Source organism: Ranitomeya variabilis, chromosome 5, assembly GCF_051348905.1.
Source record: "Ranitomeya variabilis isolate aRanVar5 chromosome 5, aRanVar5.hap1, whole genome shotgun sequence".
Lineage (NCBI taxonomy): Eukaryota > Metazoa > Chordata > Amphibia > Anura > Dendrobatidae > Ranitomeya > Ranitomeya variabilis.
The window spans coordinates 220,424,437-220,689,793 of NC_135236.1; the positions used below are offsets into that span (position 1 = coordinate 220,424,437).

Sequence of the window (265,357 nt, forward strand, 5' to 3'; positions counted from 1 at the left end):
AAATGACATGAGAAGCATCGCCACAATAAAATCACAACCTATTCTGACGTCTGAATCCCTGTTGTTCCGTTCTAGACAGAATCCTATCACACTGCATTGACTCAGGCATCTGCTCTGAGGACAACGCCACAGCGCGCACAGTTCTGCGCTCCCGCAAACACCGATCAATCTGAATGGCCAGAGACATAGAATCACTCAGACCGAAAGGCGTGGGAAACCCCACCATAACATCTTTAACGGATTCAGAAAGACCCTTTCTGAAAATTGCCGCCAAACCATCATCATTCCATTTAGTCAACACAGACCATTTTCTAAATTTCTGACAATACAATTCTGCCGCTTCTTGACCCTGAGACAGGACCAACAAGGTCTTCTCCGCTTGATCCACAGAATTTGGTTCATCATATAATAATCCTAAAGCCTGAAAAATGGCGTCTACATTAAGCAAGGCCGGATTCCCAGATTCCAGGGAAAATGCCCAATCCTGAGGATCACCACGCATCAGGGAGATGACAATTTTAACCTGCTGAATGGAATCACCAGAGGATCGAGGTCTCAGAGCAAAAAACAGTTTACAGTTGTATTTAAAACTCAAAAATGTGGACCTGTCCCCAAAAAACAAATCAGGAGTAGGAATCTTAGGCTCTAAAACTGGAGTCTGAACAATATAATCAGAAATACCCTGTACCCTAGCAGCAAGCTGGTCTACACGAGAAGCTAATCCCTGAACATCCATGCTAGCACAAGACTCCTCAGCCACCCAGAGAAAAAGAGGGAAGAAAAGACAAAGCAGGCTACAGAAAAAAAAGGCTCTTTCTTCCCTTCTTCTGAGATGCATTTAACTCATTGTTGGCCAGTTGTACTGTTATGATCCGGTGACCTTGGAGCCGCATGAGACTTTCTCAGGAGAAGGTGGAACCTATAGTGACCGCAAACCCTAAACTGTCACCGCAACTAGAAGTAGCCGTGGGGTGTACCTAACACATCCTAGACACCTCGACACAGCCGGAGGACTAAATACCCCTATAGATGGAAATGGGAATTCTATCTTGCCTCAGAGCAGAACCCCAAAGTATAGGTAGCCCCCACAAATATTGACTGTGAGTATTAGAGGAAAGACACACGCAGGCAGAAATCAGGATTTAGCAAAAGAGGCCACGCTAGCTAAATAGGAAAGGATAGGACAGAATACTAAGTGGCCAGTATTAAAACCCTAAAAATATCCACAGCAGATAACACAAAAATTCCACCATCTAACTAAAGACATGGAATGTATATCTGCATCTCCTGAGAATCCAACTTGACTGAAATATCCAAACACAGTCTAAGCTGGACAAGAAAAAACATTGAATAGTACTGAATTGTAAAGCACACAGCATGTGTGCTGTAGAAACAAAACCAGACACTTATCTTTGCTGATTTGGCAGCAGGCAGAAGGAACCAGACAGAGATGCAAAAACCTCCAAGAACAATGGACAACTGGCAAGAGCTAATGAATCCTGCACACCTAAATATCCCAGTCAGAGCTGCAATCAGCAGGGACACCTGCCCAGGATTGCAACCCATGGACAACTGCATTACTATCAACAACCACCGGAGGGAACCCAAGAGCAGAATTCACAACAGGTAGCGTCTCCAGGCTCTGGTCACTACGCTGACAGACACAGCAAAACTTCTTGCCACAGCTCGCATTCATGTGTCATCCTGGATGAGCTGCACTACCTGAGCCACTTGTGTGGGTTGTAGAGCCCATCTCATGTTACCACGAGTGTGGAAGCATAACCAACATTCAAAAGTGACCAAAACGTCAGCCAGAAAGCATTGGTACTGAGATGTGGTCTGTGGTCCCCGCCTGCAGAACCACTCATTTATTGAGTGTGTCTTGATAATTGCCAATAATTTCCATCTGTTTTCTATTCCATTTGCACAACAGCATGTGAAATTGATTGTCAAACAGTGTTGCTTCCTGATTGGACAGTTTGATTTCACAGAAGTTTTATTTACTTGGAGTTATATTCTGTTTAAGTGTTCCCTTAATTTTTTTTTAGCAGTGTATATGCCTCAGCATCTCCTGTGATGTATATATGCCCCCAGTGTCTCCTGTGATGCTTATGCCCCCAGCATCTCCTATGATGTATATGTCTCCAGCGTCTCCTGTGATGTATGTGCCCCCTGTGATGCTAGTCATTACTCATGGACAAGCCATGAGGCTGGTTAATCAAGAGGTCTGAAGCTGAGCGCAAAATCACCATACTGACAGCTTAGCACATCCCTGTCCTAGATTGGATGGCAGAAATGTCATTCACTGCTTGCAGACACACTGATAGGGAGAACTGTGACACTGCCAGAATCTACTGTGAAGTATGTGTCCCAGCCCCTCCTGTGATGTATGTGCCCCTGACCCCTCCTGCGATGCATGTGCCCTCGGGCCATCCTGTAATTTTTGTGCCCCAGCATCTCCTGTGATGTACAGTGCCTTGCGAAAGTATTCGGCCCCCTGGAACTTTCAACCTTTTCCCACATATCATGCTTCAAACATAAAGATACCAAATGTAAATTTTTGGTGAAGAATCAACAAGTGGAACACAATTGTAAAGTTGAACGAAATTTATTGGTTATTTTAATTTTTTGTGGAAATTCAAAAACTGAAAAGTGGGGCGTGCAATATTATTCGGCCCATATACTTTCAGTGCAGCAAACTCACTCCAGAAGTTCATTGGGGATCTCTGAATGATCCAATGTCCTAGATTGCATGGCAGAACTGTCATTCACTGCTTGCAAGTCACACTGATAGGGGGAATCATGACACCCCAGAATCTACTGTGATATATGTGCCCCCAACCCCTCCTGTGATATATATGCGTCCTCTTCTAATGTTTTGTGCCCCCAGTCCCTTCTGTTATTTATGTGCCCCGGGCCCCTCCTGTGACGTATGTGCCCCATACCCTCCTATGACGTATGTTCCCCCTTGTCCCTCCTATGATGTATGTGCCCCGGTGTCTCCTGTGATTTGTATGCCCCCAGGATCTCCTATGAAATACAGTGGGTACGGAAAGACATAAGTATTCAGACTCTTTGCTTAGACACTCAGACACATGTTGTCCATTTCCTTGTGATCCTCCTTGAGATGGTTCTACGCCTTCATTGGAGTCCAGCTGTGTTTAATTAAACTGATAGGACTTGATTTGGAAAGGCACACACCTGTCTATATAAGACCTCATAGCTCAGAGTGCATGTCAGACCAAATTACTACTGTAAGGATTCGGAGAAGAACTCTAGAGCCCCCGAGGACGAGCGGACCAGATGGAACCACCCCCTATACAGGGAGCATTAGGAGAAGGCCCAAGAGGGATGGAGACACAACAGCTGGAGCCAAAGGGACGGCTACTAAACAAAATAAGAGGAAAGTAGATAGACTGGAGGGAACTGGAACAGGAACGGAAGAATATATGTGTAATAATTATAGGGGATAACTCAGGAGACTCTTTGCGTGGAACAAGACAACTACACTGTGTTCCAAATTATTATGCAAATTGGATTTAAGTGTCTTAAAGATTTAATTGTTTTGTTTTTCAAATAAACTCGTGGATGGTATTGTGTCTCAGGGCTCAATGAATCACTGAAATCAATCTTAAACACGTGATAATTAGTTTTCCAGGTGATTCTAATTAAAGGAAAACTACTCAAAAATGATGTTCCACATTATTATGCAGGTCACAGGTTTCAAGCAATATGGGAAATAAAAAGGATCTATCTGCTGCTGAAAAGCGATAAATAGTGCAATGCCTTGGACAAGGTATGAAAAAATTTGATATTTCACGAAAACGTAAGAGTGATCATCATACTCTGATGAGATTTGTGACTGAAACAGAGCACAGGCAGAGTTCATGCAAATAAAGGCATAATGAGGACGTTTTCTGGCAGACAAATTCATTGGATTAAGAGAGCAGCTGCCAAAATACCATTTCAAAGCAGCAAACAGTTATTTGAAGCTGCTGGTGCGTCTGGAGTCCCTCAAACCTCAAGGTGTAGGATCCTTCAAAGGCTTGCTGTGGTGCATAAACACCTACTATTCGGACACTCCTAAACAGTGTTCACAAGCAGAAACGGTTGCAGTGGGCCCAGACATACATGAAGACTAATTTTCAAACAGTCTTGTTTACTGATGAGTGTTGAGCAACTCTGGATGGTCCAAATGGATGGAGTAGTGGATGGTTGGTGGATGGCCACCATGTCCCAACAAGGCTGCAACGTCAGCGAGGAGGTGGAGGAGTCATGTTTTGGGCTGGAATCATGGGGAACCAGCTGGTAGGGCCCTTTAAGGTTCCTGAAGGTGTGAAAATGACCTCAGCAAAGTAAATAGAGTTTCTGACTGACAACTTTCTTCCATGGTCTAAAAAGCAGAAACGTGCCTTCAGGAACAAAATGATCTTCATGCATGACAATGAATACCTCTGAGTAATTGGCTGCTATGGGCATAAAAGGAGATAAACTCATGGTGTGGCCACCATCTTACCCTGACCTCAACCCTATAGAGAACCTTTGGAGTATCATCAAACAAAAGATCTATGAGGGTGGGAGGCAGTTCACATCAAAACAGCAGCTCTGGGAGGCGATTCTGACTTCATGCAAAGAAATACAAGCAGAAACTCTCCATAAACTCACAAGTTCAATGGATGCAAGAATTTTGAAGGTGATATCAACGAAGGCTCCTATGTTAACATGTAACTTGGCCTGTTAGGATGTTTTGGAGTTAAATAGCTTTTTTGTTCAGTGAATGTGACCTCCTAATGCTGCAAATTCCACAAATGAGCATTTTCAGTTCTTTAAAACATATCAAATGTTTAGAAATACTACTGTGCCTAATAATTTGGAACAGTGCATTTTGAGTTTTTATTCATTTTGGAGATTATACTGTTATCATTGGGAGGTTTCTTCAATAAAATTCGATGTATACTCTAATGGGTGATGACTTTTATTAGACTGACTGTCATTTGCACTGACCATTTAGGAAAATCCGAGAAAAATGTCATTTGCATAATAATTTGGAACATAGTGTACAGGACACAGTTTTATAAGTGGTAAAGTCTATATTATCACACGGTGACTCAAACAGGTGCAGAGAGAAACTCAAGTCCACAACACTTGGTGCAAATATCAAATGCAGCTCAGCAGTCTATAGGAAACTTCAGAGGAAAATGCAATCATGCAGAAAGTCTATGAAGCACAATTATTCTTGAGGATACTTGACACGAATAAATCCTTGCTTAGTCCACAACACAAATAGATATGCTTATAAGGCAGTTCAAATAATATCTTAGCTCAACCAGGGAGGTCTGGGTAATAGTCTCAGGTTCTTGCAGAGCAGAAACAGCTTACATGTCCAGCAAATGCAGATGGAAGCAAACACGAGCAGCAGATGAAGGAGGATTACTGGAACTGGTATATGCAGCAGGAACTCAGAGCAGAGTAGCAGGATCACCACACAGGTTCACAGCAGCAGGTATACAGCCAGGGAGTAACCAGAGGTCAGGAGCTGGATGCAAGGCAGAATACTCTAGCACAGACTGAAAGCTGGGGTGGAGTTTTATAGCAGGAAGACACAGTGCACATGAGACCAAAGACGCCATCTTGGAAAAGGGTAGTAATGCACAAAAAGGTAATAAAAAATGTTCAGAGCCCTGACATTACTCCCTCCTTAGAAGCGGCCTCAGGATGATCCTGGACCTGGTTTCTCAGGGAATCTCTGATGAAAACAAGAAATCTTCTGTTGGGCATTGATGTTTTCCACAGGTTCCCAAGAGTCTTCCTCAGGGGGATATCCCTGCCATCTTATCAGATATTGGAGCCGATTCCTGCGAATCCTGGAATCAACAATTTCCTCCACCACAAATTGTTCTTGCCCATCAGTCACCACAGGCTGCGGAGGTGGCACAACACCTCCCTGGAAGGTATTAGGAGATACAGGCTTTAGTAAAGATACATGAAAAACTGGGTGTACCTTCATAATCCTAGGCAGCTTCAGCCGGCAGGCCACAGAGCTCACAATACCGTTGATCTTGAAAGGGCCAATGAATTTCTGTCCAAGTTTTTGTGAAGGAATGTTTAACTTCAGATTCTTAGTTGCTAACCACACGGAATCTCCTACCTTGAACATGGGTGCAGGTTTACGGAATCTATCAGCCGATCTCTTATAACGTTCTTGAGCTGTGGTCAGGGATTCCTTCAGAACCTCCAGATTTTGCCTCATCGCAGTCAGCCTTTCCTCTACTGCCGGAACCGGAGAATTAATTGGAGACCTAGGTAAGATACACAGATGATAACCCAGATTGGCAAAGAAAGGTGTAAATTTAGTGGAGGCGCTCTGAGAATTGTTATATGAAAATTCGGCTAACGGCAGCAACTCCAACCAATCATCCTGGAGATGGCTGACATAGCATCTTAGATATTGTTCCAGCGTCTGGTTGGTACGCTCAGTCTGACCATTTGTCTGGGGATGGTAAGCGGAAGAGAGACAGACATTAATATTGAGTGCAGAGCAAAACCCCTTCCAGAATCTTGAAGTGAACTGCACTCCACGGTCAGAGATGATCTCATCCGGAACCCCATGCAACCGAAAGACATTCTGTATAACCAAGTTCACTGTATCTTTAGCTGAGGGGAGGCCGGTGCACGGAACAAAATGAGCAGCTTTGGTCAGGCGATTAGGGTTGAGCGACTTTTATTTTTATAGGATCGGGTCGGGTTTCACGAAACCCGACTTTCTCAAAAGTCGGGTCGAGTGAAATCGGCCGATCCTATAAAAAAGTCGGGGTCGGGGTCGGCCGAAACACGAAACCCAATGCAGTGCAATGGGATACTATGGTTCCCAGGGTCTGAAGGAGAGGAAACTCTCCTTCAGGCCCTGGGATCCATATTAATGTGTAAAATAAAGAATCAAAATAAAAAATATTGATATACTCACCCTCGGACGTGCCCTGGTACTAACCGGCAGGCTTCCTTCCTAAGAATGAGCACATGAATGACCTGCGGAGACGTCGCGGCTTGTGATTGGTCGCGAGCGGTCACATGGACAAGCCGCGATGTCATCTAAGGTCCTTTACGCGCTCATTCTTAGGAAGGAAGGCTGCCGGAAAGAAGCAGGGCGCGTCCGAGGGTGAGTATATTCCTATTAGGTATATACTCACGCTCGGACGCTCCCTGCTTCTTTCCGGCAGCCTTCCTTCCTAAGAATGAGCGCGTGAAGGACCTTAGATGGCGTCGCGGCTTGTCCATGTGACCGCTCGCGACCAATCACAAGCCGCGACGTCACCGCAGGTCATTCACGCGCTCATTCTTAGGAAGGAAGCCTGCCGGTTAGTACCAGGGCGCGTCCGAGGGTGAGTATATCAATATTTTTTATTTTGATTCTTTATTTAACACTTAAATATGGATTCCGATACCGATTCCCGATATCGCAAACATATCGGAACTCTGTATCGGAATTCCGATCCCAGATTTAGAAGATCGCCGACCTCATGGCCGACCCCACACAGGGGTCGGGTTTCATGAAACCCGACTTTGCCAAAAGTCGGCGACTTCTGAAAATGGCCGACCCGTTTCGCTCAACCCTACAGGCGATCAACTACCACCATGATTGTATTCATGCCCCCCGATGTAGGCAGCTCCACAATAAAGTCCATTGATATAGACCTCAAGGGCTGGACGGAACAGGTAATGGTTGTAGAAGACCCATAGGTGCCACATGAGGAGTCTTGTAACGAACACATACCTCGCAAGAGAGAACATAGTCCTTGGTATCCTTCAGGCAAGTTGGCCACCAGAAGAATCGGCTCAGGAACTCTTGTGTCTTCTGTACCCCCCTGTAGCCAGCCAACTTGGAGTCATGTACCAACTTGAGGATCTGCAGACGGACGACCTCAGGGACGTAGATACGTCGATCTCTGAACCACATGCCACCCTTAAAGACAAGATTAATATTCACAGGTGGGTTGGCCAGAAATACATCACCGTCATAGGCCTCCCTGCACTCCTTCCACAAGTCCTGATCGTGGATAACTCCGATGAAATTGGCATCAGATAGAATGGTCTTGGACGGGGCTCCAGGTACGGAATCCGCAGCATGGATTCGGGATAAAGCATCAGCCTTCCCATTACGAGAACCTGGACTGTACGAGATAACAAAGTTAAATTGATTTAAAAATATGTTCCAATGAGCCTGACGAGGAGAAAGACATCTAGCAGATCTAAGGAACTCTAAATTGCGATGGTCAGTTAGCACTATGATCTGTTGTGCAGCTCCTTGCAGATGATGCCTCCATTCTTTGAAAGCCGCAATAATAGCCAGCAATTCCTTGTCTCCCACATCGTAATTCTTCTCTGCTGAGGTTAGTCTATGGGAAAAGAAAGCACAAGGATGTAGCAGACCCTTCTCTCCAGTTCTTTGGGAGAGAATAGCCCCCAAAGCATTATCAGAAGCGTCCACCTCCACAATGAAAGAAAGTGTTGGATCTGGGTGTATCAACAACGGTGCTGATGTGAAACAGATCTTAAGCCGATCAAAAGCTTCTTGAGTCTGTGATGACCATTTAAACGGCTTTTCCTTCTTTGTCAAGGAAGTAATGGGACGGACAATATCAGAAAAATTTTGAATGAAGCGTCTGTAGAAATTTGCAAAACCAATAAAACGTTGGATCTCCTTAACGTTCTTGGGTACCGGCCAGTCAAGGATAGCCTGAATCTTACCAGATTCCATGTTCAGCCCCTAGGGAGAGATGATATAACCTAAGAACTGTATCTCAGAACGATGGAACTCGCATTTCTCCGGCTTAATATACAGATAGTTCTCTTTCAGACGTCTTAAAACAGTTTTGACATGTTCTTCATGTTCCTGTAGAGAGTCAGAAAAGATTAGTATATCGTCCAAATAGATCACTACAAACTGGTCCAACAAATCTCTGAAAATGTCATTAGCAAGGTGTTGAAATGTTGCAGGGGCGTTACAAAGCCCAAAGGGCATCACAAGAGATTCAAAGTGTCCATACCGGCATCTGAACGCTGTCTTCCACTCATCTCCTGGTGCAGAGAGAAACTCAAGTCCACAACACTTGGTGCAAATATCAAATGCAGCTCAGCAGTCTGTTGTGAATTCTGCTTTTGGGTTCCCTCCGGTGGTAGTAGGTGGTAATGCAGTTGTCCCTGGGTTGCAGTCCTGGTCAAGTGTGTCTGCTGATTGCAGTTCTGACTGGGGTATTTAGGTGTGCAGGATTCATTAGTCCTTGCCAGTTGTCAATTGTTGTTGGGAGGTGTAGGACCTCTGCCTGGTTCCTCCTGCCTTTCTGCCAAATCAGCAAAGATAAGTGTCTGGGTTTTTTTTCCTGTGGCACGCATGCTGTGTGCTTCACAATTCAGTGCTATTCTTTGTGTTTTCTTGTCCAGCTTAGATTGTGTCAGTATTTTCTCAGTCTTGTTGGATTCTCTGGAGTGGCAGATATACATTCCATGTCTTTACTTAGATTGTGGAACTTTTTGTATTATCTGTTGTGGATATTTTTGGAAGGGTTTTAATACTGACTGCCTAGTAATCTGTCCTATCCTTTCCTATTTAGCTAGAGTGGCCTCTTTTGCTAAATCCTGTTTTCTACCTGCGTGTGTCTATTCTTCTCCTACTCACAGTCATTATTCGTGGGGGGCTGCCTATCCTTTGGGGGTCTGCTCTGAGGCAAGATAGCATTCCTATTTCCATCTATAGGGGTATTTAGTCCTCCGGCTGTGTCGAGGTGTCTAGGGTTTGTTAGGCGCACCCCACGGCTACTTCTAGTTGCGGTGTTAGTTCAGGATTTGCGGTCAGTACAGGTTCCACCGACTCCAGAGAAAGTTTTCATGCGGCTCCAAGGTCACCAGATCATAACAGTACAACTGGCCCATAATGAGTTAAATGCATCTCAGAAGAAGGGAAGAAAGGTGTTGAGCCATTTTTTTTTCTGCAGTCTGTTCTGTCTTTTCTTCCCTCTTTATTTATGGGTGGCTGAGGAGTCTTGTGCCAGCATGGATGTTCAGGAATTAGCTTCTCGTGTAGACCAGCTTGCTGCTAGGGTACAGGGTATTTCTGATTATATTGTTCAGACTCCTGCTTTAGAGCCGAAGATTCCTACCCCTGATTTGTTTTTTGGTGATAGATCCAAATTTTTGGGTTTTAAAAACAATTGTAAACAGTTTTTTGCTCTGAGACCACGATCCTCCGGTGATTCCATTCAGCAGGTTAAAATTGTCATCTCCCTGCTGCGTGGCGATCCACAGGATTGGGCATTTTCCCTGGAATCTGGGAATCCGGCCTTGCTTAATGTAGATTCCTTTTTTCAGGCTTTAGGATTATTATATGATGAACCTAATTCTGTGGATCAAGCGGAGAAAACCTTGTTGGCCCTGTCTCAGGGTCAAGAGGCGGCAGAATTGTATTGTCAGAAATTTAGAAAATGGTCTGTATTGACTAAATGGAATGATGATGCTTTGGCGGCAATTTTCAGAAAGGGTCTTTCTGAATCCGTTAAAGATGTTATGGTGGGGTTTCCCACGCCTTCCGGTCTGAGTGATTCTATGTCTCTGGCCATTCAGATTGATCGGCGCTTGCGGGAGCGACAAACTGTGCGCGCTGTGGCGTCGCCCTTGGAGCAAATTCCTGAGCCAATGCAGTGTGATAGGATTTTGTCTAGAACGGAACGACAAGGATTCAGACGTCAGAATAGGTTGTGTTTTTATTGTGGCGATGCTTCTCATGTCATTTGTCTGCCCTAAGCGGACAAAAAAGATCGCTAGTTCATTTACTATCAGTACTGTACAACCTAAATTTCTGTTATCGGTGTCCTTGATCTGCTCATTGTCATCATTTTCTGTCATGGCGTTTGTGGATTCAGGCGCCGCCTTGAACTTAATGGATTTTGAGTTTGCCAGGCGTTGTGGTTTTCCCTTGCAGCCTTTGCAGAACCCTATTCCTTTAAGGGGGATTGATGCTACACCTTTAGCTAAAAATAAGCCCCAGTTTTGGACACAGGTGACCATGCACATGGCGCCAGCCCATCAGGAAGATTGTCGATTTCTGGTTTTGCATAATTTGCATGATGTTATCGTGCTGGGTTTCCCGTGGTTGCAGGTACATAATCCTGTGTTGGATTGGAAATCTATGTCTGTGACTAGTTGGGGTTGTCAGGGGGTTCATAATGATGTTCCTTTGATGTCAATCTCCTCTTCTTCCTCTTCTGAAATTCCAGAGTTTTTGTCTGATTTTTAGGATGTATTCGATGAGCCCAAGTCCAGTTCCCTTCCACCGCGCAGGAGCTGTGATTGTGCGATTGACTTGATTCCAGGCAGTAAGTTTCCTAAAGGCCGACTTTTCAACCTGTCTGTGCCTGAACATACCGCCATGCGGAGTTATGTTAAGGAGTCTTTGGAGAAAGGGCATATTCGGCCATCTTCTTCACCGTTGGGAGCAGGTTTTTTTTTTGTTGCTAAGAAGGATGGCTCCTTGAGACCTTGTATTGATTATCGCCTCCTGAATAAGATCACGGTCAAATTTCAATACCCTTTACCTTTGCTTTCCGATTTGTTTGCTAGGATTAAGGGGGCTAGTTGGTTTACGAAGATTGACCTTCGGGGGGCATATAATCTTGTTCGTATTAAGCAGGGTGATGAATGGAAAACTGCGTTTAATACGCCCGAAGGCCATTTTGAATACCTTGTGATGCCATTCGGGCTCACTAACGCTCCATCTGTTTTTCAATCCTTCATGCATGATATCTTCCGGACTTATATTGATAAATTTTTGATTGCATATTTGGACGATATTTTGATTTTTTCCGATGATTGGAAGTCTCATGTGGAACAGGTCAGGATGGTATTTGAGATCCTTCGTGACAATGCTTTGTTTGTGAAGGGGTCTAAGTGTCACTTTGGGGTGCAGAAGGTTTCTTTTTTGGGCTTTATTTTTTCTCCCTCATCTATGGAGATGGATCCGGTTAAGGTTCAGGCCATTCATGATTGGATTCAACCCACATCCGTGAAGAGCCTTCAGAAATTTTGGGGTTTTGCAAATTTTTATCGCCGGTTCATTGCTAACTTCTCCAGCGTGGTTAAACCCTTCACTGATTTGACGAAAAAAGGCGCTGATGTGGCGAATTGGTCCTCTGCGGCTGTCTCTGCCTTTCAGGAGCTTAAACGCCGATTTACTTCTGCTCCGGTGTTGCGCCAACCAGATGTTTCTCTTCCGTTTCAGGTTGAGATTGATGCTTCTGAGATTGGGGCAGAGGCCGTTTTGTCTCAGAGGGATTCTGTTGGTTCTTTGATGAAACCGTGTGCCTTCTTCTCCCGCAAGTTTTCGCCTGCTGAACGCAATTATGATGTCGGCAATCGGGAGTTGTTGGCTATGAAGTGGACGTTTGAGGAGTGGCGACATTGGCTTGAGGGAGCTAAGCACTGTATTGTGGTCCTGACCGATCATAAGAATTTGATTTACCTCGAGTCTGCCAAACGGCTGAGTCCTAGACATGTTCGATGTTCCTTGTTTTTTTCCCGTTTTGATTTCGTGGTTTCGTATCTTCCGGGTTCTAAGAATATTAAGGCTGATGCCCTTTCTAGGAGTTTTTTGCCTGATTCTCCTGAGGTCCTTGAACCGGTCGGCATTCTGAAAGAAGGGGTGGTCCTTTCTGCCATTTCCCCTGATTTACGGCGGGTTCTTCAGGAATTTCAGGCTGATAGACCTGATCGCTGTCCTGTGGGGAAATTGTTTGTTCCTGACAGATGGACTAGTAGAGTGATTTCTGAGATTCACTTTTCAGTGTTGTCTGGTCATCCTGGTATTTTTGGTACCAGAGATTTGGTTGGTAGGTCCTTTTGGTGGCCTTCATTGTCACGTGATGTGCGTTCTTTTGTGCAGTCCTGTGGGACTTGTGCGCGGGCCAAGCCTTGTTGTTCCCGTGCTAGTGGGTTACTTTTGCCATTGCCGGTCCCTGAGAGGCCCTGGATGCATATTTCTATGGATTTTATTTCTGATCTTCTGGTTTCCCAGAGGATGTCGGTTATCTGGGTTGTTTGTGACCAGTTTTCTAAGATAATTCATTTGGTGCCTTTGCCTAAATTGCCTTCCTCTTCAGAGTTGGTCCCGTTGTTTTTTCAGCATGTGGTTCGTTTGCATGGTATTCCGGAGAATATTGTGTCCGACAGAGGTTCCCAGTTTGTTTCTAGGTTTTGGTGGGCCTTTTGTGCTAGGCTGGGCATTGATTTGTCTTTTTCTTCTGCATTTCATCCTCAGACAAATGGCCAGACCTAGCGAACTAATCAGACTTTGGAGACTTATTTGAGATGCTTTGTGTCTGCCGATCAGGATGATTGGGTGGCCTTTTTGCCATTGGCCGAGTTTGCCCTTAATAATCGGGCTAGTTCGGCTACTTTGGTTTCGCCTTTTTTTTGTAATTTTGGTTTTCATCCTCGTTTTTCTTCTGGGCAGGTTGAGCCTTCTGACTGTCCTGGTGTGGATTCTGTGGTTGACAGGTTGCAGCAGATTTGGGCTCATGTGGTGGACAATTTGGTGTTGTCTCAGGAGGAGGCTCAACGTTTTGCTAACCGTCGTCGGTATGTTGGTTCCCGGCTTTGGGTTTGGGATTTGGTTTGGTTGTCTTCCCGTCATGTTCCTATGAAGGTCTCTTCCCCTAAGTTTAAGGCTCGGTTTATTGGTCCTTATAGGATTTCTGAGATTATTAATCTGGTGTCTTTTCGATTGGCGCTTCCGGCCTCTTTTGCTATCCATAATGTCTTCCATAGATCTTTATTGCGGAAATATGTGGTGCCCGTTGTTCCCTCTGTTGATCCTCCGGCCCCTGTTTTGGTTGATGGGGAGTTGGAGTATGTGGTTGAGAAGATTTAGGATTCTCGTTTTTCGAGGCAGAGGCTTCAGTACCTTGTCAAATGGAAGGGTTATGGCCAGGAGGATAATTCTTGGGTTTTTGCTTCTGATGTCCATGCTGCTGATCTGGTCCGTGCCTTTCATCTGGCTCGTCCTGATCGGCCTGGGGGCGCTGGTGAGGGTTTGGTGACCCCTCCTCAAGGGGAGGGTACTGTTGTGAATTCTGCTTTTGGGTTCCCTCCGGTGGTAGTAGGTGGTAATGCAGTTGTCCCTGGGTTGCAGTCCTGGTCAGGTGTGTCTGCTGATTGCAGTTCTGACTGGGGTATTTAGGTGTGCAGGATTCATTAGTCCTTGCCAGTTGTCAATTGTTGTAGGGAGCTGTAGGACCTCTGCCTGGTTCCTCCTGCCTTTCTGCCAAATCAGCAAAGATAAGTGTCTGTTTTTTTTTTCCTGTGGCACACATGCTGTGTGCTTCACAATTCAGTGCTATTCTTTGTGTTTTCTTGTCCAGCTTAGATTGTGTCAGTATTTTCTCAGTCTTGTTGGATTCTCTGGAGTGGCAGATATACATTCCATGTCTTTACTTAGATTGTGGAACTTTTTGTATTATCTGTTGTGGATATTTTTGGAAGGGTTTTAATACTGACCACCTAGTAATCTGTCCTATCCTTTCCTATTTAGCTAGAGTGGCCTCTTTTGCTAAATCCTGTTTTCTACCTGCGTGTGTCTATTCTTCTCCTACTCACAGTCATTATTCGTGGGGGGCTGCCTATCCTTTGGGGGTCTGCTCTGAGGCAAGATAGCATTCCTATTTCCATCTATAGGGGTATTTAGTCCTCCGGCTGTGTCGAGGTGTCTAGGGTTTGTTAGGCAACCCCACGGCTACTTCTAGTTGCGGTGTTAGTTCAGGATTTGCATTCAGTACAGGTTCCACCGACTCCAGAGAAAGTTTTCATGCGGCTCCAACGTCACCAGATCATAACAGCAGTCTATAGGAAACTTCAGAGGAAAATGCAATCATGCAGAAAGTCTATGAAGCACAATTATTCTTGAGGATACTTGACACGAATAAATCCTTGCTTAGTCCACAACACAGATAGATATGCTTATAAGGCAGTTCAAATAATATCTTAGCTCAACCAGGGAGGTCTGGGTAATAGTCTCAGGTTCTTGCAGAGCAGAAACAGCTTACATGTCCAGCAAATGCAGATGGAAGCAAACACGAGCAGCAGATGAAGGAGGATTACTGGAACTGGTGTATGCAGCAGGAACTCAGAGCAGAGTAGCAGGATCACCACACAGGTTCACAGGAGCAGGTATATAGCCAGGGAGTAACCAGAGGTCAGGAGCTGGATAAAAGGCAGAATACTCTAGCACAGACTGAAGGCTGGGGTGGAGTTTTATGGCAGGAAGACACAGTGCACATGAGACCAAAGACGCCATCTTGGAAAAGGGCAGTAATGCACAAAAAGGTAATAAAAAATGTTCAGAGCCCTGACAATATGTATCTGGAGACTCAGGAGAGGGACACGTAAAACCACGAAGCTGCAAAAGAAACAAAGAGAAAGGATTAAAGAACTGGGCTTCAAACAGGATGGGCTGAGAAACGGAAAACTAGTGTAGAACTGGGAAAGGACAGGTATGATAGGGTCATGGGTAAGACAAGGCTGGAAAAGAGGGCAGACACAGTGGAGATACAGAGTGGACAAGACTGGAACACGGAGAATACACGGCGGAGATACAGGGCTGACAAGACAAGAACGCGGTACAGGCACGGCGGAGATACAGGGCAGACAAGGCTAAAACGCAGGGCTGGCACGGCGGAGACACAGGGCAGACAGGAACAGAGAAAGGTACTGAGACCGGGGAGCCTAGGACATAGGTACGCTGACAAGAAGTACAGAGAAACCTACAAAGCAAAGGCGTCTTACCTGGGAAGACGCCGGGAAGAAATACCCGATGAGCGCCGCCATGTTGGGGCAGAGCCATCGGGTCACGACCTTCCAGGAGGCTGTACGGTGCAGGAAACGCGACTGCACATGCGCGGAAGAACTAAATGCCTTGACCAAGAGAAGGGAGAAGCAGAGCGGCATGGGACAGAGTCTGGTGCGCGCCGAGGGATAGAAGAATGCAGGTAAGTATGTGCGGTCGTAACAGGTATCATGAGGTCAGAGTAACTGGCCAAGGACCTCAGAGACAGAATTGTGGCAAGACACAGATCTGGACAAGGTTAGAAAATAATTTTTGTAGTACTCAAGGTTCCTAAGAGCACAGTAGCCTACTGTAAGAGTCATGTCGGTCTGGTAGTCGGGGGCAGATATATCTCGCCCAGGTACTTGTCCTATGTGAGTTAGGCCGCTCAGTATCTTCAGGATACCGAGGGGTTAATAAGTGCAGGAATAAAGGATGACCAGCTGGAGGTTTCCATCGTCAGCCTGGGGCACACAGATTGGCTGTCTGTGTGAGACAAACGTGAGTGAGAGCTGTGCTCAAGGACTATGTGTTGTTAGCTGGGTGGGAGAAGCCCCCCCAGTTGTTAAGATAGCAACGTATTGGTTTAGTTAGTGCCGGACAGGCTAGGATTTATTTTTATGTTTTGTTTTTTCTTTGTTGCTTTCACTTTAATAAACCTGACCTAAGGTCAGCCAACTTGGAAACCTGCTGTTGCCTCAGAATTCAATGCACAAACCACGTGACCTTTGACCCCAGCAAAGGCGATCCCGGAGTGTTTTGTTACATTGTGGTGGAGAACGCGGGCATTTACGTGGCACAGGCGACAGTATGGAAGACGTGGTGAAAGCTCTAGTACAGTCCACTGCCGTACAGCAGCAGGCCACTGCCGCACAGCATGAAGCTAATCGCTTGATGGCCGCACAGCTGAAGGAGTTAGTGGACATGACGGGTGCAGACCGCCAGCTTCTCCAACAGGTGGCGCAGCGCCTGGTGAGCATGCCTGAGGCGGACCCGGAAGCAGAGTCCAGAAGGATCCATGTGAGTCGATACTGGCAAAAGCTGACTGTAGAAGATGACGTCGAGGCATACCTGACAACGTTTGAGCGGACGGCCTTGAGGGAGAAGTGGCCGAAGGCACGTTGGGCCGATTTGATTGCCCCGTTTCTCTTCGGCGAGGCCCAAAAAGCTTACCATGACTTGGACCCGGAAGATGCTCAGGACTTTGAGAAGCTGAAAGCTGAGGTCCTGGCCTGGCTGGGGGTGACGACGGCTGTCTGTGCACAGAGGGTACACCAGTGGACATACCAGCCAGATAAACCGCCGCGGTCTCAGATGTTCGACCTGATCTACTTAACAAAGAAATGGTTGCAACCCGAGGTACTGACAACACCAGAAATAATCCAGCGGATTGTCCTGGACAAGTACCTGAGGGTACTACCACCAGCGTTGAGAAGGTGGGTAAGCCAAGGAAATCCCACGACCGCGGATCAACTTGTGGAGTTGGTCAAGCGTTATTCCGTGGCAGAAGGACTTCCCGATGAAACCGCTAGCACCCGGTCCGTGCCTCCTCCTCGTGGAACCTGTAAGACTGTTCCAGGGACTGCGGGTGAAGGAAAATCGCCCAAAACTGGGGGAGGAACACGGGACTGCTCGCACTCCGAGACCGAGAGTGTTGGACGGTGGTCTCAGTAGGGGGCCTGTTAGGTGTTTCTGCTGCCATGAGAAGGGCCATGTTTCTGCGAACTGTCCTGTTACCACTGAACCCATGCAGTGCGACGTTACAGACTCTAAAAAACGCATGTCTTTGGTTACAGGGCTAGTGAGTGTGAATGCGGGTCAAAATGATACAGCGAAGCACCTGTGTGAATTATCTGTTGATGGGAAGAATGTTGTGGCATTACTAGACTCTGGAAGTGTGGTGACTCTGGTGAAAGCCAGTCTGGTGGCACTTCCATCTGGTCCATCTGACAAGTTTTCTGTAACGTGTGTGCATGGGGACACTTGCTCGTACCTAACAGCAGTCATATGGATTTCCACTCCCTATGGGTCTGTGCAACACAAAGTGGGACTCGTTCCCGCATTGTTACAGGATATAATCCTGGGCAGGGATTTTCCCCATTTCTGGCAGTTGTGGGAGAATCAGTTGCTCCTTCACGGTAGCTGTGCCCGTGAATCTTCTCCCATGCCATCGGGAGGTCCCGAGCCCCTAGAGGAGGCCCCACAGGAAAACGTTGCTGGGGAGGTTATTAAATCTAACTTTCAGTTCCCCTTCTCAGTTATGGCGGGGGAAACTGAGGAAACTCAGCGAGAGGCGGAGGCAGACAGCCATACAGCACCCTGCCTGCCAGACTTGGAAGTCCAGTCGGATGACTTCCACAGCGAGCAAATGAAAGATCCTACCCTGTCTCCGGCTAGGAAAAATGTAAAACTGATAGATGGGGTACCCGTAGAACCTGACACTAGGCTGGCATACCCGTACATGGTACTTGAGAATGATTTGCTCTACCAGGTAGAGAAAAAAGGGGAAGACACTGTACAACGGTTAGTGGTACCAAAACTGTTATGATCCTTAGTGGTTGAGGATCACAAAATACTCCAGCTAAGTAACAAAACATAGGACAAGCTCTAGAGAGGTGGCAAACTGGACTGACCGCAAATCTGAACCTATCCAACACACTAAAGGTAGCCGGTGAACGTGTCTAAAATCCTAGACGTCTCGAGCCAGCCTGAGGAACTAACTACCCCTAGAGAGAAAGAAAGACCTCACTTGCCTCCAGAGAAATAATCCCCAAAGATATAGAAGCCCCCAACAAATAATAACGGTGAGGTAAGAGGAAGGCACATACACAGGGGTGAAAGCAGATTCAGCAAATGAGGCCCACTAATACTAGATAGCAGAAAATAGAAAAGGGGTCTGTGCGGTCAGTAAAAAACCCTTACAAAATATCCACACTGAGATTTCAAGAACCCCCGCACCAACTAACGGTGTGGGGGGAGAAACTCAGTCCCCTAGAGCAACCAGCAAGCGAGGAAATCACATTTTAGCAAGCTGGACAAGAAACATGATGAATGCTGATAATCAAAAAATAAACAAACAAAAACTTAGCTTGTCTTGGAGAGACTGGGAGCAAGGTAGTCACAAGGAATCTGAAGAGCACTGAATACATTGAGAGCAGGCAAGGAACTGAGTATCCAGGTGAGCTAAATAGGAAACCAACCAAGGATAACGAACCAGCTGATGCTGCCAACCTGCAGAAAGACAACACTACACAGTACCGCTTGTGACCACTAGAGGGAGCCCAAAAATAGAGTTCACAACAGTACCCCCCCCCCTTGAGGAGGGGTTACCGAACCCTCATCAAGACCCCCAGGGCGATCAGGATGAGCCGCGTGGAAGGCATGAACCAAATCGGCCGCATGAACATCAGAGGCGACAACCCAGGAATTATCCTCCTGACCATAGCCCTTCCACTTAACCAAATACTGAAGCCTCCGTCTAGAGATACGAGAATCCAAAATCTTCTCCACCACGTACTCCAATTCGCCCTCGACCAGCACCGGAGCAGGAGGCTCAACAGAAGGAACCACAGGTACCACATACCTCCGCAACAAAGACCTATGGAACACATTATGAATGGCAAATGATGCTGGGAGATCCAAACGAAAAAACACCGGGTTAAGGATTTCCAAGATCTTATAAGGACCGATGAAGCGAGGCTTGAATTTAGGAGAGGAGACCTTCATAGGAACATACCGAGAAGACAGCCACACCAAATCTCCAACACGAAGTCGGGGACCCACACCGCGGCGGCGGTTGGCAAAGCGCTGAGCCTTCTCCTGTGACAACCTCAAATTGTCCACCACATGGTTCCAAATCTGCTGCAACCTATCCACCACAGAATCCACCCCAGGACAGTCAGAAGGCTCAACCTTACCCGAGGAAAAACGAGGATGGAAACCAGAATTGCAGAAAAAAGGCGAAACCAAAGTAGCAGAACTAGCCCGATTATTAAGGGCAAACTCGGCCAATGGCAAAAAAGTCACCCAATCATCCTGATCAGCAGAAACAAAACATCTCAAATAAGTTTCCAACGTCTGATTAGTTCGCTCGGTTTGGCCATTAGTCTGAGGATGGAAGGCCAACGAAAAAGACAAATCAATGCCCATCTTAGCACAAAAAGTCCGCCAAAACCTGGACACAAACTGGGATCCTCTATCAGACACAATATTTTCAGGAATGCCGTGCAAGCGAACCACATTCTGAAAAAATGATAATTACTTACGGGTAATTTGATTTTCCAGATCCATGACAGCACCGGTACATGAGAGATGGTCCCGCCCCCAAGAACAGGAAACCTGCATAGGAGATAAAAGATGGGGGCGGCACCTCTCTCCTCAGTTTGTTTACAGAGAATGTAAGGTAACCGCTATGTTAGTTTTAGGCATATACTTAACTCTAAGACTATTTATCTATTGTTATGTTAAGTGGTTATTACCCCATCTTTCGCTTGTGGTTTTTTTTTTAAGATTTTTTTTTTTTTTTTGTGAATCACACACCATCACCAAGATAGGGCGGGAACTAGAGCGGTGCTGTCATGGATCTGGAAAATCAAATTACCCGTAAGTAATTATCATTTTTTCCCTTCCCCATGACAGCACCGGTACATGAGAGGAAGAAATAGAAGGAACCTCTAGGGTGGGACAACGGCAGATAGTACTTTCCTACCAAAGGCAAGATCTGATAGCCCCAGATTTAATCTATAATGGCGGAAGAACGTAGAGGGTGAAGACCATACTGCTGCATTACAAATTTGCTCTATCGATGCATTTGCCCTCTCTGCCCAAGATGTGGAAATAGCCCTTGTAGAGTGGGCCGTAACACCAGGTGGAGGGACCTGTCCCGAAGAGGAATAGGAAAGTGATATAGCCATACGGAGCCAACGTGCAATAGTTGATTTTGTGGCCTTTTTTCCCCTGTTTGCCCCCTGAAAGGAGACAAAAAGGGCTGAAGACTGTCGCCATGGTTTTGTCACTTCTATATATTGAAGAAGGCAACGTCTAACGTCCAAGCAATGGAAGGTTTCTTCTCCTTGGGATTTTGGATTGGCACAAAATGAAGGCAAGACTATCTCCTTGTCCCTGTGAAATTTCGAGTTGACCTTTGGTAAGAAGGCCGGATCAGATTTTATAATTACCCTATCCTCCAGAATTGTAGTATAAGGAGGGTCAATAGATAAAGCCTGAAGCTCACTAATGCGTCTGGCAGAGGTAAGGGCAATCAGGAGAACTGTTTTTAAAGTTAGCGCTTTTTCCGATATGGAGGAAAGAGGCTCGAAGGGAGAGGAGGTCAAGGCGTTTAAAACTAAATTTAAATCCCAGGGAGCGACCTTTGGACGAGGTTTGAATGGTCTGGCTGTAAAAGAGGCCCGAATAAACCTACACACCCAAGGGTGATCAGCCAATTTTTGGTCAAACAAGGCGCTAAGCGCCGAGACTTGCACTTTTAGAGTGCTGGTAGATAATCCCCTCTCCAGACCCTTTTGGAGAAACTCTAGGATTTCAGATATAGGGACTTTCTGAACGGTATCAGTTAACCCTCGGCCCGAGAATTCTAAAAATTTTCCCCATACCTTTTGGTATTTATCAGTTGTGACTTTTTTTCTACTGGACAGTAGGGTAGTAATTAACGGATCCGAGAACCCCTTTGCTAGCAGCAGTCCCCTCTCAAGTTCCAAGCAGTGAGGTGTAGGCTGTGAACCTGAGGATGTGTCACCGGACCCTGGTGCAGAAGGTTTGGAACCTCTGGAAGTATCCACGGGTCCGAGATGGACATACGTCTGAGCCAAGTGAACCAAGCTCTCTTTGGCCAGAAGGGTGCGATTAAGATTATGCGTGATTTCTCTTCTCGGATCTTCTTCAGGACTGTAGGGATCAATGGGATTGGGGGAAACGCATAGGCTAGATGGAATCTCCATTGGTGTAGTAACGCATCTACTCCTTCCAGGTTCTCTTTCGGGTTTAGAGAGTAGAACCTTTCTACTTTTCGATTCTGCCTTGTGGAGAAAAGATCCACTTGAGGAAGTCCCCAGATTGCACAGATTTCTCCAAATATTCTTTGATTTAGTGACCACTCGCCCTGGTGCAGGACGTGACGACTCAGAAAATCTGCGACAAAGTTGTCCGACCCCTTTAAGTGTGTACTCGTGAGGGATAAAAGGTGGTTTTCGGCCCAAAGAAATAGTCTTCCTGCTTCTTCCATTAGGGAACTTGATCTGGTTCCTCCCTGTCGATTTATATACGACACCGTTGTGCTGTTGTCGGACAACACTACTAAATGTTTTCCTTTGAGATTTTCTTCTGTTTGAAGAATTGCTTGCCTTACTGCTGTCAATTCCTTCAGGTTTGAGGAGGCTAATTGCATCTGTGGATCCCATAGACCCTGTAGGATCCGATCTGATAGGTGTGCTCCCCAACCTAACGGGCTTGCATCTGTGGTCAGTATCACCGGATTCTGGATTGACCATGGGACCCCTTTTTTTAGATTCCTGGAATCTAGCCACCAGCTTAGAGAGTCCCGAACATGTTGTGACAATACGATTTTCCGGTTTAGATTGTAGGGTATTCTTGTTTGTTCTGACAGGATCTCCCACTGTAGGTCCCTTGAATGAAGTTGTGCCCATTGGACTGCCGGAATTGTTGCAGTAAGCATGCCTAGGAGGGACATGGCTTCCCTTACCGAGACGTATTGGGCCACCTGTATTTGTGTTATACGTTGTTTTATGGCCTCGACTTTTCTGTCTGGAAGGATACAGACCTGTTTGATTGAATTTAATTGGATCCCCAGGAACTTCTGTATCTGGGCTGGAATCAATCTTGATTTTTTTAAGTTTATTATCCACCCTAGTTTGGTTAGTAGCTCTCGTACTGTTGTAACTGCTTTTATGCAATCTTCTTGATTGTCTGCTATCAGGAGGAAATCGTCTAAATAGGGCACTAGCAGAATGTTCTCTCTCCTTATGAAGGATGCTACTTCCGAAATTATTTTGGTAAAAATACGAGGAGCTACCGATACCCCAAAGGGGAGACATTGGTATTGTAGATGGGTGTAGACCTTCCCCAGCTGCACAACCAACCTCAGGAATTGTTGATGTTCTCTGCTGATCGGCACATGATAATAGGCATCGGTAAGGTCTATCACTGCCATATAACATCCTAGATACAACAGTTTTACCGCCGTTCTCAGAGTCTCCATTTTGAATTTTTCTACCCGGATGAATTTGTTTAATTCTTTTAGGTTGAAAATAGTTCTTAAAGATCCATCCGGTTTTGGAGTGAGGAAAAGGGTGCTGTAAAATCCCCTCCCTATTTCCTGTGGAGGTACCCTTACCAGGACTTTTTTGTCTAAAAGAAGACGAACTTCTTTTTCGAGAACTAACTGGTTCTTTTTGGCCACACGAGTAACTTTTATTTGGTGGGGAGGCAGGGAGATGAAATTTAGTCGTAGGCCGTCTGATAACAAGTTGATTATCCATTGGGACGGCTGTAAGGTTACCCACTGATGGACAAAGAACCGTAACCTTCCTCACACCTGAAATATGGCGTCATTGTTTGGGATCTGGTTTTGGAGGTTTATTGAAAAGAAACCCTCTTTCTCTTTTCTCCCCCCAGGGTTTTCCCCGTGTGGTTCTATCCGTTGGGCGGCCTCGGCCCCTACCTGATCCTCGAAAGGACCGACGATTGTCATACCAACGTCGTTTAAAGAAGGGAGGTGGAGGGAAGTGCTTTTTCTTGTCCGCCGCTTTTTCTAAGATCTCATCTAAAGCGCTGCCGAATAAATATTGGCCCTCACAGGGGACCACACAGAGCTTCACTTTAGATTGGAAATCAGCATTCCAATTTTTTAACCACAATGCCCTTCTACCTGAATTAGAAAGGGAACCCGCCCGGGCAGAAAACCGAACAGAATCAATGGCAGCGTCCGCCAGGAATCCTGCTGCATTTTGAAGTGGAGGGATGACTTCTAGAAGTCTGTCTCTTGGACATTTGTTTTTTATTTTTTATTTGGTCGCTTAGTTCCTCCAGCCATTTAACCATGGCACGGGCAGTACAAGTAGCCGCTACTCCAGGTTTAAACGCCCAAGTTGAGGCTTCCCAGGCTGATTTTAGAAAGGCATCCGCCTTTTTATCTAGGGGGTCTTTTAGGGCCCCCATGTCCTCAAAGGGAAGTGCTATGCCCCTGGAAGTACTTGCGATAGCCGCGTCCAACTTAGTCGCCTTTTCCCATTTCTCGCAAATTTCCTCACTAAAGGGATATTTACGTTTCAAGGCGAACTGAAGGGGAACTGAAATCCTTTTATTCGTTTTTTTCCATTCTTTTTTAATGAGATTTAGTATGTTATCATGAAATGGGAAAACTTTCCGTTTCCTATCCTCCAAATTACTGAACATAGAGTCCTGAACTGTTTGCTTCTCTTTTGGCGTCTCAACCCCCAGGGTGGACCTGACCAGTTTTAGCAACTTCCCCACATCTTCTGATAAGACATAAGGCCGGCCACACTCTTCATCTGAAGAGTCCAGGTCCGAAACCTCCTCGGGCGGAAGCTCACCCAGTTCACCCTCGGATTCTACATCAGATGCCTGGGCAGACATAGAGGGCGGGTTTACGGAGCTCTGCAACCCATGTTGTTTTAACTGCTCCTTTACCGTACATTGTACTTCGCTTCTAACAATATCTTTTATATTCTGAAGCAATGATGATGACTCTTCAGACACAGTTTTCTCTATGCATGAGCGGCACATACGCTTTTCATACGTTTTGGGAAGGCTTTTATCACAGAGTGCACATACTTTATGCTTTTGTTTAGAGGCAACTTTCTTTCCCTGCATATATACAAAAAAACACAATGTCACTGACATGTCTTTGCCTTACAAAGGCACTCACCCACCGGACCCTCAGTACCACGACAGGCTGTGGGATGTCTGCTGGGATCGCTGATTCCTTCAGATCTGCCATCTTGCAGGAGACTGTTCCCAGCGCCAGCATGCCGCCTTGTAGATTTAAATATAGGCGGGCAGGAAGCGGTGTGTGCGCCCCTGAACTCCCTCCCCCCCGGGGAGTGTCAGCACACCGCTTCTTCAACGTGTAGCGTCACTTCCGGTTACACCCGGAAGTTCCCCATTCAGTCGGCGCCAGCGTCGTGATGGGCACGCTCATTTTTCTCCCCCGGCCCAGCCTCCGGCCAGGAGCGGACGCCGGGGAGTCCGCAGTGGGAAGGACGCACCTGCAGCTCCAGGTATGGAGGCGACGCGCGTACGCCGCCGCCGCTGCTCCCACCGCGGACCTCGGTTCAGAGACCGGCTTAGCGAGGGAGACCTCTCCCCATGCAGCACCGCAGGTTCCCCGCAAGAACAGGAAACCAAACTGAGGAGAGAGGTGCCGCCCCCATCTTTTATCTCCTATGCAGGTTTCCTGTTCTTGGGGGCGGGACCATCTCTCATGTACCGGTGCTGTCATGGGGAAGGGAAAAAATAGAGGCACCAAATCGGAGGAAGAAGGCAACTTAGGCAAGGGCACCAAATGGACCATCTTGGAAAAATGATCACACACCACCCAGATGACAGAAATTTTCTGAGATACTGGAAGATCCGAAATAAAATCCATGGAAATGTGCGTCCAAGGCCTTTTCGGAATAGGCAAAGGCAAAAGCAAACCGCTGGCACGAGAACAGCAAGGCTTAGCCCGAGCACACATCCCACAAGACTGCACAAAGGAACGCACATCCCGTGACAAGGAAGGTCACCAGAAGGACCTAGCCACCAAATCTCTGGTACCAAAAATCCCAGGATGACCCGCCAACACCGAAGAATGAACCTCGGAAATAACTCTGCTGGTCCATCTCTCCGGGACAAACAGTCTCTCTGGTGGACAACGGTCGGGTCTATCCGCCTGAAATTTCTGCAGCACTCGTCGCAAATCTGGGGAAATGGCAGACAAAATCACTCCCTCTCTGAGAATACCAGCCGGCTCAGAAACTCCCGGAGTCAGGCACAAAACTCCTAGAAAGTGCTTCAGCTTTCACGTTCTTCGAACCAGGCAGGTATGAGACCACGAAGTTGAAACGGGAGAAAAACAACGACCAACGAGCCTTCTAGGATTCAGGCACTTGGCAGATTCAAGGTAAATCAGATTTTTGTGATCAGTCAAGACCACCACGCGATGTTTAGCTCCTTCGAGCCAATGTCGCCACTCCTCAAATGCCCACTTCATAGCCAACAACTCCCGATTACCAACATCATAATTCCGCTCAGCAGGCGAAAACTTTCTTGAAAAGAAAGCACATGGCTTCATCACAGAGCCATCAGAGCTTCTCTGCGACAAAACAGCCCCTGCTCCAATCTCAGAAGCATCAACCTCGACCTGGAAGGGGAGAGAGACATCTGGCTGACATAAGACTGGAGCTGAAGAAAACCGGTGCTTCAGCTCCCGAAAAGCCTCCACGGCCGCAGGAGACCAATTAGTAACATCAGAACCCTTCTTGGTCAAATCCGTCAAAGGTTTAACCACGCTAGAAAAATTAGCGATGAAACAACGGTAAAAATTAGCAAAACCCAAGAACTTCTGAAGACTCTTAACAGACGTGGGCTGAGTCCAGTCATAAATAGCCTGGACCTTGACCGGGTCCATCTCCACAGTAGAAGGAGAAAAAATAAAACCCAAAAAGGAGACCTTCTGTACTCCGAAGAGACATTTTGAGCCCTTCACAAATAAAGCATTAGCACGCAGGACCTGAAACACCATCCTGACCTGCTTCACATGGGACTCCCAATCATCAGAAAAGACCAAAATGTCATCCAGATAAACAATCATAAATTTATCCAGATATTCTCGGAAGATGTCATGCATGAAGGACTGAAACACAGAAGGAGCATTAGAGAGTCCAAAAGGCATCACCAAGTACTCAAAATGGCCTTCAGGCGTATTAAATGCTGTTTTCCATTCATCTCCCTGCTTAATGCGCACAAGGTTATACGCACCACGGAGATCTATCTTGGTGAACCAACTGGCACCCTTAATCCGAGCAAACAAATCAGACAATAGTGGTAAAGGATACTGAAATTTGACTGTGATTTTATTCAGAAGACGATAATCTATACAAGGTCTCAAAGAACCGTCCTTCTTGGCCACAAAAAAAAATCCTGCACCAAGAGGGGAAGAGGATGGGCGAATATGTCCCTTCTCCAAAGACTCCTTTATATAACTCCGCATCGCGGCATGCTCTGGTATAGACAGATTAAAAAGTCGTCCCTTAGGGAATTTACTACCAGGAATTAAATTTATAGCACAGTCACAATCCCTATGAGGGGGCAGGGCACTGGACCTGGGCTCATCAAATACATCCTGGTAGTCAGACAAAAACTCAGGGACCTCAGAAGGAGTGGAAGAAGCAATAGACACCAACGGAGCATCGCCATGAATTCCCTGACAACCCCAACTTGACACAGACATAGCTTTCCAATCTAAAACTGGATTATGAGCCTGCAGCCATGGCAGACCCAAAACGACAACATCATGCAAATTATGCAGAACAAGAAAGCGAATCACCTCCTGATGTACGGGAGTCATGCACATGGTCATTTGCGTCCAATACTGAGGCTTATTCTCAGCCAATGGCGTAGCATCAATTCCCCTCAGAGGAATGGGAAATTCCAAAGGCTCCAGGACAAAACCACAGCGCCTGGCAAACGACAAATCCATCAGAATCAGGGCAGCACCCGAATCCACAAAAGCCATAATCGGGTAGGATGACAAAGAACAAATCAAAGTAACAGACAAAATAAATTTAGGCTGCATAGTACCAATGGTGACAGGTTTAGCGATTTTTTTTTAAGCGTTTAGAGCATGCTGAGATAACATGAGTAGAATCACCACAGTAAAAGCACAACCCATTTTGACGTCTATGACTTTGTCGCTCAATTCTGGTCAGAGTTCGGTCACATTGCATAGACTCAGGTCTCTGTTCAGAAAATACCGCCAAAGGATGAGCAGATTTGCGCTCCCGCAAACGCCGATCAACCTGAATGGCTAAAGCCATAGAATCACTCAGACTTGTAGGGGTGGGAAACCCCACCATAACATTCTTAACGGCCTCAGAAAGACCTTCTCTGAAATTTGCAGCCAGGGCACACTCATTCCATTGAGTAAGCACCGACCATTTCCGAAATTTTTGACAATACACCTCTGCTTCATCCTGACCTTGAGAGATAGCCAGCAATGCTTTTTCTGCCTGATTCTCAAGAATAGGCTCCTCATAAAGCAGTCCAAGAGCCAGAAAAAATGCATCTACATTAAGCAATGCAGGATCTCCTGGCGCCAGAGAGAAAGCCCAATCTTGAGGGTCGCCACGTAACAAGGAGATAACAATTTTAACTTGCTGAGCGGAATCACCAGAGGAACGAGGTCTCAGAGATAGAAATAACTTACAATTATTCTTAAAATTTAGAAACCTAGATCTATCTCCAGAAAACAACTCAGGGATGGGTATTTTTGGTTCAGACATAGGGCTATGAATAACAAAATCCTGAATACTTTGCACCCGTGCAGCAAGATGATCCACACTAGAAGCCAGAGTCTGAACATTCATGTCTGCAGCTGAGCTCAAAACCACCCAGAGTTCAAGGGGATGAAAGAAGCTAAACAGACTGCAGCAAAGGAAAAGCGGGAGGAAAAAAAAAAAATGTACTCAGGTCTTCTTTTTATCCCACTTCTGCGATGCATTAAACACTTTTGGGCCTGCTCTACTGTTATGATCCTTAGTGGTTGAGGATCACAAAATACTCCAGTGTTGTGGATTCTGTTTGCGGGCTCCCTCTGGTGGTTACTGCTGGTACTGGGTGACTTTGGTGGGTTGCGGCCTTTGGTTTCCATCTGTCCATCAGAGGCTGGGTGTTTCCTATTTTACCTGGCCTCTCTGTCATTTCCCTTGCCGGCTATCAATGTGTTCAGATGTGCTCTGTTTGGTTCCTGCCTACCTGCTCCCAGATCTTTCAGGATAAGCTAAGTGCTGATTTTCAGTTGTTTGGTTTTTTGTCCAGCTTGCTTATTATGTCTCTTTGTTAGCTGGTTGCTCTAGTGGACTGAGGTTCTCCCCATGTGCCATGAGTTGGCACATGGGTTCTTGTAATCTCAGGATGGTTTTTTTGATTAGGGTTTTTTGCTGACCGCTCAGTCCCCTTTTGTGTCATTCTGCTTTCTAGTTTTCAGCGGGCCTCTATTTGCTAAAGCTATATACATCATCTCTATGTATGTGCCTTCCTCTCATTTCACCGTCAATACATGTGGGGGGCAACTATATCTTTGGGGTTAATTCCTCTGGAGGCAAGTGAGGTCTTTGTTTTCTCTGCAGTACTAGTTAGCTCTTAGGCTGGTGCGTGGCGTCTAGAACCAACGTAGGCACGCTCCCTGGCTATCTCTAGTTGCGTTTGTCAGGCGTAGGGCAGCGGTCAGCCCAGGTTCCATCACCCTAGAGCTCGTCCGATATTTATTATACTTTGCTGATCCTGTGCTATCCCTAGCCATTGGGGATTCATGACAGTATAGCCGGCCCACAAAGTGTTAATTGTTTGGGCTAAAGCAGGAGAAAAAGAAGTGTTCAAGGAAAATTATTATTATTTTTTTCCTTCAGAGTTTTGCTGCCTAGCCCTTAATTGCTGTCTAGCTGCTTCTTACCTCCTCTTAACCCTTGAATGGCTCTGATCTTAGCTGTTTATCATGGATGTCCAGAGTTTGGCTTCCAGCCTGAGTAATCTCGCGGCAAAGGTTCAAAACATACAGGATTTCGTTGTTCACACTCCCATGTCTGAACCTAGAATTCCTATTCCAGAGTTTTTTTCTGGAGATAGATCTACCTTCCTGAATTTCAGGAACAATTGTAAATTGTTTCTCTCTTTGAAATCTCGCTCCTCTGGACACCCTGCTCAACAGGTCAAGATTGTTATATCGTTCCTACGGGGCGACCCTCAGAATTGGGCATTTGCATTGGCACCAGGGGATCCTGCATTGCTCAGTGTGGATGCGTTTTTTCTGGCATTGGGATTGCTCTATGAGGAACCTAACCTAGAGATTCAGGCTGAAAAGGCTTTATTGGCCCTCTCTCAGGGGCATGATGAAGCGGAAATATATTGTCAGAAATTTCGGAAATGGTCGGTGCTTACTCAGTGGAATGAGTGCGCCCTGGCTGCAAACTTCAGAAATGGTCTTTCTGAGGCCATTAAGGATATTATGGTGGGGTTCCCTGCGCCTACAGGTCTGAATGAGTCTATGGCTATGGCCATTCAGATTGATCGGCGTTTACGGGAGCGCAAACCCGTGCACCAGTTGGCGGTGTCTTCTGAACAGGCACCTGAGACTATGCAATGTGATAGAATTCAGTCCAGAAGTGAACGGCAAAATTATAGGCGGAAAAATGGTTTGTGTTTTTATTGTGGTGATTCAGCTCATGTTATATCAGCATGCTCTAAACGCACAAAAAGGGTTGATAAATCTTTTGCCATTGATACTCTGCAGTCTAAGTTCATTTTGTCTGTGACTCTGATTTTTTCACTGTCTTCCATTTCCGTCGATGCCTATGTGGATTCAGGCGCTGCCCTGAGTCTTATGGATTGGTCATTTGCTAAACGCTGCAGTTTTAGTCTAGAGCCTCTGGAAGTTCCTATTCCTCTGAAAGGAATTGATTCTACACCATTGGCTATGAATAAACCGCAGTATTGGACACAAGTGACCATGCGCATGACTCCCGTTCATCAGGAGGTGATTCGCTTCCTTGTACTGTATAATTTACATGATGTACTAGTGCTGGGTCTGCCATGGTTACAAACTCATAATCCTGTCCTGGACTGGAAAACAATGTCTGTGCTAAGCTGGGGATGTCACGGGGTTCATGATGATGCACCTCCGATTTCTATAGCTTCATCTACTCCTTCGGAGATCCCTGCGTTTTTGTCGGATTATAGGGATGTTTTTGAGGAGCCTAAGCTCAATTCGCTCCCTCCCCATAGAGAGTGTGACTGTGCTATAGAGTTGATTCCTGGCAGTAAGTTCCCTAAGGGTCGTTTATTTAATCTGTCACTGCCAGAGCATACTGCTATGCGGAATTATATTAAGGAGTCCTTGGAAAAGGGACATATTCGTCCATCTTCGTCCCCTCTGGGAGCAGGTTTTTTTTTCGTGGCAAAAATAGATGGTTCCCTGAGGCCTTGTATAGATTATCGCCTTCTGAATAAGATTACAGTCAAATACCAGTATCCATTGCCATTATTTACTGATTTGTTTGCTCGCATTAAGGGGGCTAGGTGGTTCACTGAAATAGATCTTCGTGGTGCGTATAATCTGGTGCGGATAAAACAGGGTGATGAGTGGAAAACCGCATTTAATACGCCTGAGGGCCATTTTGAGTATTTGGTAATGCCTTTTGGACTCTCCAATGCTCCGTCAGTCTTTCAGTCCTTTATGCACAATATTTTCCGTGAATATCTGGATAAGTTTATGATTGTGTATTTGGATGATATTTTGGTGTTTTCTGATGACTGGGAGTCTCATGTTCTACAGGTCAGGAAGGTGTTTCAGGTTTTGCGGGCCAATTCTCTGTTTGTGAAGGGCTCAAAGTGTCTCTTCGGAGTCCAGAAGATTTCTTTTTTGGGGTACATTTTTTCTCCTTCTACTATTGAGATGGATCCCGTTAAGGTTCAGGCTATTTGTGACTGGACACAACCTACATCTGTTAAGAGCCTTCAGAAGTTCTTGGGGTTTGCTAATTTTTATCGTCGGTTCATTGCTAATTTTTCCAGTATTGTTAAACCTTTGACTGATTTGACTAAAAAGGGTGCTGATGTTGCTGATTGGTCTCCTGCGGCCGTGGAGGCCTTTCGGGAACTTAAGCACCGGTTTTCTTCTGCTCCTGTGTTGTGTCAACCAGATGTTTCACTTCCTTTCCAGGTGGAGGTTGATGCTTCCGAGATTGGAGCGGGGGCGGTTTTGTCACAGAGAAGTTCTAATGGCTCGGTGATGAAGCCATGTGCTTTCTTCTCTAGAAAATTCTCGCCCGCCGAGCGCAATTATGATGTGGGTAATCGGGAGCTTTTGGCCATGAAGTGGGCATTTGAGGAGTGGCGTCATTGGCTTGAGGGTGCTAAACATCGCGTGGTGGTCTTGACTGATCACAAGAATCTCATTTACCTTGAGTCTGCCAGGCGTTTGAATCCTAGACAGGCTCGTTGGTCGTTATTTTTTTCTCGTTTCAATTTCGTGGTTTCATACCTGCCAGGTTCAAAGAATGTGAAGGCAGATGCTCTTTCCAGGAGTTTTGTGCCTGACTCTCCTGGAGACACTGGGCCTGCTGGTATCCTTAGGGATGGGGTAATATTGTCCGCCGTATCCCCAGACTTGCGACGCGCATTGCAGGAGTTTCAGGTGGATAAACCGGATCGATGTCCACCAGAAAGACTGTTTGTTCCGGATGATTGGACCAGTAGAGTCATCTCCGAGGTCCATTCTTCTGTGTTGGCTGGTCATCCTGGAATATTTGGTACAAGAGACTTGGTGGCCAGGTCTTTTTGGTGGCCTTCCTTGTCTAGGGATGTGCGTACCTTTGTGCAGTCTTGTGAAGTGTGTGCTCGAGCTAAGCCTTGCTGTTCACGGGCTAGTGGGTTGTTGTTATCCTTGCCCATCCCGAAGAGGCCTTGGACGCACATTTCCATGGATTTTATTTCTGATCTCCCGGTTTCACAGAAAATGTCCGTTATCTGGATTGTGTGTGACCGCTTTTCTAAGATGGTTCATTTGGTGCCCTTGCCTAAGTTGCCCTCCTCCTCTGAGTTGGTTCCTTTGTTTTTTCAGAACGTGGTTCGTTTGCATGGGATTCCGGAGAATATCGTTTCTGACAGGGGATCCCAGTTTGTGTCTAGATTTTGGCGGACGTTTTGTGCCAAGATGGGCATTGATTTGTCTTTCTCGTCTGCATTCCATCCTCAGACGAATGGCCAGACGGAGCGAACTAATCAGACCTTGGAAACTTATTTGAGGTGTTTTGTTTCTGCTGATCAGGATGACTGGGTTGCTTTTTTGCCACTGGCCGAATTTGCTCTTAATAATCGGGCTAGTTCGGCCACGTTGGTCTCTCCTTTTTTTTGTAATTCGGGGTTTCATCCTCGTTTTTCCTCTGGTCAGGTGGAGTCTTCGGATTGTCCTGGAGTGGACGTGGTGGTGGACAGGCTACATCACATTTGGAATCAGGTGGTGGACAATTTGAAGTTATCTCAGGAGAAGACTCAGCAGTTTGCTAATCGCCGTCGCCGCGTGGGTCCCCGACTTCTTGTTGGGGACTTGGTGTGGTTGTCTTCTCGTTTTGTCCCTATGAAGGTCTCTTCTCCTAAGTTCAAGCCTCGGTTCATCGGTCCTTATAGGATCTCGGAGATTCTTAACCCTGTATCTTTCCGTTTGGATCTCCCAGCATCGTTCGCTATTCATAATGTGTTCCATCGGTCGTTGTTGCGGAGGTATGAGGTGCCTGTTGTTCCTTCGGTCGAGCCTCCTGCTCCGGTGCTGGTGGAGGGAGAATTGGAGTATGTTGTTGAAAAGATCTTGGATTCTCGTGTTTCCAGACGCAAACTCCAGTATTTGGTTAAGTGGAAGGGTTATGGTCAGGAGGACAATTCCTGGGTGGTCGCCTCCGATGTTCATGCGACTGATTTGGTCCGCGCCTTCCATAGAGCTCACCCTGATCGCCCTGGGGGTTCTCGTGAGGGTTCGGTGACCCCTCCTCAAGGGGGGGGTACTGTTGTGGATTCTGTTTGCGGGCTCCCTCTGGTGGTTACTGCTGGTACTGGGTGACTTTGGTGGGTTGCGGCCTTTGGTTTCCATCTGTCCATCAGAGGCTGGGTGTTTCCTATTTTACCTGGCCTCTCTGTCATTTCCCTTGCCGGCTATCAATGTGTTCAGATGTGCTCTGTTTGGTTCCTGCCTACCTGCTCCCAGATCTTTCAGGATAAGCTAAGTGCTGATTTTCAGTTGTTTGGTTTTTTGTCCAGCTTGCTTATTATGTCTCTTTGTTAGCTGGTTGCTCTAGTGGACTGAGGTTCTCCCCATGTGCCATGAGTTGGCACATGGGTTCTTGTAATCTCAGGATGGTTTTTTTGATTAGGGTTTTTTGCTGACCACTCAGTCCCCTTTTGTGTCATTCTGCTTTCTAGTTTTCAGCGGGCCTCTATTTGCTAAAGCTATATTCATCATCTCTATGTATGTGCCTTCCTCTCATTTCACCGTCAATACATGTGGGGGGCAACTATATCTTTGGGGTTAATTCCTCTGGAGGCAAGTGAGGTCTTTGTTTTCTCTGCAGTACTAGTTAGCTCTTAGGCTGGTGCGTGGCGTCTAGAACCAACGTAGGCACGCTCCCTGGCTATCTCTAGTTGCGTTTGTCAGGCGTAGGGCAGCGGTCAGCCCAGGTTCCATCACCCTAGAGCTCGTCCGATATTTATTATACTTTGCTGATCCTGTGCTATCCCTAGCCATTGGGGATTCACGACACTCCAGCTAAGTAACAAAACATAGGACAAGCTCTAGAGAGGTGGCAAACTGGACTGACCACAAATCTGAACCTATCCAACACACTAAAGGTAGCTGGTGAACGTGTCTAAAATCCTAGACGTCTCGAGCCAGCCTGAGGAACTAACTACCCCTAGAGAGAAAGAAAGACCTCTCTTGCCTCCAGAGAAATAATCCCCAAAGATATAGAAGCCCCCAACAAATAATAACGGTGAGGTAAGAGGAAGGCACATACACAGGGGTGAAAGCAGATTCAGCAAATGAGGCCCACTAATACTAGATAGCAGAAAATAGAAAAGGGGTCTGTGCGGTCAGTAAAAAACCCTTACAAAATATCCACACTGAGATTTCAAGAACCCCCGCACCAACTAACGGTGTGGGGGGAGAAACTCAGTCCCCTAGAGCAACCAGCAAGCGAGGAAATCACATTTTAGCAAGCTGGACAAGAAACATGATGAATGCTGATAATCAAAAAATAAACAAACAAAAACTTAGCTTGTCTTGGAGAGACTGGGAGCAAGGTAGTCACAAGGAATCTGAAGAGCACTGAATACATTGAGAGCAGGCAAGGAGCTGAGTATCCAGGTGAGCTAAATAGGAAACCAACCAAGGATAATGAACCAGCTGATGTTGCCAACCTGCAGAAAGACAACACTACACAGTACCGCTTGTGACCACTAGAGGGAGCCCAAAAATAGAGTTCACAACACAAAACCTTATCGGCGGAAGGTACTCGACCTGGCCCACGGGCATATAATGGGGGGACATCTTGGGGTACAGAAAACCACAGAAAGGATATCACATTGTTTTGTGTGGCCCAGTATACATAATGATGTGCGTAACTATTGTGAGTCCTGTCCAGAGTGCCAAATCTCTGCACCTAAACCTCGGTTCTGTAGCCCTTTGGTACCCCTCCCTATCATAGAAGTCCCATTTGAGAGGATTGGGATGGATTTGGTTGGGCCCCTTCCCCGGTCCGCACGTGGGCACCAACATATTCTCGTCATCGTGGACTATGCCACTCGTTACCCGGAAGCCATCCCTTTGCGTAACACAGCTACCAAGACGATTGCCAAGGAATTGGTACAAGTGTTTAGTCGGGTGGGAATTCCAAAACAGATACTCACCGACCAGGGGACTCCCTTTATGTCAAGGGTAATGAAGGAGCTCTGCCGACTCTTACAAATAGATCCGTTGCGTACATCTGTCTATCACCCCCAAACAGATGGCCTGGTTGAGCGGTTTAACAAAACCTTAAAACAGATGCTCCGGAAGGCGATAGACAAAGATGGGAAGAACTGGGATTACTTGTTACCCTACTTGCTGTTTGCCATTAGGGAAGTTCCCCAGTCTTCCATAGGCTTTTCGCCTTTCGAGCTGTTGTACGCCCGTCGTCCCCGTGGACTGTTGGACGTCGCAAAAGAGACCTGGGAAGGACAAGTCACTCCCTTTAAAACGGTGATCGACCATGTAACACAAATGCAGGACCGTATTGCCGCTGTGATGCCCATTGTTAAGGACCATATGCTACAGGCCCAGGGTGCCCAGAGGCAAAGTTATGATAGAGGCGCTAAGGTCCGTAGATTTGCATCTGGGGATAGGGTGTTGATCCTGATCCATACGGTAGATAGTAAATTTCTGGCGAAATGGCAGGGTCCCTTTGAGATCGTAGGTAGAGTTGGTGAAGTGAACTATAAAGTGTACCAGCCTGGTAAGAGAAAACCAGAACAGATTTATCATGTGAATCTGATAAAGCCCTGGAAAGACCGCTCTGCCCTAATGGCGAATCTGCCCCATCCGGTTTGCTCACCTACCGTACCGGAGGTGCAGATTGCCGAGACTCTCTTGGAACAACAAAAATCTGAGGTTAAGCAGTTTTTGTTACAGAACCGACAGTTTTTCTCGGAAAAACCTGGCCGGACTAAGCTGGTGAAACATGAGATTGTCACAGAACCTGGGGTCACAGTTCATGCGAAGCCCTACCGGATCCCGGAAGCGCGCCGTGAAGCCGTCTCCCGGGAAGTAATGGCAATGGTGGACTTGGGAGTCATTGAGGAGTCGCACAGCGCCTGGTCCAGTCCAATCGTGTTGGTACCTAAGCCGGATGTGTTGTGAAATTGGATTCTGGGCTCCCCCGGTGGCCACTTGTGGAATTGAACTTGTGTGCATCATCCCCTCTGTTCACCTGCTCCTATCAGGATGTGGGAGTCGCTATATAACCTTGCTCCTCTGTCAGTTTCTTGCCGGTCAACAATGTAATCAGAAGCCTTCTGTGCTTGTTCCTGCTACTAGACAACTCCCAGCTAAGTTGGACTTTTGTCCTTGTGTGTTTTTGCATTTTGTTCCTGTTCACAGCTGCTGTTTCGTTACTGTGTCTGGAAAGCTCTTGTGATCGGAAATTGCCACTCTGGTGTTATGAGTTAATGCTAGAGTCTTAAAGGAATTTCTGGATGGTGTTTTGATAGGGTTTTCTGCTGACCATGAAAGTGTCCTTTCTGTCTTCCTGCTATCTAGAAAGCGGACCTCGATTTTGCTAAACCTATTTTCATACTACGTTTGTCATTTCATCTAAAATCACCGCCAATATATGTGGGGGCCTCTGTCTGCCTTTTGGGAAAATTTCTCTAGAGGTGAGCCAGGACTGTCTTTTCCTCTGCTAGGATTAGGTAGTTCTCCGGCTGGCGCTGGGCATCTAGGGTTAAAAAACGTAGGCATGCTACCCGGCCACTTCTAGTTGTGCGGCAGGTTTAGTTCATGGTCAGTATAGTTTCCATCTTCCAAGAGCTAGTTCTCATATATGCTGGGCTATGTTCTCTCGCCATTGAGAATCATGACAGTTTGACCGGCCCAAAAAAGGGTTAAATTACTGGCTGAGAAAGGAGAGAAAAAAGAAGTCTGCTACAATTTTTTTTTTTTTTTTTTTTTTTTTCCTCTAGTTCTGAGTGTGCTCTTAATTGAATCACTTGCTAGTCTGCCTATACTGCAGCCTTCCTCTCTTTCTCTCCTTCTAATCCTTGAATGGCTCTGTGTTCACCTGTTTCTAATGGATCTTCAGAGTGTAGCTACAGGTTTGAATAATCTCGCCACAAAGGTACAAAATTTGCAAGATTTTGTTGTTCATGCACCTATGTCTGAGCCTAGAATTCCTTTGCCTGAATTCTTCTCGGGGAATAGATCTCACTTTCAAAATTTTAAAAATAATTGCAAATTGTTTTTGTCCCTGAAGTCTCGCTCTGCCGGAGACCCTGCACAGCAGGTCAGGATTGTAATTTCCTTGCTCCGGGGCGACCCTCAAGACTGGGCTTTTGCATTGGCACCAGGGGATCCTGCGTTGCTCAATGTGGATGCGTTTTTTCTGGCCTTGGGGTTGCTTTATGAGGAACCTCATTTAGAGCTTCAGGCGGAAAAGGCCTTGATGTCCTTGTCTCAGGGGCAAGATGAAGCTGAAATATACTGCCAAAAATTCCGCAAATGGTCTGTGCTTACTCAGTGGAATGAGTGCGCCCTGGCGGCGATTTTCAGAGAAGGTCTCTCTGATGCCATTAAGGATGTTATGGTGGGGTTCCCTGTGCCTGCGAGTCTGAATGAGTCCATGACGATGGCTATTCAGATCGATAGGCGTCTGCGGGAGCGCAAACCTGTGCACCATTTGGCGGTGTCTACTGAGAAAACGCCAGAAAATATGCAATGTGATAGAATTCTGTCCAGAAGCGAGCGGCAGAATTTTAGACGAAAAAATGGGTTGTGCTTCTATTGTGGTGATTCAACTCATGTTATATCAGCATGCTTTAAGCGTACTAAGAAGCCTGACAAGTCTGTTTCAATTAGCACTTTACAGTCTAAGTTTATTCTATCTGTGACCCTGATTTGTTCTTTGTCATCTATTACCGCGGACGCCTATGTCGACTCTGGCGCTGCTTTGAGTCTTATGGATTGGTCCTTTGCCAAACGCTGTGGGTATGATTTGGAGCCACTGGAGGCTCCGATACCTCTGAAAGGGATTGACTCCACCCCATTGGCTAGTAATAAACCACAATACTGGACACAAGTGACTATGCGTGTTAATCCGGATCACCAGGAGGTTATTCGCTTTCTGGTGCTGTATAATCTACATGATGTTTTGGTGCTGGGATTGCCATGGCTGCAATCTCATAACCCAGTCCTCGACTGGAGAGCTATGTCTGTGTTAAGCTGGGGATGTAAAGGAACTCATGGGGACGTACCTTTGGTTTCCATTTCATCATCTATTCCCTCTGAGATTCCTGAATTCTTGTCTGACTTTCGTGACGTTTTTGAAGAACCCAAGGTTGGTTCACTACCTCCGCACCGGGAGTGCGATTGTGCCATAGACTTGATTCCGGGTAGTAAATACCCTAAGGGTCGTTTATTTAATCTGTCTGTGCCTGAACACGCTGCTATGCGAGAATATATAAAGGAGTCCTTGGAAAAGGGACATATTCGTCCTTCGTCATCTCCCTTAGGAGCCGGTTTTTTCTTTGTGTCTAAGAAAGACGGCTCTTTGAGGCCGTGTATTGATTATCGACTTTTGAATAAAATCACGGTTAAATATCAATATCCATTACCACTGCTTACTGATTTGTTTGCTCGTATAAAGGGGGCCAAGTGGTTCTCTAAGATTGATCTCCGTGGGGCGTATAATTTGGTGCGAATCAAGCAGGGGGATGAGTGGAAAACCGCATTTAATACGCCCGAGGGCCATTTTGAGTATTTGGTGATGCCTTTTAGTCTTTCAAATGCCCCTTCAGTCTTCCAGTCCTTTATGCATGACATTTTCCGCGATTATTTGGATAAATTTATGATTGTGTATCTGGATGATATTCTGATTTTTTCGGATGACTGGGACTCTCATGTCCAGCAGGTCAGGAGGGTTTTTCAGGTTTTGCGGTCTAATTCCTTGTGTGTGAAGGGTTCTAAGTGTGTTTTTGGGGTTCAAAAGATTTCTTTCTTGGGATACATTTTTTCCCCCTCTTCCATCGAGATGGATCCTGTCAAGGTTCAGGCTATTGGTGATTGGACGCAACCCTCTTCTCTTAAGAGTCTTCAGAAATTTTTGGGCTTTGCTAACTTTTATCGTCGATTTATTGCTGGTTTTTCTGATGTTGTAAAGCCATTGACTGATTTGACTAAGAAGGGTGCTGATGTTGCTGATTGGTCCCCTGATGCTGTGGAGGCCTTTCGGGAGCTCAAGCGCCGCTTTTCTTCCGCCCCAGTGTTGCGTCAGCCTGATGTTGCTCTTCCTTTTCAGGTTGAGGTCGACGCTTCTGAAATCGGAGCTGGGGCGGTGTTGTCGCAGAGAAGTTCCGACTGCTCCGTGATGAGACCTTGTGCTTTTTTTTCCCGTAAATTTTCGCCCGCCGAGCGGAATTATGATATTGGGAATCGGGAGCTTTTGGCCATGAAGTGGGCTTTTGAGGAGTGGCGTCACTGGCTTGAGGGGGCCAGACATCAGGTGGTGGTATTGACTGACCACAAAAATTTAATTTACCTTGAGTCTGCCAGGCGCCTGAATCCTAGACAGGCGCGCTGGTCGTTGTTTTTCTCTCGGTTTAATTTTGTGGTGTCGTACCTACCGGGTTCTAAGAATGTTAAGGCGGATGCCCTTTCTAGGAGTTTTGAGCCTGACTCCCCTGGTAATTCTGAGCCCACAGGTATCCTTAAAGATGGAGTGATATTGTCTGCCGTTTCTCCAGACCTGCGGCGGGCCTTGCGGGAGTTTCAGGCGGATAGACCTGATCGTTGCCCACCTGGTAGACTGTTTGTTCCTGATGATTGGACCAGTAGAGTCATCTCTGAGGTTCATTCTTCTGCGTTGGCAGGTCATCCTGGAATCTTTGGTACCAGGGATTTGGTGGCAAGGTCCTTCTGGTGGCCTTCCCTGTCACGAGATGTGCGAGGCTTTGTGCAGTCTTGTGACGTTTGTGCTCGGGCCAAGCCTTGTTGTTCTCGGGCTAGTGGATTGTTGTTGCCCTTGCCTATCCCGAAGAGGCCTTGGACGCACATCTCGATGGATTTTATTTCGGATCTGCCTGTTTCTCAGAAGATGTCTGTCATCTGGGTGGTGTGTGACCGTTTCTCTAAGATGGTCCATCTGGTTCCCTTGCCTAAGTTGCCTTCTTCTTCCGAGTTGGTTCCTCTGTTTTTTCAAAATGTTGTTCGTTTGCATGGTATTCCTGAGAATATCGTTTCTGACAGAGGGACCCAATTCGTGTCTAGATTTTGGCGGGCATTCTGTGCTAGGATGGGCATAGATTTGTCTTTTTCATCTGCTTTCCATCCTCAGACTAATGGCCAGACCGAGCGGACTAATCAGACCTTGGAGACATATTTGAGGTGTTTTGTGTCTGCGGATCAGGATGATTGGGTTGCTTTTTTGCCTTTGGCGGAGTTCGCCCTCAATAATCGGGCCAGCTCTGCCACCTTGGTGTCCCCGTTTTTCTGTAATTTGGGGTTTCATCCTCGATTTTCCTCCGGTCAAGTGGAATCTTCGGATTGTCCTGGAGTGGATGCTGTGGTGGAGAGGTTGCATCAGATTTGGGGGCAGGTGGTGGACAATTTGAAGTTGTCCCAGGAGAAGACTCAGCTTTTTGCCAACCACCGTCGTCGTGTTGGTCCTCGGCTTTGTGTTGGGGACTTGGTGTGGTTGTCTTCTCGTTTTGTCCCTATGAGGGTTTCTTCTCCTAAGTTTAAGCCTCGGTTCATCGGCCCGTACAAGATATTGGAGATTCTTAACCCTGTGTCCTTCCGTTTGGACCTCCCTGCATCCTTTTCGATTCATAATGTTTTTCATCGGTCATTGTTGCGCAGGTATGAGGTACCGGTTGTGCCTTCCGTTGAGCCTCCTGCTCCGGTGTTGGTTGAGGGTGAGTTGGAGTACGTTGTGGAAAAGATCTTAGACTCTCGTGTTTCCAGACGGAGACTCCAGTATCTGGTCAAATGGAAGGGATACGGTCAGGAGGATAATTCTTGGGTCACTGCCTTTGATGTTCATGCCTCCGATCTTGTCCGTGCCTTTCATAGGGCTCATCCTGATCGCCCTGGTGGTTCTGGTGAGGGTTCGGTGCCCCCTCCTTGAGGGGGGGGTACTGTTGTGAAATTGGATTCTGGGCTCCCCCGGTGGCCACTTGTGGAATTGAACTTGTGTGCATCATCCCCTCTGTTCACCTGCTCCTATCAGGATGTGGGAGTCGCTATATAACCTTGCTCCTCTGTCAGTTTCTTGCCGGTCAACAATGTAATCAGAAGCCTTCTGTGCTTGTTCCTGCTACTAGACAACTCCCAGCTAAGTTGGACTTTTGTCCTTGTGTGTTTTTGCATTTTGTTCCTGTTCACAGCTGCTGTTTCGTTACTGTGTCTGGAAAGCTCTTGTGATCGGAAATTGCCACTCTGGTGTTATGAGTTAATGCTAGAGTCTTAAAGGAATTTCTGGATGGTGTTTTGATAGGGTTTTCTGCTGACCATGAAAGTGTCCTTTCTGTCTTCCTGCTATCTAGAAAGCGGACCTCGATTTTGCTAAACCTATTTTCATACTACGTTTGTCATTTCATCTAAAATCACCGCCAATATATGTGGGGGCCTCTGTCTGCCTTTTGGGAAAATTTCTCTAGAGGTGAGCCAGGACTGTCTTTTCCTCTGCTAGGATTAGGTAGTTCTCCGGCTGGCGCTGGGCATCTAGGGTTAAAAAACGTAGGCATGCTACCCGGCCACTTCTAGTTGTGCGGCAGGTTTAGTTCATGGTCAGTATAGTTTCCATCTTCCAAGAGCTAGTTCTCATATATGCTGGGCTATGTTCTCTCGCCATTGAGAATCATGACACGGATGGCTTCATCCGGTTTTGTAATGACTTTAGGAAACTGAATGCGGTTTCTAAATTTGATGCGTACCCTATGCCCCGGGTCGATGAGTTAATCGACCGGCTTGGTAAAGCCCGATACATTACGACCCTGGATCTAACAAAGGGGTACTGGCAGATCCCTCTGGCAGAGGCGGCCAGAGAGAAGACGGCATTTGCTACACCAGAAGGTCTGTTCCAGTATGTCTACATGCCGTTTGGACTTTACGGAGCTCCAGCAACGTTCCAGAGATTGATGGATCGAGTCTTGAGGCCCCACAGGCAGTACGCTTCGGCCTACATGGATGACATCGTAATTTACAGCATGGACTGGGAAACTCACCTCCGGAAGGTACAGGCAGTGATTGATGACCTACGAGACGCGGGCTTAACGGCGAACCCCAAGAAATGCCACATCGGACTTGAAGAAGCCCGCTACTTGGGCTACGTGATTGGCAGAGGAGTGGTTAAACTACAGATCGACAAAATACAGGCAATTCAGGGCTGGCCGCAACCAGTGAACAAGAAACAAGTACAAGCTTTCCTGGGGATTGCCGGCTATTATCGCCGGTTCATACCCGATTTTGCAGCCATGGCTACCCCTTTGACAGACCTTACCAAAGGGAAGGGTTCTGTCATGGTAAAATGGACCTCGGCTGCTGAAGAGGCCTTCCACAGCCTGAAACGGGCTTTGTGCTCTCAGCCAGTACTAGTGGCTCCTGATTTCAGCGGCGAGTTTGTGGTGCAAACTGATGCCTCTGATACTGGTGTCGGAGCTGTACTTTCACAGGTGAGGGACGGAGTGGAACACCCGGTCCTCTACCTCAGCCGGAAACTGAATGTACATGAGCAGAGGTATGCCGTAGTTGAAAAAGAGTGCCTAGCCATTAAATGGGCTCTCGACTCCCTCAAGTATTACCTGGCGGGTAGGAAGTTTAGGCTGGTCACGGACCATGCCCCTCTCAAGTGGATGCACCTACACAAGGACCGTAATAGTCGGGTAACCCAGTGGTTCCTTGCTCTGCAGGCGTACTCTTTTACGGTGGAGCACCGCCCCGGGATGCAGATGGGGAACGCTGATGCCCTGTCTCGAGTGCACTGTTTCAGGAGTGCTCTTGCTCGACCGGAGCGGTCTGAGCAAGGGGGGGGATATGTAAGAGTCATGTCGGTCTGGTAGTCGGGGGCAGATATATCTCACCCAGGTACTTGTCCTATGTGAGTTAGGCCGCTCAGTATCTTCAGGATACCGAGGGGTTAATAAGTGCAGGAATAAAGGATGACCAGCTGGAGGTTTCCATCGTCAGCCTGGGGCACACAGATTGGCTGTCTGTGTGAGACAAACGTGAGTGAGAGCTGTGCTCAAGGACTATGTGTTGTTAGCTGGGTGGGAGAAGCCCCCCCAGTTGTTAAGATAGCAACGTATTGGTTTAGTTAGTGCCCGACAGGCTAAGATTTATTTTTATGTTTTGTTTTTTCTTTGTTGCTTTCACTTTAATAAACCTGACCTAAGGTCAGCCAACTTGGAAACCTGCTGTCGCCTCAGAATTCAATGCACAAACCACGTGACCTTTGACCCCAGCAAAGGCGATCCCGGAGTGTTTTGTTACACTACATAATCCTTAAATGGAAGAAGTTTGGGACAACCAGAAGTCATCCTAGACCTGGCCATCCAGCCAAACTGAGCAATTGTGGGAGAAGAGTCTTGGTGAGAGAGGTAAAGAAGAACCCCGAGATCACTGTAGCTGAGTTCCAGAGATGCAGTAGGGAGATGGGAGAAAGTTCCACAAAGTTAACTATCACTGCAGCTCTCCACGAGTCAGGCTTTTATGGCACAGTGGCCTGACAGAAGCCTCTCCTCAGTGCAAGACATATGAAACCCTGCGTAGAGTTTGCTAAAAAAAAAAAAAAAAAAAAACATATAAAGGACTCCCAGACTGTGAGAAATAAGATTCTCTGGTTTGATGAGATGAAGATAGACCTTTTTGGTGGTAATTCTAAGTGGTATGTGTGGAGGAAACCAGGCACTGCTCATCACCTGCCCAATACAATCCCAACAGTGAAACATGGTGGTGGCAGAATCATGCAATGGGGGTGTTTTTCAGCTGCAGGGACAGGACGACTGTTGCAATTGAAGGAAACATGAATGCAGCCATATACAGAGAGAACCTGGATGAAAACCTCTTCCAGAGTGCTCTGGACCTCAGACTTGGATAAAGGTTCACTTTCCAACAAGACAATGACCCTAAGCACACAGCTAAAATAACAAAGGAGTGGCTTCAGAACAACTCTGTGAGCCCTGACCTAAATCCAATTGAGCATCTCCGGAGAGACCTGAAAATGGCTGTCCACCAACGTTCACCATCCAACCTGCCGGAACTGGAGAGGATCTGCAAGGAAGAATGGCAGAGGATCCTCAAATCCAGGTGTGAAAAACTTGTTGCATCATTTCCATGAAGACTCATAGCTGTATTAGCTCAAAAGGGTGCTTCTACTCAATACTGACCAAAGGGTCTGAATACTTATGATCATGTGATATTTCAGTTTTTCATTTTTAATAAATTTACAAAAATTTCTACATTTGTTTTTTTTTCAGGCAAGATGAGGTGCAGAGTGTACAATAATGAGAAAAAAATGAACTTTTTTTGTATTTACCAAATGGCTCCAATGAAACAAAGAGTGAAAAATGTAAATGCATATGAATACTTTCGTACCCACTGTACATGTCCAGCATCTCCAGGGATGTATTTGCCTCAGCATCTGCTGTTATGTATATGTCCCAGCTCCAGTGTCTCATGTGATGTATATGCCCCAGCGTCTTCTGTGATAGCTCATCCTTGGGTACCATCTCAAGATACCTGAAGGTCCATCATTATCTGTATCTGCACTTGTGGATTAGACATTAAGGTGACTGCTAATTCTCACAGCAGGGCACCGGCAGTCATCATCCCGGGTGATTGCATCAATCAGAGAGCACAGATACTCAGTATGACTGCCCTGCACTTCCTCATTCCAGCTTAGGACATTTGCAGAGTGGTCATACTGCTGTTCTGTCGTGCTGTACTGGGCCTTGTGATGCCACAGACTTTTTGAAGCCTGTGCCATCACTGCTTCTGGTGTTCCTGAGTTTAGAAATGAAGAAAGAATTCCAGCTCAACGAGGCGGTGAAAAGTAAACACTTGGTATTTTATTCACTTCATGTCAGAAGCAGAGGATAAGACATCAGCACAATACAATTAAAAACACTATCTACGCGTTTCAGGTGACAGAGCACCCTTAATCATGATATCTAGTGTGCAGCCTGTTCAATGCTTTTTATACTAGCACCCGGTAGGCACACCGGTGCAATGGCTGATTAGGGAAATAATTTAAAAAAAATGGAAACACCTGATAGTGTGCATAAACCACAGTTAGCCACTAAAAACAGACAAATAAGTGAAAAAAACCCCAGAAAAACAGGCAAAGAAATACACATGTACTTTGGCTATATACAGATGAAAAATGTGAAACACACCAATGTGATTGCTCAATAATATATAAATAACATAAAATACAAGAATGATACAGAAATTTGTATTGTGTCAGGCTCTTCATAAGATGGTTGAGAAGACAGAATTGAAGCAATATCCAAATAGGAAGCCTGATAGAATAATTTATGTATATTTTCCATGATAGTTGTTCAAAATGTGCCATGACATATAAGGATAAAGAAATGAACAAATTCCTGAAGGATATGGAGATTCGGACACCTATAGGGATATATTTGGAAATAAGAATAAAGATGTAATGTAATTAATGATCAAATTGCTAAGAGAAGTACATTTGAGAAAATACAATAAAGACAAAACAATGAATATTGTGAGAAATGATGAAACAGTTAAATAGGTAAAGAGCTTGTGAGCTGCAATAGATGCATTAGACTGCAAAAGTCCCTCATGGAGACAATGGACTAGTGGTCACATGCACAGAGAGGAAAAAGAACAAGAAAATCATGATCATGTAAACCAAACAGAAAGGCACCAGGCAGCATCGGGCCGGTTCGAGCACTCGGAGGGTGACGATGCACACCACTAAAGAATATTGGTTTTATGGGTCACGACAAGGGCAAAATATCAGAGAGGTAAGAAATATATGCATTTTAGGGGCAATATAATTAGTAAAAAAGCATCATATCCTTTCTCCTATTAAGGCCATGCGGTGTTCTAGTTCCCAATTTGAAGATCCACCATGTCTCCCTATTTCTTAGAGTTACCTCAGTATCCCCTCCTCTAAAAGGTCTGTGTGTCTTTTCAATTGCGTAAACCTTTAATGAGTCAAGATTGGATTGGTGTGAATTAATGAAGTGCTGCGACACTTGCGATATATTTCTATGGATGTTAACGTTTTCCACGTCATAAATGTGCTCCCGAATTCTTGTTTTAAGTGGGCGTATGGTGCTCCCAACGTATTTGAGATGGCAAGTTGTGCATTCCATAATGTAAACTACATTATTGGTGTTGCAATTCAGGAATGTTTTAATTTGATATGTTTTCCGATTATTTGCATCCGCAAAATCGGAACATTTCTGTGCAAATTTACAAATTTTACAAACTGAGGCACCACATTTGTAGAAGCCCTTAGTGCTGAGCCAGTTAGAAGGCTGGGCATGGGACGTATTTAGGGAGCTAGGTGAAAGACTATGACCTAAGGATGGTGCTTTTCTTGACACAATTCTGCATCCATGTTTAAGTATGACCGCAATGTCAGGATCTTCCCTTAAAATAGATAGGTTGTTTCTGATAAGTTTGCTGATGGAAGCAAATTGGTTGTTATATTGAAAAACCAAAGTAATGGGATTGGTGGAAATTGTTTTTTTATTCTGTTTGAATTTAAAACGGGGTCTTTTATCAACAATTTGCTCTGCCCTCTGTAAACACCACTTACTATAGCCTCTCTGTGTAAGTCTGCCTTTAATATCCTCAACCTCCCTGGCATAGTCCTCCTGAGAGCTGCAGTTTCGTTTTGCTCTGACCATTTCTCCTACGGGTATGCTTTTGATTGTATGTTTAGGATGATGACTATTTGCGCGCAATATTATGTTGCCTGCTGTGGTTTTTCTGAAAGTTGATGTTACTACAGGAATATCACTTACGCCTTGGAGTTTTAAATCCAAAAACTCTATGCATGTGTGTTCCTGACGAGCGGTGAAACTAAGGTTGAAAGGGTTACTATTGAAGTAATCAATTAATTTATGTACGGTAGATACATCGAAATTCCATATCATAATGATATCATCGATGTATCTACCGTACCAGAATATGTAATCCCTGAATGGGTTCTCAGTATTGTAAATATATGACTCCTCCCACCAACTCATCACCAAATTGGCGAGAGAGGGTGAATACTTGGCCCCCATTGAGACACCCATTGTGAGAAATGATGAAACAGTTAAATAGGTAAAGAGCTTGTGAGCTGCAATAGATGCATACAGTGATTTTTCCTTAGATCTTCAATCTTATGTAATAGAAGTTACTCATTTTTTGATTACTACAAATTTTTTCTGTTTTAATCAAACGTATTATATGCAAATCAGCGGTGTCTCAATGGGGGCCAAGTATTCGCCCTCTCTCGCCAATTTGGTGATGAGTTGGTGGGAGGAGTCATATATTTACAATACTGAGAACCCATTCAGGGATTACATATTCTGGTACGGTAGATACATCGATGATATCATTATGATATGGAATTTCGATGTATCTACCGTACATAAATTAATTGATTACTTCAATAGTAACCTTTCAACCTTAGTTTCACCGCTCGTCAGGAACACACATGCATAGAGTTTTTGGATTTAAAACTCCAAGGCGTAAGTGATATTCCTGTAGTAACATCAACTTTCAGAAAAACCACAGCAAGCAACACAATATTGCGCGCAAATAGTCATCATCCTAAACATACAATCAAAAGCATACCCGTAGGAGAAATGGTCAGAGCAAAACGAAACTGCAGCTCTCAGGAGGACTATGCCAGGGAGGTTGAGGATATTAAAGGCAGACTTACACAGAGAGGCTATAGTAAGTGGTGTTTATAGAGGGCAGAGCAAATTGTTGATAAAAGTCCCCGTTTTAAATTCAAACAGAATAAAAAAACTATTTCCACCAATCCCATTACTTTGGTTTTTCAATATAGCAACCAATTTGCTTCCATCAGCAAACTTATCAGAAACAATCTATCTATTTTAAGGGAAGATCCTGACATTGCGGTCATACTTAAACATGGATGCAGAATTGTGTCAAGACAAGCACCATCCTTAGGTCATAGTCTTTCACCTAGCTCCCTAAATACGTCCCATGCCCAGCCTTCTAACTGGCTCAGCACTAAGGGCTTCTACAAATGTGGTGCCTCAGTTTGTAAAATTTGTAAATTTGCACAGAAACGTTCCGATTTTGCGGATGCAAATAATCGGAAAACATATCAAATTAAAACATTCCTGAATTGCAACACCAATAATGTAGTTTACATTATGGAATGCACAACTTGCCATCTCAAATACGTTGGGAGCACCATACGCCCACTTAAAACAAGAATTCGGGAGCACATTTATGACGTGGAAAACGTTAACATCCATAGAAATATATCGCAAGTGTCGCAGCACTTCATTAATTCACACCAATCCAATCTTGACTCATTAAAGGTTTACGCAATTGAAAAGACACACAGACCTTTTAGAGGAGGGGATACTGAGGTAACTCTAAGAAATAGGGAGACATGGTGGATCTTCAAATTGGGAACTAGAACACCGCATGGCCTTAATAGGAGAAAGGATATGATGCTTTTTTACTAATTATATTGCCCCTAAAATGCATATATTTCTTACCTCTCTGATATTTTGCCCTTGTCGTGACCCATAAAACCAATATTCTTTAGTGGTGTGCATCGTCACCCTCCGAGTGCTCGAACCGGCCCGATGCTGCCTGGTGCCTTTCTGTTTGGTTTACATGATCATGATTTTCTTGTTCTTTTTCCTCTCTGCGCATGTGACCACTAGTCCATTGTCTCCATGAGGGACTTTTGCAGTCTAATGCATCTATTGCAGCTCACAAGCTCTTTACCTATTTAACTGTTTCATCATTTCTCACAATATTCATTGTTTTGTCTTTATTGTATTTTCTCAAATGTACTTCTCTTAGCAATTTGATCATTAATTACATTACATCTTTATTCTTATTTCCAAATATATCCCTATAGGTGTCCGAATCTCCATATCCTTCAGGAATCTGTTCATTTCTTTATCCTTATATGTCATGGCACATTTTGAACAACTATCATGGAAAATATACATAAATTATTCTATCAGGCTTCCTATTTGGATATTGCTTCAATTCTGTCTTCTCAACGATCTTATGAAGAGCCTGACACAATACAAATTTCTGTATCATTCTTGTATTTTATGTTATTTATATATTATTGAGCAATCACATTGGTGTGTTTCACATTTTTCATCTGTATATAGCCAAAGTACATGTGTATTTCTTTGCCTGTTTTTCTGGGGTTTTTTCACTTATTTTTCTGTTTTTTGTGGCTAACTGTGGTTTATGCACACTATCAGGTGTTTCCATTTTTTTTAAATTATTTCCCTAATCAGCCATTGCACCGGTGTGCCTACCGGGTGCTAGTATAAAAAGCATTGAACAGGCTGCACACTAGATATCATGATTAAGGGTGCTCTGTCACTGAAATGCGTAGATAGTGTTTTTAATTGTATTGTGCTGATGTCTTATCCTCTGCTTCTGACATGAAGTGAATAAAGTACCAAGTGTTTACTTTTCACCGCCTCGTTGAGCTGGAATTCTTTCTTCATTTCTGGCCTCCTCACGCCCTGACACAGCGTTTCCGTGCTCCGAGCTTCCTGGGATAACGACTATGGTGAGCTGGACTTTTCTTTTGCTATGTTCCTGAGTTTACAGGAAGAAGAAAGGAGAAGTTCCCGATCCTTTCCTGATCCCTGAGTTTTCATAATCCACCCCTATCTCCTTCTCCCCCCTTTTCCTCTCCTTTTTCCCTTCTTCCTATCCCCCTCTCCAACCTCCCTTCTGCTGACAAACGCTGATCAGTACTTGATCGCTCATTTTTGGCAGTTTTTTTTGTCCATGTGTCCAGCAACCGCCGAGCGCTGATCAGTGACACAAATCATTGATCGGCACTTCTGTTCTCTGTTTTCCAGGACTTTTTTTTGTCCCTGTCTATTTTTCTACTTTGCACCACCTCCATGTCTGCGTCCTACAGTCGCCGAGCCGCTGATCATATGCACATTACTGATTGACACCCGTGCTCGCTTTTGGCAAGGAATTTTTTTCCCCTATTTTTTTATCCCCTTTTTTTACTACATCCATGTGTGACGAACATCACTGATGAGCCTCCGGTTGTTTGGGTTTTTTTGGTGTGAAAAAAGAATTGAATAAAAAATAATTTTGATTCGGTGATAGGACTTGATTAGGGACAGTAAAAATATACTGCAGTAATCAGCTTATACTACTGTATTTTTACTACATGTAGTCAGGGTTATTGTCAGATAGTAAAGCTAAAAAAAAGGCAAAAAATTATTTAGATTAGTTAGGACTTGATTAGGGACAGTAAAAATAGACTGTAGTAATCAGCATCTACTATAGTATTATTTGCTGAATTTAGTCAATGTTCGTGTTGGATAGCAAAGCGGAAAAAAATAATCACTTGCGTGTGTCATATAGCCATAGAGCGCTAATCAGCAACTTATCACTGATCGGCCTCCGGTTGATTTATTTTTTTGTGTAAGAAAACGTAAAAAGTTAAGATTAGTTGATAGGACTATAAAAAAAAGCAGAAAAAATAAAATCACATCCATGCGTGCGTCTTACAGCCATCAAGCACTGATCAGTGACACATTTTTATTTGTGATAACAGAATGAAAAAATTTTTTTTTGATTGATAGGACTAGATTAGGGACAGTAAAAAATATACTGTAGTAATCGGCGTCCAACACAGTATTTTTACTGAATATTGTTAAGGTTGTGTCAGATAGTTATGGGCGCTCATTAATTTTTTTTTTAACTGATGTCGGTTTAGTAAGTTTGTTTTACAATTTACCAAATGTTTATATTCTATTTTATTTTTATCTTTTTTCTTTCTAGATTATTTTCTTCTTTTTTTCTCTTCTAAATAAAAAGAGTTTACACCAAACACTCACTCACACACACACACACACAGACACACACACACGCACACACACACACACACACACACACTTGAATAAAATTTGGTGCACACACAAACACCTCTTATGTGAAAAAATGTCCCACTGATCCCAATCACTGTATTCAGCGCAGGCATATGCTTTTCTTGCCTTTTAACATTGATAGTGAGGGAGATGATACCACCTTCCTTTATTTTTCATCTTCCTCAAGTGATACTTAACCACCACGCAGACGGTCCAGGACAGAAAATGAACCAGCACCCACTGTTACTGACCCCGTATGGACCTCACCCCCCAAAGATTAAGAGTCACAGATTCCTGATTTTGTGGAGCAATCAGGAATCAAATTTGACACCACTGGCCTTACAGAAATAGACTTTTTAAAAGTCTTTTTCTCTGAGGATTTTGTAAACCTCATGGTGGCTCAAATAAAATTGTACTCCCAGCAATTTTTGGCACAAAACTGCCCTTCTTCATTTTTCAACTAGACTCCTGTGGATGCAGTAGAAATGATGACGTTTTGGGGCCTTGTCCTTTACATGGCGTTAGTGAATAACCCAGAAGTTAGTGAATATTGGAGCATTGATATTTTTACAACATTCCACTGATCCGCAGGGCTATGACACGTAATAGTTTTGAGGCCATCCACAAATTTTTGCATTAAACGATAGTGCCCGATGCCCTCCCTGAGATGACCCCAACTTTGACCGACTTTTCAAAGTGCGGCTGGTCATTGGTCACTTCAGCACCAGGTTTGCTGAGGTTTACATTTCCCAAAGGGACATCTGCGTGGATGAGTTCCTAATACATTTCAAGAGGAGGCTCAAATTCTGGCAATACCTGCCCAGTAAGAGGACCAGGTATGGAATTAAGCTCTGCAAATTGTATGAGAATACCTCAGGGTACACCCACGGGTTTAGAGATTATGAAGGGAAGGATACTAGGATTAAAGCTCCTGAATTTCATCCTGTCCTGGGAGTGAGTGGAAAAATTGTGTGAGATTTGTTGCACCCACTGCTGAATCAAGGTTATTACCTCTATGTAGAGAATTTTTAGTCAAGTCCCTCTCTGTGCGAACTACTGCCATGCGGTACTGTCCGCAAAAATCAGAGAGGCCTCCCTAAGATGCTAATTGGGCAGCTGCGCAGAAAGGGTGAGAGCAGAGCCCAATGTAGTGACAATATGCTCGATTGAAGCCAATTTTGCATTCAAAAAGTCAAACGGTGCTCCTTCGCTTTCAAGCTCTGCCATGCGCTCGAACAGTTTTCTCCCACATATGGGGTATTGATGTACTACGGAGAAATGGCACAACAATTTTGGGGTCCATTTTCTCCTGTTACCCTTGTGCAAATAAAAAGAAAATTTTTGTGGAAAAAATGGGATATTTCATTTTCACAGGTCAACGTTATAAATTTCTGTGAAGCACCTGGGAGTTCAAGGTGCTCACCACACATCAAGATAAGTTCCCTGAGTGGGTCTCTCCAAAATGGGGTCAATTGTGGAGTTTTGCACTGGTTATGCACATCAGCTGCTCCCCAAATGCGACATGGCGTCCACTCTCAATTTACGCCAATTTTGTGTTAAAAAAGTCAAACGGTGCTCCTTCCATTCCAACCCTTGCCGTGTGCCCAAACAGTAGTTTAACCCTACATATGGGATATCAGTGTGCTCAGGAGAAATTGCACACTACATTTTGGGGTTCATTTTCTCCTGTCGCCCTTGTAAAAATTAAAAAATGGATCTAAAGTAAAAAAAAAAAAATTGTGAAAAAAAAAATGAAATGTTCATTTTTCTTCCACTTTGCTTCAGTTCCAATGAATCACCTGAAGAGTTATCCCCTCTACCCCCAAGGGTCGTTTGCACGTTAATGACCGGGTAAATTTTTACAATTCTGACCACTGTCCCTTTATGAGGTTATAACTCTAGAACTCTTCAACGGATCCTGATGATTTTAACAACGTTTTCTCGACATACTGTAATTCATGATAGTTGTAAAATTTCTTTGATATTACCTGTGTTTATTTGTGAAAAAATGGAAATTTGGCAAAAATTTGGAAAATTTCCCAATTTTCCAACTTTGAATTGTTATGCCCTAAATTCACAGAGATATGTCACACAAAATACTTAATAAGTAACATTTCCCACATGTCTAGATCAGCACAATTTTGGAACCATTTTTTTTTTTTTTGCTAGGGAGTTATAAGGGTTAAAAGTTGACCAGCAATTTTTCATTTTTACAACACCATTTTTTTTAGGGACCACATCACATTTGAAGTCACTTTCAGGGGTCTATATGATAGAAAATACCCAAGTGTGACACTATTCTAAAAACTGCACATCTCAAGGTGATTAAAACCACATTCAAGAAGTTTATTAACCCTTCAGGTGTTTCACAGGAATTATTGGAATGTTAAAAAAAAAAAAAAAAGAACATTTTACTTTTTTTCACAAAAAAATTTACTTCAGCTCCAATTTCTTTTATTTTACCAAGGGTAACAGGAGAAATTGATACCCCATATGTGTGGGTAAATCACTGTTTGGGCGCATGGCAGAGCTCGGAAGGGAAGGAGCGCTGTTTGTGCCTAAACATTGAAACCCCCCACAAGTGACACCATTTTGGAAAGTAGACCCCCTAAGGAACTTATCTAGGTGTGTTGAGCACTTTGACCCACCAAGTGCTTCACAGAAGTTTATAATGTACACTGTGTTCCAAATTATTATTCACAAAGAGTTTAGGAGTGATGAGGTTAGAATTTTTTTGGTCGTCATTTAAACTCATTGATGATGATGTGTGTCAGGGCTCTTTATATTAGGCCGGTTTCACACGTCAGTGTCTCCAGTACATGAGGTGACAGTTTCCTCACGTACCGGAGACACTGACACACGTAGACCCATTAAAATCAATGCATCTGTGCAGATGTCATTGATTTTTTGCGGACCGTGTCTCCGTGTGCCAAACACGGAGACATGTCAGTGTTCGTGGGAGCGCACGTATTACACGGACCCATTAAAGTCAATGGGTCCGTGTAAAACACGGACCGCACACGGACGTTCTCCGTCTGCAGTCCGTTTGCGTGCAGGAGACAGCGCTACAGTAAGCGCTGTCCCCCCCACATGGTGCTGAAGCCGCGATTCATATCTTCTCTCCAGCAGCGTTTGCTGCAGAGAAGATATGAATAATAGTGTTTAAAAGACAGATCTATGTGTCCGCCGCCCTCCCACCCCCTGTGCGCCCCCCCCCCCCGCTGTCCTGAAAATACTCACCCGCTCCCTCGTTGGCTGTAGCTTCTTCCTGGTCTGACCGCGGCTTCTCTACTGTATGCGGTCACGTGGGGCCGCCGATTACACTCATAAATATGTGGCTCCACCTCCAATAGGGGTGGAGCCGCCTATTCATGAGTGTAAATGAGCGGCCCCACGTGACCGCATACACTAGAAGCCACGGCCAGACCAGGAAGCAGCGAGGGAGGCGGGTAAGTATTTTCTGACCAGCGGGGGGCGCACAGGGGGTGGGAGGGCGGCGGACACATAGATCTTTATTTTAAACACTATTATTCATATCTTCTCTGCAGCAAACGCTGCTGCAGGGAACATATGAATCGCAGCTTCAGCACCAGATGCTCCTACGTGTGGTACCCAGCACGGTGCGTGTGGTACCCAGTGGGAACACGGGCGGCACACGTGTGCCGCAAGTGTGACACACTGATGTACACAAGAAACGTAGGGGCACACAGACACGGATAATTCCGGTACCGATTGTTTCCGGTACCGGAATTATCTGGACGTGTGGGACAGCCCTTACTGAAAGCAATTGCAGATACCTGTGCAAACTAGTTTGGCAGGTGTGTCCAAATAAAGGCAAGACTACTTAAGAAGGCTGTTCCACATTATTAAGCAGCCTACATTTTTTTGCCAAAATGGGAAAGAAAAAGGATGTGTCGGCTGCTGAAAAGCAACAAATTGTGGAGTATTTAGGTCAAGGCATGACTACAATCAACATTGCCAAGACACTCCATGGTGATCATCGCACAATCAAGAAGTATGTAGCTGATTCCCAGCATACACGTGTGCGTGCTGATAAGGAAAAATTGAGAACTCTTTCCAACAGGCAACTGCGTAAGGTTAAAAGAGCAGCTGCAAAAATGCTTGTCATAGCAGCAGACAAGTTTTTGAAGCTGCTGGTGCCTCCAACGTCCCTAGAACAACAAGATGCAGGGTCCTTCAGAGGTGCGTAAGCCATCCTGTCGACCACCTCTATCCACTGCACACAAGCAGAAACGGCTCCAGTGGGCCAAACGATACATGAAGACTGACTTCAAAACTTTTTTGTTCACCGATGAGTGCCGTGCAACGCTTGATGGTCCAGATGGATGGAGTGGAGGATGGCTGGTTGATGGACACCCCATGAAAACACGGCTAAGGCGCCAACAAGGAGGAGGTGGAGTAATGTTTTGGGCTGGTATCATGGGGAGAGGGATTGTCGGCCCCTTTATGATCCCTGAAGGGGTAATGATGAACTCCATTATCTATGTGGGGTTTCTAAAACAACACTTCCTGCCATGGTTCAAGAGGAAGAACCGTGCTTTCCGCAGCAAGATCATTTTCATGCATGATAATGCACCGTCTCTTGCTGCAAAAAACACATCTGCATCTCTGGCTGCTATGGGCATGAAAGAGGACAAACTTATGGTGTGGCCACCATCTTCCCCTGACCTCAACCCCATTGAGAACCTCTGGAGCATCATCAAAAGGAGTGTCTATGATGGCGGGAGGCAGTTCACATCTAAGCAACAGCTCTGGGAGGGTATTCTGTCCACATGCAAAACAATTGAAGCAGAAACCATCCAAAAACTGACAAATTCAATGGACGAGAGAGTTCAGAAGCTTCTTTCGAACAAGGAGTCCTATGTGCAAATGTAACATCACCTAGAATAAAGTTTTCACTTGAAAACTGTTTGATTATAATAATTTGGAACATGCATTTTGAGTGTTTATTTTTTTTTAAAAGATACTGTTTTCATAGGCAGTTTGTTCCAAAACATTGCAATTATACTAGAATAGTACATGACTGGAAAATAACAATGACTGCAATTCAGATAGGTAATTTAGAGAAAATATGAGGAAATATTATTTGCATAATAATTTAGAGCACAGTGTAGAGCCGTAAAATTAAAAAATCATATTTTTTCACAAAAATGATCTTTTCGCCCCCAATTTTTTATTTTCACAAGGGTAACAGAAGAAATTGGACCCCAAAAGTTGTGCAATTTGTCCTGAGTACGCTAATACCCTATATGTGGGGTAAACCACTGTTTGGGCACATGGCAGAGCTCGGAAGGGTAGGAGCGCCGTTTGACTTTTCAATGCAAAATTGACTGGAATTGAGATAGTTTGTCGCGTTTGGAGAGCCCCTGATGTGCCTAAACATTGAAACCCCCCACAAGTGACACCATTTTGGAAAGAAGACCCCTAAGGAACTTATCTAGATGTGTTGTGAGAACTTTGAACCTCCAAGTGTTTCACTACAGTTTATAACGCAGAACTGTGAAAATGAAAATAATTTTTTTTCCACAAAAGTTGTTGTCCAATTTGTCCTGAGTATGCTGATACCCCATATGTTGGGGTAAACCCCTGTTTAGGTGCACAGGAGAGCTCGGAAGGGAAGGAGCACTGTTTTACTTTTTCAACGCAAAATTGGCTGGAATTGAGATCGGACGCCATGTCGCGTTTGGAGAGCCCGTGATGTGCCTAAACAGTGGAAACCCCCCAATTCTAACTGAAACCCTAACCCAAACACACCCCTAACCCTAATCCCAACCATAACCCTAACCACACCCCTAACCCTAATCCCAACCCTAATCCCAACCGTAAATGTAATCCAAACCCTAACTTTAGCCCCAACCCTAACCCTAACTTTAGCCCCAACCCTAACTTTTGCCCCAACCCTAACTTTAGCAACAACCCTATCCCTAACTGTAGCCCAAACCCTAACTTGAGCCCCAACCCTAACTCTAACCCTAATGGGAAAATGGAAATAAAAAAAAAATAATTTTATTATTTAGGGGGAGATGAAGGGGAGTCTGATTTACTTTTATAGTGTTTTTTTTTATTGGCAGCTGTCACACACTAAAAGATGCTTTTTATTGCAAAAAAAAATGTTTTTGCGTCTCCACATTTTGAGAGCTATAATTTTTCCATATTTTGGTCCACAGAGTCATGTGAGGTCACGTGACATTTTTTGATCGCTTTTTATTCCGATTTTTGTGAGGCAGAATGACCAAAAACCAGCTATTCATGAGTTTCTTTTTGGGGGGGCGCTTATACCGTTCCACGTTTGGTAAAATTGATAAAGCAGTTTTATTCTTCGGGTCAGAACGATTACAGCGATACCTCAATTATATCATTTTTTTATGTTTTGGCGCTTTTATATGATAAAAACTATTTTATATAAAAAAAATAATTATTTTTGCATCGCTTTATTCTGAGGACTATAACTTTTTTTTATTTTTTTCGCTGATGACGCTGTGTGGCAGCTCGTTTTTTGCGGGACAAGATGACGTTTTCAGCTGTACCATGGTTATTTATATCCATCTTTTTGATCGAGTGTTATTCCACTTTTTGTTTGGCGGTATGATAATAAAGCTTCGTTTTTTGCCTCGTTTTTTTTTTTTTCTTAACGGTGTTCACTGAAGGGTTAACTAGTGGGACAGTTTATAGGTTGGGTCGTTACGGACACGGCGATACTAAATGTGTACTTTTATTGTTTTTTTTATTATTTAGATAAAGAAATGTATTTATTGGAACAATATGTTTTTTTTCTTTATTTAGGATTTTTTTTTTTACACATGTAAATATTTTTTTTTTTTACATTGCCCCATGGGGGGACATCACAGTATAGTGACAGATTGCTGATCTGATACTTTGCAATGCACTGTGTCAGATCAGCGATCTGACAGGCAGTGCACGGAGGCTTCCCGGCGCCTGGTCTGAGCAGGCGCTTGAAAGCCACCTCCCTGCAGGACCCGGAAGGAGCCCAATAGCCATTTTGGATCCGGGGCCTGCAGGGAGGAGGAGGTAGGAGACCCTCGGAGCAACACGATCACATCGCGTTGCTCCGAGGGTCTCAGGGAAGCACGCAGGGCGCCCCCTCCCTGTGCCATGCTTCCCTACGCCGCCGGAACGCTGCGATCATGTTTGATCGCAGTGTTCCGGGGTTAATCTGCCAGGAGAGGTCCGTGACCGCTCCTGGCACATAGTGCCGGATGTCAGCTGCGATAGTCAGCTGACACCCGGTGAAAAAAAGAGAAAAGGAGACATGGATATATGGAGGGATCAACATGTAAAGTCACAAAATTTTATTAATGTCCGTTAACCACACACTACAACAATTAAAACCATTTAGAACCACAAAAAATGTATATATTGCACCCAAAAAGATGGAGGGAAGAAAGTCAGCTGACACCCGGCCGCGATCCCTCGTGAGCGCGGCTGATCGCGTTAGACGTACTATCCCGTCGGTGGTCATACGGGCCCATACCACCTCGACGGGATAGTACGTCTAATGTGAGAATGGGGTTAAAAAACTTCTTGAATGAGGTTTTAAGTACCTTGAGCAGTGTAACTGTAGGTTATTTTCTATCATATAGACCCCTCAAAGTCACTTCAAATATGATGTGGTCCCTAAAAAAAATGGTTTTGAAAATTTTGTTGGAAAAATTAGAAATCGCTGGTCAACTTTTAATCCCTCTAACTTCCTAGCAAAAAAAAAATCTGTTTCAAATATTGTGCTGATGTGGAAATGTTATTTTATGTCACATAACTCACTGCTTTAAGGGCTTGTAAATTAAAAGTTTAAAAATTGCTACATTTTCAAAATTTTTACCAAATGTATGATTTTTTTCACAAACAAACGCAAGTCATATCGACCAAATTTTACCACTATCATGAAGTACAATATGAAAAATCAGACTCATAATTGGTGGGATCTGTTGAAGCATTCCATAATTATTACCTCATAAAATTACACTGGTTATGAAGATGAAAACAGGCTTGGGGATGAAGGGGTTAAAAATATGGGGAACCCTCCCCAAAAGTTCAAATCACCCTCCTTTTGCCCCATTAAAAATAACAAATTAAGAATAAATAAAAAATACACATATTTGATATCGCTGCATTCAGAGGCCGGGGCCTTCCCTGGAAGAAAGCACACGTAGCCGAAACGCGCGCAGGGGCCGTGGCACCATCAGACCAGAGGTAATCATTAGTATATTATTTGTACCTTTATTGATCCATCTTTTTATTGAGCAGTGTGTGGCGTTCCTAAGATTATTATGTCTGTTTATGACACTGGGTATTAATTAGCCACGGGGTATATTTATGATTGGCGGTATGGGTCTGAATATTTGGATATATCTGTTCTCTGGTCTGTGGTGTCCTGTTCATTTGGTACCAGTCACCACTGTAACATTTTGTAGGGTTTTAAATGTTATTATAAATAAAGTTTATATTTTTTTACTACTCTAGTTCTGTTGTGCAAAACTTTTTTATAGGTTTATTAATTAAATACATGTACAGCAATTTGCTCACACACTGTACTAATTGTATTTGTCACTGACATCTATATATCTACCTATTCTATATGTATTTACTGTATGTAATCCATCTCTTCTATCCTGTCGGCTCCTGAAATGATTTTACACTACCTCAGGTGCTGAATTACCAGCTTTTCATCTATCTATCTATCTATCTATCTATCTATCTATCTATCTATCTATCTATCTATCTATCTATCTATGTTTTGAAGAATATGAAAATGATGTGTAAATGACTTAGAGAATTTCTCTATGCAAATGTTCATGTTAAAATCGCATTGCAGCCCGATGGCAATCGCACTGCATTCGGATGTAAATCGGATGCTAAGTGTGAAAAATCGGAGGGGAAAAAAGGGAGTTCAATCCCTTTTTTTATCGGATTTCACTCTGATTTAGGCCGGCGTCACACTAGCGAGTTTTACGGACGTATGACCGCATAAACTACGTCCGTAAAATACTCATTACACACGGCCCAATGATTCCCTATGTCCCAGCTCCTATCAGCCGTATTTTACTGATCCGTATTATACGGTCTTGTACGGCCATAGAAAATCGCAGCATGCTGCGTTTGTCACCGTATTGCGCAAAAAAATCGCCAATGAAAGTCTATGGGGGCGAGAAAAATACGGATTCCACACGGACCAGCAGTGTGACTTGCGAGAAATACGCAGCGGTGTTAGTGAAAAGCCGGTAATTCAATTGCCGGCTTTTCATTTCTCCTTCACAAACCCGACATGATATATGAGACATGGTTTACATACAGTAATACATCTCACATCCCCTTTTTTTTGCATATTCCACACTACTAATGTTAGTAGTGTGTATGTGCAAAATTGGGGCGCTGTAGCTGCTAAAATAAAGGGTTAAATCGTGGAAAAAATTGGCGTGGGCTCCAGCGCAATTTTCTCCGCCAGAGTGGTAAAGCCATTGACTGAGGGCAGATATTAATAGCCAGGAGAGGGTCCATGGTTATTGGCCCCCCCGACTACACACATCTGCCCCCAGCCACCCCAGAAAAGGCACATCTGGAAGATGCGCCTATTCTGGCACTTGGTCACTCTCTTCCCACTCCCGTATAGCGGTGGGATATGGGGTAATGAAGGGTTAATGCCACCTTGCTATTGTAAGGTGACATTAAGCCAGATTAATCACTCAGCTTTCCTTTCAGTACCCGGGGTTTACAGGCACGAGCGAGTGCATTAGCACAGCTCCTGGCTGTAAAATGATTTAACCCCTTCAGATGGATTTACTTCGTGGGACGTGACTGCTCATCTGAAGGTATGTATATTGTTTGTTTATTATTTTTCACAGCGAGGGTCTTCAGGTGGATTGAGAGAGCAATAAAATATTAAAACAACCTCTGTGTTTATTTCATTAAAATACTTTTGAATAACGTGTGTGTGATTTTTTAACCCTTTCATACAATTGGATTAATAATGGATAGGTGACATAATTGACGCCTCTCCATTATTAATCTGGCTTAATGTCACCTTACAATAGCAAGGTGGCATTACCCCATATCCCACCGCTACACGGGAGTGGGAAGAGAGTGGCCAAGTGCCAGAATAGGCGCATCTTCCACGCCAATTTTTTCCGTGATTTTACCCTTTATTTTAGCAGCTACAACGCCCCAATTTTGCACATACACACTACTAACATTAGTAGTGTGGAATATGCAAAAAAAAAGGGGATATGAGATGGTTTACTGTATGTAAACCATGTCTCATATCCTGTCGGGTTTGGGAAGGAGAAATGAAAAGCCGGCAATTGAATTACCGGCTTTTCACAGATATCGCGCTGAATTAAATATAAATACAGAATATATATATATGTGTCTCAATGACATATATATATATATATATATATATATATATATACTGTATATATGTTTTACCGAACATTTGAGCACATAAATCCATTAGATGTCGGTTTTGCAAGCCTGCGAGAAAATATCGCAGTACGGATGCCATACGGATTACATACGGAGGATGCCATGCGCAAAATACGCTGACACACCCTGCCTACGGATGACATACGGATCACTATTTTGGGAACATTTCTCCGTATTACGGCCGTATTACGGCCGTAAAAAACGGACCGTATTGTCTTACACTGAGTGTGACGCCGGCCTTATACTCAAGTGGGAGCGAGGCAATACTTGATTTCTAATGATTTATCATGATGGTCTTGGTGTGTCTTTTTCAGCCTTTTTAAAACACGTACTGACAGGAAATAAATGATGGTGTATTAGGTAGTCATAATGATAAAAGATGGCTGTTAATTGGTGTGAGCCAGACTGCATGGGAATGGTTATGAATCAGAAAGGTACAGAAAGTATAGTAAAAAAAGTATTTATTTTGTCATTTTAGGGCCATAGCACATTTGACATACTTCATTATTTTCTATGTGAAAAATTTACAGTATAGTTAAAATTAATCTGTCAGTAGGATCAACCCTCCTACGTGTAAAATCTTTTGGAACACCTGGAGTGGATCCGCAGATCCACGACAACGAACCTCCCAAGGGTGAGCTGACCAGGTAGACCACCCTCTATACAGGGAGCGTTAGGGGCAGACCCAAGGGAGACTTGCCGCAGAAGCTGGAACCCGGAGACAGGTAGTAGGAGGTACAAAATAGAGAAGCTGGGTGTAGGACGGACAGAGTGGGGTAAGATGAAGTACAGTTTGGTAAGAGCTGAGTACAGGCGAGACCAAAGGAGCACTGGGAAGGGGAAGACACAAAGGAAGCAGGACAGGACAGAGACACCAGACTAACAGAGTACGGAGCGGACACTGGGAGGACTGGACTGGACGTGGAGACAAGGAAGCCAGGGAAAGGCAGAGAAGCTGAACTGGCTGGATAGAGCGGAGACCCAGAACAGGCAGAGTAAAGACAAAGGTGGACCTGAGTCACAGAAGCACCAATGACAGACAGGCAAGGAGCAGAGGAAGGAATCACCTGAAATACATGGAGTGCTGAAGGACTTCCGGGTCACGGTCCTCCAGGATCACAGAGAGGAGATACAGAGTGTCTGTAAATCAGAAAGAGGAAGTGCTGGAGTGGGCGGTGCGCACGCGCACCCGACACAGACCAGGGAGCGGAGAAGAATGAAGGAGAGAACGCGCGCCTGCAGGAGGAGTGCGCCGCAGCGGCTAAGTATGAGGCTGCCGTCACACTAGCAGTATGTGGTCAGTATTTTACATCAGTATGTGTAAGCCAAAACCAGGAGTGGGTGATAAATGCAGAAGTGGTGCATATGTTTCTATTATACTTTTCCTCTAATTGTTCCACTCCTGGTTTTGGCTTACAAATACTGATGTAAAATACTGACCAAATACTGCTAGTGTGATGGCAGCCTGAGTGGGGGGAGCGGCGGTGGTCCCGGCAGCAGGCACGGCCGCAGAAGGAGTGGCCATGACACTATGCCATCAAAATGGGCATGTAGGTCATAGAAAGATGAAAAGATGACCTTTTGCCTACAATTTTTTTATTTTAATTCTTAGAAACATGTCTATTTTTATTTTTTTTCAAAGGGACATGGGCATCGGTGGATTAGGCGTAAGGTGGGTATTATGGTTGTTTATTATTTTGTGTTTTTTAAAGGTGATAAGGGCATCAATGGAATAGGTGTAAGGTGAGTAACTGTTTTGTTTTTTTTCAAATAAAGGAGTCAATGTCTTTCAAATAAAGGATTTTATTTTGACTGTGTCTTATAGACGCCTCTCCATTACTAACCTGTGGGTTGATGTCAGTGGCCATAAAACAGCTGACATGAACCCTACAACCATGACTCCACTTCTGGGCAAGTGGGAAGAGCCTGGCAAAACACCAGAATTGGCGCATCAAATGGATGCGCCTTTCCCGGGGTGGCTGCGGGCTGCTCTTTTCAGGCTGGGGGGAATAATATCCATGACCCCTTACCAGCCTGAAAATACCAGCCTCCAGCTGTCTGCTTTAGCTTGGCTAATTGTCAAAATAGAGGAACTCCATGCTTTTTTATTAGTTATTTAAATAAGTAAAAAAGGCATGTTGACCCCTCTATTCTTAATAACCAGCCATGATAAAGCTGACAACAGAAGGTTGCAGCCCGCAGCTGTCAGTTCTGTCTGTGCTGGTTGTCAAAAATAGAAGAGATCCAACAACTGTTATTTAAAAAAATGATTTATGTATTGCACTGGCGCCAGCTGATGAATACTCCCTTCAGTGGTACCTGCTCTAGCTGTTTTCAGTGACAGCAGATGTAGGCTTATGAGACTAGTACTCGCTCATTAGCTGATGACTGTGCCCGGAGGTAAACATTGTACCGCCAGTCACAGTTGCTGACTCACACTGTTATGCAACGGCGTAGGAACTGCAGCTCTCTGACCGGCAGTAATGATCTTACCATTGATCAGATCCCGTGTTTGCTGGGCTGTCATACAGATAACAGTGTGGAAAGCAACAGATGTTTGGCCCTCCATTCATCTGAATAGGGTCCAGATTCAGGTTCAGGTACCGTTCTGGTGCCCGAATCAAACTTTTTTTAGATGTTCGGCCTAACCCACTGGACCCGAACATTCACGGGTTCACCCATCACTACTAGCAAGTAGTGCGTAATATAGGTAATTCATTCCGTGATCCAGAAATCCAAATCCTTGCTGATGGCACCATCGACGTGGCCGGTTGTTTACCTGTAAAATCTTGTTCCACCTCCATGTTCCATGGCCATCCACTGGGAGAGTAGATGAGAAGACCACCTGCGCTCCTAGTTCTTTCACTTTTTTGCCTAAGTCTTCAAAGTCATTGCAGATGGTTTACAGGTCCCTTTCTTGCAGTGTCATTTGTCCCCACATGTATTAGCAGGAATGGGTAGTCATCTGTAGGTCTGAACAGTCCTGATATTGCAGCGCCCCAGAGTCCTGGTCGTTGCAGTACTATGGCTCCGCCACTAAGGGGAGCTATGGTGCGTCTGATGGCACTGAAGGAGTTCATCTGATCAGGTATCACAGACACCAATACATTTCACAGTCGGGCCTCCGGGGGGAGCTAAGGGTTCTATTCACTAGGCCACTCCCCACCATAGTGGGTAAACTGGGGGTCAGGCAGGAAGTTAGATCAGAAAGCTGACTGGGTTGGAACCAGGCAACACCTTGTGGCAGAGGGTGTTGTAGGGGAAGATACAGTAGGGTCTCTGTCAGGGGTGGGATCCTGACAGAGGCTTGGCAACTTGAACGAACGTAACGGGACCGTGCCTGCTCCGGGTAGCGGCGGTGCCCAAGGAAGGATTAGAAGAGAGATAGATTGTGCTGAGTGAGAAACGAGATCACGCAAAAGGAGAAATACCAGTAGGAGTCGTGCTGTAAGACCGAAGCAACATCCTACTGAGGCGCACTACCGGTGGCCGGAACGCCGAGGGAGTATCATAACATTCAGCTTCAAGCAATACTCCAAACAGCGGCAGGACAGTCAGTCTAAGGCGGGCTGTCTAACTTTAATCACCTATGCAGTCTTGGGGGGCAACTTGTGGAGAGGGGCGACTCTAGGGTCCCGGAAGAGCTCCGAGCCTACCCGTCAAACGGGTGCCGTCCCAACCAGAACAACAGGGAGGGACGGAGGATTAGCAGAACATCATCTAATCGAGTTGTGAGGGAACTTAAGAAACAGACACAACAGTTGTGGGGACTTTCTGTAAGCACAGCAGGGAAGGACCACAACACATAGCGCTAGAAGGAAGGCACCGATTTCCACCTGTGAAGAGAACTCTGGAGGTGCCATTGGACCGGCCGGACTTGCGCAGCCTGGTGAACCGTGTTCTGGACTGAGGACCCAGAGATCTTCAGTAAAGAGGTAAAGAGACTGCAACCTGGTGTCCTCGTTATTTACTGCACCGCACCACCACAGCCTCACCACCACCATCATCTACATTCGTCACATCGTTTACTGTGCGCCCCTCGGCAGGGTCACTGACCGGGCCTAGCCACCGTGACAACCCCAGAGCAGAGACTCAGAGGCCCGGCACCGGGTACCCCTCGGCCCTGCGGCAGTGTGGGGGGGGGGCGCTACAACTTGGCGTCACGAACAGGATCTACTTAAGCCTGAAGAAATCAGGTCATGTGTGCCTTGGAACTGTGATTTACTGTGCTTGGACTGTACTTTGTTGCAAAGACTGTGCTGTGCCATTTACCGCCAAAATCCGCCGCCATTACAGCGCTGAGGAGAGCGCAGGAGAAGAGGGGCATGGAGTGGGCGTAGGCAAGCTGGAGAGCGTGAACAACCATGGCTGCCCAGTCTAAATATTTCTGTGTCCTGAGGACGTGTCCGTCAACAGCTGAGGTCCGCCTCCTGATCCTGTTTGGAGGGTGGAGACCATGGAGACGGGGCCGCCCACGAAAGAGACCGCGGGAAGAAGACACTGGAGAGGAGATAAAGATGGCGACGTCGGAAGCACCGCATGGGAATGATCGGACTCGGAGAGAGGCTGGACAGCCTGATGCAGCCCAGGGTACGCCGTCACTGCGGGAGCTGACCCTTGCAGAGCCAACGATGGGCCGACCTTCCCGGCCGCCGTCAGAGGAGTGTATGGCCGCGGCCGAGGCCCGGCGAATAGCTTCCCGCTTGGAGGCCGATGCCCGCGTGATCGCTCGGCTGGGCCAGCCCACGGAGGTCCACTTGTCCCCGGTGTCCCCTGCTCCTCCCAACCCGGCCGCGGCTGAAAGTGCGCTGCAGATGCAGGGCCTGAAGATCATGCCAGAGGCCGAACACCTGCGGCGCTTGGTGGCTGCATGGCGAGACCGACCACAACCGGCAACCCAGGTTGATCTGACCACCGTTGCAGAGGTCCCCTCGTCCCACTGGGGTGTAGTGGTCTCCTTCAACCCCCGACATGGACGCGGGGTTATACAGGAGATCGGGGAGCCGCTACAAGTCCACGTGGACCGGGAGGAGGTGGAGCCCTGCGGAGGAAGATTCCCTCGCGACCTGGAGCCAGGTGATGCGGTAACCTACACCAGGTGGAGGAGGGCTACGGGCGAGGCTGGCTGGATGGCGCGGGGCGTCCAACGGTGCGTCGCACTCTAAGCCACTGCCGGAGCATCAGAGGATGAATCTCCTGCTAAAAAAACCACAGAACCTGACCCTGAAGAACAGCGGAGAACCCGGACCCACCATGTACCTTGGGGGCGTGCCGGATCCTCAGCGAAGAGAGCATCGCGGCGCGGGATCCTGTCGTTGTTGGGACCGGAACCGTTCCCTGGATCGGCAGCACGACCCGTTGGTCTGGTGAGGCCCGGAAGGAAACCACCTTCTCTACCGAAGAACGAGTAAGCATAATTGCTTTATCAATATGTAAATAGTTACTGTTCTCTTACGTTGCTGCTAAAACCCGTTCAGGGTTAACTCTTAAGGGGATCCTTCTGTTGATCCCTATTGTTTTGTTTTTTTGTTTGTTTTTCTAAAGTTTTTGCACAAGTTTTTAGTTGAAAGGAACTGCTGAAATCATGAACAGTGCATGATGCGAACTTTTTGTATATAGTTTGCACCTTATTAAAGGTGCTCCCTACTGGTTTTACTTAAAGAAGGACTCTTTGTGAAGATACCACACTGGAACCTTTGCTGAGTACGGACTGGTAGCTTGAGAAGATACGCTACCTCATAGAAACTTGTTCTCCTCTTAAAGGGGAGGTTCATCTGTTGCACGTAAATGGTGATATTGCTTTAAGACAGATAGCAATAATGTTTGATAAAAAGAAAGTGATGATAATGTTTATATGAGTAAGTTATATGTATTCAACTAGTTAATTGTGAAGAAATGCTGATGATGTTCTTTGAAAAGAAAAAGTGAAAGATAGCAGAAGGATGCAGTGGGCCCGTAGGGGTAGACATGGTGTCCAGCATGCATGTTAGTGAGAAAGATAATGAGAAGGTTTGATGTTATATAAAGAAAATGGTTGATAACGTTGATAGATAATTAGGATAGAAGGTAAACCCTGAGTCCTCATAGGAGTCATGTAGAGATGGCTCAGTGCTCTTAAACTGAAAGTAATGTTATGCTCTATACCATGTATAGTAGTGGAAAAGGCAGTAGGCCCGGGCTGAACGGGGCGGTCCTGCATAGAAAGGAGAGGCAGTAGGTCTGGTGCCGTTAGGACAGGCGGTCCTGCAGATTTAAAGAAGGAGAATGAAAAAGTTAAATTGCCTTATAATGTGATTATAAGAAGGTCTTTAGTGGATTCAGAGTGTATGTCCTTAAAGGCAATGTTAAATTATTGTTCAACAATTTTGCACTTAGTAGAATACCCGGTTGGGTAAGAAAAGTTAATTATAGCATGTTGCTATGATATCTAACCATGTTTGTAACGTTCAAGTGTCCTCACCTCCCATAAAGGGAAGCTCTGTTCAAATATGCTTATTGTTATTGCACTCAACAAAACTGTATGTCTTTTTGCTAACTTGTATTGTTGTTTTCTTCCCAGTCCCGGCGTACTGTGTTTAACCAGGGGGGAGTGCAGCGCCCCAGAGTCCTGGTCGTTGCAGTACTATGGCTCCGCCACTAAGGGGAGCTATGGTGCGTCTGATGGCACTGAAGGAGTTCACCTGATCAGGTATCACAGACACCAATACATTTCACAGTCGGGCCTCCGGGGGGAGCTAAGGGTTCTATTCACTAGGCCACTCCCCACCATAGTGGGTAAACTGGGGGTCAGGCAGGAAGTTAGATCAGAAAGCTGACTGGGTTGGAACCAGGCAACACCTTGTGGCAGAGGGTGTTGTAGGGGAAGATACAGTAGGGTCTCTGTCAGGGGTGGGATCCTGACAGAGGCTTGGCAACTTGAACGAACGTAACAGGACCGTGCCTGCTCCGGGTAGCGGCGGTGCCTAAGGAAGGATTAGAAGAGAGATAGATTGTGCTGAGTGAGAAACGAGATCACGCAAAAGGAGAAATACCAGTAGGAGTCGTGCTGTAAGACCGAAGCAACATCCTACTGAGGCGCACTACCGGTGGCCGGAACGCCGAGGGAGTATCATAACATTCAGCTTCAAGCAATACTCCAAACAGCGGCAGGACAGTCAGTCTAAGGCGGGCTGTCTAACTTTAATCACCTATGCAGTCTTGGGGGGCAACTTGTGGAGAGGGGCGACTCTAGGGTCCCGGAAGAGCTCCGAGCCTACCCGTCAAACGGGTGCCGTCCCACCCAGAACAACAGGGAGGGACGGAGGATTAGCAGAACATCATCTAATCGAGTTGTGAGGGAACTTAAGAAACAGACACAACAGTTGTGGGGACTTTCTGTAAGCACAGCAGGGAAGGACCACAACACATAGCGCTAGAAGGAAGGCACCGATTTCCACCTGTGAAGAGAACTCTGGAGGTGCCATTGGACCGGCCGGACTTGCGCAGCCTGGTGAACCGTGTTCTGGACTGAGGACCCAGAGATCTTCAGTAAAGAGGTAAAGAGACTGCAACCTGGTGTCCTCGTTATTTACTGCACCACACCACCACAGCCTCACCACCACCATCATCTACATTCGTCACATCGTTTACTGTGCGCCCCTCGGCAGGGTCACGGACCGGGCCTAGCCACCGTGACAACCCCAGAGCAGAGACTCAGAGGCCCGGCACCGGGTACCCCTCGGCCCTGCGGCAGTGTGGGGGGGGGGGGCGCTACAATATCCTGTAAGCCAAATCTTTGAGTTTTGCATCTGGAAAACAGCACACTTCTCTTGAGGTTATATCCGGTCTGCAGATAGCAGCCTCTGTTCCTCTCAACAGGGAATCCTCCATGACCATCACTCTGTTTCTTCTTCACAACATTTTTCTTTCTCCATCCATGAGGACTCTGACGGCTTACACCGTTGTTCTTGTGGGCAAAGCCTTATCTTGATGTATTTGATCATCGTTCTCCTGCATGAGAGCCTGGTTCTGGTTCCTGAACAGTATGGGTGCTGACTGCCTCCTGATTCTCCTGCTTCTCTGGGTCACATGCTTTCATTCCTCTCTTTCTTCCTCCTTTTAGTACCTGTTGACAGGGCCACCATCAGGGCATTACTGCCCTTACCAATGTATGGGGCCTGATGAGCAGTGGCACACAGGGGGGCCACATTGTGCACTAATGTGCTGTGCGATGTCCCACATCGGTGCCGAGGCCTGGGAGCTTTCTTGGAGTTGTGCACAGCCATTTTAACCTTGATGGCTGCGCAGCTCCGAGTCCCTCCACCCTCCCTGGACTTCTGGCCAGGTGTCGGCGCGTATGCGATGACATCATTGCGTACGCACCAACATTTATGAGGACACTGTGACCAGAAGCGGAGCTGCGCCTGCTAGGGATCGCTTATGAGGTAAGTATGTAAAATGTTTTTTTTCTTTTATAAAATGAATTAAATGGGTGAGGAGGGGATGAGGGGCACTGCACATGGTGGTGGGGGCTACACATGAAGGAGGGGGCTGCAAATGGTGAAGGAGCTGCAAATGGTGAAGGGGGCTGCAAATGATGGAGGGGGCTGCAAATGATGAAGGGGCTGCACATGATTAAGGGGGCTACAAATGGTGAAGGGGCTGCAAATGATGAAGGTGAGCTGCAAATGATGAAGGAGGCTGCACATGATGGAGGGGGCTGCAAATGGTGCAGGGGGCTACAAATGGTGAAGAGGGCTACAAATGATGAAGGGGGCCTGCAAATGATGGAGGGGAGCTGCAAATGATGAAGGGAGCTGCAAATGATGAAGGGGGTGCAAATGATGAAGGGAGCTGCAAATGATGAAGGGGGCTGCAAATGATGAAGGGGGCTGCAAATGATGAAGGGGGCTGCAAATGATGAAGGGGGCTGCAAATGATGAAGGGGGCTGCAAATGATGAAGGGGGCTGCAAATGATGGAGGGGCTGCAAATGATGAAGGGGCTGCAAATGATGGATGGGGCTACACATGATGGAGGGGCTGCAAATGATGAAGGGGGTTGCAAATGATGGAGGGGGCTGCAAATTATGAAGGGGCTGCAAATGGTGAAGGGGCTGTACATGGTGAAGGGGGCTGCAAATAATGGAGGGGTGCTGCAAATGATGGTGGGGGCTGCAAATGATGGAGGGGGCAGCAAATGATGATGGGGAGCTGCAAATGATGATGTGAGGGAGGGGACGGGGACTGCACATGAATGGAAGGGGACTGCACATGATGAAGTGGGGGAGAACAGGGGACCGCAAATGATGAAGTGAGGAGGACAGGGACCGCGAATGATGTAGTGAGGGTGGAAGGGGGACTGCAAAAGATGAAGTGAGGGGGAGAAGGACTGCAAATGATGAAGTGAGAGGTGGATGGGGGACTGCAAATGATGAATTGAGGGTGAGAGATGGGGGGACAGCAGTTGAATTGAGGGTGGGGGATGGGGAGAGCAAATGAGAACCTGTGGGAGAGCAAATAATGATGAATTTTGAGGGTGGTGGGAGTAAATGATGTATTGAATGTGGGAGGAGAGCAGTTGATAATGAATAAAGGGTTTTGGTGGGAGAGCGAGAAGAAATGACAATGAATTGGGGCGGAAGAGGCATGTAAATATAATAAATCGGTGGAGCAGGATGCACATAGTGGGGGTGTTGAGGATGCAGGGACTGGTAATGAATTGGGGGAAAGAGTACAGGGGCTAATTAATGTATATATATATTGGGTGGGAAAATGGCTATTTATAGTTGGTGGGGGCACAGTAGTGGATTTTAAATTATATTTGGAATGGTGGATTGCAGAATAACTAATTATATATTAATTGTAGGTGCACGTCTGTATTCAGCTGTGTAGTGTAGAAGAAAATGAAAAAGTGGGGGGGATGTGCTCTGGAAGCGGTGCTCTAGGTAACTATGTGTTATTTTATGCAGATGAGTCCTGGCTGGAAGAAATGATGGCGGTCTGCGCTGCATGAAAAAGAAAAGCAAAGATAAAAGACTTCAGCTAGAGATGTCACTGGTGACTTTGTTGTGTTACCTATACACTGACACTATACACTGTACACTAAATACAGAGCTCCTGTGCATAATATCACCATTGATCATTGCATATACAAAGCTCCTGCGTATAATGTCACTGGTGATCACTGTATTACTAATACACTATACACTATATCATGGGTGGGCAATTAATTTTCCTGAGGGGCCACATGGGAGATTGTGACTGTTGTCAAGGGCCGAACCAATAGGCTAAAATTAATTCTGCTCAATATTAATATCAATATATAATTATATTATTGATGATTATATTATTATTAATTGTATCACTTAATATTGAGAAGAATTAACATCCTCGTATATATCGTTTGAACCCAAGCACAGCCCCTTCTGTATATCGTACGAGCCCCCCACAGCCCCTTATATACTTAAAAGCCCCCACACAGCCTCCTTATATACTGCATGAGCCCCACACAGCCTCACTATTTATACTGCATGAGCCCCACACAGCCTCTCTATATATATGCTGCATGAGCCCCACACAGCCTCTCTATATATGCTGCATGAGCCTCACACAGCCTCTCCATTTATGCTGCATGAGCCCCACACAGCCTCCCCATATACTGCATGAGAACCACACAGCCTCTCCATATATTCAGCATGAGCCCCACAGAGCCTTCCCATATACTGCACAAGCCCTACACAGTCTCCTAATGTGCAGCACGAGGCCCCCATAGCCTCCCCCTTGTGCAGCACGAGGCCCTCATAGCCTCCTCTTGTGCAGCACGAGGCCCACATAGCCTCCACTTGTGCAGCATGAAACCCTCATAGCCTCCCCATGTGCACCATGTCACCCCCATAGCCTTCCCTTGTGCACTATCAACACTCCCATAGCCTCACCTTTTTGTTGTGAATTCTGCTCTTGGGTTCCCTCCGGTGGTTGTAAGTGGTAGCGCTGCTGTCTCTGAATCGCAGCATTTATCAGGTGTGTTCACTTTTTGCAATTCTGACTGGGCTATTTAGTCTTGCTTGACCCTTTAGTCAGTGCCAGTTGTCCATTGTTCCTGGAGGATTCACATCCCTGCCTGGTCTCTCCTGCTTTGCTGTTCATTTCAACAAAGATAAGTTCTGGCCTTGATTTTTGCTGTCCACATGCTGTGGCCTTATTGTTCAGTTCTTTTCCATGTTTTTGTCTTGTCCAGCTGTATATGGATTTGTTTAGCCAAGCTGGTATCTCTGGAGATGCAGATATACCCTCCATATCTTTAGTTAGCTGTGAAGATTTTGTATTTTCTGTGGTGGATATTTTCTAGTGTTTTAATACTGACTGCATAGTACTCTGTCCTATCCTTTCTATTTAGCTAGAAGTGGCCTCCTTTGCTAAATTCTGATTTCAGTCTGTGTATGTTTTTTCCCTCTCCTCTCACAGTCAGTATTTGTGGGGGCTGTCTATCCTTTGGGGATTTTCTCTGAGGCAAGATAGTTTTCCCTTTTCTATCTCTAGCGGTAATTAGTCCTCCGGCTGTGTCGAGATGTCTAGGGAGTGATAGGTACATTCCACGGCTACTTCTAGCTGCGGTGTTAAGTTCAGGGTCTGCGGTCAGTACAGGTACCACCTTCTCCAGAGTACGTCTCATGCTGCTCTTAGGCCACCAGATCATAACAGGACAACTGGCCAACAATGAGTTAACCGCATCCCAGAAGAAGGGAAGGAAAGTGCTGAGCCATTTTTTTTCTGTAGTCTGTTGTGTTTTTTTTTTTCCCTCTTTACCTCTGGGTGGCTCAGGAGTTCGGCGCTGGTATGGATGTTCAGGGATTGGCTTCTCGTGTGGATCAACTTGCTGCTAAAGTACAGGGTATTTCCGATTATATCGTTCAGACTCCGGTTTTAGAGCCTAGAATTCCAACTCCTGATTTGTTTTTTGGGGATAGGTCCAAATTTTTGAACTTTAAAAATAACTGTAAACTGTTTTTTGCTCTGAAACCCCGTTCCTCTGGTGATCCCATCCAGCAGGTTAAAATTGTTATATCTCTGCTGCATGGTGACCCCCAGGATTGGGCATTTGCCCTGGAACCTGGGAATCCGGCGTTGCTTAATGTAGACACCTTTTTTCAGGCGCTTGGGTTATTGTATGATGAACCTAATTCAGTGGATCATGCTGAGAAGACCTTGTTGGCCCTGTGTCAGGGTCAAGAAGCGGCAGAATCATATTGCCAGAAATTTAGAAAATGGTCTGTACTGACTAAATGGAATGAGGATGCCTTGGCGGCAATTTTCAGAAAGGGTCTTTCTGAATCCGTTAAAGATGTTATGGTGGGGTTCCCCACGCCTGCTGGTCTGAGTGATTCTATGTCTCTGGCCATTCAGATTGATCGGAGCTTGCGCGAGCGCAGAGTTGTGCACACTATGGCATTGTCTTCCGAGCGGAGTCCTGAGCCTGTGCAGTGTGATAGGATTGTATCTAGAGCTGAACGACAAGGATTCAGACGTCAGAATAGGTTGTGTTTTTACTGCGGCGATTCTGCTCATGTTATTTCTGATTGCCCTAAGCGTACCAAGAGAATCGCTAGTTCTGTTACCATCAGTACTGTACAACCTAAATTTCTGTTATCTGTGACCCTGATCTGCTCATTATCGTCATTTTCTGTCATGGCATTTGTGGATTCAGGCGTCGTTCTAAACTTAATGGACTTAGAATTTGCCAGACGTTGTGGTTTCCCCTTGCAGCCTTTGCAGAGTTCTATTCCTTTGAGGGGCATTGATGCTACACCGTTGGCTAAAAATAAACCTCAGTTTTGGACACAGCTGACCATGTGCATGGCGCCAGCCCATCAGGAAGATTGTCATTTTCTGGTGTTGCATAATTTGCATGATGCTATTGTGCTGGGTTTCCCATGGTTACAGGTGCATAATCCGGTATTAGATTGGAAATCTGTCTGTGACTAGTTGGGGTTGTCAGGGGGTTCATGGTGACGTTCCTTTGATGTCAATTGCCTCCTCCCCCTCTTCTGAAATTCCTGAGTTTTTGTCAGATTTCCAGGATGTATTCAATGAGCCCAAGTCCAGTTCCCTTCCTCCGCATAGGGACTGTGATTGTGCTATTGACTTGATTCCAGGCTGTAAGTTCCCTAAGGGCCGACTTTTCAACCTGTCTGTGCCAGAACATACCGCCATGCGGAGCTATGTTAAGGAGTCCTTAGAGAAGGGGCATATTCGGCCATCTTCTTCACCATTGGGAGCAGGTTTTTTTTTGTTGCCAAAAAAGATGGCTCCTTGAGACCCTGTATTGATTATCGCCTCTTGAATAAGATCACGGTCAAATTCCAATACCCTTTGCCTTTGCTTTCTGATCTATTTGCTAGGATTAAGGGGGCTAGTTGGTTTACTAAGATTGACCTTTGAGGGGCATATAATCTTGTTCGTATTAAGCAGGGTGACGAATGGAAAACTGCGTTTAATACGCCCGAAGGCCATTTTGAATACCTTGTGATGCCATTCGGACTCTCTAATGCTCCATCTCTGTTTCAGTCCTTCATGCATGATATATTTCGGAATTATCTTGATAAATTCATGATTGTATATTTGGATGATATTTAGATTTTTTCAGATGATTGGGAGTCTCATGTGAAACAAGTCAGGATGGTATTTCAGATCCTTTGTGATAATGCCTTGTTTGTGAAGGGGTCTAAGTGCCTCTTTGGAGTACAGAAGATTTCTTTTTTGGGCTTCATTTTTTCTCCCTCATCTACAGAAATGGATCCGGTTAAGGTTCAGGCCATTCATGATTGGATCCAGCCCACATCCGTGAAGAGCCTTCAGAAATTTTTGGGCTTTGCTAATTTTTATCGCCGTTTCATTGCCAACTTCTCCAGTGTGGTTAAACACCTGACCGATTTGACGAAAAAAGGCGCTGATGTAACGAATTGGTCCTCTGCGGCTGTTTCTGCCTTTCAGGAGCTTAAACGCCGATTTACTTCTGCCCCTGTGTTGCGTCAGCCGGATGTTTCTCTTCCTTTTCAGGTTGAGGTTGACGCTTCTGAGATTGGGGCAGGGGCCGTTTTGTCTCAGAGCGGAATTCTGATGGTTCCTTGATGAAACCGTGTGCCTTCTTTTCTCTAAAGTTTTCGCCTGCGGAACGCAATTATGATGTCGGCAATCGTGAGTTGTTGGCTATGAAGTGGGCATTTGAGGAGTGGCGACATTGGCTTGAGGGGGCCAAGCACCGTATTGTGGTCTTGACCGATCATAAGAATCTGATTTACCTCGAGTCTGCCAAACAGCTGAATCCTAGACAGGCCCGATGGTCCCTGTTTTTCTCCCGTTTTGATTTTGTGGTCTCGTATCTTCCGGGTTCTAAGAATGTTAAGGCTGATGCCCTCTCTAGGAGCTTTTTGCCTGATTCTCCTGGGGTCCTTGAGCCGGTCGGCATTCTGAAGGAAGGGGTGATTCTTTCTGCCATCTCCCCTGACTTACGACGGGTTCTTCAGGAATTTCAGGCTGATAAACCTGACCGCTGTCCAGTGGGGAAACTGTTTGTTCCTGACAGATGGACTAGTAAAGTGATTTCGGAGGTTCATTGTTCTGTGTTGGCTGGTCATCCTTGGATTTTTGGTACCAGAGATTTGGTTGGTAGGTCCTTTTGGTGGCCTTCTTTGTCACGGGATGTGCGTTCTTTTGTGCAGTCCTCCTGTGGGACTTGTGAGCGGGCCAAGCCTTGCTGTTCCCACGCTAGTGGGTTGCTTTTGCCTTTGCCGGTCCCTGAGAGGCCTTGGATGCATATTTCTATGGATTTTATTTCGGATCTTCCGGTTTCCCAGAGAATGTCGGTTATCTGGGTGGTTTGTGACCGGTTTTCTAAGATGGTTCATTTGGTACCTTTGCCTAAGTTGCCTTCCTCTTCTGATTTGGTTCTGTTGTTTTTTCAGCATGTGGTTCGTTTGCATGGCATTCCGGAGAATATTGTGTCCGATAGAGGTTCCCAGTTTGTTTCTAGGTTTTGGCGGGCCTTTTGTGCTAGGCTGGGCATTGATTTGTCTTTTTCTTCCGCATTTCATCCTCAGACAAATGGCCAAACGGAGCGAACTAATCAGACTTTGGAAACTTATTTGAGATGCTTTGTGTCTGCTGATCAGGATGATTGGGTGGCTTTCTTGCCATTGGCCGAGTTTGCCCTTAATAATCAGGCTAGTTCTGCTACCTTGGTTTCACCCTTCTTTTGTAACTCTGGTTTTCATCCTCGTTTTTCTTCAGGGCAGGTTGAGCCTTCTGATTGTCCTGGGGTGGACTCTGTGGTTGACAGGTTGCAGCAAATTTGGGCTCATGTTGTTGACAATTTGGTGTTGTCTCAGGAGGGGGCTCAGCGTTTTGCTAACCGTCGTCGGTGTGTTGGTTCCCGGCTTCGGGTTGGGGATTTGGTCTGGTTGTCTTCCCGTCATGTTCCTATGAATGTTTCTTCCCCTAAGTTTAAGCTTCGGTTTATTGGCCCTTATAGGGTTTCTGAGATTATCAATCCAGTGTCTTTTCGTTTGGCCCTTCCAGCCTCTTCTTCCATCCATAATGTTTTTCATAGATCTTTGTTGCGGAAATATGTGGTGCCCGTTGTTCCCTCTGTTGATCCTCCTGCCCCGGTGTTGATTGATGGGGAGTTGGAGTATGTGGTTGAGAAGATTTTGGATTCTCGTTTTTCGAGGCGGAAGCTTCAGTATCTTGTCAAATGGAAGGGTTATGGCCAGGAGGATAATTCTTGGGTTGTTGCCTCCGATGTTCATGCTGAGGATTTGGTTTGTGCCTTTCATTTGGCTCGTCCGGATCGGCCTGGGGGCTCTGGTGAGGGTTCGGTGACCCCTCCTCAAGGGGGGGGGTACTGTTGTGAATTGTGCTCTTGGGCTCCCTCCGGTGGTTGTAAGTGGTAGCGCTGCTGTCTCTGAATCGCAGCATTTATCAGGTGTGTTCACTTTTTGCAATTCTGACTGGGCTATTTAGTCTTGCTTGACCCTTTAGTCAGTGCCAGTTGTCCATTGTTCCTGGAGGATTCACATCCCTGCCTGGTCTCTCCTGCTTTGCTGTTCATTTCAACAAAGATAAGTTCTGGCCTTGATTTTTGCTGTCCACATGCTGTGGCCTTATTGTTCAGTTCTTTTCCATGTTTTTGTCTTGTCCAGCTTGGTCTGTATATGGATTTGTTTAGCCAAGCTGGTATCTCTGGAGATGCAGATATACCCTCCATATCTTTAGTTAGCTGTGGAGATTTTGTATTTTCTGTGGTGGATATTTTCTAGTGTTTTAATACTGACCGCATAGTATTCTGTCCTATCCTTTCTATTTAGCTAGAAGTGGCCTCCTTTGCTAAATTCTGATTTCAGTCTGTGTATGTTTTTTCCCTCTCCTCTCACAGTCAATATTTGTGGGGGGCTGTCTATCCTTTGGGGGTTTTCTCTGAGGCAAGATAGTTTTCCCTTTTCTATCTCTAGGGGTAATTAGTCCTCCGGCTGTGTCGAGATGTCTAGGGAGTGATAGGTACATTCCACTGCTACTTCTAGTTGCGGTGTTAAGTTCAGGGTCTGCGGTCAGTACAGGTACCACCTTCTCCAGAGTATGTCTCATGCTGCTCTTAGGCCACCAGATCATAACACCTTGTGCAGCACAAAATCCCCATGTGCAGAACGATGCCCCCATAACCTCCCCATGAGCAACATGTCGCCCTCATAGCCTCCTCTTGTGCAGCACAACACCCCTATTACCTCTCCTTGTGCAGCACAACCCCTCATAGCCTCCCCATGCACAGCAGAACGAGGCCGCCATAGCCCCCTTGTGCAGCACGAGGCCCCCATAGCATCCCCATGTGCACCATTTCACCCCATAGCCTCCCCTTGTGCACCACAACACCCCCATAGTTTCCCCTTGTGCAACACAACATCCCCATAGCTTCCTTTTGTGCAGAACAATACCCCCATAGCCTCCCCTTGTGCAGCACAACACCCTCATAGCCTCCCCTTGTGCAGCATAACACCCCCATAGCCTCCCCCTGTGCAGCACAACACCCCTATAGCCTTGCTATGCCCACCCAAACATCCCATACACATGAAAAAAAGTGAACACCACATACTCACCTCGGTCCCGTTCCCTGGCTCTCTGCTTCTGCCTCGGTGTCTCAGGTGCCCTGACTATCCGCAGCACACAACTGACGCAATGATATGTTTTCATCGCTTTAGCTGTTTCACATGCTGATTGGCAGAGGAAGTGGCCAGAGGCCCCTCCTCCACCAAAGAGGTCAGATTTGACGCAGATGGAGACAGTGAGCGGGCAGGCACGGTGCGGCCTGTGGATCACTGGTTTCTAGCACCTCAGCTGTCTCTGTCTGCGGGCCGGACTGATGACAGCCAAAGGGCCGGATATGGCCTGCGGGCTACACTTTGCCCATGTCCGCAGTATATACAGAGCTCCTGTGTATGTCACTGGTGATCACTGTATTACATGTACATTATACACTATATATACAGAGCTTCTGAGTATATTGTCACTGGTGATCACTGTATTACCTGTACACTGACACTACATACAGAGCTCCTGTGTATAATCTCACTGGTGATCACTGTATTACCTATACAATATATACAGAGCTCCTGAGTTTATTGTCACTGGTGATCACTGTATTACATGTACACTATACACTATATATACAGAGCTTCTGAGTATATTGTCACTGATGATCACTGTGTTACCTGTACACTATATACAGAGCTCCTGTGTATAATGCCACTGGTGATCCTTGTATTACCTGTGCACTGACACTATATACAGAGATCCTGTGTATGATGTCACAGGTAATCACTGTATTACCTGTACACTGACACTATGTACAAAGCTCCTGTGTATAATATCACCAGTGATCACTGTATTATCTGTACACTATACACTAAATACAGAGCTCCTGTGTATAATATCACTGGTGATCACTGTATTATCTGTACACTGACACTATATACAGAGCTCCTGTGTATAATGTCACTGGTGGTCACTGTATTACCTGTATACTGACACTATATACAGCGCTCCTGTGTATAATGTCACTGATGATGATCACTGTATTATCTGTACACTGACACTATATACAGAGCTCCTGTGTATAATGTCCCTGGTGATCACTGTGTAATCTGTACACTGACACTATATACAGATCTCCTATATATAATAATGTTAGTATTGTATTTTATTAATGATCAGTAGTGTAGTGTTCTTTCACTATGTGGTGGTAATGTATGATCTGGTTATGGTATGGCGGTATTTGTTTCTTGTATGTGGTATTATTCGGTCACTATGCCATGATATGTGTTCTGGTCATGGTGTGAAGGTTTTTCTTCCTTGTATATGGTAGTATTCGGTCACTATGTGGTGGTAATATGTGGTCTAGTCATGGTGTGACAGTATTTGTCCCTTGTATGTGGTATTAATGGTCAGTCTAAAAAATATGTGTGGCTCATTCCCTTAAAGAAAAATAAATAAAAATATGCCTAAAAAGAGTACTGAATATTTTAAGAAATGTTTTAATAGGTTAGAGTAGAGCCTGGCCAAAAGAGTCTACCTTGTCATGGTGGCAGCTTAAAAATTCTTTCTGCCAAAACAAAAGCTGCTGTCTATATGTGTGTTCTGGTGTTTGATGGGAACTGTTAATATCAGATTGGCGAGGACGTGGTGCAGAAGATGAGTTTTTCCAAGAGTGGACAGTGGGACTATGGAAGGTTTGAGGTGTGGAGGCAGAGCTGGGGTGGAGCCTGGGTGGAGCGTCAAGGGGGCCCGAAAATTTTGCCAGTATGGGGCCCTGAAATTCCTAGCGGCAGCCCTGCCTGCTGACCTATGTGATTGTTTTTCTATAATGTCTTTATTGTGTCTATGCTGATGACACCCAAGTATACACCTCTACGCCTGCCTTTTTAGAAAATACTAGTGATTGTCTTACCGCTGTCTCAAACATCATGTCCTCCCTCTATGTGAAACTGTCAAAAACTGAACTCCTTGTGTTTCCTCCCTCTACTAATGTGCCTATGCCCGACATTGCTATTTCCGTGTGTGGTTCCTCCATTACGCCCCAGCAACATGCCTGCTGTCTTGGGGTCATACTTGATTCTGAGCTTTCATTCACCCCCCATATCTGATCACTGGCTCTCCCTTGTTATCTGCATCTCAAAAACATTTGGCTTTTATCCTAAGTCATATAGCACGACTCGTACTCGCGGTAAAAAAACGCAGCATGTTCATTAATTTTGCAGATTTTTCATGTTTTTCCCGCTATTTAATGCATTGGGAAGCTCCGGAAAAAAACGCGTCAAAACGCACAAAAAACGCATGCGGATTTTTTGCAGAAAATGTCCGGTTGTGCTCAGGAAATTTCTGCAAGAAATCCTGAACGTGTGCACATAGCCTTAGGTTATGTGCACACGCAGGGGTGGATTAAGGGTTGCCAGGGCTCCGGGCTGTTCAGACTCTGTGGGCCCCCCGACCATAAGAAACAAAAAGACAGCGCCACAAGGGATGGTGAAAAAATAGGAGCTTACATTTATTCTGCCTCCTGTAGCGACGTTTCGATCAACAGACCTTTATCGTGCTTGACAGCTTTACATGAACTCCCGATCCTTACACTATGGCTGGTCCGAACAACGAAAGCAATTGTTACCATCCACCTCTCGTGTCTCCCCATTTCCTCATAGTTTGTAAGCTTGTGAGCAGGGCCCTCATTCCTCCTGGTATCTGTTTTGAACTGTGATTTCTGTTATGCTGTAATGTATTTTGTCTGCACAAGTCCCCTCTAAAATGTAAAGTGCTGCAAAATATGTCTGCGCTATAGAAGTAAAATTATTATTATTATTGTCTGTACATGTCCCCTGTGAAATGTAAAGTGCTGCCGAGTTTGTTGGAATAAGAATGTTATATAAATATATATATATATATATATATATATATATATATATATATATATATATATATATATATATATATATATATATATATATATATATATATATATATATATATATACATACATACACACACACAGCCTGCTCAGTGATGTGCACACAACTGCCACATGGGCTCACCCTCCGGGCACTGCCTGGCACTGCCAGGACTCTGGGTGCAGAGCTGCTGCTGCACGGCAGGTGGCAGTGTGGCGCGTAGCCAGATTTCGGAGTCCTCTCACAAAAGAAGGAAGGGGTGGTCACCTTGGTGAAGGAGGGAGGCCGGAGAGCAGTGCAGAGCTTGGGATAAGTCTGGGATAACTCCACAGCAGAGGGACAGACTGAGGAAGGTGAGTGAGCCACCATGTCCCTGTCATGTAGAGCGGCCGGAGCTGGCGGCTGAGGATGGAGGCACGCACTGCAGAGGAGCCGGGGAAACTTGGTGGCCGGACGCTGCTGGCACAGCTGTGCACCAGGGAGGGAGTCTCACCTGTGCGGGCTCCCTGCAGGGCTGGGCTCCATGGAATGACCTTGTGTGCTGGCTGTGTGCTTACTGACCTGTACTGATTAGCCAGAGCTGAGGGACTACACCCCCTGTCAGTGTACCACATGGGAGTTGTAGGTGAGGACAGGTGATGCTAGTAGGTGAAGCAAGTCCTATAGGAGGGTAAATAATACCATGACTGCTCGCCCACCATTATTATGGTACTGATACAATGAGCGCCATGTCCAGTGTAAGTGTGATTAGCAACAAAAATCGTATTTTTCGCTAATTGCAGATTTCCTGTTGGTCGGCGTCCGATCCCCTGCTGCCTACAGCACTTTGGGGGGGGACGCAGAATCAATCATACAAGCCCCCTCCCAGGTGTTACACGTGACTGTAAGTAACGGGTGACTTCCTATGTCTGTGGCCGCTTGTCGCGGGCCAGTTATCTGCCGTGTAAAAGTGTCCATATGTTATATTCACACACAGCAGATTTGTTGTTACGGCCGCCCCATACACAGAAAACCATCCCATTCAGGCTAAGTTCACACAATCAGCTTGAAAAAAAACAAAAAAAACATCCAATTTTCATCCCAAATCTCCATAACTTTTGCGCACCCATAGACTTGAATACCTGAGCCTCATCTGACATATGGAAGAAACCAGTGCATGCGCCAATATTTCTCTCACACACAGATTTGCACACATCTGAACAACCCAATGTCCGAGTGCGGTCAGGTTTTTTTTTTTTTTTTGACATTTGGACCAAAAAATGTGGTTGTGTGTGAAATGAATGCAACAATTCTGTCTTGTGTGAACATGTCCCTATTACTTAAATCCCCAATCCGAATCACAGAAATGTTTCATTGGTTGTTTTAGCAGATTTGTTTTAAGTAAAGTAATAATAAATCACATATTCTAAATACAATAATAATTGTAATAAATACACCCTGGTAGTTATTAAATACAGTGATTGTCCTTTTGTGTTGCTGCTGGGCAGGAAATATACCAATCCTCGGTTAGATTGTGGACAGATTGACCTGTGTGCGGCAGCGTAAAGGTGATTCTGTCTCACGTGAGTCTTTGGGAAATGTCACGAGATATTGTGATAAGGAGTTTTTTTTTTTTTTTTAATGGACATTAAAGAACAGAATTTTACTATTGGGAGACAACTTTTTGTCTTTAAAATATTTTTTTTTTCAGTTGAATTTCTAAGAACTTGCACCAGTTGATTTTTATTTTTTTATACAGGCTCCTTGTTTTGTTGCTCATTCAACATTTATATGGTCTGTGGTCATAAATCTGTAGAGAGGAGCTCAGAAAAATGTCACGTTCACACTATCAGTATTTGGCCAGTATTTCACATCAGTATTTGTAATTCAAAGCCAGGATTTGGGAAAAATGCAGAAGTGTTGACGTGTTTCTATTAGACTTTTCCTCTGATTGTCCCACTCCTGAATTTATCTTGCAAATACTGATGTGAAATACTGACCAAAGACTAATTAAATAGCTAAAAACTAACCCATCAGAATGAGCTCACTGATAGATTCTCAGTTGAATCATTCTACGGCCAGCAATAGACAGTGCAACAAAGAGGCTTTAGAAGGCAAACAGTGTTACGTTTTTAATGACACCCAATAATATTTATTTTTGCTCCAAATGCATGCATTTAAATAATAATAAAAAAAAGCATTCTCCCCAGAGGTGGATGACCCCTTTAACTCCTTTTGTATGAAGCGCTCTAATGCTACTGTACATGTTGCTAAAGGGATGGCAAGTTACCTTGGCAATGATAACTGACTGAATAAAAGAAAAATATATAACTGGCTGTTTTCCAGGGTATCTTTACTTTAAGGTTGGGTTGTCCAAGTTCCCCCTTTAATTATTACTGACCAGTGACTGTACTTGTGATCAAGGTCAGTAGTGCACTACTCCTATCACTATTATGGATCACCCATAGGGCCAGACCGTACCCCATGTGTCAGGCAAGATGCCATACGGTCTTTTTGTCCATCTTCTGTCTAGTATGTATGCACGGCCTGGAAACATTGCAATGTTTTATGGAGAAGTTATTCATTATTACTGATGGAAGCAAACTGTTCAGCAAACCATGTTGAAATTGCCTTTAACATGGTAGCAGAATTTTAAGAAATTGGGAAATTGAGAAAAATGTAATCGATATTTACATTTTGGTTGTGTTATGTTGCATTGGATGTCTCTGATAGAAATGTATAGGAGTCTGCCTTATCCACATGTCCACTGCCGTGCCCTCCTGGCCTTTCTGCCTCTTTCACGTGTCCACTGCCATGCCCTCCTAACCTTTTCTGCCTCTTCACGTGTCCACTGCCGTGCCCTCCTGGCCTTTCTGCCGCTTTCACGTGTCCACTGCCGTGCCATCCTGGCCTTTCTGCCTCTTTCCCGTGTTAACTGCCGTGCCCTCCTGGCCTTTCTGATACTTTCATGTGTCCACTGCTGTGCCCTCCTGGCCTTTCTGCCTCTTTCACGTGTCCACTGCCGTGCCCTCCTGGCCTTTCTGCCTCTTTCACGTGTCCACTGCCCTGCCCTCCTAACCTTTCTGCCTCTTTCACGTGTCCACTGCCGTGCCCTCCTGGCCTTTCTGCCGCTTTCACGTGTCCACTGCCGTGCCCTCCTGGCCTTTCTGCCTCTTTCCCGTGTCAACTGCCGTGCCCTCCTGGCCTTTCTGATGCTTTCATGTGTCCACTGCCGTGCCCTCCTGGCCTTTCTGCCTCTTTCACGTGTCCACTGCCGTGCCCTCCTGGCCTTTCTGATGCTTTCATGTGTCCACTGCCGTGCCCTCCTAACCTTTCTGCCTCTTTCACGTGTCCACTGCCGTGCCATCCTGGCCTTTCTGCCTCTTTCCCGTGTCAACTGCCGTGCCCTCCTGGCCTTTCTGATGCTTTCATGTGTCCACTGCCGTGCCCTCCTGGCCTTTCTGCCGCTTTCATGTGTCCACTACCGTGCCCTCCTGGCCTTTCTGCCTCTTTCACGTTTCCACTGCCGTACCCTCCTGGCCTTTCTGCCTCTTTCACATGTCCACTGCCGTGCCCTCCTGGCCTTTCTGCCGCTTTCACATGTGTTCCACTGATGTTTGAGTACAGTCACTGTCTCCTTGACATTGAAATTGGCTGTAAAACCCAATTGACCTTTTGAGAGTTTCTTTTTCTGACAGACATTGTAGAGCTTATGCTGGAAGATCACATTTTACTGTCTGTATGTGTTCTTTGTAGGTTCTGTTCACACATTGGCATTAAAATTTGATGTATGTTTCCCTGGCAGAAACCTATGGCAATGTGCACACATTGAGTAAATGGATGCAGAAATTTTTGCACCATTCTTGCATCTCTTGGCAGATTTGAGTAAAGTTGGTGGTAAAGAACGCAGGGAAAAAACACACCGAGAATTGACATGCTGCATGTTATTATCTACACCAAATCTGTAAGTCAAAAATAAGCAACGTGTGCATGACACTTCAGGTTTCTCATTCACTTTGCTGGCATCAGGATTGCTTCAGGTTTTGGTAACAAATCCGCACAGCAGAAACGCATCGTGTGCACATGGCCTAAGGCTGATGACCACAGGTTTCTGCTGGGATGTGCAGCAGATCTCCATTGTGGATCAACCTCAGTGTCAATTAGTGGCAGGGAACATTTTTGGTGTTAGCGTCCATCGCACTCATTCGTCTGACGGCTATCTCTCGTGACTCGCACAATGTCTAATGTGTATGGAGGCCTTTCAGAAAAAAAATGTCCACATAAGCACAAATCCTTATTTATTACTTCATGGTGTTTTGATTGTTCCACTCCAACACTCCATAAACTGCTTCCTGGTCTCCAGAGGGAGAGGAAACACATGGCGATGTTAACCTGGTTATTCTGATATTAGTTGTTTTATTGGCCTAAAAGGAAGGTTTATTGTGTGCGCCAGATTCATCAACAAGGCATGTCTATCGATGAACATAAGAAAGTTTTGTGTTGGAAAAAATGGCATAGTGGCTTTATAAATATGGCGTTCTGACAGAGCACAAGGCTTGAATTTTATAAAATACCAATCACTTGAGGGTATCACTTGGCCATTCTTGTATTTTACCTTTAAAAGGTTAAAAAAAAACCCCCATGTGAATAAAAACTGTACCTCCTGTATTTCAGGCAAAAAAAAAAGTCACATGGTCCATTGGCTGCCAAGAATTCTGATCACAATCCTGCATCACTCCAGTTGCTGCAAAACTAAATCTCTTAGGAAGCTGTTAGGGCATGTTGGGAGTTGTAGTTTCACAACAGGTTGCCAACTCCTGATCTTCCGTTCTGTTGTAGTTATTTTGCCCTTGGAGGCTCTCTGTAGTAACGTACCACAACTCTTTGTAAGGGTGGCGTAAAACAAAAAAAAAATATACCGTATTATATATATCAGACCAAAAGTTTGGACACACCTTCTCATTTAAAGATTTTTCTGTATTTTCATGACTATGAAAATTGTACATTCACACTGAAGGCATCAAAACTATGAATTGACACATGTGGAATTATATACGGTACTTAACAAAAAAGTGTGAAACAACTGAAATTATGTCTTATATTCTAGGTTCTTCAAAGTAGCCACCTTTTGCTTTGATGACTGCTTTGCACACTCTTGACATTCTCTTGATGAGCTTCCAGAGGTAGTCACCAGGAATAGTCTTCCAACAATCTTGATGTAGTTCCCAGAGATGCTTAGCACTTGTTGGCCCTTTTGCCTTCACTCTGCGGTCCAGCTCACCCCAAACCATCTCGATTGGGTTCAGGTCTGGCGTCTGAGGAGGCCAGGTCATCTGGCGTAGCACCCCATCACTCTCCTTGGTCAAATAGCCCTTACACAGCCTGGAGGTGTGTTTGGGGTCATTGTCCTGTTGAAAAATAAATGATGGTCCAACTAAACGCAAACCGGATGGAATAGCATGCCGCTGCAAGATGCTGTGGTAGCCATGCTGGTTCAGTATGCCTTCAATTGATGAATAAATCCCCAACAGTGTCACCAGCAAAGCACCCCCACACCATCACACCTCCTCCATGCTTCACGGTGGGAACCAGGCATGTAGAGTCCATCCGTTCACCTTTTCTGCATCGCACAAAGACACGATTGGAACCAAAGATCTCAAATTTGGACTCATCAGACCAAAGCACAGATTTCCACTGGTTTAATGTCCATTCCTTGTGTTCTTTAGCCCAAACAAGTCTCTTCTGCTTGTTGCCTGTCCTTAGCAGTGGTTTCCTAGCAGCTGTTTTACCATGAAGGCCTGCTGCACAAAGTCTCCTCTCAACAGTTGTTGTAGAGATGTGTCTGCTGCTAGAACTCTGTGTGGCATTGACCTGGTCTCTAATCTGAGCTGCTGTTAACCTGCGATTTCTGAGGCTTGAGACTCGGATAAACTTATCCTCAGAAGCAGAGGTGACTCTTGGTCTTCCTTTCCTGGGGCGGTCCTCATGTAAGCCAGTTTCTTTGTAGAGCTTGATGGTTTTTGCCACTGCACTTGGGGACACTTTCAAAGTTTTCCCAATTTTTCGGACTGACTGACCTTTATTTCTTAAAGTAATGATGGCCACTCGTTTTTCTTTACTTAGCTGCTTTTTTCTTGCCATAATAGAAATTGTAACAGACTATTCAGTAGGACTATCAGCAGTGTATCCACCAGACTTCTGCACAACACAACTGATGGTCCCAACCCCATTTATAAGGCAAGAAATCCCACTTATTATACCTGACAGGGCACACCTGTGAAGTGAAAACCATTCCCGGTGACTACCTCTTGAAGCTCATCAAGAGAATGCCAAGAGTGTGCAAAGCAGTCATCAAAGCAAAAGGTGGCTACTTTGAAGAACCTAGAATATAAAACATAATTTCAGTTGTTTCATACTTTTTTGTTAAGTATATATTTCCACATGTGTTAATTCTTAGTTTTGATGCCTTTAGTGTGAATGTACAATTTTCATAGTCATGAAAATACAGAAAAATCTTTAAATGAGAAGGTGTGTCCAAACTTTTGGTCTGTACTGTATGTATATATATATGTGTGTGTGTGTGTGTGTACATATATAATTAGAGCTCTGCTGAGTTCTGGATGTGGTGCATTCGCCCCCTGAGATCTGCTCTTGCTGAATGCATTTCTATTGAAAATTCTTAAAAATTTGAGTATATTATTACCTAATTTAAAGTGAAATTCCCATTGTAATTATTCATTAAGAGTAATTAGTCCGCTGCACTGTTTGGTAAACAGACACAAGTATTTAGCGATGGTCCCATTCCACTAGGCACAATGCCAAGTCTGACCAATTACATTCATGCACATCCAGTAATTCCATTCCCATAGCAAACTCTGCTCTAATTCTTATGTTTATTTTTTTTCTTCAGTGGATTATTTCATTTTTTTTCCTTTTTTAAAAATATAACAGGTACCGTAAATGGTTATGGAAGGACCAAAGGTTTGTACTATTTTTACATAAGTCCCACCAAATGTCTTCTGTAGTATGTGCCACGTATCCCTATTTTTTGCTTATCTGTTGTTACCAGTTGTGTTTTGTTTGTTTTGTTTTTCTTTTCTAAGATCCTTTTTTTATTTTAGGGTAAGGACCCATTCCACACACTGATTATCACAGTAGAACATTAGCATCCCTGGTGCTGTTTGTAGGATAGTAAGCTGTCACCAGCGCAGTACATGGAAAGCTGTCATTAGCTAAACTCCCAATTAAATGCGAAACCTGTCAGCAATCTGAATAGATTTTCCCCTTATGATTACTGTGTCTGAGCTGTTGCTCCATAGCTAAAGTGGCATCCTTAGACAATACCCATTTTCAACAGGGTTGGGGATGGTACTGAGCTTCCCAATAACATTCTTTGCATTCCTGAACTTTGGGCACCTTCTGAATTCCCCCCTCGTGTGTCACGAATGAGTTTATTCCTGGGGAGGAGGATGGGTGTGATTATTATTTTTGGAAAAAATGTCATGTAATGCAGAATACTTGATTTGCGTTATTTAGATCAGTTTAGTTATGCTCGGATATGAAGGAACAAGCCGGTTTTCACGTCATTCAGTTCAAAACAAACTAAACAGTAACTTTTGAAACATTAAAGGGCCACTGTCACCCCCTCCAGCCATTATAAACTAAAAGAGCCACCTTGTGCAGCAGTAATGCTGCAGTCTAACAAGGTGGCTCTTTTAGTTTTTGATTCAGTTATTTCCTCAATAAAGCGTTTTAAAATTTGCCCTAAATACCTGTCCTTAGACCTGGAGGCGGTCCGAAGCCTCCTCTGTGAATCTCCCAACGGCCGTCACTCTTCTCTTCTGGGGATGTGGTCGCCGCCCCCTTCGCGCTGTTTCTTCTTAAATCCGGCGCCTGCGCTGTGCGTGCCTGCCTGGTGCAGGCGCAGTCTTCATTGTCCTTCATAGCTCAGATCCAGGGTGCCTGACTGCGCCTGTGCGGGCAGTGCGGCCATCCTGTTGCTGAATCCCCGCCCCGCACTGTGTTATTCATTATGCATAGTGCGGGGCTGGTATTCCTGGGCATGCGCACTGCGCTGTTCAGGCGCTCCCCCAGCCCCCCCGCCTTCCAGGCTTCTCCTTCAGGAAAATGGCCGCCGCGATCTCCATCTGCGCACGCGGGGCATCCCGCGGCCATTTTCCTGAAGCCGAGGGCAGCAGAGCGCTCCATCTGCGCACGCGCGGCCACAGGAAGATGGCCGCCCCCACCGATCACCAGGGGAATAGCGCAGATCGCGCTCTTTTTCCACACCTATGAAGTGGATTCGGGCCTTGGGCATGCGCAAACCACTACGCCACCAACGGAAAAATAAGCAAGATCTGGGGGAAGGAACAGCGATGTCACCACGACCTTTTGACCAGACCAGCCTGATTGACAGGCAAAAACGGCGACTTTGGTAACGGATTTCGGCAGCATAGGTGGGGAATCAGGGTCCACAAAATACACTATTGTAATGCACAGCTCAGGCCCTATTTAACGATATTTTTATCTCATACGGAAAAAACGGGGTGACAGGTTCCCTTTAAAGGTTGGGCAGCCAACTTGGAATTAACTGTCCTGCCGTAGTTTGAAGTAATGCGTAGAGCCTATTACTCCCTCGGTGTTCCGGCCACCGGCTACGTGCCTCAGAAGGATGTTGCCGATCTTAAGGCAGAACTCCTCCCGGTATTATCTCCTTGTGCTGTGATCTCGTCTCTCACTTCTCCACAATATACTCCGCTTCTTGTCCTTTCTTAAGATGCTGCCGCAATGAGGTGCAGGCGCAGCTCCGTAATGTTCTATCTCTTGCTAAGTCTCTGCCAGGATCCCACCCCTGACAGGGACCTCTGTCTGCAGCTCAGATGTTCCTCCTTCTCTCTCCTGTCTTTCCTGGGTCTCACCCTGTAGCGTTCTCTCTAACTTCCTATCCAACTCCCAGTTTTACCCGAGTGTGAGGAGTGGCCTAATACATAGAACCCTTTGCTCCCCCTGGTGGTTGGAGTGTGAAGTGTAGTGTGTGACTGTGATACCTGGTCAGGTGAACTCCTTTATTGCCATCAGACGTACCATCACTCCCCCTGGTGGAAGAGCGACAATACTGCAACGACCAGGACTCTGGGGCGCTGCAGATGTGTAGTACCCTGTCGCAGCCACTATCAGAAGATGGAGTAGCTTTGCGGTCCGATAGTTCCCGCTGCTGACACCGAAAACAGCTGATGGGCGGGGCTGCTGGGTGTCGGACCCCAACTGATCAGACATTAATGACAAATCTTAAGGATAGGCCATCAATGAAAACTTATTGGGCAATCTGTAATAAGTGAACCCACCAGTGTGCCCTTGGGAGTGTGTAAGGTAAAAAATACACATATGGATAATATAATCCATGCACATGAAGCTCTTGGTCTGCACTGCAAGTCCGCATTACTACCCAGAGGACCAGTGTCCTCTTTCTTTTTTTTTGCACTGATCCTTATTTTTATACAGTAAAAAACGTTTGGAAAAGAAAACTGTGACGTGATCTAGCCAGTGATACATGGATACAATATTTAAAGTTCTGTAGCCAATTAGACTATTTCAGGAACCAGTTTATATATATTTTTTCCACCATAATATAATGGCTCAGTAGTAAAGATTCATTCACTGTAGCATGTTGTGAATTATCATGGCATCTGTTGAAGGTTCAGTCAGTAAAAGCGAGGGAACCCATAATTTCCCAACGTAGATTACATGTCAGTATAAATTCATCTGTGGGTCCCTTGGCCTCTTTCTGCAGGACTAGGTAAGCACAGCATGAGCTCCAGATATCCTCAGTATTGCAGTCTGGATCACAACAGGGCATGTTCCCTTCAGGATCATACCTAACTGATCCAGATGTCTGTACAACTATTTTCTCAGTGGGATCCTTAGTCTACACTCGCTGGGGACTACTTGGGGCTTGGTCAGGCTTCCCAGTTCAAAGTCAGTGTCATTGTTCCCTGTCAGTGAATTTACACACAGAGACCTTCATTCATTGGGAAGAAAAGAGGCCAAGACCCCCAGAACCTTTAGTAAATCAGTTTCTTTTCTTTCCCTGACTATGAAATGTGTTTGCTGCTTCTTAGCAAGACACTCAGGTCATTGTGGAGAATATACTAATGCATATGGAGCGCCCGCTAGGGCCATGGGGTACTCGGGCCGTATCCGGTGGACATTAAAGAGGTAGTTACGGTAGCGGTGACCCTGTCCGTGGCCCTGGACGTCCAAGTTAAAGAGAAGGTCTTTAAAGGGGTTGTTTTGAAAGAAAATAAAGAATGTTTGTGATGCCACCCGTGGTATTCGGTCAGGGCTGACCGACGCTGCTTAAAGGGGTCTACTGGGGATAATATTGGAGCAGGGATGGTATGGCTTCCCACAGGTGAAGCTTAGTCCCCAGGGATTCCGGTGTAGCCTGCAAAGACGATAGATTGTGTAGTGCCAGAAAGAATTGAAGGACACCAGGTTGCAGTCTCTTTACCTTTTACTGATGAAGTTCCAGTACACAGGTTACAGGTGGTTCTTGGAATCCAGGCAGCCTGGAAGCGATTTGGAATCCCCTTAGCCAGCTGGGATTGGAAGGCTTCCTTGCTGCGCTGTAATGTGCGTCCCTTGCTGCCTGAGGCTTTTCACAAGGTCCTCTCTCTGTCCTAGGACAGTACCCGTATGGCAGGCAATGCAAGCCGTTCTACAGGTGTCCCTACTTGCGGTGACTCCGGGCTCTATATGCTGCTGCGCCTTCGGGTGTGGTTGTAGACAGGCCACTTGAAATCCCCTGCCCTTCGGTTTCTGCTGTGGGGCATACAGTCCCACACAGCCTCGGACTCCCAGTGTCCGGTCCCTGCGCTTCATCATGGTGGGAGCTCAGGCGCAGCTCTCCTCCAGCTCCTCACTTCTCCTGTGCTACTTCTCCCCTCACACTCTCCTACGGACTGAACTATTTTCTCCTCCAAGCCAGAACATATATAGGGAAGCTCCCCTGAAACCGGGTCTAGAGCTCCCCCTTCTGGCCTGGAGTCAGAACATGTTGCATGTGCTACCTGTTAAAGGGATCCTTGTCGCTTCCAGGAATGACATCACCCTCCCTGAGAGGAAGGCAATACCACTGTGGTACCCGAACTCCTGGGGTGCCACACATAGTTATCATCATGATATGGTAGAAGGTAAAATCTGGCATCTACTTTGAAGAGGGCCTAGCATGACTTCTTGGTGCAGTATTCATTTAATGATCTGGCTCCTGACAACTTATTCCTATTCATTAAAGGAAATTTATCACCAGATTTTTGGTACCAAAACTGAGAGTAGCATGATGTAGGAACAGAGACCCTGATTCCAGTGATGTGTCACTTGCTGGGCTGCTGGCAGCAGTTTTGATAAGTTCACTGCTTTCTCAGCTGCAGATCTGCCAGTTCTTTGAATGCTGAGCTCTGTATAATCCCACCCACACCACTGATTGACAGCTCTCTGTGTACACTGTTTAGAGGCAGCTGCCAATCCGTGGTCTGGCGGGATTATACAGAGCTCATGAATATGGAGCACCACATGGCAGCAGGGTTACTAGTCTTCTAGTGATAGTAATTTTTGTCAGGATATTTTCAAGACTACAGCAAGCAGCCCAGTTAAGTGACACATTGCTGGAATCGAGATATTTATCTCTACATCTTGCTGCTATCTGATTAGCAAAAACCTAGTGACAGATTCCCTTTAAGGTTTCTGAATTTAGATGTCTAAATTACCGTATACTGTAATTGTTAGTTATCCTATGGTTGTGTATGCAAATGTGAGGTTTGACAGGTCTTTCTCTCATTATGTGAAGTCTCTGTCCAGTATGTGATATATCGTATATAGTCGAGTATAAGCCGAGACCCCTAATTTTTCCACAAAAAAATGGGAAAACTTAATGACTCGAGTATAAGCCTAGGGTGGGAAATGCAACAGCTACTGGTAAATTTCAAAAATAAAAAGATACCAATAAAAGTAAAATTAATTGAGACATCAGTAGGTTAAGTGTTTTTGAATACCCATATTGAATTAGGAGCCCCATAAGATGCTCCATACAAAATATGCCCCATATAATGCTCCATACAGTTCATGATGGGCCCCATATAATGCTCCATACAAAATACACCCCATATAATGCTCCATAAAGTTTATGATGGGCCCCATAAGATGCTCCATACAAAAATATGCCCCATATAATGCTGCATAAAGGTTGATTATGGCCCCATACGTTTCTCCATAGAAACATATGTCCCATATGCTGCTACTGCTGCGATTTAAAAAAAAATAAAAATGACATACTCACCTCTTGTCCTGAACATACTCACCTGTCCCCGTTCCACCGCCTCGTGTTGCTGTGTCTTCCAACTCTCTGCAGTGACTGTTCAGGCAGAGGGCGGCGCGCACACTAAACACGTCATCTCGCCCTCTGACCTGAACATCACAACCAGAGGACGCGGAAGACGGAGTGGTGCGCGGCGGGGGAACGGGGACAGTTGAATATCGCAATGCTCACCCTCCCGGCACGGTCCCTGGCAGCTTCTCCGATGCGATGGTCTCTTCGGCGCCGGCAGCTTGTTCCTGTGTTCAGCGGGCTCTGGTACCGCTCATTAAAGTAATGAATATGCGCTCCACCCCTATGGGAGTGGAGCCACGTCCATATTCATTACTTTAATGAGCGGTACCACGTGTCTGCTGAACACAGGAAGAGCTGCCGGTGCCCGGAGAGACCATCGGAGAAGCAGGGACATGCAGAGAGGCGCCGGGAGCAGGTGAGTATGATGTGACAAAGAGATGGACCGGGGTGACGGGAGACAGACCGGTGGGGGTGACTCGAGTATAAGCCGAGAGGGGCACTTTCAGCCTAAAAAAATGGGCTTATATATATAATATACGGTATATTTTTTTATTCTCTCCTTTGGCTTCATATGGAAAAGTTGCTGCTAAATCTGTTTAATACAGTGCAGTAATGCCATACAGGCTCAGTCCATGAGACAAGAGTCAGACGGCACTAGAAGCGTGCAAAGTTTCTCAGTCTTGAGTAGATTAACCACTGTTGTGCAGGGAACACGAGCTGATTGGGTATATGGTGCTCAGCATGGAATAATAGACTAGATATTCATATGAAGTAAAAGAACAATGCGGCACTCACCCTTTAGTTGCTATGCTTACGTGTTCTTTATTGGATAAGAAAAAGTTAATCACAGACGTCCATTAGGACTACAGATGAGCGAGAGGGTGCGGGAGTGTGGACGACGGCCGTTTCGCACCAAATGTGCTTCGACGGGTCCAGGTGATCAATTACTATGCGTCATTTCCTTATAAAGGTTTTCAGACGAAAGTGGGAAAGTGCAGATTACAACATACATAAAATACTAAAAAGTTAATAGAAAAGTGATACACTGTTATAGTGACAATATAATACACTGTTCGGTGATAATTTACAATATAATAGTAATAGATACTTATTTTTCCTATACAGACTGTTATACCTATATATTTTTATATCTTTATATAATATATTTAATATCAAATAGCTGGACCTTGTTTTTCATTATAGTATTATCTAGAAGCTAGAGAAAAATAGCTACTATTTTTATAAAAAGACTGACATGTCTAGTCTGTCGTTTAGTCCAATAGGACCCTGCGCATTGGTGTTCAATATCCATCTAGCTTCTTTCTGTAAAAGCAGTCTATTCTGGTCCCCTCCCTGTGGAGGCATTCTCACGATCTCTAAACCAGCAAATTTTAATAGGTTCGGATTTGAATTGTGCATCTCTTTCATGTGATTAATTAACCTTAGACAGCCTTTCTCAGTTGTTACGGAGTTGTAATGTTCTTTGAAACGTGTTACCATCGGTCTGATTGTTTTTCCTATATAAAAATATGAACATGGACAAAACAAAACATAAATTACAAATCTACTAAACGACAGACTAGACATGTCAGTCTTTTTATAAAAATAGTAGCTATTTTTCTCTAGCTTCTAGATAATACTATAATGAAAAACAAGGTCCAGCTATTTGATATTAAATATATTATATAAAGATATAAAAATATATAGGTATAACAGTCTGTATAGGAAAAATAAGTATCTATTACTATTATATTGTAAATTATCACCGAACAGTGTATTATATTGTCACTATAACAGTGTATCACTTTTCTATTAACTTTTTAGTATTTTATGTATGTTGTAATCTGCACTTTCCCACTTTCGTCTGAAAACCTTTATAAGGAAATGACGCATAGTAATTGATCACCTGGACCCGTCGAAGCACATTTGGTGCGAAACGGCCGTCGTCCACACTCCCGCACCCTCTCGCTCATCTGTAGTCCTAATGGACGTCTGTGATTAACTTTTTCTTATCCAATAAAGAACACGTAAGCATAGCAACTAAAGGGTGAGTGCCGCATTGTTCTTTTACTTCATATGAATGCCATACAGGCGCTGTGCATCTTATCTACAGTGTCCATGGGGTCTTTAACCCCTTTCCAACCAGATGTATTTTTGGTTTTGTATTTTCATTTTTTGCGCCCCTTCTTCCCAGAGCCATAAGTTTTTGTTTTTTATTTGTTGGTCAAAATTGGTCATGTGAGAGCTTGTTTTTTATGGGACGAGTTGTACTTTTGAACAACTCGATTTTACCATGTCGCGTACTAGAAAACAGGAAAAAATTCTAAGTGCGGTGAAATTGCAAAAAAAAGTGCAATCCCACACTTGTTTTTTGTTTTGGCTTTTTTTTTTTTTTTTTTTACTAGGTTCACTAAATGCTAAAACTTACCTGCCATTATGATTCTCCAGGTCATTACAGGTTCATAGATGCCAAACATGACTAGGTTATTTATTTTTTTTTTTATCTAAGTGGTGAAAAAAAAAATTCCAAGCTTCCAAAAAAGAAAAAGATTGCGCTAATTTCCGATACTCATAGCTTCTCCATTTGTCGTGATCTTGGGTCAGGTGAGGGCTTATTTTTTGTGTGCCGAGCTGACGTTTTTAATTATACCATTTTGGTGCAGATACGATCTTTTGATCGCCCGTTATTGCATTTTAATGCAAAACCAAAAAAAGTAATTCTGGCCTTTTGACTTTTTTTTTTTCTCGCTACGCTGTTTTAGGGCTGTCCCACACGTCCAGATAATTCCGGTACCGGAATAAATCGGTACCGGAGTTATCCGTGTCCGTGTGCCTGTGAACTCACGTAGGCCATACGTGCGGCACACGTGTGCCGCGCGTATGGCGAGTGGGTACCACACGGAGCGTGTGGTACCCACGCGTGTGGTACCCTGCATCGTGCTGAAGCCGCGATTCATATGTTCCCTGCAGCAGCGTTTGCTGCAGAGAAAATATGAATAATAGTGTTTAAAATAAAGATCTATGTGTCCCCCGCCCCCCCGCTGTTCAGAAAATACTCACCCGCTCCCACGTTGGCTGTCGCGGCTTCCTGGTCTGGCCCCATCTTCTCCTGTATGCGGTCACGTGGGGCCGATCATTTACAGTCATGAATAGGCGGCTCCACCTCCCATAGGGGCGGAGCCGACTATTCATGATTGTAAATGAGCGGCCCCACGTGACCGCATACAGTAGAAGGCGCGGGGCAGAGAGGAAGGAGTGACAGCCAACGTGGGAGCGGGTGAGTATTTTCTGAACAGCGGGGGGGCGCACAGGGGGTGGGAGGGCGGCGGACAGGTAGATCTTTATTTTAAACACTATTATTCATATTTTCTCTGCAGCAAACGCTGCTGCAGGGAAGATATGAATCGCGGCTTCTGCACCAGTGGGGGGGACAGCGCTTACTGTAGCGCTGTCTCCTGCACGCCACATGGACTGCAAACGGAGACCGTCCGTTTGTGGTCCGTGTTTTACACGGACCCATTGACTTTAATGGGTCCGTGTAATACGTGCGCTCCCACGAACACTGACATGTCTCCGTGTTTGGCACACGGAGACACGGTCCGCAAAAAATCAATGACATCTGCACAGATGCATTGATTTTTATGGGTCTACGTGTGTCAGTGGCTCCGGTACGTGAGGAAACTGTCACCTCACGTACCGGAGCCACTGACGTGTGAAACCGGCCTTAGCGATCAGGTTAATCCTTTTTTTTTATTGATAGATCAGGCAATTCTGGACCCATCGATATAATAAATATGTGTATGTTTTGATTTTTTTCTTTTTAAGTTGTTTTCCATGGGAGACTAGAATCTGCCATAGCCCGATCGGCTCAGCTACATATAGGCGATGATCATGATTATACACTTGCTACGAGTGCCGACCACTGGGCAGCGCTCACAGCAAGCCGGCAGTGACAACCATAGAGGTCTCTAGGGGACCTCTGGTTGTCATGCCAACCCACCCACCCTTGACCCGCAATCACGTGACGGGGTCACCGGTGGGCAGATTTCTGGCGCGATTGCCGGAAGCGCTTGTTAAATGCCGCTGTCAGAGTTTGACAGCGGCATTTAACGGGTTAATAGCCGCGGGTGGATTGTAATTCTGCCCGTGGCTATTACGGGCACATGTCAGCTGTTCAAATCAGCTGACGTGTCCCTGGAAAGATGTGGGCTCACCGCCGGAGCCCACATCAAAGGGAGGGTGTCCGACATGGGCATACTATTATGCCCAACATCGGAAAGGGGTTAATATATGTTTATACTTTTGGGGAATACATAAAGGCTTGTCTGGTGCATGCCTGTTTTAAAGTGGTTCTCTGAGAATGAGATTAAATGGTGTCTCTGATGTAATTCAAACTGAAGCCCATCCTTGTCATTCGTCAGTGCGGGAAAAAGACTGACCTACAGCTCCCCGAGACCTGCGTCTCAACTGATGAGCTGCATCACACCTACCTCAGTCAGCAGCTGGTAGCATGGCTGTCATATGTGAAAAAAAAAATATTTATTTTTTCCATGAGCACAAAGGGGGTTATCTCTAGCTTCATCCTTCTTAATGTTTTTGTTTTCCAATTGGGTGCAGTCAGTCTCTGTGCACTGCTATAAAGCTGTCAGACTGACAGCAGAGGAGGAGGATGAAGTTGGAGATCTCCTCGCCTAGCACAATGTGGGTAATACACATTTCTTCACACATTACAGCTGTTCTCCTGGCCATCGACTGAGGGTATGTGTGATGCAGCTCCTGTCAGTTGAGTCCCGGGAGCTGTATGTCTTCAGTGTACAGCTCGTACTAACACGTAACTAGGATGGGCTGCAGTTTGAATAATATTAGGCATGCCATTTTATTTCATTATTGGAAAACCTCTTTAATGAAGCGCTCCCTGGAGTACACTGACTTGATTTATTAAGCAGCGTGCACCACTTAATGAATCGGTCTCATCTGATACCCAGCGTGTGCTGTCGCCGTTGTCTGGCTACATTTCTAGAGTAAGTTACACCACTATAGTGGTATAACTTCTGATGAATTTGATGGGTGGGTGCGATCGCTCCCCACCCATGTCCACCCATACTACACCTATATTAGTGTAGCTTGCCAGGAATAATAAATGAACAATGAAATGAATTATCAAATGAACGATCATAGCATGCTCAATGCGTTTGTATTAGGGTGCCTGCAGAAAAGTGTATGAAAAGTCGTCCCCGTTTAATCCAGAAAACGCTATCTTTTTTCTATTTTTTCATTTCTGTGACATCTGTGTGTGATCCGTTTTCATACAACTTCATTAAAACATGTAGGTAATTGCATACAGTTTCCTAGGTTATATTAGAAATCTATCCATAAAAATCGGATGCCACTGTGATGATCCGTGTGGGATCCGATATTTATTTTTCCTCGCACCTATAGACTTGAATGCGAGTCTCATCCGAGCCTTTTTTTTAGTCAGACCTAGAGAAAAAATGAATCTGGACAGCACTATTGAATAACATGTCTCAGTGCTGTCCGATTCATTTGCTCGTCTGCATGAGCTCTCATACATACAGCTACTGTCTGTGCAGTGGCACACGCAGTCCCATACAAATGAGTAGTACAAATCTTACTCCTTGTGCCACAGTTCACCGCCTGAACCATGAGAATGGGGCCGCTCCTCTCTTGCATGGCACATTGTGCCTTGAATGACTTTGACATTGTTTGTCACCTTTGGAGAATGTGCTCCTGTTGTGAACTGTGCCAACAGTATACGAATGTAGAGGAACTCACTATTTACATTCCCATTTGGCTCTGAAATGAGTAATTCCTCCTGCACTGAAGAGATTAATTGTCTTCTGTGGTTTCGGTGAGCAGAATTAAAACTAGAACAAGTTTTACAACTGTTGCCAATCAGGAACAGGAAGCGGATTGCTCATATCCCAGCCTTCCTCATCTTCCTGATCCTCATCTGGGCAGGACAGTCTATGACCTCAGCCTGAAGTCTGAGACACCGTGCACACTGGTGAAAGCATGCAATTGGAGCTATTTGGAGCAATTTCACCAGTCTATCTTTGGTCCTGAAGAGAAAACAAAGGCTCTGATTCATTAACACTGGTATTTTGTACACCATTGTGTACTGGAGTGAGATACACCCATTCCATTATGCTGCTTTAAAGGGCTGACAAGTCTTAAACTACTGCAGCTTGCTGAATCATAACTATGTGCAATGTGCACACCGTTAGGATTTGGCGACAGGTGTTCATGTGACTAAAGTATCCATCTTGAAGGAATGTTTTACATAAAAATAATTGGGTTCTGCGATATGAAATAACAAAAAGCCGTACACAAGCGTTCTGATCCTTTTGCTGAGGTGTGTGTCACATACTTCATTTGTGAGTTATTCACTTTGTAACATAGATCTGAATGATCACAGCATCTTGGTGCATGGCAAGGCTGGAAACTGAACACACAAGTCTGAAGGGCAATGCAAAGGCTGAAGAACATTGGTCTTCCGAATACTATTATTTCCAGGGAAGAAGAGGTTTGTACTGGCCAAAGGAAGGCGTTAAAATTAGATAAAGTGAAAATGGAACATGTGTTATCTGCCATGTAGAGCTGCATATTGGAACCGGATAAAATATTGCAGATTTTACAAGCAAGTTGCATCATTTCAGGACTCAAATTTTACTTTTTTTTTTTTCTGGGACCACCAAAGGAACTTTCAGGGTAAGTTCACACTAGGTGTTTTTTTTCCTGCAGCAAAACCTGATCTCTTGGCAGGAATTCTGCATTTTTGACGTGGTTTTGGCATGCTAAATTTGTGGGTTTTTTAGCGTTGAAGAAAAAAAATGTCCTATTCTATAGAATCAGGTTTTAGCACAAAAAGAGTAGCAAAACCTGATACCTGTGTTTTTGCTTCGTTTTTTCAGCATCCTTTAGTTTAAATCGGTGAAAGGCTGAAAGTGACACGCTCCCTTGTGCAAAAAAACTGCAAAGCACAAAATACTGATGACAAAAGAACCAAGCTGTGTGCATAAAGATTCTGAAATCTGAGACTTTGTTGGTACTGTAAAACATAGCTGAAAATTTGCATGAAAAACGATACAAAAACACCTAGTGTGAACTTAGCCTTAGGGCATTTTCACATTGCGTTGTGTCCCCGTTGGGGCATACGTCTGAAATCACCCACAAAACGAGGTCCGTACGCATGCGCTGATGGGGCCAGTAGACTGTAATGGTAACAGCAGAGAGAACATGAGCTCTGCCGTGCATTTTTTTCGGGAGTGTACACCTACAGGAGGCGGACACTCACACATAGTAGGCTTCATCTGAGCATGTGCCTCCTAAAGGCATATACTCCCCAAAAAAGTGCAAGGCAGAGCTCATGTTCACTCTGCCATCACCATTGCAGTCTGTTGGCCTCTTTGGACCCCCTTTTGTGGGGGATTTCGAACCTATGCCCCAACGGTGACACAGAACACAATGTGAAAGCACATTTATAGATATTAAAAAATTACCTCAATGTTTGTTTCTGACACCTTGGTTGGTTTGGCTGTCTATTCATCTTTGCCTTTGATCATGATTACTTTTGGTTATATCTTGAAATTTGTTGATTGAATTGCTTTGACATGCTTAAAGTGCTATTCGCATGTTCTTGTTTCTTTGTGGCTCGTATGTGTAAAAAAATAAAATCATGGAGACATGTCTGTTATGAATACACTTCCCTAAGGCATTTAGACATTTTCTAATGTCTACCCATCATTGTTAGATTACGCTGGACTAATATGAAAGTGCTAAAGTATTAATCCTTGTTAGTTTTAATCACATGCAGTGCATGACTCTCATTAGGACGGGTAGTTTCTCTTGCTTTGGCTTATGTTGTTTAAAGACTGTGGTTTGAGAAGCCGAACTTGTGGTTTGTGGTGAATTACTGATGTTTGGCAAATCAGTGCTTTACTGCAGTTCATTAATGTGCTTACTAATGCGTTTACTGATATAAAATCACATCTCTAGGTAAATATGTACAATACTGATAAAAATGCTGCAAAGTAAGAATGGGGATAGGATATGTTCACATTGCACTGCAGCCTGTCAGTGGGTCTGACAGACTTATGTCTGAAGCCCTGGAAAACGTTTACGCTGGTGGAGACATTGACTGTAATGATGAAAACTGATTCACTATCTAGTCTGCTGGACATAAATTTTTTGCGTTATTTGCCTATTTTAAGTGGGCACCAAAGTAGGCTACCACAATTTGGTGCTTGTTTCAAAATGGCGGATACTGTCGAATACGGTGTCCGACAGAGAACAAACAGACACTGACTGCATCATTAAAGTCAGTAACCCCATCTGAGTTTGTTTTTCTTGGCTTCAACTGTAAACCCTGACAACGCCACTGACAATAGGTTAAAGTGTTATGTGAACAAAGCCTTAATTGTTTATGACTAAAGAAAACAGAAATCAAACCAAAACTTGGTGTGACCACCCGTTACCCTCAAATGTACATAATTTCTTCTGGGTACACTTACACACAGTTTTTGGAGGAACTTTGCAGGAAAGTTGTTCCAAACATTTTGGAGAGCTAACCACAGATCTTTTGTGAATGTGGGCTTGTGTAAATCCTTGTCCCCTCCATGTTAACCCAGTCTGACTCGATGTTTGTATCAAGGCTCCCTGGGGTCATATTATCACTTCTAGGACTCCTAGTTATTCTTTGTGCTGAAGGTTGGTTTTAAAGAAGCACATCCATGAATTGGGGTGTATGTATGTTTTTTCTTTTTTTTTTTTTTTATACTAATCTGTTTATATATGTACTAGATGGTGGCCCGATTCTAACGCATCGGGTATTCTAGAATATGTATGTATATAGCAGCCACACAGTGTATATAGCAGACAAATAGTACGTGGCCTGTGCTATATACTATGTGGCTGCTATATACATACATACATACAGTGGGGCAAAAAAGTATTTAGTCAGTCAGCAATAGTGCAAGTTCCACCACTTAAAAAGATGAGAGGCGTCTGTAATTTACATCGTAGGTAGACCTCAACTATGGGAGACAAACTGAGAAAAAAAAATCCAGAAAATCACATTGTCTGTTTTTTTATCATTTTATTTGCATTTTATGGTGGAAAATAAGTATTTGGTCAGAAACAAAATTTCATCTCAATACTTTGTAATATATCCTTTGTTGGCAATGACAGAGGTTAAACGTTTTCTGTAAGTCTTCACAAGGTTGCCACACACTGTTGTTGGTATTTTGGCCCATTCCTCCATGCAGATCTCCTCTAGAGCAGTGATGTTTTTGGCTTTTCGCTTGGCAACACTGACTTTCAACTCCCTCCAAAGGTTTTCTATAGGGTTGAGATCTGGAAACTGGCTAGGCCACTCCAGGACCTTGAAATGCTTCTTACGAAGCCACTCCTTCGTTGCCCTGGCGGTGTGCTTTGAATCATTGTCATGTTGAAAGACCCAGCCACGTTTCAACTTCAATGCCCTTGCTGATGGAAGGAGGTTTGCACTCAAAATCTCACGATACATGGCCCCATTCATTCTTTCATGTACCCGGATCAGTCGTCCTGGCCCCTTTGCAGAGAAACAGCCTCAAAGCATGATGTTTCCACCACCATGCTTTACAGTAGGTATGGTGTTTGATGGATGCAACTCAGTATTCTTTTTCCTCCAAACACGACAAGTTGTGTTTCTACCAAACCGTTCCATTGGGTTTCCGTCAGGCGAGTTTTTAGCTCCTCCTTTGTTTTATTTAACTCCAATTTAGTGGTCTCATAATTCATAATATTTTGTCGTAGTACCAATTGGAGTAAGTCCTGAGAACATTTAAGCAAGATCCTTTCCCATTCAACAACAAAAATAGGATTATCTTTGAACTGGGACATATCCTTTAGAACCCTCAGGCCCCGAGGTACACGTCCACAGTCGACGTATGACTTCAACGAATTATTCGTCCAGAATAAATTAACCTCCCTCTCCGCTGCATTGAAAAGCCTGTGTTCCAAAGTTTTAGTGCTCAAAGTAAAAACATCTTCTTGTGTCTCACATTCAGTAAAAAAAGAGTCCACATTCTCCCGTCCTGCCAGCAGTCCGTTAGAGAGGGGTAAGTTTGCTGGATCCATTTTTCAAAATGTTCACACAGCAGGTGATTAATCACCCTGTAGACCAACGCTTAGAATGAAACGCTGGCAGCGTGCTGAGTATGAAAAAAGGGGGGTTGTTGTACGTGGTGTCAGAGGAAGGGAGGGGTTTTGGCAGCTATATCTTTTGCCTCACTTCCCCCCTCTGACATCGGGATCTGTGGAAGCGCATGTAGCGCGAAACAGCTGTCATCCCTGGACACCATGCTCTCCCTGTCCGTGTCCATGTCCTAATAAAGACTTTTTATAGCATCAGGAATGGTGAGTGCTGATCATTTTTTTCTCTTTTTTTTTCTCTTTTTTATATTGTTACTTATGGTAGGCCTTGTTACATTGGTCCCAGCTCTCTGCAGTTCATTCACTAGGTCCCCCCGCGTGGTTCTGGGATTTTTGCTCACCGTTCTTGTGATCATTCTGACCCCACGGGGTGGGATTTTGCGTGGAGCCCCAGATCGAGGGAGATTATCAGTGGTCTTGTACGTCTTCCATTTTCTAATTATTGCTCCCACTGTTGATTTCTTCACTCCAAGCTGGTTGGCTATTGCAGATTCAGTCTTCCCAGCCTGGTGCAGGGCTACAATTTTGTTTCTGGTGTCCTTTGACAGCTCTTTGGTCTTCACCATAGTGGAGTTTGGAGTCAGACTGTTTGAGGGTGTGCACAGGTGTCTTTTTATACTGATAACAAGTTTAAACAGGTGCCATTACTACAGGTAATGAGTGGAGGAAAGAGGAGACTCTTAAAGAAGAAGTTACAGGTCTGTGAGAGCCAGAAATCTTGACTGTTTGTTTCTGACCAAATACTTATTTTCCACAATAAAATGAAAATAAAATGATAATAAAAACAGACAATGTGATTTTCTGGATTTTTTTTTCTCAGTTTGTCTCCCATAGTTGAGGTCTACCTATGATGTAAATTACAGACGCCTCTAATCTTTTTAAGTGGTGGAACTTGCACTATTGCTGACTGACTAAATACTTTTTTGCCCCACTGTACATACATACATACATACATACATACATACATATTGTAGAATACCCGCTGCGTTAATACAGGCCACGCAATATATAACACAGCCCAAACAGTATATAACACAGCCCACGTACTATATAACACAGGCCACGCAGTATATAGCAGCCACGTAGTATATAACACAGGCCACGCAATATATAGCACAGCCCACATAGTATGTAACACAGCCCACGTAGTATATAGCAGCCATGTAGTATATAGTACTGCCCACGTAGTATATAGCAGCCATGTAGCATATAGTACTGCCCACGTAGTATATAGCAGCCATGTAGTACTGTATATAGTACTGTCCACGTAGTATATAGCAGCCATGTAGTATATAGTACTGCCCACGTAGTATATAGCAGCCATGTAGTATATAGTACTGCCCACGTAGTATATAGCAGCCATGTAGTATCTAGTACTGCCCACGTATTATATAGCAGCTATGTAGTATCTAGTACTGCCAACGTAGTATATAGCAGCTATGTAGTATCTAGTACTGCCAACGTAGTATATAGCAGCTATGTAGTATATAGTACTGCCCACGTAGTATATAGCAGCCATGTAGTATATAGTACTGCCCACGTAGTATATAGCAGCCATGTAGTATCTAGTACTGCCCACGTAGTATATAGCAGCCATGTAGTATCTAGTACTGCCCACGTATTATATAGCAGCCATGTAGTATCTAGTACTGCCCACGTATTATATAGCAGCTATGTAGTATCTAGTACTGCCAACGTAGTATATAGCAGCTATGTAGTATATAGTACTGCCCACGTAGTATATAGCAGCCATGTAGTATATAGTACTGCCCACGTAGTATATAGCAGCCATGTAGTATATAGTACTGCCCACGTAGTATATAGCAGCCATGTAGTATATAATGCAGCCAACGCAGTATTTAGCAGCGTGGGCACCATATCCCTGTTAAAAAAGAATTAAAATAAAAAATAGTTACATACTCACCCCCTGTGATCCAACGGCGCTCTGGCGATGTGTGCGCGGCTGCCGCCATCTTCCGTTCCCAGGATGAGTTGCGAAATTACCCAGAAGACTTAGCGGTCTCGCGAGATCGCTAAGTCTTCTGGGTAATTTCGCAATGCATCTCTGGGACCGGAAGCTGGCGGAAGGCGCGAGCGCATCGTCGGACTACGGAGGGTGTGTTTAGCAGGGATTTTTTTTACTATTGATGCTGCATAGGCAGCATCAATAGTAAAAAGTTGGGGACACACAGAGTTAATAGCAGCGGTAACGTTACCCGCGGCATAGCGCGGTACGTTACTGCTGGGATTAACCCTGTGTGAGGGGAGTATGGAGCGGGTGCCGGGCACTGACTGCGGGGAGTATGGAGCGGGTGCCGGGCACTGACTGCGGGGAGTATGGAGCCGGCGCCGGGCACTGACTGCGGGGAGTATGGAGCCGGCGCCGGGCACTGTCTGCGGGGAGTATGGAGCGGGTGCCGGGCACTGACTGCAGGGGAGTAGGGAGGGACTAATCGGACTGTGCCCGTCGCTGATTGGTCGCGGCAGCCATGACAGGCAGCTGGCGAGACCAATCAGCGACGCGGGATTTCCGTGACGGAAGTTGCAGACAGAAAGACGGAAGTACCCCTTAGACAATTATTTATATAGATGTAATAAACTGTTTCTGTGTGTGATAAATATTTGCCTCTGTCTTCTTCGGGATCCAGCGCCGTTCCACTTCATGTCTCAGTGATGTCACCGCTCATCAGATTATTCGGAATAAACGCTACGCTCTGCGTGACCTGGAAGTGACTTTAACCCTGTTGTGGAACCATGGGGTCATATAGACCCCAGGGCTGAATAAATTGAAATATTTCTAAAACTGGTCAATCCCAGGCATTGACCTTCTATGTATTTTCAAGTAACATATTTCTGCTTATGTTGATGATATTTTGAATTTGTTTTTCAATTTTGTTTCAAAGTTATTTTCAATTTTCTGTGTTTGGGACTCTCCTGACCCCATAGTACCTTTATTATCTGACATATATTTTTTAAAATATTTTCTGTTTATTCACAGGTTTTGTAATATAATTGTAAAGAAACAATGGTTAGTTCCAAGTGACACCAGCAGTGTTAACAGGACAGCGCAAACGGTGCTATGTTTGTCCTCGATCGAAGGACAAAAAGATGAGATTTGTTTGAAATGACTGCAAGAAGTTCATTTGTGAAGAACATGGCACTCTGACGTGCAGTGAACGCAAGGGCTAAATTTATTGCCAGATCATTCGTTGTCATTATGTTTTTACTAAAATCCACACAGTTGCAGTTATTGTGCATTTTTTTTTCATTGAATTTGAATACTTTGTTATTAGTAAAGCATTTTGGTATAAATTTCAGTTTGTGTTTCATGACAAATTACTTCAAAGTTACGTTCGATTTCATAACTGTGCTCTGAAATGATGACAGAATAAAACTTGATTATTCTGAACAGCCAGCATGTTAATTTTCATGAAATATGACGATTTTGAGCCTGGTGTCATATAGACCCCATGGTACCAAAACAGTGATTTTTTTTTTATTTATTGATTTTTTTTTTCCATGGTTCCACAGCAGGGTTAACAATGTATGGAGCCCATTGGCTTATCTTGTAAAAATACAGTGACTCATGCATAGAGTGAGCCGGAGTGTGCGGAAAACTCTTCCTGAAAAGACACATAACACATAAAATTATAAAAAAAAAAAAAAGCCCCAGCGGCCACTGTGAAGGTTGCAAGATTACTCATTTTAATTTTTTCTTAAAGATTGTGCTATGAATAGGAAGAAAAAACATTGGCAATTTTTTTTTTTTTAAATAAAATACATTCTCTTTAGAATCTGGGTGGCGAAATAAAAAAACTTGTACAAAAAGCCAATGCTCCTCCATGAACGTATTTCCATGATCTAATGCTGCATTCAGGCTGACATTATCCTGTAGGTTAGTGCTTTGTTTTCATTACGCACTGCCTTTGACTTGCCGATAGACTTGGACATGTCTGTGATGTCAGTCACTGAATTTAAGTGAAGGACCATACCCCAATTAGATTTTTATTAATCTCCAAATTGTTCTGTTTGGTTGATTTCCGTGCGATGTGCACCCAGTCAAGTTTTATCACACCAGATTAGGCAAACCAGGTCTAGAGACCTCTCGGAACATTGTTGTACGAACACGGGAAATTGCCTTTCCTGGGCTGTTTACTTGACATATTAACCCCTTTCTGACCTCGGACGGGATAGTACGTCCGAGGTCAGAAGCCCCGCTTTGATGCGGGCTCCGGCGGTGAGCCCGCATCACAGCCGGGACATAGCTGTTTTGAACAGCTGAGATGTGCCCGTAATAGGCGCGGTCAGAATCGCGATCTGCCTGCGCCTATTAACTAGTTAAATGCCGCTGTCAAACGCAGACAGCGGCATTTAACTACCGCTTCCGGCCGGGCGGCAGGAAAATATCGCATCGCCGACCCCCGTCACTTGATCGGAGGTCGGCGATGCTTCAGAATAGTAACCATAGAGGTCCTTGAGACCTCTATGGTTACTGATCCCTGACAGCTGTGAGCGCCACCCTGTGGTCGGCTCTCATAGCACACCTGCATTTCTGCTGCATAGCAGCGATCTGCATAGCAGCGATCTGATGATCGCTGCTATATAGCAGAGGTGATCGTGTTGTGCCAGCTTCTAGCCTCCTATGGAGGCTATAGAAGCATGGCAAAAGTAAAAAAAAAAAGTAAAAAAATGTGAAAAAAAATAAAAAAAATATAAAAGTTTAAATCACCCCCCTTTCGCCCCAATCAAAATAAATCAATAAAAAAAAAAATCAAACCTACACATATTTGGTATCGCCGCGTTCAGAATCGCCCGATCTATCAATAAAAAAGCATTAACCTGATCGCTAAACGGCGTAGCGGGAAAACAATTTGAAATGCCAAAATTACGTTTTTTTGGTCACCGCGACATTGCATTAAAATGCAATAATGGGCGATCAAAAGAACATATCTGCACCAAAATGCTATCATTAAAAACGCCAGCTCGGCACGCAAGAAATAAGCCCTCAACCGACCCCAGATCATGAAAAATGGAGACACTACGAGTATCGGAAAATGACACAATTTTATTTTTTTTTGCAGAGTTTGGAATTTTTTTTCACCACTTAGATAAAAAATAACCTAGTCATGTTAGGTGTCTATGAACTCGTACTGACCTGAATAATCATAATGGCATAAAGCCAAGAAAAAAAACAAGTGTGGGATTGCACTTTTTTTGCGATTTCACCGCTTTTGGAATTTTTTTCCCGTTTTCTAGTACACGACATGGTAAAACCAATGATGTCGTTCAAAAGTACAACTCGTCCCGCAAAAAATAAGCCCTCACATAACCAAATTGACGGAAAAATAAAAAAGTTATGGCTCTGGGAAGGAGGGGAGCGGAAAGCGAACATGGAAAAACGGAAAATCCCAAGGTCATGAAGGGGTTAAAGTAAACATTAATATTTTGTTGTAAGCTTTAGCACTAATATTTCTGTTCAGTGTTATTGAAGGGCTCCACATTCCGGATTGCCGGCGCTTTGGACGGAGCGGAAAACTCGCTCCGCCTAAAGCACCGCCCACTTCTGTATGGGCGGTGATTCCGGATGTGTTCATTGCACGCATCCGGAATCTCCCCATTCATAGGGCCCTGTGACCTTTTGAAAACAGGAACTAATGTAAGTAGACACTTGGGGCCCAATGTATTGTGTTTTGCCCTTTTTGTCTAGTTATTGCAATTTTTTTTTTTTACTTGTTTACAATTTGCCCAAAATTTTAAATTTAATTTGCGGCTTTTTTTCTTTTATATTCGCCAATGTGGGCTTGATTTTTGCTTTTTGCTATATTAATGAACTACGTGAACCAATTTGAAGTACCGTATATACTCGAGTATAAGCCGACCCGAGTAAAAGCCGACCCCCCCCCTAATTTTGCCACAAAAAACTGGGAAAACTTATTGACTCGAGTATAAGCCTAGGGTGGAAAATACAGCAGCTACCGGTGAATTTAAAAAATAAAAATAGATGCTCCATACCGTTCATTATTGCCCCAAAGGCGGTTCCATATAAAGCTGTGCCATATATAATGCTCCATACCGTTGATTATTGCCCCATAGATGCTCCATATATAGCTGTGCCATATAGAATGCTCTGCACCGTTCATTATGGCTCCATAGATGCTCCTTATAAAGCTGTGCCATATATAATGCTCTGCACCATTCATTATGGCCCCATAGATGCCCCATATACAATGCTCTGCACCGTTCATTATGGCCCCATAGATGCTCCATATAAAGCAGTGCCATATATGCTCTGCACTGTTCATTATTGCCCCATAGATGCTCCTTATAAAGCAGTGCCATATATGCTCTGCACTGTTCATTATTGCCCCATACATGCTCCTTATTAAGCTGTGCCATATACAGTGCCTACAAGTAGTATTCAACCCCCTGCAGATTTAGCAGGTTTAATAAGATGCAAATAAGTTAGAGCCTTCAAACTTCAAACAAGAGCAGGATTTATTAACAGATGCATAAATCTTACAAACCAAAAAGTTTTGTTGCTCAGTTAAATTTTTATAAATTTTAAACAAAAGTGTGGGTCAATTATTATTCAACCCCTTGGTTTAATATTTTGTGGAATAACCTTTGCTTGCAATTACAGCTAATAATTGTCTTTTATAAGACCTGATCAGGCCGGCACAGGTCTCTGGAGTTATCTTGGCCCACTCCTCCATGCAGATCTTCTCCAAGTTATCTAGGTTCTTTGGGTGTCTCATGTGGACTTTAATCTTGAGCTCCTTCCACAAGTTTTCAATTGGGTTAAGGTCAGGAGACTGACTAGGCCACTGCAACACCTTGATTTTTTGCCTCTTGAACCAGGCCTTGGTTTTCTTGGTTGTGTGCTTTGGGTCGTTGTCTTGTTGGAAGATGAAATGACGACCCATCTTAAGATCCTTGATGGAGGAGCGGAGGTTCTTGGCCAAAATCTCCAGGTAGGCCGTGCTATCCATCTTCCCATGGATGCGGACCAGATGGCCAGGCCCCTTGGCTGAGAAACAGCCCCACAGCATGATGCTGCCACCACCATGCTTGACTGTAGGGATGGTATTCTTGGGGTCGTATGCAGTGCCATCCAGTCTCCAAACGTCACGTGTGTGGTTGGCACCAAAGATCTCGATCTTGGTCTCATCAGACCAGAGAACCTTGAACCAGTCAGTCTCCGAGTCCTCCAAGTGATCATGAGCAAACTATAGACGAGCCTTGACATGACGCTTTGAAAGTAAAGGTACCTTACGGGCTCGTCTGGAACGGAGAATTCTGGTGGGTTGAGGGGTTGAATAATAAATGACCCTCTGAAAAAACTTTTCCCAATTTAAAAAAAAAAATAAACAAAGAAATAACATTCTTTTCTGCTGCAGTGCATTTCACACTTCCAGGCTGATCTACAGGCCAAATGTCACAATACCAAGTTAATTCCAAATGTGTAAACCTGCTAAATCTGCAGGGGGTTGAATAATACTTGTAGGCACTGTATGCTCTGCACTGTTCATTGTTGCCCCATAGATGTGCCATATAAATCTGTGCCATATATAATGCTCTGCACCGTTGCCCCATAGATGTGCCATATAAATCTGTGCCATATATAATGCTCTGCACTGTTGCCCCATAGATGTGCCATATAAATCTGTGCCATATATAGTGCTCTGCACCATTGCCCCATAGATGTGCCATATAAATTTGTGCCATATATAGTGCTCTGCACCGTTGCCCCATAGATACTCCACATAAATCTGTGCCATATATAACGCTGCTGCTGCAATAAAAAAAAAACAACACATACTCACCTCTCTTGCTTGCAGCTCCTCAGCGTCCCGTCCCGGCGTCTCTCCGCACTGACTGATCAAGCAGAGGGTGGCGCGCACACTATATGCGTCATCGCGCCCTCTGACCTGAACAGTCAGAGCAAGAGGACACGAAGACAGAGCGGCGCCCGGCGTGTGGAACGTGGACAGGTGAATATAAAATACTCACCTAGTCCCGGCGCTCCTGGCGCTCCCCCTGCCTGTCACTCTGTCTCCGGGTGCCGCAGCTCTTCCTCTGTCAGCGGTCACTGGCACCGCTGATTAGAGAAATGAATTTGCGGCTCCACCCCTATGGGAGTGGAGTCCATATTCATTTCTCTAATGAGCGGTCCCACGTGACCGCTGAACAGGGGAAGAGCTGCGGCACCCGAAGACAGTGTGACAGGCAGGGGGAGCGTCAGGATCGCCGGGACTAGGTGAGTATGCGACACGCTCTCTCCCCCTCACCCGCCGACCCCACCGCCGACCGTGACTCGAGTATAAGCCGAGAGTAGCACTTTCAGCCCAAAAATTTGGGCTGAAAATCTCGGCTTATACTCGAGTATATACGGTACTTTGATTCAAAGAACACCAACAAATACCATGAGGCCATGAAAGAAAATGTTCTTAATCCCTTAAGGACCAGGGGTATTTCCATTTTTGCTCCCCTTCTTCTCAGAGCCATAACTTTTTTTTTTTTTTCTTTTTCTATCAATATGGCCATGTGAGGGCTTATTTTTTGCGGGACGAGTTACTTTTGAATGACAGGTTTTCATTCAGGTTTCTGAAAATGAATGTTTAAACTGTATTTATTGATCAAATCGTGAATGTGTGGTTTGTTTGTGTCTTTTCTTGCTGAAGGGGGCAAGTTTACCTTTCAAATGGTGTTTTATTTGTGTGTGCGGGGCGAAGTAATCACTGAAAAAGCAGGGCATATTTACAAATGTGTTTGCAAATGTGACTCACCTGTAGTGAAGTGTGCAATCCTCCAATGTGCCTGAAATCAGCTGGGCAAGGAGTTCGGCAAGCTGGTGAGCCCCCAAGGCAAATGTTAGGATTTGTTTGTGATGTCTGTAAGCAGCTTTGTGGTAGTGTGCTTTGGGGTAGTGTGGTGCCACCTGCAGGTTATTTTTCCTTACTGCAGGTTTATGAAAATTAATGTTTAAACTGTATTTTGTGATCACATCATGGATGTGTGGTTTGTTTGGCTACTTTCTTGCTGAAGGGGGTAAGTTTACCTTTCGAATAGTGTATCATTTGTGTGTGTGGGTGCAGTATGAACGGAGATACAAAGTAATTGCTGAAAAAGTGTTTAAAAATAATATAGAAGTATTGAGCAATTACGAATGTAGTGATGACAAATATGTGTATTTTTTATTGTTGTATTTTGAATGGGCAAAGGGTGGTTATTTCAACTTTTCATGTTTTTTGTTTTATATTTTGAAAAAAACATATCTTTTTACATGCTTTTAAGTATATGTGCACACGTAAGAAAAGAGGTGCAGAATTTTCTGCACAAAATCCGCATCTCCTGGCGGATTTGCCGCGGTTTTTATGTGGATTTTGTACGGTTTTTGCCACAGCGGAATTTTTAACATGGAGGGGTGCAGAAACGCTGCAGATCCGCACAAAAGAAGTGACATGCACTTCTTTGAAATCCGCACCAATTTCGCACTGATTTTTCCGCACCATCTGCACAGCTATTTTTTTACCCCATTGATATACATTGTACTGTACATCACAGTGCGGATCTGCAGCATTTCTGCGCGGTAAAATCCGCTGCGGATCCTCAGCAAATCTGCATCGTGTGCTGCGATCTTCTGATCTCCCTGTTATGTGTAGCAGAAATGCTCACTTGCTGAGCTGGACTCATAGCGATCCAGCAATGGCAACCACAGGGGTCAGCAGCAGACCCCGGGTTTTCATGCCAACCCATCGGCGAACTGCGGTCATGCGACACGGGCGTCGATGGGTGAGGTTTGTGACGCGCTTCCGTTCAACCATGTTAAATGATGCTGTCGGTTTGACAGTGGCATTTAACATGTTAACAGCCACAGGTGGATCGCGATTCCACCTGTGGCTGTTAGGGTCACATGACTGCTGATCAGATCAGCTGTCATGTACTGGAAAAAGTGCGGGCTTCGGCAAACGGGGAGGCTCTCTAGGATGGATACATCCGTCATTGGACGTTAAGGGGGTTAAAATAATGATGAATTGTCCCTTCAGCTAAACAGCTTTTTGCACTATGTTAGTATCCTGAAAGTCTTGCCATCTATGACATACGCTATTTTCCACAGATTTATTGCATATGATTAAATAGCAGAACATGTAGTCCTATGTAAATTAGCCAGATACCATTATTGTTATGTATACATTTGTATGAATATTTCTGGAGTCACCTACTAGGCATGTGTGCGTTACCGGTTTACCTTGAATTTCTTATATAATTGCTTATGATATGAGGCTGACGTGGCTTGGTTTATATACTACCGTAATAATGGTAAATATTTTAGCTGTAAATCAGCTATAATCATACATAGGGGGTTGATTCTTCACATTCCTGGCAAGGAATCAGTCATTGTTTTCTCTTCTTTTATTGCAGTTTATTAATTATTGTTTTTATATCTTGTACTCATTCAGAATTGTATTTGTATGCTTTGGTTGTCTGTCCCGTGATTTACAGGTCATTCTAACATTAATCATACACGAGAATTTGTATCACTTTTGTGGGTAAAGAAAAAAGTGTCCACAGTTTAGAGATCTAATGTGCTTAATTTTGCTGCATTAATGAAGGACTGTTTGCTTCATGCCGCTATATACTGTAATTTTTTTTTTTTTGCATTAAAAATGATTGACAGGTCAAGTTATGCAAAGTATGTGACCTTATTGTTTATAACGCTGAAATAAAGGGACAGAAGGTTTAAACCTTAGGGAGAAAACCACAAATGGCCAAAAAGAGAGAACCATTGTGCTGGTTGGCATTCGCTGGGTGAATTTACTTGGATAGCACACACATTACTTGTTCCATGGATCCTAAACTGTTTTTGCTAAAGCTATTTTCTCATATTGGACTGTTTTGCTGTGTCCATATTGCCCCATGTCTGCTGCTGAAAATCTAGATTTGTCAAAGCATCTGATTAGTATCATTAGTATGATGGAAAATAACTTTTTATAGCTGGACCTGAACCACTGTGATTTGCTGCAGGATTCTAATGTTTTTGCCGTCCAAGTTGCCCACACAGTTTGAAATGTTGGCTACATTGGAAAAGTTTTCAGCTATTGTCAAACAGTAAAGGGGATGTTCAGGCCTGTGACAAAAGTCTACAGTCTCTGCCGAATTGTAACAGTGCGCAGTGTATTCTGGTAAATACTGTGCGATGCGCCCACTGTCACGATTCCCTGGTATTCCCAGTGCAAGCAGCTGGTCACTTGACCGAATATCTGCTTTTCATATTTGTGGTTATGTGCCAACTAGACTCAATCGGCTTCTCTTAAATAGAGAATTAACTAGATACTTCTTGACACGTCATGACGGCGTGCGATTCGGCAGTTGTACAGTGACTGCACACTCTTCTCCAAAACCTGGACAACCCCTTTAAGCTGTTGGAAGCTGGCACAAACTGAATTTCTCCTCATCACTATGTCAAGATGCCTAAATTCAAATACCTGTGCTGTATAATATTTGAACCAAAACATTAGCATTAATAAAGTTTTTACCATTGTAAATGGATATCAATTTACTCTCTGGATACCAACCTAGATGGACAAATTGTCAGCATTTCCACTGGAAATCCCACAATACAGTAGCACCTTGCATACTAACAATGGCACTAAAACCACACCTCAACTGCTTCCCGACTATCAAAAAAACTTTATTCAGAAACTTTAAGCAAATATTAAGTTTGGTTAAATTACAAAAAACATGCCTATACTCAAGGTAAAATTAGTATAATGTTCTGTACATATTTACTGTCAATGTCAAATGAATATTCTAAACAGACTATAAACCTGATGGGAGCATGGCCGATCTTGTAATAGATAGTATTTATGTCTTCAGATTTATACATTCTAGTTACCTTCTAATGTATAAGCCATTGATATCCATTTAGACTTGTATGAGTGATCATGAGAGACAGTTTTGGTTGACAACCCCCACCCAGAGCTCTTCCTCCCAACTTCCCAGCCCTCCACCTCCAAAACCAACTTCTCCACCATTACAGAAGATCGACGCTCCACTCTACTCTCAAGATCTTATCTCACCACCTGTGCACTTGACCCGGTCCCATCCCACTTCATCCCAAACCTCGCCACAGTCTTCATCCCAACCCTAACCCATCTCTTCAACTTATCACTAACAACTGGTGTTTTCCCATCAAGCTTTAAACATGCCTCAATCACACCTATCCTCAAAAACCCCTATCTTAACCCATCCTCTGTATCTAGCTGTTACCCTTTATCACTTCTCCCCTATGCTTCAAAACTAGAACAACTCGTCCATCTTGAACTGTCCTCCCCTCTCTCTTTTTCCTGCTCCTTCTTTGACCGCTTACAATCTGGCTTCCGGTCACACCACTCTACTGAAACTGCCCTAACTAAGGACACCAATGACCTATTAACCTTCAAGAGCAAGCGACACTACTCTGTCCTCCTCCTCCTGGACCTGTCCTCTGCCTTTGACACTGTGGACTATTCCCTATTACTACAGACCCTCTCATCCCTTGGCATCATAGACTTGGCCCTATCCTGGATTTCGTCATACCTAACAGACCGGACATTCAATGTCTTCCACTCACACACCACATCCTTACCTCGCCCCCTATCTGTTGGAGTCCCACAAGGTTCAGTCCTAGGGCCCCCTGCTCTTCTCCATGTACACCTTTGGTCTGGGACAGCTCATAGAATCTCACGGCTTTCAGTATCACCTCTATGCTGATGACACACAGATCTACATCTCTGGACCAGATATCACCACCCTACTAACCAGAATCCCTCAATATCTTTCCTCTATTTCATCCTTCTTCTCCACTACATTTCTAAAACTTAACATGGACAAAACAGAATTCATCATCTTTCCCCCATCTCACGCGACCCCCCTCCCCAACGGACCTATCCATTACAGTAAACTGCTACTCACTCTCCCCAGTCACACAAGCTCGCTGCCTCGGGGTAATCCTTGACACTGATCTCTACTTCAAACCACATATCCAAGCCCTTTCCACTTCCTGCCGACTTCAACTCAAAAATATTTCACAAATCCGTACATTCCTAAACCAAGAATCTGCAAAAACCCTAGTCCATGCCTCATCATCTCCCGCCTTGACTACTGAAACCTCCTGCTCTGTGGCCTCCCCTCGAACACTCTCGTATCCCTCCAATCTATTCTAAACTCTGCTGCCCGACTAATCCACCTGTCCCCCTGCTATTCCCTGGCCTCTCCCCTCTGTAAATCCATGCACTGGCTCCCTGTTGCCCAGAGACTCCAATACAAAACCCTAACCATGGCATACAAAGCCATCCACAACTTGTCTCCTCCATACATCTGTGACCTCGTCTCCCGTACTTTCCTGCACGCAACCTCCGATCCTCACAAGGTCTCCTTCTCTACTCCCCTCTTATCTCCTCTTCCCACAATCGCATAATAGATTTCTCTCGCGCATCACCCCTACTCTGGAACTCTCTACCACAACATTTCAGACTCTCGCCTACCATCAAAACCTTCAAAAAGAACCTGAAGACCTACCTCTTCCGACAAGCCTACAACCTGCAGTAACCACCGATCGACCAAACCGCTGCGCGACCAGCTCTACCCTCACCTACTGTATCCTCACCCATCCCTTGTAGATTGTGAGCCCTCCCGGGCAGGGTCCTCTCTCCTACTGTACCAGCCGTGACTTGTATTGTTTAAGATTATTGTACTTGTTTTTACTATGTATACCCCTCCTCACATGTAAAGTGCCATTGAATAAATGGCGCTATAATAATAATAATCTGTCTATTAGCCTTTTTCATATTTTCCTTTTCTTCCCTTTTTTTTCTTTTTTCTTTATACTTTACACTACTGTGATACTGTGTTCTCATGTACTGTACTTTTCTGAAATGTAGAGCTTTTTCCTGATATAAATCAAACTTCTATCAATAACTTTACTAGTGATTGGAGAACTTTGGCAACTTCCAAAACATAAATTTCCACGTTTTGCACATATTTATTCATTTGGTTTAATCTGAGAAGCACCGTTCCCCAAAAGTGTGGTATAAACGCTGTATCAAGTCTTTGCAACTTGAGGAGTATAGAAGTGCTGAAAAGTTATTTCAGTTTTTCAATACAAAAGTGATCATTTGAAAAATCAAACCTACACTGTGTGCAGAATTATTAGGCAAGTTGTATTTTAGAGGATTATTTTTATTATTGATCAACAACTATGTTCTCAATCAACCCAAAAGACTCAAATATCAAAGATTAATATTTTTGGAAGTTGGAGTGTTTTTTTTTTAGATTTGGCTATCTTAGGAGGGTATCTGTTTGCGCAGGTAACTATTACTGTGCAGAATTATTAGGCAACTTAATAAAAACCAAATATATTCCCATCTCACTTGTTTATTTTCACCAGGTAAACCAATATAACTGCACAAAATTTAGAAATAAACATTTCTGACATGCAAAAACAAACCCCCCCCAAAATTAGTGACCAATATAGCCACCTTTCTTTATGATGACACTCAACAGCCTTCTATCCATAGATTCTGTCAGTTGCTTAATCTGTTTACGATCAGCATTGCGTGCAGCAGCAACCACAGCCTCCCTGACTCTGTTCCGAGAGGTTTTCCCTCCCTGTAGATCTCGCATTTTATGAGGGACCACAGGTTCTCTATGGGGTTCAGATCAGGTGAACAAGGGGGCCATGTCATGATTTTTTCTTCTTTGAGGCCTTTACTGGCCAGCCACGCTGTGGAGTAGTTGGAGCCATCTGATGGATCATTGTCCTGCATGAAAATCATGTTTTTCTTGAATGATACTGACTTTTTCCTGTACCACTGCTTGAAGTGGTCTTCCAGAAACTGTCAGTAGGTCTGGGAGTTGAGCTTCACTCCATCCTCAACCTGAAAAGGTCCCACAAGTTCATCTTTGATGATACCAGCCCATACCAGTACCCCATCTCCACCTTGCTGGCGTCTGAGTCGGAATGGAGCTCTCTGCCCTTTACTGATCCAGCCTCTGGCCCATCCAGAGTCACTCTCATTACATCAGTCTATAAAACCTTTGAAAAGTCAGCCTTAAGATATTTCTTGGCCCAGTCTTGACGTTTTATCTTATGTTACTGGGTCAAAAGTGGTCATATTTCAGCCTTCCATACCTTGGCCATGTCCCTGAGTATCGCACACCTTGTGCTTTTTGTTACTCCAGTAACGTTGCAGCGCTGAAATATGGCAAAACTGCTGGCAAATGGCATCTTGGCAGCTTCACGCTTGATTTTCCACAATTCATGGGCAGTTATTTTGCGCCTTTTTTGCCCAACACGTTTCTTGCGACCCTGTTGGCTATTAGCCATGAAACGCTTGATTGTTCGGTGATCACGCTTCAAAAGTTTGGCAATTTCAAGACTGCTGCATCCCTCTGCAAGACATCTCACAATTTTGGACTTTTCAGAGCCCGTCAAATCTCTCTTCTGACCCATTTTGCCAAAGGAAAGGAAAATGCCTAATAATTAAGCACACCTTATATAGGGTTTTGATGTCATTAGACAACACCCCTCCTCATTACAGAGATGCACATCACCTTAATTAGTAGTTGGCTCTCAAGCCTGAACAGCTTGGAGTAGGACAACATGTATAAAAAGTATCGTGATCAAAATACAACTTGCCTAATAGTTCTGCTCACAGTGTACACATGTTTGGTATCGCCCGATCTATTAAAAAAAAAAAAAAAAAAAGGATTAACCTGATTGCTAAACGGCGTAGCGGAAAAAAAATCAAAGCGCCAAAATTACGTTTTTTTTTGGTCACCGTGACATTGCATTAAAATGCAATAACGGGCGATCAAAAGAACGTATCTGCACAAAAGTGGTATAATTAAAAACGTCAGCTCAGCACGCAAAAAATAAGCTCTCACCCGACACCAGATCACGAAAAAAGGAGACGCTACTGGTATCGGAAAATCGCGCAATTTTTTTTTCTTTTAATCAAACCTTGGAATTTTTTTTTACCACTTAGATAAAAGAGAACCTAGACATGTTTGGTGTCTATGAACTCGTAATGACCTGGAAAATCATAATGGCCGGTCAGTTTTAGCATTTTGTGAACCAAGCAAGAAAGCCAAACAAAAAACAAGTGTGGGAGTGCACTTTTTTTTGAAATTTCATCGCACTTGGAATTTTTTTCCTGTTTTCTGTTGCACAACATGGTAAAACCAATGATACCGTTCAAAAGTACAACTCGTTCTTCAAAAAATAAACCTTTACATGGCCATATTGATGGAAAAGTAAAAAAGTTATGGCTTTGGAAAGAAGGGGAGTGAAAAACCAAAACGAAAAAAGCTTCGGGGGTTAAGGAGTTTTAAAACATCAATATGTGGTCTTTTCAAAATAATACTTAAAAATGTGCAAATATTTGGATATTTCTTCTGTATATCTGCCCCCTTACTGCTGCGCTCCCTTAGCTCACACATGCACATAATAGACAGGTCATGTGACTGACAGCTGCCGTATTTCCTATATGGTACAGTTGTTGCTATTGTAGTTTGTCTGCTTATTAATCAGATTTTTATTTTTGAAGAATACCAGACTTGTGTGTGTTTTAGGGCGAGTTTCATGTGTCAAGTTGTGTGTGTTAAGTTGCGTGTGGCGACATGCATGTAGCGACTTTTGTGAGATGAGTTTTGTGTGGCGACATGCGTGTAGCAACTTTTTGTGTCGAGTTGCATGTGACAGGTAAGTGTAGCAAGTTGAGTGCAGCAAGTTTTGCGCATGGCGAGTTTTGCGCGAGGCGAGTTTTATGGGTGGTGCGTTTTGAGTATGTGCAAGTTTTGTGTGAGGCAACTTTTGCATGTGTTGCAACTTTTGTGCATGTGGCAATTTTTCCGCGTGTGCAACCTTTGCGTGTGGCGAGTTTTCCATGAGGTGAGTTTTGCACGTGTGGCGAGTTTTGCGTGAGCCTAGTTTTGCATGTGGCGAGTTTTGCGTGTGGCGAGTTTTGAGCGGCGACTTTTGTGTTTCGACTTTTATGTGGCGAGGTTGGTGTATGTGTGGTGAAATGTGTGCTGAGGGTGATATGTGTTCAAGCACGTGGTAGTGTGTGGCGGTTTTTGTGTGTGTGTTCATATCCCCGTGTGTGGTGAGTATCCCATGTCGGGACCCCACCTTAGCATCTGTACGGTATATATTCTTTGGCGCCAGCGCTCTCACTCTTTAAGTCCCCCTTGTTCACTGTGCAAAATTTTGTGGCTGTAGCTGCGACGGTTCAGATGCCAATCCCGGACACACACACACACACACACACACACACACACACACACACACACACACACACACACACACACACACACACACACACACACACACACACACACACACTCAAAGAAGCTTTATTGGCAGGACCAAATGAACATCAGTTTTGCCAAAGCACAAGTGTGTGTGTGTATGTATGTATATGTATGTGTCATGGAGTGGGGAGGGCTGAAACTGATATTTATGTTTTTATATTGGCTGCTTTTTGTGCTGACTATTGGGGTTCTGGGTTCTGAGACCCCAGCATCTCGGTCAAAACACTGCTGTGCAGTGCGCAGGTTTTGCAATAGTGCACACAGTAGTCAGCTCTTTACTATGGATAAGTCGTGGACGTGGTATAAAGACTAGTGATGAGCGAATATACTCGTTACTCGAGATTTCCCGAGCACGTTCGGGGGTCCTACGAGTATTTTTTAGTGCTCGGAGATTTAGTTTTCCTTGCAACAGCTGAATGATTTACTGCTATTAGCCAGCTTGATTACATGTGAGGATTCCCTGGCAACCAGGCAACCCCCACATGTACTTATGCAGGCTAGTAGCTGTAAATCATTCAGCTGAGGCGATGAAAACTAAATCTCCGAGTACTTACAAATACTCGGAAGGTCACCCGAGCGTGCTTGGGAAATCTCGAGTAACGAGTTTATTCGCTCATCTACTATATAATTGTCTAAGGGTCACTTCCGTCTGTCTGTCCTTCTGTCTGTCTGTCCACGACCAATCAGCGACGCGCACAGTCTGGAAGAAAATGGCCGCTCCTTACTCCCCGCACTCACTGCCCGGCGCCCGCATACACCCCTCCGCTCACCGCTCACACAGGGTTAATGCCGGCGGTAACGGACCGCGTTATGCCGCGGGAGACGCACTCCATTACCGCTACTATTAACCCTGTGTGACCAAGTTTTTTACTATTGACGCTGCCTATGCAGCGCCAATAGTAAAAACATCTAATGTTAAAAATAATAAAAAAAATAAAAAATGATTATATACTCACCTACGCCGCCTTTCCTGCTCCTCGCGATGCAACCGGAACGTTCCGTTGGCACGGATGGTCTGGCAGAAGGACCTGCCATGACGTCACGGTAATGTGACCGCGACGTCATCGCAAGTCCTACGCGCCTGCGCGGAAAGGACCTGCCGTGACGTCATGGTCATCACAAGGCTCTGCGCGCCTGGGCGATCAGGACCTGCCATGACGTCACGTGACCGCGACGTCATCACGGGCCCTGCATGCCTGCGCGAGCAGGCTGGGACGGGAAGCTGCCGCCTGTACCTTGCAAAGGCGACATAACTACAAGTATGGTGAGTATGTTAGAACTACAAGGGGCCCACGGATCGGAAGGCGAGTATGTTTATTTTTTTATTTTTTAACCTGTGACATACGTGGCTGGGCAATATACTATGTGGCTGGGCAATATACTACGTGCCTCTGTGCTGTATACTACGTCACTGGGCAATATACTACATGGCTGGGCAATATACTACTTGGCTCTGTGCTGAATACTACGTCACTGGGCAATATACTGCATCACTGGGCAATATACTACGTCACTGGGCAATATACTACGTGGCTAGGCTATATACTACGTGGCTGGGCAATATACTACGTGGCTCTGTGCTGAATACTACGTCACTTTGCAATATACTAGCAATATACTACGTGGCTCTGTGCTGTATACTACGTCACTGGGCAATATACTACGTGGCTGGGCAGTATACTACGTCACTGGGCAATATACTACATCACTGGGCAATATACTACGTCGCTGGGCAATATACTACGTGGCCGACCAATATACTACGTGGGCTGTGCTAAATACTACGTGGACATGCATATTCTAGAATACCCGATGCGTTAGAATCGGGCCATCATATAGTCACTAATAAAGACCCATAGACTTACCAATGAGCCTGAATACCTCTGTCCACGTTACTCATACGGCAGTTGCCTACTTCAGAGTGGCATTTAGACCGATTTAGTGGTGGTCTCAGTATCCGGACCCCCACATATCGGCAGCATGTAGTAGCCACTATAACATATGAAAATTAGCAAGATGCCATCTATCCACTGGTGGTATAATTTTATGGGCCATGTATGGCACATGTCCTAGTAGGACTGCCATTCTAAGATACTTGAATATTTAAGCATATCTCTTGCATATACCGTATATTGAACATATGAACATCTGTACATATTTAATAGCAATAGTTTAACATTGTACTATGTGTTAATGTCTTTCATTGCTATAGAGTTTACAGGGGCTGTTCTCCCACTGACTGAATGGAAGGGAGCTGATAAATTGATGTGTGTACATGAATGGTACTTAGCAACTGGAAATATTTTCTGATTTATCAACTTTTCTGAAGGAAGTGCTGTCCGTGGTCTACTCCCTTACTGCAGTGGAAAGCTGCTTCCCAAGAGTAAACCACGATTTGACTCCCAAATAAATTGTAGATGATTGTGATTGTGGACACACCTACACATTTTATCCTATATGGCATTTACACAACAGTCTGCAGCTGGTTTCTAGTATGGCGAGTTCTGCAAACCGGTTAGGCCAATGATTTTCTATGTGACAGTGTTATATGTGTGTGTGGAGTCTGCCATGTGCATATTTCAGTTTTAGATTCCAGGCTTGAAGGTGAACAAGGAATTCACTTCTGTGTTAGAGAAGGAGTAAGGCTCTGAGCACATACGGTAATTTTTACTTCAGTTTTCAAAAGCCGGCATACTGAGGAATATTCGAGGATATATCAGAACTGGTGCACAGAAAAAGAATAACTTTTTTGGCAACCAGTCCAATTTTTTATCTCATTCAGATCACTTTTTAAAAATGAAAGAAGATCTCTGATTGGTTGTCATGGATAACTATTCCACTTATCCCTTTCACTGTGTATTTCTCACCTGACAGACTCCATTTAAGAGCAGGATATAACTGCAATCCCCCCTGAAGAAGCATACGTGAAATGTGTGTATGGAATGCAAGGTGGGCACAGTGATTTTTCCGGTGTGCCTAAGCACTGACATATGTACTGCTGTAATTCATTAAATGGACAACTTATGATGCAGTGCATGGCCACTACTTGAACTAGGACGTGATGTTGCATCACCAGCGCTTCTAATGCATGAGGACCTGTGCCCTTACTTTAGAAGCTGACTCCAGTCTCTTAAAGGGTTTGTCCACTACTAGGACAACCCCTTCTTAATTTAAATGTTTGGGGCTGATAAAATGAAAAAGTCCATACTCCTCTCGCATGACCGCATTGTTGGCACTCGGGGTCCAGGGCTCTTGTGTGGTTGTTGTGATACGTGACCCTGGCTTCACTGTCCCTGCCTTCAGATGTTTTTTTAGCATGAAGAAGTGAGAAATCGGGTGCAGCCCGGACTTCTTTCATGTCCAAGATGTCCGAAGGCGGGGACAATGATGCCAGTGCATCGGGCGCCAAGTGTCATGCAGCTGCACAAGAGCCTCGGGACCGCAAATGCCAAAATCGCTGGAACAGCATTGGCACGGTAGGCAAGTATAGGCCATTTTTATTTTTTATTTTATGGCCCCAAACATTTAGATCAATAAGAGATTGTCCTAGTAGTGGACAACTCACTTAAGACGTGCCTAATTAAGAAATGTGCTCTTCTTAATTAATCGGACATCTCTGACTCCACCATGCCCCCTCATTAACACTGACGTGAACAACTCAGGTCTTAATGAATTGGAGCCTAAAAGTACAATTAAGAGATTCACCTGTCATGTGTTTTTGGAGCCACTTTTGTTTTTTACTGATTTGTGTATAAAGCCTTACTCTGGATTGTTCCGTTCCTCTGTTGGTCCTTCCAGTGATTTTTTTTTTCTTTTTAATCAAAACCATTTTTATTGTGACAATCACGATTTCCCAACAATACAGATTACATTCTTGTTTTACATATCACTGAAAATCCATCCTTTTTCAGGAATAACATCGTTATAAGCATACTTGCATTGTATCATGGAATATCTTGCAATTTAATTGTAAACCAATTATCAATCCCCCCCCCCCCCAAATTAAACTCTTCCCCCAAAACATTCCCCCACTTCCCCTTGTTTGGTATGTCTTCTTTTCCTATGTGTTTGTTTCTTCACTATTCACTATTGTATTCATTCTTCAGATTATAAAATTCCTATGCCCTTCCATATCCTACTCTAACATAAATGTATTAAATATCACATCTCCAGCAAGAGCCTCTGACACAACCCGGGTACATTTGATCCATTTTCCCCATTGTTCCCCAAATTTCATAACAGCACCTCTCTTAATATATATATCTTTATCTCCATTAGAATGGTGTTATTCAAGTCTCTAATTATCTGTTAAATCCCAGGCGGACTGCACGAGAGCCATTGCCTGCCGATACACTTTCTTGTATGATACAAAATTTTGCCTATTCCCAATTGAATGGATGCGTTAACGCCACAATCCCCCAGATATCCCAGGATACACGTTTTTGGTGTCATGTACATTAAACTCCTCTCTGACCAATTTATCCACATCCCCCCATAGCCCTCCAAGCTTGGGGCATGACCAAAACATACGTAATAAGTCAGCTTCTTCTCTACTACATCTCGGGCATTCATCTTCACTTCTCAACTTCATTTTTTTCATCATCTTTGGTGTTCTATAATCCCTATGAAGCAGGAACAACTGGGATCTTCTCTGTGCTGTGTTTATTGATAACTTACCTGTAGCTTCGAGTATGTCCTCCCACTCTTCAGACGATATCTGTCCCACCTCCCCTTCCTACCAGGACTTAGTGAGTGCCATAGGGTCTCCCAAAATTTTACTCAATAATGATTGATATAATAGACAAATCAGCCCTTTCGTCCTGTTTGCTTTGACAACATGATCTAGTAACCCGTTGGTGGATACTCTAATCGGTGTTATATTATCCTGGGCCCTCAAGGCATGTCGGAATTGTAAATACTTATAGAATTCTGAATTTTTTATCTGATAAGTTTGTTTTAAATGGTCAAAGGAACAAATATACTTCCCATATATACCTGATGCAAATATATCAACCCTTGTTTTTTCTACCCTCCAAATCCCTCCAAATGGTATAATTCTCTCAAGTGTATGTTATTCCATAGAGGGGTGTATTGAGAATAAGTTCCCATTTCCCATAATGTTTTACAAGTCCACCATATCTTGTGAACAATGAACAGCGTTGTGGCACTACGAACCTATCCCTAAGGCCATCTGATTCCAAAAGGTCTAAAATGTTATTGCCACCCCCATAAATTTAATAACTAATGCCCCTGCTTCATTTTTTTTTCCTCCAGAGCCCATCCCTTAAAATGTTGTAGTTGAGAGGCCAGAAAGTATCCCCATGCATGAGGTAATGCCAATCCATCCTGATCCTTTGGTAACTGTAATTTCTCCAATTTGATTCTAGGTACTCCTTTCTTCCACACTAAATCTCTAAAAATGTTATCCATTTTTTGAACCAGTGTTTCGGAATCCACACCGGGGAATTATGTAAAATATAAAGGATAGATGGCATGAGGCACATTTTGATTAGATTTGTTCTCCCAAGGGGGGACAATGGTAATTTTCACCAAGTTCCCACCTTCTTCCTTGTTTTTATTATTTAAAGGGCCAAGATTTAGTGACGTATAATTGTTAACTTCCCTAGTTACTTGAATACCTAAATATTTTATTTTTTAACTACTGGGATTTTTGATGAACTCCCCACTTGAAGATTGTCTTTATTTTCTAAAGGGAGTAAAGCTGACTTTCCCCAATTAATTTTTAATCCCTAGAATATACCGAACCTAGCAATTATGTCCATAATCTTCGGAAGACATGCAGATATATCCCCCACAAACAATAATATGTTGTCTGCGTATAATGCTATCCGCTCCTCTCTACATCCATAAGCAAAACCTTTTATCTCCTGGTGCTGTCTAATAATGCATGCTAATGGCTCTATTGCTATAGCGAAAAGGAGGGGTGAGAATGGGCAGCCCTGCCTTGTTCCCCTGAACAGATTGAACTTTCCGAGGTTTCCCCATTAGCCCTTACCTTTGCTGCTGGGGATTTATATAACAACTGCACCCACTTAATAATTATAGGGCCAAAGCCCTCCCAGTAATTTTAAGAATTTACACCTGTCAAAGGCGAGTGTATGTACATTATCTAGGGAGTGCCTTTAGTATCACTAATTTAGTAAAAAGTGCAAGATATTGTGCGAACACAGAAGATCTGGTTCATTGTGAAGAAGGCCCTAGACGTAGAGGGTTGTGGGATCCCGCTTTGCATACCGGGATTTCAAAAGCCCAAAGATTGGACTTGAGTTTTAATAGAAAGTCGGGTCCTTTTTAAAGGGCCATTAGGGATACTAGTCAGCATTTCTGGTCATTGGTGTTATTTATCGAAATAATCATTCTGTATCTGCCCACTGTTAAATAAAAAGAGCTGCCGCAGACTGATGGTAGGAGAGAAATAAAAGGGAAATGGTACAACTCACAAGTTCTAGGAAAAGTTCCTCCAAAAATGGTATATCCTAGAGCAGGTGTGGGCAATTAATTTTCTGGAGGGGCCACATGAGAGACCATGACTGTAGTGGAGGGCTGAACCAAGAATTCTGCGCAATGGTAATATTAACATATTGATTTTAATTGTTATAATATTATTTGTATCACTTAATATTGAGCACAATTAAGTATGCTGACATCATCCTATATATCGTATGAGCGCTGCCACAGCCCCCTTATATACTGTACAAGCCCTTACATAGCCCCTATATACTGTAAGAGCCCCCACATAGCCCCAATATACAGTACGAACCCCCACATAGGCTCTATATACACCGTATAGTATCAGTCCCCACATAGCCTTGTATATGCAGCATGAGCCCCCACATAGCCTTATTTCACCCGCTGTATATAGCTATAGATATATATATATCACTAGTAACATATCTCTATTTCAATGATGCTCCTTTTTATTTCCTTGATAGAAAAGGCAATCTGTGCACAAGGCAGGATAATTGTATGTAGGAGAAACAAGCTAAATAAATAAATATAGTGTATACCGTTAGTTAAAATATAGGCGATAGGATTGCTAAAGAGGTTTTCCATCACTATATTGATTAACTTCCTCAGGATAGATCATCGATATCTGATTGGTGAGAGTCCAACACCTGGTACTGCCAAATGAATCAGACCTGGTCTGTAGTAGCCACTTCAGTGTCATTGAGCTGTGTTGTTCCACCCCACGGTGTGTACATTTGGCTGCTGTTGGAGCGGGTAAGTCCTCTTTCACACATCCGTCTTTTTCCTCCCGTCGAAATCCGTCGATTTTTGATAAAACAGGATCCTTCAAATTTTTCTGCAGGATCTTGTTTTTTCCCATAGACTTGTATTAGCGACAGATTGTGAAGGATGGCCATCCGTTTCATCCGTCGTACACTGGATCCGTCGGAAAATAGCGAGCCGTCGAGCTGAGAAAACATTCAGAGGAACGTTTATTTCACGTCGGAAAATCGCTCAGCGATGGGTCCTGCGCTGTGCGTTGTTGGCTATAATGGAAGCCTATGGACGCAGGATCCTTCGCTTACCGTCAAACACAGGAATCCAGCGCCATATCCCGTTTTTTTCATTCTGAGCATGCCTGGAAGGATTTTCTAGTCCGGGAAAAATCACAAATCTCTCTCTCTCTCTCTCATTAAAATTCAGGTATTACCGAATTCGACGGATCCGTCAGTTTACTGGATGCATTACATCCGTTTGCCAATCTTTTTCCAACGTTCGTCGATACGTCGCGCCGACGCATTATGACGGCTGTATCAGGACGGAAGTGTGAAAGAAGCCTAAGGCTGCATGCCCACGATCAGGAATAGCAGCGTTTTACATTACAAGCGCATTTGATGGGATTTATAGAAATCCCATGCCCACTGTGCCTCTATTTAACACTGTGCAAACTCACCCGCGGTGCAGGTTTACGAGCCACAGCTTGTAAATTTCTGTAGCGGAGACGCTTGTCTCAGCTAGGTATTTTGACCAATTGAAAGTCATTACATGCGGTGAATCCGCATGTACTAACAAACAAGTGTGATAATTAGAACGCAGCATTTTGGATGCAGCGAAAATACGCCGTTTCCAATACACTACTATTCCTGATCGTGGGCACGTACAGTGGATCAGTGGGGCTGTTGAGTGTCAGACCCCAATGATTACCTATCAGTTTTATAGAAGTTCAAATCTCTTTAAATCTCATCTAGATGTATGTAAAATTCTAACAATTAATGAATTTATTCTTCTTTTTAAGGTGGTAACAACGCACAATAATGGATTCCCATTTTGATTCTAAATATCGTAATCAAGATTCTGGTGTTCTAAACAAACATAAAGAAGACAATAGAAGAAAAGTAAGAAATTCCAAAAATGTAACAGAAGGTTCCTATGGAGTAAGCATTAGAGTCCAAGGCATTGATGGCCATCCATTTATTGTTCTAAATAATAAAGAACGACATGCATCACACAATGTGTCTATGCCTGAAACAGATTATCTTGCTCAAAGCAGTTCAGTACAGAATTCTGAGAACAGTCAAAATTCCATAAAGGACGTTAATGAGGATTTCCCAGAAAATCCATACAAACCAGTTATTAGTACATCAAATAAAGTGAACTCCTTACGTTCTGGAAATAGCACTGTGGAAATTAAGGATGGACCTCTAAAAACAAACCTGTTAAATTTTCAAAAACATCCTGAGCTTTTAAAACCATATGATCCAAATGGACATTCATTGAACATAGACAATCATAAGAATTCTACAACTACAATAACATTATCTCCAACAGAAAAGGAAAACAAGAAAGATTATATGCCTTTTATGTCTCTACTTAAGGATTCAGCTGTAAAAAATATATCAGCAAACATGGTAGATGGTAAAGACATGTCTTCCAACCAAGAAAACCACAAGAAATCTTCAATCGAGAATATGAGTATTTTAAGTAGTACTAGTGATATTGGTACTTCCGAGTCTTTTACTTCAAGTAGCGGATCACCATATAGCACAAATTCTACAACCATTAATGAATCAAGAAAGACCAGACCCGATGTTCTCCAATTCAGAAGACAAGATTCTGCCGGCCCGGTTCTTGAGGGATCTCGATCACGTAGGTCTTCATGTTCCTCAGCAACTGCAAACTCTTTTAATTCTTTTCAAAAATTTTGGATTGAAGAGCAAGAAGATGCCATCTATGCTGATAATGTTAATCGACATGAAAACCGGAGATATATTCCTTTTATACCTGGAACAGGTCGTGATATTGACACTGGGTGTATTCCTGGCGTTGACGAGTTGATTGAAAAATTTGATTCAAATGTCCCTGTTCAAAGAAGAGGCAGATCAGCCAAGCGGAATAGGATTAATCCAGAGGACAGAAAAAGGGCAAGAAGTGTTGATAGCGCCTTACCTTTTGGCCTTCAAAGCAATACAACTTACCTAAATGAGTTCAGTAAAAATTTGGGAAAATCAAATGAACACTTGTTGAGACCATCACAGATTTGTCAACAGAAATCACACACACAAAATTATAAACTCCCCTTCAAAAGACAAAACACCACTGGAAGCCTTGCCAAGCAAAATGCACCATCTGAAAGTGTCCATAGGCAAAGCTACAGTTCTCTACCATATCGAAAAGACACACAGAATAACAGAGTAATCTCCTTGGATCAAACTGATTCAGCCTCCCTACCAAGACAAAGTAGAAGCAATGGAGATATTACAACAATGACATCCACTCTAAAGTTACAGAAGAGATTTGCTGTCCTGTCAGACGAGGAAAAAAACAGAAAGGTGAATGCACACAATTCAGGTCAAAGTGCACAGGTTAGTGCTAATATTTGCATTTAATGGATAATGTATTTAGGATATTTGCAGTTTTGCTTAAAAATGTATGTAAAGGGAAAAGCCAGCATGATATACTTCAGAAATTGACTCCAGATACTACAGTCAAAATAATTTTATTTTTCCTGGGAGCCGCCGGCTTTCAGTCAAACAGGCATGTTTGTAAACACGCCCCAGCACTTGGATTGACCGGCTGTATGGCAGTGCAGAGCCGGCTGTCAGTCAAAGTGCAAAGGCATGCTTGCAGCCACCAGTCTGTGCTGTGAGCGATGACTGTAGGCACGCCTGTAAGACTGAAATCTGGTGGCTTCCGGTAAGAATAAAGGTAATTTTCTTCCGGCTGCTGCACCTTCAGTACATTGGCTGGACACCTTCATAACATTATTATCCTGAAGGTAAACCCTATATCTGTAGTTTAATAGCGTTATCCGATCTTACAGATTCCCTTTAACTTTAAAAAGTATCTCCACCAAAAATACATAATTTCTTTGTTGTTAAGTGCAGTCTTGGAAAAAACTTAATGACATCTACAATCCATCTCTAAAATCAGGAAGCCAGTACCTGCAATCTTGGTCCTTTTTGAAGCTAGCAAAAAAGTTCTGCCACTGGGCAGAAATCTTTATTTTTATATAGCGCTAACATATTCCGCAGCGCTTTACAGTTTGCACACATTATCATCGCTGTCCCCAATACGGCTCACAATCTGAATTCCCTATCAGTATGTCTTTGGAATGTGGGAGGAAACCGGAGTACCCAGAGGAAACCCACGCAAACACAGGGAGAACATACACACTCCTTGCAGATGTTGTCCTTGGTGGGATTTGAACTCAGGACTCCAGCGCTGCAAGGCTACAGTGCTAACCACTGAGCCACCATGCCTTTCAGTCAGTTGCGATTTTATTCCTCACCCCTACCCGTTGAAGTATTTAAAATAGGGTTCACCCTGATTTTTACTGCTGTTTCCTCATTTCATCTATTGATTGTGTCGGTTTTTTTTGTCAGTGTAGACCAACTATTTAGGCATCATGGAAAGACCCTTACTTTCGCTGTACTTGCAAAAGCACTCAGCTAGCCCTTTCCCATTCCTGTAGTTGCACTGGTTACTCTTGCTCCTCCATGATGCTCCCGCAAGGTACTGATCTAGGCCCAAAGCTACATACACACAGCTGCCAATAGTTTGTTATATGTAGTACCCTGCAGTGTTCTTTACAGAGCCCGATTTAAGAGGATCACACCGCATTTTGTGACAACCAAAATGTGCTCTCTGTATTTTGTGTGGAATAGTCTGTGATTGCTTTTGCAGGGAGAACATGGAGCTTGATGCTGCTGGTGAGAGCATACATTTGGAATCACTTGGTGCCACCTGGCAAAAAAATTGGGGTAGCCACCACTTAACCCCTTTAAAAAAGGAATGCCTAAAGGGCCTATTCCTCAGATTCAGGAGAAACCAACATCTAGGAATTTCATAGACGGGCGAAAGCTATGAATGGCAGATTCAGGAAAAAGGGGTACCCGCAATAAAGTTTGGATTTGGCCCATACATTTGCAGAAAATAAAGACAGATAATCTCTTCAAAGCCAATGAAGACTAAAAGAACGAGACCCCGATAGGGTCACATGGTTTATAGGTACACATGACAGCCAGCATGACTGCCTTTTCCCACTGCCATATTTCATGTCTTTAAGATCATCCACTGTCATCACAATAGATGATATAGCCTTGTATAAATATACCAGCTATAATTTTTGGATATGTGGTATATCATATATTTTGAGTGCGTTCCAAGGTGAAGTTCTAGCATCCAGATGCAAACAGTTACCAAGGGAAGATGGAATGCAGACTTCCTGACAGGTGCGATCGTACGCCGCTGATCCTTCGCGCTCCAGCGTGAAACGCATCCTTATGGATATGTGCAGTGTAATATAGCATACACACTTCCTGATAAGCGTGTTTGTGCGCCGATGATCCTGTGCGCTCCAGCATGGAGCGCTTGTGTGTGGATATGCGCAGTACAATTCTCATGCGTTATTTTCCTTACATGCACAGTGCAGGAAGAGGGGCTCTAGTGTCAAGAATACGGTGCAGGCGCTTTATAGATGTGGAGACTATCGTTGCATTATCTAGGATGTTTCCCCTTCCTAACAGGAACAGCTGTGGTATTCAGGGAGTGGTTTAAACAAGTGGGATATTTAAACAGGGATCCATGATATAAGACACAGAAGTACTGGACATCATGATTTAACTTAAAATTAATCAGGCCTCCTGATGAACTGCACTGTGAAACGCATTGAGGCAATTATCGGAAGAATTGCTTGGATAAGTACTACCCCTTACCGTATATATAACATGTTATCAATTATTTTTCTGGTGCAGTTAGGGGCATATCTGGCCTTGCTGTTTTAAGCGGTCTGTGATATAGTTGCTGGTTATAGGGCATCCTAGGGACAGCCGCCAAGGAGCGGGGGTTCCAACCTCCGCTGCAAGGTAGAGTTTAGAACATTAGATTAAAGTAGTATTTTTTGTCATAAGTATCTTTTTTTCATAAAAATATCTTCAATAGACATATCTGGATACATAACACACCCCTTTGGTTGTTTGCAGACAGTGTTGGGTGCAAATAGAGGGGGGTCATCCCTGTTACACATTTTTTTTTATCTATTGTTATTTCTGATGTGATTTTATGGGTGCACGCAGAATAGGGCACATCAGGGCATGGGGGGGGGGGGGGGGGGGTGCGCCACTTCGATTTCTTAGGGTGCCAACCTCCGCTGCTAGGAACAGCATATATCTTAAACACCGAAATAGAGTGAGTTGGCTTATTCCAGTATTATCTAATTCTATTTATATTTATTGGTGTGTATTATTTGTGTGTGGTTAGTCTGACTTTTTTGCCGTTCATTAATAAAGCATTTATTTTTTTTACAATGGGGCTCTGTATATGTTAGCCCAATATTTTGAGAGCTCTTCCCTCTATACCAATTATTTCAAATTTAGTGCCACCTGGACCCCAAATGTGCTAGAAGCAAACACAATAACCCGGCTGATGTAGTCTAGCTTGTTGTTTTACCTTTTGTTTTATCTCTACAGATATACTAATGTGATCTGCCATCTATAAGATTCAAAATGGCTGTCTAATATAACTGAAAAAAAAATCTATTCTAAACCTACACTTTCTCCTTCTGAATCAAATAAGCAATGTTTTTTTTTTGTTTTTTTAATTTGGCACCTGAACGTTTACAGAGAGCCACTATCCTAACCTGAAGTACATAAGGAAAGTGTTCATGACTTGGTGGGAGAGAACAGACAGCTAGGATGGCTCCTTTCCAGCCGTTGAAGCACGGCCACCTAACAGGCAATAACATGAGCTTCATAGTGCCCTTTCACAATGAACTTTGATAAACTTGGCTGTTATAGAAATCTTGAGCTACTGCAGTGACCCCAATCATTTTAATAAAGGCCTTGTCAATCTCATTAATCACTTTGTTGTAGCCAGTGTACCCAATGACAACTACTAGAGGGCAATATGCCAGCTCGGCAGAATGAGCTTTTCTAGCTCCTTTCTTTAGAAGTGGGATAAATATTTAGGATTTTTGTTTCATGCTATAACTCTAGTCAGTATTGTTGTTTCTACAGCATTCATAGCAATGGTTAAAGTTCATTTTCATACAAATGTTCTAACAGCACCATAGTAGGTTTTAGATTGCTGATCCACATCACTGTTTAAAATATGAAGTCAGTATTCTTTTTTTTTTTTTTTTTTTAAACTATATTTTGGATAGTAAATACAATTTGTGTGTTCTAAATCCTTAGTTGTTTGCAAGATCTGTCCTTGCAGTCATTTAATGGAAACATACATTGTTCCAATGAATGAGAACAAGACCATGTGATTGTAACGTACGTGAACAGTCCCTTACCAGAGAAAATTCTAGTAAGGACTCATTCACACATTAGTTTTATGGGGTTCAACATAAATAAGTCAGTGATTTTCATCAGAGCATCATGAGAATTTCAACAGAAAAAGTTTCAACATCTCCTATCAGTCAGTGAGAAATGGCATCCGAGTGCTGTCCATTTTTTTTATTTTTTAGGAACCCATAGACTTTCATTGCTGAGGTTTGATCCGACACTTGGATCAATATCGGACTTGTCCACATGATTGTGTGTGAACCACTTAGTCCACAAAAAATCACTGACATGTGAAAAGCATCAAAGATTATCACAGGTATGAGAGCTATCTGTGAAAAACTGATGTGTGAATTAGCCCAAACAGTTGTCAGCCATGTATCTGTCTATCAGATGACCAAAACAGATTTTTCTTCAGTGGTAGAAAACATTAAATTTTCCATTCAGTGCCTGCAAACCAAGATATTGTCAGCAAATTGAGACACAATTACCATAAAAAATGTATATGGTAACTTTTAATAAACTGTAGTAATATTGCACTATACAGTCTTGTAAAATTAATATTTTCCTAAGGGTGGTTATAAATCATCAGCTGTCAGACCAAGTAGCCAGCGAGTCTAGAATTTTCTCCCAAGGACTACGCCTGTTTTTATGCAATATGTCGATCGGTCTACCTCTACAAGCCAAAGTGGAGAGACACTACCAAGCGGCAGTTCTTGCTCTCGTGGACCCGATAAAACTGTGTTTCCTGGATTGTCATTCGTACAACGTTCCCTGGAAAACGCATTTGTTTACTGGGAAGGACGGGAGGATGCTTGTAAGCTGGAAATGTGGTGGCTTCAATTTAAAAAATTTTTACTTTTGGGTAAAAACACCTTTTTACTACTTGGGCAGTTTATTAATATTGTCTAGGGAATTTCTTTGTGGCTGACTTCAGAAGAGGTCTAAATGGCCCCTAAAGTCACCTGGAGAAGGGAGTGCAGAAATGTTTTGGTTTGAAACATTCTTTAAACCTGTCATACCAGTATGACATCAATACTGACACAGGAGCAAATTCTATGCCGTGGAAACCCATTAATTTGAGTGACCAATATTCTTCAGTGTATTAGAGAGCATATCCTTTTACAGCTTCAAAAGTGTCTCGGGTGATGAATATGTCCTAAGTTACAAAGACAGTTCTTTAGACCTCTTTTATTTCAGGTTCTCAAAAAAATTGGAGTAGAACCAGAAAGCAAGATGCAAATAAAGGGCAAAGTAACGTTTTGCCTCATTGATAATTTTGCCCACTTATGACAATAATACAGAAGAAAAATAAATAATGAAATCCAGGACATTCTGTGTTGTGGTGACTACGGGCCACACTTATTATTCAGTTCATTTATCTTTTCCTTTTCATTAAGGTGAAAAGTACATCAGTTAAAAGTCCCATGTAAAATTGTGCAAAATTTAAGTAAAAAATTGTGACACTTTTCTTCTCACTCTAAAACAAAGTTAACAGATAAGAAGTGATTATAGCCAGGATGTACTGTCAGACTCTTATTAGAGGCACAAAATTAAAGGTACAACAGTACACCCACCCATAGCGGGCTCAAAGACCACCCAGTCTGTTAATACAAAGTGCACAAGGCATGTGCCATTTAATAAATAAGATGCAAATCAGGGCAAACCACCGACTCCGACTCCTCCATTTCCCTGACTTCGACCCCACAGCACTGGTGACTACTGAGCATGTACATAAAGTGCAGCACAGATTCATCTCAACTATAACCTCACAGCACTGCCTCACTACTGAGCGTGTGCGGTATATAAAGTGCAGCACAGATTCATCTCGACTAAAAGCCCAGATCCTTAGATCAGGAACAGAACAGACATTTATAGGACATTTCATAACTTTCCCAAATTATTATGAAGACATCTACAGCACATCTTGCATTGTACTACTGAACCTAATTTATTATATATCTTATTAGTCTGTCCATTTTATACCGACTCCATAAAAATGGACTCAGACTCCACAGCCCTGGTGCAAATCTCGACAAGTGTCCTCTGAAATATTATTGGTTCCCAATATGTATTTTTCCTCTCCCGTCTTTACACATCAGTGTTAGCAGGTGAACTCTTTACAGGTCTTTTTGGGAATTGTCACTGAAGTACAAGATTGAATAAAGTTCACTTATTTTATCATATTCATGATTGCTTTTTTTAATAAAAGCAAACAATCTTCGTTCCAATGTGGCCTAAGGGGACAAATGTGCACTTTGTGAAGGTGTTTGTAGTTCTGGGATTAATTCTGCTGCACACTAGGGCAGTGTGTGCCTTCCAGGCTAGTTACAAGCAATACAATTGCAGGAACTGGTTATTCATGGTTTTCTGGAAAAATGGAATACAATGTGTGTGCAGTTCAGCCAGGGATGTAATAGTCCAAGAATATAGCTGCACATTATATCCATTGAGTTGTTATGTCACAATGAAGAGTTTTACCCTACTTGCATAAAGTGATGTTGCGCCGTCAGGGTTAAATTCTTCAATGCAAATAAGTTGTGTTTTGAGCAGAAGAATGAGGATAATAAGCACTTTTATGTTGCCTGTGGTCACAAATATGGTATGATTTTGGCTTATTGATGCTGATGAGGCATGAATGACAAATTCTGGCCCACGAATCTCTTAACTTCTGGTGTCCCCAATATGAGGCAGAGATGATGTCTCGCCAGCCTTGGCTAATCAAAAGCCTCTCCAAGGACGGCCTAAGATAAGAGATTCTATAGGCCTAGCTGCCAGGTACTACTGACCAGGACCTTGACCAGAGATCCACTCATCTCTAGTACTTGTGTGTGCTCTCCGTATCTGAGTCAGATTGCACACTGACCAATGATATTATATAGGGCTGTTCAAATGACTAAGTCCATCCCCAAAAAAATCACAGCATGCACTAGTCTCTTCTAGATTTCCTATTTGACTCTCCTATTAAAATCGGATACAGTACAGGTGACTTGTATGTGATCCGATATTTTTTTTATGCACCCATAGACTTTATGGATACCTTGCAATTCTTAACATACGACACTGAATTTGGTCTTCTAAATAATTTTTTAATGTTGATGTATAGAAACTGATGCCATATGGATGAAAAAAATGAAAAAAAATGGATGGTATACAGATGAAAATAGTCATATTTTTTCCTGGATGAAGATTGAAAGATTTTTCATGCTCTTGTCTGAGCCTGGCGTAAATTTAGGTCTTCCGCACAAACATTGCTTTCTCTAAATGCCCAACATCACTGATTTTACTACACGTATTATTTTTTATTGACTTTGGAAGAAATATGTTCAACTCTGATTATATTATCATTATTAGGTACATGATTGTGAGATATAATAATGTGATAATTGGCCAAAGTGGTGAGCGGCATTTCGCCTGCACGGTCTGCCATTCCCTTTTAAAGAAGCACTCCCACTAAGTTTGTAATTCATTAAATGTGTGTATGTGCATGTAATATGCCGTGAGTGTATTCTTGCCCACTGCTGCTCTCTCCGGTGTCCAGCTCCATTCCACTTCTCTTCTCAATGATGTCAGAGCACTTGCGACTATCCGGATCATTCTATGTGTGAGCCAGAAGTCTCTTTTACAATGAAAGCCTACGTAGGCTCGTTCTGACTCTCCATAGACTTACACTGTGAAAGCCACTTCTGGGTCTCGCAGAGTGCAGCATGACTCGGACAGTCTGCAGAGAGGTGGCGTCACTGAGAAGAACGGTCCTGGACACTGGAGAGAGCAGCGGTTGGTGAGTATATTAACACACACTAGATTACATGCACATATACACAGATTTAATAAATAGAAAACTTAGTGGGACGGCTTCTTTAAGGTGCATTTGTTAAATAGAAAGACATAACAGCTGTCAATCACATTATTATTATTATTATTCATTTTCATAGCGCCATTTATTCCATGGCGCTTTACATGTGAACGGGGCAAATATAGATAAGTACAATAAACATGAGTAAAACAAGGCACACACAAGTACAGGAGGAGAGAGGACCCTGCCCGCGAGGGCTCACAGTCTACAGGGGATGGGTGAGGATACACTAGGTGAGGGTAGAGCTGGTCATGTGGCGGTTCAGTAGACTGGGGATCACTGCAGGTTGTAGGCTTGTTGGAAGAGGTAGGTCTTCAGGTTCCTTTTGAAGGTTTCCGTGGTAGGTGAGAGCCTGATGTGTTGGGGTAGAGAGTTCCAGAGTATGGGGGAAGAACGTGAGAAGTCTTGGATGCGGTTGTGGGAGGAAGAGATGAGAGCAGAGTAGAGAAGGAGATCATGAGATGATCGAAGGTTGCGTGTAGGTAGGTAACGGGAGACCATGTCACAGATGTATGGAGAAGTCAGATTGTGAATGGCTTTGTATGTCATTGTTAGTGTTTTGAACTGTAGCCTCTGGGCAATAGGAAGCCAGTGAAGGGCCTGGCAGAGAGGAGAGGCTGGGGAGTAACGGGGAGACAGGTGGATTAGTCGGGAAGCAGAGTTTAGGATGGATTGGAGTGGTGCCAGAGTGCTAGAGGGAAGGCCAGAGAGTAGGAGGTTGCAGTAGTTGAGGCGGGAGATGACAAGGGCATGTACTAGTGTTTTTGTTGTTTCATGGTCAAGGAATGCACGGATCCGGGAAATGTTTTTGAGTTGGAATCGGCAAGAGGAGGCAAGGGCTTGGATATGTGGCTTGAAAGAGAGGGTAGAGTCAAGGATCACCCCGAGGCACTGAGCGTGCGGGACCGGGGAAAGTGAGCAGCCATTGACATTGATGGATAGGTCGGGTGGAGGGGTAGAGTGAGGTGGGGGAAAGATGATGAATTCTGTTTTGTCCATGTTCAGTTTTAGAAAATGAGCAGAAAAGGATGAAATAGCAGACAGACATTGTGGGATTTTGGTCAGTAAGGAAGTGAGGTCCGGTCCAGATAGGTAGATCTGCGTGTCATCAGCGTAGAGATGATATTATAAACCGTGGGATTCTATGAGCTGTCCCAGGCCGAAGGTATAGATGGAGAAGAGTAGGGGTCCTAGAACTGAGCCTTGGAGAACACCGACAGACGGGGCGAGATGAGGAGGTGGTGTGGGAGAGGGAGACACTGAATGTCCGGTCTGTTAGATATGATGAGATCCAGGATAGGGCCAAGTCTGTGATGCCAAGAGATGAGCGAATCCGTAACAGGAGGGAGTGGTCCACAGTGTCGAAGACAGGTCCAGGAGGAGGAGGACAGAGTAGTGTCGCTTGCTCTTGGCGGTTAGTAGGTCATTGGTCACTTTAGTTAGGGCAGTTTCAGTTGAGTGATGTGTTCGGAAGCCAGATTGTAACCGGTCAAAGAGGGAGCAGGAGGAGAGGTGGGAGGACAGTTCAAGATGGACATGCTGTTCCAGTAGTTTTGAGGCATAAGGGAGAAGGGATATCGGGCGATAGCTGGACACAGGATGGGTCGAGGGAGGGTTTTTTGAGGATAGGTGTTATTGATGCGTGTTTGAAGGATGAGGGGAAGACACCGTTTGTAAGTGAGAGGTTGAAGACTTGTGTTAGGTTTGGGATGAAGACTTTTGCGAGGTTAGGGATGAGGTGGGACCGGAGCGGGTCAAGAGTGCAAGTGGTGAGATGTGATCTTGATAGAAGGATGGAGAGCTGATTGTCTGTCATGGTGGAGAAGCTGGCTTTGGAACAAGGCTGAGAAGTCAAGAGGAGGGGCTGCGGGCCAAAGCTTTGTCTGATGTTATCTATCTTCTGCTTAAAGAAAGAGGCAAATTCTTCAGCTGAAATGAGAGGGGAGGGAGGAGATGCTGGGGGACAGAGTAGAGAATTGAAAGTGTTGAAGAGCTGTTTAGGGTTGTGAGTCAGGGAGGATATGAGAGATGAGAAGTAAGTTTGTTTTGCGGCAGTGAGCGTGGACTTGAAGCTGGCGAGGGACTGCTTGTATGCAGTGAAGTGCTCAGCAGAACGAGGTCTCTTCCATCGCCTTTCAGCAATCCTGGAAGCTTGTCTCAGTTCTTTGGCCAGGCTGGTTAGCCAGGGCTGCCTGTTGATTCTACGAGTTTTGCTATGCATGAGTGGGGCGGCCGAATCGAATGTTGCTGTTATTGTGGTGTTATAAAAAGAGGTAGCAGCATCTGTCATGGAAGGAAGCTATGTCTGTAAGAGGGAGAAGGGACTCGGAGAGTGATTGTAAATTGAGGTGTTTGAGATTTCTGCGAGGGTGAGTGAGTTTGTGGAGTGGAGGTTGCGCACTAGGAGGGGAGAGAGAAGAAAATGTCAGTAGGTTGTGGTCAGACAGGGGGAGGGGTGAGTTAGTGAGATTAGTAAGGGAACAGAGGCGGGTGAAGATGAGGTCCAAAGTGTGGCCATCTTTATAGGTGGCTGCGGATGACCATTGAGTGAGACCAAAGGAGACAGTGAGCGAAAAAAGTTTAGAGGCGGCTGAGGTGGAAGTGTCAATGGGGATATTGAAGTCACCCATGATGATAGTGGGGATGTCGGCTGAGAGGAAATGAAGTAGCCAGGTGGTGAAGTGGTCACATCGTTTTCCTTCTGAGCTTCCCCATGCAGATTGAAAACAAGCCACTGCTAGACGCTTCTGAAATTTAGCATGCCCAAATCTTTTCCCATTGTCTGCTGTTAGGGACCTGTAAGTCTGCTCTCCTAAAATACATTAGATGCTTAGCCAACTTTGCACTCGGACATACGAAAGTTAGGAAGAAACTGCTCTCATCAAGTCTTAAATAATGTGTTTAAAGGGAATCTGTCAGCAAGTTTTTGCTAGGATATCTGAGAGCTGCATGATGTAGGGTCGGAGAGCCTGATTTCAGTGACGTTACTTCCTGGGCTGCTTGGTGCTATTTTGATAGAATCCTTATTTACACTGTTGCAGATTTAGTAGTGGTCAGAAAGCTGAAGCCTGTGTAACCCCGCATACACCCCTGATTAGCAGCTCCCTGTGTATATTGGCAGTATTCTGACAATCAGTGGTGGGGACAGGGTTACACAGGTTAGTTGGTCTGAGTTGCACTGGACACTTAGCCCTTTAATGATAATCTCCTGTTGATAAAATGCTCATTGTATTGAAACTACAGCACACAGTCTACTAAGTGACTTCTCTCTGGTATCACTGCCTCAACCCCCAACTCTTACTTCTCTCCGATTAAATGGCAAAAATCTGCTGATAGATTCCCTTTAAAGCATTTTCTAATATTTTTGTGCTACTCCCTCTCCCATTCCAAAGGGAAACATCTGCATCCCTAGGATTTAGCTATATTGTAATACAAAAAGACAATGTGCCAGCCATTTTTAGCTCTAAGAACATAGGTGTGGAGCTAGCTCAGAGTTTGCTAATGGACAAAACTGGCATATAGTCAATGCTATTTTTTAACACAGAGTACAATATTATCTGATATAATGGACTCCTTTCCATGGGTAGCTTTTCCCGTCGTTTCGAAGGCGATCCTGAGCCAGATGGAACAATTTGATTGAATGTTGCTTGTATACTAGTAATGATTACAGAGTTTGCGAATTTCTGTTCTTTTCTTTTCTGCACGTACTTTTTATATTCAGTGATTCTAGCCATATAGTGTTTTACATCCTGTAGAATGTAGGTTTTAGATACATGTATATATTGAATACATTTGATTTAATGTTTCGTTTCTTTATTTTCAGGCAACACCAGACCTTTTGAAGGGGCAGCAGCAACTTGCACAGCAGACTAATGAGGAAACCGCAAAACAAATACTATTCAACTACTTAAAAGAAGGGTTAGTAAATGCCCGGTGGTCTACTGAATAATACATTTTACTGATGGGAAATTATGATTTAGCTGCTCATATTTTTACATTCCTGGCCAGGGATGTACCAACCATAGTGACCGATCATGTGGCTGCTATGGAGCCCATATTCACCCGTCCTCCCAATTTCAGAGGTAGCCACATCCTCAGGTTGCAGATACCACTAAATAGAATGAGTCCTTGATACACCATTTAGCTTGCACCTATGAGTCTGAGACTCTGTACTGCGATGATGTCAGTACATCGTGCCTGTAGTGCAGAGCCTCAGTACTCATACTGAACACTATACTAAATGAGGGACTGAAAGAAAGTCAGAACCTGCTTTTTCAGTGAGAGCTGGTAAAACTGATTTGTCTAATCCTGATCACACTCGCCCACTTCGTTTACTGACATTACAAAGCCAAGAGAGGAGGAGAAGTGTGTAGTAATGTCATTACACATTCAGTACAGCACTCTGAATCTATCCCGGGAATTGAGGAATAATGCACCAAAATCTCAGGCAGATCCAGAGCATAGTGCGAGCAGTGTTTGTCACATACTATCTTCTTTGTCACTGCTCCCTACCGCAGCCCTGCTGGCTCTGTAATGTCATTGCAATGCAGATCTCCTCTCCCGGCTCTATAATACAGTGGGGAGAAGTGCTGAAGTTGATTGTGCTAGAAGTGTGTTTATCACATGCTCTGGATCTATTCCAGGTACCGGGCCATTGGTCCTCAATTGATTGGTCATTAGTAATGGGAGGACGTTGCATTTAATGACATTGTCCAGCAGTGCTCTCTTCCTCTCCCGACATTGTAATTTCAGTAAGCCAAGGGAGTGAGGAGATTTCATCCAGTGTGATCAGGTTTAGGCACATGTAATCTCATCAGGTTACACTGCAAAAGCCTGTTCTGTTTTCTTTTTTTTTTCTTTTTTTCTCCTGTATAATGCTGCATTGTTATGATTGGATAAAGTCACACAGGAGAAAAATCTGCTACCGCCCCTTTGGTTAAAGGGTATATTTGCATATCGGCTTCAAAAGCTTCACAATGTGTGAGATTGTGTTTTTGTTTTTTTTTTTCTAATTTTATTATCACTATTCTGATTAAGGAGCCATGATAATGATGATGCCACAAAAAGAAAAGTCAATTTGGTTTTTGAAAAAATTCAGACCTTAAAATCTCGAGCATCAAGCACAGTGCAGGTAAATATTCGCACTGCTATCACTTAGTGTTTACATTTTGGACACCTTGAGATATAAGCTGTTTATGTTGCTTCTCTAATGGCATTTTTATTACTTTGAAATTTCCTACTGTTGTATTGTAGTTGTTTTACTTTTACAGTAGATGCTCACTATTAACCTACATTACTTACCATTTATCTGACAATTTAGATTTTAGTGCTGAAAAACAATAGCTTTAAAGGAATTCGGATAAGTCCCTACATGGTTTATTTGAATCACTGTTGGTTTTGCAAATATTTCTTGGGGTGTGTTTTTTCCTTTTTCTTTATTTTTAGCTTTCTTAAGAACCCTGGCTGGAGTGCAAGTCTGACCAGCTGAGTCTGTAATTAAAATGGTGAATCAAAGTGGGAAAACCATGTTTGATTTCTTTAAGTATGGACGCACTCATGTTTTTTATTTTCTTAATCCAAATCTCATGACTGCCTACGAGATTAAATTCTGCATTTAAAGGCTCCGTAGAACATGAAGTCAAAGGAATCTGCTCAGAACCATGTGATGATTTCACTAAAACGTACCATGAACCCTTGTAATTAATTAGTGAATTGTAATGGCTTCTTCTTGTGTGTTCTATATCTGCATATGTGGCATATCTAATATATAAAGCTGAATGTGTGTATGTATGTGTGTATGTCCGGGATTGGCATCTGAACCGTCGCAGCTACAGCCACAAAATTTTGCACATATATAAATAAACACCGTGTGCACTGCTATGTATTGGTGCAGAGACTAGGTTCCCAAGCCGTATAGTAAATTGTAAAAAAGTCTCGCACTCAACTTAAATCTGATAGATTTATTGGTACTAATGCATCCAGTGCTACCTTAGTACCAATAAATCTATCAGATTTAAGTTGAGTGCAGACTTTTTTACAATTTACAAAATTTTGCACAGTCACACATCTGGACCCCGAGAGCGTCATAGGCTATGTTGTGAGGTGAAATTTTAACCCCGCGCTTTCCAATTCACCAAACAATTTTGCCCCTATCTACATAATGGGGAAAAAGTGAAAGGAAAAGTGTTGGAGGCATCGCAGCTACAGGCACAACATTTTGCACAGTCACACGTCTGGACCCCGAGAGCGTCAAAACTATGTTGTGAGGTGAAATTTTAACTCCGCGCTTTCCAATTCACCAAACAATTTTGCCCCTATCTACATAATGGGGAAAAAATGAAAGGAAAAGTGTTGGAGGCAAATGAACAGCTGCCAGATGTGAACAAGGGGGACTTAAAGAATGAGAGCGATGGCGCCAAAGAGTATATACTGTACAGTTGCTAAGGTGGGGCCCCGACATGGGATAATCACCACACCACCACGGGGATATGAACACACACACTACCACGTGCTTGAACACATATACCACCCTCAGCGCACATTTCACCACACATACACCAACCTCGCCACATAAAAGTTGAAACACCAAAGTCGCCGCTCAAAACTCGCCACGCGCAAAACTCTCCACATGCAAAACTCGCCACACCCAAAACTTGCACACGCGGAAAAATTGCCACATGCACAAAAGTTGCAACACATGCAAAAGTTGCCTCACACAAAACTTGCACATACTCAAAAGGCACCACATATAAAACTCGCCACACGCAAAACTCGCCATGCGCAAAACTTGCTGCACACAACTTGCTACACTAACCTGTCACATGCAACTCGACACACAAAAAGTTGTTACACGCATGTCGCCACACAAAAATCATCTCACAAAAGTCGCTACATGCATGTCGCCACACGCAACTCAACACACACAACTTGACACACGAAACTCGCCCTAAAACACACACAAGTCTGGTATTATCCTTCAAAAATAAAAATCTGATTAATAAGCAGACAAACTACAAGAGCAACAAATGTACCATATAGGAATCCGGCAGCTGTCAGTCACATGACCAGTCTATTATGTGTATGTGTGAGCTAATATATACTGCCAGGGGGTGGGCTTCCTGTTGGCTGGGGATTTATCAGGCTGCCAATTTAGCTTACAAATACTGAGGTAAAAATACTGACCAAATAAGGTGTGAACGAGGTCTAATACAGGAGGAGATGACATACAGATATATACTATTTACAGGGGAGATGACACACAGGTATATACTATATACAGGAGGAGATGACACAGATATATACTATATACAGGAGAGATAACACAAAGGTATATACTATATAGAGGAGGAGATGACATACAGGTACATACTACATACAGGAGGAGATGACATACAGGTATATACTATATACAGGAGGAGATGACACACAGGTATATACTATATACAGGAGCAGATTACCTACAGGTATATAGTATATACAGGAGGAGATGACATACAGGTATATGCTATGTATAGGAGGAGATGACATACAGGTATATACTATATACAGGAGGAGATGACACACAGATATATACTATATATAGGTGAGATGACACACAGGTATATACTATATACAGGTGGAGATTACATACAGGTATATACTATATATAGGAGGAGATGACATACAGGTATATACTATATACAGGGGAGATGACATACAGGTATATACTATATACAGGAGATGACATACAGGTGTATACTATATATAAGGGAGATGACAAACATGTATATACTGAGGTGAAAATGAGAGGTGTGAGTGCAAAATGAGAGGAGTGAGGGAAAATAGTGGAGTGATCGGAAAATGACAGATGTGAGGTCGAAATGACAAGTGTTAGGGGGGAATGAGAGGAGTGAGGGGGAAAATAAGAGGAGTGAGGGGGAAAATGAGAGGCGTGATGGGAAAATAAGAGAAGTGAGGTGCTATAACTAACCACAGATATTTACTATGCCCAGGCAACGCCGGGCTCTTCAGCTAGTATTGAATATAACTATATGTAAGTGAACATACAGCAATGTTTATTTATATGTCTACCCCATCTACTTGAATGCCTAGTGGAAAAAGGGGAGCCACGCTCCTTTTTGTACAAAAAGTACAAGAAATTATAGCAAAACCAAAGAAATGAGCTGAAGCGTGAAGTTAGTATATGTGCAGTGTGAAGAAGCAGGTTCACACTGTGGCATTTCACAGACACAACCCAACAAAATGAGCCTATACCCTGTAAAATTGTTATGCACTGAAATGTTCTTTTTCTGCAGTTTTGTATTTGCTAAATGTCATTATTTCATGTTTTTCCTTTGTGTCTTGATAAAATGTAAATCTCGCTTAAAAACATTTGTTTTATTACAGTAATACCTTTTGCATGTCAGCTGTGTGAATTGTTTTTTAAAGGGAAATATATTTACACTTACATTTATGTACATAAAACTGAATATTTTGAACATTTTAGACTCCAGATCCAACAACAGAAATAAAGCTTTTGTCTGATCAGAAAAATGAACTTGAAAAGAAGGTCACGACTCTCCAGACACAACTTGATGAGAAGGTTAAGGTACTAATCCGTGTTTCCCTTCTGTATACTGTCATACGTAATCTATTGTTCTCCTGTGATTTAAGGGAACCTGTTAGCAGGTTTTTGCTATGGAATCTTGAGAGCAGCATGATGTAAAATGTGAGACCTTTGTATCATTTACTGGACTGCATGTTGTATTTGTTATAAAAACTGTTTTATCTGCTGCTGATCTAGCAGTTCTCTAATGCTGAGCTCTGTATAACCCCGCCCACATCACTGATTGGCAGCTTTCTGCTTATACACAATCAGTGGCCGGGGCGAGGTTATACAGAGCTCCTGAATATGGAGGACTACATGGCAGCAGGTTTACTAGTCTTCTAGTGATAATAATCTGCTGATAAAACTGTGATGTTACAAAAACTACAGCAAGAAGCCGAGTTAATGACACTTCACTGGAATCAGGGTTTTTTTTAACCTCTAAATCATGCTGCTACCATGTAAGGTGGCAAAAACCTGGCAATATATTCCCTTTAAATGGCAACATGCTCCATTAAGGAACAATTTCTGGACCTCTTTTTCTAATCGGAATGTTGCCCATCAAGGTTCTGCATTACCACTGGTTATGGTGAATTTAAATATGTTGTGAAAAAGCTATAGCATACAATTTTTGTAGTGCTTCAGTACCAATCTGACATAAAAGCCATATTTTATTACTTTTTTGTTTGAGTGATTAAAGAGGAGCTCATATCAAAGTTTAACTATGCATGGGCCATGGGTGCCAGGTATGTCTGCTGTACATTTTCGGTGTCCTTTTCTTTGTCCTGACCAGATAAGTTAAAAAGGCAGGGTCATGTCTCGGATTTCCTTATAGTGCTTTTCAGAGCAAAGTCTGAGTCGCCCACAACCATTTTGTGATGTTCAAAACCACGAAAGAATCCTACCTGGCACCCCATCAGGCTGTATTAGCTATGTATGTCCAATGTGTAGACAAACTTTAAGTTTGGACTGGAAGGTTTCTTTTAAGAGAAAAAAATTGCATCTTCTGCTTGTTTGTATTCTTCTGTTGTACCTTCATCTCGATTGATTACAATTAAGATTTGATCTGACCTAAAAGATATGTTTCTACGATTTCTAGATTTTGGTCACTCCAGGGCTTCAGACTAGGCAATACACAGCACATTTACTAAAGTTGCAATCTGTTGTACCTCTGGGATTACTTGTAGCATATTCTGCTTATTTTAGTGCCTGTATTAAAGTCTGTAGTTGTATTCTATTAATAATTGCAATTCTCTTCTATGAACCAAGAATCGGGAAAGCAACAATGAAGAGAAAAGTAAAACAAAGGCAAATCTTAAAGATATTCAAGATCAACTTGAACGCAGCATGAATGAAAACTTAGTCCTTCGTGGGAAACTTTCGGAGAGTGAGAAAGAATTAAGAAAACATCTAGAAGAGTATGTTTAGGTTAATCCTCCATTGTTGAACCACATTTCTGATTTCTGTATGGGGTACTCATAGTAATTCTTATGCCAACTAAATGCTATAAAAAAGTAGTTTCCATTGTTTTTTTTTATTGTACCATTAGGAACATGTTTGCGTATATCCTTGTGTGTTTCATGTGAAATTTCTGGTGACTAACACGTTTAGAAAGGCTAGGATACACACTGGTATGTGTGAGGAACAGTTTATTGTGCGGCTAGGGCCACACTGTGACGTGCGAGAACACAGTAGAGACAATTGGCAGGGAACATGCTCTGAAAAATATTGCTTCAGATTTCTCTCAATGTATCACAACACTTGCACCCATTAAATACACGGACACTTATCCAACGCAACGTATCATGCGCAGGTTACAGCAGATCTGTCCCGCTGTCCGCTAGTCTCACCTCAGTCTGTTTAGTAAAATGACATCTTATGTCAATTTTGTTCCTCATGTTAAGAAATATCTGACTATTGCAAGACGTAGAAAATATTTATGGCCCGATTCATCATAGCTTTTACGCCAGTATTCTGGTGTAAAAGGCTTTGAAAAGTCACCACATTGTTGCCACTCAATGATGCTTTAAGACTTTGCAACTTTTGACAGTCTCACACCATTTTTGCCAACTCTGACAAACTGGGTGGAGCAAGGGGCGTGTAGACCATTGTTCTTCAAAATTCATGATGAGCGATGGCGTTTGTTACGGCACAAGGCAGGGATTTGTGGCGAAATGCACACAGTGGTGCACGCTACTCATCCATCACTCCTACTTCATGAAGAGGCAAACACTTTTTCACGAATTAGGATCTTCTAAACTAGGATAAAAAGACACTACTGGAAAATATGCACACCACAACAGTGATTAAGCTATAAAAATTTCTATTTTATTGGTGCACAACAACCATTAAAACACAATTAAAAAAAATACAATTAAAAAATTTGTGCACCGATAAAATGGAAATTTTTATAGCTTAATCACTGTTGTGGTGTGCATATTTTCCAGTAATGTCTTTTTCTCCTAGTTTTGATATTCTATTTTCTGCTGGTTGCACCCCGGTTCTTACATATTTTATATGGCGGTGCTCCTGGTTCTTTCATAGTACCATTGAGTTAGGATCTTCTGACTCCACCCCATCTCCTCAAGATTAGAGTAGACAATGCCGGTCTTGAGGAATCCGGCCCTTAGGGTTACAGAAAATTTAATATTAAAATGACCATCATTGTGACATGGAAGTGTTCCAGAAAACAAGCTGGAAGGTTATTTCTTGTATTAGACTATAAGCCAAATGCCTTTACACTTTTCATACCACTATTGTTAGTTTGCCTTAAGGTGAACTGGGGTAAATGTTTTTCATCTCTGCTCTTACAGCTTCAATACAACAGTGTTGGTTGAGATGACAGATTTTTCACTAGTGATTTGTTTTAAAAGCTTTTCCAGGATATTGATGACTTCCCCAAAGGATACCATGTCGTTCGGGGACAGGCGACAGCCATAAGTAAACAATGTACAGAGCCTGGACTCTCCAGCTTCAGTCACTGAGCTGAAGTCCTCAAGAGCAGCCCTTATGTGGTGTGTGGAGGTGTGGTGTTCCAGCTCTATATTCTACTTATGTCCACCTGTTGACTGGTGAGGGTGTTGGGTGTTGAACCCCCACCTGTCTTATATTGGTGACCTGTTCTAAGGATAGATCATCAGTATCATAGTCCAGGACCACCCTTTAATCTAGAATAGCATAAGGCTTTGTATAGATCTTTTGGCACTTTGAGTCTTTGTTTTTTGTCTGGAGGCATCATTCTGCATGCAGTCTTAATTTACTTTTCAAAATGACAGTAGACTCTCTTGAGTGCTTCCCTTGTATTTTGTGTAATTGCATCGTGGTTTCATTTTGTAACGGAAAACCATTAACTAGATGGGTGCAGAGTACTTATCTTCAACACAGTAGCATGATCTGTGACCAGAAGAGGGGGACTGATCTGAGAAAACAGCTTTGGTTAAATATAGTGAGGACATTTTCACAATACAATTTTCCGTTGGACCCAGAATAATTAGAGAATCTAATATTTGCTTTTAGTTAAGGTTATCGAATGTTTGGTCTCTTGTTCTCTGAGGCGATGTTCATATTTTGCAACATATCGGTGTTTCTGTTGGGACTTCAAAATAAAGACCTAAAAACCGGGATTCGGGCACAACCTGCGATAGAGCGATCAACTTTAATGAGGCCTAAGGAGTCACTTTCTAGCCTTTGTTTTGGCAGACTCCTCTTTTTTGAGGTGGGTACAGAAGCTCCATTGAGTTTTTTGTTTTTTTGTTTGTTTTTTTGTGGTTACCTCAAAAAGGCAGACACTGACGAAAAAAAAGGTCAGATTTAACACAAAGTGACTCCATCTGCTTCATTAAACTGCTTGGTTCTGTCATCGTTTCCACTCATATCCCATTTTTCAGGACAAACAGAAGCCTAGACTGAGTTACTGACGTGTGGCAAAAGCGAAGTGTGAACCTGCCATAATGCCACTGATCATAACGAACTTCTAAATCATAAGTTATCTCCAAAGTATGATTTCTTTACAGAATCACCCTCACAAGGGACTATGCGTGACTTGTCAGGGTGATTCTATAGTAAAATCATACTTTACTATCCTTTAATTTTACTATTTACAACATTTTTTTTATTCAAAAGTTAGCCCCAGGTTATGGTACCAGGTACTTGTACGCACAGTAAGCAATATACCTTCAGTACCTACGTTCAGTACTATAATGGAGAAAAGTTTAGTGCCATCATACAATAAGAAGATAATGAAAAGAAGTGCACACAGAACTGGATATAAAAACAAAAAATCTGTATTAAATTATTTAAATACAAAATATTAAAAAGTCCTCCAGAAGAAGACACACGCACCGAAATGCACGTAGGGGAAATCGCTACATCGCTTGGCTCAGGTACAGTGTTTAGTTTTTCTCACTACTGCCTTGATATTGGCTGAACTACACTTTCTATTGGGTGTTTTGTATTTTTGGGTCCAAATATGTCTGCTTCTGCACATAGCAGTTTATTATGGAATTATGGCCAGTACTAGTTCTCAGTAGACTGTTTTTCATGGTTCGATGCCAACAAATTATTCAGCGACTAGATATATTCTATTAAATGCCTGTACATTGCCAACCTGTGGTGCCCCCTTTTATTGTTTCCCAGCCACTATTAACCTACCCTACATTTTAACATTCTGCATTTGAATAACTTAATAAAGATTTTTGTTTCCACATCCAGTTCTGTGTACGCTTCCCCTGTATATGAGTAAGAAATGTACTGTATCACCCAAGGTTTTCAATCCAACATGCTAAACAATTTTCAGGCTGGACTTGATGGGGGCAAATGTTTATTAGCTTGATGATTGCTTAATTTTCTTCTGACAGATTATTTGAGCTGAAGATGGAGCAGGAGCAGAATCAGACTGAGATCCGGGACCTGCAGGAGCAGTTATCAGAAATGCATGATGAACTGGATGATGCAAAGCGATCTGTCGTTGATGATGGAGAAAGAGAAGCTTTGATACAGGTTGGTTATAAGAAATGACATTAATGATTAGGATAATGCTGCTATGTGCTCTTACCTTATGTATAGTCATAGAACAATGCCAAAACAATAAAGTTTATACTATATTATGATATTTTTTGTCTTGTGTAAATCTAAAATAAGGATAGTATTAGATGTGCTCCATATTTGACAATCCATTGTGTATTGGACAGCCTGCCAACTCCCCCGTAGTAGAGAGGAATTGAGCATTTTGGCCCTGTTGCTTGTTTATTTTTGAGGCTAGTGTTGCCAGAAGTGTCTGACAGTAACTTATATCCTTCTCCTTACTGAAATACTGGATTATTAACCCTGATGGGAAATGCGGGCATAACACCTGTTTTGTAATTTCAGCTCCTTATTGTATGTAGCTTACTGTATTATATGAATTATCTAGCATTACCAGTATTGTTTGTGATTGTGTTGTGAATAATTTCTTTTTGAATGCCTATGTATATTATTTCTTTGCGTAGGATCTTATACTCATGAAACAGGGAGTTCAAGAACTGCTGATGGCCAGGGAAGAACAAGAAGACCTCCTAAAAAAGAGAGAGCGTGAACTTACTGCCTTAAAAGGAGCCCTGAAAGAAGAGGTATCCAGCCACGATCAGGAGATTGATAAGCTCAAAGAGCAATATGAAAAGGAGCTGAAGAAGATGCGAGAGAGTCTCGAAGAGGCAGTCAAGGTAAATTACAAGATTACTATACTCATTTTAAGTATGTGTGGCATCCAAGTTTTACACAACCATTAAAGGACATGCATAGACTTCAACCGGGCACCAAGTGTATCTAAAATTCAATTGTTGCATTCTCCTCTATTGCTATGCAAACATTTTTTTTTAAAGCCAAATCAAGCAGTGAATATAGCAGGAAGAAGTAAGACATTTCCTATCTATATTTCCAATTTCTTTTAAACACCTTCCTGATATTTGCCGTACTCGTATAATGCTTTTCAGGTGCAAGTGTATGAAACGGGCTCAGAAGCTGAGCCTGTACCATTGCCAGCAGATGGTGGCAGCTCCCTGCACACAACATATCCTAGGAATATACACTTCTCTGTAGAAGACATATAGAAAAAAAGACTTGAAGATAGACAAATGAAATACTGATGTATAGAAACGATTATAGGCAGTATGGATGACAATGGCCAATACAAGTCTAGGGGTCGGTGTAAAACACGTACAGCACATGGATGGCATACATGTACTATCCGTGTGCTGTCTGTATTTAATATAGCAAAGTATAGGAGGAGCTTTGTAATTTCTTTTTCTTTAGCCATACCGGAAAAACCATGATGGCACCCTGATAACCCCAATACTGTTTTTTTTTATGGCACCGGTTTTATATGGATGTCTAAAGGGGGCCTAACATAGACACATTGCCCTATTTCAGCAATCTCTTGAGTTTTTTTATTTGGCTATCTGAACAATTAGTCATCTTTTTTGTATGCTAATAAAGTAAAATTATTTTTTATATTTTACCCTTTCTAACCTGCCATTTTTACAGCTCCTTGGCATAATTTGCAAGGTGTACTTTTTCAGATGTCAAATAGACTTTATAAAGTCTTATCTGGTGTACCTAGGTATGCAGAGTATGTTCAATAGTTTGAAGTTCTTTAAAAACATTGTGCAATACGTGGGTGAGTCTTCTAACGTTCTGTCGTTGTACTGAAGCCGACTTGCCTAATATAGTAGGAATGTACACTTTGGGCTGTGCCACTTACATGTACTGTTCTCTTGAATTTAAATAGTCTGTCAGGACAAAATGAGCATCAGAACCAAGCATGGCATCTTGTAGGGAGGTGGCCTTAATGAAAATCGTTCCTATAGTGTTTTCATACTTTCAATATTCAAACATGCTTATGAGGTGCTCAGTGCTTTCTTGGCATTACTGATCGGTTCATTGCACCTTTCCGTCTACTTGTTATACATGTATCTCCAGACTCCTCTTCTGTAAGGCCAGCGCTGCCAAGCCAGGAAGAGGGGAGCGGAGATACATGTATAACAAGTGGATGGGAAGGCGCACTCAGCTGCTGTGCCGTGCCACGGGTGTACCAAGTACATCAATGGCAGCCTATTTTAATAAAAAAGGATTTGTGACAAATGGGGCAAAATATTAAGCCAGTTTTGTCCTTTTTGATAAACAGTTTTTTTTGTTTGTTTTGTTTTGTTTTTACAGCAGTCATATGAGAGCTTCTTTTTGGGGATGGATTTTATTTGTCAAAAGGCATCATTTCGGGGTACATATCACTTTTATTAGCAAACTTTTTATTAACTCTTTATTGGTAGGGATATCAACAAAACCGCCTTTCTGCCACTGATTTTTTACGTTTTAAATTTTGCTCCATTCACAATGTGTACAAATATAGTGTTATCGTTAATCTGGAAGTCATGTCAATACCAAATTTCTATAGTTTGGGCTTTTAAATAAAAAATATATATATATATTTTTCACTATAAATGCACACTTTGAAAAAAATTTTGTTTTTACACTGCCATATTCAGAGAGCATGAAGTTTCACAATTTGCAATTGGATTAGTTGCATGAATGCTTTTTTTTTGTTTTGTTTTTTTTGTTTAAGCTTTCATTAGTGCCACTTCGTGGTACAGGCTACTTTTGATCATTATATACTACACTCTTTGGGAGTCAAACACAAACAAAAAAAAAAACAATTCTAAATGTATATGGTCTTCTACTTTTTAAACAGCACCTACTAGTGCCACATAGTCACTTGAACATGTGATCCTTTGATTTCAACTTATCTAATATTGCGCATTATCGAACTTGTCAGGTAGTCTATTAGACCCTGCCTCGGGTGGGATCTGATGGGTGGTTTTATGGCAAACACCAAAGCCATTCTTAGGCCTCCTTGTTGTCATAGCATCAAGTGACAACCCAGGATCGGGCTCCAAGCGCGGCGAGGGGCTGGCAAAAGGGAGTTATCTCCCTCTCCCAAACTCCTCAAAGGCCGCTGTCTCTACGGACAGTGATATCTGAGACCACCGCCGTGTGTGACAATCAGTTTCTGCTCCATGGGCATTACTCCTCTGCTTGTACCATTCCTACTGTATGTTGGATTGATGGAAAGCATTTGAAATCTAAATGTATGGTGACCTCATTTTACAGGAAGGGGTTAAAACAGGAACAGTATGAATTTTGTTAGCGCTGTGCACCCTTTACGGTGTGCTGCTTTGTGCGGTTGACATAACACTGTTAGGGTTTAGATAAAAATAGACTGGTCTGTCGGCATAAACACTAGAATATTTGGTTAATCATTAGTCAGTAATTTTTTGCGTAATTTAGATATGCAAACCTATTTAGGGTTGCAGTTTTACATCAGGAGTGTCCAGAATGTCCTTTGTATCATGTATTTTCCTTTTAATGCCTTTATTCCTTGCTTTTTTCCTGCAGTTTTATGCATTAAACATTGATTAATTGTTGAGGATTATCTTTGCAGATTTGAGTGTGGAAATTCTGCAGCATAAGTAGGTGAGATTACAACAAATCTTACCTACAAGTTATCTACAAAATGTCTTCTAAAAATAGGCAGTATTTCATTTCTTTGTATGGAATTTCATTGCGGATTCCACCTTCCGAAATGGAAATGGTGGAATCTGCGGCACAACAAAAACTACACCAATATCTGCATGTATCAGATGTGTGATTTTGCTGCAGAAAACTTTCCTATGTGCCGAGTGGAAAGCAAACCTTCCACGTGAGAACATTCCCTAAATGTTTGACAGTGCTGAAAGCCATGAGAATTACCGTATTTTTCGGACTATAAGACGCACCGGACCATAAGACACACCCCAAATTTGGGGTGAAAATTGCAGAAAAAAAGATTTTTTTATAAGATGGGGGTCCGCCTTATTGTCCGAATTTACAGTATTTTACCTGAGGGCTGGCATTGGCAGAGCAGGGTCACAGGAGGCATGGTGTCGGCAGAGGTGGGGTGATGCGGTACGGCGTGCACCTGAGCAGGGTCCCTTCCTGCTTAGGTGGGCGACGCCACGGCCTGGTGTCCATGGGAGGGTTGCAGCAGAGGTGCGGCGGCAGAGGTGCGGGGATGAGGAGGCACAGTGAGCGGGGTCCCTTTCACCGGTGAGGTGATGCAGCAGCCCGGTCAGCAGCACAGCCGGGTGAATCATGTTGGTATCGGTGGTGGCGGCCATCTTCCTGAGGCCGCGCGTGAGCAGATGGAGTGCTCTGCTTCCCGGGGCTTCAGGAAAATGGCCGTGGGTGGCCGCACGTGCGCAGATGGAGATCGCGCGGCCATTTTCCTGAAGCCAAGATCTAAATCTGCGAACTCGGCTTCAGGAAAATGGCCGCCGCGATCTCCATCTGCACACGCGCGGCCTCACGCGGCCATTTTCCTTAAGCCCCAGGAAGCAGAGCACTCCATCTGCGCACGCGTGGCCTCAGGAAGATGGCCGCCACCACCGATAACAGCATGATTCACCCAGCTCTGCTGCTTACCGGGCTGCTGCATCACCTCACCGGTGAAAGGGACCCCGCTCACTGCGCCTCCTCATCCCCGCACCTCTGCCGCCGCACCTCGGCCGCTGCCACCACACCACTGCGGGTAAGTTTGCATTACGACTATTAGACGCACCCCCTGTTTTCCCCCCTTTTTTTGGGGGGGAAAAAGTGCGTCTTGTAGTCCGAAAAATACGGTATTATTTATGAGATAATTACTAGTGATGAGCAAGTACAGTCGTTACTTGGGTTTCCCCACCCACGCTTGGGTGGTCTCCGAGTATTTGTTAGTGCTCGGAGATTTAGTTTTCGTTGCCGCAGCTGCATGATTTGAGACTGCTGGACAGACTGAATACATGTGAGGAATGCCTGTTTGTTAGGGAATTCCCACATGTGTTCAGGCTGTCCAGCAGCCGTAAATCACGCAGCTGCGGTGACGAAAACTAAATCTCAGAGCACTAACAAATACTCAGAGATAACCCGAGCGTGCTCAGGAAAACCCGAGCAACGACTATACTCGCTCATCACAAAAAATTACACATTGTTGAAAATCAGTGTAGAAATAGTTGTATAATCCTGGTTGAAAGTTTACCTGGCCGATATTAAAATAAGCTCTAGCTGGACTCGAAGAAGGCTCATCTTTAACCCCTTCGCGACATGTGCCCGTACTAGTACTGCGCTGCCGGCACTGCATTTGTGCCAGCAGCAGTACTAGTACGGCGCATCGATCACCGCGGTCTCGCGCTGAGCGCCGCGGTGATCGGGTGCGGATGTCAGCTGTATATGACAGCTGACACCCCGCAGCAATGCCCACGATTGGCGCTATCGCCGATCGCGGGCATTTAACCCCTCTGATGCCGCTGTCAATAGTGACTAATAGCAGGCGCCGGCAAGCCTCTGCCCTTGCCTGTCACATCGGTGATCTGACAGAGTGCTGTGCACACTGTCAGATCACCGATCTGTGATGTCCCCCCCTGGGACAAAGTAAAAAAAAAAAAAAAAAATGTCCATGTGTAAAAAAAAAAAAAAAAAAAAAAAAATCCTAAATAAAGAAAAAAAAAAAAAAAATTCCCATAAATACATTTCTTTATCTAAATAAAAAAAATCACACAATAAAAGTACACATATTTAGTATTGCCGCGTCCGTAACGACCCCACCTATAAAACTATATCACTAGTTAACCCCTTCAGTGAACACCGTAAAAAAATAAATAAAAAAAAAACGAGGCTAAAAACAACGCTTTATTCTCATACCGCCAAACAAAAAGTGGAATAACACGCGATCAAAAAGACGGATATAAATAACCATGGTACCGCTGAAAACATCATCTTGTCCCGCAAAAAAAAAAGCCGCCATACAGCATCATCAGCAGAAAAATAAAAAAGTTATAGCTCTCAGAATAAAGCGATGCAAAAACAATTATTTTTTTATATAAAATAGTTTTTGTGTAAAAGCGCCAAAACATAAAAAAATTACATAAATGAGGTATCGCTGTAATCGTACTGACCTGAAGAATAAAACTGCTTTATCAATTTTACCACACGTGGAATGTTATAAACGCCACCCCCCCCCCCTAAAAGAATTTCAGGAATTGCTGGTTTTTGTTCATTCCGCCTCCCAAAAATCGGAATAAAAAGCGATCAAAAAATGTCATGTGCCCGAAAATGGTACCAATAAAAACGTCAACTCGTCCCGCAAAAAACAAGATCTCACATGACTCTGTGGGCCAAAATATGGATAAATTATAGCTCTCAAAATGTGGTGATGCAAAAACTATTTTTTGCAATAAAAAGCGTCTTTTAGTGTGTGATGGCTGCCAACCATAAAAATCCGCCCAAAAAACGCTATAAAAGTAAATCAAATCCCCCTTCATCACCCCCTTAGTTAGGGAAAAATAATAAAATTTTAAAAAATATATTTATTTCCATTTTCCCGTTAGGCTACTTTCACACTAGCGTCGGTACGGGGCCGTCGCGCTGCGTCGGCCCGACGTACCGACGCATACTGTGCAAGCGCCGCACAACGGGGGCAGCGGATGCTGTTTTTCCACGCATCCGCTGCCCCATTGTGAGGTGCGGGGAGGTGTTCCAGCCGCGCATGCGCGCTCGGAAATGGTGGACCGTCGGCACAAAAAAAGTTACATGTAACGTCTTTTGCTGCCGGCGGTCCGCCACAAAACGACGCAACCGTCGCACGACGGTTGCGACGTGTGTCAATACGTCGCAATGCGTCGCTAATGTTAGTCTATGGGGAAAAAACGCATCCTGCAGATGACTTTGCAGGATGCGTTTTTTCGCCAAAACGACGTATTGCGATGTATGCAAAAAAACGCTAGTGTGAAAGTAGCGCTAGGGTTAGGACTAGGGTTAGGGTTGGGGTTCGGGCTGGGGTTAGGGTTGGGGTTAGGGTTTCAGTTGGAATTGGGGAGTTTTCACTGTTTAGGCACATCAGGGGCTCTCCAAACGCGACATGGCATCCGATCTCAATTCCAGCCAATTCTGCTTTGAAAAACTAAAACAGTGCTCCTTCCCTTCCGAGTTCTCCTGAGCGCCCAAACAGTGGTTCCCCCCAACATATGGGGTATCAGCGTTCTCAGGACAAGTTGGACAACAACTTTTGGGGTCCAATTTGTCCTGTTACCCTTGGGAAAATAAAAACGTGGGGGCTAAAATATCAGTTTCGTGGAAAAAAAATTTTTTTTTATTTTCACGGCTCTGCGTGATAAACTGTAGTGAAACACTTGTTGGTTCAAAGTTCTCACAACACATCTAGATAAGTTCCCTGGGGGGTCTAGTTTCCAATATGGGGTCACTTGTGGGGGGTTTCTACTGTTTAGGTACATCAGGGGTTCTGCAAATGCAACATGACACCTGCAGACCAATCCATCTAAGTCTGCAATTCAAACGGCGCTACTTCCCTTCCGAGCTCTGCCGTGCGCACAAACAGTGGTTCCCCCCCATATATGGGGTATCAGCGTACTCAGGACAAATTGGACAACAACTTTTGTTGTCCAATTTCTCCTGTTACCCTTGGGAAAATAAAAACGTGGGGCTAAAATATCATTTTTGTGGAAAAAAATATATTTTTTATTTTCACGGCTCTGCGTGATAAACTGTAGTGAAACACTTGTTGGTTCAAAGTTCTCACAACACATCTAGATAAGTTCCTTGGGGGGTCTAGTTTCCAATATGTGGTCACTTGTGGGGGGTTTCTACTAATCCATCTAAGTCTGCATTCCAAATGGCGCTCCTTCCCTTCCGAGCCCTCCCATGCGCCCAAACGGTGGTTCCCGCCAATGTATGGGGTATCAGCGTACTCAGGACAAATTGGACAATAACTTTTGTGGTCCAATTTCTCCTGTTACCCTTGGGAAAAAAAAAATTGCGGGCTAAAACATCATTTTGTGGAAAGAAAAAATTATTTTTTAATTTTCACAGCGCTACATTCTAAACTTTAGTGAAACAATTGGGGGTTAAAAGTGCTCACCACACATCTAGATAAGTTCCTTAAGGGGTCTTCTTTCCAAAATGGTGTCACTTGTGGGGGTTTCCACTGTTTAGGCACGTCAGGGGCTCTCCAAACACGACATGGGTTCCGATCTCAATTCCAGCCAATTTTGAATTGAAAAGTCAAATGGCGCTCCTTCCCTTCCGAGCTCTGCCATGCGCCCAAACAGTGGTTTATCCCCATATATGAAGTATCAGCGTACTCAGGACAAATTGCACAACAACTTTTGGGGTCCAATTTATCCTGTTACTCTTGGGAAAATAAAAAATTTGGGGCAAAAAGATCATTTTTTGTGAAAATTAATATGAATTTTTTTTTACGGCTCTACATTATAAACTTCTGTAAACACTTGAAGGTTCAAAGTGCTCACCACACATCTAGATTAGTTCCTTAGAGGGTCTACTTTCCAAAATGGTGTCACTTGTGGGGGTTTCCACTGTTTAGGCACATCAGGGACTCTCCAATCGCGACATGGGTTCCGATCTCAATTCCAGCAAATCTTGCATTGAAAAGTCAAATGGCGCTCCTTCCCTTCCGAGCTCTGCCATGTGCCCAATCAATGGTTTACCCCAACATGTGGGGTATCGGCGTACTCAGGACAAATTGTACAACGACTTTTTTGGTCCAATTTCTCCTGTTACCCTTGGTAAAATAAAACAAATTGGATCTGAAGTAAAAATTTTGTGAAAAAAAAGTTAAATGTTCAATTTTTTTTAAACATTCCAAAAATTCCTGTGAAGCACCTGAAGGGTTAATAAACTTTTGAATGTGGTTTTGAGTACCTTGAGGGGTGCAGTTTTTAGAATGGTGTCACTTTTGGGCATTTTCTGTCCTGTAGACCCCTCAAAGTCACTTCAAGTGTGAGGTGGTCCGTAAAAAAAATGGTTTTGCAAATTTTGTTGCAAAAATGAGAAATCGCTGGTCAACTTTTAACCCTTATAACTCCCTAACAAAAAAAATTATGTTTCCAAAATTGTGCTGATGTAAAGCAGACATGCGGGAAATGTTGTTTATTAACTATATTATGAGATATAACTCTCTAATTTAAGGGCATAAAAACTAAAAGTTTGAAAATTGCTAAATTTTCATAATTTTTGACAAATTTTTGTTTTTTTCACAAATAAATGCAAGTCATATCGAAGAAGTTTTACCACTATCATGAAGTACAATATGTCACGAGAAAACAATGTCAGAATCGCCAGGATCCGTTGAAGCGTTTTAGAGTTATGACCTCATAAAGTGACAGTGGTCAGAATTGTAAAAATTGGCCCTGTCACTTAGGTGAAAACAGGCTTCGAGGTGAAGGGGTTAACATCAGGATTTTTCCTCCATTCTACTGTGAATTTTCATAAGTACAGCAGTCTCATTCGGTCCAATATCTATTTAATATATGCCATTTGTATTATTAAATGTTGTCAGATCTGCTTCAATAGAAAAATATAAAGGGAAACATTTTCTCTTTAGAAATCCCTTTTCTCTTTTCCATTCTTTGTTGTGGGAGTTTTGAATACAGCCAAGCCCTCTCTCCCATAGCAGTAAATGGCGAGAGCCACATAGGCACAGTCACATCTAATTTCACTCTAGCTGCAATTCCAGTTAGAATGGCAGATAAAGGAAGCATCTATTTTGGAAATGAGTAGAGGTCCCATTGCCAGGACCTACATATAAGAGATATTTATGACATATATGGACATGCCTAAACTGCCTGTCATGGGACTGTACCGTTCAGACCCAAAACAAATGCTTTATTAAGCTGTTAAAAAGGATTGTGGCACACTTTTCATTAATTATATATTGCTATGCCTATCTTCTAATCATGAGCCAGTATTAAAGCCCAGAACTTTTGTTTGACTGGTTGTTACTGCTGGATGAAAAATGATCAAACTTTGGATAGTGTCACCTTTTATTAATTTGTCTCACGATTGCCAATAGTGACAGGTTTAATGAGGAATCTGTTACACAGATGTCTTCGCTGAATTTACATATTTCAAAAGTACTGGGTGTAAATTCTATGTTTTGTTGAAGTTCCCTTTTCGTTACATAAAAACCCTTCTATGGCATTCAGTGTAAGGAGACTTTTGGATTGGAAAACACCTTTCCTGAGTCATACTTTCTGCAGCTTGATTGTGGGGAGCCACTGATTGGTAACTAAACAGTAAAATGTTTTTATGTGTTTAAAAAAGAAGTAAAAAAAGTCCTATTTTTCTAAATAGTCACTGTGTATAATGAAAAACAAGTTTGCAAAAAATACTATGATCTGTTATGTTATCTGTAATGGCCAGCACAGTAAAAGAATTCACCGCGCCCACCATAAAATTTAAAGCAAAATGATCAAGAAGAAAATAGAATTAGCAGGAAAAAAATAAGAGCAATTTTACAATAGCTCTGTACTCATGACTGTCAGCATATGATGAAAACAAAAATTTTAAGTTCTCTTATGCTGTAAAGCATTAAAAAAATCTGAATCCTGTATTGCTGTAATCCTACTGTAAAACTTTCTTAATTTTTCTTGCTCTGTGAGCATAAACTATTCCGGCATTGTTTTTCTTTTTGGATATTAATTTTTATCTGTTTTTAATTACTCCTGCCACAAAATTAAATAAATAGTGATAAAAAATCATGCATATCCAGAATGGGGGACATTGCTACATAATGAAGTTGGGGAGTGGCAATATATGTGTCTTTATAGGATTTAGAATGCTACAAGGCAAGGGCCCATATGTCTGACGAACATCGGGGGGAGGGGGTCCAAATTTTGCATCTTGGCCCAAATGAATCTAGTTACACCACTGCTGTTGGCAAGACGATCGGCCGAAATATCGTCTTGCTGACAGCCATCTAATGTGGACATCTTAAGGTTAAAAAAAAGAAAAAGCTGTTCCTTACATCTACTGGCTTAAGGCCCCGTCACACATAGCGATTTACCAACGATCACGACCAGCGATACGACCTGGCCGTGATCGTTGGTAAGTCGTTGTGTGGTCGCTGGGGAGCTGTCACACAGACAGCTCTCTCCAGCGACCAACGATCAGGGGAACGACTTCGGCATTGTTGAAACTCTCTTCAACGATGCCGAAGTCCCCCTGCAGCACCCGGGTAACCAGGGTAAGCATCGGGTTACTAAGCGCAGGGCCGCGCTTAGTAACCCGATGTTTACCCTGGTTACCAAAAAAAACAAACAGTACATACTCACCATCTGATGTCCGTCAGGTCCCTTGCCGTCTGCTTCCTGCTCTGACTGAGTGCCGCCGTACAGTGAGAGCAGAGCGCAGCGGTGACGTCACTGCTGTGCTGTACTTTCACTTTCACTTTGCGGCGCTCAGTCAGTGTGGGAAGCAGACGGCAAGGGACCTGACGGACATCAGATGGTGAGTATGTACTGTTTTGTTTTTTTTTTACATTTACGCTGGTAACCAGGGTAAACATCGGGTTACTAAGCGCGGCCCTGCGCTTAGTAACCCGATGTTTACCCTGGTTACCAGTGAAGACATCGCTGAATCCGTGTCACACACACCGATTCAGCGATGTCAGCGGGACCTCAACGACCAAAAAACGGCCCAGGCCATTCCGACACGACCAGCGATCTCACAGCAGGGGCCGGGTCGCTGGTACGTGTCACACATAGCGAGATCGCTACTGAGGTCGCTGTTGCGTCACAAAACTTGTGACTCAGCAGCGATCTCGCTAGCGATCTCGCTATGTGTGACGGGGCCTTTAAATCATAGAGCAGAACAATGGTTCCTATTAGACAATAGCATAAACTGCACCTTTCTGATGGTTACAAATCACTTATTGTTGTCCCACAAAGGATTACACTATTAGCAAACGTGCCTTTTCACTTCTGAGGATGTGTAATCCTTCCCATATAAACACTTTTCTCTTTATAATGTAGCCTCATTCATATCTTTTTATTTTTGCGTTTGTTGAATGAAGTCTTACGCTGTTGACTTTACTGTTCTCCAATTATCCCGGTTAGTCTCTTTTGATTGTAGTGACTTTAATCTAAATGTTGCCCTTAGACTTTGTGAAAAGAACATTGTGTTACTCAAAAGTCTAATGAACTAATCTTTTTAGCCCTCTGTACAAGGCTTTTTGGTCTTGACCTGGTAATTCCCAGGAATGAGACCACATTCTAAACTTTCTAAGAAATGGAGCCATGTCAGCAACCCCGTTTCTGCTTGAGAAAGGGGCTTTGATTGCATTTCATTCTTCGCTCTGGCCTTCACTATTGGCTTCTTGTATCTCTTAAAGGATTAGTAGTGCCCCTGATGGATGCTAATTAAGCATAATTATTTCATTGTGGCTGTGTCAGCAAAATAGAGACACGGTTACACTATGGAATTGTGATGTATGCATTCAGGAATGGCAAATGTCAATTTTAGTGCTTAAGGCTGCAATAACATTAGACAAAAAACTACTGCCAGCGACAAGTCCTGAATTATAAAGAAGTCCTCAATTGCCCGAACAGCGAATATCTTTACATTTCGCCACACATAACTGGCTCCATCACTGTAGCAGGGTTTGAGTAATTCAGCTATTAAATAGGTTTATCTGTTTAAGTTGCAAAATTACCTGTTTTAAAATACTAAATAATTAGTACTATAATGAAGTTTCCCATTTATATCAATGGCCATAATGTTTTACTTTTTAAAATATTAAACAACTTTGTAATGCACTTTATGTAAAAATCACAGGCTGTATTTGTGATGTAACGTTACCTTGACCCCATCCCCAATTCCAGGAAGTTTGTATTGAACAGTGACGTAAAGAGCCTCTGCCATTGAAGTGCCGCCGGCTTTGTTTACTTGCAAGTACATTTAATAGTATCATATTTTCCATTACAAGAGTTATTTTCTTTAAATAAATTACAATGTATCTCTAAAAACGTATCCGTTTCTTGATTTAAATGACTGCTTGTGAATTTCTTTATCCAGATTCAACCCCTCTACAGCCCACTTAGGATACATAATTTGGGCTAGTCATCTGTTATCATATAAAGGAAGCTTTTATCAGATTTTTATCAGATTGGTCTCAAATTTAATGCTGTTCAGTAATAAAGAGGAATGCCCCCTAGAAGCTTTACACCTTAAAGTGGATTTAGACAGGCTGATATAAACTGTAAACGTTGCTTGATAAGAACGCTCGTTCTTGACGATTGGTTGGAATTTTACTATGTAACCAGCACATTGCCCCATGTAAATGGAGGATGTGCTGCCGACAACATATTGCCATATAAGGGCAGGACAATCATATTAACAGTCGTTCTGCTCTCATCCCTTTTCGACAGCCTGTGAAAACAGCTCTGTAAACAAGTACTGATCTACTTGTACATAAGCGATTGTGCTCTTTAGTGGGCTGAAATTGGCCTAATTGTACCTTTAGACTCATTAAAGGATGGCGAACACCCTAAACGCATTCAGCTGGAAGGTGACAAAATCTTTTTAAAAAGATTAGATTGTCAAACGCAAGTACCCCAGCCTCATCAGGATTAAGAAATTGATTTATTAATGCATTCAGTCTTTATTGTGAAATCTGGTTACAGATTCCACTTGAAGTGTTCTCTCTATCTCTGCCTTTTGTGCCTAGATAGTAATCCCTGCTTCTAGGTCACAGGCGAAACTGCTACGCTGAGCTGTTTTTCTGTACCTCCCTTTTATTTCTATGGGAGTCTTGTAGTGTAGTGCAGTGAGCTATGCTATTGCTAGGACTCCCGAGTTGTGGAAACTGTAGCTCGCCTGCTATGCTGTTAGAGTAACGTCCACTCAATTCTATCGGAGTTGCACAAACTGGTTAGTGCGGCAGCGCTCATCGGATTATATGATATCACCTTTGTTGGCCGGGACCTAAAAGCAGTTACTCCCATCTCTGCCATGAAAAGCAGAGATGAGACTAACCCGTTAAGAATACTCTGCTAGCATTTTCCTATACTGTGGTTATGCTCCTTTTGTATTTTCTAGTGAATTCTAATATACAGTACAGACCAAAAGTTTGGACACACCTCATTTCAAGATTTTTCTGTATTTTCATGACTATGAAAACCGTATATTCACACTGAAGGCATCAAAACTATGAATTAACACGTGGAATTATATACGGTACTTAACAAAAAAGTGTGAAACAACTGAAATTATGTCTTATATTCTAGGTTCTTCAAAGTAGCCACCTTTTGCTTTGATGACTGCTTTGCACACTCTTGGCATTCTCTTGATGAGCTTCAAGAGGTAGTCACCGGAAATGGTCTTCCAACAATCTTGAAAGAGTTCCCAGAGATGCTTAGCACTTGTTGGCCCTTTTGCCTTCACTCTGCGGTCCAGCTCACCCCAAACCATCTCGATTTTGTTCAGGTCTGGTGACTCTGGAGGCCAAGTCATCTGGCGTAGCACCCCATCACTCTCCTTCTTGGTCAAATAGCCCTTACACAGCCTGGAGGTGTGTTTGGGGTCATTCTCCTGTTGAAAAATAAATGATGGTCCAACTAAGCGCAAACCGGATGGAATGGCATGCTGGTGCAAGATGCTGTGGTAGCCATGCTGGTTCAGAATGCCTTCAATTTTGAATATATCCCCCAACAGTGTCACCAGCAAAGCACCCCCACACCATCACACCTCCTCCTCCATGCTTCACAGTGGGAACCAGGCATGTAGAGTCCATCCGTTCACCTTTTCTGCGTCGCACAAAGACACGGTGGTTGGAACCAAAGATCTCAAATTTGGACTCATCAGACCAAAGCACAGATTTCCACTGGTCTAATGTCCATTCCTTTTGTTCTTTAGACCAAACAAGTCTCTTCTGCTTGTTGCCTGTCCTTAGCAGTGGTTTCCTAGCAGCTATTTTACCATGAAGGCCTGCTGCACAAAGTCTCCTCTTAACAGTTGTTGTAGAGATGTGTCTGCTGCTAGAACTCTGTGTGGCATTGACTTGGTCTCTAATCTGAGCTGCTGTTAACCTGCGATTTCTGAGACTGGTGACTCGGATAAACTTATCCTCAGAAGCAGAGGTGACTCTTGGTCTTCCTTTCCTGGGGCGGTCCTCATGTGAGCCGGTTTCTTTGTAGCGCTTGATGGTTTTTTCCAACTGCACTTGGGGACACTTTCAAAGTTTTCCCAATTTTTCAGACTGACTGACCTTCATATCTTAAAGTAATAATGGCCACTCGTTTTTCTTTACTTAGCTGCTTTTTTCTTGCCATAATACAAATTGTAACAGTCTATTCAGTAGGACTATCAGCTGTGTATCAACCAGACTTCTGCACAACACAACTGATGGTCCCAACCCCATTTATAAGGCAAGAAATCCCACTTATTATACCTGACAGGGCACACCTGTGAAGTGAAAACCATTCCCAGTGACTACCTCTTGAAGCTCATCAAGAGAATGCCAATAGTGTGCAAAGCAGTCATCAAAGCAAAAGATGGCTACTTTGCAGAACCTAGAATATAAGACATAATTTCAGTTGTTTCACACTTTTTTGTTAAGTATATGATTCCACATGTGTTAATTCATAGTTTTGATGCCTTCAGTGTGAATGTACATGAAAATACAGAAAAATCTTTAAATGAGAAGGTGTGTCCAAACTTTTGGTCTGTACTGTACATTTTTTTAATTATTTTTTTTCCTTTGCCTAAAATAGTAATCTATGCCAAAAACCATAACAGACTGTTGTAAAACACTGCATTATTATGTCTAGTAATGTTTTGTATGCCTGAAAAAGTAGATAAATTGCAGATTTTTGTTTTAATTCAGTTCTATACTGGCACAAATAATTCCACCAGGACTGCAGTTTTCCCAGTTGGGCGTGAAAGTTTAGCTGAGAATCAGAACAAAAAATAATGCTCTCTCCCGACCTCCATTTTCCTACAGACGCTTGTCCCCAGCAAACAAAGAGCAGACACCAGTGGAGGGCCTACTAATTAGTAACATTTAATTGTAATGTCAAAGAAAAGCGGAATCCGCTGATTACATATGTCATGTAGTTTACATTGTCTGACTCTAAAACAAATGAGCCAGTCATTCTGCGGCAGAGTCTCTACCCTTCCTGTAAGCACTGGCCAAGGCACGGAGGACTATGGCATTCTTCATCTTGCCTCCACCTTGTATTTTTTGGGGGGCTTGAGAAGACTGCATTAATTGTACATTGAGGCCTTAATTGCTCAATAATTGCCTTGTCTTAATAATCATTAGCATATTTTAACACAAGTCATTTTATGTTTCTGCTTAGTGAAGATGAACAATAGTCTTACTGACTCTATGTACAAATGAATGGCTTTTGATATACTTGTCTCCCATAAACGAGACCCAATACATGAGCTGTGGATGCAGTTTGGTTTATTAAATTGGCACAGTTTTTCATAGAATTGTTACTCTGGCTATGCTTTTTTCACGTTTCAGACATGGTGCTGTATTGTAAATACTAGAAAATAAAAATAATGAAATTCCTGCCATGTTTAGAAGAACTAAATATCATAGCTTATCTACAGTTCAAAATATGTTTCTTAAATAGCCATATTTTTATCAAAAGGAATCTGTCAATTGGATCTACCCTCTTAAGCCATCTATGTGGGCATGCAGGTTCATAAAAAGTTGAATCCAGTGATACCTAGATATCTGCAGTTTAGTGTCTTATTCCAGAGATATACAATTCTTATATGCAAATGAGGTGTTAACATCTATGGGCCAGACACTGATCTTGCTGAGCATCTGCTACAGAGCTTATTTTATATGAAGTTACCAGTGTGAGACATGTAATGACTGACACTTTGATCTCCTCACACACACCTCTGCAGCGAGATCACTGGTAATATAGTACAGCAGAAGTTAACTTTGTCTTGTTAAAAACACAATTGCATCTACAGTTCTCCTTTTGTAGTAATGTTATCTCTGCTGCAGAGCTGTGCCTGTTATAAAACACAATTGCATCTACAGTTCTCCTTTTGTAGTAATGTTATCTCTGCTGCAGAGCTGTGCCTGTTATAACCACACAGTACTGCAAAATTGAACCTAGTCTTACGTCAAACACACCAGACACCATTGCAGTAGTTTTCTCAGTGATTCAGCTTACATCTCACAGCACTGAGAGGACAAATACAAATGTGTTTACAATGAGACAAGATTCAACTCTGCTGTACTGTATTTGTTATAGTCAGGTACAACTCTGCAGCAGAGAGGACAGCACTGCTACGAATGTTTGTAATGAGACAAAGTTCACTACTGCTGTTGTTGTGAATTTGGATTCTGGGCTCCCCCGGTGGCCGCTTGTGGAATTGGACTTGTCATCCTCTTTCCTGTTTCACCTGATTCCATCAGTAGTGGGTGTCGCTATTTAAGCTCATTTCTCTGGTGGTTTCTTGCCGGTCAACAATGTTATCTGATGCCTCTCAGTGCTTGTTCCTGCTTCTGACAACTACTAGATAAGTTGGACTTTTGTCCATGTTTTGTTTTGCCTATTTGTTCCAGTTCACAGCTGAAGTTTTGTTACTGTGTCTGGAAAGCTCTCGTGGATCAGGGATTGCTACTCTGGCGTTATGAGTTAATGCCAGAGTTTAAGGTAATCTCTGGATGGTGTTTTGTTAGTGTTTTTCTGCTGACCATGAAAGTATACTATCTGTCTTCTGCTATCTAGTAAGCGGACCTCAAATTTGCTAAGACTATTTTCCTGCTGCGTTTGTTGTTTCATCTGAACTCACCGTCATTATATGTGGGGGGCTACTGTCTTCTTTGGAATATTTCTCTAGAGGTGAGCCAGGTCTTATATTTCCCTCTGCTAGCTATTTAGGTCTTAGGCCAGAGCTGGGCATCTAGCGATAAATAGGAAATGCTACCTGGCTATTTCTAGTTGCGCGGCAGGCTTAGTTCATGGTCAGTATAGTTCCATCTTCCGAGAGCTTGTCCCTCTATAGGCTTGCTATGATCTCTGCCTGCAGAGATCATGACAGTTTGACCGGCCAATAAAGTGTTAAAGACCCAGGTTGAGAAAGGAGAGTGATAAGAAGTCTGCTGGAATTTTTTTTTTTTTTTTTTTTCCTCCAGTCTGCCTTGCTGCAGTCTTTTTTCTCTCTCTCCTCCTAATCTCTGTATGCTCTGTGTGCACCTGACAATAATGGATCTCCAGAGTGTAACTACGGGTTTGAATAATCTCATCACGAAAGTACAAAATTTACAAGATTTTGTGGTACATGCTCCGGTATCTGAGCCGAGAATTCCTTTGCCGGAGTTCTTCACAGGGAATAGAGCTAGCTTCCAGAATTTCCGAAATAATTGTAAGCTTTATTTGTCCCTGAAGTCTCGTTTAGCTGGAGACCCTGCTCAGCAGGTTAGGATTGTGATTTCCTTGCTCAGGGGTGACCCTCAAGATTGGGCCTTCTCATTGCCAGCAGGGGATCCTGCGTTACGCGATGTGGATGCGTTTTTTCTGGCCTTGGGCTTGCTTTATGAGGAACCTCATTTGGAACTTCAGGCAGAAAAAACTTTGATGGCACTATCTCAGGGGCAAGACGAAGCTGAAGTTTTCTGCCAAAAATTCCGTAAATGGTCTGTGCTTACTCAGTGGAATGAGTGCGCCTTGGCGGCAACTTTCAGAGAAGGTCTCTCTGATGCCGTTAAGGATGTTATGGTGGGGTTCCCTTTGCCTGCAGGTCTGAATGAGTCCATGACAATGGCTATTCAGATTGATAGGCGTCTGCGGGAGCGCAAACCGGTGCACCATCTGGCGGTGTCTATGGAAAAGACGCCAGAAAGTATGCAGTGTGATAGAATTCTGTCCAGGAGCGAGCGACAGAATTTTAGACGGAAGAATGGATTGTGTTTCTATTGTGGGGATTCTACTCATGTTATATCGGCATGCTCTAGGCGTACAAAGAAGCTTGATAAGTCTGTTTCCATTGGCACCATTCAGTCTAAGTTTATTTTGTCTGTAACCCTGATTTGCTCTTTGTCATCCATTGCCACGGACGCCTATGTTGACTCTGGCGCCGCTCTGAGTCTTATGGATTGGTCCTTTGCCAATCGTTGTGGTTTTGATTTAGAGCCTTTGGAGACTCTTATTCCTCTGAAGGGGATTGACTCCACCCCATTGGCTAATAATAAACCACAATACTGGACACAAGTAACCATGCGTATCAATCCGGATCACCAGGAGATTATTCGTTTCCTGGTGCTGTATAATTTACATGACGATGTGGTACTGGGATTGCCATGGTTGCAGTCTCACAACCCAGTCTTGGACTGGAGAGCAATGTCTGTGTTGAGCTGGGGATGTAAGGGTATTCATGGGGACTTACCTTTGGTTTCTATTTCGTCGTCCATTCCCTCTGAAGTCCCTGAGTTCCTCTCTGATTATCAAGACGTCTTTGACGAACCCAAGCTTGGGTCGTTACCTCCGCACCGTGAGTGCGATTGTGCCATAGATTTGATACCGGGTTGTAAATATCCAAAGGGTCGTTTGTTTAATTTGTCTGTGCCGGAACATGCTGCTATGCGGGAATATATAAAGGAGTCTTTGGAAAAGGGACATATTCGTCCATCTTCTTCTCCCTTGGGAGCTGGGTTTTTCTTTGTCTCAAAAAAAGACGGCTCTTTGAGACCATGTATTGATTATCGGCTTCTGAATAAGATCACTGTTAAGTATCAATACCCATTGCCATTGCTTACTGATTTGTTTGCTCGTATAGAGGGTGCTAAGTGGTTCTCTAAAATTGATCTTCGTGGGGCGTATAATTTGGTGCGGATCAGGCAGGGGGATGAGTGGAAGACCGCATTTAATACGCCCGAGGGCCACTTTGAGTATTTGGTCATGCCTTTTGGTCTTTCTAATGCCCCTTCAGTTTTCCAGTCTTTTATGCATGATATTTTCCGCGATTTTCTGGATAAATTTATGATAATATATCTGGATGATATTCTGATTTTTTCTGATGACTGGGACTCTCATGTCCAGCAGGTCAGGAGAGTTTTTCAGGTTCTGCGGTCTAATTCTTTATGTGTGAAGGGGTCTAAGTGCGTTTTTGGGGTCCAGAAAATTTCCTTTTTGGGGTATATTTTTTCTCCCTCTTCCATTGAGATGGATCCCGTCAAGGTGCAAGCTATTTGTGACTGGACTCAGCCCTCCTCTCTTAAGGGTCTTCAGAGATTTTTGGGCTTTGCCAACTTTTACCGCCGATTTATTGCTGGTTTTTCGGATGTCGTTAAACCACTGACTGATTTGACCAGACAAGGCGCTGATGTTGCTAATTGGTCCCCTCATGCTGTAGAGGCCTTTCAGGAGCTTAAGCGCCGTTTTGCCTCTGCCCCTGTGTTGCGTCAGCCTGATGTGAATCTGCCTTTTCAGGTTGAGGTTGACGCTTCGGAGATCGGAGCTGGGGCAGTGTTGTCGCAGAAAGGTTCCGACTGCTCCGTCATTAGGCCTTGTGCCTTCTTTTCTCGCAAATTTTCGCCCGCAGAGCGGAATTATGATGTTGGGAATCGGGAGCTTTTGGCCATGAAGTGGGCGTTTGAGGAGTGGCGCCATTGGCTCGAGGGGGCTAGGCATCAGGTGGTGGTATTGACTGACCACAAAAATTTGATTTATCTTGAGACTGCCAGACGCCTGAATCCTAGACAGGCGCGCTGGTCTTTATTTTTTTCTCGCTTTAATTTTGTGGTGTCATACCTACCGGGTTCTAAGAATGTTAAGGCAGATGCCCTTTCTAGGAGTTTTGACCCGGACTCTCCTAGTAATTCTGAACCCACAGGTATCCTTAGGGAGGGAGTAATTTTGTCGGCCGTTTCTCCTGATCTGCGGCGGTCCTTGCAAGAGTTTCAGGCGGATAGACCGGATCGTTGTCCGCCTGATAGACTGTTTGTTCCGGATGATTGGACCAGCAGAGTCATCTCTGAGGTACATTCTTCTGCATTGGCAGGTCATCCCGGAATTTTTGGTACCAGGGATTTGGTGGCAAGATCCTTCTGGTGGCCTTCTCTGTCACGAGATGTGCGAGTCTTTGTGCAGTCATGTGACGTTTGTGCTCGGGCCAAGTCTTGTAGTTCTCGGGCTAGCGGACTGCTGTTGCCCTTGCCTATTCCTAAGAGGCCTTGGACACACATCTCGATGGATTTTATTTCAGATCTGCCTGTTTCCCAGAAGATGTCTGTCATCTGGGTGGTCTGTGACCGTTTCTCTAAAATGGTCCATTTGGTTCCTCTGCCCAAGTTGCCTTCTTCTTCTGAGTTGGTTCCTCTGTTTTTTCAGAATGTTGTCCGATTGCACGGTATTCCTGAGAATATTGTTTCTGACAGAGGTACCCAATTTGTGTCTAGATTTTGGCGGGCATTCTGTGCTAGGATGGGCATAGATTTGTCTTTTTCATCTGCTTTTCACCCTCAGACTAATGGCCAGACCGAGCGGACTAATCAGACCCTTGAGACATATCTGAGGTGTTTTGTCTCTGCTGACCAGGATGATTGGGTTGCTTTTTTGCCATTGGCAGAGTTCGCCCTCAATAATCGGGCCAGTTCTTCCACCTTGGTGTCCCCGTTTTTCTGTAATTCGGGGTTTCACCCTCGATTTTCCTCCGGTCAGGTGGAATCCTCGGATTGTCCTGGAGTGGATGCGGTGGTGGAGAGATTGCATCACATCTGGGGGCAGGTTATGGACAATTTGAAGTTGTCCCAGGAGAAGACTCAGCGTTTTGCCAACCGTCATCGTCGTGTTGGTTCTCGGCTTTGTGTTGGAGATTTAGTGTGGTTGTCTTCTCGTTTTGTCCCTATGAGGGTCTCTTCTCCTAAGTTTAAACCTCGGTTCATCGGCCCTTATAGAATATTGGAGATTCTTAATCCTGTTTCTTTCCGTTTGGACCTCCCTGCGTCCTTTTCCATTCATAACGTTTTTCATCGGTCGTTATTGCGCAGGTATGAGGTACCTGTTGTACCTTCAGTTGAGCCTCCTGCTCCGGTGTTGGTTGAGGGTGAGTTGGAGTACGTTGTGGAGAAAATTTTGGACTCTCGTGTTTCCAGACGGAAACTCCAGTATCTGGTCAACGGGAAGGGTTACGGCCAGGAGGATAATTCTTGGGTCAATGCATCTGATGTTCATGCTTCTGATCTTGTTCGTGCCTTCCATAGGGCTCATCCTGGTCGCCCTGGTGGATCTGGTGAGGGTTCGGTGCCCCCTCCTTGAGGGGGGGGTACTGTTGTGAATTTGGATTCTGGGCTCCCCCGGTGGCCGCTTGTGGAATTGGACTTGTCATCCTCTTTCCTGTTTCACCTGATTCCATCAGTAGTGGGTGTCGCTATTTAAGCTCATTTCTCTGGTGGTTTCTTGCCGGTCAACAATGTTATCTGATGCCTCTCAGTGCTTGTTCCTGCTTCTGACAACTACTAGATAAGTTGGACTTTTGTCCATGTTTTGTTTTGCCTATTTGTTCCAGTTCACAGCTGAAGTTTTGTTACTGTGTCTGGAAAGCTCTCGTGGATCAGGGATTGCTACTCTGGCGTTATGAGTTAATGCCAGAGTTTAAGGTAATCTCTGGATGGTGTTTTGTTAGTGTTTTTCTGCTGACCATGAAAGTATACTATCTGTCTTCTGCTATCTAGTAAGCGGACCTCAAATTTGCTAAGACTATTTTCCTGCTGCGTTTGTTGTTTCATCTGAACTCACCGTCATTATATGTGGGGGGCTACTGTCTTCTTTGGAATATTTCTCTAGAGGTGAGCCAGGTCTTATATTTCCCTCTGCTAGCTATTTAGGTCTTAGGCCAGAGCTGGGCATCTAGCGATAAATAGGAAATGCTACCTGGCTATTTCTAGTTGCGCGGCAGGCTTAGTTCATGGTCAGTATAGTTCCATCTTCCGAGAGCTTGTCCCTCTATAGGCTTGCTATGATCTCTGCCTGCAGAGATCATGACATGCTGTCTTATTACATGTTTCATGCACAGCTGTGTGTGATTATGAGAGCAAAGTGTCAGTCATTACATGTCTCACACTGGTGATGTCTCCTTTCATTTAAAACAATCTCTGGAGGCAGATTCTCATGCAGATCTGTGTCAAGGCCATAGTTCTTAACAGCTCATTTATATGCAAGAAAAACATGAATTTCTCTGGAATGACATCAGATTGCAGATATCAAGGTGTCATGTTATTCTGCTTCCTATGACCTGCATGGGAATATAAATGGCTTAGGAGGATTGATCCTACTGACAGATTCCTTTTAAAACTTGTAATCTGACCTGACTGTGACCTGTGTTGTAAAGAAAGTCTATAACTCTGCATTGTGGTTCAAAGTGAAGCTTCGCTTTTTGTGTGTGTACTGTTGTGAATTAGACTTTTTTGGCTCCCTCTTGTGGTCACTAGTGATATGACTCTGGGATTGTCTTTCCTCAGTTTGGCACCCACCTGGGTCGTTAGTCCAGGGGTGTTGCTATATAAACTTCCTGGATTCTCAGTCCAGTGCCTGGCATCGTTGTAATCAGTTCCTTTCTGTTTGCTCCTGTCTGCTGGTCCTGCATCTTGCAAAATTAAGCTAAGTCCTGCTTCCTTGTTTTTTGTTTTTTTGCATTGCTCTGATTTTTTGTCCAGCTTGTACTAAATGTGATTCCTGATTTTGCTGGAAGCTCTAGGGGGCTGGTGTTCTCCCCCCGGGCCATTAGACGGTTCGGGGGTTCTTGAATATCCAGCGTGGAAACTTTGATAGGGTTTTTGCTGACCATATAAGTCATCTTACTATATTCTGCTATTAGTCAGTGGGCCTCTCTTTGCTAAATATCTAGTTCATTCTTACGTTTGTCTTTTCTCCTTACCTCACCGTTATTATTTGTTGGGGGCTTGTATCCAACTTTTGGGGTCTTTTCTCTGGAGGCAAGAAAGGTCTATCTTTTCCCTTCTAGGGTTAGTTAGTTCTCCAGCTGGCGCGAGACGTCTAGAACCAACGTAGGCACGTTCCCCGGCTGCTGCTATTTGTGGTGCTAGGATTAGATATATGGTCAGCCCAGTTACCACTGCCCTATGAGCTATTTTTTTGTGTTTGCAGACTTTGTATGTACTTTTGAGACCCTCTGCCATTGGGGTCACAACAGTATGCCAGGCCAAGGTTGAATGTTTAATGCATTGCAGAAGTGGGATTACAAGAAAGGAAAGTCTGAGGTTTTTTTTTTTTCCTCTTTGTTCCTCCCCTTTACCTCTGAGTGGCTTGTGCTTGCTGCAGACATGAATGTCCAGACTTTGATTACAAGTGTGGATCAGCTTGCTGCTCGTGTGCAGGGTATACAAGATTTTGTTACCAGTAGTCCAATGTCTGAACCTAAAATACCTATTCCTGAGCTGTTCTCTGGAGACCGATTTAAGTTTAGGAATTTCAGGAATAATTGTAAATTGTTTCTATCTCTGAGACCCCGTTCATCTGGAGATTCAGCTCAGCAAGTAAAAATTGTTATCTCTTTCTTACGGGGCGACCCTCAGGATTGGGCCTTCTCGCTAGCGCCAGGAGATCCGGCATTGGCAAATATTGATGCGTTTTTTCTGGCGCTCGGATTGCTTTACGAGGAACCCAATCTTGAAATTCAGGCAGAAAAAACCTTGTTGGCTATTTCTCAGGGGCAGGATGAAGCTGAAGTGTATTGCCAAAAATTTCGGAAATGGTCCGTGCTTACTCAGTGGAATGAGTGTGCTCTGGCCGCAAATTTCAGAAATGGCCTTTCTGAAGCCATTAAGAATGTGATGGTGGGTTTCTCCATTCCTACAGGTCTGAATGATTCCATGGCGCTGGCTATTCAAATTGACCGGCGTTTGCGGGAGCGCAAAGCCGCAAATCCTCTGGTGGTGTTGTCTGAACAAACACCTGATTTAATGCAATGTGGTAGAATTCAGACTAGAAATGAACGAAAAAATCATAAACGTCAGAATGGGTTGTGTTTTTTACTGTGGTGATTCTACACATGTTATATCAGCATGCTCTAAACGCCTAACTAGGGTTGTTAGTCCTGTCGCCATTGGTAATTTGCAACCTAAATTTATTTTGTCTGTGACTTTAATTTGCTCATTGTCCTCCTACCCTGTTATGGCGTTTGTGGATTCAGGTGCTGCCCTGAGTCTTATGGATCTGTCGTTTGCCAAGCGCTGTGGTTTTGTTCTTGAGCCGTTGGTAAATCCTATCCCTCTTAGAGGTATTGATGCTACGCCATTGGCGGAAAATAAACCGCAGTTTTGGACACAGGTAACCATGTGCATGACTCCTGAACATCGGGAGGTGATTCGTTTTCTTGTTCTGCATAAAATGCATGATTTGGTCGTTTTGGGTCTGCCATGGTTACAGACCCATAATCCAGTCTTGGATTGGAAGGCAATGTCTGTGTCAAGTTGGGGCTGTCAGGGAATTCATGGTGACTCCCCGCCGGTGTCTATTGCTTCCTCTACTCCTTCGGAAGTTCCTGAGTATTTGTCTGATTACCAGGATGTATTCAGCGAGTCCAGCTCCAGTGCTCTTCCTCCTCATAGGGACTGTGACTGCGCTATAGATTTGATTCCAGGTAGTAAATTTCCTAAGGGAAGATTATTTAATCTGTCTGTACCTGAGCATACCGCAATGCGTTCGTATATCAAGGAATCTCTGGAGAAGGGGCATATCCGTCCATCCTCTTCCCCTCTTGGTGCGGGATTCTTTTTTGTGGCCAAGAAGGACGGATCTTTGAGACCTTGTATTGACTATCAGCTTCTGAATAAAATCACTGTTAAATTTCAGTATCCTTTGCCTCTGTTGTCGGACTTGTTTGCCCGGATTAAAGGTGCCAAGTGGTTCACCAAGATAGATCTTCGTGGTGCGTACAACCTTGTGCGCATTAAGCAAGGAGATGAATGGAAAACTGCATTTAATACGCCCGAAGGTCATTTTGAGTACTTGGTGATGCCTTTCGGGCTCTCTAATGCTCCTTCAGTGTTTCAGTCCTTTATGCATGATATTTTCCGGAAGTATCTGGATAAATTTATGATTGTTTATCTGGATGATATTCTGTTTTTTTCTGATGATTGGGACTCGCATGTAGAGCAGGTCAGGATGGTGTTTCAGGTTTTGCGTGAGAATGCTTTGTTTGTTAAAGGCTCAAAGTGTCTCTTTGGTGTACAGAAGGTTCCCTTTTTGGGTTTTATTTTTTCCCCTTCTGCGGTGGAGATGGACCCAGTCAAGGTCCGAGCTATTCATGATTGGACTCAACCCACGTCAGTTAAGAGTCTTCAGAAGTTCTGGGGTTTTGCTAACTTCTACCGTCGTTTTATCGCTAATTTTTCTAGCGTTGTTAAACCTTTGACGGATATGACCAAGAAAGGTTCTGATGTTGCTAACTGGGCTCCTGCAGCCGTGGAAGCTTTTCAAGAGTTGAAGCGCCGGTTTACTTCGGCGCCTGTTTTGTGCCAGCCTGATGTCTCACTTCCCTTTCAGGTTGAAGTGGATGCTTCTGAGATTGGGGCAGGGGCCGTTTTGTCGCAGAGAGGCCCTGGTTGCTCTGTAATGAGACCATGTGCTTTCTTCTCTAGGAAGTTTTCGCCTGCTGAGCGGAATTATGATGTTGGCAATCGGGAGTTGCTGGCCATGAAGTGGGCATTTGAGGAGTGGCGTCATTGGCTCGAGGGTGCTAAGCATCGTGTGGTGGTCTTGACTGATCACAAGAATCTGATGTATCTCGAGTCTGCTAAACGCCTGAATCCTAGACAGGCCCGTTGGTCATTGTTTTTCTCCCGTTTTGACTTTGTGGTCTCGTATTTACCAGGTTCGAAGAATGTGAAGGCTGATGCTCTTTCAAGGCGCTTTGTGCCTGACTCTCCTGGAGTCGCAGAACCAGTTGGTATTCTTAAAGAGGGAGTAATCTTGTCAGCCATTTCTCCGGATTTGCGACGTGTGTTGCAGAGATTTCAGGCTGGTAGACCTGACTCTTGTCCACCTGACAGACTGTTTGTTCCTGATAAGTGGACCAGCAGAGTCATTTCCGAGGTTCATTCCTCGGTGTTGGCAGGGCATCCGGGAATTTTTGGCACCAGAGATCTGGTGGCTAGGTCCTTTTGGTGGCCTTCCTTGTCACGGGATGTGCGGTCATTTGTGCAGTCCTGTGGGACTTGTGCTCGGGCTAAGCCTTGCTGTTCTCGTGCCATCGGCTTGCTCTTGCCCTTGCCTGTCCCGAAGAGGCCTTGGACACACATTTCCATGGATTTCATTTCAGATCTTCCGGTGTCTCAAGGAATGTCTGTCATCTGGGTGGTATGTGATCGCTTTTCCAAGATGGTCCATTTGGTATCTTTGCCTAAACTGCCTTCCTCTTCCGATCTGGTTCCCTTGTTCTTTCAGAATGTGGTTCGTTTACACGGCATTCCTGAGAATATTGTGTCTGACAGAGGATCCCAGTTTGTTTCCAGGTTCTGGCGATCCTTTTGTGCTAAGATGGGCATTGATTTGTCGTTTTCGTCTGCCTTTCATCCTCAAACTAATGGACAAATGGAGCGAATTAATCAGACTCTGGAGGCTTATTTGAGGTGTTTTGTTTCTGCAGATCAGGATGATTGGGTGACCTTCTTGCCGTTGGCTGAGTTTGCCCTTAATAATCGGGCTAGTTCCGCTACCTTGGTTTCGCCTTTTTTTTGCAACTCTGGTTTCCATCCTCGTTTTTCCTCGGGACATGTGGAGCCTTCTGACTGTCCTGGGGTAGATTCCGTGGTGGATAGGTTGCAGCAGATCTGGAATCATGTGGTGGACAACTTGAAGTTGTCACAGGAGAAGGCTCAGCGTTTTGCCAACCGCCGCCACGGTGTGGGTCCCCGACTTCGTGTTGGGGATTTGGTATGGCTGTCTTCTCGATTTGTTCCTATGAAGGTCTCCTCTCCTAAATTTAAGCCTCGCTTCATCGGTCCTTACAAGATATTGGAAATCCTTAATCCTGTGTCCTTTCGCTTGGATCTTCCGGTGTCGTTTGCCATTCACAACGTGTTCCATAGGTCTTTGTTGCGGCGGTACGTTGTACCTGTGGTTCCTTCTGTTGAGCCTCCTGCTCCGGTGTTGGTTGAGGGCGAGTTAGAGTACGTGGTGGAGAAGATCTTGGATTCTCGTCTCTCCAGGCGGAGGCTTCAGTATCTGGTCAAGTGGAAGGGCTATGGTCAGGAGGATAATTCCTGGGTGGTTGCCTCTGATGTTCATGCGGCCGATTTAGTTCGTGCCTTTCACGCTGCTCATCCTGATCGCCCTGGTGGTCTTGGTGAGGGTTCGGTGACCCCTCCTTAAAGGAGGGGTACTGTTGTGAATTAGACTTTTTTGGCTCCCTCTTGTGGTCACTAGTGATAGGACTCTGGGATTGTCTTTCCTCAGTTTGGCACCCACCTGGGTCGTTAGTCCAGGGGTGTTGCTATATAAACTTCCTGGATTCTCAGTCCAGTGCCTGGCATCGTTGTAATCAGTTCCTTTCTGTTTGCTCCTGTCTGCTGGTCCTGCATCTTGCAAAATTAAGCTAAGTCCTGCTTCCTTGTTTTTTGGTTTTTTGCATTGCTCTGATTTTTTGTCCAGCTTGTACTAAATGTGATTCCTGATTTTGCTGGAAGCTCTAGGGGGCTGGTGTTCTCCCCCCGGGCCGTTAGACGGTTCGGGGGTTCTTGAATATCCAGCGTGGAAACTTTGATAGGGTTTTTGCTGACCATATAAGTCATCTTACTATATTCTGCTATTAGTCAGTGGGCCTCTCTTTGCTAAATATCTAGTTCATTCTTACGTTTGTCTTTTCTCCTTACCTCACCGTTATTATTTGTTGGGGGCTTGTATCCAACTTTTGGGGTCTTTTCTCTGGAGGCAAGAAAGGTCTATCTTTTCCCTTCTAGGGTTAGTTAGTTCTCCGGCTGGCGCGAGACGTCTAGAACCAACGTAGGCACGTTCCCCGGCTGCTGCTATTTGTGGTGCTAGGATTAGATATATGGTCAGCCCAGTTACCACTGCCCTATGAGCTGGTTTTTTGTGTTTGCAGACTTTGTATGTACTTTTGAGACCCTCTGCCATTGGGGTCACAACAGTGTACTAAACCACATGGGCACAAGATACAACTTTCAACTATTGTAATGTACATGTTAGGAAGGCAAAGTACTGTATAGCGCAAAGAGAAGAGAAGCTATGGTGGCGTGATAGTATGCAACAGCCTCTAAATGGTTGGCAGTGGATGCTACATCCTGTCACTAAACCTGAGGAGTTATTGCCATCTTAGATGGGTAAAATTGCAATGTCCTTGTAAAACAAGCAATTTTGCAGTTTACTTGTTATTAACACGGTTATCCTATATAAAATGAAAAGTCTGCAGGCACACTGTGTGACTGCAGGCTTTTGAATCCCCCCGCAAAAGTACTGTGCGCTGCGAGGATTCGCCGGTTCTGAGCCGGGAGCGATGGTGATATATGCGATATGCACACTTCTGGGCAGAAGTGGTCTAGTGGGCGCAGCCTCGATCCATACAAGTGCATGAGACGTGGGCGCGGGCGTGCAGTGGGCACCACTTTGCCCAATACACTTGTTTGAAGCGAGGCTGTGCACACTAGACAGCTTTTTCCCTGGAGTATACACTCCATTAACATCGGAGTCCTTTTATGTTTTATGGCTTAGTGCCTAGGGAACTGGCCATAACACAGTGCTTAGAAGCTCTTTCCAGCATAGATGGTCAGGATTCCTTTTAGCTCCCCATCCTGGTGAGTTACTGTGCCATTCTGATGCCACAGAGACAGAGCTGCCTCATATAGCAGCATGGCAAGCACATAGCTCAAGCTTACTGCCGGATGATGACATTGGTCTGAACTGTCGATAAAACAGGTGGGAGGCTGGGGATCAGTGTGCTCCTAAAGACGTCCTGGGACAAAATATTTTAAGTGCAGGTTTAGAGTAAAAACTTGGTTGATACAGTATTTTACACTAACATACAACAAGTATCCAGAAAAAATCATAAATGCATGTTTAAAACAATGATTATTTGGTCAGTTTTATGTAGAAATCCATTGTAAAGAAGTATTTTCATGCTTTAAAGTGATAGCTTATCACTGTTATATTCTTTCACTTTATGGTTTGGGTGGATAGTGAGAATGACGGTGTTGCACCGCTAGTGTTTTATTGTCACCCTTTTTCTGCACAATAAAGTCCTGACTGCCAAATGCACTAGAACTGCAGCATGGCACCATAGGCTAGCTGTAGTTCTCTGCACAGTCAGTTAGCTGGGATTTGGGCCGTATTTGCCAAATAGTGGAGAGTTTTGCGTTAGGCAGCACCAATACACAAGATTCTCTTTTAGTAACTTCCTACTTGGCTTTTCCTTGCTCTGACAACTAAAGGTACCGTCACACTAAACGATATCGCTAGCGATCCGTGACGTTGCAGCGTCCTGGATAGCGATATCGTTGTGTTTGACACGCAGCAGCGATCAGGATCCTGCTGTGATATCGCTGGTCGTTGATTAAAGTTCAGAACTTTATTTGGTCGTCAGATCGGCGTGTATCGTTGTGTTTGACAGCAAAAGCAACGATACCAGCGATGTTTTACAATGGTAACCAGGGTAAATATCGGGTTACTTAGCGCAGGTCCGCGCTTAGTAACCCGATGTTTACCCTGGTTACCAGTGTAAAACGTAAAAAAACAAACAGTACATACTCACCTTCGCGTCCCCCGCCGTCCGCTTCCTACACTGACTGAGCGCCGCCCGTAAAGTGAAAGCACAGCACAGCAGTGACGTCACCGCTCTGCTGTTAGGGCCGGCACTCAGTCAGTGCAGGAAGCGGACGCCGGGGGACGCGAAGGTGAGTATGTACTGTTTGTTTTTTTACATTTTACACTGGTAACCAGGGTAAACATCGGGTTACTAAGCGCGGCCCTGCGCTTAGCAACCCGATGTTTACCTTGGTTACCCAGGGACCTCGGCATCGTTGGTCGCTGGAGAGCGGTCTGTGTGACAGCTCTCCAGCGACCAAACAGCGACGCTGCAGCGATCGGCATCGTTGTCTATATCGCTGCAGCGTCGCTTAGTGTGACGGTACCTTTAGTCTGACAACTTTTTGAAGGCTTGGCGGCATAGGGGGAGAATTAATGAGAGATTGAGGAAGGGACCTTCACAGCTACAGTATTACCATAAGTGAGCACAGTGTCGATTGGTTGAGCAGTAGTCCACATGGGCTGCTGTCTTCTGCTCTATCACTTAAGACTGTGTTCCCCAACTCCAGTCCTCAAGAGCGACCAACAGGTCGTTTTCAAGATTTTCTTATAGAATTGCCCAGGTGATGGAATTATTGGCTTTGTAGATAATGGAATTATCACCTCTTCAATAAGGAAATCCTGAAAACATGACCTGTTCGTCTTATTGCATTGCCCAGAGGAAGGCTGGAGATGCACCGCTGGGCTTCTTCATCCTTCCACTGAGCAGTGATCCACGATATAAGTAATCTAACTTCTTGTGAAACACCTTCTAATTTAACCGTTCTGCTAAACATCGTCTTGGTCTTTTTATTTCTACATCTACTCTCTGCTACTTCTACCAACTTTTATGGTGGGTTCACACAGTGTGGTTGCAGTGCAACTTTTTTCAACACACATTTTTGCCTCAATGTTTCAAAATGGCATAAAAAATTGTGGTGTTAATGATTTGACACCACATTGTGTGAACCTACCCTAAGGCAGTCAGCTTTTTTTTCTTGTTGGATACCAGCAAACGTTTTGCTAGATTAAAATTTTTAGTCCCATTGAAATTGGAGTATAAATGGCCAATGTACGGTAGGACTACTACTCCCAAATTAGTCTTTCTGTTGGGGGAGGTCACATGTAGCGAGATGACACTTGGAAGTGTAGTACTGCATTGGCTTATACTGCAATTCAACATTAAGGCCTCAATCAGACGTCCTCCTTTTAACATGCGTATTCTATCAGTGTAACTAAAACGCACACTTGTTATAGTCTATGTGACTGTTCACATATTCATGTGTTTTGCAGATTGAGTAGTCTGACCAAAAGAAGGACAAGTCTCTGTTTATTTCCAAAGTCACTGGTCAAATTCACCCATAGAAGACTATGGATTTATGTGCTGTCCATTGTAGGAGAGAGTTAAGAGGACTTGCTTCAGACTGATCATCAGAATTGCATAGTCCCCAGCCAGCTTTTCAAAGGATGTTTCCTCTAAAACACTACGCCATTTCAGAATAAGACATACCCTACAGTAATAAAGCAGCCAGACTATGATTCATGTTCCACATATATTGGATGATGCTTACCTTTTAAGATAGCCATGCACATGAAATATCTGTTAGCTAAATGTTTGTGCAGAACTTTCTCCCCCAACTCCTCCATCCACAAGAATGCCCGGCAGAACGTTCATGTGTTTTCATTGGGAGAAAGGAGAAAACAGAAGGAATGAACATTAAAATAGCCCTTGTAGTCTCTGGGGAGGGTTGGTTGGTCCCCATACACTTTCAATGGTCGGCCTCTCCCGAGAAAATTTGTCAGGTTCAGCCCACGTTTATCTAATGTATATGGGAATCTTTAGGGAAGCTGCGGTTTTCAACCACTTTGGCCACAGCATATCCATTGCATGTGAACACAGCTTTAGGAAAAAAGTCAGATGAATTTTAAAACCGGGATTGCAACTCAGTGCTCATATTGGCTGTCGACTCTCCCGATCAGAGCATGGCAGCTGCATAGAAATACATTCTGTCACGCTCGGATCGGGAGGGCCACCAGCCAGTCCAAGCTTTTGCGCTCTGATCCCCGTCCGAGTTATATTGCCATCTGACTCTTCCCCTAGGCTAAGGGCTTAGAGCCTTGTGACCTGTAAATGCTGCTCTAGCTGGGAAAACTTAGAAGAATGGCCATAGCGCTGAAGAGCGGTTGAGGGCACATCATTCTCAGGATTGCAGGGGGTCCAGGTGGTCAAACTAAAGACAATCCTTAAATGATGACCTATGTGAGCTATACATAATCACTTGCTTCCTAGCGATACCCACTTACTATACATTAGCAGCTACATTTCTCGGAACACTGACTACTTTTAACTTTTTTATTTTTCAGGAAGGAAACGTGTAGCTCTTGTTTACACTGTCACCTTCCAGCATGGAGGTTTTCCTGTTTCTTAGTCTAGACAGTATTTTACTTTTTACAAGAGCATTTTTGTTCCATGGTTTGGAGTGGAAATCCGTTTTATGTTGTATCTTAGCATCTCTTCTAGATATTCGCCTAGTTCCATCTGTTTCCTAAGAGTCCTGCAGTAAAATGTTAAAACTTAGAGCGCAGTCATTGTGGTTTGTGATTTTGACCCTCTTGTATTGTTTGTAAAAGCTTAAGAATCATTCAAAACCTGAGTCTCCATGCCTAACGTAATAAAGGAGATACTAATTGGTGAACAAGTTGGAAAACTTCAGGAATATTGATTCATAAGTCTAGTGTGTGACATATCGGCTACTAAAGTAGTTGATGTGTATAACCAAGGCTAGTTTCACATTAATACGGGGCTTTACACAGAGCGCTACTTCAGGATTTGTTGGAATTTCCCAAAAACTATTCAAACCGCTGATGAAACCATTCACTTCAATGAAGCTGATAGTTTCCATAATGACTATCTGGCCCCTGTTCAGGCAGTGTTTGTATTTTTCAGACATGCACAAGAACAGAGGCATTTTTTATTCTATTGTGATTGTGTACAGCTCATTTCTAGGTTGCCCTCCATTGTGCATAGTGGCCGATTATTTAGGTAAGGACAACGCCACTTGCAGACTCTGCTTTTTGAGCCTACAAATACCATTCTGAAGCTGGCATCTCCCATATTGCTGGTGCAAAGCTGCCTCGGCTATCGGCATAGAAGAATGCTCACTTTGGACAAGTGGTGCAATCACACCGCTAGTTTGAACTGCCAATTTTCAGAAGCGCATCGCACCCCAGCAATCGGGCAGGCAGCGGAATGGCGCACTTCTGAAGATAGAGTAGAACACTCATTTAATGTTGTGTTCAATGTATTTAAATAGGGAATTCCTGAAATGTAACTTGTCCATGGAGAAAGTGAGCAGACACTTGGCATAGTTGTGGGTGGCCAGGCTGTTAAGGTGATGGCTTAGTACACATTTCCTCTGAAATATTCAGTATTTCCACTCTACTGTATTTCTCTGCTTTATTGCTGTCTGCATTCTAGACATAATGCATCTCTCCGAGCAAGTCAAGTGGCCTGTTTTTGAGGATTAGTATACTGGCTGGTTTACATTACTCACATACTTCCTTAAATACAGGTATTCGGGTTATGTTTGACCACACATGCCTATTTATTTTTACTGTGTAATAAATTTTTCAGCGTGTTTCTTTGTTTTGGCTGATCAGTTACTCCAGTATGTTAACATGTGGATAAACTTAATGCTTTGTTAGGATGAGAAACACATGTGTAATGCCAACAGCTAAATTCATGTATTGCTTTTATTAGTTTTCAAATATTATTCCATAGTATCAAGGCTTCATAATAATCAGACAATGACTTACAGGGGTACCAGCAGGTGGTACTAGAGACAGTGTTCCTCTTCATGGAAAAGAGCTATTTTGCATAATTTTCTTAGATCTCCAGACTCTGTACACCAGCTGGATCTGATCAATAGACACCTTCCAAAAATAGTGTTTCCAAAGTAGTTGTTGTTGTTCATTCCACACCCAGGACTTGCATCCTGTGAACTTTGTTTCTCCTGGGCCAAATCTGAATAGGGTGTGCCAGTGTCTTTTTTTTCAGTTAAACATAAATTCCACAACAGGCTACTTTGTCCTTTTTGCCGTATAAACAGTGATGCAAATCTCTGATCTTTTAATAATCTCTATAGGTTATCTACTAATATAACTGATATAATGTATCAAGTGGTTGCTTTCTTTGATTTACATTCAAATGTCCGCTAATACATCTTTATAAATGTTTGCAGTGCAAGAAGATGGTATTAGCAACATACCTTAAAGGCGTTTCTGGGGCCCATGTAGTTTTATTTGTATGCAATCCTGTAATTCCCATACCAGCCAGCAATGCTGACAAACAAGATCTCGCTATAAGAGCTCTCTTGTAGCTCCTAATGGCCCTGTCTTGGCCCTTCCTATTCTTTGTCTAATGCTCCTCCTGAACACATTTGGAGCAGGTCAAGCATTAAAGGAAACATTTCCATTGTTTGCTTATTTGTTTAGCCTATTATTCTTCTTTTCTGCTGACACAGCGCTTGTAAGGAGCATTGGAGTTGCGACTTTTGTGGTCTTGTTAAACAGAGAGGAGAGCAAATGTAAGCAGGTTGGTGTAACTTGTTTTTGAATGTGACTATTTTTTTAAATATAATATAAGGAAAATCCAGCTACTATATTTTTTTTTAATACATATCTAATAAATAATTGTATTTTTTTTTCTTTTAAATGAGTACACCACCCAGAAACAAATATTGGATAGTTTACGCTTGCTTACTCATATCTCCAGTAATTCTTGAAATTGAAAGCCATTTTACTGTAGTAGTAACTTTCTGCTATATAGTGCCTTTTTATCTGCCTTTTTGCAGTGTAGTTAAAATAAAGTATACCGTATTTTTCAGACTATTAGACGCCCCCTCCAAAATTTTTAGGAAAAAAAAAAAAATGTAACAGTCCGAACTCCGCTAAGGCTACGTTCACATTTGCATTGTGCGGTGCAGCGTCGGCGACGCAACGCACAACGCAAATGTAAACGCATGCACAACGCAGCGTTTTATGACGCATGCGTCCACTTTTGCATGGTTTTTGGCACAGAAAAAACTGCATCATGCAGTGTCCTCTGCGCCCTGACACATGCACCACAGTGACGCATGCGTCACAAAACGCAAGTGCAACGCATGTCCATGCGCCCCCCCATGTTAGATATAGGGGCGCATGACGCAACGCTAATGTGAATGTAGCCTAAAGGGGGGGGGGGGATCGGCAGCGCTGGTGGAGCAGGGTCACAGGGGGTGTTCGGTGGTCCGGCGATGATGTGAATCCCATCCCAGACTGGTGCAACAGTATTCGGTGCTGCTCAGTGGTCCGGGTGCTCCGCCGACATTTTGTGAAAGCCTGGAGCCCCCACACATCCATTGCTGCAATTCGGTGGTCTCCAGGAAATTGGCATTGCTGAGATCTTATTCGGCGCATGTGCCACCTCCGGTGGCCATTTTCCGGGAGGCCACAGCATTGCAGCAATGGAAGTGTGGGGGCTCCGGGCTTAAACAAAATGTCAGCGGAGCCCACACAACATAGAGCGCTGCCGAATACTGCCGCACCAGATTGGGATGGGAGTCGTATTATCGCCCTGATGTGTTGGACCACCGAACGCCCCCTCTTCCCAGCCCAGGGCCAGCAGAATCACCCGACTGCTGCTGCCGCCACACTACTGGTAAGTACATTCTGACTATAAGATGCACCCCCATTTTTCCCCAAAAATGTTTTGGTAAAAAAGTGCGTCTTATAGTCCAAAAAATACAATAATAAAACTAAAATATTGAATAAAAGAGTAATCTTTAAATGAATTTGTCAGAAACCTTTTTGCTCATAAAATATCCTCATCGTCTTCTCTACTTTATTTTAAGGACATGATTTGGAAAGTGAATATTGTTTGCTGCTGAATTATGTAAACAGGCAGTCTTGAACATCACATTTGCTGTATGAAATTATCATTTTGGTTAGGGAGAGGACACCAATTCCTATACCCTTCCTGACACCATTCTGGCTTGATTGACATGCCAGAGGTGATCTATAGTATCATAAGCTTGTTCTAAATCCTGTGCATGTGCTTCTGTTTAATTTCCCGCCTTGTGCTGTAAAACTGGAAACTTTCAGCTAGTCTGCAGTAGAATTACTGATGTAAGTACTCCTAGGTATACTGCATGTGCCTGGGAATTAGAAGACCATGCATAGGATTTAGAATGGACTTGTGCATGGTTGTCGGTTGATCACATCTTTTAGGATCTTCTAAAAAATAATTGTTGGTCAGTAGTGCATGCCCTTGAGTAAATAGGGAATGTGATGCTGACCGTTACATAAACTTGTATTGCAGGAAAGGAAGATAGATGATCTCCCGGACAATCATTCTTATGGAAACGTTCACGATAATTGCATCATTTAGTAAAGCAGGGCCGATTGATTTACTGGCCAAATCATATCTTTGATTGGTGTTCATTACAGAAAATGCATCTACTGCATACAACTGCTGAAGCTGAATAAAAAATTGCTAACTGAAGTCAATGAATGCTAAACAAAAAAAAATGTGTTTTTTATCTTGTAATATGAAAATTGTTTAATTTATTTTTTTCTTAAATCCCAAAGAATACATATGAAATTTCCAGCCGGAAAAATGAAGCAGATGAAGTAAAAATGGCATTTGAAAGCCGAGCAAAAAGTTTGTTGCAAGAAAATGAAGAACTGAAACAGAAGATACAAAAGCTAGAATTCAGAATAACCGATCTTCACCAGAAGATCAATGAACTCAATGAAGACAATGACAGAATTAAAGAGAGGCTCAAGAAAACAGAAGTGAGTAAAAAAGCAATAAATTGGGTCAGTGAGAACACTGTCAATCCTGGCAGTACAATACAAGCACACTGAAGAGGAAAATACATTAAAATTGATGTTTGATCATTGATTTTATAAATTTGGATAATGGAACCCACAGTCCAAGTAAGTTTCAGTGCATCAATACTGGGAGAAGCTCTCCCATGAGGATTTTTATTTTTACTAAATCTTTCTTAATGCGTATGTAGTGTAGTATTTGTTTTAATGTACTTGTCTATCCCCATGTTCTCCATGATCCAGCGCTGTTCTGCTTCTCTTTTCAGTGACCTCACCGCCTTGAGACTCTCTGGCTCGCTCCTTAGGATTATAATGTAAAAGCCAATTCTGGCTTGCCCAGAGCGTAGTATGGCTGAGAGTCTGCAGAGCAGTGACTTCACTGAGAAGAGGAGCAGATTGGTGCTGAAGCCCTGAGAAGGTGGCGGTCGGTGAGTACATTAACAAACTTATACTACATTACATAAACATTTACACAGATTTAGTAAAAAAAAAAAATCATGAGAGGGCTTCTTTAATTAATTAGATATTTCTGTAACTCTAAAAATAAGCTACAATTTGGTAATGTCTATCATACTGGTGCAAAGTGGGTAAGTTACTCAAACCTACCTATCAGATTCCAACTCTGTTTACTTCCTTAAAAGGGTTGTTCCGCAAATACTGTCCAATGTATTTAATAGATTTTCGAATAACAAGATGTTCCGCAATTGGATTTGTAAAAAAAAAAAAGTTCCTGTGCTGAGATAATCTTATTCTTATAAATGTGCCCCTGCTGTGTACTGTGTAATGTCTGTGTCTGACTGTACAGGGACATGGTCTGCATACACCACATCTCCTGGATACGGGAAGAACCAAAAGAGAGTAGTTAGACAGGACATCATAGGATCACTGTTGATGATTTCTGTGAGGTGAAACATGTTTTTTAAACAGGCAGGGAAATGCTTTACCTCACAGAAAGCAGCATCTGCCCTGCCATGCTGTCCTGTCTGTATATTCTCTTTATATTCGTTTCCTTCTTTGGCCAAGAGATGTGGTATGTGCGGCCCATTAATCATTTTTACTCCAGAAAAAAGTCACAAATGGTGACACTTATGATTATGCATTATTCATTATTTATTTTTAAATTAACTTTACTTTGTTTCATTTTTTTTTTTTTTGAGGGCATTTTAAACTCATTCATAATTTGTGACTTTTTTTGAAATGTCGTAATTTTTCCACAATTGTACTACAGTACCCTAGAGGATTAGAAAATATTTTTATTTTTGGATACAATTGAAGACTAATGTTATTTTAAAGAATACTATGATTTTTTTGCTCTAAAATGAGTTAACCAAAAGAAAAAAAGAACATTTTTGATTTTGCACAAAATTTATCAACCTGTTTATTCTATTATGAAGAATTTGGTTCAAACATCAACCAATGAAGCACACAAAAGTAATATCGCATAAAAAAAACTGCAAGTGATGAATCTGGACTATAATTTTTTTTTTTTTTTTGCAACTTTACATTACACAAACACTTTGACTTTCCAAACAAGTTTTCTGACTTCATGAATTCTCCATTATAATTTGTGATTACGAGAACATTTCTTAATACAGTTTTTAAGCTATGAAGGGAAAAAAAATTGGGCAAAGAGATGGAAAAGTAGTAAGATAAACATTACCTGTTGAATCCCCTGCTGTTGCTCTGCTGATCCCTGCTAGTCTTTGTTTACTTCACTGCATAGATCATTAGCCAAATTTCACACATGACCGCTGCAGCCAGTTGCACTAAAGTCCATGATTGTCTGCAGCTGACGTATGGTATTATTATTATTATTATTTATATAGCACCATTAATTCCATGGTGCTGTACATGAGAAGGGTTTACATACAGAATTATAGGTATCGTTTACAGTAAACAAATTTACAATGACAGACTGGTACAGCGGGGAGAGGATCCTGTCCTTGCGGACTTAAATTCTATGGGATAATGGGGAAGAGACAAAAGGTCTGGGGTGCAGCAGCTCTGGTGGTGGTGAGGCGGCAGAATGGTTATTGCAGGCTGTAGGCTTTCCTGAAGAGATGGGTTTTCGGGTTCCGTCTGAAGGATCCGAGGGTGGTGGATAATCGGATGTGTTGAGGCGTGGAATTCCAGGGGATGGGGGATATTCGGGAGAAATCTTTGAGGCTTTTGTGTGAGAAACGAATAAGTGTGGAGGAGAGTAGGAGGTCTTGGGAGGATCGAAGATTACGTGAGGGTTGATATTGGAAGATTAGTTCAGAGATATAGAGAGGGGACAGGTTGTAGACGGCTTTGTATAGATCTGTGTTAGTAGTTTGAACTGGATTCGATGGGGAATTGGGAGCCAGTGGAGGGATTTTCAGAGGGGAGAAACAGGGGAGTAGCGAGGAGAGAGGTGGATTAGCCAGGCAGCAGAGTTGAGGACACACTGGAGTAGTGCAAGATAGTTAGCGGGGAGGCTACAGAGGAGGGTGTTGCAGTAATCGAGGCGGGAGATGACGAGGGCATGCACAGAGTTTTAGAAGATTGAGGGATGAGGAAAGGACGGTTTCTGGCAATATTTTTGAGTTTGAGGCGACAGGAGGTGGCAAAAGTTTGGACGTGCATTTTTAAGGACAGGGCAGAGTCGAAAGTTACTCCGAGGCCGCGGATTTCAGGTGCAGGAGAGAGCGTGATGCCGTTTACCATAATAGATAGATCGGGTAGGGGAGATGCGCGAGATGGAGGAAAGATGATGAGTTCGGTTTAGTCTACATTGAGATTTAGGAAGTGAGAGTTGAAGAAGGAGGATATGGCTGATAGACACTTCGGGATTCTGGACAGCAGAGAGGTGACATCTGAGCCAGAGAGGTAGATCTGAGTGTCACCAGCATACAGGTGGCAGTGGAAGCCATGGGACTTTGAGTTGTCCTAGGCCAAGGGTATAGATGGAAAAAAGTAAGGGCCCAAGGACAGAGCCTTGAGGGACTCCTACAGAGAGATGCAGGATTTAGAGGTAGTGTGGGAGTGGGAACGCTAAATGTTCGGTCGGAAAGGTATGAGGCAATCCAGGACAGGGCAATGTCTTTGATGCCAAGGGAAGAGAGAATTTGCAGCAGTAGGCAGTGGTCGACTTGTGTCGAAAGTAGAGGACAGGTTGAGAAGGAGGAGGTATATGGCTTGTCATCAGTGCCGCGAAGTACACAATGAAAAACCAAACTGGAGCAACAGCGCTGACACAGCAGGGACATCTGTCTTTTTCTTTTTTTGTTTCGACTCCATTCTCTTTTTACCTTGTCCACTTTTTCCACAATTTGGAAAACGCTATTACGTTCCTGATAAACTTTGCAATTACCATTGGATAAAAATCAGGTTAAAGCACTATAAAGGGCTGAGCAGTTTTATGCACCTTCCAGAGATGTCTGTAAACCGTAGAGGTCCTTTGACCGTGTTTTTCTCAGATGTAAGAAATTTGCTTACTTCTGTTGTGTAATGTGTGTGTAATTATTATACAAAATAACTTACTAATATTTGCTGCTGTTTATTATAGAAAGAAAAGCAGCAACTGTCTGAAGCTTTGGATGAAGCCAAAGAACAAGAGAGAGAAGCTCTCGAAATTTCTAGGGGGCTGGAAAACCAACTTGAAGACACAAAGGTCAATAATGTATTTAAATACGTAAAAACACTTTTATGTAAAAAAAAAACAAGGCTTTTGAGTCATATGGTAACATAACTTCATTGTCAAGAGTTTTGACTCATAGAAAAGAGTCATCTCTATGTCCCATTAGGGCATACAAACAGGTGTTGTCTACTTATGACCACTCCTTTTAAGGAGGAGCTATCATCAGAAAATGACTTATTGTTTAAATTATGCTTTTGTGTTGAATTTTTTATTATTATTATTTGCCAAGGGTGATACTGGAGAGATCACACAGATCCCATCTCTGCCACCAATTTGTCAGGGGACGCGACTCCGCTGCCTCCAACCATCATGACAATTATGCAACTGACTGATAAGTGATGGACGAGGCCACAGCTGCTTCCACTTCTAGGCCAGTTATTGGAGAACTCAGTGAGCAAACGGTATATACACCTCTGATTCCAACACATGGAATATATATATATATATATATATGTGTGTGTGTCTATAGATATATATATATATATATATATATATATATATATATATATATATATATATATATATATATATATATATGTCCAAAAATCAGAGGCAGCACACCATTCTGGATAGTTATGAAGGTATTCAAATTTAATAGCCCATAATGGCAATGTTTCGGCCCGTGGAGAGCCTTTCTCAAGCATATATCTGTATGTGTATGTGTATATATCTATCAGGGCCGGCGTCAGCACCCGGGCAAGTGCCGGGGCCCTGAGCAGGCAGGGGGCCCACTCGCCGTCGGGGACACTGGCGCGTTATAGTGCCGGCCCCCACGAGTGGACCCCCCGCCTGCTCCGGGCCCCGGCACTTGCGATACTTACCTCTCTCGGTTCCAGCGCTGCAGCGTCTTCCATCCTCTGACTGTGACTTTCAGGTCAGAGGGCGCGATGATGTCACCGGTGCGCGCCCTCTGCCTGAGCAGTCGCAGCACAGAGAGCAGGAAGACGCCGACAGTGAGGAGTCCAGAGCAGAGCAGCGTCAAGCAACGAGAGGTGAGTATTTCATTTTTATTTTTTTTTATATATATTTGGAGCAGTATATGGGGACCATCAGAAGGGGCCCATATATGGATCATTATATGGGGCTAATTCTATATGGAGTATCTTATGGGGCCAATTCTATAGGGAGCATTATATGGGGCCAATTTAATATGGAGCATCTTATGGGGCCAATTAAATATGGAGCAGTATATGGGGCCAATTACATATGGAGCAGTATATGGGGCCAATAATATATGAAGCATCGTATGGGACTAATTATATATGGAGCATTATATGGGGCCCATTATACATGGAGCATCTTATGGGGCCAATTATTTTTGGAGCATGATATGGTTCCCATTCTGTAAGAAGTATTATATGGGGCCCATTCTGTATGGAGCATCCTATGGGGCCCATTCTGTATGGAGCAATATATGGGACTCAGGATACTGTATGGGGCCGATCATATACTGTATGGAGCATTATATGAGGCCCATTATATATGGAGCAATAGATGGGGCCCATCATATACTGTATGGAGAATTATATGAGGCTCATTATTCTGTATGGAGCATAATATTGGGCTCATTATTCTGTTTGGAGCAATATGGGGCTCATTATTCTGTATAGAGGACTATGTGGTGCCAATTATACTGTATGGAGCACTATATGGGGCTCATTATTCTGTATAGGGGACTATACTGTCCGGTTTCTGAGCTAATGTAGAATGCACAATAGATATCACTCATGTAATGTAAGAAGTAAGTGAAATCTTTGGCCTTGTACTATACCTATATTTCTCTGCCGTATCCGTGCATTATGAATTGTGGTATGTGTTAAAGGGGCCCACCCGGACTCTTTCGCCCAGGGCCCATGAAAGCCTGGAGCCGGCCCTGATATGTAGATATATATACTGTGTGTGATTTTTTATATATATATATATATATATATATATATATATATATATATATATATATATATATATATATATATATTTTATTATATATACACCTTGGTACGGTCACTGCCAGCTCCCCAGCAGTAGCAAAAGGAACTACTAGCTGTCACCAACAGTAGTTTACTCAGGCCTGTTGGACACATGCCACAGCTCACGTAGTAGCATCATATGGCTTCAGGGGTGTGGCTTAGAGAGCAAGAAGACTAGAGCTATTAAATTTTATATATTTAAACTGGGAACGTAGTGTTTGTAAAAAAAAAAAAATATATATATATATATATATATATATATATATATATATATATATATATATATATATATATATATATATATATATATATATATATATATATATATATATATAGTTATATATATATATAGTTATATATATATAGTTATATATATATAGTTATATATATATAGTTATATATATATATATAGTTATATATATATAGTTATATATATATAGTTATATATATATATAGTTATATATATATATAGTTATATATATAGTTATATATATATATATATATATATATATATATAGTTATATATAGTTATATATAGTGGTGCAGTGACCCACGTTACAGCCAGGGGGCGCTGTGTGTGCGCTGCAAGATGCGCTTGGGGGCATAACTGTGATGAGACAGTCCGGCAGGAGTGTAAATGGCCGGTGTGTGTTGCAGAGGAAGACACTCTGTTCTGTCAGTCTGACGTTAGGTTGGTGTCCTGGGACCTGTAGTCCCACAAATAGTTGTGTAGTTCTAATGGGAGACTGGCAGGGCTAGTTATGAGAGATGGGAGGGTCAAACTAGCCCCACACACACACCCACACTCCCACCCAGGGGAGTGGTTACACCTAGATAATGTGACCAGGGTGTGGGTCACATGGTCAGACTGCATGGATCTATGTGCAAGGTCCTGGCCGGTCGGTGTTGGAGTCTCTTGGTATGGAGAAGTCCTGGAAGCACCTGAGACCGTGGACCTAGTGGACGGACAGTGTTGGAGTCTCCTGGCAGTGGAGATGTCCTGGAAGCACTGAAGAGTGAGTCCTGCAATAGCCTGTGTGTTGGATTGTCCTGAAGTGGGCTGGAGTCCTGGAAGCACTGCTGAGGCTATGGACTGAATGCTCGAGGGTGTTGCATTGTCCTGGTATGCACTGGAGTCTTGCAAGCACCTGGTAAGTGTGAGTCCTGGAATGGTCAGGGTGTTGGATTGTCCTGGGATGGACTGGAGTCCTGCAAGCACCTGGTAAGATCATGGACTGATGGCCTGTGTGTTGGAGGTGCCTGTGATTGGCCTTCCTTGAAGTGCATGGAAAGGCTGCATCTACAGAGCCTGAGACGGTTTCTGTGTTGGGGAAGCTACAGTTCCTACTGTGGGTCTGGACTTTCCCAGTGAGGCAGTTTCCCTGTGAACCAGCACTGGCAGGAGTCAGTGTGTGGAGCCGGAGCTCCTGAGAGGTAACCCCTGGTATGGGAAAAAACCTGTAATATACGGCAGAGACGTATCTGTCATTGGAACAGACTGTCGGTGGGTAATATGTTCCGTTGATGCATACAATGAACTGTAAGGAACTGTGCGCTAACATATGACAGTTGCTGAACTGTGCACTCACCTGATGACTGAAGAGATAAGGCGTGACTATTGAATGCTTTGTAAAGCCACACGTGTTAAAGTAACAGACTATGTGTTAGCTGGTGATGTGTAACCTAGCTTACGGTGCGGTTTATGACGCTTTAATAAACCGGAATGGACTTAATTTGAGTGAGATATCGTGCTTGTATGCGTTATTCCCATGCAAAGCTACAATATATTTATATGTATGTATGTATGCTCCTAGCATTGTGATGGTATGTTCACCCACCCAGTCCACCCAGCTCTCCTGCTGTCTGTCTGTGAAGTGCACATAGTACATCACCCAGCTTTGCGCATAGACTTTCCTCTGCTCCTAGCATTGTGATGGTATGTTCACCCACCCAGTCCACCCAGCTCTCCTGCTGTCTGTCTGTGAAGTGCACATAGTACATCACCCAGCTTTGCTCATAGACTTTCCTCTGCTCCTAGCATTGTGATGGTATGCCTTTCAGCTAACCCCCAACTTACCCTGTGATATTTATGACCTTGTTTACTTAGTCTTGATTGTATGCATCTGGTCCACCCTTAATTCTCTGACCAAGATGAGCAGAGACCACTCCTCTCTGCTCCACACCTGAACGCACTTAGTTTTCCATATATTGCATAGCACAAGTCTGCTAGACTTCAGTCTGCAGTGTGATTTCTAGAAGTGTGTTCTAAAAGTGTGGATTACATTAGAATTAAAACCTGAATTGAAACTGAAGGTAACTGGCCAGTCACTGCAAACAATGTTTCTGTTTGTTGTCACTTTTACCCCTATAATCTTTCACTTTCTGCTACCTCCCCCAATCCCCACACCAAGTAAGGAACTGTTCATCTCCTCTTCAATCCTCCCCATCCATCTCACCTCCTCCTCAGAACTGTTCCTTAACATACAATCCTCTGTCTCAAAACACAGGCAGCCCCCTCATGCCCTCTCCTGCTCCCACCTGCTAACACTATCTCTGCTCCTTCTCACTGCTGGTGATATCTCTCCAAATCCTGGTCCTCCCCACCACATTCCCACAGTCATTTCTACCTCCCATCCACGCTCCATCACGAACTTCCGTAACCTCTCTAACCTTATACCAATTCGCCCAGCCCCCGCTTCCCCAGTCCCACTAACAGGAGCTCTGTGGAACGCTCGCTCTGTATGTAACAAGCTTTCCTACATCCATGATCTTTTTGTTACTACCAAACTTTCCTTCCTCGCCATCACCGAAACCTGGCTCACCCCTTCTGACACAGCCTCTCCTGCTGCACTCTCTTACGGTGGCTTCCACCTTTCTCACACACCCCGCCCCAGCAGCAAGCATGGTGGAGGAGTTGGTTTTCTCCTGTCAGATAACTGCTCCTTCACCCCAATCCCACTGCCACCCTCTGTTACCCTCCCTTCCTTTGAGGTGCACTCTGTGCGCATCTACTCCCCCTCCAACCTCCAACTGGCTGTCATTTACCGCCCCCCAGGGCCAGCCACCATCTTCTTTGACCACTTCACCACCTGGCTACTTCATTTCCTTTCTGCAGACATCCCCACTATCATCATGGGCGATTTCAACATCCCCATTGACACTTCCCTCTCAGCTGCCACTAAACTTCTATCTCTCTCTTCCTCCTTCGGCCTCACTCAATGGTCTTCTGCAGCCACTCACAAAGATGGTCACACACTGGACCTCATCTTCACCCGCCTCTGCTCCCTATCTAACCTCTCTAACTCACCTCTTCCTCTCTCTGACCACAACCTTCTCACATTCTCATCTCTCTCCACTCCATGTCTAGAGTCCCCACCCCACAAACTTTCACACCCTCGCAGAAATCTTAAACATCTTGACCTACATTCATTCTCTGAATCCCTCCTCCCTCTCACAGACATAAGTTCCATACACAATGCGGATGACGCTGCCGCTCTATATAACACCACAATAGCTGTAGCTTTGGAATCTGTTGCCCCACTTACACATACCAAAGCTCGCAAAATCAACAGACAGCCCTGGCACACCAGCCTGACCAAAGAACTGAGGCGAGCTTCCAGGGCTGCTGAGCGCAGATGGAAAAGATCCCACTCCATCGACCACTTAATCGCATTCAAACAGTCCCTCACTACTTTCAAGACCGCACTCGCCACAGCTAAACAAACCTACTTCTCATCTCTCATATCCTCCCTGTCTCACAACCCTAAACAGTTATTCAACACCTTCAATTCTCTCCTCCGTCCCCCAGCACCTCCTCCCTCCCCACTTATCTCTGCTGAAGACTTTGCCTCATTCTTCAAGCAGAAGATTGATAACATCAGAGACAGTTTTGTTCAACAAGCCCCAGAACCCTTCCTCCCAACTTCCCTACCCTCCACCTCCAAAACCAACTACTCCACCATTACAGAAGATCAACTCGCCACTCTACTCTCAAGATCGCATCTCACCACCTGTGCACTTGACCCGCTCCCATCCCACCTCATCCCAAACCTCACCACAATCTTCATCCCAACCCTAACCCATCTCTTCAACCTATCACTAACAACTGGTGTTTTCCCCTCAAGCTTTAAACATGCCTCCATCACACCTATCCTCAAAAAGCCCTCTCTTGACCCATCCTCTGTATCTAGCTATCGCCCTATATCACTTCTCCCCTATGCCTCAAAACTACTGGAACAACACGTCTACCTTGAACTGTCCTCCCATCTCTCTTCTTGCTCCCTCTTTGACCGCTTACAATCTGGCTTCCGGTCACACCATTCCACTGAAACTGCCCTAACCAAGGTCACCAACGACCTCTTAACCGTCAAGAGCAAGCGACACTACTCTGTTCTCCTCCTCCTAGACCTGTCGGCTGCCTTTGACACAGTGGACCATTCCCTATTATTACAGACCCTCTCATCCCTTGGCATCACAGACTTGGCCCTATCCTGGATCTCATCATACCTAACAGACCGGACATTCAGCGTCTCCCACTCACACACCACCTCCTCACCTCGCCCCCTATCTGTCGGAGTCCCACAAGGTTCAGTCCTTGGGCCCCTGCTCTTCTCCATTTATACCTTTGGCCTGGGATAGCTCATAGAATCTCATGGCTTTCAGTATCACCTCTATGCTGATGACACACAGATCTACATCTCTGGACCAGATATCACCTCCCTACTAACCAGAATCCCTCAATGTCTGTCCACTATTTCATCCTTCTTCTCCGCTAGATTTCTGAAACTTAACATGGACAAAACAGAATTCATCATCTTTCCCCCATCTCACGTGACCCCCCCAACAAACCTATCCATTACAGTAAATGGCTGCCCACTCTCCCCAGTCCCACAAGCTCGCTGCCTCGGGGTTATCCTTGACGCTGATCTCTCCTTCAAACCACATATCCAAGCCCTTTCCACTTCCTGCCGACTTCAACTCAAAAATATTGCCCGAATCCGTTCATTCCTCAACCAAGAATCTGCAAAAACCCTAGTCCATGCCCTCATCATCTCTCGCCTTGACTACTGCAACCTCCTGCTCTGTGGCCTCCCCTCAAACACTCTCACACCCCTCCAATCTATTCTAAACTCTGCTGCCCGACTAATCCACCTGTCCCCCCGCTATTCTCCGGCCTCTCCCCTCTGTCAATCCCTTCACTGGCTCCCCATTGCCCAGAGACTCCAGTACAAAACCCTAACCATGACGTACAAAGCCATCCACAACCTGTCTCCTCCTTACATCTGTGACCTCATCTCCCGGTACTTTCCTACACGCAACCTCCGATCCTCACAAGATCTCCTTCCCTACTCCCCTCTTATCTCCTCTTCCCACAATCGTATACAAGATTTCTCTCGCGTATCACCCCTACTCTGGAACCCTCTACCACAACACATCAGACTCTCGCCCACCATCGAAACCTTCAAAAAGAATCTGAAGACCCACCTCTTCCGACAAGCCTACAACCTGCAGTAACCACCGATCGACCAAACCGCTACCAGCTCTACCCTCACCTACTGTATTCTCACCCATCCCTTGTAGATTGTGAGCCTTCGCGGGCAGGGTCCTCTCTCCTACTGTACCAGTTATGACTTGTATTGTTCAAGATTATTGTACTTGTTTTTATTATGTATACCCCTCCTCACTTGTAAAGCGCCATGGAATAAATGGCGCTATAACAATAAATAATAATAATAATAATAATAATAATGTATGTACGTACGTACGCACGCACACACATACAAAGATTTTACAAAATAGGAACAAAACAATGCTGTATATACAATTACATAAAATAAAAAGGAATAATGAAAGAGAAGTACTAAACCTGATGTTGCAGGAATGGTTCTTTTCTTTATGGAGGGAAGCGCTCCGATTAGCAAAATGGAACACTCACAGAGAACTGCGTCTTCCAGAACTTAACAATGACAGAAACCCCAATTATGATTTTTTATTAGATCAAAGTTATGCCCACATGCCACTCCTTGAGGAGCTCACATGGGATGTGCTAAGTTTTTTTGGAATTTTATGAGATCCCAAACTTTAACAATCGCTTCACCCCTGGAAGTCCTAGGCTTTAGATATTATCACCATTCTATCTTTCTATAGAGATCAAACATTGCATGAATAGCATCAACTGACCCGATATTAAGTTGAAGGTGTTCAGCCGGCCTTGCAGTGATGTGAGTGAATGCGTTGTGCTCGTCTCTTCGCTACAACACCGAAAGTATATTTTCCATAAATATTGGATCGAAGCAAATCTCAATATTCATCACTGACCGCTGGCTCCAGAGAGTCTGAGATAATTCCTTTGAGCGGAGGAAGCCGCTGTACTTCTCGGAGTATACGAATCCTAGACTTGTTGGCTGGTGCTCATCAGATCCCTTGTTGTAATTACTTGTTCATGGCAGGAGGCCCTACTTCAATGAGGTTGAAGTGTTAGATCTTTTTCACTTCTCCAGTTATAATTAGTCCCATATGTTCAATGTGAGGTTGATATTTCCCCTCTCCGGAGGTGTTTTATGGGTTTTACAATTTTTCTCTGACAATATTATTTGGCAATTTGTTTTTTGCTTTTTTTCATATCATAATCATTATATAAAATAAAAATTGGTAATCTTGCAATATTCACACTGGCTATATATATATATATATATATATATATATAATTTTTTTTTTAAGCTTTCTCATTGTTACAGAAAGCAACACATAAGCAGCAATGAGCACGCTTTGACCACTACTTTTTGTAATAAAGCGTCTAATGGGTGTGTTAGAAGGTCTTTGTGAAGGGAGGGGAAGCAGGGTCAGCTGTGACTGCCTATAGTGAATTGTAGATCCTGTGTTATCAGCTGTGTATTGATGTGTCATTTTAAACCTGGCTATTCAAAGAATCTGTTGAATACTCTGCCTGGAATTACAGAAAGTGTGAGACTACAAGAGCTTGAGTGGCCAGAAGATTGCAAGATTAATTGTTTTGTTGTTTCTATAAAAAAAAGAAGATACCTTGGCAAAAATATTTTAAAAATTCACATAACACAAAAACTTGTAAGCCATTTTCTGATGATGGCTTCCCTTAGAATTTCTTCTCTGGAAAAGCCATATGCCTAAAAACGTCTAATAAAACCTGGACTAAATAAATACTTGAGAATTGCATGTATATTGTCTAAATCATCAAAACATATATAAACAAATAATCGAGTACATTTTTTTTGTGCTGCAACTATCATTTACAGAAATACTATGATAGGGTTCATTACCCAATTTTGCATTTTATCTGGAAGAAAATTGATTTGGAAGTGGTGTCCAAACTGTGCATTGTTGGCACATATTTATCATATTTCTTGCTTTTGAATACAGAGGGTGAGGGGAGCCTAAACAGTGAGCACACTTCTCCATTGTGGTTTTGACGGATAGCTCTCGTCCCCATGTTATTCTATTGGGCTGTGCACATGTCCGATTTTTTTTTTTTTCGTGGACCGAGTCCATCCAAATAAAGAATTGCAGCATGCATGATTTGCCTCTGATGGCACTTGCCCATTCACCATTCAAATCTATGGGTACGTGGAAAAAATCAGACTGCACTCTGATGACATCACACTGACATTCTAGAGAAGGTGGAGAAACTTTTTTTTTTTTCTTCTCTCTAACTCCGAAAAATAGGATCACACGCTGATCACACTCTGATCACACCCTGATCACTCCTTGATCACTCCCTGATCACTCCTTGATCACTCCCTGATCACTCCTTGATCACTCCCTGATCACTCCCTGATCCCACCCTGATCAGAGTGTGATTAGCATAATCAGACTGATTTTCTTGGATGTGGAGGAAATGGTCATCTGTGCCTGGTCTAACTCTGAGTTTTTTTGTTTGTGAATTTCAGAGAAGCCTTACTAGGATCAGCCATGAACATCAGCAGCTATCTGAAAGGCTAAAAGATGAATCTAACCAGAAAGAACAACTAAGAAACCTGAAAAATGAAATGGAGAATGAGCGATGGCAGCTGGATAAGACCATTGAGAGATTACAGAAAGAGGTATCTTCTAAATATTGATTTTATTTTTTTTTTTAAAAAGCATTTGCTTTATGTAGAGAACACACAAGCTGCACAATATATTCAGTGCAATTCTTTTATCCTGGCATCTTGTAATCTAGCAGAACACTGAGCAAGGATAAACCACAATATAATAGTCAGCAACACTGACTTTCTAATAATGGTAGATGGTGTCATCCTCGCTGGACTTGCGCCAAGTTATCAGTAGTACATATAGTATGGAGATCACACTCGAAATAAACAGTAAGGCTGTGTTTTGGCTTCTGTGAACTTTGAGAAATGTTGCATAAGTGAATAAAGGATTGCTACTTATTTGGAGTGCTCTCTACATCTCCATATGGTAGTAATTTATTTTTGCATTCAATACATTAGAAAACAACATCATAAAGTTGTCCGATTCCAAGTTGGAATGTGTAATTATTAACTGATTTTAAGACCTGATGTACATTTTATGCGTAGTACCATGACAGTGTTATTCTTTAATCTTACAAAAAGCACCATTAAGTTTCTTCTATGGCCACTCTGATTGGCTATCATTATGATGCCATGTGCACTCTTCACCGTAAACCATTTGGATTCGGCTACTTTCACACTAGCGTAGTACGACGCACGTCGCAATGCACCAACGCATACTGTGCAAGCGCCGCACAACGGGGGCAACGGATGCTGTTTTTCAATGCATCCGCTGCCCCATTGAGAGGTGCGGGATTGCAGGATGCGTTTTTTCTACAAAACGACGCATAGCGACGTGCAGTGCACGACGCTAGTAAGTAGCCTTAGAGAATGGTCTGCAAACAGATTAGGTATTTTGTGGACTCCAAAAGTACACTCGCTACAGCTCGTGATGGATACCGTAATTGGATTTCCGTAACATAGTCTTCTACTGTATCAAATAGATTTTAGAGCATAGTATACAAGGCAATAGCTTGTTTTAGTGTGTATGAATATATATGAAGTTATACAAGATCTCAGAAAATTAAGTTTTTCAGTGGTAATTTGCCTTTCTCTCACATTTATGAAAATTAAATGCATAGTATACATTATTTGTTCAACTTTTTGAAAATTATATATCAAATACCTACATTTCTAACAGTGTTTAAAGGATATCTGCAAAATGTTTGAAAGGAGGCTTTTCTGTTAAGGGTCTGTTCACACTGAATTTATTTAGGAGTTTTTGGAGCAGAAACTCTCCATAATCCTCCACAAAAACTCAACTCCTAAAGATTAACAGAAAAGTGGACAGCCCACATTTTATTGTAGTGCTTTTCTACTTTTCTTTTTAGTTCAAATAATTTAATTACAAGCTTTAGCTTCAAAGATCCGTTCTGCAACCTAATTGTGAATCTACATTGAACAGCTGCTTCACTGCTCTATTTTTGAGCTGTTCATGAAGATGAGTTTTCTTTTGGTTATTCATTAACAATTTGGGTTGTTCCCAAATTACTGTGAATGGCTTGAACTGAACACTTTGCATTCTATGATCTCTGTGCAACTCCTGTAACAAATGCCTTGTTTTTTTTGTCCCTGTGAAGGCAAATTAAACCAAAGTGCCTTGTTTTTCTCTTATGTCCTTATTATACAGTAATGCCACTTTACTAAGAGGTGTCTTCAAAGGAGCTAAGGTGAATTATACTGAGTGGCGTACTTGGATAAACATTAAGATGTGGCAATGAGACGCAGAATGGCAGCAGTTAGAAAATGTGGTCAGTTAAATGGTGCTTTGTATGCAGCTGCAGAAAACTTCTCCAATATAATATTAACAAAGTTAACAAAGCGGTAACTTGGACATGTAGATCTAACCTTCAGAAGAATCGTCCTCATTCTCAACAGAAGAAAAGTAAAACAAATTAGCACTCTTTATTTTACATTATTCAGTGCTACATGGAGCATGACCTTCTCACAGCCATGTCTGTTCTCTTTTATGAAGCCTTTTTTTTAATCTTTTTTTACATTTATAGCAAATTGTATAAACTGAATCCATCCATAGAATTTCTAACAGATAAATAACATTAGATCAGGCATACCCTTTTTTTTAAACCATTGTCATATAAATAATTAGAGGGTGCACCATTTTCCTTGTAGTGATTCAGTAGCAATTTATTCACCCCTGACTAAGCATTCGCGAAACATGCGTCTTGTGTGTTTGGTGGGTGAGCCCATTTCATCTTGGCTGCCAGGATTTGTGTTATTATTTCCTTATATTATTTGACGTTTTACTTCAATACAATTTCCCCATGGCATGCTACTCTTATTTCCATTGTGCATATGTCATTATGAATTGATTATGTTTTATCCTTTCTACTTGGATTATTACTTACAGGGGTTATTTTCCCTTTGGTTTACCCACCAACATGTGTTAATTGTGTCCTCTGTGTTGACAACTAGCGCTATAAACTTTTTTTTTTTTGTCTTTTAATAGATTTTTGCAATAAAAGCGATTTGATAGATTTTTTTTTTTCCTGTCCTGTACTTTTCTCATTATTGGCTTCTCCAGTAGCCACTTATTCAGCAGCGCTATTCCACGATTACCATTCACAGCACTCCATGTCCCAAATTGGGCTTAAAGTTTTGTTTCCCTGAGAAAGGCGCACACACACACTAGCCTACCTGAGTATCTGTGTGTTTAAAGTATGATGGTGCATTGGGGTGAGGAGATAATTGTGATCAAGCACTTGCACGAATGCTCGTTTGCCATTATCTGCATATCAAAATGTGCCTGTCATCACGCAAAAAATGAGCAAAATGTTTATCAGGTGATCAGATCTCGGCAAATAAAAAATTATTTGCAGCACATCGCCCAATGTAAACAGGGAATGTGCTGCTCGGATATCATTCTGTCTTTGTTCAATGACTTGTGTAAATGAACACCAATCAACTCGTATAAATGGCACATTTTATGAGTCAAAATCAGCATATCCGAATGCACCATCATAGGAAACCCAGTGAAATACAAACCTGTTGCAGATTTGATCCTTGCTGGGATTGGAACCCAGTACTACAAGGCTACTGTGCAAACCGCCATTCTATAGTGCACCATGTACCAGTATTAGTAAACTGTCCTCGCAAACACAGTAAAACTTCATGACAGACATTCCAATAATTATCGTTGTGGGGAATTTCAGCAGCTCCATACTTTTGTTTGCAGTCTAGTCGGCAAACTAATGAGGCAGCATTGGGGGGGCACAGCATTGGAATTCCTTATTTCTCACAACGTCGCTCATTGTTCCTTTTGTCTAACCATTTTTCTTGCCTAAATTCTGTTAGCTGGTAAATATATCCCTTGCAACATTGTACACTGGCATAGCCAAATAAATATTGTTTTATTTGTTATAACATTTTAAAAAAGAAGTTGCTTAATTATCCATTTCCCTTTCCTGCAGACATATTTTTCCATCCATTACTCATTAAGTAATGCACAGGTTCCATTTAATTCCAGCACGAACTGGTCTGTAGCCGCTGGAGTGCAGACCTTTACTGGAATGTCCTTTGAAATGTGTGTACTGATATCATGCAGAAATCCAGCCGGGTTGTTAATCATTATGTCTGAGTTCAGCGTGCAGTCCCACCGCCTGTTTTGACATTGTCTCGTTGGTCATGAGCTCTGTTTAAAGTTATTTGGATCACAGACCTAACTAGTTGCAGAATTCACTTTCCTTTTGTCAAGGTCATTAGCAATGAGGGTTGATTTAAAGGGCCGGTCACATGTAAATTCATGTTTTATATATGTAATTAGGGCTTGTTTACGCATAAGCATTTGTAGACCATATTCTCTTTTTTGGGGGGGAGTGGGAGGCAAAAAAAATGCTGGGCCACTGACCAAGGAAAAAGTTGTAGCTTTTTTTTTTTAAGAAACGTTTTTCTTTGTTCCTCGATGATGAAGTATTCCTATTTTTTAGTAAAGTGAAATTAATACATTGCAAAAAAATTACCAAACTCTTTTTGAAGTTGCAGAATACAAACGATGGCCCCATGCACTGTTGTGTAATTATAAGAGTATATAATATAATGTTACATATCACTGTATGCCTCTATGAAAAATGGTACCATGTGCTATACAGTGTTGAACAAGTGGTATACTGGTCAATGTTTGGCCTAAAGGGCTCTTTTTTGACATAAGTCTGGTCGGTAAGTCGGAAAAATCACATGAAATCTCATGAAATCTTTTTTTTATTCACACAGAGCTTTTGGTTTTATCATGTGATTTCTGTTGCCCTTTACAGATAGACTAGTAAACCGGAAGAAATGAGAGCCAACAAATCCACTGTGGATCATAAAAAATCCATAATTCCATCTTGGAAGTAGGCTTCTATTCAGTGAGAGATCACATTTAAATATTGCTGTTGTCAGTAGTGTAGTCATGTAAAAAAATACATAAAAACCTATGATTTAACTCAAAGCAAGTATCCCGCTATCCAAAGTGGATCCCATTTCCATAGACTTCAGTGTTTTAAAAAAGCGGATCCAGCAAAGATCAGTTATTTAAAAACGGACTAAAAAGTTGTCTGCACAACATTTTTACCAGCTGATTGCTGCTGGATTCATTCTAACTGATGATTACTGAACATGTGAACATAGCCTTAAGGTACCGTCACACTAAGCGACTTTGCAGCGAGAACGACGACGATCCGTGACGTTGCAGCGTCCTGGATAGCGATCTCGTTGTGTTTGACACGCAGCAGCGATCTGGATCCCGCTGTGATATTGCTGGTCAGAGCTAGAAGTCCAGAACTTTATTTTGTCGCTGATCACCCGCTGTCATCGCTGGATCGGTGTGTGTGACGCCGATCCAGCGATGTGTTCACTTGTAAGCAGGGTAAATATCGGGTTAATAAGCGCAGGGCCGCGCTTAGTAACCCGATATTTACCCTGGTTACCATTGTAAAAGTAAAAAAAAACAGTACATACTCACCTTCTGATGTCTGTCACGTCCCCCGCCGGCAGCTTCCCTGCACTGAATGTGTCAGCGCCGGCCGGCCGTAAAGCAGAGCACAGCGGTGACGTCACCGCTGCTGCCGGCGCTGACACATTCAGTGCAGGAAGCTCTCGGCAGAAGCGCGTAACCCTGTGGACGCCGGGGGACGTGACAGACATCAGAATGTGAGTATGTAGTGTTTTTTTTTTACTTTTACAATGGTAACCAGGGTAAATATCGGGTTACTAAGCGCGGCCCTGCACTTAGTAACCCGATGTTTACCCTGGTTACCCGGGTGCTGCTGGGGGACTTCGGCATCGTTGAAGACAGTTTCAACGATGCCGAAGTCGTTCCCCTGATCGTTGGTTGCTGGAGAGAGCTGTCTGTGTGACAGCTCCCCAGCGACCACACAACGACTTGCCAACGATCGCATCGCTGGTCGTGATCGTTGGTAAGTCGTTTAGTGTAACGGTACCCTTAGACTGCAAATAACACTTCCTTATCTGCTAGTCCAACATTGAGCCATCAGATGGATACATGCTTGTGGCCAGTTCACTTCTGAGGAGGCTCCTTTGGTTCAAAAAGGTGGGCTACAATGGTTCTTCTACAAAGTGTTATTGCAGCCTTATTCTGAATTGCCGTTGAATTATAAGGAGGCCATAGTGGCCACATGGAAGTCAGAAAGAAATATGTTCCCTAGATCCTGATTAAAAGTTACTTCTCCATACGTTATCCTTAAAGGATATGTACAGTTAAAACCAGCCCATCAAATAAAACATCAATTCATGTAACCCCATCGGATTCGCCTCATCGGTCTTTCTTTGCACTATGTCACATAATATATGCAATTGATGTTCTATTTGATGGGCTGGTATTTCTTTCTTCTGTGCTCAAAATGGTCTTCTTACTGGGCTACAACAGCGCTTTGGAGATGGACCATTACAGCTGTGTGAGCTGACCCCTTTAGAACTAAAGTGGCCTCTATAGAAGTCCATAATCTATAGTAGCTTCTATAGAAATCCATCTGAAGGAGCCAAGTTGGATTAGGAGGGAAGGAAGCATTATTAATTTGTTAAAAAGTGTGTGAAGGGATGAATTACCCGGTTAAAGAGAAGTGTTCCTGACAATTAGTGGTAAGTTGGTAAGTGAAAAGGAAGACTGTTGTTGTGGGAGATTATGGTTAACTACTCATCAATATACTTGCCAACACTAGCTTCAAGCCTTTGGTTGTGTTCAGCTCTGTAGTCTTGTATTTTTGGGGGTCCTGGATTCAAATCTCACAATGGGCAACATCTGTAAAGCGATGCAGATTATTTTGGCGCTATAATATATATAGGCCAAATTAAATAAAAAATAATGAGCTTTTATTTGTAGGTGTCAGAACATGTTCAGTTTTCCCGGATGTCCACAGTTGAGCTTCAAAAGCAGTTTGATGAACATAAAGAGAAAAATCGTAAGGAAAATAGTGAAATGCAAAGACAGCTTAAAGATAAAATCCTGGAGGTAGAAAGGTGCAACCAGACTATCAGAAAACTGCAAGCCGAGGTAAGAAGAGCACTTATGTTACACTGACTGGGACACTATGCTTGGGTACTCTTTGCCCTGCTGTAGCAGTGGTACAGATTCTGAGGTTGCACAATATTCTCCTTACTTTGTCAAAGTGTATTTCTTCAAAAATCCTTCAAAAAGAAAGTTTATCAGAAGAAATGTTGAAAAGATCTATGGTGAATCATTTCCTTACAGACCCTAAACAAAATGTTGCACTACACATGTTCTGTTGACATTTCCCCCTTTAATTTTTTGGATGTGAAGAAAACATTGAAATTCTGGCTTTGGAAGCCTATTTTACAGCAAACAAGATCTTCATGACAAACTGCTCCTGAAAATCTAAGGGGTCATGTCATTAGATTTTTCTCCCTTATCAAACTGTAATCGTGTTTTTGGGTAACATTTACTATGTAATTTAACATTTCAAGAGATATCCCATCTTGTACATCCATACAATACCCAAAGGATATGTCCGGATTGTATAATGTTTGCAGGTCCCACCAATGAGACCAGCACTTATCTCAAGATTGCGGACGTGACACACTGCTGTGTGGAAATGAGGTCTGAATTATCATGTATATGTATGGAAAATCTGACCACCTTACTGCTGTCACCAAAAATCAATGGAATACATGTTCTGCCTTAGTTGCCCTATTATTTTAATGTAATCATCATTTTTTTCACTAAGGCAGACTTGGACCATATACGGACAACTGCACTTGCATCTATAAGGTCAATTAAAAAGCAGTCAAAACGTCCACTGAATGCAAATATACAAACACTTTATTAGAAAATACACATAAAACGCAGGTATGCAGCATGGCAGGCAACAAATTCCCCTACATAAGCCCGCACACACATCTCAGACAAGGACCGGATTAAGGTGCACATATATAGTACGAAATTATACAAAGCCTGTATTCAGTATACAATTGCGTCATACAATGATGTAAAGGACGCCCATCATCAACATATGTGACTATATATAATACAATACATACCACAATGGCGAGTCACAATGTTCGTGTACACCAATCCCGTCCACCCCAGCACACAATGGGGCACCGTTCTCAAGATACAGGTGCATCTCACAAAATTAGAATATTATCAAAAAGTTCATTTATTTCAGTTCTTCAATGCAAAAAGTGAAATTCATATATTATATAGAGTCTTTACAAACAGAGTGATGTATTTCAAATGTTTATTTCTGTTAATGTTGATGATTATGGCTTACAGACAATGAAAACTCAAACGTGATTATCTCAGTAATTTAGAATACTTTATAACACCAGCTTGAAAAAATTATTTTAAAATCCGAAATGTTGGCCTACTGATATGTATATTCAGTAAATGCACTCAATACTTGGTCGGGGCTCCTTTGGTATCAATTACTGCATCAATGCAGACTGGCATGGAGGCGATCAGCCTGTGGCAATGCTGAGGTGTTATGGAAGCCCAGGTTGCTTTTATAGCAGTATTCAGCTCATCTGCATTGTGGGGTCTGGTGTCTCTCATCTTCCTCTTTACAATACCCTATAGAATTTCTATGGGGTTAAGGTCAGGCGAGTTTGCTGGCCAATCAAGTACAGTGATACAGTTGTTTTTAAACCAGGTATTGGTACTTTTGGCAGTGTGGACAGGTGCCAACTCCTGCTGGAGAATGAAATTTCCATCTCCAAAAAGCTTGTCGGCAGAGGGAAGCATTAAGGGCTCTAAAATTTCCTGGTAGACTTCTGTGCTGAATTTGATCTTGATAAAACAGTGTACCTATACCAGCAGATGACATGGCTCCCCAAACCATCGCGGATTATGGAAACTTCACTTGACCTCAAGCAGCTTGGATTGTCTGTCTCTCCACTCTTCCTCCAGACTCTGGGATCTTGATTTCCAAGGTCTAGTGTGAAGTATCCACAATCAATGATGGTTTCGGGAGCCAAGTCATCTTCTGGTGTAGGTCCACTGTGTTTTATCAAGACCAAAGTCAGCGCAGCCATATACCAGGACATTTTAAACCACGTCAAGCTTCCCTCTGTCGACAAGCTTATTGGAGATGGAAATTTCAATCTGCAGCAGGACTTCGCACCTGTCCACACTACCAAAAGTACCAATTACTGGTTTAAAAACAACAGTATCACTGTGCTTGATTGGCAAGCAAACTGGCCTGACCTTAACCCCATAGACAATCTATGGGGTATTGTCAAGAGGAAGATGAGACACCAGTCCCAACAATGCAGACTAGCTGATGGCTGCTATCAAAGCAACCTGGGCTTCCATAACACCTCAGCAGTGCCACAGGCTGATCAACTACATGCCACGCCGCATTGATGCAGTAATTGATGACAAAGGAGCCCCAACCAAGTATTGAGTGCATTTACTGAACATACATTCCAGTAGGCCAACGTTTCGGATTTTAAAATGATGTTTCAAACTGGTGTTATAAAGTATTCTAATTTACTGAGATGATGACTTTTGGGTTTTCATTGGTTGTAAGCCATAATCAACAACATTAACAGAAATAAACACTTGAAATGCATCACTCTGTTTGTAATGACTCTATCTAATATATGAGTTTCACTTTTTGTATTGAAGAACTGAAATAAATGAACTTTTTGATGACATTCTAATTTTGTGTGATGCACCTGTAGTTGATGGTCCAGTTGTTCGGATGTGCATTTGTTGAACGTTTATGGCAAATTCAGGATGTGTCATAAATGGATGATGTAGGAATATCCTTCTAATGCAGTTGGGAGCATTGTTTTACATAAGATATAACAAATGATTATTTTGGACCTTTTAGAGACCTAATCAAAAGACCAAATATATGTTGAGCAAACATACGTTTAATAGGGTTGAAATGCTTTTGTAACAGTGTAATGTCCCTTTTCTGCCATATGGATGAATAAACAACTTGTGAAAATTCATATTGGGGATGTTTATTTTTCTTTATATTTGACATGTAATCCTCAACTTTATTTTTTTTTTCAAGATTGTATGAAGTTAATATAATTATTAGTATATTATCTCTAGAACAGGAGTGTCATGATAAATCACACTATATCTTTTGTACTTCGCTTAGATCAGACATTTAGAAGAAAATTTACAAGACCACCAGAGAGCTCAAGATGAGTCTCTAACCAAGAATCATCTTCTACAACAGACTATAAAAGATCTTCAATATGAATTAGATGCCAAAAACCATATGAAGGATGAACGGTCAAAACAAGTGAAATCTTTAGAGGTATAATATGAAAAGCGCACACAGGTTGCATGCAACCAAAAAAATGGGAAAGACTCTATAATGAATCAAGATTTTGTGAAGATTATTAGTAAAGTGATCTGTTAACTTTATGTGGACCTGCATAATTGGATTAGTACGCAATACATCCGGATTTTACCATCCTTCGTTACTATGGCTCAAACATCTGAGTCCCTACTGAAGCTGTTAGGGTGGCCATTCACCATTAATAGAGGTTGTACAAACACTTTTTCTCTGCTCCCCTTAAGTTGAGCTTATTTTGCTAGTAATGACCATGTGATGAGGAGGATATTAAGCATCTACTAAAAACACATGGTGGCAGTGTAATCTCATGAGAACATGTCCAACTCTTCTCTCTCTGACATCTGCCAATAGGATGAGAATGGGGACACTCCCATACACATTAGTTGTTCTGCTGGATCTGCCAAATTTGCTAAGTTTGGACAACAATCTATTCAGTATGAACACATGTAGATTTTAATAACACTGGGAGGGGATCTGTAGCTTTAATATAGATGCTAAAATACTGCCAAAATGAATATTTTTTTTTTTCCTCTAATGGCCTTAATATTCTTCGTGTTGTTTTTTTTTTTTTTTACATTTTATGCATGTTGTGCTTTTAATATAATTATCTGGGTGATTTCCCCATTTAAAAGACTGTAGGGGACATTTACATTTTTTTTTTTTTTTTTTTTTGCTGTACAGTTTTCCCCTGGAGTATTTATATGCCCGGAAGGAAGCGTCCTCTATTGTGTCATTAGTTACAGGCAGAACTTATTGGGGTCTTCTGAGACCAGCTGTATTGTGTGTGCATGGAGACTACTTGCACTATATGAATAATTTTATATGCTGGAAAAGGGAGACAGAATGGGTAATAGACCTCTTAAGTTTTCTCTCTATGGTCTCTGATTTATCGCTGACAACCTGCTAACTTGATGGCAGCACAAGGTATATATTTTCAATGATGTTGGTAGACAGACCCATTCAATGTTCATTTAAATGTAGGTATTATTAAAGGTGTTACCAGGACTACAATATTGCTGATACCTTTAGAGATGACCATACACATTAGAATAATATGATCAAAACTTGCAGATTTTAGCCGGAGTGGATGATCTGCAAATGATTTTAAGGGCCTCCTGACTCTTGACAAATAGCAGCTTTAGGGGAGAAAAAGGTTGGCTCTCAACATGTCCAATCCTCAGATCATGTTTTCAGAGAAGACAAGCTTACATTACTCTCCCCATTGTGAACACATGCACACTTTTCATAACTGAGCAATTCAGAGGCGTAACTAGCGGTTCAGCTCAGGGAGGGCAAAACATTTGAGAGGGCCCCTAACCAGGTAACCCTGATTACAACTATGGTGGCACTCTCTAAGGCTAGGGTCACATTGCGTTAAGGCAGTCCTTTTAGCGCATAGCGCTACGGACTGCGCTAACGCAATGTCCCAAAAGGGATCGCATTAGCCGATCCCGCTAGCGCAGATCCCCGATCTGCGCTGGCGAGGAACGGACCGCGAACGCTGCAAGCAGCGTTCGCGGGCCGTCACTCAAATGACGGCACATCGCTAGCGCACGCCCAATGTGGGCGGGCGCTAGCGACGCGTTCACCATTACAGGCTATAGCGGCGTTAACGGACTACGTTAACACCGCGTTATGCCGCGGTGTAACGTAGTCCGTTAAACGCGGTCACATAACGCAATGTGACCCTAGCCTAATTGTGGACATAGGGAAACTTCAACAGATGACTATGCTGTACTGAAAACAAATCTCTATACAAAGAGTAACACTGATAATACCACCATATGGTGACCATATAGTGGTAGATACCAGTCCTGCAGGATATATGAGATTACAGTACAGTTATAGATGGTGACTTACAGTTGATGTTCCTTCTTATGAAGTTGTTTATTTTCCCGCCTTTTCCTTCAAGCCCAGACCTTCATGACATATTCTTCCAGCCAGGACTTGTCTGCAGAGATTACAACAAATACACATTTGACTTCAGCATCTTCCCCAACTATTCCCAACCTGCAGAAACTACTGATCCTGCTTTTAACCCAATACTGAGCTGCTGCCCTATGTGCCCCTATTACTGCACCTACTGTGTGGTACAAAAACAGTGCTCCTCTTACTACCCCAATTAATATCAACCACTGTGTTCATTACAAAGTAAAATGTCTCCTTTGTGACCTCAAGATGGTTAAATTGCCCCATAGAGCATATCAATGCCCCGTGCAAGGGCCTAGAAAACAATGTCCACATTTTGCCTCTTGAAAGTGATAATGTCCCAAGTGTACCTTTGACAGTTACAATACTGTGCCTCAATAATGCTTCTTAAATGCTTATTTAATATTTAATAACACCCCGAGTCCCCACATGTACAACTCTTTTATACAGAGTATTCTGCCCCCATAGCTTTTCTATACAAAATGTGATGGGCCTACAGCTCTCCTATGCACAGTATGATGGGCCCACAACTCCCCTATACACAGTATGATGGGCCCACAGCTCCCCCATACACAGTATGATGGACCCACAGCTCCCCTATACGCAGTATGATGGGCCCACAGCTCCCCTTTACACAGTGTGATGGAACCACAGTTCCCCTATACACAGTATGATGGGCCCACTTCTCCCCTATAACACAGTGATGGGCCCATAGCTCCCCTGTAACACAGTATGATGGGCCCACAGCTCCCCTATACACAGTATGATGGGCCCACAGCTCCCCTATACACAGTATGATGGGCCCACAGCTCCACTGTACACAGTATGATGGGCCCACAGCTCCCCTATACACAGTATGATGGACCCACAGCCCCCTATACACAGTATGATGGGCCCACAGCTCCCCTGTAACACAGTATGATGGGACCACAGTTCCCCTATACACAGTATGATGGGCCCATAGCTCCCCTGTAACACAGTATGATGGGCCCACAGCTTCACTATACTCAGTATGATGGGCACACAGCTCCACTACACAGTATGATGGGCCCACAGCTCCACTATACACAGTATGATGGGCCCACAGCTCCACTATACACAGTATGATGGGCACACAGCTCCCCTATTCACAGTATGATGGGCCCACCGCTCCCCTATACACAGTATGATGGGACCACAGTTCCCCTATACACAGTATGATGGGACCACAGTTCCCCCTATACACAGTATGATGGGCCCACAGCTCCCCTATAACAGTGATGGGCCCATAGCTCCCCTGTAACACAGTATGATGGGCCCACAACTCCCCTATACACAGTATGATGGCCCACAGCTCCCCTATACACAGTATGATGGGCCCACAGCTCCCCTATACACAGTATGATGGGACCACAGTTCCCCTATACACAGTATGATGGGCCCATAGCTCCCCTGTAACACAGTATGATGGGCCCACAGCTTCACTATACTCAGTATGATGGGCACACAGCTCCACTATACACAGTATGATGGGCCCACAGCTCCCCTATACACAGTATGATGGGCCCACAGCTCCCCTATAACACAGTGATGGGCCCATAGCTCACCTATACACAGTATGATGGGCAGACAGCTCCCCCATAACACAGTGATGGGCCCATAGCTCCTCTGTAACACAGTATGATGGGCCCACAGCTCCCCTATACACAGTATGATGGGCCCACAGCTCACCTATACACAGTATGATGGGCCCACAGCTCCCCTATAACACAGTGATGGGCCCACAGCTCACCTATACACAGTATGATGGGCAGACAGCTCCCCCATAACACAGTGATGGGCCCATAGCTCCTCTGTAACACAGTATGATGGGCCCACAGCTCCCCTATACACAGTATGATGGGCCCACAGCTCCCCTATACACAGTATGATGGGCCCACAGCTCACCTATACACAGTATGATGGGCCCACAGCTCCCCTATAACACAGTGATGGGCCCATAGCTCCCCTGTAACACAGTATGATGGGCCCACCGCTCCCCTATACTCAGTATGATGGGCCCACAGCTCCCCTATACACAGTATGATGGGACCACAGTTCCCAAATTCACAGTATGATGGGACCACAGTTCCCTATAGACAGTATGATGGGCCCACAGCTCCCCTATACACAGTATGATGGGACCACAGTTCCCCTATACACAGTATGATGGGCCCACAGCTCCCCTATACACAGTATGATGGGCCCACAGCTCCCCTATACACAGTATGATGGGCCCACAGCTCCACTATACACAGTATGATGGGCCCACAGCTCCCCTATACACAGTATGATGGGCCCACAGCTCCCCTATGCACAGTATGATGGGCCCACCGCTCCCCTATACACAGTATGATGGGCCCACAGCTCCCCTATACACAGTATGATGGGACCACAGCTCCCCTATAACACAGTATGATGGGCCCACAGCTCCCCTATACACAGTATGATGGGCCCACAGCTCCATTTTACACAGTATAAAAGACCCCACAGTAGCCACCATGCCATATGATGGCCCCAACAGTAGGGCCCAAACTTTATAATCACCCTTACATTAGCTCCCGTGCTATATAATGGACCCCCATGCTATATGATGGCCACCACATTAGCTCCCATGCTATGTAATGGCCTCCACATTAGCTCCCATGCTATGTAATGATCCCCATTCTATATAATGACCTCCACATTATCTCCCAAACTGTATAATGGCCCCCACATTTTATGCAGCCCTTACCCTGTATGAGGGTCCCCACAGTAGTTCCTACACTGTATGAGTAGTGAGCCTTCCACACTGTATGAGGGGCTCCTATATTTTGTCGCACCATACATTTTAATTAAAATAAAAAACATCATATACTCACCTATTCTAGGATCGAGTCCTCCTGCAAAGTGCCGGCGCACACCCTGGAAATCTGAGTCTCGGTGTGGAGCAACAACATCACCGCGACGGGATTCTCTGACATCCTGTGCTTGCACCAGCTCTTCTGTCCAGGCATCACCTGCTGTTCTGTTGATCGCAGGTTTAAAGCAACCTGCCTTCTAAAGAACAGAGAGTAATAGGGCAAGGTGATTGTGTCTCCTTGCTCTGCCGCAGAGATCAACCATAGCAGCGTGCTGTGATCGTCAAAACCGTTAAGGATAGCATAGCTCTGGGTCGGCCCCTCACCCCTCAGAGTGCAGTCTTCAGATTAGTGCACTGTAGATATTTACTTTGTTCATTTCAGTATAAAAAGTGAAACCAAAACCTTGTTAATAGACACTAGTTGTGTCAATCTTTCATTCATACCTTTAAACCTGGCTTAAAAATAAGACACACTCTCAATTGTTCCTTTGGTCCCACCTGCAGGTCAGGACCCATCAGATAAAATAGTAAGTTTGTATTCATTGACATAGCAGATGACATCATGGATCATAATGTCACTCATCGCTTTACCAGCCATTTTTGTTAATTTTTCTGTTCATTCTTTATTGGATTAATTATGTAGCTCTATATATATAGATCTTCTTTGTTTTTAGGACAAGATATCCCAGCTAGACTTGGAACTCGATGAAGAGAAGAACAATTCAGACTTGTTGCTTGAAAGAATAACTCGATGTAGAGAACAGGTTTGTTTTCTGTAGACTTTAAATACAATTTACCGTAGTTTTCCTTAAAAGCAGATTTGTGACCAGATTTCACAATTCAAATTGTGTACATTGTTAAATAGAACTCATAGAGCTGATGAGACTGGTGCATTTACTTTCAATGACTGTATCATCCTGACCAATCCATGGACTTTCCCAGCCTACTAATTTTATCCCGCAGCTGTCTGTTTTGCCTTTGCTGTTTATTAAAAATGGGGGTACCCTAAGAAAATGACGCAGGATACCCCCTATTTGTAATGGCCTGCTAAGGCAAAGAAGACTGCTAAGGGCTGATATTATTTGGCTGGGAAGGGCCATGGATATTGTCCCCTTCTCAGCCTAATAAGACCAACCAATTCTGGTTCTTAGCCTTGGCTCTTCCCGGTTGCCTGGTGCGCAAGGCACTGCTCCACTTGGACCTCCGCGTCCTGGGTCAAGATTATTATTATTATTTTTTTTATTCTATGTTATTTTAAGTAATTTCTCAATCCACATTTGTTTGCAATTGTCCCATCTTGCTTCATTTTGCAACCCTGTAGTCGTTACTATGACCAATTTACAGCCAATTTTACAGCACCTAAGTTCAGGTCCCCAATTACTTTTATATGGGAATCGGGTCCAGGGTCAAGTTCGGGTCCCCATTAACTTTTATATGGGGCAGGGTCCGGATCAAGTTTGGGTTCCCGAACTGAACTTTGGACTCAAGTTCAGCCGGACTCAAACTTCCACACGTCTGCGCAATTGACAAATTTGGCACAAAAAGGGGGAAGAAAAAAGACACTGCTATAAAGGAATGCACACCATCAATTATATGAACATACAAAACAACACTTTATTGGCATAGACATTAAAAACAATTAAAATCAATACGTCACTACGGACCGTCTGGACAATCAATACATATATACACACAAAATGGTGTGCAGCCTGTCAATAAATCTCATTTACATGGGCAATTGTGGTAATAGCATCCTACCTAACGGCTCATGGGGAATCTAAAGAGCCACAAAAGCTCCCATATATATGTAATAGGACATAAGTCCGAGCTATAAGGGCATAATACCCACCGAAAAATGCAACCCACCTATGTATATAAAGACAAGCTGAAGTGTCCAGGGGGCCGAGTGGACCGTGACCCCACGCGTATCGCCTTCCAAATGAGGCTTCGTCAGGGGAAGTACCTAGCCTGCCAATACAACAGTGTATATATACATGCATCATAATCGCCTTAAGCACCTACCGGTGTGTCAGAATTCAAAACATGGAAGCGGGGCCAGCGCATCACTCCCCGCCGGAAGTGGCATGCCCCAGAAGGCCCAGCGGTTAAGCGCATAGAGCGCCTGCGCCTTAGGCACCTAACGATGTGTCAGAAGTTATAACATGAAAGCGGGGCTAGCGCGTCACTCCCCGCCGGACGTGACATGCCCCAGAAGGTCCAGCGGTAAAGCGTATAGAGCGCCTACGCCCGTGTAAGATAGACAATAGCACAGGAGTCGCGCATGCTCAGTAAAGTGCAGAGAAGCGTACTCAAAAGCACAAGATTGTAGGATAAGGTGCATATAGCACCAGTGCACATGCATAGATCAATAGACCTCGCGTGCGCCATACTGTCCAAGCAGGCATTATCAAGGATGAAACAACCAACCAACACCCATAAAAAATAAAGTGGTATTACGTTAATACGTGGCATACCTATGAAATCCCAGCCAAAAGTGGCCAGGATAAGAGTCGGATTGAGTCAGCTCATCCATATGGCCACAGTAAGAGAACAGACTGTACAATTAAATTGGCGCACATACCAATTATATCATGGTGGAACCAATGATACATATGTGCCCAATTAGGTGGAATAGGCGACCCCACTGCGTGCACCCGGGTATAGTTCCCGAGCACACGCAGATGGAAGCAAAAATGAACAACCAAAAGGGCCGCTTACCAAGTTCTGGTCCAGCAACCTAACATGGAAGGAAAAAAGGGGGGGTATAGAGGTTTGTATTAATGCATTAATACCAGGGACAAAAAAAAAAAAAAGGGGGGTGTGTAGAACGACAAAGCAATGGCATAAATGTAGCCACACCAAATAACCTGATCCACACCCACAAATAACGACCACACTGATCCCCAAGGGTCCACATAATTTCATAATCCCCGTGCGGTCACAACCATATATACCAGGCACATATGAACCACATGTATGCACAGTCTCACCTGGGCCATGTGACCACAGCAAGTTCTCATAAAAATAAAGAAAAAGAAAAAGGAAAAAAGAAGGAAAACAGGCATATCTCATACATCACCACAATTCAGTAATAATACAAAGCAATTCATATTATAAATATTTATTTATTGCTTATAATATATCAAAAATATGAATAAAGGTTTCTTAATATAAATGAGCAAACACATTACTTCCTATAAGATAGAATTATAATGTATAATATATGATATATCCACTAAAGATTTTAAAATGACCTGGTTATCCATCCTCTAAAACCAATAAGAGTAGAGGATATAGGGATGGCGGAAGGGTGCTTATTAGAGGGGAAAAGAGGAAAGGAGAAGAAGACCAATATATAGGTCAAGACCCACAGGGGCTCCTAGATTGAACCAGCCCATCCTAACAAAAAGGCCTTGGGAATATGTGCTCAAGACGGCCCAGTTGGGTCCGTCCCATATATCAAAAAAGCACATGTATTGTACCTATCCCCATGAGCCAATCCGGGTCGCCTGAGTTGTCCCCCATGAGCCAAGGACAAACAATATATAACAAGACCAATGTTACAAATTCCTTAAACAGTCCTAAAGCAAAAGTCCCAAAGAAGAGTCCATCCACAGTGCTTGCTTGGTATGTATCCTAGGTCCCATATATTTATCCAATTTTCACTCCAACTCCACACCATATGAGATGTTCCAATGGTCTTCCAATTGGTAGTTTAGCCAAGGAAACCGGTGAATAGTAGCTCTTCATTTAGACCTGTAGGGGTAACAGATCCTAAATTAAAAATCCACTGCGATTCAACTTGAAGTAAACGTTTCTTGGGGGAGCCCCCCCTCTCCGACATAAAGACTTTTTCCAATCCAACCACCCGTGTGTTTACTACACTGCAAGAATGGTATGCTAAAAAATGGGCCGCTACCGGGGTCAGGGTCCTCCCTTTCTCCAAATTACTTCTAGCCAAATGTATTGTGGAGAAGTGCTTTTGGACCCTCCGTCTCAATTCCTGAGAGGTCTGGCCCACATAAACCATTTTGCATGGACAGATGAGGGCATAAATGACACATCTAGTCTTACAGTTGATGTATCCCCCAAGTTTGTATATTGAACCATCAATGGGATTTTGAAAAAATTCTCTAGTTGGACCCATATGAGGACAGAGATTGCAGTCTCCACAGGGAAAGGAGCCCCTGAGCCTCAACCCACGATTAAGACGGGTGGTCTGTCGTCTATAGTGACTTTGAACCAGGAGGTCCCTCAAGTTGGGTGCCCTCCTGGCTACAAGAAGAGGATGCTTACCCACAATGTTGGAAGTATTCAAATACATGGTAAGAATACCCCAATGCCTACGTAAGATATTTCCCAATTGTGCCCAATGTGTATTGTAATTAGTTATAAACCTAGGCACATTGTCCCGTACCTTACGTACCGTGTTCAATAAAGATACTTGTGTCTGAGTTCTTGCCCTCTGAAATGCCGAGGATATACACTTCTGAGGATAATTTCTCTCCTTGAACCGAGAAGTCAATGCCAAGGCCTCCGACCTAAAGTCATCATCACGTGTACAGTTCCTCCTTGTTCTTAGAAACTGTCCAATAGGTACTCCACATTTTGTGTGCTGGGGATGGAAACTTCTAAAGTCCAGGAGGCTGTTTGTTGCTGTTGGTTTACGATACAGTTTGGTAGTAATCATACCATTCTCCATCACAACCTCCAAATCCAAAAAGGTGACTGAAGAGGAAGATATTGAAAAAGTCAAGAAGATGTTATATGGATTCTCATTCAGCCTATCCATAAATGTCCTGCACTCAGCCTCGGTCCCGGACCAGACGAAGAACACGTCGTCGATAAAGCGCATCCAATGATGCACCTTATCTTTGAACTCATCAAGCATATATACCACCGTGGCCTCCCACCATCCTAAAAACAGGTTGGCTAGGGCCAGGGCACATCTGGCCCCCATAGCCACGCCCGAGGTCTTGAGGTAATACGTCCTATCAAATGTAAAGTAATTGTGCTTAAGGACAAACTCCATAAGATCTACAATTAACGAATCGTGCATCCGATCAGAATGTTCTGACTGGTCCAGGAAGTGAAGGGTTGCCCTGACCGCATCATCATGGTTGATGTTGGAGTAGAGGGCCTCTACGTCACAAGTAACAAGTAACGTATCACTTGGTAACACAATGCCCTGACATCTCCTAATGAAATGAGAAGAGTCTAATGTAAAAGAGGGTAGCTTCTTGACCAAGGGCCGCAAAAAGTGATCAACATAAATGCTGATCTTTTCGCATAGACTCCCAATACTGGCCACAATTGGACGACCCGGTGGTTTGCCAAGATTTTTATGCACCTTGGGGAGCATATAAAATGTAGCTGTAATTGGGTGATCAACCCACATAAAATTAAATTCCTGACCATTAATGATCCCCAAGTCCCGGGCCTTTTCCAACAGGCCCCTCAATTTAGCCGAAAACACCCCTGTAGGGTCAGATGGTAGTTTCCGATAAAACCGGGTATTGCCCAGTTGGCGATGAGCCTCCTCCAAATAAAGGGTGTGTGGCCACAAGACCACATTACCCCCTTTATCAGCTTCCTTTATAAGGATTTTTGGATCAGTAAATTGTTACTGTTGTTGAATATATATAGTGGTGTTCTTATTGACAAATTTGGCTGCACAATTGTCTTATATAGACTGATAGTTTAGTATGTATAATGCTAAGAATAGATATAAAAATGTGATTGTTTATTTGAAGTTTTGAGCCTTAGGTTTTGGTAATCAGGGTGGCCCACCGTCCATAAATTCCAGGGCACTGGTAAAACTTGGTCACTTTTTTTGCCCTGTCCATAAAAAAATTGAAGGGGTCTGTGATTGATTTTGAAGCTGAAGCTGAAGCAGCTTATACATATTTTCACTGTAATTATCATTTTACAGTTTACAATGAATGCAGCTGATGTCTTAATTTCAGAATTATGGGCTACAGACCTGGATCACTTATTCATAATGATTTATTATGGTTAAGTGTTTGTTTAAAATGTTGTCTGTCCGTGATATTTTAATAAGCCGTCCATGAAAAAATAAAAAGTAAAGTTGGGAACCCTAATGATGATATGTTGTAGTTTGCATTGCATGCTTGATAAGATCAAAAGTATAAATGTTGGCCGAATTTAGGTTTTCAAAAACAAAAGTTTAGTGTTTCAGTTATATGCCTTGTCCTACAGCTCAGAAGGTGACTGCAGCATGCTCCAAAATGGGGCTATAGGGACCCCACTAACAGGAAAGAAGTTAATTGTAAAATGTCTACGAAATGAAGGGGGTAGAGAGATATAAATGAGAACCTTCTGGCTGTGGATTTCATCCCTGGAACCGTGGGAGAGCGCAGCGTTTCTATGGTTTCAGTGTAAATATGGCAGGGTAAGGTTACAGTGGCTTTGCTAGTCAATTTTTGTTTTCCTTTTTTGAGCAGCATTCCCGCATGGTTTCCCAACACCTGTTCGGCTCTGTGCTCCAGGTGTATGAAGCCAGTCATTCAGACTGTAGACAGGAGTCCTCTCTTCCCATGAATGAAGTGTCTGACGCTCAGCTCCTTTCTCTTTACCTCTTCCTTGGAGTCATCTGTCTGGAGAAACAGAATATGCACCTCATTACTGTAACTGCATGCTCTCCCCCTCCACCTCTGCACGGGCTTACATGACACACTATTTATGAGAACGTAGATTACAGACTGGCTTAAAAAGACGAGAAGCGATGGTTCCCGGCTCCCTGATATCAATAATTGAGAAGAAATGAAATGGTGCAGTTTCTTTAACAAGACGATGATAACCAGCTGTTCATAATACTGCTCCTCGCATAAACATGGGCTCTGTTTATTAAATCCATGCCGTTCCTCAGAGGGGTGTTATGGCTCATAGAAAATACTTTGTTTTCAGTACTCCCTAAACCCAGCTGTGATAACTTCTTCTGAGATGTGCCATGTTTGTTGTTCCTCTGAGGATGAAAATGATGCATTAAAAATGAATAGCTTTACAGCCAAAGGAACCTGCTACTCCGCTAGCCCCAATTAGCGCCAGCGTTAAAATTCCCTCGTCTGAAGAAAATACAATGCTTTAAGCAGACGTAGGAGAGTTAAATAACAGCATCAGTGTCTTAACGAGATCTTTGGCTTATTTTATTTTTTTCATTTATTTTAATTGCTTCTTTATTTTCAAAAAAGTTTTAGCAAATTTGTTTTTATACAGTTGAGAATCTGCCAGCTACAAGGCAGCACATCCAATGTCATAGAAATGCAACGCCAAGTATAGTGCGCAGGTGGTCACAGTATACTGTATGTATAGCACATTGGAAAGAATGACTTGTAGTGTTTCCTTTTACGTTTTATAATGGATTATTTTTTTCTCCTTGTTTTTCATTTTAAAACATACTTCACAAATTACCACTCCATTCGAGCATTAAGACGCATGGTGCAGGTAATAGTTGACACTTTTTTTTAGGGTCTATAAGAATATTTACTGATTTTTTTCCTGAATGTATAAAACGAGTAACCGTTAATTGTTGGAATTTAAAAAAAAAAAATCTCGTGTGGTCCCCCCTATTTGTATGACCAGCCAAGGGAAAGCAGACAGCTTTTCACGTTTTGGTGATGGATGCTGTACTTGTATAGTGACCATGTGCAATATCTAAAGAGGTTTCAATGCATTGTGGTAGCTCGCTATAGTAAATGGGTGACACCCAAAAGGAACTTGTTCTGATCGCTCCAGCTTAAACTGTTCAATGCCACTGTCAAACATTAACAGTGGTACTTACAAGACCTCCAATTTGGTGGGGTGCCCATGGGATGCCATGGTAGGAAGTGGCTTTCATATATATGAAGCTATTTCTACTGCATATTATCATGTGGAAAACCGCAATGTATTACAGCTGAATCTAAGTGGATGAGATTCATATAAATCTCAAGCCCCCTATGCTTTTTTTCTTTTCTTATGCGCTACACTCTTTGGATTATGGTATTAATTTTAAAATCTGCAGCATGTCAATGTGTAGCAAAAAACATGTATTTCTAGGCTATGTTCACATGTTGTGTTTTTGCTGCTTTTTTATGCAAATTAATAGCTGCCTTTTACAGTATCGGCAAAAGCTATGAGATTTCAGAAATTTTCCTGACTGTTGATGACATCCGAGTGCAATCTGATGTTTTGCACTTACCTATTGACTTGAATAGGTGTGCGCCGTGTGAGGTACGCTGCCAAATGTAGCATGCTGCGATTTTTATTTATTTTTTTCTAAAAAGCAAGTCACATGGGCTTGCGTCGCTCTGTTAATGAAAGCAGTGCAGGAGAGAGCGTGCACAATGTTATGGCCCAGCGTCTTTTGAAGCACCACTCACAGCCCAGTCACTTGGGGAGACTGGATCCCGCCTCGGTGATACCGGGTCAGCTTCCAGTTCTGGAAGTTGACGTGTCATCACCGGACATCAGAGGCAGCTGCAGGTGGGGGTCACATGATGGGGGTGAGCGGACAGTGATGGCGCCGCTCACAGGCACATTTAAAAATGCAAGGTATTTGAAGAAAACCTTCTTTCCATTGTTTAAATCGATCTGCCCACTAAACATCTTTAATGCCAAGTATACATTGCCCGAAAACCTCATATAGAAGGCTACAATGTATACTGAGCATTCAGTCTAAAATTATTTGTCTATAAAGCTGAACACAAAATGTAGTACTGTAGTAATACAAAAGAATGGGCAAAAGACAATCAAGCTTTGCCATTACCATTGTCTGCCTTAAAGGGTTGTCCACTACTAGGACTACCCTTTCTCTTAGACTTAATGTTGAGCTCTGATAAAAAAAAAATAAAACCTATTCTCGACTCCCGTTCAGACTCTGTTCCGTGGTGTGGGCGTGTAACAAGGTGGCCTGGGGTGGTAGTCCCAGCCGAGTCAACTAAGCCACAGTCAGTGTATACCCCAGCACCTTGTACAGAAATGGACAGGACAAGCGCAATCCCAGACACCGCTGCAGTCCAACAGGGAAACAGTTTAATAAAAGGGATGAATAAGGCTAAGTTTACACAGGGCGTTTTTGCTGCGTTTTTTTATGCAAATTTTCAGCTGCTTTTTACAGTACCAGCAAACCCTATGAGATTTCAGAAATCTCATGCACACACATTGTTTTTTTTGTGTCATCAGTATTTTGTGCTTTGCTGCGTTTTTTGGACATAGAGCATGTCACTTATTTCAGTGTTTTTCCAGCCTTTTCCACCCATTGACTTGAATGGATGGTGAAAAAATGCTGCAAATACGCAGGTTGACTTTTCTTGCAGCGTATTTGCTGCAGAAAAGTCGAGAGCCGGATGTGACATCACACTCGGCTCTGCTACCTAAAGATGGCAGGCTGTATGATGCATCCATGCAGCCTGTCATCCAGCAGAGCGGACCCGAACCCCACTCACTTGAATGGGGGGCCCGACATTAGTGTTTGAGACGTTGTCATATGCATGACAGCGCGGCAAATACCGCATGATGGCGGGAGCGCTCAGCTGTGATTGGAGGTATAAACTTTACCTCCAGTCACTGGTGTCAGCTGATGAGACTACTGATCCCATCATCTGACACCTGCTAACTCTAATTACAATGACAGCAGGAGCGGCGGATGGGGGTTTTCATCTGCCGCTCCTGCGCTATAAATAAATAATTTAAAAATAAAAAACAGCGTGGGTTCCCCCTTATTTTTGATAACCAGCCAGTCAAAACTCACAGCTGCGGCTGTAGCCACCAGCTGTCAGCTTCAGCAACGCTAGGTAATCAAGAATAGAGGGGTCCTCACGCTTCTTTTTTAAATTATTTAAATAATTTAAAAAAAAACAGCGTGGGGTTCCCCCCATTTTTGACAACCAGTTTTGCTAAAGCTCACAGCTGGGGGCTGGAATTCTTAGGCTGGTAAGGGGCAATTGATATAGGCCCCCCCCAGCCTAAAAATAGCGGCCAGCAGCTGCCCAGAAAAGGCGCATCTATTAGATGTGCCAATTCTGGCACTTTGCCCGACTCTTCCCACTTGCCCTGTAGCGATGGCAAGCGGGGTAATGAGGGGTAATATCACCTTCCTATTGTTAGGTGACATTTGGCCGGATTAGTAATGTAGAGGTGTCAATAAGACACCTATCCATTACTAATCCTATAGTAGTTAAAGGGTTAAATAAACACACACACTGTAAGAAATAAAGTCTTTTAATGAAATAAAACACAACACAGTTTTGCCATCTTTATTGTTCTGCCATTCCAAGCGAAGCCCTCGATCTCTAAAAATAATAAACCAACACAAATACTCCCTGGTCCGACGCAGTCCAATATAATGACACATGAGTGTCTCATGCGGTAATCCTTAATCTGGAGGAGATAAAGCTTACAACTGGGAGCGCTGCTAATGCGGCCGCTCCTAGCTCTAAGCTACTGGGAAATGAGTAAATGCTGCCGATTCTTGCTTCAGTGACCGGGGGTAATGTCACTGAGCATGCGCTCCCTCACAGCCTGACCTGAGGTAACCTCTAGACCGTAGGAAAATGCCAGTGAAGAGGTTACCGCAGGTAATCTATCATTCTATCTATTCATTCTATCTATTTATTCTATCTATTCATTCTATCTATCTACAGGAAGTTTTTTTTTTTCTCTGTGTGCACTCAACTTTATTGGCATGCACAAAGAGAATAAAAAATGCATGAAAAAAAAACGCACCTAAACCTGCGTTTCCTGCCAAGAAGATCAGGTTTTGCTGCAGCAAAAACGTCTTATGTGAACTTACCCTAAAGTGTAACATTAACTTCCTGCTCTCCCCCTAACAATGTCCACGGCCATACCCACAGCAGCCTCAGCGGCCAAAAGAGGAGGTAGTCCATATGCCGGAATCTGGACTCTTGAAGTCCCTTTGGCGAGGCACTTGCGTAGTCCTAGTGCCCGTTGCGCTGCCCAAAGGTCCAGGGCAGCACCCGTTCCCCTCCTGGGGTCTGGAAAGGCTCCCAGCCGCAGCTGAGCTTCTGCCCTGGGTAAATGTGCCTGGGCTCTGAGCCAGAAGCAAGGGCTTCCTGCTTCCAAGAGGCTGCAAGTCCAGCCCACCCAGTTAACCTGTGCTGGCCCTGCCTCTAACACATATAGTAACATTGCAGACACAGCACAATAATACATGGCACAATCCAATACAACAATAACATACTTCACAGTACACGTATTATGTTCATAGGCACACCATCCAGGTACCACACAGGAGAGAGAAGCAATGAGGTTCTCCCCGCCACTCATAGTTCTGGGGCTGTTATGCAGTGGAATGACACGTGTTGCCCAGCACCCAATCAGCGCTGGCGTCACTGTCTCCGCCTTCAGGTAAACCGAACATAAAGTGGAAGCCCGGGATGAACTGCAACCTGGACTTCTGATTCATGTTCAGTTTGTGTGAAGGCGAAGACAGTGACACCAGCGCTGATTGGGTGCCGGGCATCACGTGTCATTCCACCGCATAACAGCCCCAGGCAGAACGAGTGCCAACACCGCTGGACAGAACCGGCACGGGAGGTGAGTATAGGATTTATTTTATCGGGGATGAACATTTAGTTTAAGAAGCGGTTTTCCTAGCAGTGGACAACCCCATTAAGCTGGTAATAGACATCATCTGACAGCATTAGAATGTATATCTCTCTCAACTCGAACACACACAAATGTTCTTTTGTTTTTATTGAGGGAATCTGTGGGAATAGCACATCTACCAGAGAAAAGGGTTCCGCAGTGAATTCAGACTCCCTATCTCATCTTCTCCAACATTATCAGAGGCGCTCATACATATTCAATGGTTGGTCTATGTCAGCAAGTCTGGGCAACTTTAGATCTATAGACACCTACACATGATGGATTGGACAAGTTGTGTAGAGGAAACGACTCGCTGCCGCTTCCTCTGGTGATAACACGCTGATCTGCCATAAAAGACGACATAACCAAATGGCATTTCTGGATTAAAAAAAAAAAAAAAACTTACTGACTTGAATTCTACTCTCCCTTTACCACTTTAAACTTTTTTTTGGGTTGTTGTTTTTTGCATCCAGTTCTGGTATTAGCCAGAAAAAGCTGTGTTATGTGAACAAACCCTTGTATTGTTCTTCCCACGGTGATCTTACTAGGAAAGTCACTTGACTAGAAGTGGGTATAACACCTGCGGCAGTGTAGAACGGTGCAATCAGAAGGATTTGAATAGTCATTTGCTCTCATTAGAAGTAAGCCCATGTGAGTCCGCACAGTCTAATGTGACCTCATTTCTATGGAATGAGAGGCCACTTTTTTCTTTTCCTGTTTATGAAGTCATTAGGAAGATTGCAGTAATTCCTGAAGGATGTTATATAGAAACTGTGCATTTACCAAATGATCTTTTACTTAAATAGTGAAACTTATTGCAAATACTATTTAAAATAATTACATTCCCCTAACACATATTTTGTAATTTGCAGTAGTGTTTCCTCGTAACCTGTTTATTTTTTTTAATGATTGTGTTACAAATTCTGGATTAAACCCAAGCTATCCCTAGAGCTGCATTCTTCCAAAAAACACACCACACCATCTGTGTTTGGAATTGCAGCTCGGCTCCATTGAAGTCTATGGGCTTGAGCTCCATTAATACCCACAGCCTATGGCAGCTCACACAGATTGCTTTAGTGTTTGTCTGAACATGATAAATGGCAAAATACAGTAATTATCAAGATTATATTATTAGGATTCTTAAAACTTTAAATGAAACCCAGGGTCAACTAACATAGTTACTAATGGTGCATTGCTTCTTGCAATATTTGTTTTTTAATGATGATTTATAGCCGTAAGAAAATACTTATTCATCTATATTTTCTGTGACAGATCGAACAAATGAGGGGAGAACTACTTCAAGAACGTGCTGCAAGGCAAGATCTGGAGTGTGATAAAATGTCTTTGGAGAGACAGGTAATAAAAAGGTGACCTCTATTGTAAGGTTTCTTCCCCCAGTAAAAATGACTCATTTAAGGTACCGTCACATTAAGCGACGCTGCAGCGATATCGACAACGATGCCGATCGCTGCAGCGTCGCTGTGTGGTCGCTGGAGAGCTGTCACACAGACAGCTCTCCAGCGACCAACGATGCCGAAGTCCCCGGGTAACCAGGGTAAACATCGGGTTACTAAGCGCAGGGCCGCGCTTAGTAACCCGATGTTTACCCTGGTTACCAGTGTAAATGTAAAAAAAAAACAGTACATACTCACCTTCTGATGTCCATCAGGTCCCTGGCCGTCTGCTTCCCGCACTGACTGTGAGCTCCGGCCGGCCGTAAAGTAAAAGCAGAGCACAGCGGTGACGTCACCGCTGTGCTGTGCTTTACGGCCAGCCGGTGCTCACAGTCAGTGCGGGAAGCAGACGGTCCAGGGACCTGACGGACATCAGAAGGTGAGTGTGTACTGTTTTTTTTTTTACATTTACACTGGTAACCAGGGTAAACATCGGGTTACTAAGCGCGGCCCTGCGCTTAGTAACCCGATATTTACCCTGGTTACCATTGTAAAACATTGCTGACATCGTTGCTTTTGCTGTCAAACACGACGATACACGCCGATCTGACGACCAAATAAAGTTCTGGACTTTCAGCAACGACCAGCGATATCACAGCAGGATCCTGATCGCTGCTGCGTGTCAAACACAACGATATCGCTATCCAGGACGCTGCAACGTCACGGATCGCTATCGTTATCGTTGCAAAGTCGTTTAGTGTGAAGGTACCTTTAGAACCACCATAATCTTCATATATATGTCTTGTTATATACTGATTGTTCAAGCATTAATATGCTATCCATATGTAATTGGCCTTTTGTAGCTTTGAATAGTATTTTTTTTTATTATTTTTCTCAAAATCCATAGCTCCTTTAATTCTACAATGTTAAGTGATTTTAAATCAAAGCAACCATGGTGATCGAGTCCAACTTTTGGAAGCCATGGCAATTGGTTGATACCATCAGGGCAAGATCTAGCTTCCCACACGTTTAGGCCACTGCACGGAAGATATAGTAGTGCATATCACAAATTTAATTTGTCATCCACCTATTTATAGTACTGTGCTATGAAGCTGTAACACAGTAAACTACTGTAGGACTATAATCTACTAATGTGTGTCTCCCTTTCATATTGAATCAATGGGACAAGAAAATGTATTAATAGAGGCAATGCTTATAGGGGAGAATATGGTACCTCTAGTTTGGGAGTTATGGCACTATGGTCATGCTGCAGGAAGTGTGCACATGGATGTGATGGATTAGCAGCCCTCCTGCTAATGGAGAAGGATCCAGACCTCATCTGGAATATTGTGTCCAGTTCTGGGCACATTTTAATCAGACATTGAAAAACTGTAGCAAGTTCAGAGAACAGCTACCAGGATGATGAGCGGACTACAAACACTCTTCTACAAGAAACGGATAAAGGATCTGGGAATGTTTAGCTTACAAAAAAGAAGACAAGGAGGAGACTTAATTGCTGTCTACAAATATCTGAAGGAGTGTCACAATATAGAGGGATCATCCTTATTCTCATATGCACATGGAAGCACTAATGTCAACTTTGACTTCAGTGTTGAATCCGTCAGTTTAATGCTCAGTACTGCGGCTTTGTCCAATTTTTAAGAGTTTTCATCCGCCACTTTGTGTTTTCTTAATGCCTCTTCCAGAGTCGAGAGAGGTAAATTCTCCCATTTCCCAAAAACCACAAGATCAATGTCTCTGGTCGACAAATAAAGTCCCGTTTTGAAACTCCCAAATATCTGAAAATGTGCACTTTGTCCAAAAATCTTTAATGACACTTTCTATTCGATTAACGACCTCCATTCTTATCATTTCCTCTTCGGGTCATGGGGACGTATATTTGTAGAACCTGTACTTTAGCCACCACAGCCTGGCCTCGTCCCCTGCGCACAGCGGCTCCTCCACCACCAGTTTCTCTGGCTGTGAGGCCACGATATAATGGGACAGCAGACCGGCCCCGGCTCTCCTGGCTCGAACGCCCGTGCACTCGGAGAGCAGGGTAACTTCTTACCGCTGGAGACCTCCAGCAGCAACAACAACCAGCAGCTTGTGAACCCTGGGAGCTGGAGGAAGGGGCCCAAGAAGAGAAACAAGCGGGACAAGACCAGCACCTTTGTCCTGAATTACAGCCTTCTCGGAGAAATGTGCTTTACAGTGATGTGAAAATCTGTGTTCCCTAAAGACTAATTTTACCTGTGAATTGAGAGGAGATGTCAGTTGCTGCTCGTAAAAGTCTATAGAGAGGTGAGGAAACAGCTAGAGGCAGACACAGAGATTCTGCTGCAAGTTCTCTTGGAATGACCATAACATCTTAAATATTCAATGCTGCTTTATTTCGCTTTGACGTAAACAGATTGTGTAATAACGCAGGACTGTAAAAGACATAGAATAAAACAATTGTTCCCCCAATATTCAGTAGCCATTGTTTAAACATGCTGCTTTGTTTTTACTACTTGAGTAATGTTTAGTGGGGGATATTGTTTGACCCATTGCACCATTTTTTTTATACTAGAACAAAGATCTGAAGAGCAGAATAGCTCATCTTGAAACTTCACATCGTTCCAATAAAGAAGGACTTGTTGCTCAGATGGAAGGAAGAATAGCAGAGCTGGAAGAACGCCTGGAAAATGAAGAAAGGTAGAGGAACTTGTATGTGGAGTTGAACTTGGGGTGTGATTGTGTTTAACCTCTTCATTCCTAATGATGCTAAAATAAGTATCTAGTCTCTGTTTTCAAATATGAGCCATTGAACCCCTTGTGACCAAAGGTAATGTACATATACATCCTAAGGGCACTAAGAACTATACACTTAAATACTGCTGCTAATCAGGTTGGGTTTTTCTCTTTTAGAAAGGCGTCCTGAATTGACCCTTGTGGTCACAAGGAAAGCTTAGTCCTTTGCTATTCATAACCTGTGCATATGTTAGAGGTGCAGTCAACTTAATCTGCACATGGAGAATGTCCACATATTAGACCGATCACAAAAAAAGCATTTTGTTCATGTTTGCCTACTAAGGCATGGCACAATACAGAAATATCCCAATATTACAATAACACACGGAGGAGGATTTTCTTACAAGATGGGTATATTGTATTATTACTGAAAGCTTAGTATTAGTATTCTACTAATGTCAGCATCACATCACCAGCAACCTAATACTGTACCAGAATGCTTGGCCTTGAATACTTGGCTATGGCTGGTTTATTTTTTGTGCCGGTGACCTGGATCACCGTCTGCTCCTGCCCTCTGTATGCTTCCTTTTGAGAATAAGTTTACAAAATAATACATTATTGACATTTTGGTGCAGGAGACCATAACGTTATCGCTTTCTGAATGACAACAGAAAGGACGTGAAACTTTCTTTGCTGCAAGCAGTAAATCCGCAGAATATTAACAGCAATGTACGTTTCATCAGCATTCTGAGGGAAAGTAGAAAAGGATCTGGCACCGTTTCCTGGTTCAGTTTCAAAACCATGCGCTTTCCTTTCCCTCAGGGACCGGGCAAATCTCCAACTGAACAACCGCAGGCTGGAGAGGAAGGTGAAGGAGTTACTGATGCAGGTCGATGATGAACATCTCACCTTAACAGATCAGAAAGATCAGGTAGACAACAAATGTGTGTTCTGTCCAATGTAGCTATAAACTAGATGTCGGATATTGAAGAGAATCTTAAAAAATGGCTGTACTATATCTTAGTAAATCTGAAGTGTTGTTATTGCCCGTATCTTTTGTAAGTTTAAAAAGCAAAAGAAAAATGTGAGCAAAGCGTGGCTTTTTTTGCAAACATGCCACCAGCATCCGTCTGCATTGCGAACAGTAAGTGACTTTTATACTGGAGCTATACATGGATACCTCAGCTACAGTAATGCCCTGCACGTGGGGAAAGCCACATAGCAAATCAGAAGAACTATATCGCATTTCTAATTGGAGGTATTTTCTAATAATATTATTACTACACCTACTACGTATTGGATAGGATTTTGGACATGGGAATACCCCTTTAAAGATGGGATTAACCATTAGGACCAAATAAAGGGGTCACAGACATTTGACCATTTTCTGTGTCTCCTACTGCTTCCAATTAGGGAATTGCAATACCTGCAGAAGTAGGAGTGGATCGGTACAGCTTCAAAATGTAAAGGAATTATGCAAGATTGTTATTTTTTATAGCTGTGACCCCATGGAAAAAAGATATTAAACACCACTTTACTTGCCCTCCTGATGAACATCAGTGTATCTCCGCTCTTTTTTTTTTTTTTTTCTGGTAGCACAGATGAAAAGGCTTAATACAGGTTTATGGGTCTGAAAAACATGTAGCACACAGATGACTTGGTCAGTCACCGCTCAGTACATAGTAAGTGGCGGCTGTAACCATGGTCCGGCACTGATAGACCGCTCTGGAGTGCGTCAGTCAGTGCAGGGGCCTGGTTACAGCCGCCGCTCACTATGTACTCAGCGGTGACTGAGGCTGCACCTCTATGACTGAAAGCCAGAGGCTGCCGGGAGCCATAAAGTTCATTTCCTCCCAAAAGCCAGACTTTCAGTGCAGCAGCCACACTGATTTAGACCACTATTAACCTGCAGATTAACACCATATGTGCAGGTTAATAGCATTTTTGGCGTGACAGGTTCGATTTAAAGATTTAATCACTATTCTTACCATAGATTGCTCTTTTTGATGCAGTATAGTTTTGCCTTAATATAGGATGTCTTTGTGCTGCATAATATTTTGTAGAATCCCTATTAGTTTTGCTCTCATGTTGCCAGATTGGTCTCCTGATACGGATATGTCTGTGCCTCTCTGCTTGCTAGCATCAGCCTTCGTAGTTTAAAAATTAAAATTGCTAATATTGTAGTGGTATGGATGTCAGCCAGCAAGGCCAAAAACGTATTCTGCGCTTAGGCTTGGTTTATTATTATATTATATGGCTTTGTATTCTTTTAGTAATTGTAATAACAAGAATAAGTGCAGTTTTGCCATGAAGATATATGAACCCAAATGTACCATAGTGAACAGAGCCTTAGACATGTGTATATACGCTTATACGAATGTAACAAAACTTATTATCTAAAACATTATTTTTCTAGTTAAGTCTGCGATTAAAATCAATGAAGCGGCAAGTAGAAGAAGCAGAAGAAGAAATAGATAGATTAGAAGGTGCCAAGAAGAAACTTCAAAGGGATTTGGAGGAACAAGTTGACTTCAACGAACAGCTACAAGCACAGCTGAATGCTGCAAAGAAGGAGCTGAGGTTGGTGATCTGATTTTCTAGGCTGCATCATAATAATTCATTATCATCCTCTGCTTGGATAGTGATTCTGACTTGATAAATTTTAATCTTACCATAGACTGTAAGATGAAATGTCTTTTTGGACCAATGTGCAATGTAGCCCGTTCGGCCACATATATGAGAGCCGCAGTATTTTATCAGTTTAAGAGGACTCCTCACCAGGTCAAAAGTGGCCAGGTTTTGTTCTTTATTTTTTAAAATTCCAAAGACACACAGACTTTTTTTTATTTAGTGTCATTTTTATGGTATTTTATGGTAATAATGCAGACCAGCCTAAAGACAGCCCCCGCAGAAAATCCTGGGAGCCATACCCCCAGGTAAAGACCATAAAAATCTGTTCACTGAATGAAAAGGGACACATCTCTGGAACCATAAGGTAGATTTAAGGGATCAGCAAGAATAAAATAAGAGCAAAAGAAACTGCCACTTTTGACCTGGTGACTTGTCTTCTCTAAGATATATGCCTCCTTTTTCTTGTCTTTCAAATCACGCTACACTTTTTTAACTATTTACTTTATTTTTTCAATTATGATACAAATAATATTATCAGTACATACAAGAATAGCATTTATGAGACTTTGGAGTGTGAGACACTGAAAATAATAATAATAATTATTATTATTATTTTACAGTGTTTTAAACTACCAAACTTGCTAAAAAAGTTCTTGCATTAAGCTTAAAAAATTTAGGCGGAATGGTGATAATTCAACCATCCACAATACTATGATTTCGTTTAGTTTTTCCAGTATCCAAGAAATATATTTTCTGGTAAAATACTCTAAAATTATCAGTATGCCATAAAGCGGTAAATGAAGCATTGCAGTATATTTTCTGATTATTTTCTTATCCAATGTATTTGTTCTTGTAGCAGACGCAGATGTTCACCAAGCAGGTTGTTGAATGACCTGGATGATGACGACGACTTGAGCACTGACGGAGAAAGCCTTTATGAATCTCCTTCTGTATATAAGTTTTCTAAAGACGATGGCATAACCGCCTAATTTGAATCTATTTTTTTGGACTATAAAATAAAGCTTAAAAACAGACAAAAATGCCACAACTCTATTCTAATACATATTTTAGTACAACATAACAAAAGTTATAGCTATAAGTTTCAAGTCTGCCAGCGCTCTAGATGCCGTTCTACATGAGGATGAAGGAAGTTGCTTTGTACAGGTTGATGTCTTAAAAGTTCTGTTTATTTTGTAAATATTCTAATTAAATATGATTTTTGAGCATTTCATAAAAATGTATTTGACAAATGTTACAAGAATCAGTATGTGAAAGTAATTTAGCACCCACAGTTGTGTTATGACCATAAATCAATAGAAAGCGACCATGTGCACATCTGCTGCTCTGGAGACAACTCCCAGCACTCGCGTAAATCGCTCAAGTGTTGAAGGTTGAGCTCCTTGGTGTAGACATAACTGTGCTGTAAATAATTCTTCATCTCTGTTGATTTTTAGATTACCTTGTTGTAAAATCTGTTACTCCTGATGTCACTTTCCCGTTGTGCTTCTCTTTTCATGTTCAATGAAATGATATTTTTTTAATAGTACCTATTAAAGGACTTTTAACAAAATGAAAATAGTTTCTCCAATGTAATGTGTTAAAATGTTATGTCAATTAGTCTCCCTGCATTTGAGTTCATAGGAAGAATAGAATTTATAGTGCAGTTTTTTACCTTTATTTTCTTAAAAATAAAAAACCATTGGAGTGGTGTCACTAATTAATCTAAGTTCCCTGACCCTAGTATTATACTTACCAGCTGCTGTCTTCCTCTGTTATCAGTTGGTCTTCTTCTGGATCATTCAAGTGTTTCCTGGATGAGCTTGAAATCACAACTCAATGTTGGTCTATAAGGCTAGAACAAGGCTCATAGACTTAAACTGAGATCTTGTGATCTGCGGTCACAAGTTGGCAATAAGGACAGCAGCTGCGCCAAGAGTAGACTGGTAAGTATAAAACTAAAGGCAGGGAACTTAGAGCATTGGCACCACTCCAGCACTAAAATAATAATAAAAAATAAAAAAACCGCCAGTGCTTTCAATGAAAACCAGTAGATCTAAAATAGAAGGAAAGTTACATCTTTGCCATCCATTTACACCTTTCCTGGTTTTGTCTTACAAAGAACTAAAATTTGTGCAAAATATATTCCAAATCTGCATTGTGATAATAGGGCCTAAGGTTTTGTTTTTCTACTAACTCTTGTCTTTAGGATTATGATCCTGATTATCCTGATTATGATTAAAGGGGATTTCCAAGACTACAGTATTAATAGGGATATGCCATCAGTTCCTGCTCATTGTTTACTGGGCACAGCTCTGTACTTTTGATTGATCTTATTTACTTGCATAGGACTGTAATACAATCTGCAGGACTGGGCACAACCATCATAAAAAATATAATGCCTTATTTGGTTAGGAATGAAGAGGATTTTTGGTGTCCTTTTAATTATCTGATCAGTATAAGGCGCGGGGAGTCAGACCCATATCGCTCTTCTAATGAAGGCCTCACCTAAGCATTGGCCATTAGTAATGTCAAGGAATGTCCTGCTAGGCTGCATTCCCACGATGAGTGAGTTTTTAATTTTACATGTTTTCTGCTCCTATTAGCTAAATTAGGTTACGTGCAGTTTTTTCATTCAATTTTTGACTTATTTCATTCATTTTTATTGTGTTTTTGAAGCTTGTTTCTTTTTTGTCTCTTGTCAGTGTGTCATTTTACATAAATCTGTTTTGTATTTCCTACTTCCTACTATTTGGATTTGAGAGAACTTTATTGATCATCATGTGTGGATTACATGCATTTTTATCCTGTGGATTTTCTGCATGTTAAACAAGGGGAAAATCTGCACATAAAATTCAGTGTACTTGAATGAGAAATTGACATTTTCCAGTTTTCAACAATACACCACAGGTCAATTTACACTGCATAGAAATATAGCACAATAAGCCACTATGGGAACCATACGTAGCGTCTAAAACTCACCGAAAACTCATTGTAGAAACTTAACCTTAGGATACTTTGCACACACGACGACGACTTTTGCAGGCGGTTTCCTCCTGTGAATAACTTGTGCACATGTGCCCTTTTTTGTCTTTTAACTGCTTCAAAAACCATGAAGTGGTTAAAAGAAGCCGCATGATGGAGCTGCCAGAAGCGGCTCGCTACTTAGTTTTAAATTACAAAAGGAAAAAACGCCAATGAAGACACTTTAGAAAAACACCAACTGCATTTTCCTCAAGTGTCTTTACCTTGGAAAACTCAGCAGGTACACCAGCGTCTAAAAGACATCGTGTGCACATACCACTATAATGCCTTCACATATTTTTAGAAAATCCGCTGAATTTTGCAGCAGATTTCCTAAAGTTAAGTTCGCATGATGAATTTGTGACAATATGTAGTTTTGCTTCTCAAAAAAATCCAACTTTTTAGGCTATGTGCACACGTTGCAGATTTGCTTTTGTAAAATTCTGCGCAGATTCTGCCTCTCTTAGCAGAAAGCACAGTTAAAATTCCGTGTGGTTTTTATGTGTTTTTGATGCGGATTTTCATGCTTTTTTTTTCATGCGGATTTGTATTCTTTTTTGTAAGCTAAATATAAATGCACTATGTGCAGAATTACCCTATTAGGCAAGTTGTATTTTAGAGGATTATTTTTATTATTGATCAACAACTATGTTCTCAATCAACCCAAAAGACTCATAAATATCAAAGCTTAATATTTTTGGAAGTTGGAGTGGGTTATTTTTAGATTTGTCTATCTTAGGAGGATATCTGTTTGTGCAGGTAACTATTACTGTGCAGAATTATTAGGCAACTTAATAACAACCAAATATATTCCCATCTCACTTGTTTATTTTCACCAGGTAAACTAATATAACTGCACAAAATGTAGAAATAAACATTTCTGACATGCATAAACAAAACCACCAAAAATTAGTGACCAATATAGCCACCTTTCTTTATGATAACACTCAACAGCCTTCCATCCATAGATTGTCAGTTGCTTGATCTGTTTACGATCAACATTGCGTGCTGCAGCCACCACAGCCTCCCAGACATTGTTCCGAGAGGTGTACTGTTTTGCCTCCCTGTAGATCTCACAGTTTATGAGGGACCACAGGTTCTCTATGGGGTTCAGATCAGGTGAACAAGGGGGCCATGTCATGATTTTTTCTTCTTTGAGACCTTTACTGGCCAGCCACGCTATGGAGTAGTTGGAGGCATGTGATGGAGCATTGTCCTGCATGAAAAAAAATGTTTTTCTTGAACGATACCGACGTCTTCCTGTACCAATGCTTGAAGAAGTTGTCTTCCAGAAACTGGCAGTAGGTCTGGGAGTTGTGCTTCACTCCATCCTCAACCCGAAAAGGTCCCACAAGTTCATCTTTGATACCAGCCCATACCAGTACCCCGCCTCCACCTTGCTGGCGTCTGAGTCGGAGTGGAGCTCTCTGCCCTTTACTGATCCAGCTTCTGGCTTATACATCGGGCCCATCAAAAGTCACTCTCATTTCATCAGTCCATAAAACCTTTGAAAAGTCAGTCTTACGATATTTCTTGGCCCAGTCTTGACGTTTTATCTTATGTTTCTTGTTCAAAGGTGGTCATTTTTCAGCCTTCCTTACCTTGGCCATGTCCCTGAGTATCACACACCTTGTGCTTTTTGTTACTCCAGTAACGTTGCAGCTCTGAAATATGGCAAAACTGGTGGCAAATGGCATCTTGGCAGCTTCACGCTTGATTTTCCTCAATTCATGGGCAGTCATTTTGCGCCTTTTTTGCCCAACACGCTTATTGCGACCCTGTTGACTATTTGCCATGAAATGCTTGATTGTTCTGTGATCACGCTTCAAAAGTTTGGCAATTTCAAGACTGCTGCATCCCTCTGCAAGACATCTCACAATTTTGAACTTTTCAGAGCTCGTCAAATCTCTCTTTTGACCCATTTTGCCACAGGAAAGGAAATTGCCTAATAATTAAGCACACCTTATATAGGGTTTTTATGTCATTAGACAACACCCTTCCTCATTACAGAGATGCACATCATCTGATTAACTTAATTTGTAGTTGGCTCTCAAGCCTGAACAGCTTGGAGTAGGACAACATGTATCATGTGATCAAAATACAACTTGCCTAATAATTCTGCACACAGTGTGTATTATTTAACAAAAAAAATTGTGATGTAATTTCCTTGTCCAACCTCTTCTTTCTCTAGTCAGGGAGAGGTTCCATGTGCTGTGGTGGCTGGCGACTGCAGGACCTTATGGCAGGCTCTGCCTGCGTAGCCAGGCAGCAGGTGGTCGCTCCTCGCCTCCCCCGATGCTGCTCCCGTCATCCCCGTTGTGGCGACCTCAGGACCTCTCCTGGCCTTCCCGCACCCCCAAGAGGGCAAGCAAGGCCAGGGATCCCCAGCTGGCTGCCTCCCTGAGCTCTCCGGTCTTCTCCCCCTCCATGCACGGTGGCCGGCGTTCCGGAAGTGACGTCAGCGGGTGCGCGCACGTCACTTCCGGGACTTGCGTTCCAGCTGGAGCGCATTGGCTTCCGGCTGTCGCCGGCCGGGGTGTCGTGTAAACGCCGGCACATGGATCCAGGAGGGGGAGTGTACTCACCCTGGAGGCAGGTGCTGGCGTTCTGATGAATATAAAAATCCTGCCAAAGTCACCACAGAGGTAAGACTAACCCTCAGTATGGCTGGCACTTCATGCCCTGCATCTGCAGAGCCCAGTGCTGCCCCTGCTACAGTGAGTGTATGCAGGGAAGGGGTCCGGGAGGTGGTTGATATTTAGGGGATCCCCTGTCCCTGACACCTCTCTCCCTCTTATTGTAGGGAGACAAGTCTGCCCCCAAAGCTGCCTATAGGAAGAAGTGCCCTGTCTGTAATATAAAATTCCCACCTCTATAGGATAAAAAGCTCTGCCAGCCATGCATTGAAAGAGTAGTCAGAGCGGATCAACCATCCCTGTTAGAGGAAATTCGCTCGCTGGTAAAACAAGAGGTGCAATCTTCTTTAGCAGCTTTTACGCCCCCACCTCCGCCACCACCTTCTCCTGGAAAAAAGAGAAAATTACAAGTTGAGGACTGAGTCTGGGTCAGACCTGTCCTATACCTCGTCCACAGGTAGATGGGAGGATCCCATATCACCCAGGGCTGAAGCCAGAAAGTACCTCTTCTCCTCTGACTATATTGAGGATCTGGTGTCCGCAATACATAACATCATGGGACTAGAGGAGAAATCTGAGCCTCAGTCCATCCAGGATCAAATGTTTGGTGGGCTAAAATCGGAGAAAAGGTTGGGGTTCCCGATGCACGCCAATATTCTAAAGGTACCTTCACACGAAACGACTTTACAACGAGAACGACAACGATCCGTGACGTTGCAGCATCCTGGATAGCGATATCGTTGTGTTTGACACGCAGCAGCGATCTGGATCCTGCTGTGATATCGCTGGTCGTTGAATAAAGTTCAGAACTTTATTTGGTCGTCAGACCGGCGTGTATCGTCAGGTTTGACACCAAAAGCAACGATACCAGCGATGTTTTACGCTGGTAACCAGGGTAAATATCGGGTTACTAAGCGCAGGGCCGCGCTTAGTAACCCGATGTTTACCCTGGTTACCAGCGTAAAAGTAAAAAAAACAAACAGTACATACTCACCTGCGCGTCCCCTGCCGTCCGCTTCCTGCTCTGACTGAGCGCCGGCCCTAAAGTGAAAGTAAAAGCACAGCGGTGACGTCACCGCTCTGCTGTTACGGCCGGCGCTCACACAGTACAGGAAGCGGACGCCGGGGGACGCGCAGGTGAGCATGTACTGTTTGTTATTTTTACTTTTACGCTGGCAACCAGGGTAAACATCGGGTTACTAAGCGCGGCCCTGCGCTTAGCAACCCGATGTTTACCCTGGTTACCCGGGGACCTCGGCATCGTTGGTCGCTGGAGAGCAGTCTGTGTGACAGCTCTCCAGCGACCAAACAGCGACGCTGCAGTGATCGGCATCGTTGTCGCTATCGCTGCAGCGTCGCTTCGTGTGAAGGTACCTTTAGTATGATTGATCAGGAATGGGAGCTACCGGAGAAGCGCCTCAGCACCCCCTCGGAAATGAAACATAGATTTCCCCTGGAAGGTGAATTTGTCAAATGGGATACTCCCAAAGTTGATGTTCAGGTGGCTAGAGTCGCAAAAAGAACTGCGCTTCCATTTGAGGATTCTTCACAATTGAAGGATCCTATGGACAGGAAAATAGTCTCCTAAAGAAATCGTGGGAGACATCTACAACTGCCTTGAAGGCTAACATCGCCTCCACCTGTGTAGCTACAGCCCTCTCTGACTGGCTAGAAAAATTTAGAAACCCATATTTCTCAGGGTACCTCCAGAGGTGAAATGCTGGACTCATAAGGCTACCGGGTTCCCAGCGGACGCCTCTATGGAAACTATTGGACTGCCATCACACTAGCAGTATTTGGTCAGTATTTTACATCAGTATTTGTAAGCCCAAACCAGGAGTGGAACAATTCGAGGAAAAGTATAATAGAAACCTATGCACCACTTCTGCATTTATCACCCACTCCTGGTTTTGGCTTACAAATACTGACCAAATATTGCAAGTGTGACGACAGCCTTGGAGTTGCTACCAGGTCACTAGTGCAATCTAACTCTGCCAGGAGAGCTCTCTGGCTCAAGATGTGGAGCGGTGACATCACTTCCAAAGCCAAGTTGTGTGCCATACCCTTTAAAGGAGAGTATGTCTTTGGACCAGCCCTAGATGACATTCTAGATAAGGCCACGGACAAGAAAACCTTTTTTTCGTGCCCCACAGTCTCAAACCTCCCAGGCGAGAGGGAAGGGCAAGACCGGGAGATGGAGCTATGCAAAGGGTAGGGGTAAAAACATCTTCGTCCCACAGCAGCAGCAGTCCCCACAGGAGAAGCAATGACTGACCCGGTGGGGGGGAGACTCTCAAGGTATGCACGTCAGTGGGAAAACATCACCAGTTCCCACTGTGTCCTCAATGTTATCAAAGAAGGCCTATTGATAGTTTGTCTCCTCTTCCCCCCCCCCCCCAGGGTCTGAAGATCACTTCCCTTCTGACTCCAAAAGATCACACAACACTGCTAGTCGGTCTCAGGGACCTTGTAAAATCAAATGTGATCTCCCCGGTTCCAGAATCGGAATAGGGTCTAGGCCATTACTCCCAGTTGTTTCTGGTATCCAAACCAACAGGCGAGGCTCGTATTATAATAAATCTGAAGGGACTGAATCAACATGTAAAATACCGCAAGTTCAAGATGGAGTCTGTAAGATCAGGCATTCCTCACTTCCTTATGGCGACCATCGACTTAAAAGATGCCTATCTCCATATCCCAATCCACCCGAGACACAGAAAATATCTCAGGTTTGCGGTACAGGGGAGTCGTCAGATGGAGCACTATCAGTTCAGAGTTCTTCAATTTGGCATTTCCTCAGCGCCGAGAGTCTTCTCCAAAGTAATTGCAGAGATAGTGTCATTTATCTGGAGACAAGGTGTCTGTATAGTGCCCTATCTGGATTAACTGCTGATAGTGGCTTCCACCGAGACAATCCTGGAATCCCACGTGTCAGTCACTCTAGAAATATTGAGGTCCCTGGGATGGATTCAAAACCTGAAAAAATCTCAGCTGCGACCCTCCAAAACCAGAAATTTTCTGGGAGTTCTCCTAAACTCTGCAAAACAGATGTCCTTTCTTCCGGACGACGACCAGCTGACGATAATATCTAAGGTCAAAAGGTTCAGAGAGATGAGATATCCTACACTCCGGGAAGGCATAACGGTCTTAAGGTACCGTTACACTAAACGACTTACCAACGATCACCACCAGCGATACGACCTGGCCGTGATCGTTGGTAAGTAGTTGTGTGGTCGCTGGGGAGCTGTCACACAGACAGCTCTCTCCAGCGACCAACGATCAGGGGAACGACTTCGGCATCGTTGAAACTGTCACCAACGATGCCGAAGTCCCCCTGCAGCACCCGGGTAACCAGGGTAAACATCAGGTTACTAAGTGCAGGGCCGCGCTTAGTAACCAGATATTTACCCTGGTTACCATTGTAAAAGTAAAAAAAAAAGAAAACACTACATACTCACATTCTGATGTCTGTCACATCCCCCGCCATGCAGGGAAGCTCTCTGCAGCAGCGCGTGCATATTAGCAGCGCTCTTGCCGAAAGCAGTTTTAACCCTGTGGAGGCCGGGGGACGTGACAGACACCAGAATGTATATACTGTTTTTTTTTTTAACTTTTACAATGGTAACCAAGGTAAATATCGGGTTACTAAGCGCGGCCCTGCGCTTAGTAACCCGATATTTACCCTGGTTACAAGTGAACACATCGCTGGATGGGCGTCACACGCCGATCCAGCGATGACAGCGGGTGATCAGAGACCAAAAAAATGTCCTGATCATTCCCATCGACGAACGATCTCCCAGCAGGGGCCTGATCGTTGGTCGCTGTCACACATAACGAGATCGTTAGCGGGATCGTTGCTACGTCACCAAAAGCGTGATGTTGCAACGATATCGTTAACGATATCGTTATGTGTGACTCAGCTTTTAGTCTCCATGACAGCCTGTATACAATCAATGGCCTGGGCACAAGCCCACTCCAGAATCCTCCAAGATCGCATTTTAGAGAACTGGAATGGTCATCTTGGCACTCTGAACAAAAGGATTCACACACCAAGTCGGGTGAAAGCTTCCTTGGCATGGGGATGAATTCTAAAAACCTCCACAAAGGCGTAAGCTGTACTCGGGTCCCACTGACTGCGATCACGTCAGATGCCAGCAGGAGAGGCTGGGGAGCCATAAACCATATTCTGTTCGAAGGTCAGAATTGAAGGCTGAGGAAGAAGACTTTCTGGCAGCAGGTCGTCAGATTACTGGACAGCACATCCGGATATACTCGGACAACATGACCATTTTGCTCATATCAAACACCAAGGCAGTACAAGATTCAACAGCCTAAAAAGGGTATCTGCTCGAATATTCTGTTGGGCCGAAAAGCACATACCGTCTCTGACAGCAATCCACCTAAAAGGTTTTTCCAATGTCCAGGTGGACTTTCAATGTTGCCAAGACATTCACCCAGGAAAATGGAGCTTGGACAATCAAACCTTCAAAATTCTGGTAGACAGGTGGGGCCTACCGGAAATCGATCATTTTGCTTCTCACCAAAACGCGAAGGTCGAAACCTTCTTCTTAAACCACAGGGAAAATTCCAGGGGAGTAGATGCCCTAGTCCAGATTGGAACTTTCACCTGGCCTATGCGTTTCTGCCGATCCCAATTCTGGCAAAAGTTCTACGAAAGATTCGAGAAGACCGGACCCCGACTATCTTGGTAGCCCCGTTATGGCCCAAGAGAAGTTGGTTCAACTTAATCATTCAACTACAGGCAGATGGGCCTATCTTATTACCAATAAAAGATGACCTCTCTCAAGGGCCCATTCTCCACTCAGATCCTCAGAGGTGGAACCTAGCGGCGTGGTTACTGAAGCCCAGGTACTGAAATCAAAAGGTTTATCAAACCCAGTAATTGCTACCCTGCAGAGATCCAGGATCTACAAAAAAGTCTGGAAGAAGTTTTCATCCTTTTGCCTACCTGACCTTCCAGATCCGCTTAGCCCAAATATATCTTGAATTCTAGATTTTTTACAAAAAGGCTTAGAAATTGGTCATAGACCTAGTACCCAGAAGGTCCAGGTCTCCACTCTCAGCTCTGTTTTTGACCAAGATCTAGCAGGTAATCGCTGGATCAAAAGATTCAGGACATCAGCCATCAGGATGAACCCTAAGAGACAGGTGGTAGTTCCCCCATGGGATCTTAATTTGGTACTCCAGTGGCTCACAGGTCCACCCTTTGATCCTTGTCTTCCTGTTCTCCTCAAAACCTTACATTCAAGATGGTCTTCTTGGCGGCTAGGAGAGTAGGAGAATTATAAGCCTTATCAAAAAGAGAGCCTTAGCTATTGATTAGAGATGACTCAATAGTCCTTTGTCTCGATCCATCATTCCTCCCAAAGGTAGTCTCTGAATTCCACCGTCCCCAAGAAATCATTCTACCATCCTTTTGCCAAGAACCTGCAAACTCGAAAGAGGGGAAATTCAACACACTCGATGTGCGGCGCATTGTCCTACATTACTTAGACCAAACCCGTTCTTGCAGAATTGATCAAAACCTATTTGGCCACCTCTCAGGACAGAATAAGGGGAAAAAGGTGGCTAAGAGCACCATATCTAATTGAATTAAAAAAGCTATAATGGAAGCATATCTTGCTCAGAATAAGTTACCCCCAGCGGGGATCAAGGCCCAATCAACCAGATGCACATCTGTCTCCTGGGCAGAAAAAGCAGGCACGTCTGCAGAGCAGATCTGCAGGGCAGCAACGTGGTCCTCACTACATACTTTTTCCAAACATAGACTGGATATATTGTCCAATAGGGACCTAATCTTCGGCCGTAAAGTACTCCAGGCCGTTGTCCCTCCCTAGAGCCAAATTAGTTGGTATTCCTCCATATACCATTCATATGGAAGGTGACTAGAGAAAATAGAATTAGACTTACCGGTAATTCGGTTTCTAGGAACCTTCCACTGTGAAGGAAGAAATTAAGAAAGGTTCTCCATTTTGTGCTTTTCGACTCCATTTTGTTGTTTTGATATAAATTTTATTAGTAGGCTAAAGTTTACAGCTGTTATGAGACCTTGATGAGACCTTGATTGTTGCAATCTAAACAGAATATGAGACTGAGGGTGTATTGTTCTATGAAGCTTTGACGCACAGATTGTTCCTGCATTCTTATAGGCTAAGAACTGTGAGCATGTTCTTATGTTGATTGGTTGAAGTATAATTTCTATGACTATGAAAACTCATACTCCTTAAACGGGGGCTAGAGAGATCAGCTTGATCCCCCCCAAACAGAGACACACGTCTCCGTCTGGTCATTTTCAGTTGCCGGCAACACCTTGTATATTAATTTGGAAATCACTGGGTTAACCGTGAAGGATCACTTTAGATCCTCCCTCAACACCACTACAGCGCTAATTCCCCCCCCCCCCTATATTCCTGGATAAAATCTGGGATTCAAAAGGTAAACTGGTCCTATGGTTTCAGTTATAAGTCAGAGGGAGGGCCTTTTAACCTCTCTGTATTTCCTGTTCCCCATCAGGGCAAAGAGGCAACCTCCATATGCCGTCGTGGAAGCTCCTAAAAACCAAATTACCGGTAAGTCTAAAGGTACCTTCACACTAAACGACTTTGCAGCGATAACGATAGTGATCCGTGACGTTGCAGCGTCCTGGATAGCGATATCGTTGTGTTTGACACGCAGCAGCGATCTGGATCCTGCTGTGATATTGCTGGTCGTTGCTGAAAGTTCAGAACTTTATTTGGTCGTCAGATCGGCGTGTATCGTCGTGTTTGACACCAAAAGCAACGATGCCAGCGATGTTTTACAAAGGTAACCAGGGTAAACATCGGGTTACTAAGCGCAGGGCCGCGCTTAGTAACCCGATGTTTACCCTGGTTACCAGTGTAAAAGTAAAAAAAACAAACAGTACATACTCACCTTCTGCTGACTGTCACACGTCCCTCGCCGGCGGCTTCCCGCACTGACTGTGAGTGCCGGCCATAAAGTGAAAGCAGAGCACAGCGGTGACGTCACCGCTGTGCTGTGCCTTACGGCGGGCAATCACAGTCAGTGCAGGAAGCAGACGCCGGGGGACGTGTGACAGACAGCAGAAGGTGAGTATGTACTGTTTGTTTTTTTTACTTTTACACTGGTAACCAGGGTAAACATCGGGTTGAAGGCCAAAATATCATTACGCACCATGTTCAATTATAATGGTTACACACAAAACAAATATAAGTGAATATATATATATATATATATATATATATATATATATATATATATATATATATATATATATGTATATATATATATATATATATATATACCAAGCCCGTGGTTTAGTAATGAACTGGTGTCAGCCAGATATCCTCATTAATAATGCGGTACATACAGAGTTAACACACACACATACACACAAAATCTGCGTGAAATGCAATATCTGTTTAATTTTCAAAAAAATGTTTTAAAAAAATTGCGTGAGCTTAATTTTCTTAACCAGCAGAGGGAAAGCTGAGGGCTGATATTAATAGCCTGGGAAGGGGCCATGGATATTGGCACCCCCAGGCTAAAAACATCAGCTCAGCCATCCCAGAAATGGCCATCTTATAAATGTGTCAATTCTGGCACTTAGCCTCTCTCTTCCTACTTGTCCTGTAGCAGGGACAAGTGGGGTAATAATTGTGGGGTTGATGTCACTGGACAATACAAAGGTGACATCAAACCCATGGCTTCGTAATGGAGATGAGTCAATAAGACACCTATCCATTACTAATCCTATAGTTACATGGTAAATAAAGACACAGCCAGAATAAAGTCTTTTAATTGAAATAATCACACAGACTGCTTTATTGAATCTTAACCCCTTTACCCCCAAGGGTGGTTTGCACGTTAATGACCACTGTCCCTTTATGAGGTTATAACTCTGGAACGCTTCAACGGATCCCAGTGATTCTGACACTGTTTTCTCGTGACATATTGTACTTCATGGTAGCGGTAAAATTTCTTTGATATTACCTGCGTTTATTTGTGAAAAAAACGGAAATTTGGCAAAAATTTTGAAAATTTTGCAATTCTCCAACTTTGAATTTTTATGCAATTAAATCACAGAGATATGTCACACAAAATACTTAATACCGTATATACTCGAGTATAAGCCGACTCGAGTATAAGCCGACCCCCTTAATTTTGCCACAAAAAACCTGGGAAAACTTATTGACTCGAGTATAAGCCTAGGGTAGGAAATGCAGCAGCTACCGGTGAATTTCAAAAATAAAAATAGATGCTCCAATACCGTTCATTATTGCCCCATAAGATGCTCCATATAAAGCTGTGCCACATATAATGCTCCATACATTTCATTATTGCCCCATAGATGCTCCACATAAAACTGTGCCACATATAATGCTCCATACTGTTCATTATGGCCCCATAAGATCCTCCATATAAAGCTGTGCCATATATAATGCTCCATACCGTTGATTATTGCCCCATAGATGATCCATATATAGCTGTGCCATATAGAATGCTCTGCACCGTTCATTTTGGCCCCATAGATGCTCCATACAAAACTGTGCCATATAGAATGCTCTGCACCGTTCATTATGGCCCCATAGATGCTCCATATAAAGCTGTGCCATATAGAATGCTCTGCACCGTTCATTATGGCCCCATAGATGCTCCATATAAAGCTGTGCCATATAGAATGCTCTGCACCGTTCATTATTGCCCCATAGATGCTCCATATAAAGCTGTGCAATATATAATGCTGCTGCTGCTACAATAAAAAAAAAATGACATACTCACCTTTCTTGCTGCCCGCAGCTCCTCAGCGTCCCGTCTCGGCGTCTCTCCGCACTGACTGTTCACGCAGAGGGTGGCGCGCAGATTAGTACGTCATCGCCCCCTCTGACCTGAACAGTCAGAGCAAGAGGATGGGAAGACGGAGCGGCACCCGGCAGGTGGTACGTGGACAGGTAAATATGTAATACCTGCTCCCGGCGTCCCTGGCTCCTTATCCCGGACAGATGGTCTCCGGGTGCCGCAGCCTCTCCCTCTGTCAACGGTCACCGTTACCACTCATTAGAGGAATGAATATGCGGCTCCACCCCTATGGGAGTGGAGTCCATATTCATAACTTTAATGAGCGGTCCAACGTGACCGCTGAACAGGGGAAGAGCTGCGGCACCCGAAGACCATGGGACAGGCAGGGGGGAGCGCCAGGAGTCCCGGAAGCAGGTGAGTATATGACAGACCTCTCTCCCCCTCACCCGCCGACCCTGCCAACGACCGTGACTCGAGTATAAGCCGAGAGGGGCACTTTCAGCCCAAAAATTTGGGCTGAAAACCTCGGCTTATACTCGAGTATATACGGTAAGTAACATTTCCCACATGTCTACTTTACATCAGCACAATTTTGGAACCAAATTTTTTTTTTTGTTAGGGAGTTATAAGCGTTAAAAGTTGACCAGCAATTTCTCATTTTTACAACACCATTTTTTTTTTTTTTTAGGGACCACATCTCATTTGAAGTCATTTTGAGGGGTCTATATGATAGAAAATAACCAAGTGTGACACCATTCTAAAAACTGCACCCCTCAAGGTGCTCAAAACCACATTCAAGAAGTTTATTAACCCTTCAGGTGTTTCACAGGAATTTTTGGAATGTTTAAATAAAAATGAACATTTAACTTTTTTCACAAAAATTTTAATTCTGCTCCAATTTGTTTTATTTTACCAAGGGTAACAGGAGAAAATGGACCCCAAAAGTTGTTGAACAATTTGTCCTGAGTACGCCGATACCCTATATGTGGAGGTAAACCACTGTTTGGGCGCATGGCAGAGCTCGGAAGCGAAGGAGCGCCATTTGACTTCAATGCATAATTGACTGGAATTGAGATGGGACGCCATGTTGCGTTTGGAGAGCCACTGATGTGCCTAAACATTGAAACCCCCCACAAGTCACACCATTTTGGAAAGTAGACCCCCTAAGGAACTTATCTAGATGTGTGGTGAACACTTTGACCCACCAAGTGCTTCACAGAAGTTTATAATGCAGAGCCGTAAAAATAAAAAATCATATTTTTTCACAAAAATTATCTTTTCGCCCCCAATTTTTTATTTTCCCAAGGGTAAGAGAAGAAATTGGACCCCAAAAGTTGTACAATTTGTCCTGAGTACGCTGATACCCCACATGTGGGGGTAAACCACTGGACGCATGGCAGAGCTCGGAAGGGAAGGAGCGCCATTTGACTTTTCAATGCAAAATTGACTGGAATTGAGATGGGACGACATGTGGCATTTGGAAAGCCCCTGATGTGCCTAAACAGTGGAAACCCCCCAATTATAACTGAAACCCTAATCCAAACACACACCTAACCCTAATCCCAACGGTAACCCTAACCACACCCCCAACCCTGACAAACCCCTAACCCTAATCCCAACTGTAAATGTAATCCAAACCCTAACTTAAGCCCCAACCCTAACTTTAGCCCCAACCCTAACTGTAGCCTTAACCCTAGCCCTGACCCTAACCCTAGCCCTAACCCTAGCTTTTAACCCTAATGGGAAAATGGAAATAAATACATTTTTTTAATTTTTCCCTAACTAAGGGGTTAATGAAGGGGGGTTTGATTTACTTTTATAGCAGGTTTTTTAGCGGATTTTTGATTGGCAGCCGTCACACACTAAAAGACGCTTTTTATTGCAAAAAATATTTTTTTATAATTTTTCCATATTTTGGTCCACAGAGTCATATGAGGTCTTGTTTTTTGCGGGACGAGTTGACGTTTTTATTGGTAACAATTTCAGGCACGTCACTTTATCGCTTTTTATTCCGATTTTTGTGAGGCAGAATTACCAAAAACCAGCTATTCATGAATTTCTTTTGGGGGGGCGTTTATACCGTTCCGCGTTTGGTAAAATGGATAAAGCAGTTTTATTCTTCGGGTCAGTACGATTACAGCGATAACTCATTTATATAATTTTTTTATGTTTTGCTGCTTTTATACGATAAACTATTTTATAGAAAAAATAATTATTTTTCCATCGCTTTATTCTGAGGACTATAACTTTTATTTTTTTGCTGATGATGCTGTATGGGGGCTCGTTTTTTGCAGGACAAGATGACGTTTTTAGCGGTACCATGGTTATTTATATCCGTCTTTTTGATTGCGTGTTATTCCACTTTTTGTTTGGCGGTATGATAATAAAGCGTTGTTTTTTGCCCCGTTTTTTTTTTTTTTTTTTTTTACGGTGTTCACTGAAGGGGTTAACTAGTGGGACAATTTTATAGGTCGGGTCGTTACGGACGCGGCGATACTAAATGTGTACTTTTATTTTTTTTAATTTAGATAAAGATATGTATTTGTGGGAACAATATATATAAATTTATTTTTTTAGGAATTTTTTTTACATTTTTTTTACACATGGGGGGCATCATGTTATAGTGTAAAGGTACCGTCACACTGGGCGATATCGCCAGCGATCCGTGACGTTGCAGCGACCTGGATAGCGATATCGCTGTATTTGACACGCAGCAGCGATCTGGATCCCGCTGTGAAATTGCTGGTCGCTGCTAGAAGGTCTGCACTTTATTTGGTCGCTAGGTCGCCGTGTATCGCCGTGTTTGACAGCAAAAGCAATGATACCAGCGATATTTTACACTGGTAACCAGGGTAAACATCGGGTTACTAAGCGCAGGGCCGCGCTTAGTAACCCGATGTTTACCCTGGTTACCAGCGTAAAAGTTAAAAAAACAAACAGCACATACTCACCAGCGCGTCCCCCAGCCTCTGCTTCCTGGCACTGACTGAGCGCCGGCCCTAAACTGAAAGTGAAAGCACAGCGGTGACGTCACCGCTCTGCTGTTAGGGCCGGAGCTCAGTCAGTGTCAGGAAGCAGAGGCTGGGGGACGCGCTGGTGAGTATGTGCTGTTTGTTTTTTTAACTTTTACGCTGGTAACCAGGGTAAACATCGGGTTACTAAGCGCGGCCCTGCGCTTAGCAACCCGATGCTTACCCTGGTTACCCGGGGACCTCGGCATCGTTGGTCGCTGGAGAGCGGTCTGTGTGACAGCTCTCCAGCGATCAAACAGCGACGCTGCAGCGATCGGCATCGCTGTCGCTATCGCTGCAGCGTCGCTTAATGTGACGGTACCTTAAGATCGCTGATCTGACACTTTGCAAAGCACTGTGTTAGATCAGCGATCTGACTTACAGTGCTGCAGGCTTACCAGCGCCTGCGCTGAGCAGGCGCTTGGTAAGCCACCTCCCTGCAGGACCCGGATGCAGCCCCGCGGCCATTTTGGATCTGGGGCCTGCAGGAAGGAGGAGGTAGGAGACCCTCGGAGCAACGCGATCACATCGCGTTGCTTCGGGGGTCTCAGGGAAGCAGGCAGGCCCCTCCCTGCGCGATGCTTCCCTATACCACCAAAACACTGCGATCATGTTTGATCGCAGTGTGCCGGGGGTTAATGGTTAATGTGTCGGGGCGGTCCGTGACCGATCCTGGCACATAGTGCCGGATGTCAGCTGTGATAGCCCCGTGAGCGTGGCCAATTGCATATGACGTACTATCCCGTCGGTGGTCATACGGGCCCACCCCACCTCGACGGGGTAGTACATCATATGTCAGAAAGGGGTTAATTAACCATGCTGCATCGCCTAACCCTGACTCCCTTGATCTCCTGCAACAAAAATTAAATAATAAACCAACATGTAATACTATCCTGTCCGACATATTCCATTTACCGAGTATCCCACAACGATCTCACGTGTAGAACAGTCAAATAGGCAGATGTGGCCGCTCTACCCGGCCTCTGGCGATACACTGACAGGAGGTGATCCCTCCCCCAGTGTATCACTGAGTTCACCGGGGTTCGTGCTCTCACGGCACCGCTGCATGAGAATTTTCTCACGCAGCGGTGTTGCAAGTGAGAACCGGAGCTAATCAGCTGATGAACTCCACTGAACTCTCACGGTGGCTCAGTGATACACTGCAGGAGCGATTATCTCCTGTCAGTGTATCGCCGGAGGCCGGGTAGAGCAGTCACATATCCCGATGTGACTATTCTACGCGTGAACAAGTAGGTAAGAAAAACCTCACTCCGTTGTTGAACTGCTGTGCTGTTTGTGCATAAGTAGGAGTAGTTTTCTTAGACTATTGATTAGGTGCCAGAAACCCTGCTTGTGCACTAACAGCATTGCAACAATGGAGTGCCGTGTTTTTCTTATATGATGTTCTACACGTGAGATTGTCGTGGGACACTCCGTAATGGACTACGGCAGATAGGGAGTATATATTACTTTATTTTATTTTTGTTGCAGGAGACGTGGGCGTCGGGGATTAGACAATTGAACACAGGCCCCGGATGATGGGACTACTGTCCCATCATCAGCTCATACTGTCACTGTTGTATGTGAAAGCAGACATAGCCGGATGGGAGTAGTAGTCAGACGGCACCCGCAGACAAACGACACCCACATATTCTCCGCCCACACACTTTCTCCTTCCGTTCTGCAGCGTAAGAATCAATGTAAGTCAAAGGGTGCAGAAACGCTGCAGACCCACAAAAAGAATTGACATGCTGTGGAAAATAAAACACTGCAAATCAGGATGGAATTTTCCGCAGCATGTGCACACCAATTTTGGATTCCCATTGATTATCATTGCTTGAGCAAGCCTTTGCAGATTTGTTGCAATTCCACACAGAAAAAATGCTGTGGATCCGCAACAAATCCGCAATGTGTGCACATAGCCTTAGAGTTCCAACAAAGTGTTTCAGGTTTATAGAAATTTCATTTCCATTGTGCTTTTTTGCACTGTTTAAGCTGACCTGCGGTGCGTGTTTGAAATCCGCAACTTGTCAAGTTCTGAGTTTTGTGTGCAGATTTTCTTCTTAGAATAACATTAGATGCGAAAAATCTACAGGTAAAAAAACGCATGTGCGTTTCCACGGCAAACACACACTAAAACACATATAATCTGCACAAGACTGTATCAATAACATTTTCTCAAAAACAAAGCAGTTTTTTTTTTGTAAAAACATACCAAAAAGAGATGAAAAAATGCAGTGTCAAAAACACGATAAAAGCACGTGTAAAAAAAAATGCAATGAAAAATGCAAACAACCTAATTTACCTAATGGGTGCAGAAATGTGTAAGAAAATCTGCAAAATCAAAAACTCACCAAATACGTGGGAATGTAACAGGACTGGCCTCAGTTCAATTTGTGTGGCCAGATGTTGAATATCCCTTTCATTTAAAAAACACACACAGGGTTGTCGAAAAAAAAATCTTGTAGAAATAGTCATTTTGTATATTAAAAAAAAAACACTCCTAAAGATAGATATACCAGCTAATAAAGGGCTGTAAAGGGTAAAATAATCAGTCAAGAAAGGACAGGCATTGCTAACACTGTAAGGCATCATTCAGATGTCCGTGTTGCATGTACAGATTCTTACATATGAATTAATTTCTTGTAAAAGTGGGCATACATGCAGATGAACGCTCGTTCAGCATTTGTGTGTTTTCTTAAGGAGGTTGAAGAAAGCCTCCATCAGCCCTCTCTGCTGATGGCTTAATTCCCTCGAGAACAAAATTTCTCTCCACCAACCTCTGTCAGTGGAACGTTGGGAGGTCTGCCTAAGCTGGCAATATACCTTACATGGATGATCATTGGGCTGACAGCCATCTCAACTCACTCAGCCATTCACTGTTTAAAAAAAATGGAAAAAAAAATTGCATGGGCTCCTGCGCAATTTTCAAGTCCAGAGTGGGAAAGCCTGTGACTGGGGGCTGATGTTTGTAGCCTGGGAATGGAGCTTCCCAGGCTATGAACATCAGCCCGCAGCTGTATATTTAGCCTTTACTGGCTATTAAAATAGGGGGACCCCCCGAAAAAATGACATGGGGTCCCCCTATAATTTATAGCCAGAATGTTTATGCAGACAGCTGCGGGCTGATATTCATAGCCTAGATAGGGGCCATGGATATCGCCCCCCCCCCCAGCTACAAATACTAGCTCCCAGCCGCCCCAGAAATGGCACATCAATTCCGGCACTTAGCCTTTCTTCCCACTGCCCTGTAGCGGTGGCATATGGGGTAATAAGGGGTTAATGTCACCTTTGTATTGTAAGGTGACATCAAGCCCGGTTAGTAATGGAGAGGCATCAATAAGACACGCAAGGACAGGGTCCTCTCCCCTCTGTACCAGTCTGTCATTGTAAATTTGTTTAAACGATATCTATAACTCTGTACTGTACGTAACCCCTTTCTCATGAACAGCACCATGGAATTAATGGTACTATATAAATAAATAAGAATATCCATTACTAATCCTATAGTAGTGAAAGAGTTAAAAAAGACACAGCCAGAAAAAAGCATTTAATATTCTTAATTTCACCATACTTAAAACCACCATCGGTCACCTGCAAAAAATAAAAAATAATAAACCAACCGTACACTCCCTGTCCGATGTAGTCCAATTAATAACCAGTGTCCCACGACGATCTCCCATATAGAACAGTGTCATTGGGTGATGTCACTGCTCTATAGGCCTCTCATGATGCACTGACAGGAGACAATGGCTCCTGCAGTGCATCGCTGAAGAGGTTACCTGAGTTCATTCTCTCGCTTTATGGCAATGCTGCTTGGGAATATTCTCACACAGCGTTGCCGGCGAGAAAATGAACTTAAGTGACTTCTCTCCCGGAAGTGCCGGAAGGATATACATCGCAAAGGATTACCCCCGCTGTCAGTTCATCGCGGGGCCCCTGTATAGCACGGACATAGCCCGATGTCACTGTTCTACACGGGAGATCGTGGGACACTCGTTATTAACTGGACTACGGCAGAAAGGTAAGTATAGGTTGGTTTATTATGTTATTTTTATTACAAGAGAATCGAGAGCTTCGGTGACTAGGTAATTGGTAAGTATGCACTGTATGTTGTGTTGTATGTACTGTATGTTATAAGTTGTATGTTCTGTATGTTTGTTTTTTTATACTACTGAACACAGCCATTGTCTGATGGGACTACTTTCCCATCATCGTGTTTTTTTTATACTACTGAACACAGCCATTGTCTGATGGGACTACTTTCCCATCATCGGCAATGATGTCACTGTGAGCATTCATTGCCAGATGAGAACAGTAATCCCATCAGACAATGGATGCCTACACAGACCCACACACACACCGGCACACAGACGCAGATTCACGCAGACAGCGGCACACGCACATACAGTACAGACCAAAAGTTTGGGGACACCTTCTCATTTAAAGATTTTTCTGTATTTTCATGACTATGAAAATTGTACATTCACACTGAAGGCATCAAAACTATGAATTAACACATGTGGAATTATATACTTAACAAAAAAGTGTGAAACAACTGAAAATATGTCTTCTATTCTAGGTTCTTCAAAGTAGCCACCTTTTGCTTTGATGACTGCTTTGGACACTCTTGGCATTCTCCTGATGAGCTTCAAGAGGTAGTCACCGGGAATGGTCTTCCAACAATCTTGAAGGAGTTCCCAGAGTTGTTTAGCACTTGTTGGCCCTTTTGCCTTCACGCTGCGGTCCAGCTCACCCCAAACCATCTCGATTGGGTTCAGGTCTGGTGACTGTGGAGGCCAGGTCATCTGGCGTAGCACCCCATCACACTCCTTCTTGGTCAAACAGCCTAGAGGTGTGTTTGGGGTCATTGTCCTGTTTGAAAAATAAATGATAGTCCAACTAAACGCAAACCGGATGGAATGGCATGCTGGTGCAAGATGCTGTGGTAGCCATGCTGGTTCAGTATGCCTTCAATTTTGAATAAATCCCCAACAGTGTCACCAGCAAAGCACCCCCACACCATCACACCTCCTCCATGCTTCACGGTGGGAAGGCATGCAGAGTCAATTCGTTCACCTTTTCTGCGTCGCACAAAGACACGGTGGTTGGAACCAAAGATCTCAAATTTGGGCTCATCAGACCATAGCACAGATTTCCACTGGTCATTTATAATGTCCATTCCTTGTGTTCTTTAGCCCAAACAAGTCTCTTCTGCTTGTTGCCTGTCCTTAGCAGTGGTTTCCTAACAGCTATTTTACCATGAAGGCCTGCTGCACAAAGTCTCCTCTCAACAGTTGTTGTAGAGATGTGTCTGCTGCTAGAACTCTGTGTGGCATTGACCTGGTCTCTAATCTGAGCTTCTGTTAACCGGTGATTTCTGAGGCTGGTGACTCGGATAAACTTATCCTCTGAAGCAGAGGTGACTCTTGGTTTTCCTTTTCTGGGGCGGTCCTCATGTGAGCCAGTTTCTTTGTAGCGCTTGATGGTTTTTGCCACTGCACTTTGGGACACTTTTAAAGTTTGCCCAATTTTTCGAACTAACTGACCTTCATTTTTTAAAGTAGTGATGGCCACTCGTTTTTCTTTACTTAGCTGCTTTTTTCGTGCCATAATACAAATTCTAACAGTGTATTCAGTAGGACTATCAGCTGTGTATCCACCAGACTTCTGCACAACACAACTGATGGTCCCAACATCATTTATAAGGCAAGAAATCCCACTTATTAAACCTGACAGGGCACACATGTGAATTGAAAACCATTCCTGGTGACTACCTCTTGAAGTTCATCAAGAGAATGCCAAGAGTGTGCAAAGCAGTCATCAAAGCAAATGGTGGCTACTTTGAAAAACCTAGAATATAAGGCCGGTGTCACACTAGCGTGTTTTACGGACGTATGAGCGCAGAAAATACGTCCGTAAAATACACATTACACACGGCCCAATGAATCTCTATGGGGCTGCTCCTATCAGCCGTATATTACGCATCCGTAATATACGGTATTGTACAGCCGTAGAAAATCGCAGCATGCTGCGTTTGTCAGCGTATTGTGCGAAAAATATGCCAATGAAAGTCTATGGGGGCGAGAAAATTACGGATTACACAGGGAGCATGCGTGTGACTTGCGAGAAATACGCAGCGGTGTTCTCTAGAAAAGCCAGCAATTCAGTCCGGTGTACAGTAAAATCACATTGATAGAATAGAATAGAATAGGCAGAATAAATGTGTACACATAGAATAGGTATAGGTATATATATATATATCCAGCAGAGGGCGGTTCAGATGGATTTACATCGTGGGACGTGACAGAACGACGGAAGGTATGGGATATTGGTGATTTTTTATTTTTCCTTTTTTACAGAATGAGGGACTTCAAGTGGATTAAGAGTATAATAAAATATTACAAAACCCTGTCTTTATTTCATTAAAATACTTTTTAATAATGTGTGTGTGTTTTATTAACCATTTCGTACTATTGGATTAATAATGGATAGGTGTCATAATTGACACCTCTCCATTATTAACCTGGCTTAATGTCACCTTACAATAGCAAGGTGACATTAACCCTTCATTACCCCATATCCCACTGCTACACGGGAGTGGGAAGAGAGTGGCCAAGTGCCAGAATAGGTGCATCTTTACAGATGTGCCTTTTCTGGGGTGGCTGGGGGCAAATGTTTTTAGCCAGGGGGGCCAATAACCATGGACCCTCTCTAGGCTGTTAATATCTCCCCTCAGTCACTGGCCTTACCACTCTGGCGGAGAAAATTGCGCGGGAGCCCACGCCAATTTTTTCCGTGATTTAACCCTTTATTTTACCAGCTAGAGCGCCCAAATTTTGCACATACACACTACTAACATTAGTAGTGTGGAATATGCAAAAAAAAAAAAAGAGATATGAGATGGTTTACTGTATGTAAACCATGTCTCATATCCTGTCGGGTTTGTGAAGGAGAGAGCAAAAGCCGGCAATTGAATTACCGGCTTTTATGCCATCTTGCGCTGAATTATATATAAATATATAATATATATATATATATATATATATATATATATATATATATATTGTAGCATGGCTAAAGGGTGTCTAATCGACGGGAGATATGTGTCGCATAGATGGCTTGCCGCTGTGATGTAGCCATAGCTATTTATATGTCTGTCAGGACCTGTGGTGATGTCACAACCACATGCCTGATCATGTGATGGGTTCTGGGTGTGGTTAGACCTATAGAAGAAAGCCTAATACTTAACACAGTGGATATGTGTGGAGCTGCTAGGCTCCTGAGTGTGTTAAAGTTCCAGGTCTGAGCCTGGTGGACTGGACACTTTGTTTTTCCTTTTCCTGAACTAAAGGCTATTTGTTTGCTGTTATTTTGCCACATGGTTTATGATGTAATAAACCTATGAACTTTTTAAAGGAACGTGCCTCCTGAAGTGTCAGCCATCGCACCTGAGTGAGTGAAACCCCTACAATTGGTGGTAGACGTGCGGGCAGCGTTCCCGGCGGAGACGAAAAGTCTGTTATTGAATGTCCTGGGTCAAGTCTGTTGTAAGCCAGCCGGGGAAAATGGAGGAACTGCTGAAACACTTGGTCCAGTTGCAGTCACAGCAGGAGCAATGGCAGCAGGTACAGCAAGAGACCAACAGGCTGTTGATGCAGCAGATACAACAGAGCCAGCAGGAGCAACGGCAGAGCCAGCAGGAGCAACGGCAGGAGATGCAGCTTCTGGCAACCGCCATCCAGGGCAAGACGAGCGCCCCAACCCCAGGTTTGCCTGATGACACCCACGTCCGGAAGACGGTAAGACGCGCATTACAGAAAATGACTCCCGGGGATGATGTTGAGGCCTTCCTGACAGTGTTTGAGAGGGTCACTGAGAGGGAAAAACTTCCGCCAGAGCAGTGGGCAGAGGTGTTGGCACCTTACCTGACGGGGGAACCTCAGAAGGCATACCATGATTTGACCTTGCAGGATGCCAAGGAGTATGACAAATTGAAAGCCGAGGTTCTCGCACGTTTGGGGGTGACACTGACTGTTAGGGCACAGCGAGTTCACTCCTGGGCTTATCACCGAGACAAACCACCTCGCTCCCAAATGTTTGACCTGTTGCACCTGGTCCAGAAATGGCTGCAGCCAGAGTCCTCTACGCCTGCACAGATGGTAGAACGAGTGATGATGGATCGGTTTGTGCATTCCCTCCCGAGGTCCATACAGACTTGGGTGGCCCAGGGTGATCCCCAGAATGCCGACAAACTGATCGGACTGGTCGAGAGATACGAAGGGTTGGAAGGCTCCTCCGGGAGACAACCCATGCCGTACTGGGGGTCCCAGAAGAGAGCGGAGTCCCAAAAAGGGGTGGTGCGTCCAAGGTCACAAAGGGCGGGGGAGGTGGTGCCCAAGGTCCCTACGGGTGATATTATTTGTTGGAGGTGCCACGGGCTAGGACATATAGCTGCCCGTTGTTCCCAGACCACTGAGCAGATGGACTGCAGCATGGGACGCCGTTGTTCATACTATCAGTATCCAGCCTGCAGTGTGAACTCTCCGCCCAACGAGGGACCTCAAGCGTGTCCCGTAAAGGTGAACGGTCGAGCAGTAACGGCACTGTTAGACTCGGGGAGCCTAGTGACCCTGGTGAGGGCCACTTTTCCTCTCTACCTACTCCCGGGAAAGAAGGTCGGAGTGCGGTGCATCCATGGTGATGCAAAGGACTACCCTGTGGCTAGGGTGGACATTGAAACGGCATGTGGCACTGAGTCCCACATAGTCGGCGTCGTGCAGGACTTGTTGCACCCTATAATTATTGGCCGGGATTTCTGTTTGTTTTGGGATTTGTGGGGAAAAGGTTCTGAGCTCCCTAGCAAGAGTAGGGAACCAGTGAACCCTGGAAGGGTGTCACCACACCCAGAGACAGACAGGTTTCCTTTTTGTGTGCTGGTTGGGGATGAGGAGGAAGTGTCCCCTGCATCTGACACTATGGAGTTGGAGGTAACCGGTGAAAATGTTGGGACTGCCCAACATAGGGACCCCACTCTGAGGGAAGCCTTTAATAATGTCACAGTTATTGACGGGGTGGTACAGGAGCCGGGGGCAGACACAAGGTTTCCCCATTTTCTGATGAGTGGGGAGTTGTTGTACCGGGTCACGAAAATAAGGGAGGAGTTGGTAGAGCAGTTGGTAGTACCGGGTCCATATAGACGGAAGGTGTTGGACATGGCCCATTCACACATCTTGGGTGGACACCTAGGGGTGGAAAAAACGCAGGAACGGGTTGTGCAGAGATTCTATTGGCCTGGGTGTCACCGAGAAATAGTGAACTATTGCAGGTCCTGCCCTACATGTCAGCTAACTGCTCCCTCTCCTCATTTCCGGAACCCCCTTGTGCCACTGCCCATTATTGAGGTACCGTTCGAGAGAATTGCCATGGACTTGGTTGGTCCCTTAGTTAAATCAGCCCGGGGACATCAGTATATATTAGTCATCCTGGACTATGCCACATGCTATCCTGAGGCAATTCCCTTGAGAAATTCTTCCTCGAAGAGTATAGCCCGCGAGTTGGTCCATGTCTTTTCCCGGACAGGTCTGCCGAAAGAGATCCTGACTGACCAGGGGACACCTTTCATGAGCAAGGTGATGAGGGAGTTATGCAAAGCCCTGAAAATCTCCCAGTTGAGGACCTCGGTGTACCATCCCCAGTCAGATGGTCTTGTTGAGAGATTTAACAAGACACTGAAGAGCATACTGAGAAAGGCTATAGAGAAAGACGGTAGAGACTGGGATTGTCTCTTACCCTATCTGATGTTTTCCATTCGTGAAGTTCCACAGGCCTCCACAGGAATCTCACCGTTTGAGCTTCTATATGGCCGACATCCGCGAGGACTCCTGGATGTAGCCAAGGAAACCTGGGAAGCCGAAGCCACGCCCCACAGAAGCGTCATTGAGCATGTGGCCCTGATGCAGCAGAGGATTGCAAAGGTGATGCCTATCGTGAAAGAACACCTCCTCCAGGCACAAGAAGCTCAGGCCAGAATCTACAACCGGTCTGCAAGAGTGAGGCAGTTCAATCCGGGAGACCGAGTTCTTGTGTTAGTTCCGACGGTGGAAAGCAAGTTCTTGGCCAAATGGCAAGGGCCATATGAGGTTGTCGAGAAACTTGGCGAAGTAAATTATAAAATTCACCAATCAGGAAGACGGAAACCATTCCAAGTATACCATGTCAACCTCATCAAGCCGTGGCAAGATAGAGAGCCGACAGTAACTCCATCGTTGTTAAGCAACCCAGAAGGTGAGGTTGGAGCGGTTACTATAGCGGAGATGCTATCGAAGACCCAGAAACAACAGTGCCGGGAGTTACTCCAGAAAAACAGGGACCTGTTTTCAGAGTTGCCAGGACACACGAAGGTCATAGCGCACGAGGTCCTAACAGTGCCACATGTGCGGGTGAACGTGAAGCCCTATCGTATTCCTGAGGCTCGACGAGAAGTTATCTCCAAGGAAGTGGAGCGTATGTTGAAGCTTGGAGTCATTGAGGAATCCAAGAGTGGTTGGTCGAGCCCAATTGTCCTGGTCCCAAAACCTGATGGAGAGTGGAGGTTTTGCAACGACTATCGGAAGTTGAATGAGGTCTCCAAGTTTGACGCTTATCCCATGCCCCGCGTTGATGAGCTTATCGAAA

General features: G+C 43.6%; 1 protein-coding gene across 3 annotated transcripts; it reads left to right on the plus strand.

The window, feature by feature from the left end:
* The first annotated feature begins 82,135 nt into the window (after positions 1-82,135).
* On the plus strand, positions 82,136-238,232 carry CGNL1 (cingulin like 1). Of its 3 annotated transcripts, none has more exons than XM_077263817.1 (19): positions 82,136-82,296; positions 130,138-131,704; positions 143,305-143,399; positions 144,519-144,612; positions 147,967-148,068; positions 149,335-149,483; positions 152,922-153,063; positions 153,552-153,764; positions 190,335-190,541; positions 194,107-194,211; positions 204,128-204,280; positions 210,585-210,755; positions 213,835-213,996; positions 219,502-219,591; positions 231,707-231,790; positions 234,401-234,525; positions 235,384-235,492; positions 236,978-237,141; positions 238,049-238,232. In XM_077263817.1, the coding sequence occupies exons 2-19, from the start codon at positions 130,157-130,159 to the stop codon at positions 238,179-238,181; spliced, it is 3,846 nt and encodes a 1,281-aa protein (XP_077119932.1). In that variant the 5' UTR covers positions 82,136-82,296; positions 130,138-130,156; the 3' UTR covers positions 238,182-238,232. The 3 variants fall into 3 exon arrangements, with proteins under 3 accessions (XP_077119932.1, XP_077119933.1, XP_077119934.1); XM_077263818.1 differs by lacking the exon at positions 82,136-82,296 and adding an exon at positions 82,720-82,826; XM_077263819.1 differs by lacking the exon at positions 82,136-82,296 and adding an exon at positions 129,005-129,116.
* The last annotated feature ends 27,125 nt before the right edge of the window (positions 238,233-265,357 follow it).

Coding starts and splice junctions, on each gene's coding strand:
- CGNL1 (XM_077263817.1), top strand. CDS start 130,157: ATGGATTCCCATTTTGATTCTAAATATCGTAATCAAGATTCTGGTGTT. Junction 144,613..147,966: donor GAGCATCAAGCACAGTGCAG/GTAAATATTCGC, acceptor TGAACATTTTAG/ACTCCAGATCCAACAACAGA. Junction 153,064..153,551: donor AAAGAGAAGCTTTGATACAG/GTTGGTTATAAG, acceptor TTCTTTGCGTAG/GATCTTATACTCATGAAACA.